Source organism: Amphibalanus amphitrite, unplaced genomic scaffold, assembly GCF_019059575.1.
Source record: "Amphibalanus amphitrite isolate SeventyFive unplaced genomic scaffold, NRLGWU_Aamphi_draft 000644F_arrow, whole genome shotgun sequence".
NCBI lineage: Eukaryota > Metazoa > Arthropoda > Thecostraca > Balanomorpha > Balanidae > Amphibalanus > Amphibalanus amphitrite.
This window is the reverse complement of record NW_024882138.1, coordinates 35,986-324,343: the sequence shown is the minus strand read 5'-3', so window position 1 is coordinate 324,343 and position 288,358 is coordinate 35,986. Positions and strand designations below refer to the sequence as shown.

The 288,358-nt window shown below is 47.6% G+C and overlaps 7 protein-coding genes and 1 long non-coding RNA gene across 11 annotated transcripts in view; 4 read left to right on the top strand and 4 right to left on the bottom strand.

The window, feature by feature from the left end:
- LOC122363863 (metabotropic glutamate receptor 2-like) overlaps positions 1–81,847 on the bottom strand; it is an 89,234-nt gene extending 7,387 nt beyond the window's left edge. Inside the window, exons 1-2 of the mRNA XM_043333662.1 lie at positions 81,646–81,847; positions 18,348–18,503 (exon numbers count right to left, since the gene is read on the bottom strand). Coding sequence (XP_043189597.1) covers positions 18,348–18,503; positions 81,646–81,847 — 358 coding nt within the window. The remainder of the gene's footprint in view (positions 1–18,347; positions 18,504–81,645) is intronic.
- Positions 8,640–13,193, top strand: LOC122363862. The gene is made up of 2 exons (XR_006253435.1): positions 8,640–10,270; positions 12,664–13,193. It is a non-coding gene; the product is annotated as an uncharacterized LOC122363862 (long non-coding RNA).
- On the bottom strand, positions 20,399–34,731 carry LOC122363861. 2 transcript variants are annotated; one of them, XM_043333661.1, is made up of 3 exons: positions 34,543–34,731; positions 23,010–25,833; positions 20,399–21,225 (listed from the first exon to the last, which is right to left on the bottom strand). In XM_043333661.1, exons 2-3 carry the CDS (start codon positions 23,633–23,635, stop codon positions 20,817–20,819), a joined length of 1,035 nt encoding a protein of 344 aa, XP_043189596.1. In that variant the 5' UTR covers positions 23,636–25,833; positions 34,543–34,731; the 3' UTR covers positions 20,399–20,816. The 2 variants fall into 2 exon arrangements, with proteins under 2 accessions (XP_043189596.1, XP_043189595.1); XM_043333660.1 differs by lacking the exon at positions 20,399–21,225 and having other exon boundaries at positions 23,016–25,833.
- Positions 81,848–147,596: 65,749 nt separating the features above from the next.
- On the bottom strand, positions 147,597–265,149 carry LOC122363858 (cytoplasmic protein NCK1-like). Of its 2 annotated transcripts, XM_043333655.1 has the most exons (9): positions 265,092–265,149; positions 215,951–216,144; positions 167,322–167,529; positions 163,365–163,536; positions 162,342–162,440; positions 160,909–161,070; positions 159,476–159,587; positions 158,610–158,845; positions 147,611–149,122 (listed from the first exon to the last, which is right to left on the bottom strand). In XM_043333655.1, the coding sequence occupies exons 1-9, from the start codon at positions 265,100–265,102 to the stop codon at positions 148,922–148,924; spliced, it is 1,395 nt and encodes a 464-aa protein (XP_043189590.1). In that variant the 5' UTR covers positions 265,103–265,149; the 3' UTR covers positions 147,611–148,921. The 2 variants fall into 2 exon arrangements, with proteins under 2 accessions (XP_043189591.1, XP_043189590.1); XM_043333656.1 differs by lacking the exons at positions 215,951–216,144; positions 265,092–265,149 and adding an exon at positions 170,454–170,824 and having other exon boundaries at positions 147,597–149,122.
- LOC122363859 (ly6/PLAUR domain-containing protein 6B-like) lies at positions 197,380–204,021 on the top strand. Its single transcript, XM_043333657.1, has 4 exons — positions 197,380–197,781; positions 198,247–198,333; positions 203,425–203,555; positions 203,772–204,021. The coding sequence occupies exons 1-4, from the start codon at positions 197,700–197,702 to the stop codon at positions 203,982–203,984; spliced, it is 513 nt and encodes a 170-aa protein (XP_043189592.1). The 5' UTR covers positions 197,380–197,699; the 3' UTR covers positions 203,985–204,021.
- Positions 231,699–238,083, bottom strand: LOC122363857. Its single transcript, XM_043333654.1, has one exon. It carries the CDS (start codon positions 237,467–237,469, stop codon positions 232,166–232,168), a length of 5,304 nt encoding a protein of 1,767 aa, XP_043189589.1. The 5' UTR covers positions 237,470–238,083; the 3' UTR covers positions 231,699–232,165.
- A 140-nt stretch (positions 265,150–265,289) lies between the features above and the next one.
- LOC122363865 (sterol O-acyltransferase 1-like) lies at positions 265,290–277,009 on the top strand. Of its 2 annotated transcripts, none has more exons than XM_043333664.1 (12): positions 265,290–265,707; positions 269,693–269,758; positions 270,304–270,428; positions 270,700–270,849; positions 271,286–271,431; positions 271,926–272,053; positions 272,319–272,473; positions 273,292–273,565; positions 274,000–274,086; positions 274,687–274,825; positions 275,075–275,211; positions 275,595–277,009. In XM_043333664.1, exons 1-12 carry the CDS (start codon positions 265,687–265,689, stop codon positions 275,685–275,687), a joined length of 1,521 nt encoding a protein of 506 aa, XP_043189599.1. In that variant the 5' UTR covers positions 265,290–265,686; the 3' UTR covers positions 275,688–277,009. The 2 variants fall into 2 exon arrangements, with proteins under 2 accessions (XP_043189599.1, XP_043189600.1); XM_043333665.1 differs by having other exon boundaries at positions 265,290–265,635; positions 275,595–276,214.
- A 5,251-nt stretch (positions 277,010–282,260) lies between these two features.
- Positions 282,261–288,358, top strand: part of LOC122363860 — a 13,742-nt gene continuing 7,644 nt past the window's right edge. The window contains exon 1 of the mRNA XM_043333658.1: positions 282,261–282,401. Coding sequence (XP_043189593.1) covers positions 282,261–282,401 — 141 coding nt within the window. The remainder of the gene's footprint in view (positions 282,402–288,358) is intronic.

Below are 288,358 nucleotides of genomic sequence, written 5' to 3'. Positions count from 1 at the left end.
CAAAATACAGCCAAAATAATGACTGTTTTTTATGCAAAGCATGCTAAAAGGCAATCAGGAAATTGATTTTTTTATGGAGGCAATCTGGTGTCAAAATCAAACTATTGATTCCACACACATTAGTTTGTGTTTTGTTTTTGATAGGGCTATTAACAAAATTGCATAGGCGTAGGAACAAGAGGGGCCAGGTGGGCAAGTGCCCACCTACTTTTTGAGGTGGGGGGGGGCGGGGGCTACAGGGCCTCCTGTAAGGGATTTTCACTGGGGGGGGGGGGGGGGGCAGAGGCTCAAGGAGCCAAACCTAGGGTTCCCTCAAATCCTGTTTTCTCATCGGATTTAGGCCACTTATTTTTAGTCATAGCCCTGACACAATGATCTTTTCTTAACTAAGAAAAATAAAAATAGTAGCCTATCTTATCCATGCTTTGATATTTATTTGTAACCCTTTCACATTGCCCGACCAGGTGGTTACAAAAATGAAATACAAAGGAAATACAAACCTCCCAATTTTAACCCTCGCCCGCACATGGGGGGGGGGTTGCCACCCCCCCCCCAGGTAGTCTTTCTGCTCTGCACTCAACCTTTTTAGAGCTAGAAAGCTGATTTTTCGTATAGCTGCTCCTCTATCCTTTCTTGATGTCCACTGAAAATTTCAAGGATCTGTGATTTTTGGTTTCGGAGATATAACCTTGTTTTTCAGGTCATGTCATGACCCAAATGGACAATTCTCAACATCTTGCGTTGGCTATGGGCCTTGTGAGCTTTTGACACCTTGATTTCGGCTTTTTTGCCAGTCTTACCTCCCACCTATCATGGAACATGTTGTTCGACGATGTACAGGTGTCAAGGTCAGGGTCAAGGTCAACCTAGGTCATCTAAGATAATTGCGTTTTAGGCAAGCTGAATTTACTTTTTGTGAAGTTTTTTTGACTGCATTTTTGGTAAAAGCTTCTCAGATCATGATTTCATGTAATATGGACACACAAAAAAAAATCGGTGCACACATCAGAATACACACAGACACACAAACACATATAATTGACCTTGACCTAACTTGACCTGAAATGACTTCAGCAGCAAAAATCTGGTCGGGTAGTGTGACAAGGAGGTTCTAGCTGGCTTGGCACCAGAAAACAGCATCGTCATCGGTATATGATAAGCAGCGCACTTGATATCCAACGGTGACCCAAAACAGCAACATTTTTTAGTTTGACCTGACCTGGAAGGTCAATGACTGACCTGAGAAGTTAAAACTGGGTATCATTGGATTCGTCTCTTCCCAAAGAATCTTTTTGATCTTTACCGCTAAGCTCTATCTCCAACAGGAACGAAATGGCGCGGGGGGGGGGTGGCAACCTCCCCCCCCCCCATGTGCGTTCTAGGATGGGAAAATGGCATGTGCGGGCGAGGGTGCTATCTTGCTCAAAATTTTGCGCTGAACCTGAATCCCCTTTCAGCATTTGGGGCCTGGGGGTAGGTCTGGTCAGGTAAGCTCAGGTCAACCAGTGTCCAGTAGCTAGCCTAGGTGTCATGCCAGGTAGCCAAAGTAGGTGTCAATCACCACTGAAAGGGAGCTTCGTAACATGGGAAGCTTCGTAACACATTTTTTGGCACCAAACCCTCTCCTGAAAATGGATCCTAAATTCGACATCTGCAAAAAGGACACTAATATATGTTGAAACTTGAAAAGGTGAAGCAAGGTCATCTAAGCTCAGTAACCTTGACCACCTGACCCTAATGCGACCCTGACACCTACCATAAGGCATGGTACTACAATCATCCCACAAGTTGGCGCGTTTTTTTTTTTAAGACACAAATAGTCTGAAAACGCGTCGATAATGTGCGGTAACACGCAGAATCGCGATTCTGCCATGCCATGGTCTCTAGAAACACGCCATAGGTCAAGGGTCATGGGGTTCGGGGTCATATAATTGTCATGATGTGTGTAATTTTGATTAGCTCGTGAATGCGAAAAGTTTCGCCGCGATCGGCCACCTTTTACGAGTTTTTTTCTTAACTGAGTGTCATGGGTGGGTCTATCCGACCTCCCAATAAGCGCGACGTTCAATTTCTCTCAAACACTCAGGGTATATTTTAACAAACTGACTGCGTCCCATTGGGGGACGCAGCCCCCTGCCTTTGGGACGTAGCCCTCGCGAAATTTGAACCACTGCGTCCCACACTGGAATGACAGGGTGTCAGCGGAAAAGTGCTAGCAAAAATAAGTAACATGCCTCGGTCTTTTACTGTGTAACAGATGTTGCTTTTCGATTGCTTTGTGCCCTGATTTACTATGTACCTAAGCACAAACATGCCCTCTCCATTCCTTGTGCCTTGCCCTATCCTGAAGACGTACACCTTGTTATATCCTCCCCTACTATACCCCTAGGGTATGTGCCCTGCCCAGTGTCCTGTCCTTACGTCTTGTACCTTGCCCTGCCCTTCCTTCAGGCCCTGTGCCCCGCCCTGTCCTGCCCTCAAATCCGATACCTTACGAGTATGTACTCTGCCTTGAAGTTGTATGCGCTGTCTTCTCATCTTTACGCCCGTGCCCTACCCTAGTTTGAGGCCCTGTGCCCTTCTCTGCCCTCAAGCCTTGTACACTTGTCCTGCCATCAGACCCCGTGCCCTGCCTTGCCCTCAGGTGCTGTGCCCTGTCCTGCCATCAGGTCTTGTGCCTTCTCATGCCCTCATGCCCCGGCCCAGCGTCCTTCCTCAAGCCTGATGCCTTGCCCTGCCTCAGGCCCTGTCCTGTCATGTTTTGCTACCAGGCCCCATGTGCATGCCCTGCCCTCAGACCCTGTCCTATTCTGCCATTAAGCCTTGTGCATTGTCTTGCCCTCAGACCCCGCCCTCGCACTAAGCTGCTGTGCTCTGCCCTGTCATCAGGCCTTGTGCTGTCCCATGCCATCAGCCCTGTGTCCTACTCTGCCCTCAAGCCTTGCACACTGCATTTCCCTAAGGTCTCGTGTCCCACTGCTCTTAGGCGCTGTGCCCTGCCCTGCTATCAGGCCTTGTGGTGTCCCCCGTCCTCAGGTCCCGTGCCGTTTCCCGTCCTCATGCCCTTACCTGTCCTCACAACCTGTGCTTTGTTCTGCCCTCATGCCCTGAGCCTTGTCTTGCCCTCAGGCCCTATACCCTGTCTTGTCATACATTCAGGCCTTGTGCCCTACCTGTGTCCTTATATCTTGCTCTGCCCTTAGGTACTGTTTCTTGCCCTGCTCTAAGATCCTGTGTGTGTGTGTGTGTGTTGCCCTGCCATCAGGTGTGGTGTTCATCAGGTGTTCTAAGGCCCTGAATCTTGCACTACTCTCCAGCCTTGTGTAATGACAGCCTCAGACCCGCGCCTTGCCTTGCCCTCGGACCCTGCAACCTACCCAGTCCTCACGTGCCTAATGTGTCTTATCTTAGCCTCATGGCCAGTGTCTGCCCTGTCCTTAAGGCTCAGACTCTGTGTCCTGCCCTTCCCCGAGGTCCTGTTAAGAGATGTCAAGGTCGAGCCCGCAGGCCCGGCGGCCAACCAGGGGGCCCTGGGGGCAATCATATGTTTTGCCGCCCCCCGCCCCCATACACTTTTTACTCGGGACCCTCTCGTCTCGAGTTGAGAGGACGTTGTAACCTTCCAGAATAAACAAACTCAGTAAAAATAAGTTCCACGTATCTCCACGCACGGACTCCAAGGGACCCTTGTCGATCCAAGGAGGCCCTCTATCCATACTCGTCAAGCGGAGGCTCCTGAGACTGATGGCCTGAGAGGCGCTAGTGCATCTGAGGAGGCCGGAGGCCCCAATATCCAAACTGGTCTGGAAAGGCCCCTGACACTGGCGGTCTGAGAGGCCCGTCTATCCACACTAGTCAGAGGATGTCCCTGAGACTGGTGGTCTGGGAGGCCTCTCAATTTACATTAGTCAGAATAGGCCCCTGACACTGGCGGTCTGGGAGGCCATTTACCCTCACTAGTCAGAGAAGGTCCCTCTATCCTCAATAGTCAGAAGAGGCCTCTGAGACTGATGGTCAGAGAGGTCCTAGTGAATCTGGGGAGGCCCCTCTCCACATTGTTCTAGGGAGGCCCCCGAGACTGATGGTCTGAGGGGCCCTTTTATTTATACTGACCACAGGAGCCCCCTGAGATTATTGGTCTCAGAGGCTCTCCTGCTTATACTCACCAGAGGAGGCCCCTGGGATTGATAGTCTAACAGGCCCTTCTATTTATACTAGCCAGAGGAGGCACCTGAGACTGGTGGTTGGAGAGGTCCTACTATTCGTAATAGGTAGAGGAGGCCCCTGAAATTCAGGATATCAGAGCCATTCCTATGCATACTAGCCAAGAGAAGACCCTGAAATTAATTATCTGAGAGGCTGATCTATTCATACTAGCCAGAGAAAGCCCCTGGGATTAACCCTCGCCCGCACATGCCATCTTCCCATCCTAGAACGCACATGGGGGGTTGCCACCCCCCCCCCCGCGCCATTTCGTTCTTGTTGCAGATAGAGCTTTGCGGTAAAGACTAAAAAGATTCTTTGGGAAAAGACGAATCCAATGATGCCCAGTTTTACCTTCTCAGGTCAGTCATTGACCTTCCAGGTCAGGTCAAACTAAAAAAATGTTACTGTTTTGGGTCACCGTTGGATATCGAGTGCGCTGTTGATCATATACCGATGACGATGCCGTATTGTGGTGCCAAGCCAGCTAGAACCTCTATGTCACACTATCCGACCAGGTTTTTGCTGGTGAGGTCATCTCAGGTCAAGTTAGGTCAATGTCAATGATATGTGTTTGTATGTCTGTGTGTGTCTGTGTGTATACTGATGTGTGCACCGATTGTTTATGTGTCCATATTACATGAGATCATGAAATGAGAAACTTTTACTAAAAACTGCAGTCAAAGAAACTTCACAAAAAGTAAATTCCGCTTGCCTAAAACGCAATGTTTCCAGATGACCTAGGTTGACCTTGACCCTAACCTTGGCATCTGTATATCGTCGAACAACATGTTCACTGATAGGGGAGGTAAGACTGGAAAAAAGGCCGAAATCAAGGTGTAGAAAAGCTCACAAGACCCATGGCCAACGCAAGATATTGGGTATTTGTCATTTGGGTCATGACATGACCTGATGAACAAGGTCATATCTCCGAAGCCCAAAATCACAGAGACTTGACATTTTCAGTGGACATCGAGAAAGGATAGAGGAGCAGCTATACGAAAAATCAGGCATCTAGCTCCAAAAATGTTGAGTGCAGAGCAGAAAAAAACTACCTGGGGTGGCAACCATCCAACCCCCCCATGTGCGGGCGAGGGTTAATGATCTGAGAGGCCCTTCTATCTGTACCTACTTGCCAAAGGAGGCCCCTGAGACTGATGGTGGCCAGAAGAGGCCTTCGAGACTGATGGTCTGAGAGGACCTTCTATTCAAACTATGCAGAGGAGGTCCCTGAGAATAAAAGTCCTAAGAGCCCTGCGGCGGCAACTGGCCGTTAAAAAAAAAAATCTGGCCATATTTCGGCTCGGTAGGGCCCCACAGAGCTCGTGAGAGCATCTCGAGGGCTGCTAAGTAGACACGCTTATCTCCATAAGGGTGCCACACCAGCTTCTGAAGGCTCCTTGTAGTCACCTAAGGGCCCCTTCAGGCCTCTAACGGCTCCACCCGCCTGTAATGGCTCCACACCAGTGTTTATGAGCGCCACACACCGGCGCCTTTGAAGGTCATACCTACCAGTGTCTCTTAAAGGAAATAGTCCACTTTTCACATGTTTTTTTATAACTGGAATAGCAGTTTTGTACTTTGTAGCTTGAGCTGAGACTAGCACAAAGATGGTTGGCTCTTTGTGGCTTTTACGGCTCAACAATCACCCTAGACGAAGATATTCCATTTCTCATTCCAAAAAGAGTGCCTTTCAGAGGAATGCGCGCCTTGCAGAGGAATGCAGTCACCTCATCGTCAGCCAATCAGCATGGGTAGGTTTGAACTACACAATATGATTGGTCAACGCGTTGTAAGGTTCCGCGATAAACATAATTTTATATAGAATATAGTTCTTCCTAGATTAAAATATGGAAAATAATCCTTCATACAAAAAGGTTTTATTTTATTTTCTGATAACTATGATCATGAAAATCATTAATCTGTAGTAAAATACAAATTTCAGGAAAATGAACCATTTCCTTCAAGGCCCTATACCTATCCGTGGCTCTGAGGGCCCCACACCGGCGCCTCTGGGGCCCACACACGTGTGCATCTCAACTCTCAAGGCTCTATAGGTGCATCTGAAGGACCCACACCGACACCTCTGAGGGCCCCACACCAGTATCTCTGAGCTCTAAATGCCCCACACCGGTGACTGAGGAGTGAGGACACACCGGCGCCAGAGAACACTAACGGCTCCACAAGGCCACTGAAGGCACCACACAAGCTCTCACTGAGCTCTAATATCCCATACCGGCCTCTGAGGGTCTGAGAGGCCCGTCTATCCACAGTCCACACTAGTCAGAGGAGGTATCTGAGACTTCGGACTATTATTCTCAGGGGCCTCCCATGCCTAGTTTGAATAGAAGGGCCTCTCAGACCATCAGTCTCAAAGGCCATTTCTGGCCACCGTCAGTCTCAGGGGCCTCCTTTGGCAACTATAGATAGAAGGGCCTCTTAGATCATCAATCCCAGGGGTTTTCTCTGGCTGGTATGAATAGAAGAGCCTCGCAGATAATTAATTTCAGGGTCGTCTCTTGGTTAGTATGAATATGAGGGGCTCTCATACCCTTAAGTTCATGGGCCTCCTCTGCCTTTTATGAATAGTAGGTCCTCTCAAACCACCAGTCTCAATTGCCTAGTCCTCTGGCCAGTGTGAATAGAAGGGTCTCTCAGACCATCAGTCTCATTGGCCTTCTTCCGGCCAGTATAAACATAAGGGCCTGTTAGACCATCAATCCCAGGGGCGCCTTAGGTTAGTATAAATAGAAGAGTCTCTCAGACCATTTATCTCAGGGGGCTCCTGTGCAGCTGTGGCTAGTATAAATAAAAGGGTCTCTCAGACCATCAGTCTCGGGGCCTCCCTAGGACAGTGTGGATAGAGGGGCCTCCTCAGATTCACTAGGACCTCTCTGACCATCAGTCTCAGAGGCCTCTTCTGACTATTGAGGATAGAGGGGCCTCTTCTGACTAGTGAGGGTAGGGGGATCCCAGACCACCAATGTCAGGGGCCAATTCTGACTAGTATGGATGGAGGGGCCTCCCAGACCACCAGTCTCAGGGACCTCCTCTAACTAGTGTGGATAGACGCCAGACGGGCCTCTCAGACCGCCAGTGTCAGGGGCCTCCCCAGACCAGTGTGGATATTGGGGCCTCCTCAGATCCACTAGCGCATCTAAGGGCATCAGTTCCAGGGGCCTCCGCTGACGAGTATGGATAGAGGTCCTCCTTGGATCAACAAGGGTCCCTTGTACTCTGTGCGTGGGGATTCGTGGAACTTATTTTTACCGAGTTTGTTTATTCTGGAAGGTGACCACGTCCTAGACGAGAGGGCCTCGAGTAAAAAGTGTGTGTGTGTGTGGGGGGGGGGGGGCAAAACACATGGTTGGCCCCCAGGACTTCCTCTGAGATGCTAGGGGGGGGGCATAGCCCCCCGCAGTGATGCCGCTGGCCCCCCAGTGAAGCTGAAAAGAAAAATAGGTCCTCTCGGCATCACTTATCATTCTGCTAGGGACTTCATGGTGGTGCGCCGCCCCGCATGAAAACTGCGCGGCTTGAATCAGGCATCAGTACACGTTCAGAAACTGAGCCCACCTGTGCAGCCTGGTTGAGTGGCTCTAACCAATCGCTAGCCAGGATGTTGCGCCGGTAATACTTATCACTGATAGTGGTTTTCTGTGGCGTCATGAACAGCTTGAATATTACACAGCAGCTGAACATGCTTCAGGTCTAGATTTTGGCCGGATGTTTGACGCCGGGCGACGCCGTTCGAGCTGCTGGCAGCCCACACATGGTCAATTTGACGGCTCAACGGATATCGCAGCTCGAACGGCTTCCCATCCGACCAGGCCACCTCATTCATCTCTTCCTTCGACCAGTGGAAACGCCCTGGCCTGAGTCCAAAGGTGGTGGACTGGTTGTTGTCCCGTCAATTTCATTGTCTTTTTCAGTTTGAAGGGCAGCAAAACCAAGCTAAAGGGCGGGTAATGGTGAATCATGATGTGGGACCTCTTATTATCTGCCTTGGTAAGAATTCGAGTCTGTTTGCGTTTCCCAGTCGCTATCTTGACAACTCTTCTCACCACTTGGCAAAGGGCGCCTTTTGCGATCGACGCCGGACTGAGTCTGCCACCAAGTCCCAGTCTGTTACGCCTCAGGCAGATGTGCTACTGGCTGCTGCTGATGTCCAGCTGCTGACAGACCAGCTCCTGGCTCATGCCACCATGCCACTAACACTTAGCCTTACTACGAAACGAGAGACTGTACTCCCTTCTCTCCACTTCCTTGAACGAAAACTCTCAAATGAAACCGTTGGCGACTCGACTCTTACTAAGAGCAAGAGTCATTTCGCAAGGTCAGGTCACTGCTGAGTTGAGAGCAGATACCAGAGATGTGTCTCATGGAGCTGAGCTGGCGGCCGCCGCGCCGGTGCACGCGTACTTGCGCTCGTGACATCCGTGCTGGGGGCACTCGTATGTGAACCGTGGTGGCGTTGCCTCTGTGACCCGGGGGGCTACCTGGCCGGCTCGAATACGCGGCGATGGCGGGCAGGGCGCCCGAGTTCGATGCGGACGTTGAGTGCTTCGGTGCTTATACGCGGCGGTTAAATCAGTACTTTGTGGCGCAAGATATCGGGAGTGATCAAGAAGCAAAGAAGCGGGCCGTGCTGCTTTGTGCGATCGGCGCAAAAACGTTCGGTCTGCTGGAAGATCTTATTGCTCCAGCCACTGTAAGGCAGAAAACATACGATCAGCTGGCCAGCGTTTTGCAAAGTCACTTCGAGCCGGATAAATTTGAAATAGTGGCCAGATTCCGGTTTCATTCGTGCTCCAGGAATGACGGTGAGACAGTTGCTAATTTTCTAGCGCGGCTTCGTAAGCTGGCTAAAGACTGTTCGTTCGCACCTAATGTCCTTAATGAAATGCTGCGTGACCGTTTGGTCTGTGGCATACGGAACGAGTTGCTGCAACCTTGCTTCTCAGTGAGCCGGGGCTGACGCTCCAGTCGGCGGAGCAGCTGGCTCAGGCACACGAGTCGGCGGCAGCGAGTGCGGCTGAGCTCAGCGGCGGTGCTGAGCAGCGAGCAGATGGAGCCTCCGTTCATCGGCTGACTGGTGCCCGGGGTCCGCTGCGGCTGCGTAGCAGTTCTAGGGGTGCCGGTGCTGCCCGCGCTCCTGCCGGCTACACGGTGGCGGGGGACGGCGGTGGCGGCGCAGCAGACTCCAGAGCTGGTGGTCGGCTGCGCTCTCAGCGTGACAGGACGACGCCCGGGCCAGGTGACAGCACGGCGGCGAGCTGTTTTAGGTGCCTGAGGTATCATCAGCCGGCCAAGTGCCCGTTCATCGATAAGGTGTGCTACAGCTGTGGCCTCAGGGGTCACGTCCGAGTACCTCCGCCATGTCTCGGCTGATGGCGACGCGTTACAAGGGTCGGACGCGCAGGAGGGTAGCAGAGAGGACGGCACTATGCAACCGAGGAGTTCTAGTCCCGGGACCGGTGAGGAGGTGTACATACAGCATTTTCACCGTCCGGACCGGCCTCGGTGTCAGGCGACCGCCGCTGATGGTGCCGGTAGCGCTCGACGGTCAGAAGGTCGAGATGGAGCTGGACACCGGGGCGACTCTGTCGGTCTGCTCTGACGCCGGGTTTCGGCAGCTCTGGCCCTGTGGAGGGCCGAAGCTGGAACCGTGTTCGGTGAAGCTGAAGACCTACAGCGGTGAGCAGCTGCCAGTCATGGGGCAGGCTGCAGTGAACGTTCAGTACGGCGGACAGGCTCAGCGACTACCTCTCATCGTAGTCGAAGGTGGCGAGCCCTGGCTGTTCGGCAGGAACTGGCTGGGACACATCAGGCTCGACTGGCCCTCCATCTGTTGAGTGACTGCGGAGACCCGTGTGCAGCCCATCCTGGACGAGTTCGCTGACGTTTCAAGGAGGAGCTGGGCTGCTATCGAGGCGGGGAAGTCGGCATCGACGTAGACCCGGACGTCCAGCCTCGTTTCTTCAAGCCTCGCACCGTACCGCTGGCCTTCAGGGAAGCTGTGGACACCGAGCTGGAGGACCAGATCCGTGGCGGACTCTGGGAACAGGTACGGCACAGCAAATGGGTGGCTCCCTTGGTGGTTGTCCCCAAGGCTGGGGGTCAGTCAATACGGGTGTGTGGGGACTACCGCTTGACCGTCAACAGGGCTGCTAAGGCAGAGCAGCATCCCTTGCCGCGTGTGGAGGAACTGTACTCAAAACTGTCGGGATGTACCGTATTTTCAAAGATCGACTTGAAAAACGCGTATAATCAGCTTCCGCTAGATGAAAAGGCCCGCGAGTATTTCACGGTAAACACCCCGAGGGGTCTTCTTCGACCCCTTCGGTTGACCTTCGCCTATTCGAGTGCAGTGTCGCTGTTCCAGCGGACGCTGGAAACTGTCCTGGCTGGTATCTCTGGCGTTGGGGTCTTCTTGGACGACATTGTAGTCGCGGGTGTCGATGCCGCTGCGCATGACGAGGCCCTCCGGCAGGTTCTTAGATGGCTGGAGGAAGCGGGTTTTAGGCTCAACAAGGCCAAGTGTAGCTTCAGCGTCAGCAGCGTGACCTAGCTGGGGCTTAAGATAAGCAGCCGTGGTGTGGAGACCACCGACGAGAAAACGGCCACGATTGTCCGTGCCCCGGAACCGCGGGATGGTAAGGAACTGCGTAAGTGGCTAGTAATCAACTACTATGGGAAATTCCTTGAGAACCTGGCGAGTGTCTTGGCTCCGCTCTATCGTCTTCTAAAGGCAGATCAGCCCTGGCAGTGGGCTGAGGCAGAGAAGTCTGCTTTTCGGAAAGCCAAAGAGATGCTAGTTAGCCCTCCTGTACTAGCCCATTTTGATCCCGCCCTTCCGGTGGTTCTCGCCTGTGACGCGGGACCGGTCGGCATTGGCTGTGTGTTGAGTCAGCGGACATCACAGGGCGAGCGACCTGTGGCCTACTATTCGCGCACGTTGAATGACACCGAAACTAGATACTCACAGACTGATAAAGAGGCATTAGCTGTAGTGACCGGCGTTAAGAAATTTCACTATTACCTAGCGGGGCGAACTTTCACTATACAGTCAGATCATAAGCCTCTCATAGGCCTCATAGGAGAGCAGAAACCTTTGCCCGTGATGGCGTCACCTAGGATGGTCCGCTGGGCTCTGATGCTTGGGGCCTACGATTACCACCTTGAGCACCGGCAAGGATCTTAGCAAGGCCACTGTGACGCGCTTAGCAGGCTGCCTTCGTGCGAGAAGGCTTGTTCGAGCGTTCCAATTCCGGCTGAGACTGTCCATTTACTTGAGTTCATCGACTCATCCCCAGTGAATGTGTCCCAGATACAGCGGTGGACCGCTCTGGATCCCGTGTTGTCAGCGGTACATCGATATGTCAGAGATGGCTGGCCGGATGTCAATAGTGTTTCCCTCAGCCCTGATTTTCAGCCGTACAGGTCCCGTATAGGTGAACTGAGTGTGCAGGATGGCTGTGTTTTGTGGGGGTCACGAGTCCCGCCGCAGGGACGGGGTGCCATGTTAAAGTTATTACATGAAGGTCATGCTGACGAGTGTAGAACCAAAATGTTGGCTAAAATGTATGTTTGGTGGCCAAAAATCGATGACGACATTCGTGATATCGTGAAGTGTTGTGTGAAGTGTCAGGAACTGAAGAGCAGGGCCCCTGACGCTCCACTGCATCCTTGGCAGTGGCCGACTCGACCCGGCAGCGAGTCCATGTAGACTATTGCTCGGCTAACGGATAGATGTTTCTGGTGATAGTCGACGCCCACTCCAAATGGATGGACGTCTACCCAACTCGTTCCTCCGACTCACTGATCACGATTGAAAAATTACGAGCGTCGTTTGCGTGCTGGGGAGTGCCAACAGTGCTAGTGACAGACTACGCCCAGTGTTTTGTATCACAGCAATTCAAAACGTTTTGCAGTGTAAATGGGATCAGGCACTTAACGACACCCAGCCTATCACCCAAATCAAACGGCTTAGCCGAAAGAAGCGTGCAAAGCTTCAAAAACGGGCTGTACAAACAGATCTCGGGGTCCATTGAGACCAAGGTCTCTCGATTTCTGTTTAGGTACCGCACAACACCGCATACTACGACCTCATGTACGCCCGCCGAATTATTTCTGGGTCGTGTGCCACGCACTCATTTAGATGGTGTGCTACCAGATAGGCAGGAGCGTATACGGAGACAGCAGGAGGCTCAAAAGACGTACCGTGATCGAAATGCCCGTGAACGATGTCTGAACCCGGGTGACCCTGTGTATGTGCCTGCTGTCGATAGATTGCAGGGATTGGAGCGTTGTCGGTGGGCGCCCGGTCGTGTAGTGTTCGTAGAGGGTTAAGGTCACTGTGGAGCTAAATGACGGAAGAGTGATTGTGCGGCACGCCGACCAGGTTCGTGAGCGATATTCAGCTGTTCCGCATGTCGCTAACGATCCTCTCCGTTCCAGAGTGACACCGATACCTGCTCCTGATCCGGTCACGGAGAGCGCCGCTGCATCTGCACGGCATGCTCCCGTTCCCGGACAACTGGCCTCCACTCCCGACCGGCTGCCGGCTCCTGATCGAGCGCCTGCTCCTGGCCGGCCGCCTGTTCCGGCGCCGCCTGGGCTGACCGGAGCGGTGCCCGCGCCGGGTGTGACCACCGTCCCGCCGTCCGCACCCTCTCCCAGCGCGCCGCGGTACCGGCTGAGAGACCGGTCCACCCTGCAGCCCCCAGACCGATACGTGGCGAGCTATGAGTAGGCGTTTTGTTTCAGTTGTTATTTGTTCTGTGAGGTGCATATTTATTTGTTTGTCCATGCTGTGCAAGTATTCGGGGTGGGAGGAGTGTCATGGAGCTGAGCTGGCGGCCGCCGCGCCGGTGCACGCGTACTTGCGCTCGTGACATGCGCTCATGACACTCGTATGTGAACCGTGGTGGCGTTGCTTCTGTGACCCGGGGGCTACCTGGCCGGCTCGAATACAGTTTGGACCGAGACACCGTCTGTGATAATATGCATTCATCCAATTTTCCAGCTTCCACATTAAACAAGAAACTGTGCGAGCAGATATGGCGAAAAAATAGATGTCCGGATAATTTCGTTACACCCTGTATGTTCTAGTGCAAACTAATGCTATGATGCTAGGGGAGCGGCTGCAGGCTGGCGTAGCGCGTGCGGCCTTACGGTGGTTGGGTGAACGTGCCGCCTTCTGCTGTGGGGTGGGTGGGTTGGGGGAGGTCCTCCTTGACCCCGTGCCGGCCCCGCCACCTGTGCTGCGCCATCTTTGGGCTGGCGACGGTGTGGAAGCGCGTACCTTCCGTCAGTTTTCCAGGCATCTGAAGTCTGAACTCGGCGCTGGCCCTGTCGTCGATGTCTGCGCGTGAGCCGTGGCGGGTGCCACAGCCTGCTGGCACCGGCGGGTACGTGCCGTGTACATGTGGTGCGGACTGCGGCACCGACTTGAACCACTCGAAGCCAACGGAGACCAGCCACCCTCATTCGCTCAGATTTATGTGAACGACCCACGAGCCGAAATACTGATGCCGAGGACCACGCACGCATTGTGGCATCACATAGAGAACACCTATTACATCCGGGAACGACTCCGAACGGCCATTTTCGGGAAATTTACCGTCCGCGGTGAATATTCCTGCAGGAATATGCTCTGAACGTATCAACCGAATTTGATGGTAGTGCCGGACCCGTGGACTCAGAACTGCGTCACTAATGCCTGTTCATAAATGTAGCGCGGCGTGAGCCATCCATGGACTGCGTGTTTCTTTTTTCCAACCAAAGGTAGGCACTATACCTGAAGATGCTTCTTTGTAACCAAACCAAACAAAAACTAACAACCTAACCTAACCTAACTTGATCTAACCTACAGCCTACAAACCTACAACGCGCCAAAAAATTCAGCCGCCGGCGGGATTCGAACCTTCGGTCCTCTGAACACGGGGCGAGTGCACTAACCAACCCACCTCGCAGACAGCTGGCCGGATAAAGGTGTTGTAAGTCACTTGACAATGACGCACTGGGATATACTCCGTATAGCGCCTTCCTTTGATTGGAAAAAAATAATTACGCCGTGGACTAGCCTCTTCAACTCCGTAGCAGTGTCTCCCAATCTGCGGAAAGTTCAGCTGGTCGCATGATAACCGTGGCGAAGTTTTCTGGCTCTGCTTCAACGGCTCCTTCATATTCCCTTCATATCAGCATAAGCCAGATTTAGGCTAACTTGCAATTAAACGATCAAAAATGTTAGCTTAAGTTTCGTTAGGGTAAATTAAACGGTGTTTTATTTGGTTAGGCTAAGCCCGAAAAACGCGTATACATGGCTGCGAATATCAGTTTTGATTTTCGGGGATATGTGCCTGCCCGGTTGACCTGACCTTGACCCTGACCTATGCTTGACTGACCCCTATATGGAGCTGACACTCTTGTACGCCTTATATGATGGATTGCGCACCGTTTTGACAGAGTTTATGACGAGAGGCGCCCATTACGAAGTCCTGAAGTCCATGCTACTGAAAGCCCGATTTCAGGTGTTTGACCTGACCTTGACCTGACCTGTGACCTCAAAATTCAACTTTAAAGTACTCATCTGAAGCGTCTCGTCGCGTTCTTTCGTTTGCCGCCTCGTGCGTTTCGCTGCGCCTATTGGTTCTCGAGTTATCGGCTGGGGGCGTTTAACGCCCCCCCCCCCCCAGCAAACGGTGGGTGGCGAAATACCCCAGCAACTGCCGGGCTATCTACAGCGCCGCGGAAAAGCGACTTCGATAGCCCTATTAACGCCCTTTCTGAATAATTCTCTCAGATTTGACCTAGCGCCAACGGTTTTGCCTGCAGGGGGCAAAAACTGCCAAAATAACCGATTTTTTGGAAAGTGTTTCTGCAATAACTTTTGACTCAAACCTTGCACAAGCTTACTTTTACCAACATGACCTGACCGGAAAGGGTCATGTTGCATATCAGTCGATCCGTATCGTCGAGCTGAACACATCCAAGGCGTTTTCATCGCTCTAGCATGCCTCTATCAAAAGGTATTCGCGAAAAACTGTTAGATACTATTCGTGACCTGAGATGACCTCAGGGGCATAAACAGGGGTCTCGGATACTATTTTCATGTTCAATGTGTCTTAGTTTCTTGTAATTCAGTGTTTGGGATTGTTTATAATGGCTTTCACAAGAGGCGCCTTTCAATTTTCTTCCATTGACTTATAATGGGGAGGTCGCAAAATTGACCTGACCTTTGGTCATCGATATCAAAACTCTGAGATATGCAGAGTTTATTTCAACATAGTTTACAGCGCGGAGCGCCGCCGTTTTTGGCACAACTTATAATACATCAATTCTACACATGTTTTAAAAAATTCAGACCAAGGTCATCTAAGGTCAGGTCACCAGGTCACTTGAAGTGACCTCACCTCATGCAAAGTTTCAATGTCCGCCATAGCTACACCAAGTGACCGATCGCTTCGAAAGTTTCAACGATTGCTAAGAGCAATAGTATGTACAAAATGTATTATAAGGTGTGCCAAAAACGGCGGCGCTCCGCGCTGCCGTTTTTGAGATATTTGTGAAAAAACACAGGGGTGTGTGTGTGTGTTCAAACACCCCCCCCCCTCAGCAGGGCGCGGGTTTAACACCGATGATGTACCGTTATGTTAAACGCCATGCGATTGACTAACCGGCGCCGGGCCGGTGCTCGGCGCCACCTGCACTGGGGGGGGTTTCAACACCCCCCTTCTCACTCGGCTCCTGGGCCACGTAGCGACACGCCGTAGACGGCGTTCGAAAGAGCGGCAGAAGTAATGAAGAAATTATATCGGCCACATTTTAGGTCAGCTCAAAGGTCAGGTCAACAGAGGTCACCAAAGGTAAAATTTCGCCACTCTCCAGGTCAAACTTCGATAATTTCGACAAACCGGCGCATAGATTAGGAACGGTTTAGCGTGCAGGGGCCAAAAACTGCCAGAATAGGTAGATGGTTTTTGCGGGAACTGTTTTTCTGCAATACCTTTTGACTCAAAACATGCACGAGCTTACTTTCAGCAGCATCGTGTTCCTCTCGTCAAGGCGACGCATCGAAAGAACTATAAGTTGACCTCAAAAGTTCAACTTGAAAAATTTACTTTAGGTCAAGGTCATGACCTCATGACAAGGTCATGACCTCATGACAAGGTCATGACCTCAGGTCAATGTCATGACCTGACCAGAAAAGGTCATGCTGCATCAGTCGATCCATATTGTCGAGCAAAACACATACATATAAGGTTTTTTCATCGCTCTAGCATGTCTATGTCAAAAGTTATTTGCGAAAAACTGTAGGATACCATTCGTGACCTGAGATGACCTCAGGGACATAAAGAGGGGTCACGGGTACCATTTTCCGGTTCAGTTTGTCACGTCTACTTGTAATTCGATGTTTGAAAGTGATTAGAATGACGTTCGGCCAAAAGAGGCGCCTTTCAATTTTCTCCCATTGATTTATAATGGAGAGGTCGCAAAATTGGACTGACTTTAGGTCACCGATATCGAAGTTCCGAGAGATACATTTTGTGTATCATTATTGTAATTATTGTATACATTATGTGTATTGTGTATACTGTTGTTTTATCAGTTGCTCAAAGTTTCAAAGTGATCAGTCACTCGGTGTAGCTGTGACAGGTATTGAAACTTTTCATGTAGTAAGGTCACTTGACGTGATATGGTGACCTGACCTTGGATGACTTTGGTCTGAAGTTTTCACAGAAGGTGTAGAAAAGATGTATGATAAGATGTGCAAAACACGGCGGCACTCTGAGCCGCCGTTTTTTAGATATTCGCGAGAAACCGGAGGGGTTGTTTAAACAGTCCCCCCCCCGCAGTGCGTGGGTAGCGGTATGTGATCAAGGATGAAGGTGTTACATACCTATGCACGTTTGCCTCATTTACCTACATATGCACACCCGCCAATATAATAGATTTCTCACGGTCTTGATGCCCGCTTCTCCTCGTCGCCTGCTCGGCACCGGTCCACGCGGCACCCGCAGCGTCGATAGTCGGCCGGTGCAGCGTTCAGAGGTATCGTGTTCCCGCCTGTTCGGAACCATTCCCCTCGGCACCCTCCGACCGCCCGCAGCGTCGATAGCCGGCCGGTGCAGCGTCCAGAGGTATCGTGTTTCTAAGGGACTTAGTGGCATTCCACTCTATTTCCTGGTGGCTTCCAAAAAACCACTGCCACAGCACCATTACCCCATCTGGTGGCTGCCTTGTTAAATATCAATTCACCCGGCGTCAACCAGAGGCATTTTGTACCTTCCGATTTTAGGCGATGCAATTTTGTATGATACGATCATCTCGTTTTGTAGGTTGCAATTTTGTACGATACGCGTTTGTTTGATCTGCCATTGTACGTTCCAATTTGTACGTTCTGATCATTGTTTGATTTGCCATTGTACGCTTTACCCATTGGACGGTAAACATTTGTACGTTGGGATTTTGTACGCTGCGCTTTTGTACGTTTGGGCTGTCCCCTACCTGGCCTGTTTTGTAGGTTTTGCGCGTTGTACGTTGCGATTTTGTATGTTTGGAGGATTGTACGCTGCGCTTTTGTATGCTTTGATAGCCACCCGAGGAGACTCTACACAGACAGCCTGAGCGGAGTGGGTTGGGGAGGAGGGCGCTTAGTGGGAAAAGTGTTGAACACTGAGCGCCACGTTGCACTAGGGGGGATTGGGGCGAAAGAGGCGCTGTGAGGCCAGCGGTACTCGGAAAAGATGACGCTGAGAGAGAGAGAGAGAGAGAGAGAGAGAGAGAGAGAGAGAGAGAGAGAGAGAGAGAGAGGAGAGAGAGAGAGGAGAGAGAGAGAGACAGACAGACAGAGACAGAGACAGAAACAGAGACAGAGACAGAGACAGAGAGAGAGAGAGAGAGAGAGAGAGACAGAGACAGAGACAGAGACAGAGACAGAGACAGAGGGAGGGAGAGAGAGAGAGAGAGAGAGAGAGAGAGAGAGAGAGAGAGAGAGAGAGAGAGAGAGACAGACAGACAGAGACAGAGAGAGACAGAGAGAGAGAGACAGAGAGACAGAGAGACAGAGAGACAGAAAGGACACTGAGGGACCGTGTGCGCCGAGGGGCCGAAACCACCACCGGCTGCCCTACACTGACCTTTGATGAACTCAACGGCCTGAGTGAGTCCGTAGGAGTCCTTGTCGCAGTCGTCCAGGATCAGGGCGCCCAGCTGGATGCCCGGAATCATGTCGTCCTCGTGGTTGTTGATGTAGTCCAGCGTGTACAACATCGCTTCCAGCGCCTGGATTCCGCCTGGAAACGCGGACACGGTCGGAGGTTAGTGACGTTTGTCAGGCTGGTGTTGTTAGAAGACAAAAGCAGCTGTGAGGTAAATCAGAAATATTTGCCATGAATCGGCAGCATTGAGTTTCAATTGAGCTGTTTTTTTTTCTTTAAACACAAGGAAAGTGTCAAGAGAAAACCAGGTCCAGAACCTCGCCTCGGCACGTGGCACTGCCTGGATCCACCTAACGTCGGCTTTATTATCGCATCCCGCTCTCCTCAATCTGCTTCGTCATCGCCGGACGTGATTTGCGCTAAGCGCTCAGAGCACTCTTCTGAAAGCCTCTTAAACCCATCTAAGGCGATGGGATGAGTTGACAGTCTACCTCGGGGAAGTTATGATAGTCATAAAACTCCGTAAGAAACCAAACAACGAACAGGAAGTCCAAAAACATGTGTGAAAAATGTTTGTTTTTCTTCTCCATCGTTAAATGTTGGTCGGATAAGACCCAACCATAATGAAAATGTATCGCCACGCATTTGACACACTGAAACCCACCACCCAAAACACTTCTCTGCTGAATTCCCGGTTCAAGTTTGTTTACTTTTCATTTACAGTTGTGTAACTTTAACACGGTTATAGGCTTGGGAAGGTAGCTAGCTTAGAAGTTCCTCCTTTCGCAGTCAGTGGGAAGCCCGGAGCGCCATCCTGCGCATTTTGTCGACGGCGCCGCGGCAAACAAAAGCGTTAAGTTGGGCGGCAGCCGGCACCAAGTCAGCTGCCGACATCGACGCGACGCAGGAGAGCACGGAGGCGGGTCTGGCTCGCCGCCCCCCCCCCCCCCTCCTCCGCCAGCCGCCACGCGTGCGCGGTGAATTGCCAGGTATGCCGGACCACCGGACAAGCACCGTTACTCGCAAACACAACGCGCGTCAGACGCCACACATTTCGGCCGTATTGGATCGACCGCCCGCGACGGAGAGGGAAAAGGCGACAAGGCGACGAGAAGAGAAACAGGCGGAGGAGACGGGAGACGAGAAGAGAAGCATAAGAATCGGTCACAAATTGATAACACAACCAGAGGTTAAAGCCATTAACTAGAGGCTAGAGTCATTGATAAGTAATTTGTGTCCAAACAGAACAAATTCACTGCACTCAGTCTCAATTTGAAAAAGAACGCAGGATTAACGTTTATTGCAGACATCTGCTAAATATAAAAAAGGACAAATATGTAATTTATTTTCTAAAACATGCATGAATAACAGAAACAGAAAATACCAGCTAGGTTCCTACACCCCGTGCCAGTTACACATAAAGCATCAAGCTTTTTAATTTTGGAAAAGCTCACAGCGTAGAAGTTGCATTTACGTATATCTGTTTGACAACAATTATCTGACTTAATCGGCCTAAATCTGCAGCCAACTTCGATGCTTTCTAATTATGTTTATTGAATATGCTTATTGCTAATATTGTACGCCTCAATCACGTACGACTTGGCTATGCAGCGTCACTGTATTTATTTTCAAAACTGCCCTAGAGACTGGCCTGCCGTCCGACATAGCAGCAATGTTTTCGCATGTCAATGCTCAGTACCGGACCCGCCAGACTGGCCTTCTTCAAAACCACAGAGTCAGGACATGCTCTGGTGCACGGATGTTAGCACACTGTAGCAGCGCATTCAACCAGCTGCCTCCTGATTTACGGTGTCTTAGCGGAAACGCCTTCAAGCGTAACCTCAAGAAGCTACTGCTCATTGAGGCTTGGCCAGATGATTGAAAGGTGAAGGTGTTAATGGCTTAATCCATATCATGAGTCATTACCACGCAACTATTTTGTTAACGGACTAATAGCTCAAATTTGAATTCTTATTAAAGGCAAACAGATGATTAAGATTTGAGTTCTTTAATGATGCCGTTTTCTGAAACACAGGACAACATAAAATTGACACAACAGACAACTCCATTCAGCATTTAGGTCAACAAATTCTCTTGACATAAGCACATTTAAATTCATAGTTAGCAAGGATCGAAAGTACACGTAGTTTAAGTTACTTACATAAGTCTGCGAGGTTCTTGATTCAGAAACAAATTAATATTTAAATAACCATGTGAACTAAGTATAAATATCAAGTACAAAAATTAGGTTTTCAATCGAACAACTCGTGAAAATAAATTCAAATTTCTTAGGCAAGTCTCGAGGCGATATCTTATTGCTCCTCCGCGGGACATGAAGCACGAAACGGCACTAACACCCACCCCTTGAAACCACTAGGGGCTCTTCAATTGTCTGCATAGTTGCATCTAGGTTTCAATTCGGCTTTTCGAGTTCAGTTCGATGAAAGTTCAATTTAACTTTACCAGTTTTGTTACTGGTCGCTCAACTATTAATCCTCTTGTTCTGATGGTCGCGGACCGAACCAGCCCATCTGCATTCGCTCGGACAGCTTCCACCAGACCAAGTGGCCACTGGCCCCTGGGAACCACGTCATCGACTAGAAGAACTGTGTTTTCTTGTTGCAGATTTGTTCTTAGAGTTGATATTTTTTGTCTCTCTTGAAGCGTCGGCAAGTATTCTGATCCCCATCGCTTCCAAAATGCATTTGCAAGATAAAAAGCCTGCTTCCATCTTTTCTTATTGACGCGCTCAGCTTGCAAAAAGACTGTAAAGGGTAGAGTCACGCCACGACCGCCATGGAGTAACCAGTAATTTGGAGAGGTGGGAGGTTCGTCCCTTACGTCGCTGGATATGGGTGTCAGCAGCAGGGGCGGATCCAAGGGGGGGGGTCACATGGGTCATGGCCCCCCCCCCTTGAGGCCCGGGGGCCCAAAGACCTGCCAGGGGCACCACCGGCCTATCAGGGGTATCACAGTCCTGACAGGGGCACCACAGGCCTAGCAGGGACACCACGGGCCTGGTGCCCCTGGGCCCTGACAGGACTGTAACGCCCCTGACAAGCCTGAAGTGTCCCCGGCAGGCACGTAGTGCCCCTGACAGGCCTGAGGCGCCCCTGCAAGGCCGGTGGTGCCCCTGGCAGGCCTGTGGTGTCCATGGCAGGCCTGTGGTGCCCTTGCTAGGCCTCTGGTGCCCCTGACAGGCTTGTAATGCCCCTGGAAGGACTGTGGTGCCCCTGGGCCCTGACAAGCCTGAGGTGCCCCTGACAGGCCAGTGGTGCCCTTGCTAGGCCTGTGGTGCCCCTGGCAGGCCTCTGGTGCCCCTGACAGGCTTGCGGTGCCCTTGGAAGGACTGTGGTGTCCCTGGGCCCTGACAAGCCTGAGGTGCCCCTGACAGGCCCGTGGTGCCCTTGTTAGGCCTGTGGTGCCCCTGACAGGCCTCTGGTGCCCTTGCTAGGCCGCTGGTGCCCCTTGCAGGCCTCTGGTGCCCTTGCTAGGCCGCTGGTACCCCTGCGCCCGGAGAGGACTGGTGCCCCTGAAAAGTCTGAAGTGCACCTCGGCAGGCCCGTGGTGCCCCTGACAGGCCCAAGGTGCCCCTGCGAGGCCGGTGGTGCCCCTGGCAGACCTCTGGTGCCCCTGGCAGGTCTGTGGTGCCCCTGGCAGGTCTGTGGCGCCCCTGGCAGACCTGTGTTGACTGGTGCCCCTGCTAGGTCGCTTGTGCCCCTCACAGACCTGTGGTGCCCCTGGGCCTTTACAAGCCTGAGATGCCTGGCTATGACAGGCTCGTGGTGCCCCTGATAGACCAGTGGTGCCCTTGCTAGGCCTGTAGTGCCCCTGGCAGGCCTCTGGTGCCCCTGCTACCCCTGCGTCCGGAGAGGACTATGGTGCCCCTGAAAAGCCTGAAGTGCCTCTCGACAAGCCCGTGGTGCCCCTGGGCCCTGACAGGCCCAAGTTACCCCTGCGAGGTCAGTGGTGCTCCTGGCAGGCCTCTGGTGCCCCTGGCAGGTCTGTGGTGCCCCTGGCAGGCCTGTGTTGACTGGTGCCCCTGCTAGGCCGCTGGTGCCCCTCACAGGCCTGCGGTGCCCCTGGAAGGACTGTGGTGCCCCTGCCCCTAGGGGTGCTCATGGGCCCAACAGGCCCGTTGTGCCCCTGACAGGCCTGTCGTCTTGCTAGACCTGTGGTGCCCCTGCTTCCTGGCAGGCCTGTGGTGCCCCTGGCGGGCCTGTGGCGCCCCTACAAGGCCGTAGGTGCCCCTGACAGGTTTGTGGTGTCCCTGGAAGGACTTTGGTGCCCCTGACAAGCCTGAAGTGTCGAGGACAGACGCTTTAGACGCCAGGGTCAAGTTCGTCGGACTGACAACGATTTGCTTACCTGATAACGTTCCTGGTAAGTACTCACTACTCAGCGTCCACAACATATATACACATAGCACATTCATATATACTTGCTTACAATTGGTAAATGTGGTTGTGGCTAAGAGTTAAGATACTGACTAAAAAAAAATAAAAAGAAAAAAAAACTGAAAATGGGGGCACCACCAAAATGAAGTGGACGAAATCCGTTGAGTTTTTAATTTTGGGTATAGGTAGGGGCATCACTTGGATTCATGACCCTCCCCTTGGAGTTTTCCTGGATCCGCCCCTGGTCAGCAGTCTGCTATATAGTATGCTCTCAATTTCACAAAACAGGGTTCTTAGTGTCTCGTCTCTTAGAGGCTGTAATGTCAAAACAGATTTTAGCACTCTTCGAATCTTCCAATCAATGCCTCGATTCAACATTGTGCTTTGCAAGAACGGTCCACTGTCGGATTGTTTCGGTATTTCCAAACGCAACTCCCCGCTTGCTCCTATGAAATTTGTTCCTCTTGTAGCTTGAGCTTGTATTCGGTCCGACGGAACGTCAGCCATTTTGTCTGGCAATATTGTTGTTTTGTGCATCACTAACGTAAGGAACAGGCTGAGCAAAAAACATGTTTTCCATATACAGTTGTAGTTTGACGCCAGCTTTGCTTTTCTCTTGACTCTCTTCCAAACAGAGTCTTCCGTCTTACACGAATGTACGCCTGCTTCGTGTTTCTTATTGTAAAGCTGTACTATCTGCGGCTGCTGAATGCCCTGTATTTCTGATTTTTGGTTTACGCGAATCTTGCAATTTGCGACGGGAATGGATGCAGAAATGCCTCTGAGGCCACTTACGATCCACCCGTATCGTGTTCTAACAGCGAATGGACTATTCTCGCCAATGCTGGGTATTACTTGTAACGGTTCCATGGCTAAGAATGCATTGGATCCTAGCAAAAGCCCGACTTTTACGTTTTTACAATCAGGCAGTTGAATATCTCTTAAATGCTCCCACTTGCTGATTTCAGCCTGAGAAGGGAACTCTGAGCTATCCACTGGAATGTTTCGAAGAGAAAACAAATGAGGTAGTTTCAGGGTGTTTCCGCTGTCGAAGTCAGACAACCAAGTGTCCTTTACTATTTTTGCTGTACTTTCTTCCTTCTTGTTCACAGTAGTCAATAACAATTTTTTTATGTGGCAATCGCCGTAATTTTAACCTCTCTATCAGCTCTTCCGAAATGAATGAATGCGTAGAACCGCTGTCGAGGAACGCAAACGTGATTTCCTTCTTAACACCGCAGTGTAGTACCACAGGTACGATGGGGAGAGCCGTTTTCAGAGGAACATATGTTTCACTTATCCTGCAAGAAGTTACCCTTTGGTCGTCATTCACATGCTCCCTATTATCACGTAACTCGAAGACGTGCATAGAAGTGGGGTGTCGTCGTTCGCAAATCGAGCAATGGGCGCGGCGCTTGCAGTCGGCACTACGATGGCCCATTTTGAGACACGCGAAACATAAAGCAGAATTTCGAATAATTGACACCTTTTCTTCATGTGGCAAGCTTGCAAATGTACTACAACCTGTAATTTCATGTTTTCCATCTTGACAATGAAAGCAAAGGTCGCTGGTATTCAGTTGAGTTCTAGCCACAATAGTATGTGACTGGCCTTTTGGAGAACTAGAAAAAGAATAAGATTGTTTTGTATCTGATCTCATCATGTAATTTCCAAAGACTGGGTTCGTAGCGACTCTTGCCTCCTTTGCAACAAATTTTACAAGATTCTCAAAATTAACAGCTCTGCCTTCACCTTCGTCGATCGCATCGGCTCGTTGTCGCCATCTATGCTGTGAATGTTGTGGCAATTTTGAACTTATGCTTCTCATAGTTCTAGGATCACTCATAGCCATACTTCCTACGCAAAAAGCATTTTTACATTTCAGTAGCTCAAGTGCGAATTTGTCCAGTCCTTCGACGTCTTCTGATTTCAACGGTCTAAGATGTTCGAATCTATCGACAAATGCGGCAGCCAAGGCGCTCTCTGTGCCATACCGCCTTGAAAGTAGGTCAACTGCTTCCTGATATCCATTATCGAGATACAAACAGGCTGTTACAATGTCATGTGGCTTGGTTCTTGGTATCATGTTTTGTTCTAAATAAAATAATTTTTCTTCGTCAGTTGATAATTTTGAAGCTATTTTTAATTCAAATGTCCTAATGAAATGCGGAAATTCAGTTACGTCACCTCCAAACTTTGTCAACTCTACTGGCGGTAGGCGCATCAATCCAGCAGTCAGCTCCCTTTCTTGTCGTAATGCCTTCGCGATGTCCCTGCTGTCGGTTGGAGAGTCGTTGGAATCGGGTACACCTAACGTTTCACTTCGATCGCTGCGTCTTAGCCTTGCTTCGGATCCAGTTTTGTTTATCGTTTGGGTCGTGCAGATCGGCTTCGGTTCGTGTATGTCATGATTCGTTTTTGTGTCGTTTTCGTGCTTGCCAAGTTCGATTGCCCTTGCCTCTGAGATTGCAATGGCTTCGGTGATTTCCAAAATTTCTCTTTTTCTTTCCAGTTCAGCCATTTTTACTTCAAGTTCTTGCCTTTCGAGTAACACCTTCGCCTTCGCCTCCAGGCCAGCTCTAGTGGCGCATTCTTCCATTCGTCTTAGCCTAGCCACTTCAGCAACCGAGACAGCTGATTTGATCGACCCTCCAGCACTAATTTGGGACGCACTTTCGCTAGGAGCAGCTTCTGCGGAATCGTCACCGTTTCCGAATATAGCCCAGCTCTCGAAGTCGATGCCCTCTTCCTCTATGACAGATCGTAAAGACGCGATGAGGTCGGCCTTGTTGCCTACAGGTGACTTCCCGCGACGTTTAAGCTCTGACTTCAACTGGTACACCGTAAAATTCTCCATGTTTCTTGCAATTTCACAAAAAGGATAAAATATTAAAATATTATGGACAAATAACGAAATTAACCAAGACTTATAAAACTGTTAATGGCTTAATCCATATCATGAGTCATTACCACGCAACTATTTTGTTAACGGACTAATAGCTCAAATTTGAATTCTTATTAAAGGCAAACAGATGATTAGGATTTGAGTTCTTTAATGATGCCGTTTTCTGAAACACAGGACAACATAAAATTGACACAACAGACAACTCCACAGAGGTGCACAAACCTTCCTACTTGCCTACAATGTAGGAGACAGGAAAGAGCCGAAGAGGGTAGCCGCGAGACAGATTTCAGTTTGTGTTTTCTGTACAAAAATGACTATAAAAACAGCTAACTGGTAGCAATTGGTCGGTACAATCAGCTGTCAACGGCATTTGGTCATTACATTTCTTTACGTGTCTTCAAAAACAGTTCCTACAAATCTCCTCCATGAGACACCCACGAGACAGTTCCCATTGGATTAACATTGTGTCTCATGAGACACCGTGTAGGTAAAATGTAGGATGAAAAACTGCGAAAGTGGTGGGCATGTTTCGAAAAACGGCGCACAAATTCTTGGGGCGCCTTAACAAAACTCCTGTTCGAAAATGGGTTCTGGTAAAGTTTCGTCAGCTGGTTTCCATAGCAACCGCCATTCGTGGGACAAGCTGACGCCATTTGCTAGCGCGTTGCGTGGTAACCAGCTATCGGTGTCAGTTGAATTTGAAAGATAATTGTAACAGTGAACAGCTCGCTTCAGTTGCTGTACTGTGCTGTGGATGTGTGTCTTGTGAAGTGTAAGCGAAGTGTATAAGGACTTTCACACTATATTTTGTGATGTGATGGTGTGGTAATAGAAGGTTGTGAGCTCCAAGTGCATGGAGTTGAGGAATTGCCAAAGAAATGAAAACTCTGCATGGGCCGGAAATCTGCAGCCTGCACTTCTATAAACTTTTCATAAGAGGTTCGTGGCAGGGGGCATTTTGGGGAGCGATTATGGAGGTGCTGGTAAGTAGGTAGGTACCCAACCTAATTGGCTTGATGAGAACTGAAACTGAAAGTCAAATGTATTGTGAAATTGCTTTACCTATCCAATCTGATCACTTCTACTTATTTTTTTAAATTTTCCACTCATTTTGATTGATAAAGAACAACATTGAAAGATGCTAACATGCAGGTAACTACCTACCAGAGGTCGATAAAATGCTTGGAGTTGCTCCAACGAACATCTTAGTCCCATCACTGTCTCCAACTTAGCCCTCGCCTGGCGGGAGGGGGGGGATGCAGCCTCCCTAAGTTTTTTTTTTCGCGAATAGCGTAAAAGGTGGTGTCGCGTAGCGCCGCAAAATTTGGCGCAACGTCTGGGAATGAGCCTTTTGCCACATATCCTGAAAATTTCAGGTGTCAGTCATTTCAGGACAGGACACCAGCTGTCACAAAAACCGGTACAAATCGGTACAATGTCAGGTTAAAGAACATATTGAGCGGAAACCGAATGAAGAGCTTTTCGACGTGAGTGCCGTGGAACGTAGCGCTACCAAATATCAGACACAATTTGAAGCATTCATTTGACACGTGTCCTGGGAGCACTGAGCTCCGGTGACCTCAGGTCAAATCCCAAGGCAAAAAACCGGTACATTGTCGAAATGCCTGCGAAAAAAACATTTCTTTCCATAAAATCTAGAGTTGTTCATCGATGTATTCCAACTTTCAGGATATGCTAAGCTCACCACATACCATCACATGCATCCCGTTTTTTTCCGACTCGGTTGACCTGAGGTTATCTAGAGGTCATGACGAAATCTAAATAAATTTTCCCGAATGGCTCCAATTGTGAAAACTTGAGAGACACATGTTTCATGTTTGAGAGCTCATGTTTGAGACACATGTTTGAGAGCTCATGTTTCAGCGTTTGAAACCGCGAGAAGCTTGCAAACGCGCGGCTAATGCGAGCCGACATACGCCGAATCGCGATTCCGGCCAAACATGGCCTCGAGAAATAGGTCACAGGTCAAAGGTCACTTGGGTCAGGGTCATGAAATTTTCAGGGTAGGTGTAAAATTGATCAACTCGAGGGTAATGAAAGTTTCGTCGCGCTCGGCCGCTTTTTGCGCGAGTTATTTGCGAAAAACCATGGGGGGGGACCATCCGATCCCCCTACACATGCGAGGGTTAAGATACCCTGATGCTGAAAAACCTGTACTTTGATTTTCAGGTCGAGGCCAGGTCATCACAACAGAAAGCTTAAATCATGACTCGGTCACGGGTCACATGTTATATGGTTCATTCAGGCCATATATTTTGAAATAAGTGTCGTTTGTGTCATTGAGGTCAATGGTCATCATCAGCTTAATAGGTATGGCTGAGGTCAGGTCACTTTCGGGTCAAAAAGGTCAAAGTTTTTAGTTGAAAATTTTCAACAAAAAGGATGTCTATTGGATGCTATTTAAGCTCAGTAACTCGCCGGTACTTTTTATATTGGTGTACGATGTAAAAAACGTACGAAAAAAACGTACGATTTGAAAAGTTAATTATATGTGAAGTTTTGACTATGACGCGTATACCTTAGCTATTTTCAACGATATCGGGCTAGAACTTTATGGTGACATGTTACATAGGCACCACAATTACTTCCTAAATGTTCGAATGACACTTCATTCGAAATCAGCTCCAAAAACTACCTTACAAAGTACAAGCATGTACACCCCGAAAAGTCATCTAAGGTCATCTAAGGTGAATGACTTTGACCTGACCTTCAAGTGACCTTTGGAGCCACTATTATGCATGGCACAAACAACATCTCACATATTAAAACGTTAATAGCTATAAAAAGACAGAGAACACACGGAATATGTGTGCTGACATGCGCTAATCTCGATTCCGGCCTGAGTAATCTGAAGAAGCAGGTGACTGATCAAAGGTCATTTAGGTCATGGTCATGAAATATTTATGGTATGTACAAAATGAATTCACTTGTTGATGTAAGTTTTGTCGCGATCAGCCAATGTTTGCGCGAGTTATTCGCGAAAAAAACGAGGGGGGCTTTCGACACACCCCTCAGGCCCCACCTCTCTAAGTGCGAGGGTTAATTAAGCCGTGACTTATTCCTAAATGATGGTGTCGTTTCGACCAAGATAGCTACTTGGGTACCGAAACGTTCTGGAGCAGCATACAAACATCAACACTACACTAACTTGCATATGACCACCATTAACCCTCGCCGGCACAGACCATTTTGCGTCCTTCGACGGCACAAGGGGGGGGGGGGGTTGGTACGACCCCCCTCGCGTTTGGCCCCTGATCGAGCTAGAGCTTCGCGGAAAAAAACGAGCGTGTTGCCCGTCACGAGAGGAAGCCGATGATACCCAATTTTAAGGTCCTAGGTCATCAGGTGACCTTCCAGGTCAGGTCAATGACCCGAAAACCGGAAAAATCGGGACCTGTCAGAAAGTCGTAAAGTGTGGCTGCTATGTGGTTTTCCGGGGTGCTGATCACGAATATCGTGTAAGTTTTGATCAGAGATGTCTTTAAGCATTTAGACCAGGTCGGGTCAGGTCAGGTCAGGTCAACCGGTAGGGATCCTGACGGGTATTCGTAATACGTGTCAACCGCCTCTGACAGCTTCGTAACATGTTACGAAGGCACCAAAACTACTTCGTAAATTTTCAAATGGTTGCGAAATTCGAATTCAGCTCCAAAAACTAGCCTAGAAACATGTAAAACTCGAAAAAGTGAACCGAGGTCACCCGAGGTCACCAAAGGTCAATGACCTGACCTGACCTTCAGGTGACCTTGACACCCACCCTAATGTATGGGAGCAACATCAAATCACATGTTTGAACGTTTGAAACCACGAAAAGCTTGCAAACGCGCGGCTAATGCGAGCCGACATACGCCGAATCGCGATTCCGGTCAAACATGGTCTCGGAAAAGAGGTCACAGGTCAAAGGTCATTGGGGTCAGGGTCATGAAATTTTCAGGGTAGGTGTAAAATTGATCAATGCGAGAGTACTGAAAGTTTCGTCGCGATCGGCCGCTTTTTACGCGAGTTATTCGCGAAAAACCTTAGGGGGGTTGCATCAACCCCCCCCCCTGTGCCGGCGAGGGTTAAAAAACACAACAATGCAAGAATGCACGTATACAACCAACGATAATTTAAACGTCCTTCTTACCTGATGGTTGTGTCCCAGACTGACATTGGCCAGTGCCCAACAATGCCGACGACAGCATTTTTCTTTCCGAATAGGCCGGTCCTTATGTAATCCTTCCGTGTGTTTCTTCAGGCTCTCTTTGAGATTATGAAAAGTACGACCAGTATTGGTACTCACACCTTTCCTATGAATTAGACGGATAAACAGGCGCCATGCCTATAATTTCGCCCAAGCAAATGATATGCTAGATGAACAATGCATGCACAACTGTCTAATCACTGCCATCCGCCGCGTCGGCACACCGGTATCTCCTCACCTTCTCCCCACACGGCCTTGACTCCCCAACTCACACCATCACACTACTGCATACGGTGACCGGTCACACGGTGGATCTGAATGCCTACGTTTTCATGCCAAAGTCTGAAACAACTAACGATTATCATCAGCGTAGAAATGTTGAAATTTAGCATTTTAAAGCTTTTAATTTAAAAGTTTATAAATGTGTTTTAACGCACTTGTCCTTATTGATTGAGAAGAGAGCGCACTTTTGATCGTATTACCTAATACGAAGTAACGCAATCGAAGTGTGATTCCGGTCCACTGTGCGTTTTCAGGCGCGCTCGATAAAACACCCAGGCCTGGAGAAAGTTGGAAGGGTGATTTTCTGATCCTCCTTACCACAAAATGACCCTAAGCGAAAAAATGCCCGCGGGGCGCTGCCAACGCGTGCCAGCGGCCCTGCTAGTAAGGGCGAAAATCAATGTATGTGTATGCGGAGCACACCCTTAGCGCTACGATGGCTCCTTGGAGACACCTGGAGAAACCTCTGCCGGCAGAAGGGTCAGGTCCCTCGCAGACGGCGCGGCACGGCGGGAGCTCAGCGGGTGGCCTAGCCGGAAAGAGGATAAAAATAGCCGACTGGCCCGACCCAGCGAGGGGTGACCGAAGGGTGACCAGGAGTGAATGAGGGAACATACACGCGGTACCGAGCAGCCGATAACAGCACCGGACGATTAGAACGTCATAAGTCAATGCTGTATTTTAGGTGTAAGGAAGCATCCATGTAGACGGGCGGACTGTCTCCAGCTCTTCCAAGTATTGCTAATATCTTGCTCCAACGAGCGTTGGCACGTTGGAAGTTTTATCGACCACTGCTACCTACCTAGCTCTAATGTAAATAGGTACCTAAAAATTTCCTTCAAAAGAATATATGGCTCTTCAATGTACTGGAGATTTAGTAATTGAAGGCATCTCACTTCATTTTGAACATTACCTAGGTAGGTATAACTTCCCTAAACTGCATGACAAATTTTCAATTTCCTTGTTGTAACACCAATACCACAAACATTCATCTGGGCACAAGGCTCACAACATCAAATTATTCATGTCTATAGACATGTACCTATACAGCAAAAATGCAACAGATATGTGATTATTTTAAACATAGGCTTTGTGTTCAGTTGTTACGAGCGAGCGAGCGCAGCGAGCGAAGTGAGTCTTTTCAATATAACGGAAAAATTTCAGTATGAGCGGCCCGGCCCGGCCCGGCCCGGCCCGGCCCGGCCCGGCCTGTAACGCTTTTGAGAGGCTTATATCTCAGCAACCGCTGGACCGATTGGCCTGCGGTCTTTTTTGTTGGGTAGCCCCATCCCTTCTACCCCGTAATTGACTACTTTTGATACATCTCAGTGACCGTGGTGGCACGTGCCACGTGAAAAGTCAAGGGTGTTCAAGCTGTTTTGCAAAAGTAGTGATTTTGAGAGGCTCATATCTCAGCAGGCGCTTGGGCAATTGACTTGCGGTAATTTTTATAGGGTAGCAGCATCCCTTCTACCCAAAATAGGATACTCTCGATGTATGTGGGTCACCCCCAGTGCACGTGCAAAATACAACAATAAGAGGTGCCAAATTTGTTCCCATTTCAGTAACTCGGTAATTACTGGGGCGATTTCGCTGAAACTTTGCATACAGGTAGGCACCCACCAGGCGATGCATTCCCATGTGTTGCGGTTAGGGTGCTACTGCACGTGCGCACGTGCAGGGGGCGTTTCCAGATCTCGAGAACGGCTGGGCCGATTGCGCTCAAATTTGGTACACGGTTGGGGACCAGTTAGTAGGGTGCCGTGCAAAAGTCATTTTGGACCCCGTTGGCACGTGCGCACGTGCAGAATGCCGCTTCCAGATCTCAGGAACGGCTGGGCCGATTGCGTTCAAATTTGGCACACCGCTAGCGACCGGTTAGAAGGGTGCTTTGCACAAGCCCGTTGGAAGCACCCTCTCGCCCTTCCGCACGTGCAGGGCTCACTATCTCGCTCGCTCGTTCTTCGCCCAAAAGGCGTTTTACTGGTGTATATAATAATTTTGTGGGTGGAAAATGTGTCATGAATTGTCTACAGGTCTGTGTAGAATTGTAATTTATATGATTATAGAAAAAGGAATGGTCAGTTAAGTAGTCAACATGTTTACTCAATAACAAGATATGCTGGCATGGAGTTTGCTCATGAGTTTGCTCAAAAACCTTTCAGTTAGTGTGGGAAGCATAGCAATTTGAAGCATATGCTTATAAAACTGATTTGTAATGGGGTTTGTGAAGTTCTCCATAAATTTCACACCTAGCAATGTACCTACCTAATGCATTGCATTACTTTAAAAAGAGGGAGACCATACAAGTTGTCAGGTAGGTAGGCTTTGACATTGGTTTCAAGATTTCAAGGTGATCTGTGCTTTTTGCTTATAACTTGTCCTCATTCTCTGACTAAAGAAGTGGCAATACAATCTGACTTGTTCTATTTTCCTCTTGCCTTGCCATTTTTGACATAATCCTTGCCCAGGCTATATGTTGGTATGATGAAGGTCAATCAGATGACATATTTCAAATATTACAGTCATGATTTCAGTTGAATTTGCCTAACTTTATTTAAACAATATAAGATTACACATTGCATAGCTATAACAGCAATATTTGAGCCACCATTGGCATAGAAATTAATAGGTTGCAAAACATTACTCAGCAAGAAGAAATCAGTCATTGACAATGGAGAAAACACATCTAGACTTGACATCAGTCATTGACAATGGAGAAAACACATCTAGACTTGACAACAAATTACAATTGATTATTCTTCTACCATTCATGTTGGCATAAGTAATAATTCAAATGGATACTTAGTGCATTTTTCTAAAGATTTTAAGCACATGAGATCCATCCAAAGGCACAGACTCGGAACAAAGGCTGTGTTATAAACAAGGATATTGCACCTTTTTGGTATCTTAACATGTTGTTATATTCCGACATCCTAAGAAAAATAATATGGTAATCTGCCCTGCTTCATTTGATACGTATCGATGAGTAATTGGATGTTGCGGGAATGCAGTTAGTTTTCCGGCAGTTGTCTCCAGCAGCGACAAAATGGCCGACAAAATGTCAAACATTTGCTTTCATATGGCTAAGTACATTAATTCACTTAGTCTAACTTTGTCTAGCAAATCTCCAGTTTTACTTCGGAAAAACCGGCAGCGTGTTCCACATTGGTGACCCCGCCAGGCGAGGCAGTTCCGTCGGCCGTCGACGTCCTTCGGTCATATAACCCCCAATAAAACTAGCGCGTCGAACGATCGGCAGCATGGATGGTCTCACACCATCCATGGCAGGGACCGACCTCACAGAGCCACGCAGAAAACAGGAATATCGGATTTATCTGCCTCTAAACTGTAATGTATGAATGCGTCGTGAAAATTTTACAAGACAGCTGAGGTTTGCTAAGCAAGAAAAAATAGACCAGGATCTGTATTAGCGAAGAGATTAGCGATGCACGTGAAATGTGTATAGATTGCAGTATAGATGTAGTCAGCGATGGATTATAAAAGGATTTAAAGCCGCTTCTTAAAGCCTACAGTCATAACGTTTTCTGAACGTTTGTGGACCTCAATATGATAGGCATTCCATAGCAATTTAATGGGCTTCGTCCCATTAGCAAATATTGCAAAATCGTCCTCAAATAATGTTTTCTTACCTAAATGTAGTAATGTTGATCCAGGAAAAAAACTTGTTACACACTCCTTAAAGTTTCATATTCCTAAACAGAAACACTGATGTGCACCGTACACTGCAGCGTTACGTCACTTCACCTTCAGCCCGCCAAGTAGTAACTGCCCCACTAAACGGGAGAGGGACGCTATGGGACGGCAGATGGACGCCCGTCTGGTCCATGTGGAACTGAACCCTCATTGGATGAGAGGAATTAATTGAGCGTCCCGGTGGTTTTATGAGGGTAGTTCTTGACTTTCCAGTGTTTCCAGACACAGTCAACAACCAGACCGCCTCACTCTAGTCTATTTATACACCACCAGTATGCATTTCAGGTGGAGGTGTACCAAGTCCTGCCTCGCACTTTGCCCAAATCAGCGCATACCGTATGTCTGTCGGCTTCTTAAAAAAATGACGATATATCTGCGGATAGCTTCAGAAATAAAAACACTTCAGGAATAGCGTTTACGTCCTGTAACTATTAATAACTGTAATGTAAATAACCAGCTTTACTTGAAAGTATAGATATGTTGGGATATACCTAAGGATGATCGGTGAGACAAACCGGAGCCATCGGAGACCGTGTAGGAGACAGGCTGGGCTATTTGTGCACCTCTGCAACTCCATTCAGCATTTAGGTCAACAAATTCTCTTGACATAAGCACATTTAAATTCATAGTTAGCAAGGATCGAAAGTACACGTAGTTTAAGTTACTTACATAAGTCTGCGAGGTTCTTGATTCAGAAACAAATTAATATTTAAATAACCATGTGAACTAAGTATAAATATCAAGTACAAAAATTAGGTTTTCAATCGAACAACTCGTGAAAATAAATTCAAATTTCTTAGGCAAGTCTCGAGGCGATATCTTATTGCTCCTCCGCGGGACATGAAGCACGAAACGGCACTAACAGAAGGTATGCGGTGTTTTATATATGTATGAGTGTTGGTTGACTGTCTTGGCGAGTGATTTTACATCTCATTCATTTTATTTTTATCTCATGTGTCTTATGCATTGTAATTGACTCGGGTGCGTAAAAACCATCTTATACCTAGTGGATGTGCCTTCAAATATATTACGATTACGATTACGATTACGATTTCATATGTGGCGCTGCTGCAGCGTTGAGCTAGGCTGGCAGCACCACACATATATCATTATTTCAACCCATCTGCCTCAGACGCTGGCAACTCCCGAGTCGGGCCACAGCGCCAGCGAACTCGCTTTGGAATAATGTCCCAATGTTTGCAGCCAAAGCTGAATAAACAGCCGGGCTCGAAATCAGCAGCAGCCACTAGCAGCTCCAGTTGACGAACTCGGTTCATTACCGGTCCGGCCCGCGGCACGTGAAGGGGAGGGGAACACCGACAGAGTGGAGACTGAGAAGGGAGAGAGAGAGAGAGAGAGAGAGAGAGAGAGAGAGAGAGAGAGAGAGAGAGAGAGAGAGAGAGAGAGAGAGAGAGAGAGAGAGAGAGAGAGAGAGAGACAGAGAGAGAGACAGAGAGAGAGACAGAGACACGGAATGAAATCGTTAGATCTAGCTCAGCACCGCAGTGCGGACAGTTTGTGTTGATTAAGCGGCGACGGTGCAACAACAATAACATTACTCGGAGAACGATGACACTTTGTGGCGACCACTGATGAGCAGCATCCAATTTCAGAGAGCTGGGTAAATGAGAGAACACATTCGACGTAGCGAAACACGAAGAGTGTTACAGGGTTACAGGCTTAGAACACTTCTACTACGAATTCATCCGAAGGAGATCTATGGAAGTGACTCACTTGCGGTAAAGTAGATTGCCAAAATAAACAGTGCAGCGATCTCACAATGCGGAACAATGCGCAGTATCTCAATTTCTTGATCAGTGAAAATTTTTACGACTCTATTGTTGTACAGTCCTCAGCAGGTTGCGTGGTAGGTATTCTTTTTTTTCGACAAAATCGATAACACTATGCAACAAAAAATGAAAAATTTTCTGTTCCTGGAAAGCGACCGAATTTTTCTTATTCATTGGGTCCTATTATAACCGAAATGGGCATTAGTTTTGATCTGAAAATGCTTTTCCGGTTTTCAGAGACGATTTTCGATTTTTGGCCCCGAAATTCGGTTTTTGGCCCACCGTGTCCGATGTAATTGAGTAATCGACTCGCGGTAACTTTCATCGCCTTTCCTATGCCACAAGCTTTCGAATGATAACTGGTTTTGCATATTTGTGTGCAAAAATAACGTCATAAATCTATGTTAAAGTAAGAAAATGTTGAAATTTTGTAAAAATTTGACATTTTTTCGATTTCATTTCAAAATAGAGGAAAAACTAAAGGCCCCATCCAAATTCTGAGCCCAGTTCCTTGAAGAGCATTCAATTTCCGTTCGGAAGGTACCTTTTTAGTGCATTTTATCGGATTCCTGTGGCGTCCAGATTGAGTTAACCTAAACACATATCCTAAGTCATATCACATAGCATTAACCTGATAACGTATGTTAACGCCATAGGATCAACGAGGGGTCAACTGAGGTCATTTTGTTGACCCCTTGTGACCTCGGGTCACACGCAGGAACTTACTTTTGAGCAGTCCTGTCGCTCAGAATCTTGATCTGTTGGGGGCCCGTTTTTCAAGTGACTCAATCTGGACGCCACAGTAAACCGATAAAATGCACTAAAATAGTACCTTCCGAACGGAAATTGAATGCTCTTCAAGGAATTGGGCTCAGAATTTGGATAGGGCCTTTAGTTTTTTCTCTATTTTGAAATGAAATCGAAAAAATGTCAAATTTTTACAAAATTTCAATATTTTCTTACTTTAAAGGGACCCTCCCACCTTAACATTAGATTTGAGTTGAGATAGCCAAAATGGGGTCCCTGGCTCACAATTACCGGTTTCGGCACTCACAACATCGAGAAATGCCTTAAATCGGAAATATTGAATTTCAAAATTGCAGCATTTTGATTCAGAGGGGCTAATGCATAGGAATACCCCTCTGAATGTGTGACGTCATCACAGATATCTAACGATTTTTAAATGTTTGACTAAAACGTTTTGTAGCACGTGGTGGTATATGCTGCTTTGCGCGCAACAAATGCCGCACTTTCAAATAAAGTCGCTAGGAACAGCGGAGATCCCAAAAAGTAAACAAAAGTAAAAGTCTAATATCTTGAAAACCGGTGAATATTTTTCGATGAAATTTGGTAGATATTCGTTTTTGCTCTTTCTGAACCGAGCGACATCACTTTCATGCCAATTCATTAACTTTTTTGAAGGTGGGAGGCAGTGGCGCGGGAACTTCTTCTAGACTGGGGGGGCTGAACCATCATAGAGATCAACCTAGGGTACCCCCAAATCTAGTTTTCTCATCGGTTTTAGGCCACTTATTTTTCAGACCTTGGCCTTTTCAACGAAAAAAGAAGAAGAAATATTTGCAAACAAAGTGACGTATTCCGTCTCAGCTGAGTGAAGAAAGTACCGTTTTGGCTACCTGGAATAAAGGTTTTAAGCTGCCAAATGAGTTGCCGAGTCAGTAAAATAGGTAGATTTTTCACTCACATGCTTTCTTCCTTTGTGACTCACAACCCCTAATTTGGGGAGGACAAGCTGCCCCAACGGTTCCTGGCCTCATGAAAAATTGTGAGGCACCGCCCCCACGGCCCCAGAGTTGTGAGGGCAAGCTTCCCCCACTGCACTCTCCCCCGGTTCCCGCGCCTATGTATGAATCTATGAAATTGTGTTGGTAGATTTCCGATTTCGATTCCTCCAGCTGGGGGGGCTCAAATACATTACGAGCCCCCCCCCAGCCGAAAAGTTGGAGGGGCTCAGCCTCCCCTAGCCCCCCCGGTTCCCGCGCCACTGGTGGGAGGGTCCCTTTAACATAGATTTATGACGTTATTTTTACACGCAAATATGCAAAACCGGATATCATTCGAAAGCTTGTGGCATAGGAAGCGCGATGAAAGTTACCGCGAGTCGATTACTCAATTACACCGGACACAGTGGGACAAAAACCGAATTTCGGGGCCAAAAATCGAAAATCGTCTCTGAAAACCGGAAAAGCATTTTCAGATCAAAACAAATGCCCATTTCGGTTATAATGGGACCCAATGAGTCCAAAAAAATCGGTCGTTACTCAGGAACAAAATGACTGTTGCATAGTGTAATAGCTCAAACACTATGTTATCAGTCGGTCGGAACTCACTGCAAATAGATGCGCCAGCTCCACTCCTTCGAATAGTTCTATCACTAAACAAAGTATACCGCTTGTGTGGCACCAAAATACAAAAGTTGTTTTGGGGGCAAATATAAACTTTTGGGTTTTGTTGCCAAACTTGATGGAAAATGAACACGATGATAATGCCAAATGCCAATCAAAGGTACGGAGTCTCGTGTGTTTTTATGTTACGATTTTTGAGTAACCGATAGCATAGTATTCGCGTTATTCTCGGTTTTGTCGAAAAAAATACCTACCACGCAGTTTGCAGAGGGCTGTACATAATGTGGCAAATGAGGATTGACTTATCTTATTTTTACCGTAATCGTGTCAACGCCAAAATGGTAACGACCAGTACTATGCATAACAGAGCTTACGCAAAGGTCCTTGTTATGAAATATAATGCACTGTTATCAATTTAAGGTTTTAGGCAAGACAAACGCCTCGATGTTTTGTCAAAATGAGTGTTAGATAGGAGTATTGGATCAATATGTCGACTGTCATGTTGTACATACTGCTTTCATTCCTTTCTGTCACATCAAGACGCTTTATAGCTTGTACCGCGGTCACGAAAGGTTTGTGTTTGTGGGCCTTTATTTATGATTCACTCCTACCTGCAAACACAACATTCGGCGGTGCCTTAGATATTATGTTCCGAGTCAGAAGGGCGAAACCTTATGGCCATTATTGAAGATATTGGGCTAAAATTTTCTAGAGTAGGTCATCGATGGGTGTTCTGTTACATTCTGATTTTTCCGAAAAGTATTTTTTCTTTGAAAAATCAAAAATATATATATATATATCTTTTTTTTTGAAATTGTGTATGTAAACTTTTTGAAATGTTCAAAATTAGGAAAGTCCAAGATAGTTTGCTAGCCACGTTTATTCTGAGTCCACTCATGCAAAGAGCTTAGATCTAGCTTAAAAACTGAGCTCTTGAGAGCGATTGCCGTAGTTCAATGTTTTACATAAGAATCGGCCGACATGAAGTCACTCTCACGCCATTTTCGGTCGACCTATGGTAGCTAGAAAGTTACAATTTGGCCACAAGGTGTCAAATTAATGCCGCTGAAGGTACAGCAATTTTCGTGTCGATGCGTTAAACGATTGAGAAGATATTGCCAAAACGGAAGGGGCTCAAGTCATACGTTGGTTAACCAATAACATTCAAATACATAATCTAAATGATTCAATAACTTTCAGAGTTTTCACGTAGGTTTCGGAGCGGGTTTTATAGGCAGTTTTCCGGCACTACATGCTGCATTATTTTGGGTAATAATCCAAAACATATAAGCTTGCAACAAAAAGTCAAGAAGTTTAATCTAATCAGGAAGCTTGCAAAGTATGCAGTCATATCCAAATATCGAAAAAAATAATATTGCATGTGTCATTCTTTTAAATAACATGCTTACAAAGACACTCCACAATTCCACATGCATACAAAAATAAAACGTAAGCACAAAATATGACGTACACAACTGCACAACCCAATCAGCTCAGTTCATACAACACACCGGAAACGGAGACGTACGTCGACAGAAATGAAACATTGCGCCCGGCTGCCGGCCGTACCGCTATAAATCCGACGAGATTACTAGATTTGGCGCAATCTGGGGGAGATCTATGTCATTCGCCAGTAATGGTAGTGACATTTTGTCGATATTCGACTGAGCTTGGTGACTGGTCAGCTGAGCGGCAGCAGTAATGATTGACCTATTTCGTTCAGTCACGGCTATTGACGAGTAGTTATTTCTTTATAAATGTCTTTATTAAGTTATATTTCGTACTGAACGAGACCGCTATAAATAAATTTTCAAGACCGAGGTCCTTACTGGGCTTAACCCTCGCACGACCAGGCCATTTCTCATAACACGAACGACCAGGGGGGGGGGTTGTTACGACCCCCCCCCCCCCCTGGCGTTTCGAAACGGAAGGTCGTAGAGCTTAGCGGAAAAAACCAACGGATTGCTCTCAACGAGATCTCGCGATTGGTGGTATATTTTTTGGTCCTAGGTCAACATTTGACCTACTTTTGACCGGTCAAAGGTCAAATTTTCGGAAAAATAGACTTTTTTCAACTTTCCGCGGCGATTGCGGCAAAACGGTGGGAGATATCGACTTGAAACCTTCACTATCGTGTTCCTTGATCAATTCTCTATCGTTTGGTATGTATTTCGTTTCCCTAGCTCTAAAAATGGCGCGTTGGGAGCGCCGGAAGTCGGCAAGGTCACAGTCGGCGGCAGAAATTCGAAAAATCAAAATTTAAATTTTTGAAATCTGATTGTATTTTTGGATTTGGAAGGTCCATCTGCTCCTTATAGAAGCTAATATTGCTGCATATTCCCATTGAGGTGACAAGAATTAGCAAAATAGTGGTTCGGGCGCTTTTCAAAAATAGTACCGGACGCTGTTCCTCTTATGACGTCATAACTCCGTGACCTGACCTGACCCGGTCAATTTTCTTGCACCACACGATAGCCAATGCTTGCCCCAACATGCATGGGAAGTTTCATCATGATCCATCAAACAATGTGGGTATCACCGGCAGAAAACCTAGGGATTCGGTGCACACGTTTGGTAACTGTCGGCCGGAGGCTGTACCTCTTATGACGTCATAACTCCGTGACCTGACATGACCCGATCAATTTTTTTTCAGCAAAAGATGCGCAAAGGTTGCCCCAGAGGGTATTGAAAATTTCAGCCCGCTACGACAAGCCGTTTAGCGTGCACTTCGAAAAAACCTCAGGGGGGGGGTTGATACAACCCCCCCCCTAGGCGTTCTAGGGTTAAGGACGAGTCCAAGGTCCGAGTTCCAAATCCAGTAGGATCTGAGGTCTTGAAATTTATCACCGGCCGAGTTTGGCATGTATTTTACCAAGTATCTTAACCCTCGCCCTGGCAGGGTTGATGCGACCCCCTCCTAAGGTTTTTCGAAGATAGCGTAAAAGCGGCGGCGCACAGCGCCGCCAAATTTGGCACAGCCTATGGAGCAACCTTTTTACATACGATCTATTATTGCATTCTATTCTATTATTGCATTTATTGTCGATATTATTATTGCACTATTATCGATCTATTATTGCATCATATTATTGCAAAATATGATGTGAATGAAATGAATGTTTCTTTGCACACAGTAGCTCATGAGTATTTCCAGTGTGAAATAAGCTGTTTTACATGATGCAACTAATGATACCTAAAAGTAGTTAGTATTAATTGACTTTTGGGGAACGGGTCCAACTGGTTCCGATTCCAACTAAGACCGGGTCTGACTGGTTCCAGAAATGTCCAGCCGGGTCTGGTTCGAGTCTGGTTCCCAAAATTTTCATCTTTTGCCACCTCTACTGTGCAGTGTGCATACAGCGACTTGAATGTACTTGTAAGTCACTTGAAAATCATGCCAAGAAAACGAGCGTTGCAAAGCCTAAAGGGAATCTAATGCCTGTATGCTTGAATATCAAATTAACCGTCGCAAATTTCATACCATGATATTTCTCACATTAACAATAAACAAACTATACTCTGTTCCGTTTCAAGGTTGCGGCCGAAGTGCCCTGCTGAAAGCATTGCGTGATTACTGTATACACGGCGCTGTACGGCTCTTTCCTTTTTAGACGCAAATTCTTGAGCGGAGGAGCATTCTGCCGAAAAAACTCCGACCGCAAGCTTGATATGGAACAGACTATAGCCAGCTAAACGTCATTATGAGTGAAATTATTCATCATACCTACCTAAGTCCTAATCAGCTACCTACATACGGCTACACAATATCCCATTCCCGATGTCCTATGAACTTTATCAATAGTAGGCATATCATCACTCATCCTCTTGCAACACCTAAACGATTCAACCGGGGCAACCGTGCATGCAAGTTGCAACTGAAGGGCACACCGAACGGATCGTTTCCATTTCCGAGCGAATTACTTCCACTGGGCCAAGCACTCCTTTAAGCTCCTACTTCAAAACCGAGCGGAGATCGCGGCGGCCGGGGCTGCCTGACAGCTCCAATTGCCCGAGGGCGATCGTCATGCGACCGGCGTTGCCGACGTCGGTCGGGGCTCGACAGCCGGCGGCCGCGGGCAGCGTCGACGTGCGGAGTTCGGAGCGTCGGAGCCGACAAGAGAGAGGGAGGGAGGGAGGAGAGAGATATAGAAATGGAGAGGGAGGGAAATGTGACGGACGGACGGACGGACGGACGGACAGACAGACAGACAGACAGGGTGGAAGGAGAGAGAGAGAGAGAGAGAGAGAGAGAGAGAGAGAGAGAGAGAGAGAGAGAGAGAGAGAGAGAGAGAGAGAGAGAGAGAGAGAGAGAATAAAGAAATTTGCTCTAAGGTCCAGCACCACATGTAATTACGAATCCCAGACCTGCATCCCTGCATCATTCATTCTCTGGATGAAAGTGGAGTGTTATCTCAACTTCAGGCCCGCAGCTCAGCGCCGCCTCAATAAAAGAACTCGGCCCCAGAAATGCCGCTGCCAAAACAATAATATTTATGACTTTCAACTCTGTTCAGCTTGTGGCCTAAATTAAATCGACAGAACACCACAATTCAAGTGTGGTAGCTTATGTGGACATCATATGAATCATCAGTCAAACTTTCCACGAATATGCGCAGTTTCTTAGCAAGTTCTAAATAAATGAGAAGACTATCACTAAGCTATTAATAAGCATAAACTAGAAAAACATGCATTTACGATTTTGCGAACCACCCACAGAAAAATAAACACATTCGGAGTTCATGCCGATTCCAATCACCACTGGTAATACCCACAAAACTACACAGCACATGTATGTACACAATAAATACCAGTATAACGCCTTTTGGGGCGACTAACGGAGCGAGCGAGAGGGTGAGCCTTGCACGTGCGAAATTTCGAGGGGGTACCTCCAACTGACTTGTGCACGGCACCCTACTAACCGGTCTATAGCGATGTGCCAAATTTGAGCACAATCGGCCCAGCCGTTCTCGAGATCTGAGAGCGGCACCCTGCACGTGCGCACGTGCAAAATGGGTCCCAACTGACTTGTGCACTGCACCCTACTAACTGCTCCGTAACCGTGTACCAAATTTGAGCGCAATCGGTCCAGCCGTTCTCGAGATCTGGAATCGACCCCTGCACGTGCGCACGTGCAGCAGCACCCCAACTCTGGCACATGGATATGCATTGCCTAGTGGGTGCCTACCTACATGCCAACTTTCAGCGCAATCGGCCAAGTAGTTACCGAGATATTGCAACAATTACAAAAGTGACACCTCTTCGTTTTGCACGTGGCACGTGCATAAGGGGTCACCTACATGCATCGGGAATAGTCCAATACTTGGTAGAAGGAATGAAGCTACCCAACAAAAATTACCGCGTGTAAATCGGTCAAGTGGTTGCTGAGATATAAGCGTCGCAAAACCGTGACCACGGCCGGCCGGCCGGCCGGCCGGCCGGCCGCTCATACTCAGAAATTTCCGTTAATTTAAGGAAAGACTACGCTCGCTTCGCTCGCTCCGTAATGATATGACAGCAAGTACTGCAGAGCAAGTAACGGGTGTCTACTAAATAATGAGAAAAAGTTCAGGTAGTTAATACGAACCTTTAAAGGTAATATATAATCTGCATATCTCACATGCTGAAAGACATGTCTCCTGCGAATGTCAATCACGCAAAACGAAAACTTTAAATACCATGGTCATTCGCCATGAGAAAGTTAAGCAAACAACGGTTCTAAGCAATCTTCGCCAATTTTAAGAAAAATTACCTTTCTACAACGGAAATGGCACTTATGGCTCTCCTAGTGCAAGTTAAAGTTTTTTAGCCAAGTGCCAATAGCATGCTTATTATATTTGAGATAAGAGGAAACGTTCAGCATGCTGGAAAAGGTTTGAAGTGGCTACAAGTCTGCGAGTTTCGCTACAGAAACAAAGTCTCCTTCGATGGGGTGCGAAGGGCAAGATGAGGGTGTCAATGTGCCTGCTGGTGTGACGCCACGATATTTGCCACTATTATGTAGTAATTTTTGCCGTAGAAAATGTGCAATTGAGTACCGGAGGTGCATACAGGCACCTGAGGTCATTCAAGCGCAGCAACGCAGAGAATAACAAATGTTGGAGGGGGTCGACGTACCCATGAAAGATCGAGAAGATAATCCACCCTGCGTGTCGCAGCTGTGGCCGATTGAATACTTCTGAGGCTTTGTCAAGAAAGAAATATATCCAGGGGACAAGACTGTAGCTTTGGGCCGACATCTGAAGACGGGAAGGCGGGAATTATCGGTCTCGTTTGACGTGGAGGTGCCGCGACGTTTGATCAAGGGGGTCGGGTGGCGCGTGCGGCGTGACGTGAAACATGGTGTGCTCAGTGCGCTGCGCTGAAGGTATTTGATAACCAATGGAAGGATGCATAAGCATGCGAATTTTCGATTATCTAAGTTACAAAATACCCGAGATATAAGCCTTTAAACTTTTTCTCATTGATTAGTAGACACCCGTTACTCCACGAATCTCCCATGTACTCCATGACCTCGACTCTGACCCCGCAGCATTGTTTGCGCCCGCGCGGCCCTCCGCAAGGCGTTAACAGACATCCGAGTGTGTCACGGGACTTTCCTGACCAGCTCGAGGCGCTCGGGTCGAGCGCGCCGGCACGGCACGACTGATTGCAGCACGGCCAGCTCCGTAGGACGTATGCACTATGCAGGAGGCTGGTACAAATGGCGTGCCCGCGCCAGATAGTTCATCTCAGCAGAGCGTGGAATCGATCGCAGACCGGCTCGTACTGAAGGTCCGGAGGTCAGGCCGTCGCTATGATAGGTTGGACATGGACGTCGGACATGTTGCCATGCCGTGCCGGTTGATATGGTGGAGGCAGGTGGTCTGATGACTGATGGCTGACTGATGACGCTGCATGACGGAGGGTTTATGACGGATGGTGGACGGTGGGTGGCGGATGGCAACTGACATACTGGATGGTAGATGGTGATAATGTATGACAACTTATAACTAGTTAGGTATATGACGATGACACTAGATGACGGAGTGTTGATGACGAATGGTGGATGGTTGATGACAGATGACAGATGCCAAGTGGTGGATGGTGGATGTGGATGGAGAATGACAGCGAACAGCTGACAGACGGCGGATGGTTGATGGATGGTAGATGTTGGATGGCGGACACCTGACATACCTACTGGATGGTATAGATAGTGGGTGATGGTTGAAGGATGAAATGGAACAAATGGCGGATGGTATTGGTTATGATGGATGACAACTGATGGATGACAGATGACCCCTGAGAGATGACTTATGATGGATGACGGATTACGGCTGACAGATGGCAGATGACAGCTGACAGACGGCGGATGATGGTTGACGGTTGGCAGTTGACGGCTGTCGGATGCCGGTTGTCGGATAACGATTGACCACTGAACTCGAACAAACAAATCGTAGCTCGGAGATGATCCCGGTTGTATGACAACTGACTGGTGAAAGCTGAAACGACTAACAGGCTACACTTAACCCGGTAGGCGGTGGGTCTACCAGCCACCTTCCACGCGGTGGGGGGGGGGGGGCATTTTTTTGCCCCCCCCCCGTGTCTCCGAAACTACTGGACGGATCCGGAAAATTCAAACGGCGTTCGATAGCCCTGTCAAATTTGTCGAGGGAAACCAAATTTCATTGACCTCGGGGTCACCGATGACGTCACAGGTCAGGTCAAAGATAAAATGTTTCACCGTTCACAGGGCTTCTAGGGAAAGCGCTATAACACCGAGTAAAACGCATTTTGTCGAAAATCAGCGATAAGGCGTTAGTTGTCTAGTACATATGTTGCTATTAGAGGTCACTGGTCATACCAGGTCAGGTCACAGGTCAGGTCACCAAAGGTCACCAAGGGTCACCACATGAGCCCAACTTTACTAAGGTTATGTGATGAATGTTTTATGGCCAGTTTTTCATTTCCAACTCAATGGTGTTGGTTATAAGACCATCAGGTACGGTTTAGGTCACTTTCTGGTGGAGGTCAGGTCAAGGTCAGGTCAAAAAGGTCAAATTTCAAAGTTGATATTTTTGCATAAAATGGGTATCGATTCGATGCAGCTCGTCACGGCGAGTCTAATGGTGGTCTTTGTTTTGCGCTACGAGGTCTAGAATTGCTAAAAATTGAGTTTGAAAATTTGACGTCATCAATTTTGAACAGTTTTTTCGCTATAACTTGGCCAAAAAACGAGGTATCGATCTCAAATTTGGTATGTAGATAGAAGTCGGTAGGGACTATCACATATATTCCGGTTTTCTCGAAATTCAAAAAACTTTTTGGATTTTTTGGCTATTATATTCACAAAATCTATTTTTTGATTTTTGGGGGTCGAAATCCCAAAAAGTTCGAAAAACCGAAATAGCAGTTTTGTAGCCCTTTTGATTTCACACCTTTTATGTCTAAAACATTTTTCTGTATCTTTAACCTTCCAGGCGGTGGGGGGGGCATTTTTTTGCCCCCCCCCTTTAGTTTTTTCGATATATTTCGAGAACCGCTGCGCCGATCGTCACCAAACTTTCAGTACCCTCCCGGGAGCAGCTAGCGCACATGGTGACCAAAAATTTTTTTCCAAAGGCTATGATAGGTTGGCCGCTAATGACGTCAGAGTGACGTCATTTTAGCCATTTTCGACCCAAAAAAAGGTTTCGCGGGAAGAGCTGTCAGGCCTACAGCTTTAGAGATACAGAAAAGTGTTTCAGACATAAAAGGTGTGAAATTAAAAGGGCTACAAAACTGCTATTTCAATTTTTCGAATTTTTTGGATTTTGACCTCCAAAAATAAAAAATAGATTTTTTGAATATAATAGCCAAAAAATCCAAAAAGTTTTTTGAGTTTCGAAAAAACCGGAATATATGTGATAGCCCCTACCGCCTTCTATCTACATACCAAATTTGAGATCGATACCTCTTTTTTTGGCCAAGTTATAGCGAAAAAAACTGTTCAAAATTGATGACGTCAAATTTTCAAACTCAATTTTTAGCAATTCTAGACCTCGTAGCGCAAAACAAAGACCACCATTAGACTCGCCGTGACGAGCTGCATCGAATCGATACCCATTTTATGCAAAAATATCAACTTTGAAATTTGACCTTTTTTGACCTCACCTTGACCTGACCTCCACCAGAAAGTGACCTAAACCGTACCTGATGGTCTTACAACCAACGCCATTGAGTTGGAAATGGAAAACTGGCCATAAAACATGCATCGCATAACCTTAGTAAAGTTGGGCTCATGAGGTGACCCTTGTTGACCTTTGGTGACCTGACCTGTGACCTGACCTGGTATGACCAGTGACCTCTAATAGCAACATATGTACTAGACAACTGAGGCCTTATTGCTGAATTTCGACAAAATGCGTTTTACTCGGTGTTATAGCGCTTTCCCTAGAAGCCCCGTGAACGGTGAAACATTTTATCTTTGACCTGACCTGTGACGTCATCGGTGACCCCGAGGTCAATGAAATTTGGTTACCCTCGACAAATTTGACAGGGCTATCGAACGCCGTTTGAATTTTCCGGATCCGTCCAGTAGTTTCGGAGATACGGGGGGCAAAAAAGTGCCCCCCCCCCCACCGCGCGGAAGGTGGCTGGTAGGCCCACCGCCTGCCGGGCTAAAGCTGTAGGCCTGACAGCTATTCCCGCGAAACCTTTTTTTGGGTCGAAAATGGCAAAAATGACGTCACTCTTACGTCATTAGCGGCCAACCTATCATAGCCTTTGGAAAAATTTTTGGTCACCATGTGCGCTAGCTGCTCCCGGGAGGGTACTGAAAGTTTGGTGACGATCGGCGCAGCGGTTCTCGAGATATATCGAAAAAGTAAAGGGGGGGGGGGCAAAAAAATGCGCCCCCCCCCACCGCCTGGAAGGTTAAAGGCAAAGCGAGAGCGGTGAGAAACCCAATACATCAGTGACCGTCCAACGACACCCAAGCGAGACAAAATTCGCTTACAAATGGGCAAGTAATCGCGCCAGATGTTTTTACATGCTACAGCTGGCCACTTGTCTTTCAGATCACTCGGTGACATGGAAGCAAGCTAGCGGAAATAACTGTTTTTGCCCTGCCCCTGAAATTGACTAAAAATACAACCGGAAACTTAAGGCCGCACATAATCTGTCATAACGGAGGTGATGTGCATCATGCTGAAGCAGTCTGTATGACTTATGGCTTTTGAAGTATGCAAAAACTACAGACTGTTTTGCATACTCTTTTGTTTAAAGACCATGCAAAACAGCAAAGTGATATTCCATGATGGGGGATCCTTTTAATCTAAATGTTGTTTCTGACAGCGATGTGTAAGCAGGAAACGTCCATGTTTATGTTTAAGATCCGTCGTGTGCAAAGTCATTTGAACACTAATCAAACAAGTGTTGTCAGTATTATGTGGCAAGAGGCGTGCGTGTGCTACTCATTTAACTGTCACACCGCATGCAATAGTTTATTTGAGCTTCCCCGCTCGGGGGGGGGGGGGCATAAAGTTCCCTACTTACGTTTTGTGTGATATCTTAAAAGCTGATAAGCTACGAATTTAAAACTTTACATAGCTTTAAATGAATACCTAAACCGTATTTAATAAAAGTTTGGTGGTTGTAGCACTTAAGATGACGTCACAGTGACGTCATACAGTTTTGTAGTTTTCCGATATGGAGCATTTCTGATGTCGCTGAGCATGAAACTCAGCTGTAAATGAACTAAACAGCACCTGCTGTCATCCTCACACATCTAAGTACACTTACAACTAGTTCCTGATCAATGATCGGTCCTTTATATTCGGTCCCATATATCGGATATATCGTGAGGAAACTTTTAAGAGTCGCAAATCTATATTTTGACTTCTGACGTCACTGTGGCGTCGTTCAAGTGGGATCGACACCAAATTTAGACGCAACCTTGGCTAAATATTCAGGAATATGTGTGCAAAGTTTCGCTTCTCTATCTCTTCGCGTTGCGCCGATATCGTCGCAGAAGTAAAGGGGGGCAACTATTTGCCCCGCCCCCAGGGGCCGGCGCGGTGGGTGTCGCGGAGGCCCAGCGGCCGTCGGGTCAAGCATTCATTTAGCTTCTTTATTTATGAAACCCATTTTTGTAGCACAATGATTATTTGCAAGCTTGCTGACCAGCTGAGATTTAAATTGATGCACACTTCAGTTTGGTAAAAGCTCGCACTTCTGCCACACCAGCAAAATCATCAACAAAAGGAAATTATTCTCCTTTCCATTGGCTGAAATTATTCCAGAAGGTGACACTGACCGCAGCATCACTTTGCGCCCTATCGCTGAGCGTACACCGTTTAGAAGACCTCTGACCCTGTGAGCCGGTGACATGTCAGTCCAGGCGGGCGGCGGCAATGGATGCCCTCAATAACTGGAGATTTATCCCGGCTACGTGCAGACTTATCCCCGTCTCTGGCGAGAAATGATCCATGAGACGGTTATGGGGTGCTGCCACTCAGCTCCTAGCAATCAGGGCACGGCGCTACGCCGCCGCTGTTCGGGCGAACCAGAGCCGACCGGGGTGCGAACTTGGCCAACTTACGGCGGCAACTCGCTACAGTTAATCAGGTCTATTGATCTATGGCCCTTCATCCGGCACAGTTGGTAGGCTCGCCGCCTCTCAGAATGTCTAATTAAATCAGCCGTGTATTATTCGGAAAGTTATTGCAACTGGACGCCGGCATCTTGAACGAAACTTTTGTCACTAGCGGGAACTCGTGATATAGGACCATGGGTATCTTTTTCTAGTGACTCCTATGGTGGGGATCTCCGGGCGAAGGCCAAAAATATTCCTTACGGAGATCTTCCAATCACGAAGGAGATTACTTATTGAGTGAGAAAACCTACTGGCTCCACGCATACTATTATATAACACCCCCGCGCTACCCAGTGTGACCGCAACAGTGCATCGCGTGTCTTATCACATCTTTTGCCGGTACGATTAAGGACAGAGGTGTCAACTGCAAATGAAGTGGCCCATGTCTAACGGTCTTGGAAGCAATTATCCTTCCAAAAGCTCGCGCTCAGCAAACGAGCAACACCAAAACGTTAAGGCAACATAGCGCAGCAGTAACTAGATCCAAATAAGCCGGTCAGGCTAACATCATAGCAAAGTCAAGAAAAATGAAATATAAAAATATGACGGAAACAATCCACAAATAAGTAAATACACCTAACTACTTCTTGCTTACAGGTTGTGTATTAAATGAAAATAGCTTGTTCTAAAATTACAACACTTAGAAACATGTCCGATGCGGTTGTCCAACATTTTGCGTGGAGCTGAACCCTGCAGATCATGAAGCCACATTGAGCGAGATTTAGGAACTTGCGTGGCTGTTGCGCGTGTCGTCGGCTTTTGAGCGATCTCAGTCCCGCTGTAAGTAATAGCTCCGTGTGATTGATGACCGGCCGATGCATTGGCAAAATGTGCAGCTAGGTAGAACTAGAAGAGAGGGAGAAAGAGAGAGAGAGAGAGAGAGAGAGAGAGAGAGAGAGAGAGAGAGAGAGAGAGAGAGATAGAGAGAGAGAGAGAGAGAGAGAGAGAGAGAGAGAGAGAGAGACAGAGAGAGAGAGAGAGAGAGAGAGAGAGAGAGAGGGAGAGAACACAAGATCGTCTGAGTTATCCTGAGCTTTTCTAAACGAGGTATTCAACGTCCCCAACCGAAAACTCTCGATCGCATGCAAGCATATGGGTGGGACATGCACCGATGAGACAGCAAGACGCGAGCAGCATTCATATTGAAACTCTCATTTTGTGATGGTCAATGAGATCAGTGATCCGTAACCTTTAATAAGATAAGTGATCCTCTCTTACCAAAAACTTTGTTAAAATCCTTGTAGAGAGGGCGGTGCTGGTAGATTAAACGGTTCTCATCTCTCGGCCAGAGCCGTTTTATCGGGCTTCGCCGCTATTCCGAGCTCAGCCAGGGAGGAAAGGCATTTTACTAGCCGTTCCAAAAAGAAACGAAATTCGTAAATGGAAGGAGGAAGTATCCAGATCTGCCTCTTGACAGCGAGATTCCTTCCGCATAATGCATCTTCCTGGAAGCGACACAGATTCGCGAAATGGACCAAAGAAAGCTAAGTAAAGTTTCGAGAAGATGTGCGCATGTAGCAGACATGTCAATAGCGAACAGCTACGACACTTTTTCGTGCATGACCTGGCAAATATAGGATGCAAGCAAAAGTGAAAAAGTTTTTAAAGATATGCTGCTCGAATGACATAGATGGATGAATGTGCTTGGTCCCGGAGGGCACATAAAAAGTGATTAAATTGGTAAAACACAAAGTACAGCCTAATCTTAAATGTTTCCTCTGCATCTTCACAAAACATCTGCATAGAAGACAAAGGTCTACCTATTCTCCTTCCTGCTTCCCATCACGCCAGCACTCAACATAGCTAAGATGAGGTGAAATAAATTGGAATATCTGCTATTCCCCTCGTGTTTGCCTTTCTGACGAAGGGCTCAGCTCATCTCTGCTGAGTGCTCTTCTGCTGGCACTGCCGTGCATCTCATCATGCTCCGGTGTTTGCTTTCGTCCTTGACAATATCCACCCCACATTGGTCATCTGCGCCAATGGCTTAATTGGGCACTACATAGTTTAGTTTGCGCTTGGCACGCATAGGGGCTGCAATGACACAATCGGGATGGTCGCGGAATTGACGAAGAGAATGAATCTGATGACAGGAGGAAAGGCAAGTGAGGTGAGGCAAGACAGACGAGACCATAGAGGAAAGAGAGCTTTCAGAATTCTGAATTGGAGCAGAAAACGATCTGTTTGTGCTGCCATCGCGGGATTATCGCCTCAGAATGACCTGCTACCCTCAAATAGGAAACAGGAATAGATTACATAAACCCTCGCCCGTATTGGTGTTTTTCCAGCCGCGAACGTATAAGGGGGGGGGTCCGTTGGACCCCCCCCTTGCCGTTTCGCCCCTGATCGAGCTAGAGCTTCGCGGAAAAAACGAGCGTGTTGCCCGTGACGAGAGGAAGCCGATGATACCCAATTTTAAGGTCCTAGGTCATTGGTTGACCTTGCAGGTCAGGTCAATGACCCCAAAGGCGGGAAAATCGGGACCTGTTAGAACGTCGTAAAGTGTGGCTGCTATGGGTTTTTTCGGGGTGCTGATCACGAATATCATGTTAGTTTTGAGCACAGATGATGTCTTCATGTATTTAGGCCAGGTCGGGTCAGGTCAGGTCAGGTCAACCAGCAAGGGTATTCGTAGTAGGTGGCAACCGCCTCTGACAGCTTCGTAACATGTTATGAAGGCACCAAAACTATTTCGTAAATGTTCATATGGTTGCTAAATTCAAATTCAGCTAAAAAAACTGGCCTAGAAACATGTAAAACTCGAAAAAGTGTACCGAGGTCATCAAAGGTCAATGACCTGACCTGACCTTCAGGTGACCTTGACACCCACCCTAATGCATGGGGGCAACATCATATCACATGTTTGAACGCTTGAAACCACGAAAAGACTGCAAACGCGCCGCTAATGCGAGCCGACATACGCCGAATCGCGATTCCAGCCAAACATGGTCTCGAAAAGTAGGTCACAGGTCAAAGGTCATTTGGGTCAGGGTCATGAAATTTTCAGAGTAGGTGTGAAATTGATGAACGCGAGGGTACTGAAAGTTTCGTCGCAATCGGCCGCTTTTTACGCGAGTTATTCGCGAAAAACCATGGGGGGGGGGTCCGTTCGACCCCCCCCCCCCTATACGGGCGAGGGTTAACCCGCGACCGCCTGGGGGGGGGGGTCGGATCCGACCCCCCCCCTCCGTTTTTCTTGCATAACTCATGAACCGCTTGCGCTATCAACTTGAAACTTGGCAAACCTTCTCCCCCATCAATTTGACGTCTCCTGTGCAATTTTTAAGAAAAAATTTCAAAATTTTTGAGATATATCGATTTTAGTGATGTAACTACATGGCGTTTTCAGTCAAAAATGGTAAATGTTTCAAAAATCGCCAAAAATCGAGGTTTTAAGCAAATTGCAAATTAAGGACATGAAAAGACGCAGCTCAACGAGTTCTTTAAAATGGCTATCTCGGATTTTCCATAAAATGCGTTTTTTACCCCTAAAAATTCAAAAAACTATATTTTTTGGAAAACAGCTAATAAAATCCAAAATTTTGAGAACTTCCAAAAAACCGGAAAAAATGTTATAGAGCTCTATTAGAACATTAGATGTCCCAAATTTCAACTTTCTATCTTGATTTTTGACCCCCAAATTGTAAAAAATAGCTCCAACATGCATAGGGCATGGTGACGTCATAAGCATTTTCGCGAATTAGAGGCACTTCTGAACATCGCATGTGAAAACAAATGGCACCACTAGATTCCTGGGACAAAGCTCGTCTAGAAAAGTGCATTTTTATGTCAAAAATAAAAAGTTGAAGAATTGACTTTTTTTCTTAGCCCTCTTTTAGTTATGTATGGTATAAACGATTTTTATGCTTTCAATGCACACTTATCACCAGCACAGTGACTTGGGGTCACTTATAACCATTACCATCGGATTTGGCGTGAAAAAATAAGCCATAAAACATGTGTCGCACGCCCATGTAGCAGAAAGTGAAAACCGTGACCTTTCGTGACCTGACCTGACCTTGACCCGTACTTAGTATGACCCTTATACGCACATGGTACCTTCACTAGGTCTTTGAGGTCATTTGTGGTGAGTTTCGAGCAGAAGCTATCGATTCCGCTGTCCGTAAGCCTAATCATGCAAAACCCCTGAATTTGACCTTTGACCTGACCTTGACCCGAAAGTTGACCTCAATCTTAAAATCTTAAGAGTGCTTTGGGAAGGTCTCGTAGAGACCTTTCGAACGCCGCCTTGCGGGGCTCGATACGACCATTGGTTCTCGAGATAACAGGGGGGGGGTCGGATCCGACCCCCCCCCCAGGCTGTCGTGGGTACGGAAATAGCCCAGGCGGTGCCGGGTTAACACGCGCAGTGGAAGGGGGGGGCGGATTTCGCCCACCCCTCCTGTTTTTCGCCAATAACTCGCGCCGCAAGCATAATATCAATGTGAAATTTCGGCTACCTGTCCAGAATTGAATTGCGGATCTTCTCGTGCAAGAAGTAAGAAAATCGGTTCACAACTTTTCTTAGTAATAGCGGTGTAAAATCAAACATCCTGCCGCCGCGGCGGCGCGGCGGCCGGCGCTAGCCGTTACGCGCCGCCTGAATTGTAGACTGTGCCGGGGCGGGACGGTTCCGTCTTTACATCGCGCTCCTTACCGCTGATTATATTCGATTCGCGTCAAATTCTGTGAGAAGACTGAGAAATGTACAGGCAATCATATGGTCAAAGAATTATGAATTCGGCCAGTAACAACTTGAGTTAGGAGTGTGTAAACACAAAATTGTGATTGCCGCGTTTCCCGCGTCGGCCGATGCCGCTTCAGCCGGCGACATCTTACCCTTAGCAGGCTTCTAACTGCCATATTTATTGTTGGATTATCTAGAAATTCACCATACATGCTCAAAAATGTTTGCTCTTTCGTATAAAGAAAGATTTTAAAAAATCGGCCGGTAACTTTTTGAGTTATCGGCGTGTAAACGCAAAAAAAAAATCGCTAATATGGCAGCTTTGACCACATTTGACCTCATTTGACCTTGAAGATTTTGACCTAGGGTCATATAATTCACACACAACAGAGGTCCCCATGGCCCCCACCTACCCTCCAAATTTCGTCTTTCTAGCTCCAGTGGGAGCTGAGATCTTAGGGGGGGGCGTCATCCGCCCCCCCCCCTTCCACTGGGCGTAGTACTCGCAACCCTTCCACTGCGCGTGTTAATTGAAAGCTGAATGCTGTAATAAATAAAATAATAATCTTAACTAATTCTTTTCTTTTTTCTTTCGGTTTTCAAACCAGAAAGTGCTGAAACAGTGCAGGTATTTGTATCATAAGCCTGACCAGAAATGCTGACCTTCCGACACCGACGGGAAAAGACTAACTGTTGCTTCTACATATTCAAGTTTACGAGTTACATCACACATTTCAATAAATGAGCAAGGAGTGCCTATAACCTCGGGTCTGTTGTATCAGAAGCGCATTCTGAGATTGCGTTTTTCATTTTCGTTCTTTACTTTCAGGATTCATTTAATGCTACCCAAAGGAGCCGTTAACCGTCGGAGCTCACGTTCGAATCAGCGAAAGACACTAGTAGCGTTGACGCATTTTCAAGTACAAAGTCTAACAGGGGTGATGTGATACAAATACACGTCGTTGACCAGTAGCGGCGAAACACCTTCAATAAAGGGGGGCACTGCCGACTTTTGGTCCTATTCTTTCAATGCAACGCCCATAGGGCTAATATTAAAATGCCCAAATCAAAGGGGGCACGGTGCCCCGGTGCCCTCCCCGTTCCGCCGCCTATGTTGTTGACATGAAATATGAACACATTTAGGGAAAATATCATAGGCCTTGACAGAAAGCTGGGCGAGCTTTGCAAATCTACAAAATATGGCAGCACATTCTTGCCTTCAAAATGCAGTAAAACAATATTTATTACGGGTGAACAGCGCCAAAGCACCTTACAGCGTACAACAAACAATTTATTGGACGTCAACATCAACGTTGCCTCACTTTTGGTGAAATTTGAATCGTTGATGATGTTTTTTCGTTCCGTCTGATCTGCTTAAATCACCTTTAAACCGCGCATGACTGGGTGGGGGTGGGGGTGGGGGTGGGGGAAGGGGTAAGACACCCGTTTTTCTGCAATACATTCTAAATCGTTCTACGTATCAAATTCAACACGAAACTTGCTGTACCTTTAGCGGCATCAATTTGACACCAGACTTGTAAACGACTCAAATTTTTTTTGAGTCGATTCTTTGTTTGAGTCTGGAAATTTGATTCGATTCATCAAACGACTCATGATGTTAAATTTAATTGATTCGAATCAACTCATGACTCATCAAGTTCCTCGATAAAATGATTCGAATCAACTCATGACTCGAGCAACTAGCCAACGGAATGATTCGAAGAATCGAATCAACTCATGACTCGAGCAACTAGCCAACGGAATGATTCGAATCAACTCATGACTCACACATTTTGATGAATCGATTCAAATCAACTCATGACTCACACGACATTTTTATTGAACTTATTTCATTCAACCCATGACTCACTATAGGCATTTGTTGATTATTTGACTCAAAGCTATGATAAAATGAATATGCCGCATACCACAATTGTATTAAGCAGCATAGTAGCCTTGACCAAAGATTCAAGCAGCTACCTAGTAGGACTAGGTACATAGGTACCTACCTTACACCTACCTATCTTCAACACTCAACAGTCAACAGTGCAATGTCAGATAAATTTGTAAGTAACTCTGAGAGACAATTATAATATAAGTAAGGACTAAGGAGTAGCATAGTAACCTATCTCTTATTATTACCTAGAAAGTCTTATTTGAAAATTCAAAAGCACAAGTTCCGAGAGGCATTCATGTTTTTTTTAATCAAACTTTTTCTACATGATAATGAGACAAATGTTACTACTTCTTACTTATCAGATAAAATTATTCAAACAGTACAACCTCAAAAATAGGATTAATCCCACCTGTGGAACATTCAGCATCAGCAGGGACTCCATGGGCCACGAGGAGGCCATGACCTTGCATGAGTGGCTCAGGCCTCAGAATCAGATATGATCTTGAGTTGAGACTCATTGAAAGTAGTTAATGTAGGTATACAATATACATTCTCCAAACGGCACCTAGTTTAGCAGTGCCAACTGGCTGCCAGCTAGATAGAGCCCATCCGTCACTTACCATTTATGTTGGCTCAACGTGGAGATTAAAATGAAGGAATATAAAAAATATTGTTAGTCTACAATTTTAGATTAAAAATGACGTCATTGAATATTAATCGATATCAGGAGCACCGGAGCACTGACCAAGTGGCTCTTTTGGTAAAAATAAATTGTCATTGGTGCAATTCGGGCAACGTCATCCGGCCAATTTGTCAAGTATAAAGAATTAGGATCCCATCACAGGGGAGCAATGCCGCTTCAACCCTATTGGCCGTAGTGTCTAACGGTGGCGGCCATATTGCGCAGACCAAGAAACGGCTGCCGCCTGTGTTGAGGAATAGGGAATTCGGGACCTCGATTTACGTTTGCGGCCGCCGCATCCGTTACGTTCAAGTTGCGTAGATATGGAACCCGGCATCTTACGCAGAATTGAGTGGGGAACACGATCGTATCTTCAGAATTCCTCAACTTCACTCGCCGGACCTACATTTGCCCCGGCCGAGGGGGTTGATTGAACCCACCTCGCTAATGCGCCGCTAATTACACTAGAATTAAGCGGTAAATTGGTCGTTTGCGACAAAGGATAATGCAGAATGACTGGTAGGAACCCACTGTAAAGGTCCCGGGTCAACCGGTGACCTCTGAGGTCAGGTCAAGTGATCTAAGGCACGGGCTCGGTTTTTGGTAAATAACTTCGCCAAAAATGGCCATAGAGCCGCGATTTTGGCATCATCGTGTTCAGCTAGCTCAGGCGCATCGAGTGATATACTTTTTGTTCGGGTCAGATCAACTTAGGGTGTTGACCTCAGGTCAAGGTCAGGTCAACACCCCCAGGTCACGAAGTTGGTCGAAAGAGGTCATGTCGCATATCATTCGATTCGGCAGGTCTTCCTGAGTCCATTGGTGGCTTTCCCGACTCGCTAGCTCAATTTGATCGGGAGTTATTGAAGAAAAACTGTGACCCTTGTGACGTCACAAATGACGTCACGCAAGGGCAACAATGCAAATATGAAGCAAAGAACCTTGCAAGGAGTGCATGAAATCATGATTTTATATGCTTGAGGTAGTTTCAGATCATTCCCGGCGCCAAAATAGCAATTTTCATATTTCCCTATTGACTTATAAGGGCTTAACGTATTAGTTCCTTGTATCTGAGAATTTTTTAGGATTTCATCTTATTCTCCACTCAATTCTGCGTAAGATGCCGGGTTCCGTGTCCACATAGCTTGAACGCAACGGATGCAGCGACCGCAAACGTAAATCGAGGTCCCGAATTCCCTATTCCCCAACACAGGCGGCGGCCGCTTCCTGGTCTGCGCAACATGGCGGCACCGTTGGACACCATCTGGCGGCCGATGCGCATTCCACATTATAGAGTTCAGTGGATCCCATGCTTGCTTTATCGCGCACGCGCCATGATTTGTCACCAAGGCGCCTTTGAGCTTTGGGTCTTAGGAGAATGCACTACTAAAATATAAGTGGCGAAAGGATGTTGAGATCACGCAGTGCAAGTGTTCGTGGTAATCGTAATTTACTGTTTTTCTTTCTTGCTATGCATCAAATAAAAAATATTTTCAATTTTTTATTTGTCATCGTATATTTATATTTTTCAACAAAATTACTCGTTGACTTCATATTTATCGAGATTCAGACGTGAAAGTTATCAACTGCGCCATTAATGTAGTTTTCTTAAAACATACTATGACTTTCACATTCTATTCTCGAATTCATGACGTCACTCATAGTACATATTTTAGGCGAATGGAGATCGCTGAGGAAATATTTCAAAGCCGCTCCTTTACATTATTCTGAAGATTCTATGATGTCATAAAATAAGTTTCTTTTTAAACTTCTATTTCATGGAAAATGTGCATTTTGTGGTTTATTGGCAGTTGAGCATCGCAATTTTGCGGTTTATAGGTGAGTTTGTTTATTTATATTATAGCATAGCCTATAGGTAGTTTATAGGCTATAGGTAGTTTGGGCGTATTTGACTCTATAGACGCCCAAACTCTTATGCTGTTGATTGATAATTGGGACCAAATTGGGACTGGGAGAAGGGGAGGCAGCCGCAGGTGTCAATTCTGACTTCTGAAGGCCTGGCTACACTATGCGTTTTCTGCGTGCGTTTTTGCAGGTTTGCGTGTTTTGCGTAATATCGTTCTAGGAAAAAAGTGATAAACAATATAATTTTTACTTTGGTTATATACAAAAGCTAATATAACTCTTATGTAACTAAAATTTAAGGTGAAAAAACATCACAAAAACGTAATATCGTTCCTTTTTCTAGAACGATATCACGCAAAACACGCAAACACGCAAAAAACGCACGAAGAAAACGCATAGTGTAGCCAGGCCTTAACATGTAAAATGTAGGTACCTAGGTAGTGTAGCAGGCACTTGGTTTGGTAAGACTAAGTACCTACCAACTGCCAAATGCTTTTGGCTCATTAGGCGCCTGTGCCTGAGCCTCTGAGGCTCTTGTAAGTCTGAAATATGGAGTTAAGTGATGGCTAAAGCTGAGGGGGTGATCTAGCATTGATTATTAGGGTGTTGATGGTGACTTGTAAACGACTCAAATTTTTTTTGAGTCGATTCTTTGTTTGAGTCTGAAAATTTGAATCGATTCATCAAATGACTCATGATGTTAAATTTAATTGATTCGAATCAACTCATGACTCATCAAGTTCCTCGATAAAGTGATTCGAATCAACTCATGACTCATCGAAAAACGGTTTGATTCTGAGTCGATTCACGAATCAACTCAGAGCCGTTTACAAGTCTGTTTGACACCTTGTATATGAATTACAACTTTCTAGCTACTATAGCTCGGCCAAAAATGACGTCAGAGTGACGTCATATTGGCCGATTTTAAAGCAAAACATTGAACTACGGTAATCGCTCTCAAAAACTTAATTTTAACTCTCGCATGTGTAGTGGGGGGGGGGGGTCGGATGGACCCTCCATTGTTTTTCGCAAATAACTCGCGCAAAAAGCGGCATATCGCGACGGGGTGGGTGTCAAGGTCACCGGAAGGTCAGGTCAGGTCATTGACCTTTGGTGACCTCGGTTCACTTTTCGAGTTTTACATGTTTCTAGGCTAGTTTTTGGAGCTGAATTCCAAATTAGCAACCATATCAACATTTACGAAGTAGTTTTGGCACCTTCGTAACATGTTACGAAGCGGTCAGAGGCGGTTGCCACCTACTACGAATACCCTTACTGGTTGACCTGACCTGACCTGACCCGACCTGACCTAAATGCATGAAGACATCATCTGTGATCAAAACTAACATGACATTCGTGATCAGCACCCCGAAAAACCCCATAGCAGCCACGCTTTACGACTTTCGAACAGGTCCCGATTTTCCCGACTTTTGGGTCATTGACCTGACCTGGAAGGTCAACCGATGACCTAGGACCTTAAAATTGGGTATCATCGGCTTCCTCTCGTCACGGGCAACACGCTCGTTTTTTCCGCGAAGCTCTAGCTCGATCAGGGGCGAAACAGCAAGGGGGGTCCAACGGACCCCCCCCCCCCCTATACGTTCGCGGCTGGAAAAACACCAATACGGGCGAGGGTTAAGCTGTGAGCCGATGAACCAAAGTTCAGGATGAAGCGGCCGGAGGGCGCGCGTGCATTGCCGTTTTGCAACAAGCTCAGGTCAGTGAGTCACTTTTGTCTTCTACTCGTTGGGCCATTCAGAAAACACTCACAATTTTTGGAACAAAAACTCTCATATTACAAGGGCTTTCAAAAGCAGCTACTACAATTATCACCATAAATAATCAGCCATATAAACTAACTCCCTGAGTCCCTATCTTCGGCACCCATGCCGCCATGCTTCAATGTCATCCGCTCGAGTATGCTTAACATAGACTCCCACATAAATAAGAGCATATTCAGCATGGATGTGATCATTAACCGTGTTTACATCGGGTTCCCTTAATCTTCCCCTATTTGTCTCTTAAATGTCCCTTGTAAAGGAATCCTCTGTCTCCTTTACCTCGCTTCACTACAAATATGGCGCAACTAAGTCATTCTAGAAGCAGTTTGCAATTTTTACTTACCTTTAGGGCTCTCCCAAATAGCTTCCAGACTAGACACTGAGGTAAAAGTGATAGCACACGAAAGCTCAAAGCAAGAAAAATCAGAAAACTATCTGGCATTTAACATACTTTAAACGGCTGAGCTATTATTCAAGTAGGTGTAATCACATCCACGGCAATATCAGAAGACCGCACCTGTCGAATTTCTGCCTTGACTTCATAGGCGTAGGAACGTTTTCGAAAGTGGGGGGGGACAGGCTCCCAGAGGTCTAAAACCTAACCTACCCCCAAAATCCAATTTCTCCTCGGATTTCGGCCACTTTGTTTTCGCAAACATGCTCAGAGGTAAAAAAAATATAGACAAAAACAAAAGCAAAATTGGTTAAATTTCAGGGAGACTCCCGTCCATAAACTCAAACTGATGGACGCGTTCCCCTGTCCTCCGCAGCCGTTGGCACCCATGCAAATTCCAGAGGCATCCAACAACTTTTCATTACGAGCAAGCGTGAAACGTGCAAAGCGAGTCTTTTCAATATACCTATAAGAATCAGTAGGAACGGCCCAGCTAGGCTCAGCCAGGCCTGTAACGTTTTTAAGAGATTTTATATCAGCGACCACTGCAACTGGGCTGATTGACTTTCAGAGGCCGCCGGCCGGTGTGGGACTTTTAGAGGCCGGTCTGGGCCCTCAGAGGCCAGTTTAACCCTCGCCGGCCCGGACCTATAGGTTTTTTACATACGCGCCGGCCGAGGGGGCGGGGGGCGGGCACGACCCCCTCGCTATTTCGCCCCAGGTGGAGCTAGCGCGTCGCGGAAAAAACGAGCGTGTGCGCCGTTACGAGACGCAGAGATCGATTCTCGATTTTAAGGTCTTAGGTCAACCGGTGACCTCTTAGGTCAAGTCAAGTGTCTCAATGCACGGTTCCGTTTTTTGGTGAATAACTTCGCAAAAAACGGCCGCAGAGCCGCGATTTTGGCAGCATCGTGTTTGCCTCGCTCAGGCGCGTCGAATGATATACTTTTTGTTCGGGTCAGGTCAACTTAGGGTGTTGATCTCAGGTCAAGGTCAGGTCAGCACCCCCAAATCACGAAGTTGGTCGAAAGAGGTCATGTCGCATATCATTCGATTCGGCAGGTCTTCCTGAGTCCATTGGTGGCTTTCCCGACTCGCTAGCTCAGTTTGATCGGTAGATAACGTCATAAATGACGTCGCGCAAGGTCAACATTGCAAAAGTGACGCATCGAACATTGCAAGGAGTGCATGAAATCACGATTCGGTGTGCTTGAGATAGTTGGACATCGTTTCCGGCGCCAGAAAAAGTTTTCAGTTTATCTCCATTGACTTATACCTAATGGTGAGGTCACGGAAATGACCTGACCTCATATGACCTTTAGGAAAAATCCGAGATGTGCAAGTTGTGAGACTCCTAATGGATACTAGGTCCTGCAAGGTTCATTTCCCTGTGAAATCTCCTCGGGCAGCGAGGGCGTTGCGAAGTTGCGACATCTGAAGACCGTGCAGAGGTTCACCTATGACCTCATAGGTCAGTGACCTGATCTGATCCGAAAATGCGGTTGGTGTCAAAAGATCTGGCTTTATTCAAAGGTCAGGTATGCCGAGCTTCAGCTCTCTATCACTGGCGTGTTCGGAGCTATCACGAAAAAAAAACCCTATGGAGGGGCGGCACCCGCCCCCCTCGGCCGGCGAAGGTTAAGGCCCTCAGAGACCAGTACAGGGCCTGCAAAGAGCAGTTTGAGACCTTAAGATGCCGACTTGGGCCATCAGAGGCTAATGTGGGTCCTTACAGGCCAGCATGGGCCCTCAGAGGTCAATGTGGGACCCTAAAATACCGGCATGGGCCGGTGTTGGACCCCAGAGACCAGCAGAAGGCCCTCAAAAACCAAGATGGGCCTCAGAGGCCGGTATCAGGTCTTCAGAATCCCGTGCAAGGCCCTCATAGGCTAGTGTGGGTCCTTACAGGCCAGCATGGGCCCTTAGAGGTCAGTGTGGGGCCCTAAAAGACCGTCATGGGCTAGCGTTGGACCTCTAAGGCCAAGATGGACCCTCAGAGGCCGATGTGGACCCCTACAGGCCGGCATCGGGTCTTCAGAATTCAGTGCGGGGCCCTCAGAGGCACCTAAAGGTTAATCTTGGGGCCCCAGAGACGGAAATGAGGCCACCAGAGGCCGGTGTGAGGCCCTCAGACGCCGGCTGGGCCCTTGAGGCCGGTTAGGGGCCCTCAAATGCTAGTGGAGGGCCCTAAGAGGTCAATGTGGGCGCTTGACCGCCACTGAAGGGCCCTCCGAGATCAGTGTAGGACCCTCAAAGACTGGTTTGGGAGCTGTTTATAGCTGGCGTGGGATTCTTGAGCCTCCTGACAATCGAATAAGGGCCAGAGCCCCATACGCCCATGGGGGCCCATTGGTTGTTTGGGGGGGGGGGGCAAATGATATGATGGCCTCCTGATTAGCCTTTGGAGGGGGAAGGGCATGGCCCTGATCCCCCTTCTGCGACCGCCACTGTACTGAAAGTGGAAGGGGGAGGGGCAGATACAGACATTGCTGGCCCCCAGCCTGTTTGAACCGAGGCGGGGGCACGGTCACCCTGGCCCCCAGCTAGTACCTACGCCTTTGACGAACTATGCCGACCCCAAGCAGATCTGGTCAAGCGTTGGTCATTTGTATACGCATTCTCCTGCACCGTGCTAGTATTGTCTTATACCTTTTCAGTGCTCGCTGTCCTGCGCCTTGCAATCAACAAAATGCTGCGGCACCAGGACTCACAGTCTTGTCTCTGATATGGTTTCCTTCATTGAGTGAAGGAAATTGCGGTCAATAACGCTGTAGGAACAAAAGGGAATCTTCATTAAAGGGCAAGCTGAATAGTTGTCAAGTTCTGGCGTTTAGGGTACCGGGTGGTAGGTACAGAGTAGACAGACACTTAAAGGTAGTGTGCCAGCTTTCCTGGACCGTATGGAGTTAATGGCCCAGATTAGGAGAACCGGATTTTTAGAACTTATCCATACCTTCAAAACTCATGGAAACGTCTTAAATTCTTCAAATTTTGAGTACCCCAGTGCGAAATTCGCCCCGACGGGTTGTCGGTCGTACCCCAACCACATTTCACACCACTATGAACAATAAATGCACACACTGAAATCGCTATCACCGATATGCTCATCCAATCAAGTTTCGATAAACCCGTTCATCATCATCTCCTGCGGTTTCGAACACGCCTGTTAGGTGGTGCGGTAGACCGCGCCCAAAGCCAGGGCCCCGGTAACGTGAGGTAGCCGAGTCGGGGCAGCGTGCGCTGACCCAAGCCGGGGCCGCGCGTCCTCCCGGTGTCATGTGATAGCCCGGGGCTGCCCGCGGGGATGCGGTAGACCGCGCCCAAAGCTGCGGCCCCGGCTTGGGTCAGCGCACGCTGCTCCGACTCGGCTACGCGTAATTCTTTTTTCCAACCAAAGGAGGGCGCTATACGGAGAATAACCCATTGCGTCATTGAAAAGTGACTTACACCTCGATCCGGTCAGCTGGCTGCGTGGCGTAGTGGTTAGCGCACTCGCCTGATGATCTGATAACTAGGGTTCGAATCCCGCTGCCGGCCGAAATTTTTGGCGCGTTGTAGGTTAGGTTAGGTTGTAGGTTTGTAGGTTGTAGGTTGTAGGTTTGTAGGTTAGGTTGTAGGTTTGTAGGTTAGGTTGTAGGTTTGTAGGTTGTAGGTTAGGTCAGGTTAGGTTAGGTTATGTTAGTTTTTGTTTGGTTTGGTTACAAAGAAGCATCTTCGGGTACAGCGCCTTCCTTTGGTTGGAAAAAAGAAACACGCCTCGGCTACCTCACGTTACCGGGGCCCTGGCTTTGGGCGCGGCTTCTGCTCATACTTTGTGGTGTGGTGGTGGTGCGTCGGGCCGCGCGCTCTGACTTCGGCCAAGAAAAATGCGTCAGCTGATCATTGTCATTTCTGCCACTTGCGTGTGGTGAAATGGGGTCATAACTGAAGAGACGGCTTTTTCATATCAATTATTTTACATAAAATCATATTTCAAACCATAAATAATGTTCGACAGCCAAATAAAAGAAACAATACCAATACAGGCTTACAGTTTAAGGCTCGACATTGTGTTGTCTACGATTAGACAGCTGATAACTCATTCCCGCACGTCGTAACTCTATAATGACCTTTGCTTATTGTCACATGTGCGCCGCATTCGCGATTGTTGCCGACGCCTGTTTACAGGTCAGCCCACTACAGTTGTTATACACATCGAAAAACCGATAAACTTTTAGGCGAAAAAGGCACTATTCCAATTTCCAGGCCCATTTTTGATTTTTTTTTGCGATATTAGGTAAAAACAGAAGCTTCTTATCCTAGGAAAAATAAAATGGGAAATCTTTCAAAGGTGGCACACTACCTTTAAGTCAGCAAAAAGTGGGGGGGGGGGGCCAGTTAACATTGCTGGCCCCCCCCACCTCCGAAAGTGGGGGGGCCATGGCCCCCCCGGCCCCCCCTCCCCCCTGTTCCTACGCCTATGCTTGACTTCCTTGACTTTCTGCCGCTTATGCGTTAATGCCACTTAAAAATCCTCAGTCGGCGCACGTGCGCTTGTCGAGTCGGGGACCACCAGTCGGACAATTCGGAACTGCCGGCCAATCAGCACGCCGCGTTTGTGATATGGTAGTTTGAGAACCACTGGATATGGTAGCGTAGCAGCTTTTGGAAAGGCGCTACGCTACCAAATCCTCCCCTATTTGTCGCTTAAAGAGGGAATTGAAGGGCAGGATAAAAATACTTCAAAATATGAATTGTTGAATTTCGAGTATTAAATAAGCCCAATTTATATTGTTTACAGCATAAACGATGCTTTGTATGCTTCTAATAACAATAGCGCCCATAGCAACGTTACACGCGATCGCTATGATGCCTAAAATTCGATCTGAAAATAGGGGAGAAATAGGGGAAGATTAAGGGAACCCTATGTAAACACGGCTGTATGTCTAGCAAATGACCCAAAATGGAATATCTGTTGTGAAGAAGAGTTGTAGGCAATATGCAATATGCATGCATCATGAAATAAGTTCCGGACAGGATGAATCAGCATTGCATTGTGACCGTTGGCTTGCAGGCCATCTGGAACAGAACCATCGTGTTACAGCAGTCAGCAGTGCATTCGTATTCGTAAGCTAAACACTAACTAGACGTCAGCTTTGCACCGCTGACGCCTTTCCTGCAATCTCTTCAGTTTTCAGCAACTAAAGTAGCATTGGTTAGGTATCTGAGATGACTCCATTAAAACAGCTGTAAATTATATATGCATAAATTATTCGCTTTTAGTGCCAGTTCGCTCGGTGCAGGTGTATGGCATATGGGTTTAAAAAATCATCCTTTGATCTTACATAAACCAAAGAGCCGTCAGAAGACGGAAACTTACATAAGTTATTTCAATTCAGTGTATTTCAGTTCGGTCTAAAAGTGGCTGTTTGCCAGCGAACGAGCAAGGCCTATCATTTCCAATAAACCGTAGGATAGACCGGAAAGCAAGCGGTCGGATGCATCGGCATGCGTGATTATGGTACAGCCCTCTGCAAACTGCATGGTAGGTATTCTTTTTTCGACAAAACCGAGAATAACGCGAATACTATGCCATCGGTCACTCGGAAATCGTAACAGTATGACGCGCGAGACTTCGCACCTTAGATTGGCATTATCATTGTGTTCATTTTATATCCGGTTTGGCAACAAAATCCAAAAGTTTATATTTGCCCCCAAAACAGACTTTTGCATTTTGTTGCCACACAAGGAGTATACTTTGTCTAGTGATAGACCTAATCGAAGAAGTGGAGCATGGCGCATCTATTTGCAGTGAGTTCCAACCGGCTGATAACATAGCCTTTGAGTTATCACCGGTTTTGTCGAAAAAAGAATACCTACCACGCAGTCTGCTGAGGGCTGTACATACATCCGAACACATTGCAAAGATCTATGAAAATTAGGCAACCATTTCAGCTGCTCTATTTTCACCAAATTTAGCACCAGCCATAAGCGACAGAATCGTGTTCCACCAGGCTAAAAATATTGTGAAATGCCAAAACTCGGCGTCGACGAGGTTGCCTTGTACCACGTCTGTCAGCTGGAAGCTTCTGATAGCGGCCGTCGGCCTGTGTTGGTTGATGCGTGACTAGCTCGGCGTTAGCGGCAGTGGCGGTGCGGCAGAGACGTGATATGGCGCGTCGGCTCTACACGAGTGGCGGTTGCGAGACGTAAAATGACGCATTGAGGGTGCCGAGCGACGTATTGTGACGGAAAGTGGCGCGGCGGAGGCGAGGGTCGGCGCGAAGCGAGCCATCCATCTGGGGTCGCCCGACGGTGGCGGGCCGTCGTCGGCCGCGATGCGTCGTAATTGTGTTTACCGCGACAGCACCCGGTCAAGAGCGCCACTTCCGCACCCTGCGCGCCAGATTGGCCACATCGAGATGAAAGAACGCGGCACGGCGCGTAACGTGGTGGACTGAGAACTGGGGGGGGGGGGGGGGCAGCCGCGCTGGCAGGATGGAGGGGAGGGCACGAAAGGGAAGGTGAAACCGGTGGAACAGGTCAGGTTTCAAATGCCTTGTGACAGTGAAAAGACACTGAATGTTCGTGCGCGTTTGATGTTACTTTAATTTTTTAGGTAATTCGATGTTTTGATGCAGTTTGTAAGTCAACATCAGAAACATTGAAACTAAAAGTAAAAACATGCTAATATATTATCGTTTCTGCATGAGATGTCAGTCTAAACAAAAAATAGATTAGGGTATATCAGGCTTGATGATTTCTCAAAAGTTGAGCAATATGGCACATTCAGAAAGATAACAATTCTAAAACTGCAGATGGGATCAGGATGTCACCAAAAGTAACCACAGGAAGTGAGGCAGCATGGGTTTGGTGTCAATTCAAAGCGACACATAAGCTCGCAATCTCAGAAACGTTCGAAGGCAGCACGAAATTATCGATAGCCATTTATCTGAAGCGCTTCGACACGATCTGTTTGCCCCGTAGTTGGCAAACGGCCTGAAATTGGTTCCGATCTTGATCTATAGGATCCTTAGGTGACCAGCAGTTGGTGACGTAGAAAAATGACCTTTGCCTCATATCCTTCTCCAAAGCTTAAAACTGGCAATTAAAATGTGAACATATCTTAACGTTACCTCGCCCATGTAGGGGGGGGGGGGTGGTACACCCCCCCCCCCCGAGGTTTTTCTTAGCTACACGCCGAACCGTTTCAGATAGCCTGCTCAAATTTTCAGTACCCTCTGGGGCATCCTTTGCGCAACTTTTGGTATTTTTTGTCAAGGCCATGTTAGGTCACGGAGTTATGACGTCATAAAGGGAACAACCTCCGACCAGATTTACGCTAAATTGGAGATTGCTTCACATTGGTATAAATGCCGACTGACCTGACACACTGATGGATTGTTTTAGAATCACAACTGGCTGATTTGACATTGGCACAATGTCCGTTGACATTTTGAAGGTTAATAAAGGTCAAGGTAAGGTCAGTGACCTCGGTTGACCTGTAATCACTTCTTGCATTTGTATGCCTTTTCGGGGTATTTTGATGCCCTTAATTCGAATTTGCTATCCATTTCAGGCATCGTCGGTTGTTTCTTGTACCGTAAACGGGGGTGACTTTGCCTCGCCGGGTGACTTTGCCATGCTTCTCGAAAAACGCTTTAGGGAGATCTCCCATGATATCTTACGAGGAATGTAGTAATGTTTTATACACAAATGAAAGGTAATTGATGGGCCTCCCAATATAGCTTACACTGATAGGTAAGTTACCACTAAATACCTAACTGGGCTCCATTTTATTGGAGTCATTGAAATGGCCAAATTTGAAGAGTTACAAACTTTTTATTATCTAACCATGTCTTAGACCACCTGCGATGCTGAAGCTTGGTATGGTTGATCATGACAAGGCTGTTAGCATATCCAACAAAACTGGCATTTGTCATTTCATTTAGCTAAAATTTTTGGTGGCGATTTTTCCAAGTGAATAGCAGGCCACATGGGGTGACTTTGCCACCATGTTATTTATGCAAAAATTGAATACTTATCCGATGCAATTCAAAATAATTGCTAATGTAGCATCATTTTGACCTCCAAACTGGTTTTTAAAAAAGTGAGAGTTTATACGTTTAAAATTAGCACAGGAATGCACAGTGCGAGTATAGAAAGACAAAAATTACCAAACTCAAAAAATGGATGAAGCTGGGCCCAACTTTTCAGCACAGTCATGATCATCTACAACTCCTGAGTTTGCCAGTAAGACTAGCTGAAGAAATCAGTATCATTTTATAGATCAAAACGCTGGTAATAAGGGTGTCGGTAAGTTGCCTCAAGAACGTCTTCTTTCTGCTTCTCTCAATACCACTGGAGGAATGTGGCACGATCCTAGAGTACCGATACAATCATATTTTTGCTTATTTATCTATTCTGAACCATTTTTCAGTTTCTATTTACTATCAATGTCAATAATTTTCAACAAATATAATGTATTATAAAAGTAAGGTATCTCTCCTTTTTTGTATACATCATTTAAGAGCAAAAAAAACTTTAAATTGCTTCATTTTTTCCATTAAGCAATTAAAGATGGTTGCCCTCCTCCATACAATGGAACACAAATGCTTAAAAATTATTTGCAAGCGTTAAAAAAAACATTTTTTGACATAGTGGCAAAGTTACCCCTTTTTCAGTTTAACTTTGCCACGACTCATTTTCTTTAAAAAATTATATTTTTAGGCAAGATATAAATACGATAATAGCAAAATCAAAAGAGCTAATCTTCATCCGTGTTTTGAACATAGAGTCATCCCAACAAGTTAAGAAGTGTAAAGAATACAAGCGTCTAAAGTTGAAAACATGGCAACGTCACCCCCGTTTACGGTAGTTCATTTTGGGTCAGGGTCAGGTCAGTGACGTCACACGCCTGACGTGACCCAAGGCACAAATGACCTTGCACGGACTTTCGATGCTCCCAACGCATCATTTTTAGAGATATGACATCAAAATACACACCAAACGATAGAGAATTGATCAAGGATCACGATAGTGAATGTTTGAAGTCGATATTTCTTACCGTTTTGCCGCAATCGGCGCGAAAATCTGAAAAAGTTAGATTTTCCCGAAAATTTGACCTTTGACCGGTCAAAAGTAGGTCAAATGTTGACCTAGGACCAAAAAATATACCACCAATCGCGAGATCTCGTTGAGAGCAATCCGTTGATCTTTTCCTCTAAGCTCTACGACGCTCCGTTTTCAAACGCCAGGGGGGTCGCACCACCCCCCCCCCCCCCTGCATGGGCGAAGGTGGTAAAACACCGTTTACGGGCGAGGGTTAAGTACCTAATAATCGTCATAATTTTGGGGGCCTTCAGGTTACCCGCATAACTGAAAATGATGGCAGATCTGTATTGAAGCGAAATGCTAGAGACTCTGACCAACTCGCGTTGGTCGTTGTCTGACAATCCTGCGGGCAGCCCTAAGTGTCGCCGCACTAGACCGAAAAAATGTAACAAGTGCGAGGTTACCGCCATTATTTCGATGGCAGGAGGAAAGATGCGGCAGCCACAAGTTTTTTTAGCATACGGTCTGCGTTTCTTCAATTTCTGCTGCGTCATTGGCACATCGACCGGCATCGAATTCGAATATTTCAACAGTTTGTGTGAAACGGTGCGTGGCACATCTCGCCAGTCTATGCAAATAGGGGCGGGCACGGGCGGCCAAATGATTGGCGAGGTACTTCAGTCTGCCTGCCAATAACTAAAACAGCCCAACAGCAGCTGCGCCGTTGTAATGCTGGCAAAATTGCAGCAGTGCTGCTAAATTTTGATAAGCAGGACTAACTAATGTGATTGATGCGACCAATGGTGCTGTAAGTTTGTCTGAAACATGACGATTATTGTTAAATGGGAGTAAACTATTTTGAATATATGTAGCTTATTCATGCAGTTGTTTGTATCCGTGTGGTTGTTACATGTCCTAACTATTATTTTGCGCTCCCGTAAAAGGCGTGCATACCTATTGAAACGCAGTTGCAGACAATGCGCTGCTGGAACGGCAGGCGTGTATCTAGAAAAGGTTTTGTAGCCAGCTTCGAAACATCTTGGATTGAAGGCTAATGACACTAATGCTCAATGACGCTCGATAAATCGATTAAATGGAGGAGCTAATGAAGCGTTTTGGTTATATTAGGGAGACTCATAGGAGAGATTTTGAGGGGGTAACCAGCTCGGTACATATCTCACCGTTCACTACGAACCACGTGCGTAAATCGAAAAAGCCCGTCCTCCCCCCCCCCCTTCTGCCAGATTCCGCAGCAGAAGCCGGCCTCCCGATGTCGACCGACTGGAATTGGCCACCCGATGGCGGATGGTCGCCACTCAGTGCGGGTCACAGATGAGCGCCATTACTGTCCATTACGGTGACATACGAGCTGGACAGGGTCGCGCCGGCCAGCCCTGACCAGAGCGCGCCCTCGGGACCCGGCGAGGAGGTCGCCGGCGGCGTCCGGCGACTGCCGATACGCGGCGCGGGGCTGCGGGGGCGCCCCAGATGCCCAGGGTTGTTAGCGTGATGGATGAGATGTCCCCAGTACTGATTTATGCCTGAAACGGGATATTTCAGAGCGCGTTCAACTGTGAAAATGAGCAGCAGTGTTGATTGGAAACTGTGGAAACATGATGTCGCATGATGTGATGAATAGGCTGGTTCATTATTTGCTCAAATACATCGGATTTATTAAATTATTCATCATTCGGCAAAGAACATCCTCATCTCAGTATCTCATTAGTTTCTTAGCCTTTTGATAAGGACAAAGAATCATTACGTCTAGAAAATCTTTTTTTTTTTGCCTTGTCGACAAATGATGCAACTGATTTTGTTTCTCTTTTAGACAATAATTTGTTGTGTGTACCACCCTTGTTGGGATAAATAGACCAGGTTTCTAAACAATGTGGCTGGCTGCATGCAGTTGCCAGCTATTGCTGGTTGCCAAAGATCTTTATGCAACATCCTCTTCCGGTTGAAACCTCTCGGAGGTAAAGGCCTGGCTACACTATGCGTTTTCTGCGTGCGTTTTTGCAGGTTTGCGTGTTTTGCGTAATATCGTTCTAGGAAAAAAGTTATAAACAATATAATTTTTACTTTGGTTATATACAGAAGCCAATATAACTCTTATGTAACTAAAATTTAAGGTGAAAAACATCACAAAAACGTAATATCGTTCTTTTTTTCTAGAACGATATCACGCAAAACACGCAAACACGCAAAAAACGCACGAAGAAAACGCATAGTGTAGCCAGGCCTTAAGAGTGTAAAGTTGATTGAGCTGTTAGATAGAAATTCCGCAGAGGTTGGCGCTTCTGATCGAAGATGGGAATACCTATACTGTGTGCTGTAAAATAGGGCTTTATTATTCTCCAGCCTTAACGTCAACAGAATCGTATTTTTAGCCATTCTGGTAATAATTCAAATGTCCTTGAAGATTGACCTAACCAATACTGTTTCTGATGCGCCGTCTGGCATGAATGCAATTTAGAATGCAGCTTGACATGACCGGACGTTGACGGAAATCGCAGCATCAAGAGAACATGACTCAAAATCCCTGGTTCAGCAGAAACTAGTTTTGCTTATCGCTTCAAAACTGACATATGAGACAGACACATGACTCGGTATGCTCAGCACACATGAAAACATTTTCATTTTACTAGCAAAACAATAGTGAAGCAGCCTGCTACCCATCCCTAGGCGTTTTGCTTGAAACCGCGCATATTTCGACTACCCACCCCAAGACATTTTGCTTAAAGCCGCACATAGTTCGCAACACATTTCCATCTAAGGTAGCAGAAGCACAACTTTTATTCAATGCAGAGGAAAGAAATGCACTAAATCAGTCCAATTAGGCTCTAATTAGATGAGAAAATAAGCCGACAAGTGCATTGTGCACTTATACCTACCAGTACGAATTCAGTGGCGGCGGAACACCTTCAATTAACCCTATTAGTGGCAGGCTCCTGGCTTCCCCTATTAGTGGCAGGGGGGGGCTGTTTACGACCCCCCCCCCCCCTGATATCTCGAGATCTAACGGGCCGCTTTTCAAAATTCAAACGGCATTCGATTTTGCTCAACGTGATCTACATTTCTAAAAAATAAAAATTAAAAAATGTCAATAGGGGGTAGAGGGGGGTAAAAACGGGCAAATTGCAGATACATTTTAGACTGTTTATCACGGCCAGGTTTCTGAACCAATCTTAACGCAACTTTTGCCGATCGATAATGAACCAGGAATTCACATGGATCCTAAAAATGTGCATTTTCAAAAATCATAGGCGGATGCAGATCATTGAGATTGGGGGTACACAAAAAGTATAGTAAATAAGGTTTTTGTTGGTACTGTTTCTAAAAAGGGTGGTAATGGTCTTGTTATGTTACAACTTTCTTATGAGAGAACGACTACCATTGTATTGGTCATGCATAAGCGGTGTCAGGGCACCTATGTTGGGAGGTAAAACATAACCCCCCTTTTTGGACGCCTGGATCCGCCTATTATAGCAAAAACGTGTCAAAAGAGGATGCACAATAACTTTGTATATGTTATCACATGATACCTTTCATTCACTGTTCGTAAAACTGGTGCATACAGTTATAATACATCAGCATCGTGATCTTCGCCCAAATGACTCGCTTCACGAATAGGACCCCCCAATTCCCAGTACTCTGGAGCCGCCCCTGGTAAAGTTATGAACTTGAAATTTTCAAGGAATGTGCCCAATTTAGTTTTAGGAAAAGTCAGAAAATTTCAGCATCGTAGCTTCAGCGGTTTCGGAGATATTCCCGAAAAACCTGAGGGGTGGATGAAAACAACCCCCCCCCCCCGCCACTAATAGGGTTAAGGGGGGCACTGCCGACTTTTGGTCCCATTCTTTCCATGCAACGCCCATAGGGTTAATGTTAAAATGCAAAAATCAAAGGGGGTACGTTGCCCCGGTCCCCCCCCCCCCCCCCCACGTTCCGCCGCCTCATTACGATGACGCGGAAGTTGACACCACATCGGGCCGGGGTCAGTGACTCGATTCTGGTGGAACCCGGCACAGTTCCCGAGTGAACGGGTCTCACTGATCCAATGAGCGGATTATCCACGGCTCAGCCCAACTGATGTCCCCGGTCTCACTGATGTGATCGAATATCTTACGTAAGATGTCCGAGCAAGTCGAGTACGTATGCTCAGATATGACCCATGCAAGGATCGGACCATTTACGTAATACAAGCACTACAGGATAAAGTAAAAGCTACGTTTCATTCGATACCTTCGAAACGCATTAGAGTATACCAGTGTCTTGACAAGAAAGTAAAAATTCTCTTCCTCTAGTTTTAATGACAGCAGCATAATTTCATACTCACATATTCGTGCTAGCAGTCGACATCTAGCGTTACATGTAGTTAATGCTAGCAAAGGGGCCCGATGAGGGTGATGTCCTTAGTGGGCACCATTATGCGGTCGACACGGTGATGAGCGACGAGGGGGCAAGGGGGGGGGTGACCGGACGGTTTTCGACTGATGGTACCAGTCAGATGGGCCCGACAGATCCTATAAATTTCAGCCGACAGTGCAGGACTGACAGCGCTTATGGTGTTACAGGACTAATGAAATAAACCGCCATGGGTTGAACCAGATCAAAACACAATGAACTTTTGTGGGATTAGAAAAAGTGACGTCATTAACCCACTTATAGAACGGTGACGTCATTAGCAAACCACTGGCGTCCGACGCTTGATTTGATGTCTAATTTCTGGTAGAGACTAGATGAAGACAAAAATGTGTTTCAGAATCCATTGTGCGACTTTCAGCGCACATATATCTGGCCGAGACGTTAGCACACGACGCGCAGCTCAGTTTAGCTCATCCCTTGACAAGAGCTCCGAGTCCGATGCATTTGGTAATTGTTTGTCGGTAAAAGCTTCACTGTTGAATTATGCGACTATCTGATAATGATTCAATGTCATGGCGGGAATTAATGTCGCACATTCGATTCAGGCGGATCCTTCAGTTACATAGCCAGTTCCATCCATCCATCCATCCGGCTGTCGAATTAACCCGCGCACCGACGGGGGTCTGCGCCAACTTCGCACCGACGGGGGGGGGACGGATGACCGCCCCCCCCCCCCTGAGATCTCGAGAACGAAGCAAGATAGCGACAAGCGGTAAACGGCATCGGATACGCACGGTCAAGGTCTACAATTTTTACTGAGGTCATTTTCAGGTCAGGTCAAAGATGACGTCACAGGGGTCGAAAAAGTCAAAATGGCGGCGCTAGATATGGAGAGAGTTTTTCTCGAATAACTTTCGAATTAATCAAGATAGAAACAAACTAAGGGCATCATCGTAATCCTCTCATTAATCCGCATCGAATGATATATATGTTGACCTCGAAAGGTCAAGGTCAAAGGTTGACCTCAGGTCACGTGACCTCGAGGTCATCATGTATATCATTCGATGCGTCTTGACGAGCTGAACACAATGAGACCATCTACGCGTCTGTATCTTTTTCCTGTACGGAGTTATTGGCCAAAAACCTTTGGTGACCTTTGATGACGTCACATGACCTCACAGCTGCCCAACAGCAAAACAGACCTCAAGGTAGTGAAGGTTGATCGTATATGAAGTCATGTATGGTATATGGGGCCATTCCGACCCGTTTTAGTGGTAAAAACAGGGAGTTGATTTTCCCCCATTGACCTATAATGGGGAGGTCGCGAAATTGACCTGACCTTAGGTCACCGATATCAAACTTCCGAGATATACAAATTGTAGCAACTAATGACCTAATAACATCCTGCGACTTTCAAAGGCCTCCGACATCTACTGTAGCTCTGGCACGGTGACAAAGTTGCAAAAAAGTGACTTGAGGTTGGGTCATTCAAAGTGACCTGGTGACCTGACCTTGAAAGGTAGGAGGTTCAAACTTGCACACCATATGTAAAATTGATGAGGGAATAGTCATACCAAATTTCGCGGCGCTACACGCCGCGGTTGTCCCGCTATTCGCGAAAAACCTCAGGGGGGGCCGATATCCGCCCCCCCCCCGTCGGTGCGCGGGTTAAAGAGGCATGGAAAAATACCCCGTAGCTGCATTTTGCATCACATAACATGGGACATGTGTAGCCTAAATGTTCACGGAGCATTCGGCTTCTAACTTAAACCATTTAATAAACATGGGAAAATATGGACCCATATTTTTGATTGTACAAGTTTGTAAAACAACCAAAAACACTGAACCCAAATAAAGTAAAAACATCAAAAAAATGGAGAGCATGCATAAACAATTAGCCTGATTCCACTTACCCAAATAGCAATGTTTTTGACAAACACAAAGTAGATGTAAATGGTGTTAATGCATGCCAACGGTCTGTCTGAGTACCTTAACTGTTAATAAGGGCACAGTACAAGACAATATTTGTGTACATACTTACCTACTTCCTTTTCAGCTTTCATTGGATGCACTACTTCATCCTGACCGCATATACCCGCCACGAGCGTTGATAGTAGCCACCATTTCAGACATATCCGGTGGAGTTTTTCACTTAATCCTGACACTTTGGATGGGCTTTCTCGAGAGCAGTCCTCGCCATCCATCCGATTTCGCCATTTAAGTCAGCCCGTAGAATTTAGTGTCGGAGGCTTTACGTGCCATAAAGATAGGTCGCCACCCGCGGGCTGGTGCTGATCCGTCCAACTGGCGACCGGGCCAGCGATCCGACCCGCAGGCACACCAATCAGGAACAAATTGATGGCAGCTGATCGGGGCTCCGCTCTAAACGCTTCAGCAGAGCGCCAATAGAGACGGACGTTCGGTCTCCGAGAGAGGCTCTTAACTGGTGTTCTCCGATGAGGTTTCGAAGACCGATGTTTGTGCGAATCGTGTTAAAATGAACGTATAAAATGGTTGAGAAAATACCTACGAGTGCTTGACCTACGAGTGCTCGTATGTGCTTGACGGGAAGTGAGTAAGGCAACGGAAAGCGGGCAGAGCTGTGGTGACGTTACAAGAAACGATGTGATAATGCCAACAGAATGCCCGGACAACTTTCCGGTGTGTGTTTTCCAGCGGTGTGTTTTGCAACGGTTTGTACTTTGGTCAATGGAATGAAGTCATGGACCCACAGTACAAACAAGATGATTAACCCTAGAACGCCTAGGGGGGGGGGTTGTATCAACCCCCCCCCCCTGAGGTTTTTTCGAAGTGCACGCTAAACGGCTTGTCGTAGCGGGCTGAAATTTTCAATACCCTCTGGGGCAACCTTTGCGCATCTTTTGCTGAAAAAAATTGATCGGGTCATGTCAGGTCACGGAGTTATGACGTCATAAGAGGTACAGCCTCCGGCCGACAGTTACCAAACGTGTGCGCCGAATCCCTAGGTTTTCTGCCGGTGATACCCACATTGTTTGATGGATCGTGATGAAACTTCCCGTGCATGTTGGGGCAAGTATTGGCTATCATATGGTATAAGAAACTTGACCGGGTCAGGTCAGGTCACGGAGCTATGACGTCACAAGAGGAACAGCGTTCGGTACTATTTTTGAAAAGCGCCCGAACCACTATTTTGCTAATTCTTGTCACCTCAATGGGAATATGCAGCAATATTAGCTTCTATAGGGAGCAAATGGACCTCCCAAATCCAAAAATACAATCAGATTTCAAAAATTTAAATTTTGATTTTTCGAATTTCTGCCGCCGACTGTGACCTTGCCGACTTCCGGCGCTCCCAACGCGCCATTTTTAGAGCTAGGGAAACGAAATACATACCAAACGATAGAGAATTGATCAAGGAACACGATAGTGAAGGTTTCAAGTCGATATCTCCCACCGTTTTGCCGCAATCGCCGCGGAAAGTTGAAAAAAAGTCTATTTTTCCGAAAATTTGACCTTTGACCGGTCAAAAGTAGGTCAAATGTTGACCTAGGACCAAAAAATATACCACCAATCGCGAGATCTCGGCGAGAGCAATCCGTTGGTCTTTTCCGCTAAGCTCTACGACCTTCCGTTTCGAAACGCCAGGGGGGGGGTCGTAACAACCCCCCCCCCCCTGGTCGTTCGTGTTATGAGAAATGGCCTGGTCGTGCGAGGGTTAAAAGTATAACGTAACTAGAATATAAAATGCTATGTAATAAACAGGTGGGTTGTAAGTTGCAACTCCACAAGCATGGTGATTGATTATTCCCATACGGTTGACATGTCCGCAGCTAATAGCTATAGTGGTAGGGAGCATGTTCTAACCAGTAACCAAGGTTCTAACAGTTGTCTTCAGTAGGTATGTACACTGGCGGTCGCAGCCGCTAGCAAAAGGGGGGGCCAAACTCACACTCGCGGGACATAACATTTATCCGTCACCGGAGGGGGGGGGGGGGGGTGTTCGGCTCACTTTTACCGTGATTTTTACGTCCACGAGGCTCCGCGCAGTTGGCCATACTTATGCTTCATCCATCTCATTCTTGCGTGGAATCTTTAAGCTCAATTTAAGGCAAAATCACCAGTTCCATTTCTCGTCCCACGGTGTTTCCACCGGTCGGGCCACTGCACCATGGCGCCGGATCGGTGTAGCATGTACTGGAAGGTCGGGCACGAGGATTCATGACCTTCCCACTATAAAACAATTCGGAAAAGTACAGATACCTACCTCTTGCTTTGAACAAGCATGTGAAACCCAGAGAGCATTTTCAGACTATGACATTTACCCATATACGAGTAGTTGTGTGGCGGCGGGAGAGAGTAGGTACAGTTCTCGCGGGTTTTAGCGGTAGGTTTTGCACCTAGAAAATTTAGTGTACTTCAGGCTACATCTTCGTCGTCTTAAGCTTTTAAGTGTTGAAGATGCGATCAACTTGTTGGTTCACAAGTCGGCCATGATAGTGTAAAATGGCTTCGTCGTAGATCGATTAGTTTCTGAGATATAACCGGAAATGCAAAATTGCAAAACCTACCGCTTAATCTCGCGAGAGCCGTACACCGTCCACCGACCTCTGGAGACCAAAGGTTCCTGGCTTTCAAAATTGGCATCTGAGGGCCGCGCGCGACTCCTGCGGGCTTCGCAACGGCTCTATTGGGGCTCACTCAAATGCCTAGTCCTCATGCTAAAAAGACTGGCCCTGAGCCCTGAGGACTTCATCAGTCTCTGCCAGCCCCAGGACCCACAACGGCTCATGAGGTCCCGACGTCGAAATATGAGTGAATCTACGCGGGACCATCAGGACGTAAAGTGATCTCGATCAGGACCAACGTAAGGCTGTGCAGGAGTCTGCGTAAGCCCTCTGATCTTCAGAAGCCCACCCATGTATGTTTTCACTTAGAGGCCAGTTTAGGGCGCTCAGAGACCAGTACAGGGCCTGCAAACTGCAAAGGCCAGCAGTTTGAGACCATCAGAGACCCAGTTGGGCTCTCAGAGGCTAATGTGGGTCCTTACTCATTACAGGCCAACATGGGGTCCTCAGAGGTCAGCGTGGGGCTCTAAAAGACCGGCATGAGCCGTCGTTGGACCCCAGAGGCCAGCAGAGGGCCCTCGAAGGCCAAGATGGGCCTTCCTCAGAGGCCAATGCAGGCTCTTAGAGGCCGGCATCAGGTCTTTAGCAGCCAGTGCGGCGCCCTCATTGGCACCTAATAGGTTCGTCTTGGGACACCAGAGACAAAGGCCACCAGAGACCGGTGTGAGACGCTCAGACGCCGGTTGGGGCCCCTGAGGCCGGTTAGGGCCCTCATAGGCCAGATGTGGGGCTTCAGAGGTCGATGTGGGCTCTTAGCGGCCAACATGGGCGCTTGACCGCCACTGAAGTTCCCTCAGAGGTCAGTGTAGGACGCTCAAAGACCGGTGTGGGAGCTATATTCATAGCTGGGAGTGGTTTTTTGGGGGGCCTCGTGACGATCGAATAAGGGCCAGGGCCCCATACACCTATGGGGGCCCATCGGTTGTTTGAGGGGGGGGGGCAAATGATATGATGGCCCCCTTTGTTGGCCTTTGGGGGGGCATGGCCCTGATGTCCCGCCCCCCCGCGACCGCCACTATGTACACATTACACACAGGCCTCTGAGATTGCATACTAGCTCATGCAAACTCTATGCAGGCCCCGGAGGTCCCACGCTAATTTAAGAAACCAAGCTGGCATACAGCGTCACCACCGGGCTTCTGAGGTGCACAGCACCAACCCATCAGGTCTTACTTTAGGCGGCGTTCGATGTCTCCCGGACGGCAAAGATTCTTTGCCGTCCGGCCAATCCCGTCCAAGGTCAGCGGGGGCTCGGCTGCGGTTATGAAACGTGATTGGCCGGACGGCGTAGAATCTTCGCCGTCCGAGAGACATCGAACGCGGGGTTGGTGTCGTAGAGCCACGCTCATTTGGCAGGGCCCACCCGGCACTGCCGAAGAGGGTCTCATGCCAGCCATTGCTGGGCCTGCGAGAGCCTCAAGTAAACCCACGCTGATATTCCATATAAGATCCGGCCATACTCGTGAACCGGTGCCAGCGACACTGACCGCCAAAATGACAGAATGCGAAACTGAGCCTACTCATGAGTGAAATTTACGTCCTTTGATGGCGCAAGAAAGAAAATGAAACATACAAAAAGCTTTCTAGGACTTTTGTTCGATCTGAAAGGTGGGGCCAAAAGATAGTATGGCCCCACCTTTCAGCACCAAAGGGGGGGCCATGGCCCCCGTGGCCCCCCCCCCCTGGGACCGCCTATGGGTATGTAAGCCCTTAGCTGAATGACACTGATTACATTTGCCTTGTATAATGTATAGGCAACAGACCAGCGTCAATCACATGTCCTGAACAAATGAATGAATGTAAAATTTGGACTTCAAGCCAATGAGCGCCAGAACAATAACACGCAGAAGCTGAGCGGCTTGCAAATAGCAAATTATGCATGCAAAATTTCATTAGTATGAGCAATAGTATAAAACAATCGCAAAGATCGAACGGTCCACTAAGCAGTGAACAGGCTATTTGACTTCAGGGGTGACGAAAAATACACTGAGAGATTTGAGACTCTCTGTACGATGAATGTACGAACAGTGGCTCAGATTTCGGACTCACTTGCCAAGATCATTTACTGCTTGTATGCACTATTTAGAAAATTTATTTTGAAATAAGCCCAGATTTGATTCATCACCATGCGCAAGTTCAACAATAACTCATGTTAGCTTCATTAACCTTGCCGCACAATATTCTCAGGTCCATGGTTGGACCATTTTACATCCCTTCACGGCGCACAGGTCGAGATTTTACATTACATTGCATTGTATTGCACACCCAAACTGTGCAGCCATGATAAGCTCCATAAATATTGTGGATTAATTATACAAGTTAGGATTAGTTCTAATATATATAGCTGTTAGCTGACAGTACAATATTCAGCGCGTTACCAAAGCTGAGCTGTTTTATATGCCGAAGAGCTCTCTGCAGTTGGTTGATGGAACATTGAAATATTTCTATGTCGGTTGAACTGACACATTACAAAGGATATTGGGTTCCATTGAAACGCGTAGTGATGTTTTTAGTTACATACAATTTTGGGACAAAATAGATCCGATCCCTATAACATATGAGCCGCAGCTTCACAAGGCATGCACTAGGAAAACTGTCCCTCACCACTCTTCCGCCATGGGTCAACACAGCAGTAGCCCGCTCTTACCCTGAGTCATGATGGGTCCGCAGTCGCGCCGATGACCGACACTTACCCTGAGGCATGATGGGTCCGCAGGGGTCCTCCCGCTCGTGCACCATCATCAGTCCGCCGATCATCAGGTCTCCCTCGAGCTCCACCTTGAGCCTCGCCGAGCGGAGGTGTGCCTCTTTCATAGCCGTCAGCGGATCGGGCTGCGACCAGCGGCCCCCAGCCACGGCTGCCAGAGCGGCACACAGCAGCGCACAGACCCACATCGTCGTACCGCCACCGCTCATCGGTCGAGACCGGAGCGAGCGCGAGAGTGCCGCCGCCGGCGAGCCGGCCGACCCGCGTCGGCGACGACGCAACAGCGGCGGCGCGTCCGTCGGTGCCGCCGATACGGCAGTCGTGTCACGCGCCACATCAACCGGCGTCGGCCGACTGATGGCACGGCGGCCGCTGCCGGCGGCGGCGCGGAGGTCGGGTCGGGTCGGCCCCGGCACAGAGCTGAGTGCGGTGCCCGGTCCGCCGCGGGGCGCCGAGCGCCCGGAGAGCACGGCTGTGCGGGAGAGAGAGAGAGAGAGAGAGAGAGAGAGAGAGAGAGAGAGAGAGAGAGAGAGAGAGAGAGAGAGAGAGAGAGAGAGAGAGAGAGAGAGAGAGAGAGAGAGAGAGAGCTATTAGCCGCGTTTACATAGGGCTAGTTGCCAGATAGTGGAATTTCCACTAACAGAGGGTTCCCGAGAAATACGCCATGGCCAATATCCTGGACGCAATTCGGTGTGCAGACGAAAATATGCATGTGAGTGCTAGAAATTCGTAAATTACATGATTTCATTGACTTTTTTTGTTAAAAACACGTGATGACAAGCTCAGCAAATCTATTCATGGTGGCTTACGTGGCAAATTGGCTTTCCTTCGTGGGATAATGCCATTTTCATTAGCTCTACTTTGATTAGCGTATGACTGGTGTTCGTGTAAAATAAGCAATTTTCCCTATTTCCTTCATCAATTTGGTAGCTGAAACAGCTACCAATTTACTTCCACTATGACAGTTTCCAGTAACATATGCTACTGATTGGCTAATATTAGCCAATCAGATCTCTGGAGATCCCCGTAGTGCGTTACAACTATGACGCGGCAAAGACATATTTGGACATATCATTTCTGTATTTACGGAGCGAGCGAAGCGAGCGGAGTCTTTACTTAGATTAACGGAAATTTCTGAGTATGAGCGGCCGGCCGGCCGGCCGGCCGGCCGGCCGGCCGGCCGTGCGGACGCTTTTGCGAGGCTTATATCTCAGCAACCACTTGACCGATTTACATGCGGTAAATTTTGTAGGGTAGCTTCATTCCTTCTACCAAGTATTGGACTATTCCCGATGCATGTGGGTGACCCCTTATGCACGTGCCACGTGCAAAACGAAGAGGTGTCAGTTTTGCAATTGTTGCAATATCTCGGTAACTACTTGGCCGATTGCGCTGAAAGTTGGCATGTAGGTAGGCACCCACTAGGCACTGCATATCCATGTGCCAGGGTTGGGGTGCTGCTGCACGTGCGCACGTGCAGGGGTCGTTTCCAGATCTCGAGAACGGCTGGACCGATGGCGCTCAAATTTGGTACACGGTTAGGGACCAGTTAGTAGGGTGCCGTGCACAAGTCAGTTGGGACCCATTTTGCACGTGCGCACGTGCAGGGTGCCGCTTTCAGATCTCGAGAACGGCTGGGCCGATTGTGCTCAAATTTGGCACATCGCTAGAGACCGGTTAGTAAGGTGCCGTGCACAAGTCAGTTGGAGGTACCCCCTCGAAATTTCGCACGTGCAAGGCCCACCCTCTCGCTCGCTCCGTTAGTCGCCCCTAAAGGCGTTATACTGGTGATATGCCTATCTCAATCTACATACATTGCATTGGCCTTGCGTGGATGTCATGAAGAGAAATATTTTGGTCTAAGGTCAGTGAGACGCTAGTTGCTACTCTTCTATACGCTATGCCCTTTTTCAATATGATTACGGTGTCGTGTTCTGACTGCAGACTCCTGGTAAGTTTGTGCAGGTCTCACGGAAGGGGCGAGGGCGCTCTTTCGCTTTTCGATCCAGCAGGCAACAACAATGATTTTTTGTAAGGGAGTATCAATGGAAGTCACAAATTTATTTAAAAGTTGGTAAAGTTGTTTTGGTTTAAAAGCTGGTGCATTTGCCTTGTCAAGGGTATGGAACCTCAATATATTGCTAAGTCTCATATTTCCAGGATGTTGATAGGTATGTTTGGAAAAAGATGTTTTGATAATGTCGAGAAATGTAGCAAGGACTTTTCTATCTTCAAATCAGTTGCTCGCTACAGTTTCATGATTTTAAGGTGTGCATGAAATTATGAGAAAAGGTAAAAAAAAATGAACAAAAATTTCGTTAATTCATGATGCATGATAGAGCAAATAATTTTCTTTCGTTGATTAAAGCAAGGCTTGCGACTGAACCATAATGTGCATTGACTGCTGCGCAGTGTCCCAAAATTTGTAGATGTGGGTGGGAAACGACATCCAAATGCAAATCATTTTCCACTCTCACCTCCAGTTTTCAAGCCCAATTTTCCACTCCCAATTCCACCGAGAAGGAGCAATTGCGGGAATGGTTGTTTTACATGTGCTTTGACACAGTTGCAAAATAGGTACCTTCATACGTATATCATAGAAGTAATTACTGGTTATTATTATTGGAGAATTTTTTTTTGCAGCATTCTCGTCAAGTACAATACATTATCTTCTTTAAAGGAAATAGTTCACTTTTTAACATGGGTTTTGAACTGGAATAGCAGTTCCGTAGCCTGGGCTGAGACGAGCATAAATCAGGAGCTTTTACAGCCCAACGATCACCCTAGGCAAAGATATTCTATTTCTCGTCCCGAAAAAGGTGTCTTGCGTTGAGGATGTGTGCCTTGCATATATTCGCATCCAGTATGAAAAGAGCATGGGTACCGAAAATTCTTCAGAAACTAGAGAAATTATCTACGAGAACTCTAGAGAAATTCTCGTACTGATCAATAAGGACATTCAGCAGCAGCAGATCACCCAAATACCGGTGGCCGCGATAATTTCTCTAGTTTCTGAAGAATTTTCGGGACCCATGCTCTTTTCATACTGGATCGCCTGTGCCTTACAGAAACTGAAAAGTCCTTCCTATATCAAAATATAGAAAATAATCTTTTGTTATAAATAGGTTTTATTTTCTTTGCTGATCATTTTGAACATAAAAAATCATAAATCCATTGCAAAAAAATAATTTCGTGAAAGTGAACTATTTCCTTTAAAAGGACCATAGTGTGAGGTGTAAATACAGTCTGTAAGGTTGTCCAGACTAATTGTGCCCCTATTTGTACAGCCTCGGCTGGAGCCGCAGCAGGCGCGCTACGGGGTTCCGGCGCCGACGAGCAGCCGAGCGCAGCAGGCCCGCCACCGGACTCCAGCGCCGACGAGCCACCGGCCGCAGCGGGCGGGCTCCAGGGTTCCAGCATCGATGAGCCGCCGGCCGCAGCAGGCGCGCCACCGGGGTCCGGCGCCGACGAGTAGTCGAGCGTAGCAGGTGCGCCACCGGACTCCAGCGCCGACGAGCCGCCGGCCGCAGCGGGCGCGCCACGGGGGGCCGGTGCCGACGAGCGGCCGAGCGCAGCAGGCGGGCCCCGAGGTTCCAGCGCCGAGCCGCCGGCCGCGGCAGGCGCGCCCCGAGGCTCCAGCGCCGATGAGCCGCCGGCCGCAGCAGGCGCGCTACGGGGGTCCGGCGCCGACGAGCAGTCGAGCGTAGCAGGCGCGCCACTGGACTCAAGCGCCGACGAGCCGCCGGCCGCAGCGGGCGCGCCACGGGGATCCGGTGCCGACGAGTAGTCGAGCGTAGCAGGTGCGCCACTGGACTCCAACGCCGACGAGCCGCCGGCCGCAGCGGGCGGACTCCAGGGTTCCAGCATCGATGAGCCGCCGGCCGCAGCAGGCGCGCCACGGGGGTACGGCGCCGACGAGCAGCCGAGCGCAGCAGGCGCGCTTCTGGACTCCAGCGCCGACGAGCCGCCGGCCGCAGCGGGCGGACTCCAGGGTTCCAGCATCGATGAGCCGCCAGCCGCAGCAGGCGCGCCACCGGGGTCCGGCGCCGACGAGCGGCCGAGCGCAGCAGGCGCGCTACTGGACTCCAGCGCCGATGAGCCGCCGGCCGCAGCAGGCGCGCCACGGGGGTCGGTGCCGACGAGCAGCCGAGCGCAGCAGGCGGGCCCCGAGGTTCCAGCGCCGAGCCGCCGGCCGCGGCAGGCGCGCCCCGAGGCTCCAGCGCCGTTGAGCCGCCGGCCGCAGCAGGCGCGCTACGGGGGTCCGGCGCCGACGAGCAGTCGAGCGTAGCAGGCGCGCCACTGGACTCAAGCGCCGACGAGCCGCCGGCCGCAGCGGGCGGACTCCAGGGTTCCAGCATCGATGAGCCGCCAGCCGCAGCGGGCGGGCTCCAGGGTTCCAGCATCGATGAGCCGCCAGCCGCAGCAGGCGCGCCACCGGGGTCCGGCGCCGACGAGCAGCCGAGCGCAGCAGGCGCGCTTCTGGACTCCAGCGCGGACGAGCCGCCGGCCGCAGCGGGCGCGCCACGGGGATCCGGTGCCGACGAGTAGTCGAGAGTAGCAGGTGCGCCACTGGACTCCAACGCCGACGAGCCGCCGGCCGCAGCGGGCGGACTCCAGGGTTCCAGCGCCGACGAGCTGACGGCCGTAGCGAGCGCGCTCCAGGATTCACGCACCGACGAGCCGCCGGCCGCAGCAGGCGCGCTACTGGACTCCAGCGCCGACGAGCCGCCGGCCGGAGCGGGCCGGCTCCAAGATCCACGCACCGACGAGCCGCGGGCCGCCGCGGCCGGCCTCCATACGGAGGACGACACAACATCACCGTTCAGGTAATCCGCGCTCCAGCTGCAAGGCGCGGCCGACTCGGGGTAAAGCGGACGTACAGAGGTACGAATCACTCTCCGCCCACCCCCGCCAGCCGCGCCTACTGAAAATGGGCCGCGCAGCCCTTAGCAAAATGTCTAGGCGTATTGCATTTGAAGCAAATAACCTCTGCAGCACTTGTCTGCTGTCGATCCTTACTGGGCTTGGTACATTCCCTACGCCAGTGTCCCTCCAGGCCACAGTTCGGACACGGCCCCGGCGGTGAACGTCTGTGAGTCCTTTCCTGTCGTCCTGCCTGGGGTGCATCCACCTTCTTCTCCAGATTCGCCACAACCAGGGACAGCTTGGATACCTCATCCTCCAGGCGGTGCTCTTGAGACTGTTCCTCAATATGACGTACACGAGGTCCCATTACCTGCTCCAGCTGTCGAGCTCTTTGCAGTAGGTCCCTGTAACTTTCTGTTTCCTTCAGGGTCAGTAGCAACTGCACTCTCATAGCTTCATCAACATTGTTCAGAAATGTGGAGCGACAAACAGTTCCCAACTGTTCTTCACTGAAGGCAGCATATGCTTTCCTGCCAAGGCTCTTCAAAGCCTCGCCATACTGCATGACAGTTTCTCCAGGCATGCGTGAACGCTTGGACAGCATGATGGCATAATCTGTAGGGAGAGCTGGTGTATGATACTCAGCTTTGAGCGCCTTTTTCAGTGTGTGAATGTCAGTACACTCCATGGCAGGCAACTGGCGATAAAAATCAAAAGCTGGTCCAGTCAGGCAGGCAGGGAGCTGTAGGAACTGCTTTTGTTCTGACCACTCATTGGCTTTTGACACCACTTCAAAATGGGCCAAGAATCTTTCCACATCACCAGATCCATTAAATCTGTCTGGCTTAACAGGGGCACACGCCATGTCCTGTGTCCGTGGCTCCTTGGCCGCTACTTTAAAGAGAGTGCTTGAACTTTTTCCTCCACGCTATCACAAAAACTCATTGACTTGCTGGAATTCTGCCACCTCAAGCGTCTTCGGAAGCAAGAAAGGGTTCTAGACTGGGTTGAATGGCTGCCTCCAAATGTGAGAAACTGTTCACTCAGAAATACAAGTATATTCAACCCAGTCGACGCTGTGGGCAAAGCGGGACAAACAGATAGTTAGAACACTTCCCAACAATGCCAACCACCGCATGCAAGCAATGCAAGGCGCTGCCATCGCATTCGCTTAGCATGCCAGATTAATCCAAAGTGGACGTGCAAACATGCCAACAGTACATGCTCCAGCCCAGGCCGTACAAATAGGGGCACAATTAGTCTGGACAACCTTACAGACTGTATTTACACCTCACACTATGGTCCTTATAAAGAAGATAATGTATTTTACTTGACGAGAATGCTGCAAAAAAATCCTCCAATAATAATAACCAGTAATTACTTCCAGGCACGTATCCAGGATTTCGCTCAGGGGGGGGGGGGGACAGCCGAGAAGGGCCCGGAGGTCAGCCAAAAGGGGCCCCACAGCGACTGCCTATCCTGGCGTGTAAAAATTCGAGAATGTCGAAAAAACAGCAAATTTACGATAGAATTTGGCATTGTAAATGAAAATGCATTGTCTTGCGTTTCTCGACCTTGATAACATGTTTGCAGTTAGCTTCCGTTGAAGTTCGTTTTTGCAGTTCACTTCCGTTGAAGTTCGTTAACCCGCGCCCGGCCGGGGGGGGGGGGGCTGTTTGAACACCTCCTCCTTGCGGTTTTGCGTGGATATAAAAAAGAGGGATGAATCTTATCTACAGATATGAAAATTTTACACCCAGGTCGCTCAAGGTCAGGTCACCAGACCACGTCAAGTGACCTCACCTCAGAAAAGGTTAGAATGCTCTCCATAGCAACACCGACTGAACGATCGGCTTGAAACTTTTAGCGATTGATAAGAGTAACAGTATGTATAAAATGATTATCTCGAAATTTGCATACCGGTGGTGACATAAGGTCAAGTCAATTTTTGCGCCCTCTCCATTAGGTTTTATAAATGGGAGAAAATCGAAAGGTGCCTCTTTTAGGCAAACGTCATCCTAGGCACCCTCAATCACCTGTTTACATAAAAAAATGACAACCTAAATCGGAAATTTGTACCCGTGACCCCCTCCTTATGTCTATGGGGTCATCTCAGGTCACGAAACGTCTCCACAGCTTTTGACAATAGCATTTGTTAGAGACACGCTAGAGCGTTGAAAACACCTTAGATGTGTTCAGGCCTTATCGACGATACGGTTTGACGGATGTGCAACATGACCTTTCAGGTCAGGTCACCTTGAATTTAGTTCAAATTTTCTAAATGACCTGATAAGGTCAAATTATATGTAGTTCATTCGACGCGTCTCGACGAGAGTAACACGATGCTGACAAAAGAAATGTCGTGCCTTTTCCTGAGTCGAAAATTGTTAAAGAAAAAAAGTGTTTCATAAAAACGACTATTTTAAAAGTTTTTTTCTCTCAAGAGGCTAAACCGTTAACCCGAGCACCGACGGGGGGGGGCTGTTATCCGCCCCCCCCCCTTGAGGTTATGCGGTAAAACCGCGGCGCGTAGCGCCGCGAAATTTGGCATGACTATTTTCTCATTAATTTTACACAGTGCAAGTTTGAACCTCCTAACTTTTAAGGTCAGATCACCAGGTTACTTCGAATGACCCAACCTCAAATCACTTTTTTGCAACTTTGTCACGTCGTGTCAGAGCTACAGTAGATAACGGAGTATGATTCGATGCGGATTGACGAGAGGATCACGATGGTGCCCTTAGTTTGTTCCTAGCTTGGCTAATTCGAAAGTTATTCGAGAAAAACTCTTCATATCTAGCGCCGCCATTTTGACTTTTTTACCCCTGTGACGTCATCTTTGACCTGATCTGGAAATGACCTAATTAAAAATTGTAGACCTTGTCCGTGCGTACCCCATGCCGTTTACCGCTTGTCGCTATCTTGCTTCGTTCTTGAGATCTCAGGGGGCGGGCGGTCATCCGCCCCCCCCCCGTCGGTTCTAAGTTGGCGCGGACCCCCGTCGGTGCGCGGGTTAATCGCAGGTCAATTCTGAGAACAGTTTACGGAAAGAACGTTAAAAGAACTATTGAATGCGTTTTTTGTGGCGCTGCAGCTCTGTTTGTACCCGGGTTAAGCGCCGGAGTTGTCAAACAATGTTGAAATAGGCAAAATGTGACCTTTGCTGACTTATGGTGACCTGACCTTTGACCTGACCTAGAAAATGACCGAGTTACTTTCGGCATGATTTTTTACGCTCTTCCGAATGCCACGTACGCTTACGTGTCGCTACGTGGCCCAGGAGCCGAGTTAGAGAGAGAGGGTGTTCAAACGCCTCCCCCACCGCCTGTCCCAAACGCCATCCGTGGCGCAACTATGGAGCTCATTTTGTTCGGAGAACTGTAAACAGGAGCAGCCCCATGAGGTCAGTCGAAAGGGTCCCATCATCGGCTGTTGCCTGTTCCTCGGGCCCCATGGCCTGGGCAGGGCCTTCTCAGCGGGCCCTTCCGTTTCTGGGGCCCGGCCAGGACAAGCTGTTTCTGAGACTGGGCACGGAAGTGTACATCTGGGCTCGCTTTCTTGATACGTTGTCGAGGCCGAGGGACCAATACTTAAGCTCAAAAGCCTGCTTCAAGGCTTTCTGAGCGGGCCCTTCCGCTTTTGTAGACCTCCCGGGCCCCCGGTTGTCATTGGCTTGGCCCGGTCCGCTTGTGGGGCCCGGCTAGGGACCCATATGAGCACCGGCAAGACCCTATGGGCCCTTTTTGGACCCGAAAGCCTGGGCAAGATCTTCTCAGCGGGCCCTTCCACATCTAGGGCACAGACAGGCCCTGTGACTGGGCACGGAAGAGGATTTTTTTTCGGATCCGCTAACCATAACTTCTCCGGGGCCAATTAGCTCAAAAGCGATACCTTTGGGCCCGATAAGGGACCCGTTTGGAGTCCGGCAGGGCCATAGGGGCCCTTCCTCAAGCTCGAAGGCTCGAGCATATCCTTCTGAACGGGTCTTTCCGCTTTTGGGGCCCTGCCGGGCTCCAAATTGCCCTCGCTCTGCCCAAAAGTGGGCCGAAGGGCCCAGTTACGGACCTGTTTGTGGCCCGGCAGGGCTCCAGGGGCCCATCCGCGAACCAAAAAATTCGAACAAATCCTTCTGAACATGCCCTTCCGCTTTTTGGCCCAGCCGACCCCAAATTGTTCTTGACTAGGCCCCAAAGCGGGCCCTTCGGGCCCGCTTTCTTGCTGCCTAGCGGGCCCTGCCGGGCCCGCTTTTGGGGCCCGGCAGGGCCCAGGGGGGGGGGCGACCGCCCCCGTCGCCCCCCCCCTTGGATACGTCCCTGATTACTTCTATGATATACGTATGAAGGTACCTATTTTGCAACTGTGTCAAAGCACAAAAGAACAGCATTCTGACAGCTCACTGTGTTATGTTGAAATGGCAAGTTTGGTTAAACTTCGTCAGTGCTGAACTTTGATTTTAATGGCTAATTATTTTGTCATTTCAGAGTGTTAATGGAAACAGACGATACTGAACTGGGGCCGGACGCGGCAGGCGACGTACGCTGTGTTGCGCTGGGCAAAACAGTCCAAGATGCTGGTAGCGGGTGAAATACGCAGCTGCTCGTCGTCTCCTAGAGCGCCGCGGACGCCGTGGACTGCGCCATCAAAGTCGACGAAAAGTCGGCTCCAGCAGCCGACCGTCTCAAACTACTCGGAGCCACCCCCTCAACCTGCTCCTTCACTTCGGGGCCCATTGCCGCAGTCTCCGCTCCCGAGTGCGCCCGGGATCCAGCAGCTTCGCAAGCTGACAGCGCGGGGCTGGGGACTAGAGGAACGACAGCTCTGCGCTGTAGCGTCTGGATACGTCCGTGGAGTGCTGGTGCACGCGGCCGCCACCTGGCTCCTGGTGACGCCACAATCCCACGTGGAACTCCTCCAGAGGGAGATGCGGGCGGTGACCCGTATATCACCGGCTGCCCCTTGTTTACCCCCAGCCCACGCAGTGACGGCGGAGTCCGGACTGATGCCGGTGCCCGCTGGCCGCCCGGCGAGACGTGCTGGTAGCGAAGCTCTTCGCCAAGGCGCACGCGCTCCCCGAGGGCAAGCCCTCAGGACTATCGCGGAAGATGGGCCGCCCAGCCGACTGAAGTCGATGACGGGCTGGCGTGGGGTGGGGCACGAAACCTGGCGAGCGGCTGGGATCGCCCTGCCGCTCGACCCCGCTGGTTGCATGCCAGTGCTCCGCCGAGGGAGGTGGCCGCCTTCCCAGACTTCACCTTCAGGCTGGACATCGGGACACTGCAGCGCGACGCCTCGGCTGATGAACTACACCTGGCGGCACAGCGACACTTGGCCACCCTCCCCAGCAAGCCATCAGGGTATGAACTGACGCATCGGCGGAAGCGGGAGTCCGCAGCGGAGAAGCCTTCGTGGAGTGTACACGGGTGTGGGAAATGAATGCTAAGTGTATCCAAATTGAAGGCACTGCTCTCGAATGATATAAATACTAGAGATGTCAATCGGATGCCAATTTTTTGGTATACCGATACCAAACCGATACCAACTTGGTATTTGGTATTTCAATCCTAATGTACTTGGTATTTTGTTGGTATTATGAACCCTCACTTATGTATAAGAGGCTGAGAAATTGGTTAAAAGTCGGTATTTCCCTCATGTTATGAAGTTGGTTCGGTATCGGTATTTCTTCACGGTTTATGTTGGTATTTGGTTTGGAATTGGTATTCATATTTTCTATAATTGACATCACTAATAAATACTGAACAGCTTTGGATTGTTTGTATTCCAAATGTTTACTTTCAGGACGAGTACTCCTTGTCATTCGGTCGTCAACTCCTCTCTCCGACTCCGGCTTAGCGCAGGCACGTATAACCTAGAATTTGGCCGAGGGGGGGGGGGGAGGGAGCGGAGGAATCCCGTAGAGAGAGCCTCCTACCTACAGAGGGCCCTCTATCCGAGGAGTCAGAGGGGCCCTAGTGGTCAGACACAGACACTAGCGCCAGCGGTTATTCACAGGAGGCCCCATGTAGTAAATTGAAGGACCCTGGGTGGCAGGCGACGGAGTCGGAGAGCCTTGATTGTCCTGACGTAATTTTTTGGGGGATTCCCATGAATTTCGTTCGTCTCCGACGTGATTTTGGCCAACGTGGGCCTTCTGCCAGCATGAGCCCTGAAAACCCCTACAGGGAGGCGCACCCCGTCCGTCCCCCCCTTCTGTACGTCCCCGGTCGGTCCAGCGGCTCCACACGCGCCTACCGACACACAAGAAACTCTTGCCATTATGTTTGCTTCTGACGCAATCATGACAGAATTACGCTCTATTGATATGCATGCTGCCATTGCTTTGGAGTCGGTCTTTTGAATTTCTGCGTTTTTTTTTTTTTTTGATCGGCTCCACTCTCCAGACAGCTGGCTCAGCCTGATCGACCAGAGCAATGCGACACCTATACCAACTTGATACCAACCTACTTGGCGGGGTGGTCAATTTATGAAGTGCGAATGCGAACCATGGCAATAGATGGCGGAACGAACAGCATGGGGAAGGCTGGAAACGCATTGAGGAATGAAATCCGTCACTTCCCAGATTTCGAACGCATCCTTACAGTGCATTACTTTTATGTGCTTGCGTTCGGTCTTGGGATTTCTCAGCAGATGTCGCCAACAGTAGAGAGATTGATCTAGAATGTCTCGTTATCGGAAAAGTATGGTAGCCATACACCAAATGGTTTTTGCGTATAGCTACCATATTACTTCCGATATGACTGTTGACATTACTGCCGATATGACGGAGCAGTGCATTGGCAATATGCCAAGGGCAGTAACATGCCGTCAGTCACGTCAGTCATCGGCCTTGGCTATCTGTAAGAATCTTGGCAGGAATCTTGGCCTTTTCTTGGACCCATAGCCTCGGCCTTCGACCAATCATATCGCCGAATTCGCAGGCGGTGAGAGACAAATACGGCGTGCCAAAGACATATTGGATGTCTCAAAATCACTGAGAACTCTATAGCTCAAAACTTAAGCCCTGCACTCTTTTAGATCTACCCCGTTGAGTGGCATTCTTGTGAAAATTATGTAAAGATATTTATCAGAATAAGGTAGAAGTGTAGGGGGTGGCAGGTGAGGTGCAGAAGAAGAAGAAGTTGTACCTATCCAGTAATTTTATCTTGATTTGTGGACTAGACGAAGACTAGATTTTGATGAAGAAATCGACAAACTTAAACTGCAGGTAAGGTGTTGGTTTGTCATGCCGATTGTCTTGAAACCCTTTCCTTTTAATCTTTCAATTAAAATCATCAACTCCTATCCAAACCACCAAAGAGCCGACAGATCTCACTCAGTCCAAATTTTCGTTCAGAGGCCAGTTTTACTTTACCCGATTTACCAACAAAAATAGCTGCCTGGAATTTTTCTCCTCATATATCCATTCCACGTAGGTACAACATACAGAGGGTAAACGCGATAGACATGTAAGCAGGGAGGGCTTCACCATTTACACTCCATATATGAATTAGCCTTTAGGCAAAATAATCCGGCAGGTGGCTATTTTCTGTTTGTAAAACTGGCCTCAGATGGAGTGCTATCATTTGATTTACCATCACACGATCAGGCATCAACAAAGTTTGTGGTTTTAGAATCTTGAAAAACTTTCTTGGGAGTGGCACTTTGTAGACATCCGTTGAGATTCTGCTAGAGCAATAGCATCGCGCTCAAGCCAGCCAAATTTTAGACTGCCAACACAAGAAAAAAATGTTTGGTTAATCAGATTTCAGGCTTCAAAATATTAGGTAAAGCATCAATAGGCATTTAATTCAATTCTGGTGGTAAAAATCATGACCATATGTTGGCATGACATCAATTTTAATTTGTTGTGGTACAACTTGTATATTGAGGCTTGAAGATGCTCAAATAGATGATATTTTTGATGCGTGTGTTGATGAAGACTGAAGTCCAATGAAAATAAAAAGCAGAAATTATCCTGACCTTACCTTCCCTACTAACCTTCAACCTCCAACCTATCAGCCTACAAACCACCGTTCAGACTTCATCTACACGCAGGTTTAACATTTTATGATAAAGTAAAAAATGCTCAGCTTGTAATCCAATGTCTTTCAAAACCAATTGGCCTTTTTGGCCTTGCAAATGGTAAACGGAGAGAGAGAGAGAGAGAGAGTTACCTAACTCTATCATGTACAAACTGTTTTGAGAAAATAGCACTGTGTTTTATCCTGGCTTCATGACTCTCTAACGCTCCTTGAAACACCTGCTTGTTTTCTGACAATTGGTGATACAGAGAGGGTCTGCATTAATGTCCAAGTATGGTCATTTAGGATCAATTTTTGGTGCCCTCGTTTGATATTATTCCATCAGCCTTACTTTGCCCAACTGACATGCGCTGAATTTGTCGCATGTGACGTTACACCTGACGTGCGCCGAAATTTTAGGTGGAACCCTGCCACTACGCCAAACATAACTTATGGCATGATCACTGCTCAGTTGCGCAGGTTCACCAGAACAGCTTCATGGGTGCAAAATGACCACCGCAGCGCCCGTAAACCCTAATAAACAAACAAGCAAACATCAGTTGCGCAGTTAATGCCAATTTTTACAATTTTGATTGTCTACATTATGTATTGATATTGTTTGGTCTTTTCAGGACTCGTGGCGCTGCTCGCCTCCTCGCCAATGCGAATGCGTTCTCTGAGGACAACCCGCCCAAGGCTATCATGGCGAAGCCACGCCACCGCGCCGGCTATAGACTCACGGCCTGAAGCGAGTTTGGGCGCGACGGCTGGCGAGCCAAGGCGGCGGAAAGTCGTCTGGCGGAGCTCCCGTCTGAGGCGAGCTTGATCTGGTCAGACAGCTCCGCCACCGATGGTGTGCTAGATGGAGGAGGAGGGGCTACCCCCCCCCCCCGAACCGCGACATCCGAGAGGTGCGTGTCGCGGCAGGCGCCCTCTGCTCTAGCACGCGCGGCGAGCTATTCGCCCTAAGAGCGGTGTTGGAGGAGCTGGCCGGACGGATGGTACCGGTCGATATGGGTCGACCGCCGTCTATCCCAACGGTAGCGCCAATCGACGTGGGCACTATCTACAAGGCAGGCGCGCCACGGCAGGCGCGCGCGCGACGCTGCGCGCGCCTGGCAGCGGAGCTGGCCGGACGGATGGTACCGGTCGATATGGGTCGACCGCTGTCCTGGCTCCGTCCTGGAGGCCGACCGTGCAGTCGTTATCGACATCCGCCAGTACCTGCTCTGCATCGGCCGCCTCCCGAGGCGGGATGCCCACAATGCAACGACGTGGAGTGCCCTGCTGCCCGATGCCGCGTCTGCCGCGAAGAGGCTGGCACTCCACGGTATGTGCTGTTGCGATGCGCGGCGCTGGCGGCGTTGCGACAAAGAGCCTCGGCAGCTGAACTGCTTCAAGCGACGTAACGATATCTGCCCTCCCCTCCCCTATCGAGCCGCGTGGGTGTGGACGGACGGGTCGGCAGACGCGAGAACCTGCAGCGAAGGAGCTGGGGTCTACGGGGAGTAGCAGGACGAATGGACTGATGAGCCGCGTGTCCCGGCCGGTCCATTCTGCTGTTCCAGCTCCAGGACCGGCCGCGCCGTCGCCACCCGTCCGGCGTCAGTGGAGGACCGCTCATCAGCTGTCGATTTTCATCAGTTTCGTTTGGACCACTGGTCGGGCTCCTGTCAGTGCCGACATTGGGTTGGGCGGAGTCCTACCGATGAATGCCGCGAGTGCTGCAACATTGGCTCGGTACATCTCGGTACATTTTCCCGAGTCTGGTGTGGCTACGGGGAGACGGATTTGGTGACCCTGGCTGCCGCCGTGAGAACCATCCAGAACCGTACGGCTATGCTGCGGCAGCGGCTGAAAGGAACGCAACAACAATAACTACAACAGCAGCTGCTAATGAAAGGGGAAATCATGGAGCCGGATGACCCGGCACATGGCGCTCAGCCAGCTGAGAATAAGAGCAGCTATCAAATCGCCAGCAGGGTGCTGCGGCTGGTAACTGACGACCTTGGTAGAGAGAGCGCCTCCGCTGATGCGGATGAAACTACCCCCTCTCGGGTTTGTTTGACGCCGTCTCCGTCGACTCTTTCGCCTGGGCCGGCTGGCGACCGCGACATTTCTTGTGCAGTGACTCGTAACTATGTTCACCAAACTTTTAAAACTCCTCACGGTGGCATCTTTAAAGAATGTTTCCCTTGTACATTGCTGCAATGTCTTATGTAGGCATATTGTAGGTACAGTCTAAACAAGTGTGGAATGCTTTGTTGTGCTTGTTCTGTATTTCGTTTGCTATTTATCACGGTGACTATAATTTATTTTGACCAACCCTTGCCTTGTTACAATTTTAGTGGATGGCTTCTGAACTGCTGTTTGCATTATAGATGTTGCTAGTGCGTAGACGCCAAAGATTACTTTATACCTATTGACGCGCCAGATAAAGGAGGTGAAGTATTCCTCTCATCTATACCTACGAAATTCCTTTATGTGTGTTTTGTAATCGATATTGGCGGTTTTCTTATGTGATGCGGTGTAGAGCGTGGCTGAGGAAGGCGATGTTTAAAGTTGCTAGTTATTTTTCAATACATCTATGATCGGACTGTCGTGCTTGCTGTAGGTCGGACTTCCGTTCTTGATGGTGATTGGACGCACGTGCCGGTAGTTCACAACAATGCGGCTTTCGATTATAGTATAGATTTAGATGCTTTTAAAGTGTTTGTATGCGTAGTCCTGAGTTTCGAGATATTATCATTGCGGGCTCCTTGTCAACAGATTGTCCACTTCTGTGTCCAGTACTCATCCCACTCACGAGGCTCAGTTGTGTTTGCCAACCCCTATACGGAAACTTTGGCGAGATAACTGACTACTACTGAAATTTTAAGAAGCGTGGGCAGTAGGGCATAACGAACGGTCCTCAGGTTCAGCAGCCGCGGAGCACCTTCAATTAAGGGGGGGGGCACCGCCGACTTTTGGTCCCATTCTTTCCACGCAGCGCCCATAGGGCTAATGTTAAAATGCCAAAATCAAAGGGGGCACGGTGCCCCGGTGCCCTCCCCGTTCCGCCGCCTATGCTCAGGTTATTTCTGACCTGACAGGCTCAGGGAGGATTGCTCTTTGTTGTTTTTCTCCGATGAACCCTCTTGCTGCACACTGGCTGATCCAAGGGATGGAAGGGACGGGGGGGGGGTGCAGACGTAAGAAAAAAGAAGACAATGTTCTTTCCCTAGCGCACGAAATCAATTCTTAAATGAAAATAAAACGAATAAGCTTCCGTTAAGAAGCCCCCGTTCCGTATCTTCCGTTCCATTCCACGACTCGTACGTTCCAGTGACTTGTTTGTTTGTTTTGTTGGGTTAGGCCCTTTCGGTCCAATGAGACCATTTCAGAGCCGGGAGGATGATAGGATATAGGGGGAGACATTGGTCTGGGCAGGCACCCTAGTGAGTCGCCGGGGCTGAGCCCGTCCAGAGGACAGGCCACCCAGCCCCAAGGCACTCACTGCACCCGGCTACGGGGTGCGCTCCCTCGGGAGCAGCGGTGCCGCTCCAAGGGAGCAGCCCGCATGAGATAGTTGCCTGTCCAGCCCGGAGGGGAGTTGCGGCGTGGAGGAGAAGGATTTCAGTATCCTGAGGATAGAAGCATGGAACGGTGAGTGACTTGCTGCAGTAGCGTCATCTATACCTCGCCCTTACTGCCGGGAAGGCCGCGAGTTGCGACATCTATACTATGTCTCGGCCTGAAGTATTCATCCGCCACGATGTATTTATTTTTGTCAATCGGTTTGGTCCTTCTGGCCGGATAGGTCGTCAGAATTATCTGAAGGTGCCTGAAATGTCTCGTTAGTGGAAAAAATGTCTCGTTAGTGGAATTCCACTATCTGGCAACTAGCCCTATGTAAACGCGGCTATTGTTAGCTGTGGAGTAGGGAAGGTGGCTTACCGTGTCCTCTGAAATAGGCTGAAGCGGGAGCCGGTTATATGAGGCGAGAAAGTTTCGGAATCCAGAGGCATGACCTTTCTCCCATTCCGAATCGAATCACTGTAAAATAAAATATCTACCAATCCGGAAGGATCACTTCGGGCGAAGTTAGTGTGGCCAAAAGGTCGCTGAAACTATTGAGATCTCCTCCATTGGCAGAAAAACGTTAGTTGAGGCCAATGCTAACATAACAATAAGCCATGTCACTTTTAAATAAAACGTTGAATTTGTATGAAAAAAAAATCAGTGGATCGATGGAAAATCAAGCTTCAGAATCACTTGATGAACCGGTTTAAACTGGTGAACGTTAAGAGCTGATCAGTTAAGTAACAGTAAGGATATTGTTCAAGTGTAGAAAGCGCCTCAGTCACTTCGGTGAGAATTGAACCTGCGATCAGAGACGAACGTAAGCTTCGAGAGAAAATGAAACTGTCGGTACATGAGGTATAACTGATAGAATCAACGTTTTGAATTTAAATTGGAACCGACATAATCTCAGCAAATGACATTCCCTTGGGAAATACTGGATATTGAACGGTCTCCTAGGGATTGCAACCGTTCATTGTTCGATGTAATCGATTGGTCCATATCAGTGAGGCCAATCCATACATATTGCCCGCTGAAACCGATAGAACGAGAGTTCAACTGGTAGAAAGGCAAATGAAGGTTTTATTTCTAGTTTGTTGATGTGACGGCCAAACTGCACTTCTATGACGTAGGTTGGGTGTTGCTTGTGAGGCAGGACAAGTGATATAGTCTACATATGCAAATAAACAACATATGCATATCCGATCCCTTTAGTTGCGTATTGGTCATCTCCAGCAGTGTCAGGATACCAACAACGAACATTATTTTTTTTCTTACCACTTATTCCATTAATGCTGATTTGCATTTTGGGCAATGCCATCCCTTCAGAAAGGCGCTGTAATAACTCATCGCCTACACGCTGGCTGATGCCAGTAGAGGCACTACCATGAAGAAGTGCATGCATTATGCATCACTGCCATGTGGCGATACGCAGACGACCGATTACCGCCAGGCTACTGACGCCTGTCTCACACGACGGGACAACAGACTGTTTTCCTAGTCGCGCGATACTACCTCGATGACGGGAGCGCGGAGCCGCGAGCTCCCGCGGGAGCCGCGGATCGATTCAGGACAAAGGTGTGCTCTAATGGGCTCACACCGGCGCACCGCGAATTCAGGAGTGCGGTGAAAATAGAGCTCACAAAAAACGGCCGCAGCCTGTCGGTGCGTGAAAGGGAAACTAAGTGAGCGTTCACTCCGGTTCATTATCCCATTTTACAGGTGACACGGTTTTGAGACGCTATGGTGTCAAGATGAGGCGCCTCCGGAAACGGTGTTTATGAAAGTCAATTTAAGGAAAGGAATTGCAAAAAAAAAAACACTCCTTAAAAAATGCGTGCAGAACGGATACACATTGCACACAGTAACAAATTCCAATTTTATTAGCTGTTACCGTATTCTTGCACAAATAAATGGATGTGAAAACATTCAGGGTGTATAACAAAGCAATGTAATTATATAGAACTGCCATCCGGCTTGGCACGTCCAGAGGCAACATTGGATGAGACAAGAAGACGGAGGCCGGCGGCGGGCGTAAAGATCCCCAATCAGCTTGACTTGATCCGCCCGCATGATGTTTTGCCATGGACACAGTGGTGATGCATTTGGATACGAGTCGACCCGTCATGCTATCCATGTGATAAATGGGTGGAGCATGAGATACACCGACGAATAAACAATTGAATTGTTTACTTTTCATATCAGCGAATTTAGCGCTTAAACCTGTTTATGCGCACAGCGTAATACAATAGCCGTTTTCACGACGGCCATCTGGTACACATTTGGTGCACATCTGGTACAGATTAGGTGCAGATCTGGTCCAATCAGGTTCAGTGTGTTTCTTAGCAGCTATCAGCTAGGGTTGGACTAATTGCTTATATGCCTGCTTTGTCATTTATTATCAGAGAGCATCATCGATTAAAACACTGAAATAAAATTCATAAAGGCCGTTTTCACGACGGAACTTTCGCAGAGGAACTTATTTGATACCTAAAAAGTACCTACCCTTAGAGGCCTTAACATCCCTCAAACTGAAATATTTTATGTTCAAAATAATTTTAGAAGTTTAAATCTGGGCATTTTTTGCCCTCAAATCACTTATTTATTTACAAACACAGCAATTTTTGGTTCTAGTAGCCCACCTTTCGACTATGAGGTATTAAATCAGCGTGGCAACTTGCTCCCTCTTTGCTCCCTCGGGTATCTAATTCCGGAATTCTTAAAAACAAGGAAAGTGTATATCGAGTTCTCTTTTATACCTATTCAGTTATGTTTTAATGGTGATTAAAATATGACAAATTTTTTCATTACATTTCATATAAGAAAACACGCAAAACAATGAAACAAAAATAACTACGGCAGATAATTACCTTCAGGTATCTAATTCCGACCAATCAGCACCTCAGTAGGATATGACGTCATACAAGAATGGTGGTGAAGGCCGTTTGCAGTCCCGGCCGGTAGGTCACGTGACCGCCGGGCGCCTCTGGTCACGCGGCGGTCGGGAGTCGGACGCGGGGCGTGGTCGCGGGCGGACGCGCGGGGCATCATGCTTTGCTTTGCTTGCTTTGTCAACTTCATATAACTTACTATCGCATTCGTGTGAAAGCCAAACACTGCTCAGTGCCCTTAGAAATTGAGTTTTGGAAAGCTCAAGTCCCTATAGCTCCTCAGGTCGGCAACAGTTGAAGCCTCATCTGAACCCATGTGAAAAAACGAGGGTAAGGAACCTTGTGTTGCTTTTTCTTTTACCGTCATAATTATCTCAAACCATCACAATTTTGAGTTGCCACATTGTCTGCTTCACTACATTCGTGTAAAACTTGGGTGAAGGCTGGTGGCTCAAAGAAAGGTGAAGATATTTCTTTAAGTGCCTAATCCGTGAAATTGAAATATCCCGGCTTTACAAATCTACGCTTTTCATTTTCTCCACGATACATTTTTTTAAAATTGTTTAAATTTTATCTACATTTGTTAAAATCGGGGCTTTGGTTTTTTGTAAACTAGATCATAAAGTTTACTATAGTTTTGTGTAACCTGATGGCTGAAGAAAATAGTAACTTTGCTAAAATGATGTGCGGAAATTTGTTGCTTTCCAAATCAAATTACTCATACCTATATTTCATTCAAAATTAGGAGGCATTATTACTGTTTTTTCTTGTAACATGAACTGAGTTTGGGTACGGTGCTCCGGAAACGTTGTGGAACTTTAAGCTAGCTAGAGCAGTTTCCATAAAAATTGTTTAGATATAGTTGACATGGCTTGTTGACAACTCTTTTGCTGTTTCTAAAAAAGTGAAAAAAATATTTTCCTGCATTAAGCACACAAGGCATGTTATTCTCATAAGCTATCGAATGTGTGTGTGTGTGTTTTTTTTAAGCTGTTTTTTTAAGCTTTTAAGCTGTAACTTCAGTTACTTCACTTTAGAACATATTGCCCAGAATGCGTCACTGATCATGAGCTGGTATATCATATCATATGTAGCAAATACATAAATGAGAATAGTGTGTCATGAATTTTTGTGCATGCTTCTGGATCATCTGTAATTACATCAAAGGCTCGGCTCAAGAGTGTCCTGCCGACCAGCTTATGCCCAACCCTTTCTGTCCGCAGAACGTCGCCTGCGACTCCCGCACGCCGTTTGCCCCGGCCGTCCGTACTGGTCTTCGCGCTGTGAGCCGCGCTGGAGTTCGCGGCGGCGTCGTGGAGCTCCCATCGCACAGTGGGCCGATATGCCATTCTAGCGCGACAGGGCCTGAATCTTCGAACGGAACCCTTGGTTTTTCGCGAGTAATTCGCGTAAAAAGCGGCCGATCGCAACGAAACATTCAGTACCCTCGCGATAACTACTTTTACAGCTAACCTGAAAACTTCATGACCCTGACCTTAATGATCTTTGACCTGTGACCTTCTTTCGAGACCATGTTTGGCCGAAATCGCGGTTCAGCGTATGTCGGCTCGCATTAGACGCGGGTTTGCAGTCTTTTTTTTTGTTTAAGGCGTTCAAACATGGGATATTATGTTGCTCCCATGCATTAGGGTGGGTGTCAAGGTCACCAGAAGGTCAGGTAAGATCATTGACCTTTGATGACCTTGGTTCACTTTTTCGAGTTTTACATGTTTCTAGGCTAGTTTTTGGAGCTGAATTCGAATCTAGCAACCATTTGAGCATTTACTATGTAGCTTTGGTGCCTTCGTAACATGTTACAAAGCTGTCAGAGGCGGTTGCCACCTACTGCAAATACCCGGCAAAACCCTTGCTGGTTGAACTGACCTGACCTGACCCGACCTGGCCTAAATGTATGAAGACATCATCTATGATCGTAAATACCGTTATATTCGTGATCAGCACCCAAAAAACACATAGCAGCCACCCTTTACGATGTTCTAACTGGTCCCGATTTTCCCGACTTTTGGGTCATTGACCTGACCTGGAAGGTCAACCGATGACCTAGGACCTTACAATTGGGTATCATCAGCTTCCTCTTGTCACGGGTAACACGCTCGTCTTTTCCGCGAAGCTCTAGCTCGATCAGGGGCGAAATGGCGGGGGGGGGGTCCAACGGACCCCTTCTATACGTTCGCGGCTGGAAAAACACCACTAGGGGCGAGGGTTAAGCCAAATCTGAGGGCTTATTTCAGAAATACCGCTAAAAGAGCAATTGAATGCACTTTTCCGCGACGATGTAGCTCTATTGGTCCCCGAGGTAATGGCCGGTTTTCGAGAAATGTTGATATATGCAACATTTTACCTTTGATGACCTCTGGTGACGTGACCTTTGACCTGACCTAAAAATGACTCATTACTCCATCTGGAATTTCGGGCGCTCTTTCGAATGCCACTTACTACGTGTCGCTATGTGGCCCAAGAGCCGAGTTAGAAGGGGAGTGTTCAATCAACACCTCCCGGCCCGGCGCGTTTGACGCCGAGCACCGGTCCGGCGCGGGTTGATGTTTGGCTGCTACATCCAAAGTCGCAAAAAGTCGCAAAAAATGACTGTTGGATCTTGTAGTGCAATGAATCATTGACATGTAGCGAGATTTTCGAAGCGGTACTCTGTGGTACTTTTTTTAAAAGTCTATTTGTGTGTGACATCAATTATGTGAAATTATATTTTCGTCTTTAAATCTTTGCGGTGCCAATACATCATAACCAAGTAAGAGTTCGCCATACTCATGTGGTTATGTGTGTTCTGCAGACCCGGAGCTATCGTTTGATGCATATAAATGTGGAATTCCTCCTCAAATTGTGATTGTTTTCGTGGATCAAAGATACGTTGTCGAAGAGTGCGGGGGACGAGTTCGGTCCAAGCGATTCCGAAGTTCGTGTTTAAGCTGAGTTTTCGCCATGAAATAGCAATTGTGTTGGAAAACAAAGACCACAGCAATGTAGTATGATCATTTTTGAACAAATTGGTATAGGTTTCATTGCACATCCACAAAGTTCGATTTTTTTACCCATGTCGTGCTAGACCTGGCGATCGGCCCAGTGTACATCGGGACGGCGTGTGATGCCCGCGTCGAGCTTATAAGCCGTGAGCTTCGATTGGCGGCTCACGCGGTCACCAGCTGTATGTACAGCCTCGGCCCCGACGACCCCGCTAATGGCCGAGACCGGCATACCCCCGGCATGGGTCCGCTGTCCGGCGCAGCGCTGGCCGCCCGCATGCTATGCTACTTTTGGCTGTATCGCTGCCCAGCGGGAGCGCGCTCCACGCTGCGGAAGAGGTACACGTTGCGACCCGACTGAGGACTGCAACCGGATGGTGACACGTCGGCCTCTGCGCCCTGGCCGGGGCAGGCGTGACCGACGTCACAGTGGAGGAACGCCCAAACAAGACCAGCCCACCGTCGGAGCAGCATGGAAATATCATGTTCTGCCTGGTCGTCGGACCCGGCGGCCGCAGTGCACCTGCACACGTGCGGAGAGGGGCGCTGGAGGCTACTCTGGAGCTTCTGCCATTCCGCGGCGCGACTGCTGGCAAAACGGCGGCGATTGAGGCGGTTGGGAACAGCTGCAGCAATGGTGATGGCGGTGATGGCGACATGGCGGTTTGGGACTTCATCTCAGCGCGGCCGCCGCCCAGGCGCCGCTGCGCCCGGCTGCTCAGCCACCTACCGGATGGCGGGGTGGCCCTTACGGCCCTCACGCCCGTTCGGTCTGCGGCCACGTTGTGGGGTGGCGGTCGCGGGGTTAGCGGCGTTGGACTTCGTCCTTTATCCAGACTGCACCGTACCATCTGAACGGATGGATCTGCCAAGAAAGATGACATCCAAGGCGGCTATGAGGCGATCACAAAGCTTCACCAAGAGCTTCTCCTTCATGGGGCCGGCCGGCCGTTAAGTCGCAACACCGGCTGCCGAGTGCCAACAGCTGCGTGCGCTGGCGCCGACGCGTTGTGGGCCGCGCTGCTGACGCCCAAGCTGCGATATCAACCATCTATGAATAAGTGGCAGCGGTGGCGGCTTGTCAGTTGTTAACGTGCCTTAACAGACGTTGCGAATAGCCCGCGTTGGAATCGCATGGTTGGGAACACAACGCAAGTAAAAATGGGCTTCCTTGATGAACCTACTTTTTAAGCATTGTAGCCTTTGTAATTTTGGATGTTTTGCTGTAGATATTATTTTCTACATATATACTATATAGGCACTCACGTGCTTTAAATCGCGCAATGCAATTGAACCATGGTAAAGACAATAATAAATGAACTGAGAGCTGACATGCCCCATGCTTTGTGTGTGTATGTGTGTGTGTGTGTGTTTTTTTTTTTTTTGGCGAGTCGATAAAAGTGGTTTTGGACACTGGATGAGTTTTTAGGGGTGTGGTGAGGGGGATGTAACTCCACAGACATTCTGTCAGATTCACTAATGCAGTAGGTCTGTGCGGTGTTTAGTTATCGGAGCATTCTTTGAAAGTCGTGAATAGGGCCACCGAGTACCTAAAGCCGTGATATTCCCCCACAAAAACTTCTTTTAAATAACCGGGGATAGGTACATGAGCAGAGTAAATGCTATTACGAACGCCTATCACAATGCTGAGCGAATAGGAAAATCCATAGATGGAGAATTGTGCCGCGTTACGGGTGCTCGGGCGCACCCAATCCACCGTTACCCCAGCGGTGACCTTGACCCGCATCGTCTGTCTCGGCTCCAAAGCCAAACCGGCGTGGAATTGGGAGCGTTCGAGCACTCATGGTCCAGCGCAATTCTCCACCTAAATCCATTCCTGATACACATTTGCTTGCTCATAGTCATGTAACCCCGGTAAATTCACCCAACTTTCATATTGGTCGCTCCATAGACAGATGGCCACAGAGATCAACTTAAAAGGCCATTGTTGCATTCATTTAGTGGAGATCATTAAAGAGCCGTGACAGGCCACAAGTCGCATGACATCATACGTGTAACGACCAATGACGACGGCCTGCAAAACCCAATGGAAGCGGCTAGCAGCGTGCAATAAAACAGGGCGCTGCTTTCTAAATGTCTGTCGTGCGCCATAAATGAATATATTCTTTGTAGCCTGGCAACTCAGTATCTTTTTTTAACTATTGTACTAGTATTTAATAATTTCATAATTTTATAATTGTGCTTACGCTTTATGTTGATATTAGTGATAAATCCTTAGATAAAGTAAAACGATGTGATATTTAATAGAAAAATAGCAAACTAACGCACCATTCATTCGAAAGCTGGGGAACCTACTAAAAAGAACTACTAAAATTCCTGAGGAACCAAAGGATCAAATGGGGATTAAATAGATGCCTGCTATTCCGTCGTGAAAACGGCCAAAATGAAGATATTTGCTGTAAAAGAAATTAGGTGCAGATTTGGTCAAATCAGGTGCATTCGCCGGATAGCCCGTCGTGAAAATGGCTAATATGACTTGCCTCATGTTAGCGACGAACATATTTTACACTTGGTACTACTTATGGTACACTTACATGAATATTGATAATTTACACCCGAACTTCAATAAAAGTTTGGCAAACGTGTACTTCTTTCCTAATCATAGAAATAATTCAATATGATTATTTTTCACCAACATTATTTCAAAATCTCGTTTTTTTAAATATATCAATGATATCTTGATTTTTCTTATTCAATTGTCCGTTAGGTCAAGGTCATGGAATTTCTAGAGTAGATGTAAAATTGATAAACTCGAGGGCACTGAACGCTTCGTCGCGATCGGCCGCTTTATGCGCGAGATATTCGCATAAATCCGTGGGGTTGGTCCGTTCGCCCCTTCCCCATATAAGTGTGATGGTTAACGATATTTTCCACATTTATGTAAATATGCAGAGAAAACAAAAAGTGTTGCGCACCACCACGCTATTTTTAGTAAAACGGCACCAATGAAGTCGTGCAAAGTACAGTAACATGCCCTTTGTCACTCACCTCAGGTGGAGTCCGTTGGCAGCAAGTCAATATTGAGCAAGACTGGAGTAGTGGCAGTCCATAGGACGACAGGCGGCCTGGCAACAACAGCACTAACCCCGGCAGGTAGTATCACCTGGTGGTTTCTTCTCCACACTGCGCTGGTGTGGAAGCTAGAAGGTGAACAGGAGGGGTGTCAATATAATAAAATCGATAGGCGTTATCCCAAGTGTATTCGCGGCCATTGGGGCGACGTAAGAAAAGAGGAAAGCAACTGGCCTCAAGAACCAGGGGCGGATCCAGGAAAACTCCAAGGGGAGGGTCATGAATCGAAGTGGTGCCCCTACCTATACCCAAAATTAAAAACTCAACGGATTTCGTCCACTTCATTTTGGTGGTGCCCCCCTTTTCAGTTTTTTTCCTTTTATTTTATTTTTAGTCAGTATCTTAACTCTTAGCCACAACCACATTTACCAATTATAGTATAGGTATATGAATGTGCTATGTGTAATGATGTAGACGCTGAGTAGTGAGTACTTACCAGAAACGTTATCAGGTAAGCAAATCGTTGTCAGTCCGACGAACTTGACCCTGGCGTCTAAAGGGTCTGTCCTCGACACTTCAGGCTTGTCAGGGGCACCAAAGTCCTTCCAGGGACACCACAAACCTGTCAGGGGCACCTACGGCCTTGTAGGGGCGCCACAGGCCCGCCAGGGGCACCACAGGCCTGCCAGGAAGCAGGGGCACCACAGGTCTAGCAAGTATACACGACAGGCCTGTCAGGGGCACAGCGGGCCTGTTGGGCCCATGAGCACCCCTAGGGGCAGGGGCACCACAGTCCTTCCAGGGGCACCGCAGGCCTGTGAGGGGCACCAGCGGCCTAGCAGGGGCACCAGTCAACACAGGCCTGCCAGGGGCACCACAGACCTGCCAGGGGCACCAGAGGCCTGCTAGGAGCACCACCGACCTCGCAGGGGTAACATGGGCCTGTCAGGGCCCAGGGGCACCACGGGCCTGTCGAGAGGCACTTCAGGCTTTTCAGGGGCACCATAGTCCTCTCCGGGCGCAGGGGTAGCAGGGGCACCAGAGGCCTGCCAGGGGCACTACAGGCCTAGCAAGGGCACCACTGGTCTATCAGGGGCACCACGAGCCTGTCATAGCCAGGCATCTCAGGCTTGTCAAGGCCCAGGGGCACCACAGGTCTGTGAGGGGCACCAGCGACCTAGCAGGGGCACCTGCCAACACAGGTCTGCCAGGGGCGCCACAGACCTGCCAGGGGTACCACAGACCTGTCAGGGGCACCAGAGGTCTGCCAGGGGCACCACCGGCCTCGCAGGGGCACCTTGGGCCTGTCAGGGGCACCACGGGCCTGCCGAGGGGCACTTCAGACTTTTCAGGGGCACCAGTCCTCTCCGGGCGCAGGGGTACCAGCGGCCTAGCAAGGGCACCAGAGGTCTGCCAGGGGCACCAGCGGCCTAGCAAGGGCACCAGAGGCCTGCCAGGGGAACCACAGGCCTAACAAGGGCACCACGGGCCTGTCAGGGGCACCTCAGGCTTGTCAGGGCCCAGGGACACCACAGTCCTTCCAAGGGCACCGCAAGCCTGTCAGGGGCACCAGAGGCCTGCCAGGGGCACCACAGGCCTAGCAAGGGCACCACTGGCCTGTCAGGGGCACCTCAGGCTTGTCAGGGCCCAGGGGCACCACAGTCCTTCCAGGGGCATTACAAGCCTGTCATGGGCACCAGAGGCCTAGCAAGGGCACCACAGGCCTGCCATGGACACCACAGGCCTGCCAGGGGCACCACCGGCCTTGCAGGGGCGCCTCAGGCCTGTCAGGGGCACCACGTGCCTGCCGGGGACACTTCAGGCTTGTCAGGGGCGTTACAGTCCTGTCAGGGCCCAGGGGCACCAGGCCCGTGGTGTCCCTGCTAGGCCTGTGGTGCCCCTGGCGGTCCTGTGGTGCCCCTGGCAGGACTGTGATACCCCTGATAGGCCGGTGGTGCCCCTGGCAGGTCTTTGGGCCCTCGGGCCTCAAGGGGGGGGCCATGACCCATGTGACCCCCCCTTGGATCCGCCCCTGCCAAGAACTTTAAATTATCAGTTAGCATGCATCTTGTCCTTGATGTGTAGATAATTTACCATTAATTGTTAGATAAAATTGCATATAAAATCTTCCATTTATGCTTTTTTCATCGTTTGCTTAATATGTTCTTTTACTAAGCTAGAAACACTAATTAGAAATAGTTCCCGCATCGTCGTCAAGAACAATAGGAAAGGCTTGAAGTGAATATAATAATCTAAATGGTTTTGTAATCTATGTGAAGACACTTCTAAAATTGCCTGTAGAAATATTGAAGGCAAAAGTTCAACTTTTTCACAAGACGGATGTCTATAAATCTATTCAACGTGTGACAACTCAGCCGGTATTTCGTCGCCTACAGCCAAGCTTTCCCTAGTGACCGATAGAGGCGCTGCTATCGATGTCCGCCCGTGCCGCCTAACGTGAAAAGTTTGTACTGCCATAACGGCCGTGTGTGTGCCGGACAGTATATGATAAAAATGAGATAACTAGTAAAACGCTTCCACAAAAAAGGCTAGCCGAGTCATGCATGCACACATTTGGACGTCATGTTACATGCCATTGTTACTTGGCTAAAATTCAAAGTCAACGTAAAGATCAACGTAAAAAAGGATGAAAGCTAATCCAGAGCCTGCGTCACTCGCTCTCTATTTTTATCATACTGATTACTTTCATAACAAACTTAAATCAAAGTTATGAGCGAGGCAGCTGACAAGTGAACTTAACTGTGACGCAATCATACTACCAGTATAACGCCTTTTGGGGCGACTAACGGAGCGAGCGAGAGGGTGAGCCTTGCACGTGCGAAATTTCGAGGGGGTACCTCCAGCTGACTTGTGCTCGGCACCCTACTAACCGGTCTCTAGCGATGTGCCAAATTTGAGCACAATCGGCCCAGCCGTTCTCGAGATCTGGAAGCGGCACCCTGCACGTGCGCACGTGCAAAATGGGTCCCAACTGACTTTTGCACGGCAGCCTACTAACCGGTCCCTAACCATGTACCAAATTTGAGCGCCATCGGTCCAGCCGTTCTCGAGATCTGGAATCGACCCCTGCACGTGCGCACGTGCAGCAACACCCCAACTCTGGCACATGGATATGTATTGCCTAGTGGGTGCCTACCTACATGCCAACTTTCAGCGCAATCGGCCAAGTAGTTACCGAGATATTGCAACAATTACAAAAGTGACACCTCTTCGTTTTGCACGTGGCACGTGCATAAGGGGTCACCCACATGCATCGGCAATAGTCCAATACTTGGTAGAAGGAATGAAGCTACCCTACAAAAATTACCGCGTGTAAATCGGTCAAGTGGTTGCTGAGATATAAGCCTCGCAAAAGCGTGACCACGGCCGGCCGGCCGGCCGGCCGGCCGGCCGCTCATACTCAGAAATTTCCGTTAATCTAAGGAAAGACTACGCTCGCTTCGCTCGCTCCGTAACTAATGGTTTTGTTGCGCGTACCATGTTACGTTCGGGACATAAGATTTTCGCATTTTTCATTCAGTGTTTTATCAGCAGTCAGCACACTTCCCTTACCTGTGATGTCGGAAAATAATGCTCCACCTTCTAGTATTTTGCACAAGATGTTTGATTACTTCAGTGACAGAAAACGAACCTGCTGTCTTCAAAGCGCTTTCAGTATTTCCCGTGGCATTGAGCGACGTCCACTTAATCAGTATTTCGCTCTGCCGGTGAAATGTATGTAGTGCCTTGGCTCTGCCTCTCCATAAGTCGGGGGCAGCTCAGCCAGTTTCTTGAAAAGGTTTCCACGCCGCAGCTCCGCAGGGGGATAATTGCTATAGGAGCTCACACTGCCGTCTTCCGTCCTTTGCATTGGTTACACTCCGCCCTCGGACTTCACACACAGATCCACCCCTGCTTGCTTTGGTTCCCGTTGGAAATTTGCTCGTGTTTGCTCCTGTCTGATGAGAGGCCATCCCAGACCCATCCGGCAGATGGCACACGCCTGCGACCCCGCGGCTATGTCGCAGTCCTCCGTAGTCCTCTGCTGGTGCTTTGCAGATCTTCCGTCAAGAAGTCCACATTCAGAATGTACATACGATCTGAATTAACGGTTAACGTTACGGCCTTGGTTACGTCTACGTGGTGTGGCGTTGTGCAGTTACGCCGTCTGCAGAGGCACAAAGAATCGGCCCCCGTCGAACTTGTTCGGCAGCACTGCCGCATAGGTCTCACGGATTTAATGGTCTGTTTTCGGCGAGCTGCATGTCGGCCACTATTCCCAGAAATACACGGCTCTTAATCCCAGAAGATAGATCGATGAATTTTCTTTCGACAATTCCTCTGCCATTTATTCACGAGAGCGATAGCGCAAGCGGTCGAGTTTTGGACTACGGACTCCTTTGTGTATTGAGGGTCTGCATCACGGAAGTGCCTCGTGAGTTAGCTGGACTTAATAGCCGTTTTCACGACGGAACTTTCGCAGAGGAACCTATTTGATACCTGAAAAGTACCTACTCTTTGAGGCCTTAACATTCCTCAAACTGAAATATTTTATGTTCAAAATAATTTTAGAAGTTTAAATCCGGGCATTCTTTGCCCTCAAATCACTTATTTATTTACAAACACAGCAATTTTCGGTTCTAGTAGCCCACCTTTCGACTATGAGGTATCAAATCAGCGTGGCAACTTGCTCCCTCTTTGCTCCCTCGGGTATCTAATTCCGGAATTCTTAAAAATAATGAAAGTATATATCGAGTTCTCTTTTATACCTATTCAGTTATGTTTTAATGGTGATTAAAATATGGCAAATTTTTAATTACATTCCATATAAGAAAAACACGCAAAAAAATGAAACAAAAATAACTACGGCAGATAATTACCTTCAGGTATCTAATTACGACCAATCAGCACCTCAGTAGGATAGGACGTCATACAAGAATGGTGGTGAAGGCCGTTTGCAGTCCCGGCCGGTAGGTCACGTGACCGCCGGGCGCCTCGGGTCACGCAGCGGTCGGGAGTCGGACGCGGGAAGTGGTGGCGGGCGGACGCGCGGGGCATCATGCTTTGCTTTGCTTGCTTTGTCAACTTAATATAGCTTACGATCGCATACGTGTGAAACCCAAACACTGCTCAGTGCCCTTAGAAATCGAGTTTTGGAAAGCTCAAGTCCCTATAGCTCCTCAGGTCGGCAACAGTTGAAGCCTCATCTGAACCCATGTGAAAAAAGCGAGGGTAAGGAACCTTGTGTTGCTTTTTCTTTTACCGTCATAATTATCTCAAACCATCACAATTTTGAGTTGCCACATTGTCTGGTTCACTACATTCGTGTAAAATTTGGGTGAAGGCTGGTGGCTCAAAGAAAGGTGAAGATATTATTTTAAGTGCCTAATCCGTGAAATATCCCGGCTTAACAAATCTACACTTTTCATTTTCTCCACGATACATTTTTTAAAATTGTTAAAATTTAATCTACATTTGTTGACCCGCGCGGGGCTGGGGGGGGGGGGTAAATTTTACCCCCCCTCGCGAATTTTTGCAACATCTCAAAAACGGCGGCGCGCAGCGCCGCCAAACTTTCAGTACCTTTTCTTACATCAATTTGACACGTTCCCTGAAAATTCGAGCGAAATCCGTCGGAAATTTTTTGAGAAATTGACGTTTTAGTGACGTCATGTTCGCCATTTTCGCCTCAAAAACGGCAAAAGTTCAAACGCCGCTAACATCTTCATTTTTAGAGGAATCAAGACGTAACAAAAAAAGGTTATACGTAATTCTACTTTGTCTATCAAATGGCTATCTCGGTTTTTTGAAAATTCTGGATTTTTGCCCAAATTTTTCCAAAAAACTGACTTTTTTGGGAAAACAACTATAAAATCCAAAATTTTGAGTGTATCGAAAAACCGGAATAAATGTCAGAGAAGTGGTCTATGTGCACCTACATACCAATTTTTAGAAGAATCGGTTCAAAAATGTGGGAGTTATTAAACATTTTATGACGTCACGACACACAAAAAAATTGAAAAATGATTTTTTTTGGAAGTTCTAGACCTCGTACGGAAACAAAAATAGCACCATTCGATTCGCCGTGAAAAACTGCATCAGATAGACACCTTTTTAGGCCTTAACAACCAACTTCAAAATTTGACCTCACTTGACCTGACCTTGACCTGACCTCGACCTGAAATTCATCCAGAGGTGGTCTATATCACTTATTGAGTGTGCCTTTTGAATTCTATGAGTAAAATGACCCATAAAACATGTGCCGCACATGCCCTTTTCTATATTTTGTTTTTGGTGACCTGACCTGACCTGACCTGACCTTGACCTTGACCTCTGAATGATATTGTATGCAACGAATATTGTCTTGGTAGCCTAAGAACACGTTTTGGGCGATCAGTCTCAGTCCATGACTCCATTCTTCGGCAACTACGGTGCAAGGCCGATACTGTAGGAACTTGTAATTTGTACCCTTGACCTGACCTTGACCTTGACCTCAAACTTAAAATTAAGTACATGTTTTTAGTTGTTCGTGATGAGATCTTTCGATTGGCGTTTGAATTTTTCAAATCGGACCATCAGTTCGGGAGATAACAGGGGGGTAAAATTTACCCCCCCCCCCCGCCAGCCCCGCGCGTTCGGCTGGAGACCCCAGCCCCGCGCGGGTTAAAATCGGGGCTTTGGTTTTGTGTAAACTAGATCATAAAGTTTATTATAGTTTTGTGTAAAACCTGATGGCTGAAGAAAATAGTAATTTTGCTAAAATGATGTGCGGAAATTTGTTGCTTTCCAAATCAGATTACTCATGCCTATATTTCATTCAAAATAAGGAGGCATTATTACTGTTTTTTTCTTGCAACATGAACTTAGTTTGGGTACGGTGCTCCGGAAACGTTGTGGAACTTTAAGCTAGCTAGAGCAGTTTCCATAAAATTGTTTAGATAGTTGACATGGCTTGTTGACAACTCTTTTGCTGTTTCTAAAAAAGTGAAAAAATATTTTCCTGCATTAGGCAGACAAGGCATGCTATTCTCATAGGCTATCGAATGTGTGTGCGTGTGTGTGTGTGTGTGTTTTTTAAGCTGTCAATTGTAACTTCAGTTACTTCACTTCAGAACATATTGCCCAGAATGCATCACTGATCATGAGCTGGTATATCATATCATATGTAGCAAATACATAAATGAGAATAGTGTGTCATGAATTTTTGGGCACGCTTTTGGATCATCTGTAATTACATCAAAGGCTCGGCTCAAGAGTGTCCTGCCGACCAGCTTATGCCCAACCCTTTCTGTCCGCAGAACGTCTTCCGTCGCCTGCGACTCCCGCACGCCGTTTGCCCCGGCCGTCCGTACCGGTCTTCGTGCTGCGAGCCGCGCTGCTGGAGTTCGTGGCGGCGTCGTGGAGCTCCCATCGGGACGGCGTGTGATGCCCGCGTCGAGCTTATAAGCCGTGAGCTTCGATTGGCGGCTCACGCGGTCACCAGCTGTATGTACAGCCTCGGCCCCGACGACCCCGCTAATGGACGAGACCGGCATAACCCCGGCATGGGTCCGCTGTCCGGCGCAGCGCTGGCCGCCCGCATGTTACGTTTGGCTGTATCGCTGCTCAGCGGGAGCGCGCTCCACGCTGCGGTAGAGGGTACACGTTGCGACCCAACTGAGGACCGCAACCGGATGGTGAGACGTCGGCCTCTGCGCCCTGGCCGGGGCAGGCGTGACCGACGTCACAGTGGAGGAACGCCCAAACAAGACCAGCCCACCGTCGGAGCAGCATGGAAATATCATGTTCTGCCTGAACGTCGGACCCGGCGGCCGCAGAGCACCTGCACAAGTGCGGAGAGGGGCGCTGGAGGCGCGGCTTCTGCCATCCCGCGGCGCGGCTGCTGGCAATACCTAACAACGGCGGCAATGGAGGCGGTTGGGAACAGCTGCAGCAATGGTGATGGCGGTGATGGCGACATGGCGGTTTGGGACTTCATCTCGGCGCGGCCGCCGCTCGGCGCCCGGCTGCTCAGCCACCTACCGGATGGCGGGGTGGCCCTTACGGCCCTCACGCCCGTTCGGTCTGCGGCCACGTTCTGGGGTGGCGGTCGCGGGGTTAGCGGCGTTGGACTTCGTCCTTTATCCAGACTGCACCGTACCATCTGAACGGATGGATCTGCCAAGAAAGATGACATCCAAGGCGGCTATGAGGCGATCACAAAGCTTCAACAAGAGCTTCTCCTTCATGGGGCCGGCCGGCCGTTAAGTCGCAACACCGGCTGCCGAGTGCCAACAGCTGCGTGCGCTGGCGCCGACGCGTTGTGGGCCGCGCTGCTGACGCCCAAGCTGCGATATCAACCATCTATGAATAAGTGGCAGCGGTGGCGGCTTGTCAGTTGCTAACGTGCCTTTGCACACGTTGTGAATAGCCCGCGTTGGAATCGCATGGTTGGCAACACCACGCAAGCTAAAATGGGCTTCCTTGATGAACCTACTTTTTAAGCATTGTAGCCTTTGTAAGTTTGGATGTTTTGCTGTAGGTATTATTTTCTACATATATACTATATAGGCACTCACGTGCTTTGAATCACGCAATGCAATTGAACCATGGTAAAGACAATGATAAATGAACTGAGAGCTGACATGCCCCATGCTTTGTGTGTGTGTGTGTGTGTGTTTTTGGGGCGAGTCGATAAAAGGGGTTTTGGACACTGGATGAGTTTTTAGGGGTGTGGTGAGGGGGGATGTAATTCCACAGACCTTTTGTCAGATTCACCAATGCAGTAGGTCTGTGCGGTATTTAGATATCAGAGCATTATTTGAAAGTCGTGAATAGGGCAACTGAGTACCTATAGCCGTGATATTCCCCCACAAAAACTTCTTTTAAATAACCTGGGATAGGTACATAAGCAGAGTAAATGCTATTACGAACACCTATCACAATGCTGAGCGAATAGGAAAATCTATAGATGGAGAATTGTGCCGCGTTACGGGTGCTCGGGCGCAGCCAATCCACCGTTACCCCAGCGGTGATCTTGACCCGCATCGTCTGTCTCGGATCCAAAGCCAAACCGGCGTGGAATTGGGAGCGCTCGAGCACTCATGGTCCAGCGCAATTCTCCACCTAAATCCATTCCTGATACACATTTGCTTGCTCATAGTCATGTAACCCCGGTAAATTCACCCAACTTTCATATTGGTCGCTCCATAGTCCATAGGCCACAGAGATCAACTTAAAAGGCCATTGTTGCATTCATTTAGTGGAGATCATTAAAGAGCCGTGATAGGCCACAAGTCGCGTGACATCATACGTGTAACAACCAATGACGTCGGCCTGCAAAACCCAATGGAAGCGGCTAGCAGCGTGCAATAAAACAGGGCGCTGCTTTCTAAATGTCTGTCGTGCGCCATGAATGAATATATTCTTTGTAGCGTGGCAACTCAGTATCTTTTTTTAACTATTGTACTAGTATTTAATAATTTCATAATTTTATAATTGTGCTTACGCTTTATGTTGATATTAGTGATAAATCCTTAGATGAAGTAAACCGATGTGATATTTAATAGAAAGATAGCAAACTAACGCACCATTCATTCGAAAGCTGGGAAATCTACTAAAAAGAACTACTAAAATTCCTGAGGAACCAAAGGATCAAACGGGTATCAAATAGATGCCTGCTATTCCGTCGTGAAAACGGCCAATGGAGACCTAAGGCTGTTTTAGGTGTTATCATTAATTAACAGTTAATCTAACATAGACCCGGTCCCGTTGCTCAGTCGATAGAGCGTTGGACTCTGCGTGGTGAGAGCTCGCGTTCCCGGTTACAACAGTCCGGGTTCGAAGCGCGAAGGGCGCTTGACATTTATGGGCCTCCTGACAGGTGTGGTTGCGGTTGGTGGCAGCCCGTAACCAGGCGAAGTCAGTGATGCATAGCTGTTTGTGCCCGCAATCACTGCCTACCGTAAGGGCTACCATTTTCTAGTTTGAACTAGAGGTTTGCTAGTTCCGACTATGCATAGTATGTTTTCTACATAGTAGATTTATTAGAATGTCTACCAAAATTTCGACCTACTCTTCATTCAATAGGTATACCCCAGAAAGAATAGCAACGGTGTAGACTTTGCATTGCTGCCCCGCGCTTGATCTTCACCAACCTGCATGCCTTTGAGCGCGGCGGCAAGAACATAAACTGTTCCAGAAACAAGTGACAGTTTTTCGCCAGGTTTTGTTTGGCAATGGTTTGGGCAAGGAGCCTGTGATGACGCATGTAGACTGAGGAGGCCAATATCATTACTGACGCCGAGCACAGTTCGCCTCAGGACCCCATATTCAAGGGTATGGCATTCTACTCAGTTACCTACTTGTTTTCAAGGTCCTAGATACACTACACTTGTTTTGCAGCCATGCTACACTAATGTTCAAACTGTATAACTATTAGGAACAATTCAATAAAATTACATGCAAAATATTTAGCAGCATAAAACAGACGTGATATACACGATCAGTGGAATTCATAATGCGGTGCAACGTGACCAAATTAGAAACGCTTGCTCTGTAATCTGTATATTGCCTACGCTGACTGCGCTTCGGGATGGATTCACTTTTGCTACGGAGGGTTAAGGTTGACTATATATCACCTAAAACGAGACATTCTACAGACAAAAGGATGCCTATTATGTGTACATCTGGAATTGATCTTTCGTTTGATGCGTATTATAAAATATTTTTTTTTTTTTAACGGATATCGGCGTTTTTACGTGCTTGCACTGAGCCTGTAGCAGCAACCATGCCGGGCCATGACTCGCGCAGTTGGCGAGTAGGCACTGAATGATTCAATGGCTCCGTCGTCGACTGAAAAGGCATGTTTTGAAGAGCTCTAAACCTCAATGGCAATCTTATACGGCCTTAGTTGTCTCCACGACCATACCATACCATACCATACCATACTACCATACCATACCATACCGTACCATACCATACCATAAGCTTATGACATGGTCCCCATCCGATCTAAACCTCATTGCTCCTATCCCTATTACAGGGTGTCCCGTAAGTTCGTTCTCACCTAAATTTTACGTTTTTAGGCTCTCTTGCTTAAAGGCACGCTGAAATTGGTTCGTTACTGGGCTTACGTGGTTGCCATGGCTGGTAGAAATATGCTCCACAGTAACTAATTTCTGTAGACAAAATAGTTTTTGCTAGAGAGCCCGTTTCCTACACAGGCGGCTAACGCCGCAACATAGAGGTCTCCAATACGGGTACGTCTCGGTATTTAGTCAGCACGTGACCATTCGCGACGATTGAGGGTGATTGAGGCCTACCAGTCTGTAGACAATGTCCATCGCTAACTGGACGCACAGTCAGCAAGTGACACCGATGATTTGTCGGGAGTCAATCATTGCAAGTTTATCCTCTTTTTTGTCAGCTCTCAGGAGTGAGCCATGTGGCCAAAACTGTGTGGCGCCAAAGTGGCCATCAAAAAGGTCAAAGGGTTAGAAAGTTGGTAAACAGACTTTTCAGGATGGATTACCAGCTGTCTAAGAGTGTTTTTTCGGGGTACATAACTCAAGGTGACATAAGCTTTGCTTACCGGAGGGCTCAAAACAGTCAAAAACGTCTTAAAATGGCCAAACATGAGTTTCGTTATGCCTGAGGCTAAAAAAACCAAAGGGCTGAGGACATCAACCAGGCCATCTGGACTAACTAGTCCACGTTCGAGATGAAACACCCGTCCAAACCCGAAAACAACCTCATAAGGGCGAAGGAGGAGGCCTCCGTTTCGTCCCGTTATGTTCCTATGCGAAAGGCCAAGGTCACGGTATTGGGACCGTATTAGAGCCGGCGATAATCACGGAACATTAGTTGCGGGGAAGACTGCGGCGGGGCAGACTGCGGCGACCCCTAGGATGAACAACTAGGGAGAACAACATTCGACAGATGGCAGCACTAGACGAGATAATCAGGCAATACTTTAATATTAATGGGAAAGAAATAATGCCAATGTTTGCCCTCACCAAGCATGTTACCACGACAATGGAAAATGTAGTGTAGTACCCCTCCCCGGGCCCGCCGCGGGCTGGCAGCGGCGGCCGGAGCCGGTCCGACCTTTGGCCGGCCGGGTCAGGTAACCGGGACGGCCGCGCCGCGGCGCCGCGCCGGGGCCGGCCGGGAGACGGAGTCGGGTGCCCGCCGGCGAGCCGTCGGCAAGGGCGCGGGGCACATTAGTCGAGTTGAATGTTCACTGTTCAGTCTTGAGTGCGAGTGATGTATGTGTGAATCGATATGTGAGCAGCAAAATCCAACAAGAAAAACAAATCCGTGAAAGAAAGGCAACGCTGGCAAACATCACCACCATAGTCTTCCTACGCCGAACGGGTTCCACACCAACGTGCATCAGCGAGAGTAAAACTAGGATCCTACTGTGATCGCGATGGCCCCTCGCCGGCGAAAAACTGCAGGTATGTTACTGGACATTCCCTGCTACCTAGCTAGGTCTGTCGACGGCTTTCACCTCGTGCATGGGGAGATTACCCCCCCCCCCCGGCGCCGGGCGCCATTTTGTCTCGCCCGTTCCTCGCCGCGTCCCATAACACGCCGGTGGTGATTGCCACTTGCACCTTACTCACTCATGTGATCGCTAACGGCGATTCCATATAGCATACATGATAAGAGTTTGCCCTCGTGGGGTTATAGGCGTCCAGACGCTGACCAGGTTGCGAATGGTGACCCAGAAACAGCTTTGGAAAGCATAATGCTTTTCCAAGAACATCTAGGAGGAGTTTCAACCCTCAAGCTTAACTCGAACCGCGAGTATGAACACATTTATAGAGGAGAAAATGGCAACCGAGAGGTCGTAGGCCCATCTTCAGGCAAGACTGTGCATCAGTGCACAGGTCAAGCAAAGCTTAAAAGCGGTGCAAGGAGACTGTGACAGGCGTTTGTGGCAAGACCACATGCCAGGCACCTCATCGGATCAAAATTTCATAAAAATTTGTTGGTTATGCTGAAAATTAGGCTCGTCGAAGCGTAGCGCTGTTCCAGCCTCGAGGAGCTCACGACGCATGTCAAGTCAGTCTGGATTAACTTTAAGCCTGCTATGCAGCTAAACATGCCGGTTGGCATGCCGCAGCATGTGTTCATGTGTTTGCCTATTATATGGGGAGCACATTGAGGGGTCACAAATATATCAAGACGCAATGTACTCTGTTTCACATGCAAATATAATGTGAAAACGAACTTATGAGACACCCTGTACAATTATTCGTCCGCTTTCTTTTTGGTTTACGTTGTGAAAGACTGCTTCGCATGGTGTAATTTGAGGTCACTTAGTTATATTTCTGAAGTACTTCGGTGGCTTGCGGGCCAGCATGTCCTCGCTTCCGCTTCCCTCAATCCTTATCACGCATAGGTACTGAACAGCATGAAGCCAAGAAGTGCTAATCAGTCGCTTGAAAGACCTCTGCATCGTCATGCGTGTGTCGAGCCATTGTCTGGTACCACTCCCTTGGACTGTCACAAAACTTCTATTTCAAAACAGGCTTCCGCTTATGCGCAGCCAACGTTCGAGAGCCTACTACCACTTTATCAGCGCATAACGGCAACATTCGGACGGCATAATGCTGAGAGTTGCAGAATATTCATAGATAATGAGCACGGTAACAATGCCCATCCGCATATGTTAACTTTTGTCGTTCAGCCCCAGGCCATTCCTCGCTTAATTAATGTATTCTGTTACGACTGGAGGAGGCAAAACAAGGGAGAGTGCCTGTGCAAACAATCGAAGGGAATAACTCACTTTCCCGAAATAAGTTTTTTTTTTTGCAATGGCTTTATGATCTTTATGCTCAAAATGATAAGCAAAGAAAATAAAACCTTTTTCATAAAAGAGATTATTTATTGCCTGTATTTTAATATATGAGGAACTATATTCTATATAAAATATTGTTTGACGCGGAAGCATTATTACGCGTTGACTAATCATATTGCGTAGTACAAACCCATTGGCTGTAAGCAGCATGCTGATTGGCTGACGAAGACGTGGCTGCATTCCTCAGCAAGGCACGCATTCCTTTGCAAGGCATTCTTTTCGGAACGAGAAATGGAATATCTTCGTCTAGGGTGGTCGTTGGGCCGTAAAAGCTTCTGATTTGTGCTAGCCTTAGCTAAAGTTACAAAACTACTATTCCAGTTTAACCCTCGCCCTGGCAGGGGGGGGTCGATGCGACCCCCTCCCTAAGGTTTTTCGAAGATAGCGTAAAAAAGGCGGCGCGCAGCGCCGCCAAATTATCACAGCCTATGGGGCAACCTTTTTACATATGACCTAAAAATTTCAGGTCCGGGTGACCTTGGGTCAGGTCACCAGGTCAGAAAACCGGTACAAGGTCATGGTCAAATTTCAATTTTCTTCTTGCACCTGTCCAACTCACAGTTTTCGACTGATTTCCTTCAAACTTTCAGGATGTGCTACGTTCATCGAGTTGTATAACATATAGTCCGGCTTTTTTGAGGTCACTGACCTGAGGTCAGTTAGAGGTCATTACGTCGTAATGTTAAGCCTATGGGAAAATACTAAATTCGGAAAATACTGGAGATATCCGCTTCGTTCTATCACTTTTGTGCTTTGAAACCACGGTACTTAACACGCGCACTGCAGCGGGTCTGAGCCGAACACGAACTGCAGGGGGGGGGTTGAAAACAACCCCCCCTGAGATCTCGAAAACGGCGCAACGTAGCGACAAGCGGTAAACGGCGTTGGATAGGTTAAGATGAGATCGACAAGAAATACTAAGATCATTTTTGGGTCAGGTCAAAAACGAGGTCACCAGAGGTCACCGAAGACAAAATGTTACGATTTTCACAACAGGAATTTCGCGGTAGTTTTTCTTGAATAACTTGTCTTGCACACAAGACAGAGGATCGATTCGAACGCCATCGTTCTTAGCTCGTCAAGGCGCATCGAATGATATATAATATGACCTCGAAAGGTCAAGTTGAAAATTTGACCTCAGGTCAAGGTCATGACCTGACCGAAATAGGTCATGTTGCATATCAATCGATCCGCATTGACGAGAAAAACACGATAAACGTCGAACGGAGTCTCTATCTCTACTCAATCTCAAGTTATTGAAGAAAAACCGCTGGTGACCTCAGGTGACCTAAGATGACCTGGAGATCACCTTCCAAAGGTCATAAGTGATATGTTTCGGTGAAATCACCAACAGGGACCTGTAATACTATGATCCTGAGCGTATTGAAGTCATAGGATGGCATTCAGAGTAAGTTGAAATTTCTCCCATTGACTTATAATGGGCCGGTCGCAAAAATGACCTGACCTTAGGTCATCGATATAAAAATTCCGAGATATACAAGTTGTAGCTCGTGATGACTTTACTATTTCCTGTGGGTTTCAAGATCATATCTCAACAACTGTGGGCTTGGTGGGATTGCAAACTTCGAAATTTACGTTTCGAGGTAGGGTCACTTGACCTGACCTGGTGACCTGACCATAGGTCACCTGGGGTCAAAATTTTTACTCAAGGTGTGGAAAAGTTGTGAGAACAGGTATGCAAAATTTGGCGGCGCTACGCGCCGCCGTTTTCTCGCAATTTGCGAAAAACCACAGGGGGGGGGTTGAAAACAACCCCCCCCCTGCAGTGCGCGTGTTAACCTTCGCCCCAGTGGGGGGGGGCATATGTTACCACCCTGTCGCGTTTTTTTCGTATAAATAAAAAACCGCGGCGCGTAGCGCCGCGCCGCTTGGGGTAGCTTTTGGTACATCAATTTTTGACAATGTGTGAAATTTTTGACCCCAGGTCATGTCAGGTCAGGTCACTAGGTCAAGTTAACTGACCAAGCCTAAAAAAAGTTTGCAATCATGTCCAGCCTGCAGTGTTTGTCAGAGAGGTTTCAAACTTGGTGGATTACATGATGTTATGGGTGCCTACAATTTGTATATCTCGAATTTTTTATATGCGTGACCTAAGGTCAGGTCAGTGGCGTGACCTTTCCATTATAAGTCAATGGAGAAAAACGAAAATGCCTCTAGATCCGTGTGTACGCATAGGAACAGTCCAAATATTTCAGGATAACAATTATTTGGACCACCCGTGACGACCAAGGTGGCTTTTTGCTGATAGCCTCTTGAAAGGTCATCCGAGGTCATTTGAGGCTACAAACAGTTTTTTGTCAATAACTCTCGATTGGAAAGAGATAGAACGCTGGGGTTGACTTCATTGTGTTTGTCTTGCCGAGACGCATCGACTGATATGCAACATGACCTTTTCCGGTCAGGTCATGACCTTGACCTGAGGTCAAATTTTGAAGTTGACCTTTCAAGGTCAAATTATAGTTCATGCGACGCGTCTCGGCGAGAGGAACACGATTCTGGCATTAGAAATAACCTAGCTTTTTTAGTCACAAGTTATTGTCGAAAAACACTTTTCTTAAAAACAGCTATTTTTGGAGTTTTTGCCCTCTGGAGGCTAAACCGTTGACCTGAGGCTTTATGAAAAGAAGAGTTCAAAAGCTATCGATTGCTTTTCCCAGCGTTTTTCTAGCTATCATAGTTTCTGAGATAATGGCATGTTTTCTGAAAAATATAATGACAATTTGCAACTTTTGACCTTTGATGACCTCTGGTGACCCCAATATTGCTCTAAGATGAAAAATGACCGGAATATTTTCAAACGTACGCATCAAGAGCTATCGACTGCTTTTTACCGCGTCTTTCTAGCCCTCTTAGTTTTTTAGTTAGAGGTGGGTGGTAACATATGCCCCCCCCACTAGGGCGAAGCTGGCGGAGACCGCCACTGGGGCGCGGGTTAACAGCAGGTCACTTGGTGCTTCTTTATTTGGTGTACTTATCCATGGGTCAGGTCAAATGAGGTCAACTGAGGTCAAATGACGTTTTTGCCAATAACTTGGCACATAATGACGCTAGAGCTTAAAAAAATGGTATCATTGTGTTCCTGGTGATCAGCCGAATCGAATGATATGCGATATGATGCAATTTGGTTAACTTGAACTTAATTTATTAATTTGGGTTTACTTAAAATTTAAGAAAAACTTTAAGTACACTTAAGCAAGCTAAAAAGTATATCATTCGACGCGCCTTGACGTGCTGAGTTCACTGGTGCTTTTCTTTTGCTCAGGGCTGGAGAAATGATTTCAGAGGTGGGGGGGACTAGGCCTCGAGGGGCCCTCAAGGAAAAGGGCCCCAAGTGTCTCAAAGGGCCCAAAATCATTACCTTCCAGTTCCAAGGGCGGATCTAGGGAAACGTTTGGGAGGGGGTCACAAGTCGGCCGACATGCCGGGTCTAATGGGTGAATTCTGACGACCGGGGGGGGGGGGTAGGGACGTCGTTTCTAAGATGAAGTTTTATCGCTATTAGTCACTCGGCTCAGTAGTTTCAGTTAGTGAAACCCACCTATACAGGGGCGTCGCTACGGATTTTTTACTGGGGGGGGGGCGGATCGACGTACTTAAAAACCCAGAAGTAGATATAGTTACCTCACTTTTAGCCTAATGCAATAGTAGCATATAGTCATGATCTCTCTTATTGACCTGTTTATGAATCGGCGGCGCGAAGCGCCGCAAAAATTTGCAAAAAAAAAGTAAAAACACAGCTCTAAAACACAAACATTACAACCCTTATAGCATGCTAGTACAAGCCGGAGTTCCTTCACAGTACACATATGAATTCCGATTCAATTTGACACGGTTGATGTTATTAGGTACAGTCGCGATCTCTCTGATTGATTGGTGTATGAATCGGCGCAAAGCGCCGAGAAAATTTGCAAAAGCATTTGTCAAAACACAGCTCCAAAACACAATTTTTACCACCCTTTGAGCATGGCAGTACAAACCGGAGTTCCTTCACAGTTACACATATGAGTTCTAATTCAATTTGTCACGGTTGATTGGTGTAATTACAGTCACGATTTCGTATTGACCTGTACGTACATGAATCGGCGGCGCGAAGCGCCGCGAAAAATTTGCAAAAAGATTTGTCAAAACACCGAGGGGGGCGGCCTCCTCTCTACAGAGGACCACCTCTCTACTGCGGGCCTCCTCTCTTCAGAGGGCCTCCTCTCTACTGAGGCGCGAGTCCTCCTCTCTACAGAGGGCCTCCTCTCTACAGCGGGTCTCCTCTCTATGTCAGGCTGGTCAGAGGGCCCTGAATGTCCTGACGTGATTTTTTGGATTCCCGTGAATTTCTTACGCCTCCGACGTGATTTTGGCCCCCGTGGGCTTCGGCGCCCCACGGGGGCCTCCTGAAACCCCAATGGGGGCGCCCCGTCCCCCCTTGGGTACGTCCCTGGGGCCCACGCCGGTCTCCGAAGGTCCAAATTTCCTCTGGAGTCTCATACTCTCCAGTGGCCCGATGGTCTTATGATGGCCTTTGAGGTTTCTCACCGGCTTCAGAGGGCTCACATCGACCTATGAGGACCCCGCGCTGGCCTCCGAGGGCGCAAAATGTAAGAAGGTAAGCATGCCGCGTAAGTAATGCATAAGTATTCCGGCATCTGAGGGACTCCGACTGCTTTTTGGGTGCCTACCGCCTCATACCGGTGAAATGAGGGTCCCTGACACCCCACCTGTCTCTGAAGGTCCCATTTCGACATTCAAGATCCTTATTTTGGGTCACAGCAGAGGCCCATGCAGTTCCCTTAAGGCCCAATGCCGACGGTCATATAGCCGCTTCTGATGGCCCCACGTCCTCTTTTGAAGGCACCTCAGGGGTCACCAGAGGCCTGTCAGGGGCACCACCGGCCTCGCAGGGGCACCTTGGGCTGTCAGGGGCACCACAGTCCTGTCAGGGCCCAGGGGCCCCAGCGACCTAGCAGGGGCACCACAGGCCCGCCAGGGTTACCACAGTCCGGCCAGGGGCACCACAGGCCTGCCAGGGCCCAGGGGCACTAAAAATAAAATAAACAATATAAAAAAAACAAAAAATGGAAACACGGTATCACCAAAATTAAGTGGCCGAAATCCGTTGAGTTTTTAATTTTTGGTATAGGTAGGGGCACCACAAATTAAATTCATGACCATCCCCTTGGAGTTTTCCTGTATCATCCCCTGGTGCTCGCACGGTTGAGACAAAAACGAGTAAGATTCTGGCCTTCAATACGCCTTTTCACGCAACACGATCCACACAAAAACAAAGGTATTAGCTCAGATGTGTTTGACAGGTGATTTTGAGCATGCAAGACGGCGTCTATAACGCATTTAGGTATTCGGCTTTTGGAGGGGGGTCAACTGACCCTCTCAGATCATTTGGGGGGTCATGACCCCGTGCCCCCCCCAGGATCCGCTACTGAATTATTCATGCGTTGCTGTACATAGGAGGTATGTGACAGGAAAGTATGCCTAGCAAACACCTTCCTGTCAAATTTTCAACAGGTCCACTACTGGACCTGGACCACATGGACTCAATGAGGGCCCATGGCTCTCTGATGGTTCACGGTCATCACGGAACCATTAAGGGCCCACTAGCTTGTGGTGGACTACGACTCATTGAGATCTACTCACTGATATAGGGCTCCGATGCTTGGAATGTGAGATTTAAAACACTAATACAGGCCAAAATGGCTGATTACTTTTTTAAACATAAGTCAGAAGGGCCCACTTTCGTTATATATTAGGTCCCCCCCAGTCCCCCCCAGGAAATGGAATTAATAGGGCCCGGGGGGGACGGTCCCCCCCGGTCCCCCCCGGTTTCTCCGGCCCTGCTTTTGCTCTATCTTAATTAGATCAAAAGTTATAAGCGAAAAAATTTTGACCTGTTTTTAGCGAAATTTTTACATTTATACCCCCAAAACCCCCCTAAATATTGACCTAGAGCAACCAAATTTGCACAGGGGCGAGAACTCCAGGGGGCCCACCTACCTACCAAATTTGGTGTTTCTAGGTGCCATAGGAGCCAATCGCGAGGGGGGTCGCATCGACCCCCCCCCCCTGCCAGGCCGTGTTATGAAAAATGCCCTGCCAGGGCGAGGGTTAAAGCCCATGTTAAAAGTGAACTGTTTCCTGTACACAGCTACAGGCCTCCGCACTGACTGTTGACTCTTCCCAGCACATTGGGGAGAGTTGTCATTTTTTATTCTCGATGCAACTCTTCTTCGACACCAAACTGGGATAAAAATCATCTAAAACTCCTTTGTGACTCTATTATGACTCCACAAATATTTTCCCTTCCAATATTCTTCAAAAGCACTGTATAATTATGAACACTCTTTAGATGCTCCTAAGTTCTTGCAGAATTCTTTCAAAACTCTGCGCCGATCCATCATTGATCATACTCTTACCTGTGCTTCTAAAATACTCTGTTATCCTAACAAAATTATCCACAAAAACTCTCGTAAACCTCTTCTACAATTCTTCACATTCAAACCGATTCACATAAATATTTCAGATGGCTCACCACCAGTGGCGCGGGAACTTCTTCCAGACTGGGGGGGCTGAACCATCATAGAGATCAACCTAGGGTACCCCCAAATCTAGTTTTCTCATCGGTTTTAGGCCACTTATTTTTCAGACCTTGGCCTTTTCAACGAAAAAAAAGAAAATATTTGCAAAAAAGTGAGGTATTCCGTCTCAGCTGAGTGAAGAAACTACCGTTTTGGCAACCTGGAATAAAGGTTTTAATTGCTGCCAAATGAGTTGCCGAGTCAGTAAAATAGGTAGATGTTTCACTCACATGCCTTCTTCCTTTGTGACTCACAACCCCTAATTTGGGGAGGACAAGCTGCCCCAACGGTTCCTGGCCTCATGAAAAGTTGTGAGGCACCGCCCCCTCGGCCCCAGAGTTGTGATGGCAAGCTTCCCCCACTGCCCTCTCCCCCGGTTCCCGCGCCTATGTATGAATCTATGAAATTGTGTTGGTAGATTTCCGATTTCGATTCCTCCAGCTGGGGGGGCTCAAATACATTACGAGCCCCCCCAGCCGAAAAGTTGGAGGGGCTCAGCCCCCCCTAGCCCCCCCGGTTCCCGCGCCACTGCTCACCACCAGACGAAAACATCCAAACATTTTTTCATTTGAATATATTGTGAACAACTTTAGCTGAGCACACGCGAACCCACATAAAAGGCATACAAAACAAAATGCGTTCTCTCCTTCCATGTAATTCCAGAAAAAACGTTCTCCCGTCCACCACCCGTATCAAATCATGCATCGTACATACGAACCAAAACAAGACGTACCCCTTTCCACGAATCTTTTCAAGGCATGGAAGAACGCCCCTCACCTGAAGGAAACGCCATCGCACATGCATGCTTTTCATTCCATGAGGGAAGTAAGTCACAATATAATAAAAAACAATACACTATACAATAAAATAATAACACGCTTTGACCAGCCAGAAAATATATAAACGCGAACTTACACGGTCCTTAAACCCCGATTCCTCCCCGCAACAGCTCACCGCGCGCGCTCGCCCACAACTGCAAATAAACAAATACGGCGGACATGTAAAGTGCGTTAACGCACTTTACAAAATGGCTACCATATGCTGTCAGAATTCCTTAAAGACTCTTCTGGTGAATACCCAAAGGACTGAACCCTCGCCCTGGCAGGGGGGTCGATGCGACCCCCCCCCCCTAAGGTTTTTCGAAGATAGCGTAAAAACGGCGGCGCGCAGCGCCGCCAAATTTGGCACAGCCTATGGGGCAACCTTTTTACATATGACCTAAAAATTTCAGGTCCGGGTGACCTTGGGTCAGGTCACCAGGTCAGAAAAACCAGTACAAGGTCATGGTCAAATTTCAATTTTATTTTTGCACCTGTCCAACTCACAGTTTTGGAATGATTTCCTTCAAACTTTCAGGATGCACTAAGTTCACCGAGTTGTATAACATATAGTTCGGTTTTTTGAGGTCACTGACCTGAGGTCAGTTAGAGGTCATTACGTCGTAATGTTAAGCCTATGGGAAAATACTAAATTCGTAAAATACTGCAGATATCCGCTTCGTTCTATCACTTTTGTGCTTTGAAACCACAGTACTTAACAGCAGGTCACTTGGTGCTTCTTTGTTTGGTGTACTTATCCATGGGTCAGGTCAAATGAGGTCAACTGAGGTCAAATGACGTTTTTGCCAATAACTTGGCACATAATGACGCTAGAGCTTAAAAAATGGTATCATTGTGTTCCTGGTGAACAGCCGAATCGAATGATATGCGATATGATGCAATTTGGTTAACTTGAACTTAATTAATTAATTAAAGTTTAGTTAAAATTTAAGAAAAACTTTAAGTACACTTAAGCAAGCTAAAAAGTATATCATTCGACGCGCCTTGACGTGCTGAGTTCACTGGTGCTTTTCTGTTTGCTCTATCTTACTTGGATCAAAAGGTATAAGCGAAAAAACTTTTGACCTGTTTTTAGCGAAATTTTTACATTTATACCCCCCCCCCCTTAAATATTGACCTAGAACAACCAAATTTGCACAGGGGCGAGAACTCCAGGGGGCCCACCTACCTACCAAATTTGGTGTTTCTAGGTGCCATAGGAGCCAATCGCGAGGAGGGGGTCGCATCGCCCCCCCCCCCCTGCCAGGCCGTGTTATGAAAAATGTCCTGCCAGGGCGAGGGCCCTCGCCGGCCGAGGGCGGGGGCGGGTGCCGCCCCCCCCCCCCTAGGGTTTTTTCGCGATAGCTCCGAAGACGCTGGCGATAGAGAGCTGAAACTTAACATACCCGACCTTTGATCCAAGCCGCATCTTTTGACACCAACCGCATTTTTGGGTCAGGTCAGGTCACTGACCTATGACGTCATAAGTGAACCTCTGCACGGTCTTCAGATGTCGCAACTTCGCAACGCCCTCACTGCCAGAGGAGATGTCACAGGGAAATGAAACTTGCAGGATCTAGTATCCATTATGAGTCTCACAACTTGTATATCTCGGATTTTTCGTAAAGGTCATATGAGGTCAGGTCATTTTCGTGACCTCACCATTCAATGGGGAAAAATGAAAAAAGCTTTTCTGGCGCCGGGAACGATCTCCAATTATCTCAAGCACACAGAATCGTGATTTGATGCACTCCTTGCAAGGTTAGATGCGTCACTTTTGCAATGTTGACCTTGCGTGACGTCATTTATGACGTCATCAAGGTCATATTAGTTTTTCGTCAATAACTCCCGATCAAATTGAGCTAGCGAGTCGAGAGAGCCACCACTGGACTCAGGAAGACATGCCGAATCGAATGATATGCGACAAGACCTCTTTCGACCAACTTCGTGACCTGGGGGTGCTGACCTGACCTCGACCTGAGGTCAACACCCTAAGTTGACCTGACCCGAACAAAAAGTATATCATTTGACGCGCCTGAGCGAGGCGAACACGATGCTGCCAAAATCGCGGCTCTGTGGCCGTTTTTTGCGAAGGTATTCACCAAAAACTGAACCGTACCCTGGGGCACTTGACCTGACCTCAGAGGTCACCAGTTGACCTAGGACCTTAAAATCGGGTACCAATTTCTGCGTCTCGTAACGGCGCACACGCTCGTTTTTTCGCGACGCGCTAGCTCCACCAGGGGCGAAACGGCGAGGGGGGGTCGTACCCGCCCCCCCCCCCCTCGGCCGGCGCGTATGTAGAAAACCAATACGTCCGGCGAGGGTTAAGAAGAGTTGTCCAGGTAGGAAGAGTTCAGCCAGAGTTACATTAGCACATTGAAAGAATATTTCATAGGCATCCGGCAGGAGTATAAGGAGAGCACGGAAATAGGCAGGGGCGACTCTGACAAAATTCTCACAATAGCCTTGGGAAGAATAATGGAAGCTTGCAACAAGTTTTTGCTGTGGTCACGGTGAATAAATAAGGAGTTGTCGATGCATCAACCCAGAATCAAAGCTGGTACGGAGTCAACTTTTCTCTCAGTGCGTATCACTATTAGGGTGCAATGCGCTAAATAACATTGTCTTTTAACCCTCGCCGGCACAGGGGGGTTGATGCAACCCCCCCCCCCCCTAAGGCTTTTCGCGAATCGCTCGCGTAAAAAGCGGCCGATCGCGACGAAACTTTCAGTACCCTCGCATTGATCAATTTTACACCTACCCTGAAAATGTCATGACCCTGAACCAAATGACCTTTGACCTGTGACCTCTTTTCCGTGACCATGTTTGGCCGAAATCGCGATTCGGCGTATGTCGGCTCGCATTAACCGCGCGTTTGCAAGCTTTTCGTGGTTTCAAACGTTCAAACATGTGAGTTGATGCTGCTCCCATGCATTAGGGTGGGTGTCAAGGTCACCTGAAGGTCAGGTCAGGTCATTGACCTTTGGTGACCTCGGTTCACTTTTTCGAGTTTTACATGTTTCTAGGCTGGTTTTTGGAGCTGAATTCGAATTTAGCAACCATTTGAACATTTACGAAGTAATTTTGGTGCCTTCGTAACATGTTACGAAGCTGTCAGAGGCGGATGACAGGTACTACGAATACCCATCACGAACCCTACCGGTTGACCTGACCTGGCCTGACCTGACCTGACCTTACCTGACCCGACCTGGTCTAAACGCTTAACGACATCATCTGTGATCAAAACTAATACGATGTTCGTGATCAGCCCCCCGGAAAACCCCTTAGCAGCTACGCTTTACGACTTTCTAACATGTCCCGATATTCCCGCTTTTCGGGTCATTGACCTGACCTGGAAGGTCAACCGATGACCTAGAACCTTACAATTGGGTGTCATTGGATTCCTCTCGTGACGGGCAACACGCTCATTTTTTCCGCGAAGCTCTAGCTCCATCAGGGGCCAAACGCGAGGGGGGGGGGGGGTCGTAACCAACTTGTGCCGTCGAAGGACGCAAAATGGCCTGTGCCGGCGAGGGTCAATGCTATGCAAGTTGATGTTCACCATCTCCACAAGCACATCTCTGTGGTCTTCCGATTAACTCAGCTCACCTAAGTACCTTTAAGAATATAACTAAATGAAACCGACCCTATAACGTGTCTATAAATCATCCAAACTGGATTGAACGTTCATATGTGTGATCCAATGACCACGTGAGCAATATCTACGACATTCTGACTGCTTTTCCACCGACGTTTAGCAGCCGAGGACCTGAATGGCGTCTCAGTAAAAGCGGATAACAAACTACAAACGACATTAGGTCGATCCGGACAGTTCACAAAAGGAGAGGGAAAACCCCGATAGTGCAAAATTTAGGACAGCTAATGCCACAGGCAGTAATGCCACCTTTTAGAAATTAATTATCAAACCGAGGAAAAGCTTCTAGCACCCGTAATTTATTTATAAGGGTTTCTCAGCCTTCTAAGAGAACTAATGGAATACTCCTCTCCATTTCTTGCAGTTCTCTGATCGAGAAAGAGCAGAGTGGGCTGCACTCCCAAAGTTTGGGTGGATCCGATGAGCAAAGTTTGCTGTTACTTGCTCGCAAGTTGTATGCTGCTCTCCGGGGTCATGACCCAGGGGAGCACTGCCTCCGAGAGGAATTTACCGGAGGTGCCAGCGAGCCACTCCAGGCTCGATGTTTGCCGCGTCAGACGTATATCTAATATCTATGGCGGCTGAAGTGTGTGGTGTGTATTGCGCGATTTTTCTTTTCGTTGAGAACTAGGTGCCTTATAAAACATCACTTACAACATCCATTTGATAAATTACATTTAGAAGCAGCTGGCTTGATCATATGATAGTACATATGATGAAAAAATAGTACATTATACGTGTTGTCCTGTAAATAACCGAGTTCATTATGCATTTACATAATGTACAGTGTACAATGCATAATGTGATTTTCGTCTCAATGATTTATTATACCAACGGATATCTTCATACGGTAAGTAGGAATAAAGTTTTCATGCTCGTCATATTTGTCAAAAGTTTGGCAATGCGCCGCTTCGTCCGGACACCATTTGTATCATGGCGTACATTACATCCATTCGCTGTTGGGAACAAGAAACATCCCACCGAAATAGAAGTGTAAAAAGCATTAGCTGGCACAGCCGGCTTGACATCTTGTCAGGGTTAATAACGGGCACCATTATGGGACTTCAGCCGACCGAGGGATTCAGCAGAAATCGCTCATTACCGATCCGGTTGTCAACCATGACAGAACCAGGCCTGGCATGGATATTGGCGAGGAAAATATGATCTGCCACGGGTCTTCTGGTCCGCGTCTATGTAAATAGGGGTGCATGAGACAGTAGGGATTATTATCAAGGCCTTAGATTACAGGCGCGGATCCAGGGGGGGCGACGGGGGCGGCCGCCCCCCCCCCCCGGCAAAGTGGCGCCCTTTCAGCTGTCCGGTGCCCGGCGCCGTCAGGCGCCGGGCACCGGACAACGCCATATACATATAAGGCGCGCTTTAGCACTATCAATACCCACGACCCATGCAATGGCGCCCCACACAAAGCTCCGACGCAACAGTAGATGGTAGTGGATTGCATACGCAGTCGCTACCAAGGCAAGGCGCCCCTTTTATCGCATGGAGGCGCCCCTATAAACTTCATAGGCGCCCCTCTTTCACATAAAGGCGCCCCTCTTACTCACCCCATTCCCTTAGGCAATGGCGCCCCCCTTGGGCGATGGCGCCCCCTTGAGGGATGGCGCCCCCTATAAGTTTGTCCGCACCACTTTTAGCGTGGTTACGCCCCTGATCTGCAAAGCATAACAGGCGCCCCGCCCCATTGAAGATCACAGGCGACTGGGCGCCCCATTGAAAAAAAAACATGGCGCCCCTCAGGCGCGGATCCAGCGGGGGCGGCGGGGGAGGCCACCCCCCCCCCCTCCATCCGAAAAGGCGCCCATAGCCCGCGGCAGAGAGGGGGCCCCGAGCAGAAGAGCGGCGACACAGCAAAGGTTGAGGAGAAAAAGGGCGCCTCCACTCAGAAGTTGGGCTCACCAAGCACGAGAGCGACGCCCAATTGCCCGTTCCCAGCAGATGAGAGTCACCCCAGCAGAAGAGCGGCGTCTTATTAAAAGAATAAAAAGATACCTTCTGTTCAAGAGGGGCGCCCCTAGCAGCGGAAGGGCACCCCCAGCAGGAGAAAGCGCCCCTGAAGAGGAGCGACGCCCCAGCAAACGGAGAGAGGCGCCCCCATTCCGAGAAGAAGAGAGGCGCCCTGACAGCAGATGGGCACCCCAGCAAAAAAGGAGCCCCATAAGAAGAAAATGGATGCCACTAAGAGAAGAGGGGTGCCCCCGGCAGCGGAAGGGGCCCAGAAGAGAAGGGTTTCCAACAGGAGAGGGGCGCCCCCACCAGAAGAGGGGCGTCCCAGCAGAAGAGAGGCGCCACAGCAAAAGTTGACCAGAAATAGGGAGTCTCCGGCAGAGTTTTGGCTCGCCAAACAGGATAGGGGCGCCCCATTGACAATATCCGGCAGAAGATAGTTACCCCGGCAGCAGATGGGCTTCCCAGCAGGCAGCAGTCGTCGGGTGCCCCCAGTAGAAGAGGGGCGCCTCATTACAAGAAGAAGAGGAGCATATTCTGCACAAGAGGGGCGCCCCTGACAGCGGAAGGGCAGCCCCAGCAGAGGGGCGGTGCCCCAGAAAAAGGAGAAGGGTGCCCAACTCCGAACAAAAGAGGGACGCCCCAGTAAAAAAAAAAAAAACATAAGAAAAAAGGGGGTGCCGCTGGCAGAAGAGATAAGTCCCCGCAGTGGAAGGGCGCCCCCAGAAGAGGTGTCTCTAGCAAAAGAGAAGTGTCCCCTGCAGAACAGGGGCACCCCAGCAAAAGTTGGACAGAAATGGGGCGCCTCCAGCAGAATTTGGGGTCGCCCAACAGGAGAGGGTCGCCCCATTCACAGTAGAAAAGGGGACTCCCCAGCAGCAAAGGGGCGCCCTAACAGAACAGGTGCACTCCAAGTAGAAGTGTGACGCATCAGGAAGAAGAGGGGCGCTTCTAGCAGAAGATGGCCGTCCCAGATAAGTGGGTCGCCTACAGCCAATAGGTCGTTCTTAGAAGAAATGATGCGACTCAAGCAAAGTGGGCCTCCCCATGAGACATTGGGCGATCCAAGCAGAGGTTGGGCGCCCTCAGGAGAAGTGAGGCAAGCCAGCATAAATGAGACGCTTCCAGAAAAAAAGGAGAAGAAGGATGCACCATCAAATGGAGGCCACCTTTTTGCTAATATTTTTTGCTAACGTAGCGGCGCCCATCTACGACTTTTAACCCTCGCCCCGTTGGGGGGGGCATTTTGGCCCCCCCTGTGGTTTTTCCTGAATAGCAAGAAAACGGCGGCGCGCAGCGCCGCCAAATTTTCAGTACCTTCCCGGGCATCAATTTGACACCTTCACACCAAATTTCAAGTCTTAGGGCACCTTAGGTCAGGAGTTATTGAGGTCAAACTGAGGTCATGTTCGAGCAAAAATGAGCAAAAAACATGCAATCTTGAAACGCTCAACAAATCTACAGTTATTAAGCAATTTCAAAGTTCTTTATATGGTCTAGTAGACAAAAAGCGGCGCTACAAAACTGCTATCTCGGATTTTCAAAATTTTTGGTTTTTGACCAAAAAAAATTCAAAAAATTGATTTTTTTAGAAAAACTTTGAAAAAATCAAAAAAAAATTCCGAATTTCGAAAAAACCGGAATATATGTGATAGTTCCAGCGCTCTTCTATATACATACCAAATTTCAGATCGATATCTCGTTTTTTGGCCAAGTTATAGCGAAAAAACTGTTCAAAAATGATGACGTCAAATTTTTGAACTCAATTTTTAGCAATTCTAGACCACGTACGGCAAAACAAAGACCACCATTGAACTCCCCGTGACGAGCTGCATCGATTCGATACCCATTTTAGGCAAAAATATTAACTTTGAAATTTGACCTAATTTGACCTGACCTTGACCTGACCTTGACCTGACCTTGACCAAAACGTGATCTAAGCTGGCCCCAAAGGCTGCCTGACCCATATAATCGCATTTGTCATGTAAAATGGACCATAAAACATGTATTACACGACACTTTCATATTGTGACCCCCCGTGACCTGACCTCTGTGACCTGACCTGGTATCAGTAACCTCAAATAGCAAAATATGTGTTTGAAGAACATTTCCCCATCGATGATTTTCAATGAAATGCATTTTACTCGATTTTACAACGCATTTCTTGAAGTGCCTGTAAACGGTGAAAATTGGACTTTTGACCTGACCTGTGACGTCATCGGTTTGACCTAGGTCAATAAAATTGGGTCACAAGGTAGTTCCCCGTTGGGGCTATCCAACGCCGTTTACCGCTTGTCGCTATGCTGCGTGGTTCTCGAGATCTTAGGGGGGGGCCAAAATGCCCCCCCCCCAACCGGGCGCGTTGCTCGGCAGAGCCCAACGGGGCGCGGGTTAACCCGCGCCGTGCTGGTGGTCCGAGTTTTCCGTGTCGTGCTAGGGAGGTCACGTCCCCTCGTCTAACTCGGCTCCTAGGTCGCGTAGAACTAGAGACACGCGGTAAGCGGTTTTCTAGGTTAGGTCAAATAAGGTCAGGTCACCAAAGGTCATCAAAGGTAAAATGTTGCCTATTTCAACAATTTTCGAAACGCCGGCACATAGATCGGAAACCAATAGAGCTATAGTGCCGCGGTAAAGCGCATTCAATAGCCCTTTCAAAGGTGCTTCTGTGAACTGCCCTCAGAATTGACCTCTGGTCAACGGTCTAGCCTCCAGAGGGCAAAAACTCTAAAAATAGCAGTTTTACGAACAATGTTTTCCTGCAATAGCTTTTGACTCAAGAGAGGCTCGACATTACGTTTGCCAGCATCGCGTTTCTGTCGTCGAGTAATTTTGTAATTTTTTGGTACTGACAAAGGTAATTTTGATAATTTGACCTCAGGTCAAGGTCATGACCTCACCGGGAAATGTCATGTTGCATATCAGTCGATCTGTATCGTCGAGCTGAACACAACGGAGGTGTTTTTATCGTTCTAGCATATGTATCTATCAAAAGTTATTTTCAAAAAACTGTTCAGGACCTTTCATGACCTGGGATGACCTATGTCCGTGAAGTTGGCGACGTCGCCAGCGACTTTTCCAGCGACGAGCACCGATTTTAGCCAAAACCTCGTCTAAGGTCAATTGGACCATGAGGATCACGAAAATCGAACCCATTCACCCCTAAACCTTGACCTTCAAGGTCAAATTCAAGGTCAAAGGACGGGGAACTGAAAAAGTGCCACTAAATATTGTCCGATTTTCAAAATTTTGGCACCAAAATGTAGCGCGTGCAAAGTTCTAGCCGCACATCGAAAACCATTTTCATCAAGGTCAATCTTCAAGGTCAAATTCAAGGTCAAAGGACGGGGAACTGAAAAAGTGCCACTAAATATTGTCCGATCTTCAAAATTTTGGCACCAAAATGTAGCGCAAGCAAAGTTCTAGCCGCACATCGAAAACCATTTTCATCAAGGTCAAACTTCAAGGTCAAATTCCAGGTCAAAGGACGGGGAACTGAAAAAGTGCCACTAAATATTGTCCGATTTTCAAAATTTTGGCACCAAAATGTAGCGCGTGCAAAGTTCTAGCCGCACATCGAAAACCATTTTCATCAAGGTCAAACTTCAAGGTCAAATTCAAGGTCAAAGGACGGGGAACTGAAAAAGTGCCACTAAATATTGTCCGATCTTCAAAATTTTGGCACCAAAATGTAGCGCGTGCAAAGTTCTAGCCGCACATCGAAAACCATTTTCATCAAGGTCAAACTTCAAGGTCAAATTCCAGGTCAAAGGACGGGGAACTGAAAAAGTGCCACTAAATATTGTCCGATTTTCAAAATTTTGGCACCAAAATGTAGCGCGTGCAAAGTTCTAGCCGCACATCGAAAACCATTTTCATCAAGGTCAAACTTCAAGGTCAAATTCAAGGTCAAAGGACGGGGAACTGAAAAAGTGCCACTAAATATTGTCCGATCTTCACAATTTTGGCACCAAAATGTAGCGCGTGCAAAGTTCTAGCCGCACATCGAAAACCATTTTCATCAACGTCAAACGTCAAGGTCAAATTCAAGGTCAAAGGACGGGGAACCTTAAAAATGCTACGTCACCAGCGACTTTTCCAGCGACGAGCACCGATTTTAGCCAAAACCTCGTCCAAGGTCAATTGGACCATGAGGATCACGAAAATCGAAACCATTCACCCCTAAACCTTGACCTTCAAGGTCAAATTCAAGGTCAAAGGACGGGGAACTGAAAAAGTGCCACTAAATATTGTCCGATTTTCAAAATTTTGGCACCAAAATGTAGCACGTGCAAAGTTCTAGCCGCACATCGAAAACCATTTTCATCAAGGTCAAACTTCAAGGTCAAATTCAAGGTCAAAGGACGGGGAACTGAAAAAGTGCCACTAAATATTGTCCGATCTTCACAATTTTGGCACCAAAATGTAGCGCGTGCAAAGTTCTAGCCGCACATCGAAAACCATTTTCATCAAGGTCAAACTTCAAAGTCAAATTCAATGTCAAAGGACGGGGAACTGAAAAAGTGCCACTAAATATTGTCCGATCTTCACAATTTTGGCACCAAAATGTAGCGCGTGCAAAGTTCTAGCCGCACATCGAAAACCATTTTCATCAAGGTCAAACTTCAAGGTCAAATTCAAGGTCAAAGGACGGGGAACTGAAAAAGTGCCACTAAATATTGTCCGATTTTCACAATTTTGGCACCAAAATGTAGCGCGTGCAAAGTTCTAGCCGCACATCGAAAACCATTTTCATCAAGGTCAAACTTCAAGGTCAAATTCAAGGTCAAAGGACTGGGAACTGAAAAAGTGCCACTAAATATTGTCCGATCTTCACAATTTTGGCACCAAAATGTAGCGCGTGCAAAGTTCTAGCCGCACATCGAAAACCTTTTTCATCAAGGTCAAACTTCAAGGTCAAATTGAAGGTCAAAGGACGGGGAACTGAAAAAGTGCCACTAAATATTGTCTGATCTTCACAATTTTGGCACCAAAATGTAGCGCGTGCAAAGTTCTAGCCGCACATCGAAAACCATTTTCATCAAGGTCAAACTTCAAGGTCAAATTCCAGGTCAAAGGACGGGGAACTGAAAAAGTGCCACTAAATATTGTCCGATTTTCACAATTTTGGCACCAAAATGTAGCGCGTGCAAAGTTCTAGCCGCACATCGAAAACCATTTTCATCAAGGTCAAACTTCAAGGTCAAATTCAAGGTCAAAGGACGGGGAACTGAAAAAGTGCCACTAAATATTGTCCGATTTTCAAAATTTTGGCACCAAAATGTAGCGCGTGCAAAGTTCTAGCCGCACATCGAAAGCCATTTTCATCAAGGTCAAACTTCAAGGTCAAATTCAAGGTCAAAGGACGGGGAACTGAAAAAGTGGCACTAAATATTGTCCGATCTTCACAATTTTGGCACCAAAATGTAGCGCGTGCAAAGTTCTAGCCGCACATTGAAAACCATTTTCATCAAGGTCAAACTTCAAGGTCAAATTCAAGGTCAAGGGACGGGGAACTGAAAAAGTGCCACTAAATATTGTCCGATTTTCACAATTTTGGCACCAAAATGTAGCGCGTGCAAAGTTCTAGCCGCACATCGAAAACCATTTTCATCAAGGTCAAACTTCAAGGTCAAATTCAAGGTCAAATTCAAGGTCAAGGTCAAGGTTCAAGGCGGCTAGAACTTTGCACGCGCTACATTTTGGTGCCAAAATTTTGAAAATCGGACAATATTTAGTGTCACTTTTTCAGTTCCCCGTCCTTTGACCTTGAATTTGACCTTGAAGGTCAAGGTTTAGGGGTGAATGGGTTCGATTTTCGTGATCCTCATGGTCCAATTGACCTTGGACGAGGTTTTGGCTAAAATCGGTGCTCGTCGCTGGAAAAGTCGCTGGTGACGTAGCATTTTTAAAGTTCCCCGTCCTTTGACCTTGAATTTGACTTTGAAGTTTGACCTTGATGAAAATGGTTTTCGATGTGCGGCTAGAACTTTGCACGCGCTACATTTTGGTGCCAAAATTGTGAAGATCATACAATATTTAGTGGCACTTTTTCAGTTCCCCGTCCTTTGACCTTGAATTTGACCTTGAAGTTTGACCTTGATGAAAATGGTTTTCGATGTGCGGCTAGAACTTTGCACGCGCTACATTTTGGTGCCAAAATTTTGAAAATCGGACAATATTTAGTGGCACTTTTTCAGTTCCCCGTCCTTTGACCTTGAATTTGACCTTGAAGGTCAAGGTTTAGGGGTGAATGGTTTCGATTTTCGTGATCCTCATGGTCCAATTGACCTTGGACGAGGTTTTGGGTAAAATCGGTGCTCGTCGCTGGAAAAGTCGCTGGTGACGTAGCATTTTAAGGTTCCCCGTCCTTTGACCTTGAATTTGACCTTGACGTTTGATCTTGATGAAAATGGTTTTCGATGTGCGGCTAGAACTTTGCACGCGCTACATTTTGGTGCCAAAATTTTGAAGATCGGACAATATTTAGTGGCACTTTTTCAGTTCCCCGTCCTTTGACCTTGAATTTGACCTTGAAGTTTGACCTTGATGAAAATGGTTTTCGATGTGCGGCTAGAACTTTGCACGCGCTACATTTTGGTCCCAAAATTGTGAAAATCGGACAATATTTAGTGGCACTTTTTCAGTTCCCCGTCCTTTGACCTTGAATTTGACCTTGAAGTTTGACCTTGATGAAAATGGTTTTCGATGTGCGGCTAGAACTTTGCACGCGCTACATTTTGGTGCCAAAATTGTGAAGATCGGACAATATTTAGTGGCACTTTTTCAGTTCCCCGTCCTTTGACCTTGAATTTGACCTTGAAGTTTGACCTTGATGAAAATGGTTTTCGATGTGCGGCTAGAACTTTGCACGCGCTACATTTTGGTGCCAAAATTTTGAAAATCGGACAATATTTAGTGGCACTTTTTCAGTTCCCCGTCCTTTGACCTGGAATTTGACCTTGAAGTTTGACCTTGATGAAAATGGTTTTCGATATGCGGCTAGAACTTTGCACGGGCTACATTTTGGTGCCAAAATTGTGAAGATCGGACAATATTTAGTGGCACTTTTTCAGTTCCCCGTCCTTTGACCTTGAATTTGACCTTGAAGTTTGACCTTGATGAAAATGGTTTTCGATGTGCGGCTAGAACTTTGCACGCGCTACATTTTGGTGCCAAAATTTTGAAAATCGGACAATATTTAGTGGCACTTTTTCAGTTCCCCGTCCTTTGACCTTGAATTTGACCTTGAAGGTCAAGGTTTAGGGGTGAATGGGTTCGATTTTCGTGATCCTCATGGTCCAATTGACCTTGGACGAGGTTTTGGCTAAAATCGGTGCTCGTCGCTGGAAAAGTCGCTGGCGACGTCGCCAACTTCACGGACATGGATGACCTGTGGGACACAATGAATGGTCACAGGTGCAATTTTCTTATTCAGTGTGTTGATTTTACATGTATCCTAATGCTTGCGATTGTCTAGAATGGCGCTCGTCCAAAAGCCTTTCAGTTGTCTCACATAAACTTAGGTAGTATACCTACCCGGTATAGGTACCTAGGAGATTGGAGAGGTCGCAAAACTGACTTGACCTTAGCCCACAAATATCAAAATTCCGAGATATACATTTCATGAATATTGTTGCTTTCATCAATCGTTGACAGTTTCAAAGCGACCGTTCTGTCGGTATAGCAATGGTGAGCATTTTAACATTCCATGGGGTTAGGTCACTTGTCATGACCTGGTGACCTGCCGTTGCATGACCCGGGCCTGACACTTTCACAACATGTGCAAAAAAGGTGCATGATAATGTGTGCTGAAAACGGCGGCGCTGCGCACAGCTGTTTTTTCAGATATTTGCGAAAAACCTGAGGGGGAGCATGACAACGTCCCACACCACGGCGCGGGCGCGGGTTCGACGACTCTCGATTTTGACGACGGTTTGGCGCCCAGCTTCGTATGAAGCGCCCCCAGATTGCCAGGTCGCCCCTATTTTGACTTGCCGCCCCCCCTCCCGAAAAATCCTGGATCCGCCCCTGTTAGATTATTCGGTTGCCCAGTCTCTTTCATAAAAAAGCGATGTCAACTCCTAAAGATGTTTTGCGCATCACTGACCTCACGGTGATGCATTTTGTATTTGTCTACTTTGCTGAAGAAGGAAAAAATATCTGCAAAACTGTTTTGCCAAAAAAATCCTAACACAAATTTATACTTGCATGAATATTGAACAATATATTTTATCAAAATTGTCCATTGGAAGGATTTTAGCAGGTTCAGTCCTATTACCAGCTCAATAAGTTGTATAGTGACAGCGTAATTATTCGTATCATACGATTCTTGAGCTCGAGGGTAGAGAGTTACTAGCATTGATAAACAAACTGCCAGGGCATCACCCCCAAAATTTCCCATACTATTCGTCCATTAGCTGCAAGAGTGAGCAAAACCCTCGCTGGATTTCACAGAACTAAACAATATGCTGTCCCACATGATAGCGTAATGAATGAAGATTTGCTGCGTTGGAAGTTGCAGTCAGTCTTCTTGAGCAAACACAAGGCGGGCAAAGTTGGCGCTATGGGCAAAGTTAACAAACTTGTCGGGGGTAGGTGCCAGATTGCTTTGTTCCACATATCTGCCGGAGTTCTGTTGTTTGCTGAATAAAAGATAAAGCATTAAGTCGTTTTGGTGGGGAATTTTCTCAGCAAAGATCACATCTTTGATGTCATTCCGGGATGATACTGTTTGTTCAGTGTTATAACACAATACTGCACCTTTTTCGGGCCACAGCAGAATCAAATTCAATTTCAAAGAGATTAGGTTCCGTTAAAAATTAAGGGAAGTTGGGTATTGGGCAGTATTATTTTCATTTATACAAACAATCGCCGAGTTCTTTTTCCTATTACGTCATTAATGTTCTGTACGACTGACCGGCCACACCAACCCTGATATACCATACTTAGGCAGAGTGAGGGCGTCTAGGATAGAGCAAAGGAGCCAGCCGTAGTGCGGACCGGTGTAAAAGAAGAGTGAGGAAATGGAAACCCCCATAGGTGCAATGGAGGGATAGTCTTCCGCTCCGTGTAGCAGAGACACGAAGGGAAGGGTGGCTGATAAATAGCACGAGACACTATGAGCTTGCGTGCATGGCAGGATACACGGTTCCTTGACAGAACTGCTTCAGGAAGCCTGGTCAGAAAGTGTGGTCGCCAGCAGCAAGGCCTGAAAGTAAAACAAGCAAAAAGGTCACTAAAGTATAACACGTATGGGAATGGGGAGCAAAGTATAGATTATTTATTGACAGAACGAGTGACTGCCTATACGCATGAGTTGCAAATGTTTGGCAGGTCTAACGTAGAACTTGAGGCCATAACTGAAAAAAAGTCGGTAATAAAGGTGTCTTTTTTCCGCCACACGGGTTCTCGCAGCGAAAATTCATTACGTTTTTGGCCCTCATCCGTGATCCGGATAAGCTTTTATAGGAACTCTATTTTTCTACCCTCTTGTGGTTTTGGATGTGCACAAGAAACGTTCATGTGTTGTGCAGATTGCAGAATATGGTCAATTTGAGTCTATGTAGTTATCTCCAAGCTGGTTTCTATCCACGATTTTCACTTTCAGCGTGGCTGCCGACAGCCATTTCTCACAAAACTGCCTGAATAAAGGCCATTTCCTACGTCAAGTCATGAAAAGCTAGTGTAAATGCATGTCGAGTTCCCTGGGTATCATAAATTACGGAAACTGGCAGGCTCGAATGTGATTCGATTGCAAGAATGACTGAGTATAGATTTAGAACGCTAAACGCAGTCAGACTTTCGAAAAAGTAGGTTAGGAGGAGGTTAGAGCGTCTCGGTGCTTTCAAAATCCTCGTCGAATTAGCTTCTGGATACTAAAGCTCACGACCTTTTCAGCTTTTACGGTTAAATAAGATGCATCGAATTCATGTAAATAATTGTCATAAGTCATACTTCAGTTAGCAATCGATCATAGCCATGCAGCTTAGTACCGATGTCAAAACTCGTAAAATCATGGTAAAAACTGAAATAGTCATTAAAAAACCATTTGAGGTGGCCATCAGCCCCCTTACATCTACCCTTCATATTAAGTTGATATTTTTCCGACTGAATTGCGTTTCTCTGGTTCGTGCCGCGGTGTGTGGCGCGTGCGTGGGCTATGCGGGCTGCCGGCCTATCGATCCGAGCCCGTCTTGTTAGTGTACTGTTGCAGCGGACAGTCGTGGTGGGCCTTGTTCACGTGGGCTGGTCATTATCCAAGCCAGGCTGGACCGACACCACACCACTTTTTGTGCCTACTGTTGCATTCGATGCACGGCAGGATAGGTTTGAAGTGGGTCAACGAAAGACGGCATGGTCGGGGAGCGGTAGTGTCGTTCGAGACGGAAAAATGAATAAACTCATTGACCAGATGCAACAAGTTATAACTCATAACTAAGGAGAAACATTGCAAGACACACAAATCTACATATAATGCAAACATTGCATAGATACTCCAATTCCATATCAATGCACATGATGTGACTCAAAACAAAAGGACCATACGTACGCACGTCATACGCGACAAAAATGTTGAGTAATAATCCGAGTACCTATAAGCCGTTTCCACGACGGCCATCTGGTACACATTTAGTGCACATTTGGTACAGATTAGGTGAAGATTTGGTCAAATCAGGTTCAGTGTGTCTCTTAGCAGCTATATCAGCTAGGGTTGCACTAATTGCTTATATGCCTGCTTTGTCATATTATCAGAGAGCATCATTGATTAAAACACTGAAATAAATTCATAAAATGAAGATATTTGCTGTAAAAGAAATTAGGTGCAGATTTGGTCAAATCAGGTGCATTCGCCGGATAGCCTGTCGTGAAAACGGCTATTAGCCCGCGCCCTGCTGGGGGGGGGGGGGGTGTTTGAACACCCCCCTTGTGGTTTTTCGCTGAGTCCGCGCCGCGTTTTTTGTACACCTTATCATACATCAATTCTACACATGTTGTGAAAATTTCAGACCAAGGTCATGCAAGGTCAGGTCACCAGGTCACTTGAAGTGACCTCACCTAATAAAAAGTTTCAATGTCTGTCATAGCTACACCGAGTGACCGATCGCTTTGAAACTTTCAGCGATTTCTAAGAGCAATAGCATGTACAAAATGGATATCTCAGAATTTTGATATCGATGACCTAAGGTCAGGTCAGTTTTGCGACCTACCCATTATGTCAATTGGAGAAAATTGAAATGCGCCTCTTTTGGACGAAAGACATTATAAACACTCCCAAACACTGAATTACAAGTGGTTTAGACACACTGAACATGAAAATGGTGTCCGTGACCCCTGTTTATGCCCTGAGGTCATCTTAGGTCACGAATGGTATCTAACAGTTTTTCGCAAATAACTTTTGATAGAGGCATGCTAGAGCGATGAAAACGCCTTAGATGTGTTCAGCTCGACGATACGGATCGACTGATATGCAACATGACCCTTTCCGGTCAGGTCATGGCCTTGACCTGAGGTCAAATTTTCAAGTTGACCTTTCAAGGTCAAGTTATAGTTCATTCGAAGCGTCATGACGAGAGGAACACGATGCCGGTAAAAGTAAGCTCGTACAGGCTTGGGTCAAAAGTTATTGCAGAAAAACATTTTCCGAAAAAATCGGCTATTTTTGCAGTTTTTGCCCCCTGCAGGCAAAACCGTTGACGTTAGGTCAAATCTGAGAAAATTATTCAGAAAGGGCGTTAATAGGGCTATCGAATGCGCTTTTCCGCGGCGCTGTAGCTCTATTGGTTCCCGAGTTATGCGTTGGCTTCTTGGAAATTGTCGACATTCGACCTGGAAATCGGCGAAATTTTGCCTTCAATGACCTCTGGTGACCTGACCTTTGACCTGACCAAAAAATTGACCGAAGTGATTTCGTCATTATTTTTTACGCTCTTTCGAACTCCGCCTTCCGCGTATCGCTACGTGGCCCAGGAGCCGAGTTACAAGGGGGTGTTCAAACACCCCCCCCCCCCAGCAGGGCGTGGACATCCAGGACCCCCAGCCGGGCGCGGGTTAGTGTGGGGAAAAGCAAATTATGGCTAGCCAGCCTGTTTACATCTTCGAATCGATTCTAAAAAGGAAAATGTAATAAAAAGTACGCTACCTAATATCACATCCAGCCGGAAGTGTGCGAGCTGTGCACGGTCAGCTCGGCGGCGCAGTATCTGCCCCTACAGGCGCACGCCGCCGCGCCGACGAGGGATCATCACCCGATCGCCTCGGGCGCCGGCCACTGACCTCTTGACCTACTGGAACCGTGTCTGATTGGTGGAGTGTGGACACGCTGGGCCGGGGAATGATTCCATTGGCGAGCCTTGCATGTATTGTAGTGTGCGTGTGTGCTCGAAAGGACAGCAATGAGCGTGACCTGCGTCAGAAGCGCATTGTCTTTCAATGAGCCAGTCGCTACCAAAAGGAAGACAAGATATTACGCACAACTTAACAATTACGTCCCATCCCAGATCGGTCCGTTTTTATTTTGTTTTTGTCTGCTTTATCGATACTTCACACAGTCAGTTGACCATCGCACTGGTTTCGTGATGGCGGATATTTTCCCAGAGCTACATCAATATTTGAACAGGCCGAGACTTATGAGAACAGCTTCACTTTCCTCAACTATACCACGCTGTTTGTTTCGTTTAGTCAGTGCCGTTCAGGGAGCCATCAGAAGGCATTATCACAGACAAGCCCTGATCGTTTTACGAGGGCGCTCATTCTCAACAAAAGAATAAGTCTCAAAGCAATTAACTGTTGACAACTGATTATACCTATAGCTTTGTATTAGCGCATTGAAAACATTTGGTCTGTCTGTCTGTCCTTTCAATGGGTCCGTCCCTTTGAAGCAGCAGTTAGCACGATTCAAGCGACTAACAAGCGTTCAAGTAAAGACAACGGTCATTCGCTTTGAGACTCGAGCCTGCAGCTCGCTAAAGCCTAAATGTGACGAAACGGAATGCACCGAAGAAACACGGTAATGAGTAGTAAGTAGTGAAAAGCTTAGCGATTCAACGTCTAGCAAAGAAAACTGAAACGTTATAGAACATTCGAAGGAATATCGGTATGTCATCCCGTAATTTAATCAAGCATCAAGCATAAAATCTTTTTCTGGGTCTGGGTGTGCACTGTGCACGGGCATCACTTTTGGTGCCAAGGAGACACGAGTGGCGCCGCCCTGGTGACGAAGCTGGGAACTGTGATACTGATCAGGCGCTAGGGGTCGAAGGATGGGAATGATACGACGAAGATCAGTCAGGGTAGGCTTCCGTCACACATACAATTACATTACACATACAGTTGCGTTCATTATGCACGTAGTCTTCGGTAATATGTTTGAATTTCATGACGTGACTGAACAAATAACTTTCACTTTCTACTTCAAGCAAATGGTCCCTTGGAACACTAACTGGGACAGAGGTAACTAACTATTAGGCGTAACTCGTTGTAAGAACGAGTTGAGCCTTCTTTGTCTTCGTCCAATCGTCTGATCACCACGTTTGATAGAAGCTCCTTTCCCGGCGACTCAGCCGGAGTAGCAGGCGACTCCCTGCAAAGCCCAACCCATCCACCCACCAATCAGTATAGTGTTCATCCCATTGGACTCTTTCAGAGCCGTTCCTCAATCCCAACTCCGACACCCCTCAGCACAGTCACTCGGGTCGCGACACCGTCAGTATATTCTGAACGAACTCAGGGGCCGACGGGCGCGGCGGCGCCTCCCCCTGAGCGGAACGGACGGCGCCGCCGCGGCGTCTACAAGCTGCTACGTTACACACTAGTAAATCGGCTTAAACGGAGAATACAGGAGCATAGACTAGAGGCCTCTGTCGTGCCTCGAGCACCCAACAGGACGAAACCCATCGCATCGCCGGTCGACTCGCTCACACCGAGCGGAGAGCGTTAGCGCCCGCCGGCTATTATAAAATTCATACAAAAACACCTTAGAAACGATAACCTCAGAATGCCTACGTCTACACGACACACCGCGGCAGACATGCAAGAAAGAAAGACTCCGTGGCGGGGCGCGGGCGGCGCAGCTGCGTTGCCAGGCGGCGAAGGGCGACAATACGTCAGCAGCAGCAGCGGCAGCAGCAGCAGCAGCAGCAGCAGCAGCAGCAGCGGCAGCAGCAGCGGCGGCAGCGGCAGCGGTGGCGACGGTGGCGGCGCCCTCTGCTCGCCGGTAAGACTTCGAGGCCGGGCAGAGGGCGGCAGCAGCGTCGCCGGCCGCGCGCCGCACTCGCGCAGACTAGACGGAGGTTCCGTGAATATGATCCGGCTTATTTACAGGCTAGCAGCGCAGCCGGCGGGCTGTGCCGAGCGGCAGACACAGAAACAGAGAGCCTCCGGGCCGGCCGGGCGCGCCGCCCGCCCGGCGTATCGTAGCGCCCGTCCTCAGCGCGTCTCCGCGCTCCCACGCTCGCTGACTTTACACGAGTCTCTCCTCGCGTCTACGCTCTACAGTCCGTGCCCGTCGCATCTCGCGCATTGGTCGATCCCGCTCGTGACACGAGGTGTCCCCCGTCCGAGCTACCCTTTCCACGCTATCCTCGCGCCGAGAACCCGCCGAGAGGCGGTCGGTCTCGCGCCGAATGACGATATAATTCAGACGCCGGCCGTCGGCGCGGCGTCGCATGACTATTGCACAAAACAAATAATCTCCCTTCGCGATCACACAATTAAAGAACGCAAGAGCCGGGCGCACACCGTTCCACAGGCCCGGACAATGGACCGAAACAAACTGAGTCAGAACGACCGCGATGGGTAAGGGCCTGGCGCCACGCCGCCCAACTAAGTCATGACACGCACCCTCATGGGTTTACCGGGGCCCCGCGAGACCCACCGAGTTCCACCGGAGCCCAGCGAGACCCTCTGAGACCCCGCGGGACCCGGTGACAGGAGCGGGGGTCACCACATCCCGCGGACTCTCAGAGGACCTCGCCAGAGCCGGCTCCTACCATTCCGCCGGGCGCCTACTGTCTGGGCAGTGGTCGGATCAGGTAGAGCTTCTCGCCCTGTGGGTTGGTGTAGATCGGACAGCGCTGGTAGTGATCCACCAGCTGGTCGAGCGTGTGGAACTTGCGCTGCCCGATGCAGTACAGGGCGCCCTTCACCTCCACGCGGAAGTGTTTGTTGCGTCCCGGCGCTTTGAGCGAAACAGAGTAGTCGCCCACCTGTCGGAGCGAACAACAAAACACGTCAGGTCAAACAAAGAAGCTAGCAAATGGAATGCGAAAAAATGAAAAAGTTATCATCAAACGGGTCCAAATGACTACAAATGAACAAATAGTGCTCTTCTGCACGCGAAAATCGATGACTTGAAAAGCATCAGAAACCAAAGGAGAGTAGGGACATCGCGCACCGCTAAGGACACAGAAGGCTTATCCATTGCTGTCAAGTGACTATCTTCATTGTCGTTGGTTTACATTAGACTGTAGTGCGGCAAAAGTATTGATACCTTCCGTCTTTTTGTAATAACTCAATGCATTTCCAACATGCCCCCGAATATGACATTTCTGAGCGCGCCCTTGCGTACCCGCATCCTTCCCCGAGGCGGGGATTAGCTGAACAGCTGACCTCGACCCAGAGGGTCGCCGGCCGGGGTCATTATCCACCCGGTGGCCGCTGCAGTAGCCACGGCCGAACCATGAAGGTCAAACAATACAGTTTGGAGGCTCGCAGCCGCGCCATTGGCATGCTCCAAGCCGGCAAGACGCAGAGGGACGTTGCCTCACACTTTGGGGTCCCAGTCCTCACCATCAAACGCTGGTGGAAGAAGTTTAAGGAGGCAGGGAGCGTCGCAGATAGACCGCGGTCAGGGCGCCCTTCCAGCATCTCGACCGTCGCCAAGATCGTGATGAAGAAAGCGGCTGGAAAATCTGGCCACTCGGCGAGGAAGCTGTCCAAACAGCTCACTCGGAAGAAATATCCGGTGTCCGAGAGGACTGTCCGCCGGTACTGGAGGAACACCCTTGGACTGAAGGCCTACAAGATCCGCGTAAGGCCAAAATTAACGGAAAAACAGCGAGCACAGAGGTTTCAGTTTTGCAAGGAACGCAAGAACTGGACTGTGGAAGAGTGGAAACGGGTACTCTTCAGCGACGAGTCTCCCTTTCAACTCTTCCACCACCCAAACCGCCAGAACGAGCGAGTGTGGGCTGAGAACCCGGCTGAAGTCCCGAAGGCGTTCAGCGTCAAATTCCCGCCGAAACTGATGGTGTGGGGCATGATGTCCTACGAGGGACTGAGCCAGCTGCACGTGATCCCGCAGAAGACGTCGGTCAATGCCGAGTACTACGTGGAGCACATCCTCGAGGAAGTCTGCCTCCCTGCAATCAACAGGACGGCCACGACGGGCTCCGTCCTCACGCGCCGCATGGTCGAGCGCAGGTCGGACAGCATTTTCATGCAGGATGGCGCTCCAGCTCATTGGTCTGCCAGAGCGCAGAAGTGGTGTCGGGAGCACCTCCCCAACTTCTGGGCTAAGGACACGTGGCCAGGGAACAGCCCTGACCTGAATCCAATTGAAGAGCTCTGGGGGATAATGCAGTAGGAGCTGGACAAGAAAAAACCTCCCAGCAACCTTGGACAGCTCGAGAAGGCGCTCAAGAGGACGTGGGCGAACATCAGCCCACAGACTCTGAAGAACCTGGTGGCCAGCATGCCCGCACGTCTCTCACTCTGTGTCCAGCTTCGTGGAGAATACATTGACCGCTGACATGAAACTGTTGTTTTAATTTTACGGGAGGGAGGGAATGAATGGTAAGGTATCCAAACTTTTGCCGCACCCTGTATGTACTGCGCTCAGTGGCGCCTTGGAAGCATATCATCACGACAAGAGGAAAACATATCGTGTCATACAAGCTGATTAAACAGATCAATAATAACGATTGATGTTTTATGGCGCCACCCCCACACTGTGAAATGAAAGGGTCCACAGTCATTGTCCATTAGTTGGGCCGTAGCTCAGCACAATGGCATTGCCAGGCTAACGTCCGGACTCATTAGGGTGACAAACAAGACGGTTATGAGATGCCTAGATATAACACCGCCAGTCATACTACAGAGCGGGAAATTCGGCATCACACTGCATTACATAGCTGGGAAGAGTGACAGTTTAGCCACATTCTTCACAAGTTCCGAGCGCAGGGCCAATCGAGCGACAAATATTTTAAGCTGAAAGATACAACAGGAAAGTGGCGATATGTGGTGATAGCTGCACAGCAATGCAAAGTGTTATAGTCAACATGTTGAGAACAAAGAGCCCCACCTTTCCGAAATGTTGTACTTGCACACTGACATCACAGTGTGACTAAATAGTGCATCTTTTGGTTCATTTTCACTGAACCTACGTCCCAGCACATAACTGGGTATCTGCGCTCGTTGCTGTGCAGAACGGGGCCGTATTTCAGAGCAACTGCCGGCGGGCGGCGGCGGCACCGGGCCGTCTATCGATTTGCCCCCTCCCCCCCCCTCCCGCCGCGCCCAGGCAGTCATGAGCTTCGCCCTTGAGTAGGTGCGACGGCAGGCGGCAGACAGGGACACCACCATATTCTCAGTGTCGGTGTGTGTGTTGTTGTTGGGGTTTGGAGACAGCTGTTTCAGCTAATGTTAGCTAACAAGCGCTGCCTTATTCTCCGTCATATGCGGACAGTAAATTTCACCGACCGGATGGCTGGACGATGTGTTACGAGATATACAAAATGAATGGAAGGGCGGCATTAATGACTTCATATATCGTACTGGAGTTGACGGCATATCCGGACAAATCCTGCCCAAAGGAAACAGAAGATGTACAACGAAAAATGGTCAGTTCGCAAAAATAAAAAAGGAAAACAAAACCAAGGTAATTATTAGACTCTCGACACTCTTTCATTTATTTTCATTCAATGCGCGTTGTTCAGAATCCAGCCAAAAAATTAGTCGTAAAAGTACGGCTAATAGTGTTGCTGAATCACTGGTGCCGTAGCACCAAAAATTAGCATAATGTGACGCAATTCAGAATACAAAGCTTCGCGCAAATGAACCCGTAGTCGACGCACCCGTAAACCCCAATTAGCTAACTCATACGGGACATGCGAACTTTTTTAATAAAATAAAACCAAGAGAGCTAATATAGATACGGCCGTAAAAAAGTACCCACTCACCAAAGCGTTGAACAAGTAATCAACAATACACAGTCTGCGGTGACGCTCACAAATGGCAAGGCGCCACTCTCCAAATCGAGCGATCCATACGTGTGCCTAGTTCGCGAGCACCTCGCTCCCCTCCCCACCACACAATCAGTCGTGGTAGCAGCTAGAAATGTTCATTCATTCATTGAACATTCACTGTTCAGTGTTCAGTGTGTAACAAGTCAACTCACTGTTGACTCACAGTGTGTAACTCACTGCGCGACAATTGACTCGCTCTGGCTCTGCCGAGTGCATTCAATCAATCAACAGCTTGTCATGCTCGACGACCGAGACTGGGTCTGTTCTGCTGCGACCCTGCTCAATGTCGAGGATATTCTATTCACAACTCGCGCAGCCAAAACACAAGACCGTGACAGATACAGCCCACACTCATAGACAGAACGGACAGTCACAGACGGAGCACCGACCCACTAGCCGACCAGGCCGGACAGACGAACAGATAGATACATACTAGGGTTACCCGCGTGCTCCGCAACGCGAAGAAGGGTTATTTTTGACCCGTGGGTATTGGGTTGGTCTTTGTCGATTTGGTTGGTATCCATTTCGTTCGATTGCTTTTTGACGGCCAAACATTTTGTAATAAAACAAAAAAGATACATCGCATCGAGGTGCCCGTGTCGTATTATCATGCGTTCTACTTTAGAATGATTCGAAAACTGGCGTGAAGTCTTTTGAGCGCCATCGATGAATTTCGCTAAAAATGACAATGTAATGGTTTGGAACATGTACATTTTTAAGAATACTGTTGCTCATCCTGCAAAAATGAAGACAGAACCTTGGACAGAAATGAATGCTCTTTCCAACAGTGCCATTTTTAATTGCCTGAGATATCAGATTATGGAGCAAAGCCCATGTGATTAATAAAGTGACACAAAATTGACAAACACCATTTTCTCCCGTGATTTGTACCACCTTGATTTGGATCAATCAGCTTTTCACAATTTTTATATGATAGGCGGTACCTTTCTCTTGCAAATAGGCGTTGATTCAACTCGCTCCATTTAACGGTCACCTAAAAATAAAATTAATTCCAAAATCCCTCAAAAACCGCAATTTTTCAAATAAAAGTGCCCTCTCCGGTGCACGTGGCGCGTGCTATCCTCTGCATTGCACACCATTCAATAGCCCGTTCAATTCTGTACACGATGCTGTTTTTTCCGTGCCGGTCGGATCCCTGGTCACCAAGATATTGCACGGGGACTGGACCCGTGTCGGCCAAAATTAGCCGTTTTCGTCCGATTTCACACGCCAATTTATACATGTAAAGTCTATGACGCGAATTTGCACTTTTTGAGCACGCGCCACGCGCTCCCTATCAATCCGATCGAGCCCAGACCCCTCAAAGGCACGTCGCACATCCTTGATCTATAAGTTGTGCAAATTTAACCGGGCTAGGTGCAACGGTCTGGCCTGTAGTCCACGCAAAGCACGGCCAAGTCGAGACCTCGGTAACGGACAGACGCACCCTCCTCAAGAATCAAGAATCAAGGTTGTTTGGGCTCTGGAAGAAGACGTCGAGGTCTATGTTGTAGCCCATTTCTTTTTTGAATCACGCGTTTTTCTATATCAGTTTGATTTCTCTTCGGTCAGTCTTGTCTGTCTGCCCGATGTTTGTCGTATCTTGACTTAAATTGGTTAGATGTTTTTGCCATCTTGGTGTGAGAGCTTAACAAATTCCATTTATTTATAACTCTTTGTGAGAAAAATCTTCCTCTCTTCAACGTCCGGTGGTGGGGCTTGTACAGTTTGAGGTAATCTCGCTCTGTTCGGTTTCTAACGTTAAATAATTGGGTGAGGTCACACTCGTGGAGCTGATGGAGGATTTTGTGGGTCTCAAGTAAGTCTCCCCGTTCTCTTCTCTCTTCTAGGGTGGTAAGCTTAAGCTGTCTCAGCCGCTCTGGATAATTTAACCCTTGCAGTCCCACAACTCTTCTTGTAGCTGCTCTTTGAACTGTTTCAATCTTCTTGATATTATATTTCTTATATGGAGACCACACTTGGGGACAGAATTCAATGTGAGGGCGAACAAATGTTTTGTATGTGAGATTAAACATTGCCGGCCTCAGCTTTTCAAAGGTTCTCCTTACCATGCCCCAACTGGCATATGCTCGTTGGGTGCATTTGTTGATATGTTTGTTGAACTCGAGCGAGGAGTCAACAATAACACCCAGGTCTCTTTGTTCGTTGGTGTTCTCCAGCTTAGTACCACCGAGCATGTAGACTGGTCTGTCGGACATCATTTGTTTGGTGCCGATTCGAAGGGTCTGGCACTTAGAAGCATTGCAGCATAGTTTCCATTGACGAGACCAGTGCTCAATCTCTTGGAGATCCCCTTGTAAGCGCTCCACATCTTCATGTGACTTGATGTGTCGGTAGATTTTACTATCATCAGCAAAAATTTGCACCTGGCTAACTATTTGATCCGGCATGTCATTAATAAACAGAAGGAACAGTGTGGGACCGATCACTGAGCCCTGTGGGACGCCACTTGCTACCTTTGCCCAGCTTGAGTGGGCTCCGTTGACTACAACTCTCTGTTTCCTATCGTAGAGGAAGTCTTCAAGCCAGTTAAGCAGCTGACCGCCAATCCCTGATCGGTATAATTTATGACAAAGTCTTGCATGTGGTACGGTGTCAAAAGCTTTTGCAAAGTCTAGATAGACAATGTCTGTAGGTACCTTTTCATCAAGGCTGCGGCTGCAGTCTTCCAAAGTGGAGAGGAGGTTTGTTAAACACGACCTTCCGGAAACAAATCCGTGTTGGCGTGGGTTCAAAATGTTGTTCTGCAAAATATGACTCATTATTTGTTCATTGACGATTCTTTCCATCACTTTACTGCATATGCAGGTTAAACTAATTGGGCGGTAGTTTTGGGCTTCAGTTCTTGATCCCTTCTTATGGACTGCTGTGACGTATGCCATTTTCCATAGACGAGGGACATGTCCAGTGTCCATCGAGTTTTTGAAAATGATCCTCAAAGGTACTGCTACATTTTCTGCGAGTTCAGCTAGGAGACGTGGGTGAAGATCATCTGGCCCTGGTGACTTGTAGGACTTAAGCTCTTTCAGTAGCTTGATGATATGTTGAAGAGGCATTTCAACTGAATGTAATTCGGGTACATCTGGATGCCGACAGTGGGTGAAAGGACACATTTGCTCGTCTGACAGTGAGGAGAAGAATTCGTTGGCGTAAATCAAGTCAGAGTCATCTTCTAACGTGAACACATTCTTGAAGTGTTGGTTGAGGGCAGCGGCAGTTTCTTCGTGTGTTGATGATGGGGTTCCGTCTGCCTTGGTAACTTGCCCTACTGGCTCTCGAACTTTGTTTTTGGAGTTACAGTACGCATAAAACAGCTTGGGATTAGTTTTGATCTGATGAAAAAGTTTTTCTTCGTGCTTTGTTTTGATGTTACGTAGACCATAATGAGCCTTTTTTCTTGCCTTGATGTATTTCTTTCTATACCTTTCCAACTCTGGTAGCTTTAACCTCTCTGCCCTCATGTAGGCATTCCAAGCACGGTGTTTCTTTGCAATCTTCCTTTTTGCTTCATTGTTAAACCACATTTTATTATTATCTCTGCCCCTACACATCGTTTTCACAGGAACACATTCTTTCCGGATTTGCATTAGGTGTTCAACCAGTAAATCATACTGCTCATCGCTACTTTTGTTTGACAGCATGGCAGTCCAGTTAACTTGGGAAGCCATGTTCCTTGCCTTTTCATAGTCTCCCTTCATGTAGTTCCACACCGTTTTTAGAGGCTGATTATTTTTCAAACATCTGACATCAGGAATAAGTAGGTCTGCTTGTATGACGCCGTGATCGCTTTTGCCGAAGGGAGGTAATACCTCCGCGCCTTCAATGTCATCTGCTCGACTTGTTATCAGTAGGTCCAAAAGACTGGGTTGATTTGATCCCCTTGCTCTGGTAAAGTGCCTGATGTGCTGGTGTAGTCCATTTGTTTGCAATACGTTCAGCACTTCAACTGGTGTGTTGAAACCCTCATTGTTTTTATTCTTAGACGACGAGTCGTTCCACGAAATCTCAGGAAGGTTGAAATCACCACATATTAACAGGTTGTTTGTTAACGTTGAGGCTTTGGTAATCAATTCTATCAAGATTTCATCATTTCTTCGGCAGCTGTTTGGTTTTCTGTACACAATACCCAAAAGCATTCTGGTGGTTCTTGACACCTTTATCCAGACCCAACAAGATTCTTTAAATTTACTTGCATAATCGTCAAGTTCGTGACAAGTTTTCATTTCAAGCCCGTCTTTTACGAACGCCAGTATTCCACCACGTCTTTCTTCCAAATTATCCTGGCGATGAATTTGAAACCCATGTTTCCTTAACAGTGTGTTTGGCAGGTCAAGATTGCAGTTACTCTCAACAATTGCTAGTATGTCGGGCTTAAAGGATTCCAGGTACAGATGTAATTCAGGTAACTTGTTACCAATCCCATCAGCATTTGTGAAAGCAACTTTGAGTTTGAAAGATAATCTTGAGCTTTGAACATTTTTGCAACCATCAGGGTCTTTATCTAAGCTGTCACAGACCCTTTCTTGTCTTCCTTTAACGTCTTCCTTGTCTTTCTTCAAAGAGCTCCTCTCCTCTTTGGTCTTTGGGGACAACACGCCCCCGAAATATACGGTGGGTGGTCTTCCCTTTCACGTTCAGCTCTTCCCTTAATTTGCGTTGAATTTCACGTTCCTCAGGTGGGAGGTCGCGACTCATATAAATGTTCGCGAAGCCTGAGTTCTTGAGAAAGTATCTCAATTTCATCAGTCGCTCCACATCGTCTTTGCTTGTCAGCTTTACAAGAAGTAGTCTCGGTTTTGTCGTGTTGTCTGTGTGGGTTCCATCTCTTCTAACTTGACCCGCGTCATTCCTTCGGCCGAGTCTAAATACTTTGACAGTCTGGATATTTTGGTATTCCCCTAGCAAAGCATGAACTATGTTTGCAAAGCTGTCCTCGTCGTATCTCTGGCTCGCCGCTGGGTCAGCTGCCCTACTTTCCGGAATGTTGTGCAAAATAATGTTTTCTTCTCTCTTCCACTGATCTTCCTTGGTCAGGGTTTTGAGCTTGTCTGTAACTGTCTTGAGAACTTGGTCACAAGTTCCTCGAACTGTTTCAGCATACGTTTTTGCTTGCAGTGTGGGCGCTTCTGCAGGGACTGCCTGCTTGACTTCATGCTCGTGGGCTGATAATAATTTGTTGAGAGCTTTCGTGTTGCTCTCAATAGCTTGCTCCAAGTTTGCAATCTTGGTTTCGATGGCGGTGCAGTTCTGCCTCATCTTGTCCTGAGTTATCTTGCCAGTTTTACAGAAGCTGCAGACAAAGGATAGGACACTGTACTTTTGTAGTGCCTGCATAGCTGGCCCGCATATTTGTTGACAGTCTGCATGGAACAGAAAGCCGCAAGTAACACAGAGCGCACCACTGTCATCTTCTATCGGCTTCCCACAACGCTTATCAGATCCTCCTTTGCACGTTTTAATCTCTTCACCATTAGCATATTCAACTGTCTCAGGTTCGCTGCTAGGCGACTGTATGGATCCAACGATCTTTTTCTTGTTTTTCTTCGATTTTCTAGCAATGATCCATTGCTTACTGTCCATGTCATATCCTCCAATGGAGTCATCCGAGTCGTCGTCAGATAGATTGATTGTGCTTATAGCACAACCTGTTTTGACATTTGCTGCCATTTCAAAAAGTAGAGCAAGAGGCGCAGAAGTGCCTCGACTTGCTGAGTGCACGAGTGTGCAGATCAAAAATCAAGAGCAAGCTGCCCACCTCGACAAATACGAAAATATGTTCTTAAGTAAGAAAAATGCAAATTTTTGAAGAGTTAGAGCAGGCACAGCTTTCACTTTTGTGCTAAAACAAAACAATATAAATAATCTACGTTAAATTAGCAACATTTACATACACATTTTAACACTAAACTAGAATCACTTCCGCATGAAACACGGTAAATAGCGGAGCATCTTTAAACACGTCTATCCCCTTGAAAAGCCCTTGACAAAAGCCAACGCTTATCAGACTATTTGCCTATCAGACGCTTATCAGACTATCAGACTAACAGACTAAGATGATCGTTGATCCTCAGACTAACGCTTATCAGACTATCAGACTATCAGACTTATCAGACCCACGTCGGCCTCTGATGGTTCCAAACTGCCCTCAAATAGTAATATAGATAGACGCATATGTAGGTACAGGTCTCGCGGGTTTTAACAGTAGGTTTTGCACCTTGAAAATTTAGTGTACTTCAAGCTATATCTTCGTCGTCTTAAGCTTTTAAGTGTTGAAGATGCGATCGACTTGTTGGTTCATAAGCCGGCCATGATCGTGTAAAAGGGCTTCAACGTAGATCGATTAGTTTCTGAGATATAGCCAGAAATGTAAAAGTGCAAAACCTACCGCTTAATCTCGCGAGAGCCGTACATAGTCTGGCTAACTCACGTTTGTCTCCGAATCTCTGACGAGGAAGCATCCATCCTGTCCGCGGGTCGCCAGCAGCTGATCGGCCTGTGACCGGCTCACGGGACCAAAGTACCAGTCCTTTCCGGCCAGGTGCGGCCGCTCCCCGGACGCGTCTGCAGCACCCAGACGGAGCTGCGCCAGCTCAGAGCTGGGCACCGGGTCCTCAGCGCCCGACGGGCCGCCGCTCGCCGCGCCGTTACCGTTTGTTTTGCCATCTGTGGACGGGAGTCGGTTCGTTAGCTGGGGTTCCCGGGCCCATTAGTGGGGTGCCATTTGTTGTTCCGAGGTGGCGAACGGTGGCATTCATGAGTGGATAGGGAGAGGAAAGAGCATTGTCTCCGACAAGGAAATGGAAGGCGAGACGCAACAGGCGTCCGGTGGTGCTACGATAATCCCATGATGGACATGAGGCTTAGGTGTTCAGGGGCAAACAATGTGGCGAACCAACAACGGAAAACATACGGGATCTATCCGCGACAAAAGGACAGTAAACAGAGTGACCCAATAAGACTCGCATTGATGGCATCGGTTTTCATTTATATTGCCACATCTTCCTGATTGTATCCGCAATAATCTGCAACAATATACCTACAGGCAATATAAAGGCCAGCAATGATAGTGATAATAAGAACAGGCCATCAACCCGCATCCGATCCAAACACCAACACACACAACAAGGACCCTAACATTTTCGCTCGACCACCTAGTCTCACAATCCTTGAAACACTTCCGCCCACCTGTGCTCTCCAATCACCTCCCACGACCCGTACCTCCTCCCACCACTCTCCCCTGCTCCCCGCTCTCTCCGGCAGATCGTTACGGGGACCACCGGAGCACCGACTCACCACTCAGCTGCCGGCCCAGCTCTCGGACGTAGTTGCGCGGGATGAGACCGGTCGTACCCTGGCCGTTACGAGCCATCAGCCACTCGGGGTCGTTGGCCGGCCGGTCCAGCACCTGGCCAAACGGAGCGGAAACAGGGTCAGAACTCCGGAGACGGAGCGATTAAAGACGTGATTACAGACTGCAGTTAGCGATTCGCGAGGAGGGAATGAGACAGGATCAAGATTGAAGTCATGCGTAAAATGGACCTCAGGAGGCGCTAGCGCGCACCAGCTTACATTATGATAGCTACTTAACTACATTAACTAACTTGCATAACTACGCTAGATTAAGTTCCATATCCTGGATACGCCGGAACGCAACGGGAGTCCCAATGAGTCATCCCATTCCGAGCGCGACTCGGATGAGAGACCGCGATCGACTCGCCGCTGAACCGTGATATGGGACCGCCGATGGCCGTTTGGCCGACGTAGAACATCGTCGTGAAACTTGTTAGCGCTCAAAGAGCCGAATGAGGCCCGGCCATCCGACCAATTAATTGGCCGGATGTGATCATCGGCGGTCCCGAAATTCCAGCGGACCAGCCGTCCTGATAGCATGCGACGTTAGAGAGCGTCACTGAAGGGCACATCATCCTGACGTGGGCATCTGCAGGTTTACTGGGGCTTTAGAGCGCGCCGACTTCAAAGGTCATTTTGCGCATTTGACTTGAGCATCAGACAGCATTACTCCCACCACAAGCAACCAGCTACGTCGAACCAGCCCGCAGCACCCGCTCCGTCGCCACACTATCTCCTGCCGCGCCCTGGCACCACCCGGGCCCGTTTCGATCAGCGGCATCTTCACGGCGACGTTCAGGGGGCGTCTGGGGTCGCCACAAATCCGCGCCAAATGGGCACCGTCCGTCCGCCGGCCCGACGCGCCAGACGCGACCAATTCGGCCGCGCAAGGCCCCGCCACCTTACGAGATGACGCCGCGCTCATATTGAAATGGAAATCAGGCACTAACGCCGGCCAAGTGCCGCCCGGCCAGTGCCATCGCACGAGAAAGTCACCTCCTGTATTGGATAGATTTGCATTGAAGAGCACGATACAGAAGCTTAAATATCTTATCAAGTAAGGATATAAAGTGAAGTGGTCTGGGAATGACGAAATAATATGACCTAACTACTTCGCAGCTTAAATACACGGACAATCACTAAACTTCCCATCATCACCCTAAGGTAATTTTTTCCGTTCTACGTCTTCCCTAAAATGCCAGTCAGCACCATCCTATCGTGCCAGATGCTGATCTCTAAGGCATCTCGTGACTAGGTCTCCTCTAATTTCAAATTTGCCAGATCGACTACAAGCTTCTACGGTCCACTATCCACTATAAGCTTATAACTAGGCCTCCAGCATCTCCCAGCAGTCTACACAACCACCTGCATCTCACCTCCAGTCGCTCGTTTTTCTGGAAGCTGAGCTCCTGCGGCTGGGTGGCCTGGAACGTGTAGAGCGCCATCACCACGTCCAGCACGTTCTCGGCCATGGTGTAGAGGTGCAGCGTGTCATCCTGCTCCTCCTCCTGGGTGTAGTTGCTCGGGAACCAGCCCACCTGGAGAAGAGACATAGATCAGTGAGTGAGTGAGTGAGTGAGTGAGTGAGTGAGTGAGTGAGTGTGAGTGAGTGAGTGAGTGAGTGAGTGAGTGAGTGAGTGAGTGAGTGAGTGAGTGAGTGAGTGAGTGAGAGAGAGAGAGAGAGAGAGAGAGAGAGAGAGAGAGAGAGAGAGAGAGAGAGACAAATGAAGAAATTGGGAGTGACGACAGAAACAAGGAAATAAGAAACAAGAGAGGGATGGAAGAGGCAAGTAGAGATGGATGAAGGAAGGAAGAAAGAAAGAAAGAAAGAAAGAAAGAAAGAAAGAAAGAAAGAAAGAAAGAAAGAAAGAGGGAGAGAGAGAGAGAGGGAGAGGGAGAGGGAGAGGGAGAGGGAGAGGGAGAGGGAGAGGGAGAGGGGAGAGGGAGAGGGGAGAGGGAGAGGGAGAGGGAGAGGGAGAGGGAGAGGGAGAGGGAGAGGGAGAGGGAGAGGGAGAGGGAGAGGGAGAGGAGAGGGAGAGGGAGAGGGAGAGGGAGAGGGAGAGGGAGAGGGAGAGGGAGAGGGAGAGGGAGAGGGAGAGGGAGAGGGAGAGGGAGAGGGAGAGGGAGAGGGAGAGGGAGAGAGGGAGAGGGAGAGGGAGAGGGAGAGGAGAGAGAGAGAGAGAGAGAGAGAGAGAGAGAGAGAGAGAGAGAGAGAGAGAGAGAGAGAGAGAGAGAGAGAGAGAGGAGAGAGAGAGAGAGAGAGAGAGGAGAGAGAGAGAGAGAGAGCATTGATCGGTGTCGGGCACGGGGCATCGCCCTGCAGTGTCGAGCCGAAACGGTAACGTGGCACTGGCGTTACCCGTGAAACGGAACGCGCTGGATTGGAAGATTGGTGCGCGACGGACGCTGATTGGTTACTGGAATTGAAACATTGAGACCAGTGCGTCTTGGTAAAAGCGCTGTTGAATGGCTTCTGCTGACCCTTTACGAGGTTAACCCTCTGTAAATAAATAGGCAAATAGATTGTGACGATCTTTATTTTGATTTCAGGCCGACTTTAGACCAATGAACACTTCACTAAATCGAAGGAAATTGTATAGTGTCCATAAAAATGCTACAGAAAACTTGTTTTACAGACGCGCCAGCAGTAACACCATATTCACGACGAACGATATACATTTGCAACTGTACTGTATCCTGTCACATAAGGAAATACGGTCGGCAGCTAATGGCACCGTTAGTAGCAAACTACCTTACAACGCTGGTCGCGGCTCTACTCCCACAGCACCAAACTACCTCAGTTACGTACCTGGGCATTATATTGTCCCTTCCACCATCCATCGTTTGACTTTTCTAGAATGAGTACTTTAGTCCCCTTTGTAAGAGACAGCTCGTCTCGTTGTTGGGCCTGAAACACAGAACGACGAGAGTCAGTGTGAATACAAGCATCGATTCACCATACTGAGATCGGCAGGAAATGTCGTAAGACTGAACAAACACACCCACCAGCCCGACACCCAGCGATGCATGCTTCCGGCGCGCGATACACGTCTCGAATAATATACTGTGTAGCGCAGCTACAGTGGCATAATAACAAACCAGCATCAATGCAACCAATAGACGACATTGGCAGTCTGTACAGTGTTCGGCCATCCGACCATCCGACTGTGTACCTAATTGTGTCATGCGACAGGGCCATTACACGGTAATTGCCCTCTGCAGACAGCGCTAAGCAAGTTGAAGGCCCTGAGCATAGCAACAAGATCCATTATGCATGGCACCGAGCCCCGCAGCGATGGCCATTATCGATCCAGCTGGTGACAATCGCGAAAGCAATGCTTGCATGGCACAAGAAAACCCGGTGGTTTCGTACTGTAGGTATTGATTGTGCCGTCCGGACCAGCACCGGCCGCCGGCAATTTACCTGTTTTGTTCTTCCTCGCCACGAGAACTGCCTTATTATGCAACAAAAATACAGTGGAGTGACGAGAAAACCGACCAAAGCGCGAGACCGCAGCCATTGTAGTTGTATCAGCGGTCAGAACTTTCCCATTAGCGTGGCGAAAAACCACCGATAGCAAGAACCACAGGCGGGCGGAACAAAGCGCAGTTTCGCTCACGTTCGCTCACGGCTGCAGTTTGAGCGCAGGTGACCTGGCTACCTTCCGCCTACAGCGAACCCAACCTCTCTCTAACTCTGCCAAACCCAGCCCGACCGACCCTCGCCAGTGAAACTGCGCCGGGTCAGAGTTCCCGCCCCGCCGACTTCCGGTTCACACGGTCGACAGACGGGCAATCTCCCCGCCGCTGCCGGGACCGGCACCCGACTCACCTGGTAATTATACTTGACTAGGGCGACTCCCATGGCTTCTGCCGGGTCGACGAGCTGGGGCGGCGGCTGGTTGCTCGACTGTCTGTGCGGGGACGGCGTGGCCGGCTGACTGTCGCTCGTACCCGAGGGTAATGTGCGCGAGCCGCCACTCTTCTTTACACGCTTCTTGATACTGTGGGTAGATACAAAACGAAACGTTGTTGAAGAAACACAAGACACGGGCAAGGGGGAAACATATACATATAGCATCTAGCTCTCCTAAGTTATTGCAGTTTCTAACCAGCTTCAGATAACTCATTGGATTGGCCATTCATGACACATTGGCAGCACAAAAACTGCAATGTTTTCGCCACCGGCATCCTGTGATAAAGCGAGATACCGATAACGCCAGAGGACATATCCTTATCTGTCAACAGCAACATTGCCAGATATGCAACATGATAGCTGGCCTCATTCCGCGCCTGAGTGGATCTCTCGGGCGACCTTGCTGATAAGGAAGCGCTATTCGCATCCAGCTACTTCGTTTACAACGTACATCACATTCATAAATTACGTCATATCTACGACAGACATCAATAAACAAACTCAAAACGTGGCAAATTGTCTACCGTGCGCCGCCCATCGATAGCTCCATCGGTGGATCACACAACTTCAGACACTGAGCCGCGCCAGACGTGCCCCGCCCTAGGTCGAGTTCAGAGAAACGCCGGCCTGTCTGGCTCGTCTCCGGTCTGAGTGCGTGTCACAGCCGGACGCGGGGATCAGACCACGTTCACATCGTGTTGGTGTTGGCAGGAAGCGTCACGGTCTAAATTAGAACTTTTCACCAGACGGCTCGTTAGTGGTGTTAACGGCTTCGGCAGAAGGCATACAGAGCAACTCTTCACCGACCGCCGGTAAAAATAAGAGAAAGTAGAAAAAAGCTGGCTTTAAAAAAAGGCGGAGCTGGCTTTTATTGAGCTTTTGTCCGTCCGAAGGGTTGCGTGTATTTATAAAGATTTGTCTTATTTTTATCCATGACTTCACCTGTAACCGGGTTTTATCTGTACCTGTTGGTGATGAGCAAATAAACATAAACATAAAAAACGTCCAGATAACTCGTAATCAGAGTATGACAATTAGTTCTCGTACGAAGGGAATGTTGATAAATAAACAACTACGAATGAGCCTCGCCCCATTTCCCATTCGACAATCATGGCAGGTACCACGCCCCACCCATTCCTAGCGATATGCCTGAAGAAAACTGCACCGTACCACGTCATCCCAAAGACGCGTGGCAATAAATTACATGAAGTTCAAACATGAGCAGCTGAGCAAACCCAACAGCACCACATCTGTCTCTGAGAGAGAGCTCCTGATCACCGGCACCACATCAGCGCGTGACAGCCGAGTAGCGGTGCGTCCGACCGGCAGGGACAGATCACCGCCTGTCGCCGTGCAGGGGCGGGGTGGGGCGGGGCGGGCGGCCGCTCACGGCATAAACTTCCGCCACCGCCGCTGTCACAGTGCGCACGAGGGCGGCCTTGCACCATGTTGTGACAATGACACGGACTGAGCATTCCTCACTGCACCGCCGAGCGGGCGATAAGCCGCCGGGGACCTTCGCGAAACCAGAGCTCGTACGGCCGCGTTGGTGGAGAGCCCGGCCGTGGGACCGTAATGATAGAGCACGTCAGGGGCGGCGAAATGGCTTCTGCGCGATCGGATAAAGGCTCCAGCCTGATGCATATGCATCGGATATTCTGCGCCATTTCTAGGGCGATGAACCGGCACTATCTGCGCTTCAAAGGCACCAATGAATGACTTAAGGTCCCGACATCACCGTAACTTGACACATGACGACGAAAAGTTTTCCAGCTCTCGCCATGAATTCCGATGCAGTGCGTCTGGGGACACCCGGTGCCGACTGGGTTCTCGCGGTGCCGTTCCTCGCGTCTGGCTCATCCAGCGTCCCGAAACGTTAGCGGTGACCTCTTCAAGGCGGAGCTGCACACCTATGAGCCGCGAGACGATTTACGGCCACGACAGCATTCATGAACGTAACTCAGGGCGGTGGCGGGCGGCGACAGGCCAGAATTTGCGCCGGCTGTGTGAAACCCGCCGTCTCCGCCACAGAATTGCCGTCACCGAGCTCGCAGAGACACTGGCGGCCGCGGATGTAAAGGCACTCTGGTGACCAGCCACATTTCTTTCTGCCGTCAAAATCCGCTTCCACGAGACGGACTCACGTATAACTATCAAGGAAATCACATATAAGCAGCTTTGAGCAATGCAAATACCTCGGTAATACTATCCCCGGTATCACCACCCGAGTCGAGTCCAATCACTCAAAGTCCTCTCGTTCTAGTTCAAATCCCGCCAAACCCATACACACCTGACACCACCAAGCTTACCTCCATTCCTCAAAACCCAGCCCAGCCATACCGATACACTAAAACACAGCACTCACTGCCTCGTACCACCGTCTCCGCTCCCCTCTACACTCCCGTCTACACGTCTACACTCCCGTCCAGGGTTGGCATTTTTGCCGGCAAAAACTAGTTTATGCCATTTGCCGGTTTAAACCGGTTTTAACCGGCAAAAAGTGGCAACAACTGGCAAAAACTCAAAACCATTACAATGCTTTGCCTAGACATGCATTTGAATTGGAAACATTCTATGGGGGATTCAGTGAAAGTTATATGCTTTCAAAAAGAAGTGACATCTTGACCATTCGACCAGTGTTTCATACAATAAAAACATTTTCATGGGCTTCCCGCTTTCCATTAGTAACCAGTACGTCTTTTTGGGGCGACAAATGAGCCAGTGCAAGAGTGATTCCTGCACATGCAGAAGTGCGAAGGGGTGCCTGCCACTGATTTGTGCACGGCACCCATACTCACTGGTTCCTAACGGTATTAGTACCAAATTTGAGCTCAATCGACGCAGCCGTTCTCGATAACTGGAAGTGTCGTCCCACACGTGCGCTCGTAGAAAGTTGACCCCGACTGACTTATCTGCGACACCCATACTAATCTGTCTGTAACGGTGTTCCAAATTTGAGCGCAATCGGCAGAGCCATTCTTGAGATCTGGTCGAAAGCGACCCCTGCACGTGTGCACCTGCAGTAGGTAGCACCCTAACCGTGATGCATGGAAATGCCAATATTCTTCAGAAATGCATTGTCTGACGGATGTCTACCGTCCGACATGCATAGACATTGCAGCCCGGGTAGCTAATGGGGCAAACTTCAGAATGTTTAGCGACTAGCGAGTCTCTTAAAGGGACTATCCCACCTTCTAAAATGTTGTTAAAACCAGTTAAATTGTGCCCGACTTTATAGATTGGATGACCAGGAACACGGTTCTGGCATTCATTTTTCATTAAACATCTTAGGCTTCCCATATTCCAAACACAAACTTTCAAATATGTGACGTCACAGCCCAAAATTACCTCCTTCCCCAGGCCACATTACTGTCATAAAGATGATTCTTTTTACTCTGTAGGCACCACAACAAAGTTCAGACCAAGTTTTAAGCGATTTTTCAACGAACAAACACATTTAAATCAGAATGACTAAACGAGGTGACGTCACACTAACGGTCGCTCCATGTTGAAGATAGGGCCTTGCACAAGGCCCATTTTCAAATGAAGGGAACGAATTTCTTCAACACCAAGAGGCCGCGGGGGTTGCAACCTAGATAGATAGTGGTTTCTGAACCTCGCCGCAAACTTGGCTATCTCAACTCAAACCCCATGTTAAAGGTGGGATAGTCCCTTTAAACATCCAGAAATGCATTTGTACATTTCAAATCAATTGCTAACCAGAAAAGCTGCAAGTCTTGACTACCTGAGTTTTTGCCAGTTTTTGCCAGTTTTTGCCACCAGGGTTTCTGCCAGCCGGTTTAAACCGGTTAAAACCACTGGCAAAAACCAGTTTTTGCCACCCCTTGCCAACCCTGCTCCCGTCCGACTCACCTGTCAAAGATGGAGGGTTTCTCCTTTTTGACGTAGTTGCTGGGCACATAGCCGCACTGCTGGCGCCCGTTCATAACACGCCACCAGTGTTTTGAGTCATCCAGCAGCAGCAGGCGCTCCTGCTTCCGCAGACTGAGCTCGTGCGTGCCCTGCGCCTCGTAGTCATACTTTGCCGTCACCCAGCACTCTTCAGCACCCATCCTTTGGCCTGGAGGGAGGCGGTGGTGAGTGTCACGGCTTGGGGAAGTGGGGTGCTGGTGAGGGGAGGTCGCAGCCAGAGGCTCGCGGGTGTTTCCGACCGGCTGTGTTCATTTTTGAAAACCTTCATAACCACATATCGCTTCTCTAAATTGGCTCAATGGCTCATATCATTCTCACTAATGATATGAGCCATTAAAAAGTGTGTAGCCATGAACTCACTGTTAGCTTTCAATTTGAATATGATGTTTGAATAAACCTCCAGCTTGCAAGGACTACAGCTTTATTACATTACCCGTGGTTGTGTCTTGCTCAGTTGTCATGGATAATTATGATTCCATCTAATCCTCCTAAAAAAAACTAATGGCTTAGAATGAGGCTGGGACAGGTAAGATTACTTGATTACAAGTGAGGAGAGGCTAGGCTAAGTAATGTACCTACACTTAATCTTTGTCTGGATAAATATTTATCCCAGAATCCCAACACTAAATTTATATCGAATAAGATGCAAAGCAAAATACAGGAGATAAAGAACAATATAAAAAGAACCCAAGATGGCCCATAAGAAAAAACAATTGCATTATACCATCAACAAAAAAAAACACTTTGCTTTTATGTCCAGGCTTAGTAACAATAGGTTACAAATACAAAAATAAGGCCCATGAGCGTAGGAACCTCAAGAAAAGTGAGCGTGTGGAGGGGGGGGGGCAGCAAAACTTCAAAGTCACTTTGTGGGAGCTCAATACCCCTGTAAAGAAATTATTTGCAGTTGTGTGCTCATTTTTCCTTGCTGAGCCATTTCCTGCTGTTAGTTTTGTATTTAAATCGGAAATAAAAATTTTACTTTAAAAATGACTGAAAAGTGGGGTGCCATGCCCCCCCCCCTCCCCCCCACCCTGCCCCGCTGTTCCTATGCCTATGATCAGGCTGGTCCATGCACATATGCACATTACATAAGTATTAGCTAAATCAAGTTTCCAAATTGGTTGGCTGACAAACTTGATTGAGGAAAGTAGGAAGGTAAGAGCCAAAACATAATTTGTTCCATAGAAGTAACAATTGCCTGTCACTTTTTCAGAGGCTTGAAGCACTCTTTTTCATATTTTTATATTATTTACCTTATGATAAAAGACAAAAAAGCAGTGTTTTAGCCTGTAACATCTGCTGCCATCTGCTATCCTAACCCTGAAATCAACTACATTCAACCAACAAACAGATTTACACTTATCAAAACATTTAGCTGCACAAACCCAATAGAAATACTTCGAAGGAAATCATTTTAATTTAGATTTTACTAAAGAACCACTGCAAAATAATGTAATGTTGATAATAGTTACAGAAATGGGAATAACTGGTGATATGTGAAATGAACAACTGCAGCAACAAATATCTGAAACCAGTCTTATATTCATGTGTGAATGTAAGGAACTGTGGGGGTGTTCAGACCCAGCAAATCCACCACCCCAGCTGCTGCCAACATGGGTCATTTTACCCTCTGCAATATGTTGTGGCCCCAAAGCCAGTCTGGATTCGGGGACACTGGGGCAGCAGATTAGTAGTGGGCTCACACCCACAGTTACTTACTATAAGGTATCTACTTTTGGTTAGATTTAGATCCAATGCTTCAAGCTCAAGGTCAGTACAGGAACATGAGGCCTACATTTTGGCATTAATAGAGCAGACATGACATGAAGATTTTCTAACAAAGGAGAGGCACTGTGGGTTTGTAGGTTTTAGGCAAGGTTTAAGGTTTGTATGTTGTAGAATGTAGGTCAGATTAGGTTAGGTTAGGTTCATTTTAGTTTGGTTTGCTAGAAAGAAGCATCTCCGGGCATAGCACCTTTCCTTGGTTGGAAAACCTTCGTGTGACGTCTGCTCTACTAATACCCATACACACTTTTACAGGCAGGAAGGTGTAAGCTTGATAAAACCAGTCAAAGCCAGGTGCAGGGCTGTATGATATAAGAAAAACATGCAAGAAAAAAAGATACCCTACACATCACCAAGTCCTTCAACAAATCCTAACATTTAAAATGGTTTATAATTGGAAGCATTTTAAGGAAAATGGAAGAAAATACATAAAAGTAACTGAATTTGTTAATTGAAGTGAATTGCAAATGCAGATTATAAAGCAGATAGCTGATGAAGAAAAGCGAGTTCAGTTGGGGAAACTACGAGGCGAAAGTCAAAAAATTGATTGGTCAATAAATGGACTTTTAATGACCATATATGGGCATAAATGCAGCCCCCGCTACTAAGGGTAAAAAACGGTATAACAAGCCGGTACTTGCGGTATCGCGTCCACTTATCGGAGAGAAAAGGCTTCCATTCTCCACTAGGAATTAGCGTGATTTGATTAAATTCGGCGAATTGACTCGAAAATGGCGATAGGAAAACAGCTTTTCTGCAGGTTCTGGGCGTCACAATCAGCTGGCCATTCAATAAATGGATTGGTTTTTTGAAAGAAAATTGTTAATAGATTTAATTTAATTACAATAAACAAAGATATTTAATTGTAAAATAATAACATAACCACAATTAGAAAAACCATAAACAAAATAATAAAGATAATTACATTTTTAAACCACGGTACTGCTTACATTTTTTGGCGCGTCTGTTTCAATCCGCCATATTTGCCCATCACTGATTGACCTTGTGTTGTAACTCTGCGATTTAGAGCCGCCAGTTAATTGTGCACCGAGTGAGTGTGGGCCTTGTGTGGTTAAAAAACATTCTTATGCATTATTTTTTCATTTGAATGCTAGGATGCATTGAAAAGATGAAGTTGTCTGATTTAATGACCATATATGGTCATCGCCCCGCCCACTCCAGCCGTTGATTGGCTAATCCATTTTTTGTTTGGCTCCTCGTAGTTTCCCCAACTGAGTTACATCAACATGCAGCCACGAAGACCATAGTCACAGTATGGCTTACCGTGTTTAAGACTTGACATTGACACACTTCCCTTACAAGATCAAACCGGTTACTGATATTGTCTTTGGTAATATGGAAAAAAACCTAACTTTTCTGTAAGTTAATGACTACCTAAATCACAAAGCGTTGAGGTGTGCAGAAGCTAGTGCACCAAGCACTTGAAGAAAGTGCAAACTATGAACCGTCTGCTGCATCCAGAGTCATCTTGAAACGATGTAACTTGCACCCAAGGCTTGCAGATGTAAATGTTCTACAAGACACAGCACTTCTGTGAAAATCAAAGCATAAATAAATAATATTCCCAGCACAACACACAAATGGGCGCGACCCCACACAGCTTCAGCAATCAACAAACTGAGAACATTTTTGTAGACAAATATGACGCGATAATGACAAAATCAGGAATTTGAAAGCCGTCACTAAATTGTACTTTCTGTCCTCAGGTGTTTTGTAATTACTAACTCCGGTGTCCATTGCTAAAAATATGCATAAACTCGTCTGCTCATTGATGTAATTCACGTTGGTGTGTGGCTTAACCGATTAGAGGCCTAATCAGCAAGTAACTTAACCCTCGCCCGTATTGGTGTTTTTCCAGCCGCGAACGTATAAGGGGGGGTCCGTTGGACCCCCCCCATTCCGTTTCGCCCCTGATCGAGCTAGAGCTTCGCGGAAAAAACGAGCGTGTTGCCCGTGACGAGAGGAAGCCGATGATACCTAATTTTAAGATCCTAGGTCATTGGTTGACCTTGCAGGTCAGGTCAATGACCCAAAAATCGGGAAAATCGGGACCTGTTAGAACGTCGTAAAGTGTGGCTGCTATGGGGTTTTTCAGGGCGCTGATCACGAATATCATGTTAGTTTTGATCACAGATGATGTCTTTATGAATTTAGTCCAGGTCGGGTCAGGTCAGGTCAGGTCAACCAGTAGGGGTCCTGCCGGGTATTCCTAGTAGGTGTCAACCGCCTCTGACAGCTTCGTAACATGTTACGAAGGTACAAAACTACTTCGTAAACGTTCATATGGTTGCTAAATTCGAATTCAGCTCCAAAAACTGGCCTAGAAACATGTAAAACTCGAAAAAGTGAACCGAGGTCACCAAAGGTCAATGACCTGACCTGACCTTCAGGTGACCTTGACACCCACCCTAATGCATGGGGGCAACATCATATCACATGTTTGAACGCTTGAAACCAAGAAAAGTCTGCAAACGCGCGGCTAATGCGAGCCGACATACGCCGAATCGCGATTCCGGCCAAACATGGTCTCGAAAAGTAGGTCACAGGTCAAAGGTCATTGGGGTCAGGGTCATGAAATTTTCAGGGTAGGTGTAAAATTGATTAACGCGAGGGTACTGAAAGTTTCGTCGCGATCGGCCGCTTTTTACGCGAGTTATTCGCGAAAAACCATGGGGGGGGGTCCGTTCGACCCCCCCCTATACGGGCGAGGGTTAAACCCTCGCCCGCACAGGCCAGTTTGAGTCCTTCCATAGGCAGGGGCCCGGGAACGATTTTCAAGTTGGGGGGGCGAGCCCAAAATACCTGACATGATGCATATGAAAAAGATCTCCATAAGGGCCCCACGCCGGCTTCTGAGGGCCGCTTGCGGCTTTTACGGGCACCTCGGTGGTCTCCAAAGGCCTGTTACTGGCCTCTGAGAGGTCTTTCCGGCCTATGAGGGACCAGTTATAGGGGCATTTTCCGCCTGTGATGGTCTCACACTTATTTTTCTGAGGGCCCCATAACGGCAACTGTGGTCTGTAGGGCCCTCGTCGGCGCCATTGAGGGCCCACACCGGTGTCTCTGAGGGTTTCACACCCCCAACTCTGAGTGCCTACACCAGTGCCTATTATAGCCCTATATCGGCAGCTCTGAGGACCCAACCAACACCTGCGCATCTAAAGGCCACCCACTGGTGACTTTTGAGGACCCCACACCGGTAACTCTGAGGGCCCTACCGGCGTCTGACAGTACCATGTCGGTCTCTAAGGACCCCACAGAACTTCTTCTGTCGGCCTAAGGACCCCTTGCCGGTCACTGAGAACCCCTGCCGGCTTGTAGAGAGTTCGCGTCAGCAGCTCTAAAGGCCCCACGGCCCACACCCGTCTGTAACGGCTCCACACCAGCGTCTATGAGGGCCCACAACAACGCCTGTAAGGACCCTCATCGGCGCCTCTGAGAGAATCACACTAGCTCCTTTGAGCGCCCACACCGGCACCTGCATGGCGGCCCCACACCGGCGCCTCTAAAGGCCCCTTACCGGCTGCTCTGAGGGCCCTACGCCGGTGATTCTGAGGGTGCTACCGATAACCGAAGGCACCACACATTACACAAGCGCTTAGTGTCGCTGAGCTTTAATCCCATACCGGCCCTCCGAGGGCGCCACGTCAGTGCACTCATTGCCCCACACCCCTCCCTCACACCCAGAGCGGGTTAACTGTGTTATACCTGTCAGGGGCGGATCCAGGAAAACTCCAAGGGGAGGGTCATGAATCGAAGTGGTGCCCCCACCTATACCCAAAATTAAAAACTCATCGGATTTCGGCCACTTCATTTTGGTGGTGCCCTATTTTCAGTTTTTTTTGTTTTGTTTTTTTTTTATATTATTTATTTTGTGTGTGTTGCCCCTGGCGGGCCTGTGGTGCCCCTGCTAGGCCGTAGGTGCCCCTGAAAGGTTTGTGGTGCCCCTGGAAGGACTGTGGTGTCCCTGACAGGCTTGTGGTGCCTCTGGAAGGACTATGGTGCCCCTGGGCCCTAACAAGCCTGAGGTGCCCCTGACAGGCCCGTGGTGCCCTTGCTAGGCCTGTGGTGCCCCTGGCAGGCTTGTGGTGCCCCTGACAGGCTCAAGGTGCCCCTGCGAGGCCGGTGGTGCCCCTGACAGGCCTGTGGTGCCCCTGCAAGGCCTCTGGTGTCCCTGACAGGCCTGTGGTGCCCCTGGAAAGACTGGTGCCCCTGGGCCCTGACAAGCCTGAGGTGCCCCTGCCAGGCCCGTGGTGCCCCCGACAGGTCCGTGGTACCCTTGCTAGGGCTGTGGTGCCCCTGCTAGGCCACTGCTGCCCCTGGGCCCTGACAGGATTTGGTGCCCCTGGAAAGACTGGTGCCCCTGGGCCCCGACAGACCCGTGGTGCCCTTGCTAGGCCTGTGGTGCCCCTGGCGGGCCTGTGGTGCCCCTGGCGGGCCTGTGGTGCCCCTGCTAGGCCACTGCTGCCCCTGGGCCCTGACAGGATTGTGGTGCCCCTGACAAGCCTGAAGTGCCCCCACAGGCCCTTCGTGCCCCTGACAGGCCCAAGGTGCCCCTGCGAGATCGGTGGTGCCCCTGGCAGGCCTGTGAAAGACTGTGGTGCCCCTGGGTCCTGACAAGCCTGAGGTGTCCCTGCCAGGCATTTGGTGCCCCCGACAGGCCCGTGGTGCCCTTGCTAGGCCTGTGGTGCCCCTGCTAAGCCACTGCTGCCCCTGGGCCCTGACAGGACTGTGGTGCCCCTGGCAAGCCTGAAGTGCACCCACAGGCCCGTGGTGCCCCTGACAGGCCCAAGGTGCCCCTGCGAGGCCGGTGGTGCCCCTGGCAGGTCTGTGGTGGCTCTGGCAGACCTGTGGTGCCCCTGACAGGTCCGTGGTGCCCCTGCTAGGCCTGTGGTGCCCCTGGCGGGCCTGTGGTGCCCCTGGCGGGCCTGTGGTGCCCCTGGCGGGCCTGTGGTGCCCCCGAGCCCCAAGGAGGGGGTCATGACCCATGTGACCCCCCCCCCCTTGGATCCGCCACTGATACCTGTAGCAACGCTTTTACCACCGTTGTACGTTATGTATTTCTCAAAGTTGACTCAAAATGGTCCAGTATATAATCTGGCCTGCCAAACTATGGCCAAGGTCAGGCCGAAATCAAAGCGGGATGACAATAGCAGATGTTGTCAAATCGATACTGTATCAGCAGAAACCATTCAGATGGCAAGGAAAATGCCGTGTGTGGATGTTTAGATGTATAAAGGAAACAAGCAGGAAAGAAGTCCGGAAAAGGGAGGAAAGATCTTTTCTCGCTGCCTCAATGTTGAGGGGGCGCCGCCCCCTCGGCTCCCAAGTTGGGGGGGCAAGCGCCCCCGCTGCCCCCCCTGTTCCCGGGTCTATGTCCATAGGCGGTCCCAGGGGGGGGGGGCACGGGGGCCATGGCCCTCCCTTTGGTGCTAAAAGGTGGGGCCATACTATCTTTTGGCCCCACCTTTCAGATCGAACAAAAGTCCTAGAAAAGCTTTTTGTATGTTTCATTTTTTCTCTTGCGCCATCAAAGAACGTAATTTTCACTCATGAGTGGCCTCAGTTTCGCATTCTGTCAATTAGGCGGTCAGCGTCGCTGGCACCGGTTCACGAGTATGGCCGGATCTTATATGGAATATCAGCGTGGGTTTACTTGAGGCTCTCGCAGGCCCAGCAATGGCTTGCATGAGACCCTCTTCGCCAGTGGCGGGTGGGCCCTGCCAAATGAGCGTGGCTCTACGACACATAAGACCTCATGGGTTGGTGCTGTGGCTGTGCACCTCAGATGCCCGGTGGTGACGCCGTATGCCGGCTTGGTTTCTTAAGGATTAGCGTGGGACCTCCGGGGCCTGCATAGAGTTTGCATGAGCTTGTATTTAATCTCAGAGGCCTGTATGTAATGTGTACACAGTGGCGGTCGCTGGGGGGGGGGGGCATCAGGGCCATGCCCCTCCCCAAGGCACATAAAGGGGGCCGTCATATCATTTGCCCCCCCCCCCCCTCAAGCAACCGATGGGCCCCCATAGGTGTATGGGGTCCTGGCCCTGATTCGATCGTCACGAGGCTAAAAAAAAAAAAACACGCCCAGCTATTAATATAGCTCCCACACCGGTCTTTGAGCGTCCTACACTGACCTCTGATGGAACTTCAGTGGCGGTCAAGCGCCCACGTTGACCGCTAAGAGCCCACATCGACCTCTGAGGCCCCACATCTGGCATATGACGGCCCCTAACCGGCCTCAGGGGCCCCAACCGGCGTCTGAGGGTCTCACACCGGTCTCTAATGGCCTTGTTGCTGTCTCTGGTGTCCCAAGACGAACATTTAGGTGCCAATGAGGACCCCGCACTGGCTGCTGAAGACCCGATGCCGACCTCTAAGGGCCTGTATTGGTCTCTGAGGAGGGCCCATCTTGGCCTTTGAGGGCCCTCTGCTGGCCTCTGGGGTCCAACGACGGCTCATGCCGGTCTCTTAGGGCCCCACGCTGACCTCTGAGGGCCCCATGTTGGCCTGTAATGAGTAAGGACCCACATTAGCCTCTGAGAGCCCAACTCGGTCTCTGATGGTCTCAAACTACTGGCCTTTGCAGTCTGCAGGCCCTGTACTGGTCTCTGAGGGCCCTAAACTGGCCTCTAATTGAAAACATACATGGGTGGGCTTCTGAAGATCACAGGGCTCACACAGACTCCTGTACAGCCTTACGTTGATCCTGATCGAGATTACTTTACGTCCTGATGGTCCCGCGCAGATTCCCTCATATTTCGACGTCGGGACCCCATGAGCCGGTGTGTGGGGCTGACAGAGACTGATGAAGTCCTTAGGGCTCAGGGCCAGTCTTTTTAGCAGTAGGACTATAAGACAGGTTGAGTGAGCCGAGCCCCAATAGAGCCGTTGCAAAGCCCCGCACGAGTCGCGCGCGGCCCTCAGATGCCAATTTTGAAAACCAGGAACCTGTGGGGCCGGGGGTCTCCAGAGGTCGGTGTACCTACTTTCTCCCGCCGCTACACATCTATATGGGATAAATGCCATGGTTTGAAAATGCTCTCTGGGTTTCACATGCTTGTTCAAAGCAAGATGTATCTGTACTTTTCCGAATTGTTTTATAGTGGTAAGGTCATGAATCCGCGTGCCCGACCTTCCAGTATATGCTGCACCGATCCGTCGCCATGGTGCAGTGGCCCGACCGGTGGAAACACCGTGGGACGGGAAATGGAACTGGTGATTTTGCCTTAAATTGAGCTAAGATTTCACGCAAGAATGAGGTGGATGAAGCATAAGTAATGCCAACTTTTCGGCGCCTCGTGGGCGTAAAAAATTAGCCGATCACCCCACCCTCCCTCCGGTGACGGATAAATGTTATGTCCCGCGAGTGTGACTTTGGCCCCCCCTTTTGCCAGCGGCTGCGACCGCCAGTGAGTCCTTCGACGGCATAAGGGGGGGGGGGGTTGGTACGACCCCCCTCGCGTTTGGCCCCTGATGGAGCTAGAGCTTCGCGGAAAAAAAAAACGAGCGTGTTGCCCGTCACGAGAGGAAGCCAATGATACCCAATTTTCAGGTCCTAGCCCGCGCCCTGGTGGGGGGCTATTTTTTGCCCCCCCTCCAGACTTTTCGATATATCTCCAGAACCGCTGCGCCGATCGTCACCAAACTTTCGGTACCCTCCCGGACATCAATTTTACACATGGTGACCAAAAATTTTTCCAAAGGCTATGATAGGTTGGCCGGAAATGACGTCAGAGTGACGTCATGTTCTGCCGTTTTCGACCCAAAAAAGGGTTTCGCGGGAAGAGCTGTCAGGCCTATAGCTTTGCAAATACAGAAAAATGATAAAGACATAAAAGCTGTAGAATTAACAGGGCTACAAAACTGCTATCTCGGATTTTTGAAATTTTTGGATTTTGACCCCCAAAAATCAAAAAATATATTTTTTGGATATAATGATCGAAAAATCCAAAAAGTTTTTTGAATTTCGCAAAAACCGGAATATATGTGATAGCCCTCACCGCCTTCCATCCACATACCAAATTTGAGATTGATAACTCTTTTTTTGGCGAAGTTATAGCGAAAAAACTGTTCAAAATTGATGACGTCAAATTTTCAAACTCAATTTTTAGCAATTCTAGACCCCGTAGCGCAAAACAAAGACCACCGTTAGACTCCCCGTGACGAGCTGCATCGAATAAATACCCATTTTATGCAAAACTATCAACTTTAAAATTTGACCTTTTTTGGCCTGACCTTGACCTGACCTTGACCTGAACTTCACCAGAAAGTGACCTAAGCCGTACCTGATAGTCTTATAACCAACACCATTGAGTTGGAAATGAAAAATTGGCCATAAAACATGCATCACACAACCTTAGTAAAGTTGGGCTCATGTGACCTGACCTGTGACCCTTGGTGACCTGACCTGTGACGTGACCTGGTATTGTCAGTGACCTCTAATAGCAACATATCTACTGGGCAACTGACGCCCTATCGCTGATTCTCGACAAAATGCGTTTTCCTCGGTGTTATAGCGCATTCCCTAGAAGACCCGTGAACGGTGAAACATTTCATCTTTGACCTGACCTGTGACGTCATCGGTGACCCCGAGGTCAATGAAATTTGGTTTCCTTCGACAAATTTGACAGGCCTTTCGAACGCCGTTTGAATTTTGCGGATCCGTCCAGTAGTTTCGGAGATACGAGGGGGGGGGGGGCAAAAAATAGCCCCCCCCACCAGGTCGCGTTATAAACAGACCCCACCAGGGCGCGGGCTAGGTCATCGGTTGACCTTCCAGGTCAGGTCAATGACCCAAAAATCGGGAATATCGGGACCTGTTCGAAAGTCGTAAAGCGTGGCTGCCAAGGGGTTTTCCGGGGTGCTGATCACGAATATCGTGTTAGTTTTGATCAGAGATGATGTCTTTAAGCATCTAGACCAGGTCGGGTCAGGTCAGGTTAGGTCAAGTGGTAGGGGTCGTGACGGGTAGGCAGGGCCTATTTTAAGACAAATGGACTGGGGTGGCCAAGCAGTGGTGGCGCCCCTGTCTCTTGTGTGGGCGCCCCCCCCCCCCCCCACTTTCAACTTTACCTCCAACCAACTTCACCCCATTGTTGCTTGTAGATAGATATATACGTAAATATCTCGCCACGCCACTGCCCCGAGACGCTCTCCAGATTTTGAATCGCTTATGGCTCTGTACCTAAATGCTAAGAAAGATGCATTGGTAACCAGTGTTGTAGCTAATTCATAGGCGGCGGAACGGGATGGGCACCTGGGCACCGTTCCCCCTTTGATTTTGGCATTAAACCGGGCCGGGCCGGTGCTTCCGCCACTTCCGCGCCGGGCAGGGGGGGGGGGGTCTGAACAACCACCCCCTTCTAACTCGGCTCCTGGGCCACGTAGCGACATGCGGTAAGCGGAATTCGAAAGAACATCCAAAATAAGGACGAAAACACTTTTGTCATGTTTTGTGTCAGGTCAAAAATCAGGTCACAAAGGTCATCATAGATAAAATGTTGACTATTTCAACATTTTGGAAACTGAGGCACTCGGGAACCGTAAGCGCTAAAGCACCGCGAAAAACTCAATCGATAGCTCTTTTACAGGCCTTTCTATAAAATGTTCTAAGATTTGACCTCAGGTCAACGGTTTAGCCTCCAGAGGGCAAAGATTCCAAAAATAACCGCTTTTATTAAGTGTTTTTTTCGGCAATAACTTTTTCCTCAAAAGAGCTACGACATTACTTTTCCCAGCATCGTGTTCCTCTCGTCGAGCCGCGTCGAATGAGCTATAATTTGACCTTGAAAGGTCACTTGAAAATTTGACCTCAGGTCAAGGTCATGACCTGACCGGAAAAGGTCATGTTACATATCAATCGATCCACATCGTCGAGCCGAACACATTTAAGGCGTTTTCATCGCTCTAGCATGCCTCTATCAGAAGTTATTAACGAAAAAATGTTAGATACTATTCGTGACCTGAGATGACCTTGGGGACATGACAAGGGCTCACAGGTGCCATTTTCCATTTCAGTGTGTCAAGTTACGTGCACCCCGATGTTTGAGTGTCTAGAATGATGTTCGTGCAAAACAGACGCCTTTCAATTTTCTCCCATAGACTTATAATGGAGAGGTCGCAAATATACCTGACCTCAGGTCACCGATATCAAAATTATTAGATATACGTTTTATAGATATTGCTACTATAATCAACCGCTGAAAGTTTCAAGGCAATCGTTCAGTCGGCGGTGTATCTATGACGAGCATTCTATTTTTTTTCTGAGGTGAGGTCACTTGGCGTGACCTGGTGACCTGACCTTGAACGACCTGGGTCTGAAATTTTCACAGCATGTGCGGAAAACATGCACAAACAGGTGTGCCAAAAAAAAACAGCGGAGCGGAGCGTCGCCGTTTTTTCGGAAATATCTGCCAAAAACCGCAGTGGTGTTGAAACACCCCACCCCACCCCCCGCCCGGCGCGGGTTAACATTAGCTCTATTGGCGTTGCATGGGAAGAATGCGACCAAAAGTCGGCGGTGCCCCCTTAATTGAAGGCGTTCCGCCGTCACTGCCACTACTGGTGCGCTATGCCACAACTGGGACGCCTTACAACTAATGGGGCGCCCACCGCTGTTTGGGCTCAATGCCGCTACTGGGGCTTCATTACACTACTGAGAGGTGCCCCGCCACGCCTGGGGCGCCTTACCGATACTGGGGCGCCCTGTCACTACTGGGGCGCCCCTCAGGGACGCCATACCGCTACTGGGTCGTTCTTACTTTTGAGGCGCCTTACCACAACTGGGGCGATATGTTGTTGTTGTTGTTGTTGTTGTTGTTGTTGTTGTTGTTGTTGTTGTTGTTGTTGGTTTTCCTCCCGGTCACCGCCGAGGCGGTGACGTAGCCACGCGGCTCTTGTGGGCCGCGTAGCCGGCAACTAAAGCCGCCACCAAGGGGCAATATGTCGGTAGGTATCAACGGCGCATCAATTACAAATAGCAATATACAAATTACATCAGTAAGGGCGAGTTTGTACTTGACTTACTGCTATCAGTAAATGCGCCCCTGTAGTGGTACGGCATCTCAGTTGTGGTAAGGTGCACCCGTTGTGATAGAAAGCCCCGATAGTGGGAAGCGCCCCAATAGTGGTGGGCGCCCAAGTAAAGGTAAACCGCCGCAGTGATAGTAGGGTGTCCTAGTAGTTAAGTGCGCTCCACTACAGGCAGGGCGCCCCAGGAGTGGTACGGAACCAAATTGTGAAAGGGCGCCCAAGGAGTGGGATGGTGTCCCATGTGCCCCATGGTGATGGGCGCCCCAGCCGTGTCAGGGCGCCCAGTGATGGTAGGGCGCCCCGTTGTAGCAGGACGCCGGAGGCCCAAGTAGTGGTGGGCGCCCCAGTGGTGGTAGGGTGCCTCGTGACGGTGGGGTGCACCAGAAACTTAGGGCGCTCCAGCACCAGCGGAACGTCACTTTAGTGTTACGACGCCCCAGTAGTGGTACGGCGTCCCATTTCTGATAGGGCGCCCAAAGGTGGTTGGCGCCCCAATCGTGTCTGGGCGCCGCCCTATTTATAGTCACCGTGGGCGCCCCAATGTTGATAGGGCTCTTCAGTCGTGGTAGAGTGCCCTATGTATTACCGGTAACATGTGTCCCAATCAAAGTAGGGCGCCACAGTTGCGACAGGGCGCCCCCAGTAATGAGACTGAGAGGGCATCCCATTGGTGGTGTTAGCGCCTCAGTGCCAGCCCTTTTCCCCCCTGTCAAGCTGAGTTGCGTCTCAAGAATGTGTCGCCTCCGTGATTGTCGGCAGCTAATATATGTGGGCAGACTTTGGGCTGTTTTTCACTGGGGTGGCAAAGTAAGACGACTGGGGTGGAAAACCGCACCACTGGGGTGGGTTTTGCCACCCCAGTTAACATGTTAAAATAGGCCCTGCGGGTAGGTATTCGTAATACGTGTCAACCGCCTCTGACAGCTTCGTAACATGTTACAAAGGCACCAAAACTACTTCGTAAATGTTCAAATAGTTGCTAAATTCGAATTCAGCTCCAAAAAAACTAGCCTAGAAACATGTATAACTCGAAAAAGTTGAACCGAGGTCACCAAAGGTCAATGACCTGACCTGACCTTCAGGTGACCTTGACACCCACCCTAATGCATGGGAGCAGCATCATATCACATGTTTGAACGTTTGAAACTACGAAAAGCTTGCAAACGCACGGCTAATGCGAGCCGACATACGTCGAATCGCGATTTCGGCCAAACATGGTCACGGAAAAGAGGTCACAGGTCAAAGGTCATTAGGGTAAGGGTCATGAAATTTTCAGGGTAGGTGTAAAATTGATCAATGCGAGGGTACTGAAAGTTTCGTGGCGATCGGCCGCCTTTTACGCGAGTTATTCGCGAAAAACCTTAGGGGGTTAGCCCCCTGTGCCGGCGAGGGTTAATATATTTATTGGAAAGCCGACAGCATGCTGATGCAATAACCCGACGTACGAACAGCGCGATGGGATCGACTTGCGCGGGCGTCACTCAGGGGCTCCGCAACGGTTTTGGGATTGGTGTGGAGGGGGACCCAAAACTCGGACCCAAAACTCAACACCTCACTGGTGGATCCAGGGTGGCATTTAGGGCGAATCCCCCCCGCAAGCAGCTCCGAAATCGATGAACAATTGCTGTTTTCTCAGGGGCGTAGCCAGGATTTCCTACAAGAAGTGCCAAAAAATACAGGGGACCAAGGTAAGCCCCCTCAACATCCAAGAAGGCCGTTTTGGCCCCTGATCGAGCTCGATGGAGATTGGAGCTTTGCGGGAAAAAACGGTCTGTTGCCCGTGACGAGCGGAAGAGAGCTGACGATACCCAATTATTATAACCTTAGCCGGCAAAGGCCAATTTGCGTCCTTCGACGGCACGGTTGGTGCGACCCCCCCCCCCTTGCGTTTGGTCCCTAATTGAGCTAGAGCCTCGCAGAAAAAAAACATCGTGTAGTTCGTCACGAGACACAGCCAACAACAAAGACAAAGTCCTGTTTTAAGGTCATATGTCAAATGGTGACTTCTGAGGTCAGGTCAATGACCCAAAAGTGGGGAAAATTGTGACCTGTTAGAACGCTGTAAAGTGTGGTTGCTTAACCCTCGTCCTTACTTGGTGTTTTTCCAGCCGCGAATGTGTAAAGGGGGGGGGTCCGTTGGACCCCCTTGCCGTTTCGCCCCTGATCGAGCTAGAGCTTAGCGGAAAAACGAGCGTGTTGCCCGTGACGAGAGGATACCCAATTTTAACCCTCGCCCGTATTGGTGTTTTTTTTTTTCAGCTGCGAACGTATAAGGGGGGTCCGTTGGACCCCCCTTGCCGTTTCGCCCCTAATCGAACTAGAGCTTCGCGGAAAAAACAAGCGTGTTGCCCGTGACGAGAGGAAGCCAATGATACCCAATTTTAAGGTCCTAGGTCATCGGTTGACCTTCCAGGTCAGGTCAATGACCCAAAAGTCGGGAAAATCGGGACCTGCTAGAAAGGCGTAAAGCGTGGCTGCTATGGCTTTTTTTCGGGGTGCTGATAACGAATATCATGTTTGATGTTGGTTTTGATCACATATGATGTTTTCATGCATTTAGGCCAGGTCGGGCCAGGTCAGGTCAATCAGTAAGGGTATTCGTAGTAGGTGGCAACCGCCTCTGACAGCTTCGTAACATGTTACGAAGGCACCAAAACTACAGGGTGGGGCAGAAAGATTTACCTGTTTGTTTTTAGCCCATAACTCAAAAAGTTTTGGACGGATTTTAGTAAGAGTTTGCATGCGGCTTCCCAACTGACTCGTGTATAATTGTTCTGATCGGTTTTAATTCCGTCGTGGTTGTTTATGAGCTACGGCGGAGAATAAAGAGCCCAAATTGCGGCGCCGATGCAGGCTGGCCACAGCGTCCGAAGGGTTCCAAAACAGCTCGGTGTTGCCATGAAAACTGTTAACAATCTAATGAAATGCCTTAAAGGGACAGGTACAGTGTCGACGAAGCCCATCCCAGGCAGAACAAGACATGTCCGCACCAAAAAGCTGGTTGATATCGTACACAAGATGGTGTCTCGAAATCCTTGGCGAAACATGCGCAAACTGGCAAAGGACCTCGATTTTTCGCCCAAAACGATCAGAAGAATCATAAACGACGTTTTGAGCCTTGAGTCGTACACGATGCAACGTCGACACCTAATTTCGGCGGCATCCAAGGAGAGGCGGCTTCACAGGGCCCAAAAGATATTGGAGGAAATCAGAAGCGCCGGTAGCAAGGTCTTCCTCTGATCTGATAAAAAAGATTTCCATGGGTCAGCCCCAGATGAACTCTCAAGGCGACATAATCTTGGCAGATGGTACATGCAGCATTAATCCTGCTATCCAGGTCAGTTTTGGTCACCACAACCCTGCTGGTGTCATGATTTGAGCTGCCGTCGCATCCGACGGCTCAAAAGGACCCTTGATCTTCATCGAGGCGGGTGTGAAAGTCAGTTCACACGTTTATGTCCATCTGCTAGAGGAACATGCTCTGCCTTGGATCGCTCAGTCGTTCCGAGACGGATACGTCGTCGTCCAGGACGTTGCGTCGTCTCATACGGCCAACTTCACTCAACAGTGGTGCAAGACCCACATGCCTGGATTCTGGGACAAGGACATGTGACCACCCACCATCAAGTCCAGACCTGAACCCGATGGACTTCACCACCTGGACCTGGGCCATCCTGGAGAGCGAGATGTGCGCAACACCACACAGCAGCATCGCCGCTCTGAAGCTGGCCCTCGAGACGGCATGGTCGAATTTCGACGAGGACACCGTGCGGCGCTCGCGCCTCTCCGCAGGGGGAGGTTTCGGGGCAGGGGTGAAGACCAAAGGTGGCCATATTGGTTCATAGTGCCGTGGCTGAGATGTGTACATGTTGCAGGCACTTTAGAAAATCAGTCATTTTGTAAAATGCCTAGGCATTTTACAAAAAGACGGCTGTTTGAAAAATGACTAAACGCAACCAGGCTTTTTTCAAAATGGCTAGCCATTTTACAAAATGACTAGGCATTTTGCAAAATGCCTGACCAGCATGGAACGTAGATCCCACTACAGATACTATGGCCAACAGTTTTTGGACGTCTTCCTATACCCTATAGGTACGTGTTCAGCCTGCAGCTGATCGATTTGAAGCTCTGTGATAACGACAATGCTGAGTAACGACCAGGTTGAGTTGCAGACTCGGCTGTAGCATAAAGCATTGTTTAGTTAACGCTGTAAAAACTCCCAAGTACATCAACGCCGTTCATGTTCTGCCTGAAACTAGACCTAACAAAACCAGCCGGAGACCGGCCCTAGTCAATAGGCAGGCCCGGTTGATGTACAATTACATGTAAACGAATGAGTGTAGTCTTTGTTTGATTGTGCCATTACGGACAAAACTGCATTATGTATTTGGACATTAAAAACACGTTCGAATTTAATTATAATTTCCCACTCATTCTCTCCCATCCTCAAATTTTAACACGCGCAGTGGAAGGGGGGAGGGGGCGGATTCCGCCCACCCCTCCTGTTTTTCGCCAATAACTCGCGCCGCAAGGTTTTTTTAGGTTTTCTTCCTAACTTTTCTTTGGAATAAAAAAGTTCTCTGATCACAATGAATATTAAAGCAATAATAAACAAAGCACGATTAATTTTGCTCTGTGGCAACAGCTTTGAGTACCTACTTGCATGGTCCCAGTTAAAAATATCAAGCTCCACATCGGGAGAATCATCAGGTCGCTTGGCGTAGGACGAGAGCGTTGGTTTCAGAAGACACTAACGCCTAAGTGTGTGGGATCGAATCCTCGCGACCTCTAATAGTTTTACAGATACAGGCCGGCATAGGGCCAGTCGTTTGTTGACGCTCCATATCGATCATTTTGAATCCAGCAGCGTCGCTGACGTGGGGGTTGGAAATGTCGCGGGCCTGCACTTCTCAAAATAGAGGTAGGTATGGACTTCCCACTGCTGGACTCCTCTGGTCATAATGCTGGACTCCTCGGTCCACCTACACGCTACCAAAAGGTATATAATTAGGTACTCGTATCTACAACACACTGCTCAGTCATTTTGTAAAATGGCTAGGTATTTTGTAAAATGCCTAGGCATTTTGCAAAATGACTGGACAGTCAGTCATTTTGTAAAATGCCTAGGCTTTTTGCAAAAAGCCTGGAAAATCAGGCATTTTGCAAAATGCCTAGGCATTTTACAAAATGACTGATTTTCTAAAGTGCCTGCAACATACATACTACTGAATACGTGTACCAAAAATCATTTGAATATCTTAGTTCTGGACCGAAATATTTTCAAAAATCAAGAGGTAAATCTTTCTGCCCCACCCTGTACTTCGTAAATGTTGATATGGTTGCTAAATTCGATTTCAGCTCCAAAAACTGGCCTAGAAACATGTAAAACTCGAAAAAGTGAACCGAGGTCATCAAAGGTCAATAACCTGACTTGACCTTCCGGTGACCTTGACACCCACCCTCATGCATGGGAACAACATCATATCCCATGTTTGAACGCTTAAAACCACGAAAAGACTGCAAACGCGCTGCTAATGCGAGCCGACATACGCCCAAACATGGTCTCGAAAAATAGGTCACAGGTCAAAGGTCATTAGGGTCAGGGTCATGAAAATTTCAGGGTAGGTGTAAAATTGATTAACGCGAGGGTACTGAAAGTTTCGTCGCGATCGGCCGCTTTTTACGCGAGTTATTTGCGAAAAACCAATAGGGGGGGGGGGGGTCCGTTCGACCCGTTCGACCCCCCCCCCCCCCTTATACGGGCGAAGGTTAAGGGGTTTTCGGTGTGCTCACTTATGCTCAAGGCATAAGTGAATTGAAGTGAACATTTCACGTCCATGGGTCTTATCTGCCTTTGGCGTATGGTTTAGATAAGAGTAGACCAAATGACGAGTCCCTGAGACGCAGAGGTGACAGAGCTCAGACAGTTGGGTTCGACTGGTCTCAGGTTATGCTTCCTCTGGAACCGAACTGACTGCTGTGCTCGATGTTCGGGGAGAGTAACCACGAAAATTTATAGGTGCGCTATAAACTTAGTAAAACATTATTGATGCCACCCAAAAGTAGGACTGTGGTTTACACTATATGATCAATGATCATTCTTGATTGGCTTTAGACTAGGTTTTATTAGGTTTTAGAAGAAAAAAAAATTCAAAGCTGACTAATGTTTATGATGTAACATGGTGGACCATGCAACGTGTACCTAAGTTAAACAGCGGGTGATAAAAACCGTACGGCCTGCTTTGTTCATGCCGTTTCGTAAGTCCCTGGTTATATTGACCTATGCAGTGTAAGTAGATCGCATAAAACGATCATTTTTTAGCATCCATGGATATTGAGTTATCCCTACACATCCTGAGTTTCTAAATTACGTGCTAATTACCAACGAAGTATAAACCTGCACATCCGTAAATACAAACACCTTGTTCCCTTTTACCAGCGAAGATAAAAACACACGTTGGCACTGTTCATTGTAAGCTATTCAATACGATACGCTTGGCACTGTACGGCACTCGGTTCAATGTGAGCTATTCAATTAGAGCTTGCACGATGACAATAAATATTTTTACAGTTCGATATTTTTCTGAGCCATTATCATTCGAACACCAGCCGGCCTTCTATCCCATCTGGAACCACTGGCGGGCTCGCTTTGTCTTATCGCGTTCGGTGCGAACCGTGATCACTGGTCGTAGGCCGGGGGGGGGGGGGGAGTCGATGCGGGTGTTTGGGGGGGGGGGGGCTGAGGGGGTAATCGTTGGCGGTCGGTGAGTGACGATCTCCTGCGCACCTGGGCCGATCCCGACGCGGCTCCGCTCGGACTCGGCAGACGACGCCCGGCGCCGGTCGGGCAGCAGCGGCGCGTCGGCGGCCGTCGTGGCGCGCCAGTCTGCTGCTCGCCACCGGTGCACCGTGTCCGTCGCAGCGCGCCACTCATCGTCACCGCAGCAGGACAGGTGAAGAGGTGTGATTGTGAGGAGACACTGCGGTCCTTCGAACGTTTCATCAAGGTGTTGATTTGGCGAGGAAGAGCTGACGCTTTGCGAGGGAAGACTTAGACACGAATTGATAGACGCTGTGTTGATGGTAAGTTTGTTGTTATATTTTCGTAGCAATTAGCCATTCACTTTATCCGCTTGCCAATCAATCAGACTGACCTAGTATGTAAAATACTTTATTTTGTCATTGGTTGTGTATTGTAAGATCTATGTCAATGACAATAATTGTTTGTTTATGATCGACATCAGCCAGCATTTGCAAAATTGCCCCTCGTGCCAGCAAATGTGTTCATTGTTAATGCTGAGCTAATTTCGATGATGCTGGTGCAATTTGGGTTTAGATATCTTGGGTAATTGAAATTCAAAAAGAGGAAATGTAAAGACGGCATTCCCAGCAACTCCGTGTTTTGCAATGAACATAATTACGACAATTTAGTCAACCACAAAGCAGCGATAGCACGTTTACGCAAGAACTTGCAAAAATACAAACACTCAAGGAACATTTCAGATACGAAAGCTGTCATTTATGCCGATAACATTCAGGATCAAATTAAGGATTACTTTGTGTTAGTATCAGCAATGAGGAGTGTCTCTATTTTTATTTTCTATTCCCAAATTATGGCTGCACAAGAGTAAGGCTTTCCTGTATCGCCACTGATCTACGCCACATTTGCAATGGCACAGCCGCCCAATGTCACACCCCGTCTATTCCGGGCTGTGGCACCATGTGCAATGACCGCATGTATCCAACATTTATGATGACCACAAATTTTACAGGAACGTTATAAAATGGCGTAGGTCACCGTAAATTTAGTTCGTACCAATCAAGTGAGCTTCGAAGCAATTTTGAACCGTATAAAGTGTTCTGAAATATCACGATTTACGATGGATGAGCAGAATGAGCAAAGATATTCTCTCCTTCACCTAATCCGATGTGACTGACCATATAGCTATACGAGTGATCACTATAGATCGTTTGATGTTTGAAAAGCTCAGCAGTCACATGAAAGAAACGATAGATGGAACAAAACATCTAATTAAAATACTTGAAATTACATATACTAAAAACATCCTTTCATCCAAAATTAGCACAAAATGCTGGCATTTGAGGAAAAACAACATGACAGCACGGCACCTGAAATTATATTGTTCCGGACAACATGGTTGGATGACTTAGGTCATAGACTGTGCCAAGTGTGCCGGAGGGTACCGGAGGGGATGTCTCGACGTCGTGAGTTAGGCTGTACCGCAGGGCAGCCCGGACGCCGTGAATTTGACTGTGCCGGTCAGCAGCACATCCAAACTCCAGGCGTTGTAAGTACCGGAGAGCATCACAGCGCCTGAAATTAGACTGTGCCGGAAAGCAGCCCGACGCTGATCGCCCGAAGCTAGACTGCGCCGGATAGCATCTCAGCGCCTGAAGCTAGACTGTACCGCAGTACAGCTAAACGCCGTGAGGTAGACTGTGCCGTATAGCATCTCAGCGCCTGAAGCTAGACTGTACCACAGTACAGCTAAACGCCGTGAGGTAGACTGTGCCGTATAGCATCTCAGCGCCTGAAGCTAGACTGTACCGCAGTGCAGCTAAACGCCGTGAGGTAGACTGTGCCGTATAGCATCTCAGCGCCTGAAGCTAGACTGTACCGCAGTACAGCTAAACCCCGTGAGGTAGGCTGTGCCGGAGGGCATGGCACGGCGCCTGAAGCTAGACTGTGCCGCAGTACAGCTAAACGCCGTGAGTAGACTGTGCCGGAGGGCAGTCAGCGTCTGGAGTTAGACCTCGGATTAGATGCGCGACTGTGTCAGGGGCAGCCCGACGCCTGGTGACAGACCATGGATTACATGCTAGACTGAGCCGTAAAACAGGACCACGCCTAGAGTTAGAGTTAGACTGGAGTTAGACTGCGCCGGAAGACATCCCGAAATTTGAAGGCGAGCTGTGCCGGGAATCATTCCGTTATCTTTGAGATATAAGGTTCCGTGCCGGCGTTAATGTTGTATGTTTTATGTAAAAATCGGTAGGTTTTCCATGACTTGGTACGATGAATTATTCTAAAAAAGCAAATCCTTCGGTCGTCTGATAACCATGTTTTTACCCAATAATTTCTTTTCAATAGTAAAAGCTAACTTAATTCCTCTTGTACTTTGAGCATCAATTGGATGTCTAGTCAGCTATAAATAATTCACGGTGCCATTATTAAATCACGAGATAACCCTTTTAAGCCGCATGCATCAACGAGTCAATGCGAGCAGGCACGCCATCATTCTGGTCCCGTAGGTCAGCGTAATTGGGCGTAAACGCGATAAGAGCGTTTGCCAACGCCGACGATAGCTACTTACAACACACAACAGACGCTGACAGCACAAGATCCTATCATCAATGGAGGAACACGGAGCAAACAGATTAGATAAGCCTGTCTGCTCAACGATGTCTCGCGTGCGTTTATAAATGGCTGGTGCATTGCAGTGTTCCTGGTATTTCCGTGACACAGTGACAAAAAACTGAAATAATGTGTATCATCAAGTTATCGTGCCGAACCAGTCTTAACACGCGCACCGACGGGGGGGGGGCGGATATCCCCCCCCCCTGAGGTTTTTCGCGAATAGCGGGAATCGCCGCGAAAATTGGTACGACTATTCCCTCATCAATTTTACACATGGTGTGCAAGTTTGAACCTCCTACCTTTTAAGGTCAGGTCACCAGGTCACTTTGAATGACCCAACCTCAAGTCACTTTTTTGCAACTTTGTCACCGTGCCAGAGCTACAGTAGATGTTGGAGGCCTTTGAAAGTCGCAGGATGTTATCAGGTCATTAGTAGCTACAATTTGTATATCTCGGAATTTTGATATCGGTGACCTAAGGTCAGGTCAATTTCGCGACCTCCCCATTATAAGTCAATGGGGGAAAAATCAACTCCCTGTTTTTATCACTAAAACGGGTCGGAATAGCCCCATATACCATACATGACTTCATATACGATCAACCTTCACTACTTTGAGGTCTGTTTTGCTGTTGGGCAGCTGTGAGGTCATGTGACGTCATCAAAGGTCACCAAAGGTTTTTGGCCAATAACTCCGTACAGGAACGAGATACAGCCGCGTGGATGGTCTCATTGTATTCAGCTCGTCAAGACGCATCGAATGATATACATGATGACCTCGAGGTCACGTGACCTGAGGTCAACCTTTGACCTTGACCTTTCGAGGTCAACATATATATCATTCGATGCGGATTGACGAGAGAATCACGATGATGCCCTTAGTTTGTTCCTATCTTGACTAATTCGAATGCTATTTGAGAAAAACCCTCTCCATATCTAGCGCCGCCATTTTGACATTTTTGACCCCTGTGACGTCATCTTTGACCTGACCTGAAAATGACCTTTGTAAAAAGTGTAGATCTTGACCGTGCGTATCCGATGCCGTTTACCGCTTGTCGCTATCTTGCTTCGTTCTCGAGATCTCAGGGGGGGGGCGGTCATCCGCCCCCCCCGTCGGTGCGAAGTTGGCGCAGACCCCCGTCGGTGCGCGGGGGGGGGGGCCGAAACGGCCCCCCCTGTCCTTTTCGGTCGATATCTCCTAAACGGCTGGAGATATCGCCACCAAACTTTCAGGACCCCTCTGGGCATCAATTTTACACATTGTGACCAAAAATTTTTCCAGAGGCTATGATAGGTTGGCCACAAATGACGTCAGAGTGACGTCATGTTCTGTCATTTTCGACCGAAAAAAGACCTTCGCGAGAAGACCTGTCAGGACTACAGCTTTGAAGATACAGAAAAATGATCAAGACATAAAAGGTGTAGAATTGACAGGGCTACAAAACTGCTATCTCGAATTTTTGAAATTTTAGAGTTTTGACCCCCAAAAATCAAAAAAGCATTTTTTTGGATATATTCTCCGAAAAATCCAAAAAGTTTTTTGAGTTTCGAAAAAACCGGAATATATGTGATAGTGCCTACCGTCTTCTATCTACATACCAAATTTCAGATCGATACCTCGTTTTTTGGCCAAGTTATAGCGAAAAAACTGTTCAAAAATGATGACGTCAAATTTTCAAACTCAATTTTTGGCAATTCTAGAACTCGTAGAGCAAAACGAAGACCACCATTAGACTCCCCGTGACGAGCTGCATCGAATCGATACCCATTTTATGCAAAAATATCAACTTTGAAATTTGACCTAATTTGACCTGACCTTGACCTGACCTTCACAAAACCGTGACCTAGGCTGGCCCCAAAGGCTGCCTAACCCACATAATCGCATTTGTCATGTAAAATGGACCATAAAACATGTATCACACGACACATTCATATTGTGACCCCCGGTGACCTGACCTCGCTGTGACCTGACCTGGTATCAGTGACCTCAGATAGCAAAGTATGTGTTTGACGAACAATGTACCTTCGATGGTTTTCAATAAATTACCAATTTACTCGCTTTCACAGCACATTTCTTGAATTGCCTGTGAACGGTGAAAATCTGACCTTTGACCTGACCTGTGACGTCATCGGTTTGACCTAGGTCAATGAAATTTGGTCACAAGGTAGTTCCCGGGTGGGGCTATCGAACGCCGTTTGAATTTTGAAAATCGGCCGGTAACTTTCCGAGATCTTAGGGGGGGGGCCGATACGGCCCCCCCCCCCCTACGGGTGGTAGGGTCCGCCGGTAGCCCTACGGGGCGCGGGGAAACATTGAAAAAGCCAGTATGTTTTCTTTCGGAAAACTCCTTTTACTCCATCATGAATAGTTAAAAAAGACCTGTCTTGACGCATAACATGAACAAGAAGCATTACCTAATTTGATTGAAGTTTAGAAAATATATTGTGCAATAAATGGCTGTTTTTATTGTGGAATATAAAAACAGTTATACATATATATATATATATATAGTTATAGTTATATATAGTTTGGCACAATTTTTATTGCTAATCAAATACAGGAAACATGCTGAAGAATAATAAATTCAGCCAAAGAAAGGTCTGAATATTATTCATTCTTTTCCCATGGCATTGATTGTCTGCCCTGATAAATTCCGCACCTTGCATATTACAAAAGCCCAGAAATGGGACCGACGAGAAAGGCCTCGGTCGCTGTCAGCGGCTTGTTTTACTTACATTAGCACATTATTCCTCACCTGGTTTCCGAGCCGGACGCTCTTATTCAAGCGCTACGTTTTAGTGATATCACAAATTATCCGAAATCTCCCGTCTGTTTCTGCTCTTAACATTACATTTCTCTCCCTCTCTATCCGTGCTCTCCCGTCCTCTCTTACTCTCTCCGTCCATCGGGTAGAGCCGCACACCGCACTGTCGAGAGCCAAAATTCACGCTTCGCTTCCAAGTCCCCGGGCTCATTTGTTACGCGAGTCCATCTCACAGGAGAGTAACGAACGCCATCTCTCTACCGGTGTCACCGCGCGTGCAAGCCCGCGAGTGCCATCACAGGGCCTCGGCAGTCGTAGACGGCAGATTGCTGTTCCCTCTGCACCGACACAGTGCACCAGTGCAGTGAAATTAGTGTGCCGATTCTGAGAAAATGTGAGGTGACATGTTAGTTACGGCGAACGGTGTGATTAATTTCACTTCTGTCACTTCCGAATCATTTAAGTGGAACATGCTCATTCTTTTGCATCAATAAATTTGTAGTAGGTAACTTCGGCTGTTATAATGTGCAACCTATTTAGTTCTTTATAGATGGTCACCTCACATGTGCCATGACCATACTTATTATTTGATATACACTATGCAATGCATGTTGCACATGGTGTCTACTGAGTTGGCATAACCTGGCAGTTGCAAATTCACCGTTACCCCATACCTACTAAGTCCTTACTTCATGTTTGCCATGCTATGATCTAATCTTTTATCCACGTCTTGTCCCAGTTTGTGTCTCTCCCTTTTCTAACCCAAGCCGACGCATCCCAAAGACACTTGTGCTCGGCTCGGCCTGGGTGTATTGACGCCCGCCCTTGTCCCGGTCGACCGGTCACAGATGGCGCCCTCAGCAGCGGCCATCAGACACCGCCCGCGGCGAGACGGGGACGGAGGCATGGAAAGACACAGAAAGTCTGATCCATCTCCCACTCTGTGATCTTTAGCATGATGGTGGAGCCTTTTCTGTATTGCCGTCTTTTCAATTCTGGCATGCATAAAATTGCGTTATTTGCTCTTTCTCCTGTCCCAGCGCTAGCTACATTTCACCGCTATTCTAGACCCGATTAAACCCAACCTTTCCAAATATTTCAGAAGTGTGGCATCGTTTGTAAATAACTCGGCCCACTTCCTACGCTGCTGCGTTCATATCCCATCTTCTCTATTCAGCAGAGTGTGTAACACATTTGAGTACGGCATTTCCGCCCACATAATCGTGCCTTCAAAGTCCCAACACGTTCCAACGCACCCATCACACCCACCAGACTCCACCCCCGCAACACCCGCCGACAGCACCCGTCGCAACACCCACCGGCAGCTATTCGAAAACCAGCCGGCGCCGGCCGTCATCTGGCGCTCCACAATCGTCGCCGCTGCACCACGATCGTCACCGAGGTGCCGCTCTAGGGCTCAGTTTACGGCGTCATCCGGCGGCGAACGAGGCGCACTAGGGCGGCCGGCGCCGTCCGCGCTGGCTCCGCTGCCTCACGTCCCGCTCGGCCCAGAGCTCTCCGGGGACACCGGCGCGGGCGTGCGGCGGGCCGCCGCGGTCGGCCGGCGGGCCACAGCTACTGTCGGCGCCGCGCGCGCGTTAGCGACGTGTAACAAATACACGGCGCCGACAAACATCCCTGGTGGGGAGACCCCAGGGCGTGCTGGGCCGCTCGGAGCTCGTCTCGTGTGCGCCACATGCCTCGTGTTTCAGGTCGGGTTATTAATACAGCAGAGTCATTTAGCCCCATTTCGGGTGACAGACCGAAATTACGCTAGGGCTCGTGTGGGAGAGGACTGGCCTTACCACGTGTAATACGTAGAGTAATTCAAGGCTCAAGAACAAGTTAATGTTTGTTGCAACGCACGGTACAGATTGTTTGCTGTAAAGAAGCGACATCTGTCACGCAGGTCTTGGTCAATTTTTCACGACTCGAGGCTGAGGCTGTATATGTAAGTACCTATATTACCCGCGCGTATACAAGTTCATCTAAAGATTGTCCTTGATGTCCATAATGCTGTTAGTGTCTACAATATATGTCAGTAACGTTGCCACACAGCTTTAGAAGTTTGCAAACTTTGCAAAGTTTCGTATCGGTAAGGCGATGAATATTCAGTCACTTTATAAGGCACTAGGGAATCCATGCATTACAGTATGAGCATGGAGCAATGAGCATACTATACCCAGCGCCACCATTGTCATAACAAATTACATATTTTGCAATATTGGTATGCATGATGGATTGGATTATTTGCTTGTATGTATGACAAATGAATACTGACTATGAATGTCTAGTGGTTATTTTAAAACTACACAAAAATATCAAATCTGCAATACAATTGTTCAAATGTTGGACGCACAGCATTGGCATAGATGGTCATAACAATTGACACTTGAATAGAAGATGAAGGGCAAAGGTGCAAAATATCTTATTACTCGAAGACTCATATTTGCACATGCACTTTACATGATGCTTGGCTGATTTCTTGCCGTTTTCCCCGTCGTCCTCTCGCAGCACATAAGACGCCATATGCTCCAAGCCTGGACCCGTCTGTTCAAAACGACCTCTCATCCTCTCTCCTATCCGTTCAGTTATATTTCTACCCTAACCCGAGCAACTTCTGCATCCTCATTTCGCAATGTCCTGCATGTGCGTCATCGGTAGGTCGCTGTGCCGTCGTCAATGGGCGCCTAATTCAGCCGACTGCCTCCCCGGGGCGGACCCAGCCAATTGACCGCCCAACTGAGCCGTCCACGGCTGCGCGAGCGCCGATTGGACACAGCACGGAACACCGGTGGAGTCGGGGTGTCATAGGACAGGGCGACTCGTATAATAGTGGTGTCATAGGACACTGAGTAGTTTGAAACCGTTGGTGGTGCGTCTACCTGGAAGGGAGGGTAGCACGAGAGTGTTTTGCTTATTCAATGACGCTGATTTGCATTTGAAACCCTTGTTAGTGCTCTCATTCTCGTTTTATGAAGTTCATCTAGTTTCGTAATGAGTTCCTTGCATGGAAATGGAATTTGTAGTGGAAACTGGAAACACATGTCAACATTAGTGAACTGAACAGTGAACACTGAACACGAACAGAGTTGCATCAGTAGAAACACGACTCGTGTATCATTCATCATGAAAAGTTTCAGGGATAGCTGGAATTGAGAGTCGTTTGATGCTCCCTTATCAAGCAATTAAAATTTTGACCAACCATATTTGTATTTATACTGCCAGTAATTCATACTTTGGTGTCTTTACATACAACGTGCAAGCTGCAGTAACAGCACAATAAAATCAAATTCATCTTCACATATGTGACTTCAAGTATTGGTTAACCCGCGCCCTGCTGGGGGGGGGGGTGTTTGAACACCCCCCTTGTGGTTTTTCGCGAATATCTCAAAAACGGCGGCGCGGAGTGCCGCCGTTTTTGGTACACCTTATCATACATCAAATCTACACATGTTGTGAAAATTTCAGACCAAGGTCATTCAAGGTCAGGTCACCAGGTCACTTGAAGTGACCTCACCTCATAAAAGTTTCAATGTCTGTCATAGCTACACCGAGTGACCGATCGCTTTGAAACTTTCAGCGATTGCTAAGAGCAATAGCATCTACAAAATGTATATCTCAGAATTTTGATATTGATGACCAAAGGTCAGGTCAATTTTGCGACCGGCCGGCCATTATATAAGTCAATGGGAGAAAATTGAAATGCGCCTCTTTTGGACGAAAGACATTATAAACACTCCCAAACACTGAATTACAAGTAGTTTAGACACACTGAACATGAAAATGGTGTCCGTGACCCCTGTTTATGCCCTGAGGTCATCTTAGGTCACGAATGGTATCTAACAGTTTTTCGCAAATAACTTTTGATAGAGGCATGCTAGAGCGATGAAAACGCCTTAGATGTGTTCAGCTCGACGAAACGGATCGACTGATATGCAACATGACCCTTTCCGGTCAGGTCATGACCTTGACCTGAGGTCAAATTTTCAAGTTGACCTTTCAAGGTCAAGTTATAGTTCAATCGATGCGTCTTGACGAGAGGAACACGATGCTGGTAAAAGTAAGCTCGTACAAGGCTTGGGTCAAAAGTTATTGCAGAAAAACTATTTCCGAAAAAATCGGCTATTTTTGCAGTTTTTGCCCCCTGCAGGCAAAAACGTTGACGTTAGGTCAAATCTGAGAAAATTACTCAGAAAGGGCGTTAATAGGGCTATCGAATGCACTTTTCCGCGGCGCTGTAGCTCTATTGGTTCCCGAGTTATGCGTTGGCTTCTTGGAAATTGTCGACATTCGACCTGGAAATCGGCGAAATTTTGCCTTCAATGACCTCTGGTGACCTGACCTTTGACCTGACCAAAAATTGACCGAAGTGATGATTTCCTCATTATTTTTGACGCTCTTTCGAACGCCGCCTTCCGCGTATCGCTACGTGGCCCAGGAGCCGAGTTAGAAGGGGGGGGGGGTGTTCAAACACCCCCCCAGCAGGGCGTGGAAATCCAGGACTCCCAGCCGGGCGCGGGTTAATATTTAAGTTTTCAATTCTTAACGCCATTATTGTTTCCAAAGGACTAAGAAAAGCAGGGTTGCTATGTTGCACATCTTTTTCAACATTAAACTTAAATAAATATATTACTGTAAGAGACGGAGTGCTGGGAATGCTTAACTTTTTGCAAACGACCACCGACGGCAAACATCTTTTCTGTAGCGCATGCCGACAGTTTACAATGCTATCTGCCGGATGATAAACGAAAACTTATGCCCATTCCATTTCACTACTATAACTAACTGTAGCAGATAATCCTTAGCCATATCTGCAAATCAGTTCCGAACTGTCGAGCTGCGAGTTTTGTACGTTGTGGCCACACATCAAGATATCGTATCTGCTGTGCCATATTGTACCACGGTAGTCTGTATAAAATCATTAACTGTTTTGGGCTGCTGTGCCATCCGGGCAATATTTAGATTACAAATGTAAGGAGCCACTAACATCGTATATTGCCCTCAGGTCCAGTCATCCTGAAGCTGGATGTAGAAGAAGAGAAGCAACTTGACTTCACTAGTCATGTAAATATAACAACCAGTGATCCCTCCATCAGACATCTGGCAGCCTGTGAAAACTCGGCCGAGCTTAAAACCCTCTGTCCAGAAGAATAAGCAAAGCATAAATCAATATAAGACAGCCCGTGACAAGTGAATAGAAGAATTACCTATAGCCCGTGACAAGTGGAATTGTGATCCAATGACGACTAAATCTGCGAGACCTGGATAAGCAGACGGGACTGGCCCGACGTCTTTATTGTGGTGATACGAAGACAGGCTGGCGATGCGCCATGCGACTGCTGCTGCTGATTCTCCTGGGAAGAATTCGACTTGGACTCTCAGGCGGTGACAGCGACACGACCCATGTCCCAGGTCAGTGGTAGGACGGGGAGGCACAGGTCAGCGTCGGGGACATATAGATCCCTGGTCAGTGGCTGAGGGAGGGGGAGGGGGACACAGGTCAGTGTCCAGAGGGGGAGCAGGTCCCAGGATAGTGTCAGGGAGCCACAGTTTCTTAGCCAGAAAACGAACAGCTTACAGCACCTGGGCTGGCAGCGTGAGAAGCAGGTGCCAGGTCAGTGTCTGGTTGCCGGATCTATCCAGGTCATCGTCAGAGTCGAGAGACAGTGGTTAGTGTCAGTGTCAGTGCAGTTAGTGTCATGGGGTAGCGGAGGACGGGATGTCGCCTTAATAAAGGCATGGGTGGTCAGAACAACTGGCATTAAAATATTTGTGGATGTTTATAAGTGCAATCAACATGTACTCTCATCACGCAGGACTGACGTAAAGCATTATACTTTTGAACGTCTTTTGACATAGCTTTATTCTGCTTTTCAGTGAACCCGCTATCGTGCTATTTTTGTGAGAACGTGCAGAATAACTACATCTGCAACCGGTTCGCCATCGACATGCCTTGTCCGCCAGGTGAGTTCTAGCTTAATTTTAACTTGACGCTTGCAATCACTTCATTAACCAGTGGCAGGGGGGGGGGGTTTATCCACCCCTCAGGTTTTTCGGGAATATCTCCGAAACCGCTGAAGCTACGATGCTGAAATTTTCTGACTTTTCCTAAAACTAAATTGGGCACATTCCCTGAAAATTTCAAGTTCATAACTTTACCAGGGGCGGCTCCAGAGCACTGCACACAGAAAAATATTAACACCGTTAGCGGTGTAATTGCACAGTACATATCTGAGCACTTGAGGAAAGTTAATTTAGTCCCTTCCCCGCTTAAATTACTCGCGCTTCTAAATGAACACCAGGGAGAAGGTAATAGAACACTGTTAGGAGGGTTGGGTGTTTTGCTACATGTAGTAAAACACCCAACCCTCCTAACAGTGTTCTATTACCTTCTTCCTGGTGTTCATTTAGAAGCGCGAGTAATTTAAGCGGGGAAGGGACTAAATTAACTTTCCTCAAGTGCTCAGATATGTACTGTGCAATTACACCGCTAACGGTGTTAATATTTTTCTGTGTGTGGGAATTGGGGGGTCCTATTCGTGAAGCGAGTCATTTGGGCGAAGTTCACGATGCTGCACCAGTTTTACGAACAGTGAATAAAAGATATCATGTGATAACAAATACAAAGTTATTGTGCATCCTCTTTTGACACGTTTTTGCTATAATAGGCGGATCCAGGCGTCCAAAAAGGGGGGTTATGTTTTACCTCCCAACATAGGTGCCCTGACACCGCCTATGCATGACCAATACAATTGTAGTCGTTCTCTCATAAGGAAATTGTAACACAACAAGACCATTACCACCCTTTTTAGAAACAGTACCAACAAAAACCTTATTTACTATACTTTTTGTGTACCCCCAATCTCAATGATCTGTATCCGCCTATGATCTTTGAAAATGCATATTTTTAGGATCCATGTGAATTCCTGGTTCATTCTCTATCGATCGGCAAAAGTTGCACTAAGATTGGTTCAGAAACCTGGCCGTGATAAACAGTCTAAAATGTATCTGCAATTTGCCCGTTTTTGCTCCCCCTCTACCCCCCCCCGTTGACATTTTTTAATTTGTATTTTTTAGAAATGTAAATCACGTTGAGCGAAATCGAATGCCGTTTGAATTTTGAAAATCGGCCCGCTAGATCTCGAGATATCAAGGGGGGTCGTAAACAGCCCCCCCCTGCCACTAATAGGGGTAGCCAGGAGCCTGCCACTAATAGGGTTAATACGCTATTTCCATCTCCAAGCTGTGACATTTTGAAGCTGAGGTTCCATGTTAGAGAGCCGACCTTACATCCCTCTGATCGCACTGCACTCGACTACAGCGCGTGGCCCACCACCTCGGACTCTCCGCCCACCCCTATATGGCAGAGCGGGCCCCTGTGGCGGCGCCCGCCGTTTAGGTGCCCTGCTCTGTGGCACGTTCTCCGCAGCGATTGATCACCCAGTGGCGATCAGTGATAATAGATGAGGAGCGCACCGGCCGGCCGCCGACAACTCTTTGGGTATGCTGAACGGACGGTGGGGAGGCAGGAATAGGAAAATATCTGATAAGGCGATAAAAATACTCCCTACTATACACTGGTCACATCTTTGGTAATCCTTCTTCCAATATATGCGCCATAAAATCAATTACTCTAATTGCAAGCTTCGGTATATTTTTTTTTAAAGAAAAAAGTTTTATAGCTTTGTTCATTTGTTCTTTACAGTGGCTGCCCTTCAGAAGACACCACCCACAATGGTCCATTCAATGCGGTGTGTTATCTAAATAGGATCCGCTTGCAGCAATATTGCACAGACCAAACAGCAATCGTCACCGATGGCGGCGAATGTCCGGTCCCAATCTGTTCGCCTCCAGACAATGAATAATTCACGGCAATCTGTGTGTCGGCTCCGTGCCGTCCGGCCAGCCGCGTGTTTTCACACCGATCGCGCCGGAGGGGCTCTCCCACCTGGGTCGGCCGCTCGTTTGCAGAGATTGGCCCAGGCCGCACCGGGCCCTGATTGGCTCTCAGCTCACGTGAACAGTATTGGCCTGCACGGGCCCGCGCTTGAAACTGAGGCACGTGCCCGGCCGGTGGGCTCAGCTTGCTACTGGCTCGTTTCCGCCAGGTCGTAACTTAGAGGGCTCATCCGCGCGACGGGATCGGTAAGGTCGAGGAGGAGAAGGGGAGGGGATGGGAGAAGGCAGGTGCGCTGTAGGGTGAGGGGTCAGAGGGGAGGGTGGTCAGGGGTCAGGGGGTTCATTGTCTCAGCCGCGGAGAAAGGATGGACTGAAGCTGCTCGAACGTTCGAAGAAGTTTAAACTTCTGAAACGAAGGGCAGTTCGTTGAGTTGGTTCACGCAGTTTCTTTGCGGAATGCAATATGCTGGGGGTGTTTGTTGGTCATTATGTGGGACGATGCAGAAGAGAAACTGGTTACCCTTACTGACGTTGCAAAGGGCGGTAATTTCTTAAAATAAATTTGAGATGTAAGGAGTTTCATAAAACAAACCTTTTAACACCCACAAAAAATGTGCTGGTCAGCATGTGCATTGTGCAAAATCCATGAAACATCTGTAAACAAATGATTACAAAAGACTCACGTAAGCGCAAATGTCTTAGGAAAAAGAGAAAATGATCTTATCAACAATTCAGGCCAAATATTCAGTGCGATGTCATCCTATCTTACATCTCCTCAATGCTAGATTAGTTCGGCTAAGTTTCGTAGCCACCCAATGAAAACTTCTTTGCCTGAATTTGACTTCTAGAAGTTCGTGGCCCACACTTGTGTGAGCAGTGGTGGAATGGTGTCCATTTGTAAAATTGCCGTGGTTAAACGTGTCGTAAAATTGCCCAGCGTTGATGACTTTGCGCAACAGGGGGCTCCTGTCTTAGACGAATCGTTTTGTTTGGCTTTTTCAGTTATAAATCGTAAAACCCTGCCACCAAATCTTCTTTGACAGGACTAAAAGTGGAAGGACACATCCTGTAACCTAACCTCAACTGTAAATGAACTAGACAGCACCTACTGTCATCCTAAAACATCTAGGGGAAAGTGGGTGTATTGCGCCCTCCCAACCAATTGCGCCCACCAACATTCCCACGGATTCAATGGCATGTTTAGAATTTTGTGTTCAAAAACATTATTTTCACCACTGGATTGTTCATTTTATGGCCCAAACACTCCCATGAAGCCAATCAGCAAGGCTCATTACGCCATCAAAGATGTTATGGCGTTTTCTTAACTTTTTTGCAGTATTTTGAACCGTTGGCTATAAAAATTTTCAATATTTGTGTGATTTTCAGAGTGATATTTAGAAAGAAAAACTCTTTTTTCATTGTATTTCACTGAAACCGTAAACTTCCTGCAACATCTTTATGATAACTTCTATACTTTTATTAAAAAGTACCTCAATTTTAATTGCGCCCATGGCAATTGCGCCATGGGGGCGCAAATAGAATAATGGTGTAGCTATTGCATCACGACAGTATGAATGCATCATTAACTGATTGCAATAAAGAAGGAGTTCAATGTCAGGCAAGGGAGCAGCCCGCTGTCGTCAGTCCGCAAATTATTTCTCTCGTCAAACTTATAATGCAGCTGCCATTTAGGCTACGACTTGTGGTGTAATTGACAAAATACGACATTTTCAACATAGACTCAGGCGTGAGAAGTGACAGCTATGATAAAAAAAGTAAAAACTGATGCCATTAAGTTGTCATAACGACACAAATTATTAATTTTGAGAAAAACGAGTGAAAATTTAACTGAATAGGCGCATACGTTCACATATATCTAGTCGGTTACAGTACACGTTTTCGTTGCACTTTTACAAGCGTATACGGACACATGTAAAGTTATCTACCTGGGCAAGAAACATCGCGATGTATATCTACATTTATTATTTATCCAGCCTGAATAACATAATAAATGTTTAAGTAAGCCGCAATGACATTAGACTGCCGGGGTGTATGCATTCCGTCTCATTCACTTAGCCATGTTAAAGTATAGGGCGCAATTGGGTTCTAATTGCGCCATCCCCCTGGCGCAATTTACAGCAGTTGTTGGCAAATGCGCCCTTTTGCATGTTTCTGAAAAAGCAGCTGTCAGAAGCAAACGAAACATTCTTTTTTGATCGGGAGGCTCTTAAATCGTAGCCAATGAGCTCCTCTTTGAAATGGTTACCAGTGCATGCTTATATCTCCAGCGGTTTTCTAACAATTAGCGTTTTTCCTTAAGGTGGCGCAATTCACCCTCCTTCCCCTAAGTACACTTCCATCTAGTTCCTGACCAATAATCGGCCCTTTATATTCGGTCCCATGTACTTACCTAATATATCGTGAGGAAACTGAGCGTCGCAAATCTATAATTTGACTTATGACGTCACTGTGAAGTCATTTCAAATTAGATCGACACCAAGTTTGGACACAATCTCGGATAGGTATGCAGAAAAATGCGTGCAAAGTTTCGCTTCTCTGTTTCTTCGTGTTGCGACGATAACGTCGCAAAAGTAAAGGGGAGCAACTATATGCCCCCCCCCCCCCGACGGCCGGCGGGTGGCTCGGAGCCCCAGCGGCCGCCGGGCTAATAAGCTATTCAAGTAATTTCGTATGAAACCTATGTATCTTAGGCTCTGTAAAGCAAAAGTCATTTTAAAATAGGCTTTTAACATGAAAACTTTGCTGTAGGTACTGACCAAATCATTTAGCCAATCATGACGAGATATCTCACGATCTGTATCGATAGAGTAACCAGCGTCATTAGCCGTTTTCACGACGGCCATCTGGTACACATTTGGTGCACATCTGGTACAGATTAGGTGCAGATTTGGTCAAATCAGGTTCAGTGTGTCTCTTAGCAGCTATCAGCTAGGGTTGCACTAATTGCTTATATGCCTGTTTTGTCATATTATCAGAGAGCATCATCGATTAAAACACTTAAATGAATTCATAAAATGAAGATATTTGCTGTAAAAGAAATTAGGTGCAGATTTGGTCAAATCAGGAGCATTCGCCGGATAGTCCGTCGTGAAAACGGCTATTACGTACTTTAAAACAAAGGGTCCTCGCCTGCAGGTACCGAGTTCTGCCGGACGCTGCACATCATGGACAGTGTTGGTGACAGCGTGGTGGTCAACAAGCACTGCGCCTTCGCCGACCAGTGCCGGCCCGACCTGGTGGGATGCCTCGAGCAGGACAGACAGAGCGTGAGTCATGCATCATTGTAGCAATGTAACGTTACCTGCCTAAGCTAAGCAATAAGCATGAATTACGTGTTCCCCCCTGTTTTCATGTATGAAATTTAAATTCATGTGGTCATTATTGTACTCATAAATTCGATTTTTATCACAGCTTTGTATCTGCAGGTGCTCTTCCCCTTCACAACCAGAAAGTGAGTTTTGAACTTTTTCTGCCTTTTCCAGACATGTGTCTCCTGCTGCCAAGCGCCCTACTGCAATGAGTCGGTGCCAACCAATCACAGTAACGCGATAATCGAGCCGGGCCCGACGGCGCCGACCCGAGCTGTGACCTCAGCTGGGTCAAGGTCACAGCGACTCCTCGGAGCAGTCGTTCGGTCGTCGGCCGCGCTCAATGCGGTGCTATCGCTAGTGCTGCTTGTCTTTGATTCCGGCTGAGGCGCTTTCTATGGGTTATAGCTAAATATGTGATCAAAAATATTGTTCAATAGCTTTAGTTTGAATGTAGTTATTTGCTCAAATGTCTTTGTTCCTGTTATGAAGGAAAGGCACCAAGAAACAATGCTTCTCTGTGCATGGTGTTTCTGGCTAGGAGCTCGGTCTTTACGATCTGACACATTCCTTCGCTGTTCGTATTGTCTGGGAGATGATTGATGCATCATGATCAGTGTTTTGCCGGCCTTTATTCTGGATGTAGAAGCACCGAATTCTTTCAGCAGCTCTTCCTCAGGGTCAGCTAAGATCGAGTCCAACAGAATCAGGCATCCGATAGCCAATAGCTACCAGAGATCCTTTAGTATCAGTCTGGTATCAGTAGCAATCTAATGACATTCATACGGTATTTTCGATAACTATACGTTATACCTACTATTGTGGAGTGCTGGTGATGGGAGGCATCCTAATTTAATACATCATCCTAGTGGTACTTACCTGTCACGCTGCATTGAATAAGGAGTGACTTGTTGATGTTCGTATAACACATATTAAGTGTTTCAGATACAACAGCAGTGTTTTGACACGGCGCGTATGAAGCACTTATACGTGTGTGCTTGCGAGCAGTTTGTTTTAACGAATATTTTGACGGCTTTCTTCTAGCTACATACATCTGGAATAAAGATAAATGGTTGAGTGTCATTAATGTGATGTACATTTCTTCATATCACTTGTAATTTAGAAGTGGCTATCATTTGCCCTTGGTCGGTGTCGTCAATTTCCATTTAAGATATACGAGTATATTGTGCAAATAAAGGAAACTTGTTTGCGTTGAGGAAGGCTTTCGCAAAAGATGTTGCGCTGAAGCGCGTCTCACATATTTTTTCTCAATATTCTTTTATGTTAGTCCTTCACATCTTATCGAGACTTCCAGCAAATCCTTTTTTCAGTTGCCTCCCCCAATAAAATTGGGTATCGTTTACCATCAGTTACCTGCATCATTTTTTCATTTTTAGTCTGGTTCTGCTCCCATGTTTTTGTCATTACCATTGTGACATAGTGGATCTACCCTGGCATTATCAAAACATGTTAACCAATGTATATTGACTGTTTTATTGTCAGCTGATTCAGTCAAGAGCTGTGCTGTGTCAAACAAAGTGTTGGATGGTATTGGTAAGAGCGCCGACCATGCCTGTGAGCGCGCAAATCACTGTTATCGCAAGGAATCGACGATATATGATCGCGTGCTACAATATATAAACCCTGCTCCTTGTCAGACTCTGTAATGGTGTCCATGCAACAGTGAGGATTGTGAACGTTCGTACCTGATAGTCGACTTCCCGGCAGTTTTTGTACACACTTCAACCATTTTTTTTTTAACTTGGGTAGGGTTCTCCGGTTACGCGTTTAATGGCAAGTCATCATACGTTTACGACCTTTGTGTTACCCGCTTCTTAACCCGGCAGACGGTGGGCCTCCCAGCCACCTTCGCGCGGTGGGGGGGGGGGGGCATTTTTGTTCGATAGCCCTGTCAAATTTGTCGTTAGAAACCAAATTTCATTGACCTCGGGGCCACCGATGACGTCACAGGTCAAGTCAAAGATAAAATGTTTCACCGTTCACGGGGCTTCTAGGGAAAGCGCTATAACACCGAGTAAAACGCATTTTGTCGAAAATCAGCGATAAGGCGTCAGTTGTCTAGTACATATGTTGCTATTAGAGGTCACTGATCATACCAGGTCAGGTCACAGGTCAGGTCACCAAAGGTCACCAAGGGTCACCACATGAGCCCAACTTTATTAAGGTTATGCGATGCATGTTTTATGGCCAGTTTTTCATTCCAACTCAATGGTGTTGGTTACAAGACCATCAGGCACGGTTTAGGTCACTTTCTGGTGCAGGTCAGGTCAAGGTCAGGTCAAAAAAGGTCAAATTTCAAAGTTGATATTTTTGCATAAAATGGGTATCGATTCGATGCAGCTCGTCACGGGGAGTCTCTAATGGTGGTCTTTGTTTTGCGCTACGAGGTCTAGAATTGCTAAAAATTGAGTTTGAAAATTTGACGTCATCAATTTTGAACAGTTTTTTTGCTATAACTTGGCCAAAAAAAGAGGTATCGATCTCAAATTTAGTATGTAGATAGAAGGTGGTAGGGACTATCACATATATTCCTTTTTTCGAAATTAAAAAAACTTTTTGGATTTTTCTGCTTTTATATTCAAAAAATCTATTTTTTGATTTTTGGGGGTCAAAATAAAAAAAATCGAAAACTCGTAATAGCAGTTTTGTAGCCCTTTTGATTCCACACCTTTTATGTTCGAAACATTTTGCTGTATCTCTAAAGCTGTAGGCCTGACAGCTCTTCCCGCGAAACCTTTTTTTGGTCGAAAATGGCAAAAATGACGTCACTCTGACGTCATTAGCGGCCAACCTATCAAAGCCTTTGGAAAAAAATGGTCACTATGTGCGCTAGCTGCTCCCGGGAGGGCACTGAATTTTGGTGACAATCGGCGCAGCGGTTCTCGAGATATATTGAAAAAAAAACTAAAAATGCTAAAAAACTAAAAACTAAAAACTAAAAAATGCCCCCCCCCCCCACCGCCTGGAAGGTTAATCATAAGAACATTCCTAATAAAAGCATAGTCATAAAAATATAACCGGAATAAAACTAAGCGATTCCCCACGGAAGGACGAATACATAACACGTCACAAATACTCGCCTAAAATAAAACAGTGTTTTCCCACCTACACCTGGCCTCATTGACTTCCAGATGGAGCGCGCCGCCCACGAATGTCATTACCGACACGGGTCGCGTATCTACCAGCCGCCCGTTCTCGCGGGTCAGGTCATTTTCTTGCCGCCGCTCCTCCGGAAACAGTCCGGGTGGGCGGCGCCGGTAGCAGCCCTCGACATCGACAGGCCTCTCACCGAGCGTCGATACCGACACGAGATCCATCACGGCCGGCGGCTCCTAGGTAAGGAGCACGTCGCCGGCAGACCGCAGCGGGCCGACCACAGTCGCCCGGGGCGTCTGGGAAGGAGGGATCCGGGCTGAGTTGGCACGGCTGATGGCGTGCTGCTACTGATGTGTTCTGGCGGTATTACAGCAGGGGCTCGCAGCGACTGGACCAAGGCCGTATGACTGGACTGGTGTGTTTGATGATGTAATTGCGTTTCCGTATTTGGATTATGTATACACAGACATTTCACATATGTACTTTGATAGTTGAAAAAATGATGAAGGAATGAAAGCCGAAAGAAAAACAGGCAGGGGGAATGGTGGAAACTAGAAACATAAACGAAACAACCTTGTTGATAGAAGTTTTTCCTTATTGTTCTACATGGAAGAACGGAAGCGGATTTCGAAGAATTGAAACAAGTACTATTTGATTTATTCTATGCTATTTGATTTAGTTTTCCACCCTGGTCAACTAATGTGGAATAGGTGAAATCATGTGTTTATTGCTTGTTTTAAAAAATCACCTACAGAAAGCATGCTCAGAGGCACAGTCATTTAGTCAAAGTTAAAACGATGGTTGTCCAAATACAACATGAGAGCTAAAATAAATAAATGCATCCACGGAACCTAAAACTTATGACACGTACTTATGCAATCACATGCATAACTATCACAGATATAATATGCCGACGCGTCACCCGCTGGCCAGGTCTGATAATGGTCACAAAAAAATAAAGGCATGATGTAAAAAATGGGGTTATATAACTATTCTATTTTAATTAGCTATTGCTTGAGACAACTGCTAAGATATAGAGAAAAGGTTAATGGAAAACCCTGCATCGTGATCATTACAGAGCATCACTACACAACAGCTGATTTACTCTGGAGATTATCCCCCCTTCACTTGACGACAACAATTCATAACCACTCAGCAAATATTCATCTGTACGAGATAACGAATATCCTTCCCGTCACGCCAACCCCCGGTGACAGATCTGTCTCTGGTCTCCCTTTGGTAGGCTGTCCCGCCTTCATTAGACGTGCAGGTCACACCTGAGTGTCACCAGACGCCATCAAGGCCGGTGGCTTCTTCCAAAGGTGTGCCAGACGCGTGATAAAATATTCCATTTCAGCTCAGACAGGGAGACGTGCAGGAGTCAGGAGTCCCCCCCCCCGTATTCGCCGACACCCGATCCCCCTTTCCGCCAGATATTTCCATTGGTTGATGCGTTTGTTCCTTTTCTGTGGAATTAGAGAGGTTTGAATGCAATGTCTCCTGACAAACTCATCGATTACCTGATGCCATGATGAGTTCAGACGGTGTTTTGCAAATAAAAATAAGTCATTTGATAGCCGTAATTTCAACATGATAGTATTCACGGCTGTGTTTTAGTCGTTATTGCCTGTGACAGCAGCACATTCTGCTTTTTCTGAAAAGGACAGCGCGGACATTAGCAAACCCATACATGTATGTATATGCTTTTAAATATAACCTTATGTTCAATGATTGCGAAACGCAAAAGGTTCCAAAATTAATTACAAAATGAATATATTTCGGACACTGCCCTTCTTCAGTTCAGAATTGCAAATTAAATCATTTAGGAGGTCCTAAATGATTTAATTTGCAATTCTGAACTGAAGAAGGACAGTGTCCGAATTACGGTTCTGCGACACCTGAGCGAGCGTCATTTCAGCGAACGACATTTGAGCGAAGCCTTTTCAGCGATTATCAATTTAACCCTATTCCTGGCGGGGGGGGGGGCCTCAGGAGCCCCCCCCTGAGGTTTTTTGGTTATATCTCCCAAACGCGTTGAGCTAGGAAGCTCAAATTTTCTGACTTTTCCTAAAAGGCTTCTACGCAACATGTCTGAAAATTCTGAGTTGATCTGACCTCAGGTCAGGTCACCAGAGGCGGTTTGGTGACGCTACCTCAGAAAAGTTTGCAATCACGCCAGAGCTAGAGTTTTTGACCGATCAATTTCTTCTCTTCAGGGTTTAGTTAAGGTACTAGTATGTGCAATTTGTATATCTCGGAATTTTGATATCGGTGACCTAAGGTCAGGTCAATTTCGCGACCTCCCCATTATAAGTCAATGGGGGAAAAATCAACTCCCTGTTTTTACCACTAAAACGGGTCGGAATGGCCCCATATACCATACATGACTTCATATACGATCAACCTTCACTACCTTGAGGTCTGTTTTGCTGTTGGGCAGCTGTGAGGTCATGTGACGTCATCAAAGGTCACCAAAGGTTTTTGGCCAATAACTCCGTACAGGAACAAGATACAGACGCGTGGATGGTCTCATTGTGTTCAGCTCGTCAAGACGCATCGAATGATATACATGATGACCTCGAGGTCACGTGACCTGAGGTCAACCTTTGACCTTGACCTTTCGAGGTCAACATATATATCATTCGATGCGGATTGACGAGAGGATCACGATGATGCCCTTAGTTTGTTCCTATCTTGACTAATTCGAAAGTTATTCGAGAAAAACTCTCTCCATATCTAGTGCCGCCATTTTGACTTTTTCGACCCCTGTGACGTCATCTTTGACCTGACCTGAAAATGACCTTAGTAAAAATTGTAGATCTTGGCCGTGCGTATCCGATGCCGTTTACCGCTTGTCGCTATCTTGCTTCGTTCTCGAGATCTCAGGGGGGGGCCGAATCGGCCCCCCCCCGCCAGTTTCTTGTCCCGGCGGAGCCCGCCAGGAATAGGGTTAAGCGATTGACTTTTTCAGCGATTGTCAAGTCGGCGAATTCAATCACAGCGATTATCAACTTAAGCGAGGACCAGAATCAGCGAAACCAGATTGAGCGAATATATGGAGGTCAATGGGGGACCAATTGAGCGAACACAGTTACAGCGAAACCGAACGCGACGGAAGTCAATCATTTGCTACTTTTCGGGAATTCTTGCCCTTGGAAAACCTGCTTGGTACCTATGTGTCATGCTTCAAGCTGCCCGCGGCAAATTAAAAATTTTATTTTAAGCTTGGAAACCACAAAAATATCTGGGCTCATTCTGCAACTTTGATCTGGAAATGTGGAACGTGAGAAGGAATGCCAAGGACCAATAATAAACTCTTGGGATGGCACAGGGGGATCCAGTCTATGTTTCAGGGACCTCACCCAAATATCTGGAAATTCGTACGGTGCTTGGGGCAAGAACAAATTTTAAAACATGGGGAACTGATCCAAATTCAAGCGGGGGAATTTCGCGAAAAACAGCACAAGCAATATGAATCTCTGAACAAACGTTTGGTCATCATTATTGGCAAACAGCAGGGGGGGGGGGGTGAAATCGAACCGCTGTAATTTTTTAGAAATGTGGCATTAAATTTGGAGCTTAATGTCTGAACATTGAATGTGACATCCGCCATCCAGTTACGGATCACCATGAGAAGTTCCGGAAACATTCGTTGTACGAACGCTCGCAAAAGAAAAAGGAAAAACACCGTTACGGGACGATGAAGTGTTTCGCTGAAATGACAGTCGCTCAAACTGTAGTCGACGAAAAAGATGTCGCTGAAACATAGCTTTCGCTTAAATTGATAATCGCTATATTTGATAATCGCTCAATTTGATATTCGCTAAGTTGCCAGTCGCTGAAAATGGTTCGCTCAAATGACGTTCGCTCAAATGACACTCGCTAAAGTCGCTCGCACCGCCGAATTATTCCGAAATATATTTATTTTGTAATCAATTTTGGAACCTTTTGCATTTCGCAATCATTGAACATAAGGTTATATTTAAAAGCATAAATATGTCATAATGCTGTTCATACAAGTACCTACTTCACCATTTACTTGCAAACCCATACATGCTTAAATCTGTATATTATCTGCAGTGTGAATACGTGCGTAATATTCTCTAACATTTTACAGTTTGTCGATATTTAATATCAACAAATATATCAACTGAAAACATGTTATGGTAATATACAGGGTGATTTTTTTTTAACTGTTAAAAAGTAAACGTCAATGGTGGTCCCTAAATCGAAAAATCTTGTGCAAAAAAGCAATGCACGTGATAGATAAATCTGGGACATTTTGTATGGTGCACATGATTTGTCCATTTTAACCGAAGGCCTCGGCCCCAATGGAGCCTGAAAATGTCCCACCAATCGGGCACGCATGGTCCACCGCCGTTCAGTAAGGAATGACACAAAACGATGATTTTGAAGCATTGAGGCAGTTCGAAGCATACGATCATCAAGGAGATACCTCAGAAAGACGTTAAATAATGAAGGAACAACCTTGTAGTCATAAATGACCTTCAAACGGTCCATCTGGCGTATGTGCAACCTCTGAAGAATCAGTCTTCAGGGAGAAACAAAAAACAGCGAAGCAGACACCACCAGGGCCGCCAGTAGCAAAATCCTCGACCTGCCTTTTCTAGATTTCTAGTTTTTGGACCCAGGAATGGCAGATATAACAAGAAAACATTGGAAATATCTGGCAGAGCTGAAAATGGGTGATAGGAGCCTTTTCAGTCCGCCTAATGAGCATGGGAGTCCATGGTACTGTTTAACACGTGCTCAGGCGGGCTGATTCGTGTCGATGAGAGAGGGGGTAACTTCAAGCACAAGTAAAATACACGATGGACGTTCCTTCACATCGTGTCTGCATGAAATCAAAATGTCCCAGAATGCTGGTCATGCTGGTATATAATTTTACCATATATATTTGCATTTTAACGCCACTAAACCTCATTACTTTTTAACAAGTAAAAAAAAAATCACCCTGTAGATATGTGGTATAGTAAAGCCACGATCATAGGTATGTCGATGGCCCTTTGAGTCTAACACGAATTTCGGGATTGAACAGCTCCCGCAAGCGCTAGCTGAACAGCATTCATTGCAAGTTTCGATAAGAATCCAATTTCCGTCAGCTACCATTGAGTGAGTTAAATTTAACATGGTGAAGCCAGTGCTGCCTTTAAGGACGACAACCGCTCCCTCATCCCAGTTTCCTTTGTGCCTCCCGGTAGCTGGCTTCGGCTGAAAGGCGAAACTAAATCATTCCGTTCACGAAAGGTCAGCTTGCAATTTGCAGCGCGAGCAGCGCGGGCCGGTCAGGCGGAGGGAGGGCAGAATGACCCCACAGAGGGAATTTGACCAGATGTTTGTCCAGTCACCGGAGCGGCAGACCGGACAGCGCGCAGATTGGCCCCGTAAAGGTCACTGTGCTCAGTGGGAGCTAACTCAACATGACCACCTCTATGACCGACAGTTTTTACACATCAGCAAGCCAAATGAGCCCGTAAATCATTTATGGCAGAACTCAGGTAAACTAGATACGTGTAGGTACAAAACAGCCTAACTTTATATGTGCACCTCGCCATGGCGTCTAGTTTATCAAATGTCTTCTTGCTTTTTAAAATAAAGTTGTTCGAAATTCTACAGATGCCTATTCCACGCAAGGACAATAACCGGTCTTTCAAAGCAAAGCCTCGTCATTACGTTTTGAACACTCCAGCCAAGAACCCAATTAAAGTATCTCATTTCGCAACTTTTCCGGCTTCCCCACACCTTTCCCCACATTCCTTCACAAACCTCAGCAACAATCCCACCTCCCCGCCGTGGGGTGTCGATGACGTCACGACCCGACAGTCACAATCCCTCCCTTGTCCCGACTCCCACCCCTCCCGGCTCCTCAGCTCACCTGTGTGGTAAGCTCTGCCCGGCTCTCCCCCAAACACTTCTCGCTACGATAACAAGCGGTCACAGTGGCCCGCGGCGGTCCCACTGCGGAGGCACGTAAATAATGGCGACCCGGACCCTCGGGCAATTCTGGGTCAGTGCGACTCCGAGGCCCGGTGGTGGCGACTGCTGGAAAGCAGCGATGGGATGGTGGCTCGGGTGACGATCTGTGTCCAGAGTGTTGATAGAGAAATGCGAGACGACTCAGTGACGAAAAGGGTGTCACTCAGGTGTCATTAGATGACATTTTGGTGTCATCAGGTGCGGATACATTGTCACCAAGTGTCGCCATATGACACACATCACACTTGACACGTGCAACTTGAGCAGCAGCGTGTGACGAGCCTTAGCAATGAAGCAGAGGTGTGCACTGTGCAGTGTAGCAGGTGTGCCTCTCCGCTCCTGTGTCATCCCTACTGAAGTCATCGGAGCACTATGGCGTGTCTGAGCATGGTGAAGGCGGTGCTGGCGCGAGGCCTGTTCGTCGTCCACTCGTTCATCACTGTCTGGAAGGTGGTGGACGTCAAGGGCGGCAACACGTCCTACTGGTTCCTGCTGACAGCCGTGCTGCTGCTCATATTCGAGGGCATGGTGTCAGTCTGCGGCAGATCGGGCAAGGAGCTCAAATGGTAAGCAGTTTTAACCCGCGCATGACTGGGGAATTTTCCATAACACGGGTGACTGGGGGGGGGGGGGGGGGGCTCTACAGAGTCCCCCTTTTTTCTCTGACACTAATGCATCAGTGTCACTCTATTTCACAGCATTCGATAAAAAGCGATTCAAAATCACATTATCATAAAGCGACTGCGCTGAAATAGCATGAATAGCAAATAAATGGATTAGTATGGTATATTATAAGGGAAAATGAACGATAGATACTAGCAACCTAGCAAACGCAACCATTTGATTTCCTTCTGTTTTTTTTTTTTGTAAATTTATTAGTAGGTACATACCTAACCGCTCCGAAATTCCAAAGGATTCACTTGCCAGTCAGTTCAGCTGAAGAGCTGCATTATATTATCATGTACGCTTACCTAGGAAAGCTTACGAGAAAACTTGGCCGCTGATAATGCTATTGCGTCGACCGTCTGGAATTGAGGCGGGAGCAACTTCAGCGCGTCGCCACAGGGGGATAGTTCAGACGCCGGAAATGTCAGCGACTTCTTTAACCTAACTTTATGCGCGGCTGGTATGGTAGATGGTTTTATATCAAGGTATAATGTGCAGTGTGCGCTATGCACCGTAATCACATAATGCGATTTTTGCACTTTGCGAATGATGCTGAATGGGAAAAGAAGATTTGAAGGAATAAAGGCGCTGTAAAATATTGCTTCACTCAATAAAAGAATGCATATGTTTTCACGTGCATCTTCATCAATGAATTTCAGCACCATACATTATTTATGACGAATAATGGCCGTTTTCACGACGGGCTTTCCGGCGAGTGCACCTAATTTGACCAAATCTGCACCGAATCTCTTTTAGAGCAAATATCTTTATTTTATGTATTTATTTCAGTGTTTTAATCGCTGATACTCTCTGATAATATGACAAAGCAGGCATATCAGCAATTAGTGCAACCCTAGCTGATAGCTACTAAGAGACACACTGGACCCAATTTGACCAAATATGCACCTAATCTGCACCAGATGTGCACCAAATGTGAACCAGATGGCCGTCATGAAAACGGCTCTTATTTTCCTTGGTTTCCGAATGACAGCTGATGCTCCCAATCATAAGCGTGCAAATGTTCCATTAACATCTGGCCTTGCACATGTTGATGCATAATGAGGTATTTATTTTATTCGGCAGGTTTTGTCCGAGCGTGTTTCTGTACCTATGCTCCATCGTGCCGCCGCTCTGGATCCTAGAGCTGGATCTCGCCAAAGAGAAGTGGTCAACCAAAAGAAACACAACCGCCGTCTCCGTGGAGAAGCTCTCACAGATATTGGACTTCGTAAGGAAAACAACAGCGTGCAGCCAAAATGCTGCTCCAACTTTTGATTATGATAATTTTAGTGCGTTGTACTAAAGAAGCAGAGCTCGAGCATATGTTACGACGATTTTCTTTCTAAAGTTAATCACTACAGTAAAGCTTTGTAGACAGCCAGTGAATAATACATCTACTATTAAAATCATTCAAAATTGATTCAATTCTTTGATAATCTTAGGCCGTTAGCAAAACATTGCATTTTAGGTTCAACAGACGGCAAATTGCATCTTGCAACTACAAGCCTCGGGCCGGATTTCTTCTAACATTTTGTCTCTACCCTCAGGAAATAGCTATTTACCTGCCTCGCCAGCAGTGGGCTGAAGTCTTGGAACAGCTGCTCCTTGTCTTTCTAATTGTCGGACGCTGGTTGTTACCAAAGGGTAAGAGTTCATTTGTGGCAGAGCTGCACCGAAATGAAGCAATAAGACAGACAATGGCGTTGCAGCTGTGAATCATATGACCAAGTTTACTTTAATGATATTGTCGGTTGTTCTGTTTGATGTTCATTGTTGCAGCCTAAGATTTTAGTTTCTCAAACCCCACTTTTGTCAAATAACGCATCACGTAACTCAACAGAAGTTCTGTATAATCCAGTCATCGTATATAGCCAAACGCCTGTCGAGACGAGAGTATACGTAATTCGTTATGACAATCCGTGTCTGATTATGACATTCTATCTTTCAAACGCATTCGATAGATTGTGAACAAAACTTGCTCTTACATTGTATCTCAGTTGTTTTTTTTTTCTCTCCGAGCCGTGTGTGTTTGACATACCGTGCCAATGAAACAGTGGTGCCCGGTTCGAGCTGCAGCGAGTTGCTTTTTAAGTCACCAGCCTTGAAAGTCAACACTCCCTTCCTTTTCAGCTCACACATGCGTGCAACTTACTTTGATACCCCATGATGCTCTGTTCCGTGCTTTGTTGTTTTTCCAGGGGAGCTGTCTCGAGAACAGCTGTCTCAGCTACTGCTCGCCTACCTGGGCCTCTCAGCTGACATCATTGAGTTGTTTGAGGCATTCGACTGGCAAGAGGTCATCGAAAATACCGAGCTCACCTACATTATTTTGGGCAAGTGAGCGGGAAGTTCTAGATTCTTTAACCCCATTGGTTGTATGTATTGTATGACTCAGATAATAAGACTTTTATAGTGTACAACGCACATTGTACATATTATGGTGTACATAGAGGCTCGCAACTGTGTTTTGATATTTTACACCATTTGAACGGATGTGATCTGAGCTTTTGAAAACAACACCACTGTTCAAACATAACACTCTACGAAATCTCAGTATCGGCAAATGCTCTTACCTGCTAAGTGCTGCATCACACGCTTTTGAACGCGTTCCGTGCGCCACGTCCGCTCATCCGCGCCGAATTCGCCTCCATACGTTTCCTGGCGACGGGTGCTGCCGTGGAGGCGGCCGGCGCGTCGCACGATATTTATCGCCGGCGCGTGCCGGGCACGAGGGGCTCTCTGTCTTCCCGTCTGCACAGGAGGTGCCCTACAGTATAAAGAGGGTCAGTAGTACAAGAGAATAACATGTTTATCTTGTATGCTTTTTTAAAGTTGGTATTATTAGGTAATACAAGTTAAATCATTTGAAATCATTGTACCAATCAAACACTGCAGCTAAAACGAACGAAAATGCGTTTTGGGCTCTCCTAATACCCAAACCATTCACCATCGGCTAGTGCCACAGAGCCGGCTGAGCTTATCTCACATGTAAGAGGCTTGCCCCGAAAGGACAGGCACGCAAGAGGAGCGTGCATTGGGCTCTTGTTGGAGCTGCCCTCACCGAATGCGTGGGTGGGTTGGGTCGACCTTCTCGGCCCAAACGGGTGAGGATGATCCAGGAAGATGAGGTGATGAAAAGCACATCAGACAACTGATACTAAACCCCTATTTTGGGTTATTTCGAAGTAGTGTTTCCATTCAAACTTTGTGAAGCATTTAGCTCTATTTCCCAAGGGTTTTCAGTTTAGCTTCCACAGGGCTCGCATTTCTCAGTATCTATGGTCTAATGGTCTGAACCCTCTCTGAATTCTCTGTTGGAACCGGTGCTCAGCTTTTACGGAGTTTCCAGTTTAACCTCCGCGGGGCTGATTGGCATGTCGATGTGTCAGCTCAGGCGGAGGTGGCCAACTTTACGAACACTCTGGGGTGTATAGGCCAAGCGGTGCGTGAGCGCCAAGTTACGACACCGGCGACCCGCTGACGGCCGATCGTTTGGTGAAGATATGATGCACTGGTGTAAATCAGCTACGTAGACGCAGTTCTTAGGCTGATCGTGCAAGGAAAACGCTGGCTGATTTATTCGAGGTGTGCGTTTGGTTTTCTACACATTTTTAACAAATAAAAATCGCGCCAATTTTTATATGCCTGTGTATAAAGCAGACTGGTGCCAAGTGCGAACAATTCAAATAATGGAAGCTGGAACCCATGAGTACTGTCCACTTATCTCACCTAATATATATAGACTGTATACAGCCTATATTAATACGAAACATTGAGAAAAATATTGCAGACGTTTTTCACTGCTTAATTACAGAAAGACGCATTTCTGGAACCAAATAATGCACAGTCAAGATTGGTTCGTGCAGCGGAAAACAGCAACAAAAGTCAGACGTTCTGATTGTGTCCAATATTCCGGCACGATGCAATCGATGTTTTACCTTACCCTGGAAGACTAAATCTTAATTCAGCCGTATATCAGTCCCGCCTGTGCCTGCGGTGTCATCCTGAATTTAGGCTCGTGGGCGTTGGGAAGAGTAGGGGGAGGAACAGAGGAGGGATAGAGGGGGAGGTGGGCTCAGCTGCCCACTGGCGGCCCGGGCCCGCATGGAACGGCAATATCCATCGTGGAAGAATCATTCTGCATACGTAATGACCGGAATTGGCTCACGTTCCTCGCTCGGCCAAACTGTTCCATTTTCGAAGTGGCACCATTCCAGATAATAAGGTTACGTTTTGTGTTCGGACAATGCTATACTGTCATTACTGCGATAATTTACAGAATAAAATTGCGACTTAAAAATGTACTTTCTCTAATTACTGGAATGTTTATATGCATTCTGCAGTAAGTCGCATGAATTATCTCACACTGGGTAATTGTTGCCTGCTTCTCGATGCGTCGTTGCACGTCAAAGCACATCGAATATTTTGCATACAATGATAGCCCAACGTAGCCTAGCCTAGCCATTGCTGTCAGATCTTCGGTACGATTGGGTCCAAGGGTCACGATAATATAACGTCTTTTTATACTTAAAAATTGCATATATCAACCTCACAGTCCTCACATCGTTGCAGAGAACGACGATTGGTAGTTGGTCCTACGATTGGTAGTTGGGTATCGCTATACACTGAGATACCCGCCCAGTTCCCACAGCCCATGATAGATAAGTGCCCCGGTCAAGTTGAGTGAGATATCCTACATAATCCTGGACTTTCCTTTCATTCACCACTACATACTGCATGCCTGTGGTATGCTGTATGTTATTGTGTTATTAACCCGCGCCGGGCCGGGGGGGGGGTGTTTGAACACCCCCCTCTGCGGTTTTTCGCAGATATCTCATAAACGGCGACGCTCCGCGCCGCCGTTTTTGGCACACCTGTTTGTGCATCTTTTCCGCACATGTTGTTAAAATTTCAGACCCAGGTCACCTTAGGTCAGGTCACCAGGTCACGCCAAGTGACCTCACCACAGAAAAAATAAGAATGCTCGTCATAGCTACACCGATTGATCGATTGCCTTGAAACTTTCAGCGATTGATAAGAGCAACAATATCTATAAAATGTATATCTCGGAATTTTGATATCGATGACCTAAGGTCAGGTCAATTTTGCGACCTCTCCATTATAAGTCAATGGGAGAAAATTGAAAAGCGTCTGTTTTGCACGAACGTTATTCTAGACACTCTCAAACATCGAGATGTAGGTAAAATGGACACACTGAACCGGAAAATGGCAACTGTGACCCCTCGTTATGTCCCCGAGGTCATCTCAGGTCACGAACAGAATCTAACAGTTTTTCGCTAATAACTTCTGATAGAGACGTGCTAGAGCGCTGAAAACGCCTTAGATGTGTTCGGCTCGACGTTGCAGATAGACTGATATGCAACATGACCTTTTCCATTCAGGTCATGACCTTGACCTGAGGTCAAATTTTCAAGTTGACCTTTCAAGGTCAAATTATAGTTCATTCGACGCGTCTCGACGAGAGGAACACGATGGTGGCAAAAGTAATGTCATGACTCTTTTGAGGCAAAAGTTATTGCCGAAAAACGTTTTTCGTAAAAACGGCTATTTTTGGAGTTTTTGCCCCCTGGAGGCTAAACCGTTGACCTGAGGTCAAATCTGAGAACATTACTCAGAAAGGACTGTAAAAGGGCTATCGAATGCGCTTTTTCGCGGCGCTGTAGCTCTATCGGTTCCCGAGATAGCCGTTGGCAGTTCCCAAAATGTTGAAATAGTGGACATTTGACCTTTGGTGACCTCTGGTGACCTGACCTTTGACCTGACCCAAAAAATGACCGAAGTGTTTTCGTCCTTATTTTGGACGTTCTTTCGATTGCCGCTTACCGCGTGTCGCTACGTGGCCCAGGAGCCGAGTTAGAAGGGGGGGGGGTGTGTGTTCAGACCCCCCCCCCCGGCCCGGCGCGGAATCTCAGAGCACCAGCCCGGCGCGGGTTAATTTCCCGGCTAAAACAGATATCCTCCCATGATTGGCGTGATATGCTGATCATTACCATCTGCCGCTGGTCATAGTTTTTCTACTATTCAATTTATCCCCCTTCTGCAGGCATCTGGTCGTGGTCTCTGCTGCAATTCACCCTGGTCCTGACGGCGTCACGCGGCCGGAAGCCCCGTCTCGGGATGGATTCTCCCCGATCCAGTTCGCGTGAGGGTCCCAGCTGTGAGGACTGGGCCGACATGGACATTATCGCCATTGTCTGCACGGTGCTGCTGCAGGACGGACCCTTCCTGCTGCTCAGGTAAGGAGAGGAGGACGGACCGTTCCGGCTGCCCAAATGGGAAAAGGAACGGGACGAACCCTTGCTGCTGCTCAGGTGGACAGAGGGACGGAACGGACCTATCAAGTTGTGGTCACTGCTGATAGGTCCTGGTGCTTACATTGGCGGAGGGACGGATAGTTCCTGCTGCTCAAGCGGGGAGAGGGACGGACCCTGGCCTTTGAGGAAGGGGAGGGATGGACCCTTCCGGCTGCTTAGGCGGGAAGAGGTGTGGAGAAGGTGTGTGAAAGGGAAAACAAACGAACAGAGCATCTGACGTTCAAGTGGAAAAGGATAGAAAGTGTCATTCCTGCTTCTCATATGGCCAAGAGAAGAAGAGGACGGGCGAGAGAAATGGCAGATCAATGAAAGTTATCAGTGAATAATGAATACTTTCGTGAAATCATTCATGAATCCTTTTAACATTGACATTCAAACCTCTCGATGTTTCAGGTTGGTGTTGATTTTCCGGTACAAGGTGGTGTCTTACATGAACATATTTTTCACATGCAAGAACAGTTTGGTGACCAGTCTTCAGCTGTACCGGCTCTTCGTCCTGTGCTGCGAACGGCAAGATCTCCGTCGGGTAAGTAATGGAGAGTCCGTTACTTTATCCTCAAGCTGCCCCATCGAGTAACAATAATTGTCGAACGAGTTTTCTTATTTATCTAAAGCTGTTCATTAAACATTCATGGAAAATTGACAATCCCATGTGCTCATTACTTTTATCAATAACAGCATTTTAGTGTAACAAATGATTGATAAATTTACAGTGAATATCATTTTTAGTGCCTCGAAAACTATTCGGCTTTTACAAAGTGCCCCGGACAAAGACGACTCGCTAGAAGATTGACTTTTTCTTCCTCCCCCTCCCTCCCTCTCTCTTTCACCCACTCTCTCTCTCCCTCCCCCCCTCTCTCTCTCTCTCTCTCTCTCTCTCTCTCTTTCTCAAATAGGTACCTACTAAAAGATGCCGTTTTTTACAGAGCGCCTCGGACGATGACTGGGAGAGCGGCTCTCTCTCCATCACCGAATCAGAAGCAGCTCACAGTTCCATCCGGCCTGAGAGTCCCGGTTCAGCCACGGTGACCGAGGTATCCTACGAGCCGCCGCCCTCCGTCCCGCGTCGACGCTCCTCGCTACTGCCGAGTCGCCGCAAATACTCGGGTAGAGACACCCCCTCTACCACTGCCGAGTCGACGCTCTCCCGGAGGCAGCTGCGCCGGCGACAGCGGCTGCTGCAGCTGGCAGCTCGACAGACAGCTCGCGGCTCCACCAGGCGCCGAGAAGGCTCCACAGAGGATCGAGGGGACGTACAGGTGGACGCGGTCGCAGGGAGACGCGGCCGGGAGGTGGGGGCACTTCCTGCGGGCCTGAGTTCCAGTGAGAGTGAGTTAGATGTGCTTCGCCGTGCTGCGCCGGTTGAGACGGATGATTCGGACGGTCGCCACACCTCTAGATCACTGAGTTTCCAGTGTCTTCGTGAGCTGGAGCACCTGCACTGGAGCGCCACTTCGAGGACAGAACGAGACGGTGGTGATAGTAACGGCAGCAGGCGAAAAGCAAGACCCGAAACGCTGCCGGGACTCAGTCGCCTGATTCAAGAAGAAGCACTTGTGCACCACAATAACCCACAATCACCCACATCGGTGAAGTCCGTTTCGTTCAGGCATGCACCGGCAGCAATCATAGCGCCACCTAGAATACATGTTGAGCCCCCAAGCCGGAGGATGTCTATAGAGGTCGCGCCAAACACTTTTAGTGACCGTGGATCGACCAGACGAGATGGATCCTCCAGTTGGCGGTCGACAGACGGTGCTACGGGCGGCAGGGCGCCGTCGCCGATGGGCAGGATGAATCTCTTGCGTGTGCTGTCCAAATCCATTTCGCCTGTGAATGGTGGAGGCGGCGGCAGACAGAGGGAGGAAGCAGGGAGGACAGAGGGTGGGAGGCACCGCTCGCGGAGAAAGAGACAGGAGAGCTATGTTTGATTTAGGTCCATGATTTAGGTTATAACGACAGGTAATATGCCTTCAATGTCGATGGCGCAAGAAGAGAAATGTTTTGAATTCAGTGTTGTTTTTTTGGAACAATTGTTTTGCTAAATAAAATGCTGACGCATACCCGATAGGAACAGTTTTCTGCAATAAAATCACCAATATCATCACAACGGCTGACTTTTTGAATTCGTGACGCGGAATAACCAATTGCACTACCATAAGAAAAATTCCAATAAAAATGGTGCAATAAAGACAGTTGTGACGCTTTTGAGGCGTCGCTAGTATCCGAATGATATACATATAGTTTCCAGTTTCCTCTTCGGCCAAGGTCGAGGGAAACTTGAGAAAAGTACCGATTAAGGACAGGACTTGGAGAATAAGCGAATGCACCACGATTTAGGTTATCAACTATTGACAGAGGCTCATAATAAAAAACAGCAACAACAACAATAACAACAAAATCAACAACAGCAGCAACAACAGTAAGAACAATAATTTGGGGCTCATGTTTTCTCCTCAGCCCACGACGTAGGGGAAATACATAAGCAATTAGTGACGAAGCTAAACAATATATGCACTGTACTAGCAATGGAGGATACAGCTAACGGCGCAGCCGTCTATAAACAGGGCATTTGAAGGTCATCAGGTCGCTGAGCCAACGCTCTTGAGCCGCTTCGGAGCTCATTATAGGCAGCAGATGAGGATTACCTGCGGTCGGAGTCAGGGATCACGCTACCACCACGTGGGGGTGGGCAGTGGGGCGAGCAGTACCACTGACTAGTCCCTTGCCTATCCTGGTAAGATGAACCTCTCGTATTTTGTTCTCTATATCAGCCTTTCCTGGAACAGCCATCTCTGGCCGCGCTCTGAAAATAAGCGCACTAAGGTATATGCTTGCCTACTTATTATCATGCACTGAAACAAACCAGGGCAGGGCCCTGTTAACCCGCGCCCCATAGGGGAGGGGGGGGCAAACGCCCCCCCCCCTGTCCTTTTCCGTCGATATCTCCTAAACGGCTGGAGACATCGCCACCAAACTTTCAGGACCCCTCCGGGCATCAATTTTACACATTGTGACCAAAACTTTTCCACAAATAGATTGGCCACAAATGACGTCAGAATGACATCATGTGCTGTCATTTTCGACCGAAAAAAGACCTTCGCGAGAAGACCTGTCAGGCCTAGAGCTTTGAAGATACAGAAAAATGATTTAGACTTAATGGTGTAGAACTGACAGGGCTACAAAATTGCTATCGCGGATCTTTCAAATTTTTGACTTTTGACCCCCAAATATCAAAAAAGCATTTTTTTTATATATTAGCCAAAAAATAAAAAAGTGAGTTTCGTAAAAACCGGAATATATGTGATAGCACCTACCGTCTTCTATCTACATACCAAATTTCAGATCGATACCTCGTTTTTTGGCCAAGTTATAGCGAAAAAAAAACTGTTCAAAAATGATGACGTCAAATTTTCAAACTCAATCTTTGGCAATTCTAGACCTCGTAGGGCAAAACAAAGACCACCATTAGACTCCCCGTGACGAGCTGCATCGAATCCATACCCATTTTATGCAAAAATATCAACTTTGAAATTTGACCTAATTTGACCTGACCTTGACCTGACCTTCACCAAAACGTGACCTAGGCTGGCCCCAAAGGCTGCTTAACCCAAATAATCGTATTTGTCATGTATAATGGACAATAAAACATGTATCACACGACACTTTCATATTGTGACCCAGGTGACCTGACCTCGCTGTGACCTGACCTGGTATCAGTGACCTCAGATAGCAAAGTATGTGTTTGACGAACGAAGTAAGATCGATGGTTTTCAATAAATTACCAATTTACTCGATTTCACAACACATGTCTTGAAATGCCTGTGAACGGTGAAAATCCGACATTTGACCTGACCTTTGACGTCATCAGTTTGTTCTAGGTCAATGAAATTTGGTCACAAGGTAGTTCTCCAGTGGGGATATCGAACGCCGTTTGAATTTTGAAAATCGGCTGCAGGTAAATTTCTGAGATCTCAGGGGGGGGGGGGGCCGAAACGGCCCCACCCGGCACCCGCTACGGGTGGTAGTGTCCGCCGATAGCCCTACGGGGCGAGGGTCCATCAACGGACCTATTGGTTTTCTACATACATACACGCCGGTCGTGGGGGGAGGGGGTACGACCCCCCTCGCCGTCTCGCCCCTGGTGGAGCTCGTCACGGAAAAAAAACGCGTCACGGAAAAAACGAGCGGGTGCGCCGTTACGAGACGCAGAGATTGATAGCCGAGTTCAAGATCCTAGGTCAACCGGTGACCTCTGAGTTCAGGTCAAGTGCTCCAAGGTACGGTTCCGTTTTGGTGAATAAATTCGCAATAAACGCAGAGCCGCGATTTTGGCAGTATCGTGTTCGCCTCGCCCAGGCGCGCCGAATGATATACTTTTTGTTTGGGTGAGGTCAACTTAGGTTGTTGACCTCGGGTCACGGTCAGGTACAGACTGCAGAGGCTAGCGCCCCTGTGGCAGTAATTACCTATTATTCCCCCAGGGTGTTTGAACACCCCCCCCCCCCTGCGGATTTCGCAGATATCTCAAAAACGGCGGCGCCCCGCGCCGCCGTTTTTGGCACACCTGTTTGGGCATCTTTTCCGCACATGTTGTGCAAATTTCAGACCCAGGTCGCCCTAGGTCAGGTCACCAGGTCATGCCAAGTGACCTCACCTCAGAAAAATAAGAATGCTCGTCCTAGCTACACCGATTGATCGATTGCCTTGAAACTTTCAGCGATTGATAACAGCAACATTGTCTATAAAATGTAAATCTCGAAATTTTGATATCGGTGACCTAAGGTCAGGTCAATTTTGCGGCCTCTCCATTATAAGTCAATGGGAGAAAATTGAAAAGCGTCTGTTTTGCACGAACGCTATTCTAGACACTCTAAAACATCGAGATGTAGGTAAAATTGACACACTGAATCGGAAAATGGCAACTGTGACCCCTCGTTATGTCCCCGAGGTCATCTCAGGTCACGAACAGAATCTAGCAGTTTTTCGCTAATGACTTCTGATAGAGACGTGCTAGAGCGCTGAAAACGCTTTAGATGTGTTCGGCTCGACGTTGCGGATCGACTGATATGCAACACGACCTTTTCCGGCCAGGTCATGGCCTTGACCTGAGGTCAAATTTTCAGTTTGACCTTTCAAGGTCAAATTATGGTTCCTTCGACGCGTCTCGACGAGAGGAACACGATGCTGGCAAAAGTAATGTCATGGCTCTTTTGAGTCAAAAGTTATTACCGAAAAAACGTTTTTCGTAAAAACGGCTATTTTTTGAGTTTTTGACCTCTGGAGGCTAAACCTGAGGTCAAATCTGAGAACATTAACCCGCGCCCTGCTGGAGGGGGGGGGTGTTTGAACACCCCCCCTTGTGGTTTTTCGCGAATATCTCAAAAACGGCGGCGCGGAGCGCCGCCGTTTTTGGTACACCTTATCATACATCAATTCTACACATGTTGTGAAAATTTCAGACCAAGGTCATTCAAGGTCAGGTCACCAGGTCACTTGAAGTGACCTCACCTCATAAAAAGTTTCAATGTCTGTCATAGCTACACCGAGTGACCGAATGCTTTGAAACTTTCAGCGATTGCTAAGAGCAATGACATGTACAAAATGTATATCTCAGAATTTTGATATCGTTGACCTAAGGTCAGGTCAATTTTGAGACCTCCCCATTATAAGTCAATGGGAGAAAATTGAAATGCCTCTTTTGGACGAAAGACATTATAAACACTCCCAAACACTGAATTACAAGTAGTTTAGACACACTGAACATGAAAATGGTGTCCGTGACCCCTGTTTATGCCCTGAGGTCATCTTAGGTCACGAATGGTATCTAACAGTCTTTCGCAAATAACTTTTGATAGAGGCATGCTAGAGCGATGAAAACGCCTTAGATGTGTTCAGCTCGACGATACGGATCGACTGATATGCAACATGACCCTTTCCGGTCAGGTCATGACCTTGACCTGAGGTCAAATTTTCAAGTTGACCTTTCAAGGTCAAGTTATAGTTCATTCGATGCGTCTTGACGAGAGGAACACGATGCCGGTAAAAGTAAGCTCGTACAAGGCTTGGATCAAAAGTTATTGCAGAAAAACTGTTTCCGAAAAAAGTCGGCTATTTTTGCAGTTTTTGCCCCCTGCAGGCAAAACCGTTGACGTTAGGTCAAATCTGAGAAAATTACTCAGAAAGGGCGTTAAAAGGGCTATCGAATGCGCTTTTCCGCGGCGCTGTAGCTCTTTTGGTTCTCGGGTTATGCGTTGGCTTCTTGGAAATTTTCGACATTCGACCTGGAAATCGGCGAAATTTTGCCTTCAATGACCTCTGGTGACCTGACCTTTGACCTGAGCAAAAAATTGACCGAAGTGATTTCCTCATTATTTTTGACGCTCTTTCGAACGCCGCCTTCCGCGTATCGCTACGTGGCCCAGGAGCCGAGTTAGAAGGGGGGGGGTGTTCAAACACCCCCCCAGCAGGGCGTGGAAATCCAGGACCCCCAGCCGGGCACGGGTTAATCAGAGAGGTCTGTAAAAGGGCTATCGAATACGCTTTTCCGCGTGCTGTAGCTCTATCGGTTCCCTAGATAGCCGTTGGCAGTTTCCAAAATGTTGAAATAGTCAACATTTTACCTTTGGTGACCTCTGGTGACCTGACCTTTGACCTGACCCAAAAAATGACCGAAGTGTTTTCGTCCTTATTTTGGACGTTTTTTCGAATTGCCGCTTACCGCGTGTCGCTACGTGGCCCAGGAGCTGAGTTAGATCGAATGCTTTTCCATGCGTTTTTCTAGCTATCATAGTGCCTGGATATTGGCATGCTTTCTGAAAAATATAATGACATTTGAGAAATTTTGACCTTTGATGACCTTTGGTGGCCCAAATATTACTATTAGATGAAAAAATGACTGAAATACTTTCAAACGTACGCATTGAGAGCTATCGACTGCTTTTACCGCGTCTTTCTGGCCCTCCTAGTTTTTGAGTTAGAGGTGAGTGGTAACATATGCCCCCCCCCCCCACTATGGCGAAGTTGGCTGAGACCGCCACTGGGGCGCGGGCTAAAAAAACTTGCATGCTGCAAAATATCAGCTCAATGTCAAGTTCAACTCAATGTCAAGGTTATGTCGCTCAATTATCAGCTCAATGTCAAGGTTATGTCGCAAGTACATTATTGTGCGAAAAATTATATATGTACAGGTCTCGCGGGTTTTAAGGGTAGGTTTTGCCTTTCCGGCTATATCTTTTTCGTCTTCAGCTTTGCAGGCTTTAAGATGTGACCGATTTATTAGTATAGCTCCCTACCATGATCATGGAAAAAGGTTTGATCGTATGCCGGCTAGTTTCGGAGAAATTTAAAGAAAACCTCAAAATCTGCCGTTTGGGGCATTCTGGCCGCGGCTTCCCTGCAGTCGCCTATGACTACAGTGGTGCCACCCAACGAGTAGGACGCTGAAACACAGAGGCATGAATGAATCCAGCGCGTGGTGAACGGTGGATAGAGACGGGACTCGGCAGAGGCTATCACTGCGGCCCGCCGCGCAGGGCGTCCTTGGACAGCGGCCGAGCCCTCGGGCGGTGAGGCCAGAGGTCACGAGAGCCCGGCGCACATGAAGGGGAGGCGCTCGCCTCAGCCTTGTAACTCAGCTGGTGTGGTGGTGGTGGTGGTGGTGGGGGGGGGGGGGGGGGACGGCAGGCGGGAGGGGCTAGAACGAACGGGATGGTGGTTTAGGTTTAAAATAGATTTGAAATGTCGTGCCATGGTCAAATAAGATTATAATTTTTTTTACCTAATAAACATTTATTAACATTACGAAAGAACCCACCGTTTTTATTGAGAAATATTAAAGAAATGCTATTTTTTGATGTTACCGTTTACTTTTAATGGAATTCAAACCCTACCTTTTACTAGGGGTGATAAAATAAACCCCTCTCCTCAGTTTTTCCTGAATAACTGGCGTAGGAAGTGGCGGATAGCTGCGAAGCTTTCAGTGCTGTAAGTTATTTTTTCACCATAAGTAAATAAATATCCATGCGGTCAGGAGTCGGGATAAGTTCAGGCCATCCGCAATTTGATATTTTACACCTACCCTGAAAATTTAAAGACCCTGACCAAAATAGCCATTTGTCTGTGACCACTTTTTAGAGCCCATTACGTTTAGGCCAGAATGGGCATTCGGCGTGTCAGGTCTCATTACCCCGGCGGCCGCTGCACTGGGCCTTCGCGCCACCCGCCGGCCGCTGGGGGGGGGGGGGGAGGGGGGCAACAGTTGCCCCCCCCTTTACTTCTGCGACGATATCGTCGCAACATGAAGAGATAGAGAAGAGAAACTTTGCACACATCTTCCTGAATACTTAGCCGAGGTTGTGTTACAATTTGGTGTCAATCCCATGTGAAATGACATGCCAAGTTTTGCCAATTGTTTCACGTTCGTATCTCATCAGGTTTCGGAGATATTCCACAAAACGTAAAGGGGGTAGCAGCTTTATTCCACCCCCTCCCAGCGGCTCATGGGTTAACCGCTCATTTCTAGACTTGTGATTAGAAACGTCATAGCATGTGAAATGATGTTTGGTCCCTTGTGGCTTACTTGGCCGGTGCCTTCAGGGTTGTTTAACTACAAATTTGCCGATCTGCTGAGCGCATGGAGCCGATCTAGCCAGGTTTATAACCACTAGGGGTGACATTGCGGCACAGTCAATCTTCAATGTTTCCACGCCCCTAGAATATCCGCAGTTTAGCTGCCGGTTTCTGGTCACATGGCCTAAAGGCGAGGTCATTAGCGATATAGAAATGGAAACACTTGAACAGGCTAGCTGTGAGAAGGATAAAGGTTCATTTTAATTTTGTGTATTGTCGCATAAATACATACACCGACCGTTTTCTAAGAAGGCTAATTTATCTCTCTCTCTCTCTCTCTCTCTCTCTCTCTCTCTCTCTCTCTCTCTCTCTCTCTCTCTCTCTCTCTCTCTCTCTCTCTCACTCTCACTCTCACTCTCACTCTCTCTCTCTCTCTCACTCTCTCTCTCTCTCACTCTCTCTCACTCTCTCTCTCACTCTCTCTCTCTCTCTCACTCTCTCTCTCTCTCTCTCTCTCTCTCTCTCTCTCTCTCTCTCTCTCTCCCTTTCTCTCTAAAAGCTCACAACAAAAACTTTTAGGCAGGTCTCGATCCCTCCGACCTTTGGGTCATTAACCTGACTTGGAAGGTCAACGTATGACCTATGGTTAACGATTGACGTATGATCTAAAAATTGGGTATCATCGGCTTCCTCTCGTCACGTGCAGCATGTTCCTTCTTTTCATGAAGCTCTAGTTTGATCAGAAGCCGATCAACTGTGAGGTCTGATCCACCCCGCCCATACGTTAGTGCCTGCGAAAACACCGATATGGGTGCGAGTTATGGAATATTCCATTTTATTTTTTGCCTTTGTAGCGGCTCACATTGATTTTTTTTCCAAAAATATTGAAAAAAAAACAGATTTCAGTGATGTGGAGACTCAAATTTTTACGCCTAGTTTCCTTTTGAAAGTGATGTAATTTCATTCATACAACTATATCTTGGTCAGTTTTGTGACAAAGTTTTGAAAATACAGTGCAGCAGAAAACAAAACGGTGTTAAACGACCTCCAGTCTCAGCAGGTCACGGTTAAATGACAGAACTGTTCCCATGAAATAGGCAATAGCATTACAGTCGTCTCCCGGCCTCCATGGTAAGCGGCTAAAACTTTGGACCACTATGGATCGGCACGCTGTCGGCTCACCCCGCCCGCTGGCTACTGGTGGCCTTGGCCGTTCAATGCCGATTGGCCAACGGCCGAGGTCGTGCGCTGGTCAGCACGCAGGAGGACGGGACGCGGTACTGCACATTGTGAGTGACCTCTGACCTTTCCCCGTCCCCTGACCGTATGCCGTGTCTCCGGCCCAGACGATAGAAACCGGTTCTAGCCTCAACGCAGGCTGCCACTCTGACCCTTCCCTCCCCACTTTACTATGTGCCGTAGTACGCACTCGCGAGTAACTGGGTGGAGCAAATGGTCACCGATACAGAGGCGGAACTGGTTGCCCTCCCGCTCGCCGAGCCACCTACCGCTAAAACCCGCGAGACCTGTACATTACATGTTCGCCTGAGCTACCCTGACTGAGCAATTGCCTTTTATGTAGATACAGCTTTCAGTAATTTATTAGCAGACAGGATGTATGCGACGTCTATTTCGAATATTGGGTGACGGCTTCCTAGAGTCAAGTCAATTTGTCCGGCACTTCCTTTTCAGACCATTAGAGCAAATGGAACTCTGCGTCTCTTTCAGGCAAAATTAATTCCGTTCTTTGTAAGACATCGCTGGCTGGTACCCGCTAGTAGTAGGTGGGCGTAAGGTATTGATGGGCGTGGGCGGCTACTACCTAAGCATAGGTACGAATATTGCTTTGCGAAACTGCAAAACCGTAACCAAGTTTAATACTTTTGAAACTCTGTAGGCAAAATAACCTAGCAGTTGCTGGCCTATTGTGCCACCTGCACCACCTTGCTGGTGAGAGGGTGAGAGTTAACCAGCCCCCCCCCCTCCCTCCCCCCAGTCGATAATTTGAGAACCGATAGCCGTAGCAAAACGGGAGAGGTAGAGTACGAAAGATCGTGACGAGACACGTCTGATAGTAGGTACATTGAAATTTAATATCGGGGTCACGAGTCGGGTCAAGGTCAGAGCAAACACCAGAAATTGGGTTTTAACCCCCGCCCCAGTGGCGGTCTCAGCCAACTTCACCCTAGTGGGGGGGGGGGGGGGAGATATGTTACCACCCACCTCTAACTCAAAACTAAAAGGGCTAGAAAGACGCGGTAAAAAGCAGTCGATAGCTCTTGATGCGTACGTTTGAAAGTGTCTCGGTCACTTTTCATCTAAGAGCAATATTGGGGTCACTAGAGGTCATCAAAGGTCAAAATTTGCGAATTGTCATTATATTTTTCAGAGAACATGCCATTATCTCAGGAACTATGATAGCTAGAAAAACGCTTGGGAAAGCAATCGATAGCTTTCGAACTCTTCGTTGGATAAGGTCATCATCAAAAATGACCTCAGGTCAACGGTTTAGCCTCCAGAGGGCAAAAACTCCAAAAATAGCTGTTTTTACGAAAAGTGTTTTTCGACAATAACTTTTGATTAAAAAAGCTAGGTCATTTCTATTGCCAGAATCGTGTTTCTCTCGCCGAGACGCGTCGAATGAACTATCATTTGACCTTGAAAGGTCAACTTCAAAATTTGACCTCAGGTCAAGGTTATGACCTGACCGGAAAAGGTCATGTTGCATATCAGTCGATGCGTCTCGGCAAGACAAACACAATTAGGCCAGCCCCAGCGTTCTATCTTTTTCCAATCGAAAGTTATTGACAAAAAACTGTTTGTAGCCTCAAATGACCTCGGATGACCTTTCTAGAGGCTATCAGGAAAAAGGTTACCTTGGTCGTCACGGGTGGTCCAAATCATTGTGATTCTGAAATATTTGGACTGTTCCTATGCGTACACACGGATCTAGAGGCATTTTCGTTTTTCTCCATTGACTTATAATGGAAAGGTCACGTCACTGACCTGACCTTAGGTCACGCATATAAAAAATCCGAGATAAACAACTTGTAGGCACCCATAACATCATGCAATCCAACAAGTTTAAAACCTCTCTGTCAAACACTGCAGGCTGGACATGATTGCAAACTTTTTTAGGCTTAGTCAGTTAACTTGACCTGGTGACCTGACCTGACATGACCTGGGGTTAAAAATTTCACATATTGTCCAAAATTGATGTGCAAAAGGCTACTCCAAGCGGCGCGGCGCCGCGGTTTTTTATTCACACGCAAAAAACGCGTCAGGGTGGTAACATATGCCCCCCCCCCCCCCACTGGAGCGAAGGTTAAGTAGCATAGCCATAGACTTTGTCTGGGAATCAAAGCTCTCCCAACACAGGCACGGGAGCCATCAAACCGTTTATATAGCCTTGCATCAAACCAACAACTGACCGCCACGCAGTCACAACAAATCCAACTCAACATTGCCATGTCATCGCCGCACTCGCCTCAGCTGCGCCGTTCACGTGTCAAAACCCGCCACGCCGACCACACCCAAGCTATGCTACGCAGTACGCACGTCCTGTCCTCTGTCTCAACTACCTGTAATTTGTGGCTAAGAGTTGCGCCACCAGGCGGCAGCACCCGTCGGCCTATCGGCCTATAGCTGTCGCCACTGCTGCACCGAGCGATGAGCGTACTCATCTCGGCCACACTACTTATACCTATATCTATATTTCTCAACACGCTCCCCCCTTGGTGAATAGCGTTTCATTGAGCGCGACATCATTCACCAACACATACGATACACACACGATATATGTACAATAAAAAATGCCATAACTTCGCGCCGCGGCAGGCAGGACAGGCGGACCGGGACCAGGGGGAGGATGAGGCGGCCGGTCTAGGACGACTCTGGATCAGAGACCTCCAAGTCATGGAGCCGCTGCACTGCTCTCGTCTTTCTGCCCCTGCTAGTTTTAACTTCTGCGGACCTGGAGACACCATCCCTCCCTGGGAACAATTTGGTCACCACGCCCAGGTCCCACTTCAAGCGAGGCTGCTTCTCATCTTGTAGAAGCACAACAGAGCCCTCCGCCAACTTACCTTGCGGTCGAAATTTGCGTACTGAGAGCGGCAAATTTCTGACATATTCCTGACTCCACACGGTCCAGAACTTTCGCAGTCGCTTTTCTCTTACCTGTGACCGAGCTCTCAGCTCATCAGGTCTGACCTCAGACGGGTCCTCGGCCTCTTTGGCCAAAAAGCCTACGCTGTGACCCGTCAGGAAGTGGTTGGGGGTTAATGGTACTGGATCGTCTGGTGAATCACCAACAAAGGTGAGTGGCCGCGAGTTGACACACCCTTCAATCTCCGTCAGGGCAGTCTCTAACTCGGCCCTACTGAGGTGTCGCTGGCCCAGGGATTTTTTAAGAGAACTTTTCACACTACGCACCATGCGCTCGTACTGCCCACCCCACCACGGAGCGAGGGGGGCAGAAAACTTGAACCTGGGAGCGAGACGCCCGAAATATCGCTGCATCAGCTTCTCAGCAGCCTGGAATGTACGGGCATTGTCGAGATACACAACTGAAGGCACGCCTCTCCTGGCGGCAAATCTGCGAAAAGCCAACATAAAATCATCCAGAGAGAGTGAGTCTACTAACTCTAGGTGTACAGCACGCACCTGCGAGCAACAAAACAAACAAATGTAAAGCTTCTTGTCAGGACAATCCACAGCAAAGATTGGCCCTGCGAAATCGCACCCACAGACCTGAAACGGCCTGCTCTGAGTAACTCTGTCTCGAGGGAGAGGGGCGGCGGGCTCACAGCACGGCTGAGAATCCTGCCTGCGGCACGCGACACATCCCCTCACGACCCGCCGTGCGATGGTGCGCAGACCCACGATCCAGAACTCTGATCTCACTGCAGTTATCAGAGTTGACACACCAGCATGCTTCATACACAGGTGCTGCTCACGAACAATCAGGACGGCCAGGTGACCTTTTGGCAAAATCACCGGGTGCTTTTCCTCGTAGGAAAACTCTGACAACTGCAAACGGCCGCGCACACGTAGCAGCCCGTCATCGCCGAGAAACGGCGTCAGTCTGTAAATCTGGGAACTTCGGTGCACCGGACTGCCCTGCCTGAGCAGTTTCAGTTCTTCAGGGTAACTGTCCGCCTGCACCAAGCGTAACAGCTCCACGCGAGCCGTCGAGAACTCCTCGGCTGAGAGATCTCCCTGACGGCGCTGCGATCTTTGTCTCACGTTGTGAACAAATCTCAAGATCCAGCCCATGACACGGGTTGCTCGGCTGAGCGTACTGTAGCGCTCCACCTGCAGAAAATCGGATGTGTTACCCGCTGCTACACTCGCCGCCGTGAAAACACCAACATTGTCACAAACAATTGACTCTGGTAGGGAATCCAGAGAATCAGCCTCTTTCTGACCATCAGTGTCAAGGTCCTGTCCCTGGTCCGGAGTCGAATCCGGCTCTGCGTCTGGTCTCTGCGGGACAGAAGTGCTCTCGGTCATATCCAGACCAACCTCCGGCTCTCGCGTCACGCTCGGATCACCATCAGCCTCCCTCAACCAGTCGGGTCCGCTGATCCACACAGGGGATGCCACCAGATCCTCTGCTAACAGGCCGCGTGTCATGAGATCCGCCGGATTTTCGGCTGACCTGCAGTGCAACCAGTTCTTTGTGTCAGTAAGCCGTTGGATCTCGCTGACCCGGTTGGACACAAACTGCTTCCACCTGCTCGGGTTACCACGTAGCCATCCCAGAGCAATCATGGAGTCACTCCAGCACCTGTACGGTGTGTCATCAGGCAAGTGCAGTGCCGTACGAACAAACTGCACCAGTTGAGCCGCCAGCACACAGGCCGAGAGCTCCAAGCGCGGCATCGTGAGCCGCTGACGCAGGGGGGCCACCCTCCCCTTCGACATGACGAAGGAGACGCTGTACGAGTCATCAGGCTGTTTGATACGGATGTACACACATGCACCATACGCCTTTGGGGATGCATCAGCAAATACACACAGCTCGAGAGACGGTGCAGCTGACCAGTCTGAAACAGAGTGCACTGTGAAACATCGTGGGACCTTCATGTTCTTCAAAATCTGACAACCGTCCAACCACCTGGTGAACACCTCTGCATATTCAGGCGGCAGCTCATCGTCCCACTCCAGCTGGAGCTCCCACAGCTCCTGAAACAGGCATTTAGCGACCACACTAAATGGCGTCAAAAATCCCACTGGATCGAAGATCCGCGCCATCATGCTGAGGACCACACGCTTCGTTGGCACTATGCCAGCAGGCAGCTCGTCTCCTGTGAAAGAGAAAACATCCTCCTCCTTACACCAGGTCACCCCAAGAACCTTCATCACACTTTCTGTGGTCACATGTCCCTTTCGACACTTTTCGGCCAGCACAGATGAGTTGCTGTTGCACTTGGACAACTCCATCCCAGCCGCTCTCATAATCTCATGAGCCTCCTGGAACATCTCCACAGCACCCTGTTCTGTATCCGAGCCTGACAGCAGGTCATCAACATACAGCGACTCTTTCAGTTCGGTGACGACCGGACTCTCTGGGTACAGCGACAGGTGATACCTGATGGTGGCGTTCATTAAGAACGGGCTGCAGGCGACACCCATCGTCACCCGCTCGAACCGCATGGTCCGAATCTGGCCCCCTTGTCTCCATAGGAAGCGATGGGCATCTCGGTCATGTGACGTCAGACGAACCTGGTGAAATGCTTTCACAATGTCAGCCGAATACCCGAACCGCCATCGTCTGAAACGAAGTAACACCTCCAGCAGGTTCGGCATCAGAGAGGGTCCCACATGGACTACATCATTCAAAGAGATACCGTTGGGTCCCTTTGCACTAGCGTCAAAGACAGGTCGCACCTTTGTTGTGCTACTGGTTTCCTTAACCACTGGTCTGTGCGGGAGATAGAACATGACGTCACTGGTCGTCATCTGATCAGGTGGCACCTCACTGATGACACCATCACTTACCATCTGACTGAGAGCTGAATCATAGTCAGCTCGCAGCTGGGGGTTCCTGTCCAGTTTTTGCTCTAGACTCATCAGCCGCTTTTGTGCGGAATCACGATTCTCCATCAACTGACTTTTGTTGTCCCTCCAGGGCACACTAACAACGTACCTGCTGCCATCATACTGGATGGACTTGTTGAACGCCTTCAACACGGCATCATCATCATCAGACTCCATCTCAGTACCAGGATCAAACCCATCCCGAGACCACATCTCACTAGCACTGGGAGTTGGGGCGGTCATCAGAAGCAGTTGACATCCCATACCTGAGTCAACACCAGCAGGGCCCCCCTCCACTGAACCAGAGAGGACCCACCCAAATGGTGTCTCCATAGCAGCCAGCCCGTCAGGGCCTCTGACAAGTCCAGATCTTACCAGTGACCAGTACTGGTCTTGTCCAACAACAATGTCAATGTGCAGTGGGCAGTCCGACGTGCAGTCTGCTGCGAGCTGGAGATGGCTGAAGGGCTGGAGGAGCTGGGCAGGGACTCGAGGCCGCATCAGTGGCGCGCATATCACTGGCACCTCCACCACTCGAACTTTAGTAGCTGTCGGCACACAAGCAGCATTTGCGGCAGAAACATTGAGCTCATACACATTACACACATTTGAGGTTCTACCCCCACCAAACGATGCACATGTTATGTCCACTGACCCCTGATACTCCCCTTTCACTTGTTTCATCAGCCTCTCGGTCACAAAACTCTTGTCAGCCCCACTGTCATAAATCAGGGTAGCAGGTACAGGGCCATCTTTGCCCTCAACAAGTACATGAGCGATGGGAAGCAGTGACACACTACCCGTAGTACAAGACAGAGACACTCTAGCTTGTGGCTCCTGACATGACTGAGTCATTCCCCCATCAGACCGCTGAGGTCTGAAGGAGGTGGACTGAGGAGGTCTACCTGCACCCTCACCACCCCTGGATCCCACCGGGCCATCAGTTCCCCTACACCAGCACAGTAGAGGGTGGTGTCTGCCACCACAGTCACATCTCTTAGCGCACTGTTTCGCATGATGTCCAGTCTGCAGACAGGACATACACACATTTTTAGCCCTTACTTCCTGGTACCTTGCCTTTGGATCAATCGACAAAAAGTGAGCACACTTAGCTGGCACATGCTGTCCTCCGCAGAAGGAGCAGACTGTAGAGACAGCCTGGAGAGCCGCAGCAGCTGCAGGGGCTCGTTGGTGCAAGGCTCTCTGTGGTCGGGTCACACGTTGGCTGCGCCTCGACTCCGAGGCAGCAGGAGCAGCCAGGTGCTGAGAGTAGGTACCTGATCTCTCGCGTCGCCCGATCTCTGAGTCAAGGAACTCCAGTGACCAACTCAGGTCACTCTCATGTCCAACGCCATCCCGTGCCCACTCCATCCTAATGGCAGATGGCAGTCTTTGTAAAATCACAGGTACTAGCATCACACCATATGCATCACCCTTCACACCTAGCGCCTCCAAAGCCCTCACATGAGTCAACAGCTTATCCTGTAAACCCCTCAGAACATGCACGTCAGGTACAGAGGGGGCAGGGATGGAGAGCAGCTGTTGAATATGGTTAAATATGATCCGTTCAGTCCTACCGAAGCGGTCAGCCAGCAGTTTACATGCAGCAGCATAGTTATCTGCACTCAATGGTAACCCTGCAATGCACATGGCTGCCTCCCCATCCAGCAAGGATCTCAAATATGAAAACTTAGTCACATCGGGTAGGTCTGAGTCGTGTACAGCAGCTTTAAACATCTCCCAGAAAGACTGCCACTCTAGCACATCACCCTTGAACCTTGGTAAGTTCAGCTTTGGCAGCTTCACATTCTGACTGCCAGAGACACCAGTCTCAGACCCAGTCTCCCCCCGAGCCACCACCTTGCTCACACTCGAGATAACACCAACTACAGAGTCACGGAAGCATCCAGCTTTCTCTATATCATCCAACATTTCTGACTCAGATTCAATCATCATCTCCAGATCACCCTGGATCTCGTCCAGCGTGTTGAGGCGCATCTCCAGTTCTCTCTTAATGTCTTTCAACACATCACGATCAGGCTTATCTTCCTTCATGGCGTCGTTCGCACGACTGATGGTCCGTGTTAGCCACCCTTTGGCAGCCACTCTCCTCTTGATAAGTGTTGTAAGATCCTGCGCCATTGCCACAACTATCAGAAACACAAGTTATGGTCTTCACACATCAAATTAATGGCTCAAAGAAACAAACAAAAGTCCAAGAAACCAATCATGAAGCTTCAGCAGGTTTAGGATCACTTCTGCACTCAACGAGGCTTCACCACAGTCACGTGGTCTCAAAACACCAGCCAGGGCCACTGGTCAACACGTCCAAAGTTCCGCCAAGGCCAAAACAACTCAAAATGGCCTATCCTTCGAAAGTCAGAACTCGGAACACCAGGCCAGGGCTTCAGAACCTGGGTCAAGGTCTATCCTCACCAATCACCAGGCTTGACTGATCAACTTTTATCACTTTAACTCTTCAGGGTGACAAAAAAATCAGCCATCAAATCAGTAGGCTAATAACAAACAAATGTCACCACCTTTTCAGCTCACAAACACAGCTGAAATCTTCTGGTCACCTCCCGGCGGTTTCGGCACCAATGTCTGGGAATCAAAGCTCTCCCAACACAGGCACGGGAGCCATCAAACCGTTTATATAGCCTTGCATCAAACCAACAACTGACCGCCACGCAGTCACAACAAATCCAACTCAACATTGCCACGTCATCGCCGCACTCGCCTCAGCTGCGCCGTTCACGTGTCAAAACCCGCCACGCCGACCGACGCCGACCACACCCAAGCCACGGATCACCTAACGGATCGGCAACTCTCCCCGATTCCCTTTGTTATCGGTGTACCCGCGGAGCGGGCTGCCATCTAGCGGCGCGGATATCTTCACTAAGGAGGGGAGCCGGCCGCCCGCCGCAACCAGTGTTAAAAGGCACGGGGAAACCGGTGTGAACGCAACACCCGTCCGTCGTTTCCATCCTCAGGATGTTCAGATCAAGTTCAAATCCTTCTCCTCCACGCAGCAACTCTTGATCCGGGCTGGACAGGCAACTTTATCTCATGCGGGCTGCTCCCTTGAAGCGCACCACTGCTCCCATGGGAGCACACCCGTAGCCGGGTGCAGAGAGTGCTTGGGGGGCTGGTCGGCCTGTCCATTCGGACGGGCTCAGCCCCGGTGACTCTCTAGGGTGCCTGTCCATACCAATGTTTACCCCAATTCCTATAATCCTTCCGGCTCTGCAATGGTCTCAATGGACCGAAAGGGCCTAACCCAACAAAACAAAAACAAACCAAGGTTAAGAACGGATTAAATTACGGAGTCTCTGTAACAGCTGGAATGTTACCATAACATGGAAATGTTACATACTTTATTCCCTAATCAGCTGGAGCATGCATAATGATCCAAATGTTTCTAGTTATGCTTGAGTTGTATGAGCAAGAAGCACGTCCTCGCAACTTTAACGTCGTTTTTGGCCGTAGGTACACGAAGACCTTTCCTCATCCGTCTGCCCATAGTACGAGTTCATCCCCTGTTCCTATCTAGACGGTCACCGGCTACCAGTTGGAGTACCTAGATAACATCGGAGCAAATCCAACGAGCTGGCCATTAACGAGACTATAGGTGGACCTCGGCCCCTGTTTCACGATACGACCCTCCCCGCCGCTACAGGGTATCGACACTTAGCCGGTTTTCATTAAGACGTTGGCAACATTGTGAAGTTTGCTTACGTTTCCATAGGGACGGAGGCACCCATACCTGATGATGTTAGGTACTGGGTAGCAGCGTGCCGCTAAGCAGTGACTATAGCTTTGGCCCCGAGGCTGGTTTAGCCACGTGTTACATCTCAAGATATCTGTGGCTTAGAGCCAGGTCAGGTCATTTTGCACGCTATATCATATTCCTCATATTCCCTCATATATCCCTCATATTCAACATTCTCTCTCTATATATAATAATATATATAATACTAATAATAAGTCAATAAGAGCAAATTGAAAGGCGTCTCATTTGGTCTGGGCGGGTCATTCTTAACACCCTCAAACATCGGGTTACATGTTAACAGTGGCATGAAAACGGTCAACAGCAGTTTTTTTTTTACTATAACTTTTGACACACGTGCTAGAGCGATGAAAACACGTCAGATGTGTTCAGCTCGACGATACGGATCGACTGATATGCAGCATGACCCTTTCCGGTCAGGTTATGACCTTGGCCTGACGTAAAATTTTCAAAATGGCCTTTCAAGGTCAACCTACGAGTATAGTTCATTCGACGCGTCTCGACGACGAGAGGAACACGATGCTGGCAAAAGTAATGTCGTGGCTCGTTTAAGTCAAAAGTTATTACCGAAAAAAAAGTTTTTCGTAAACACGCCTCTTTTGGAGTTTTTGCCCTCTGGAGGCTACACCGTTGACCTGAGTTCAAATCTATGAATAAAACTCAGAAAGACCTGTGAAAGAGTGCGCTTTACCGCGGCGCTGTATTCTATTGGTTCTCAAGTTATGCGTCGGGTGTTTCGAAAACTGTTGAAATGGACAAAATTTGCCTTTAATGACCTCTGGTAACCTGACCTTTGACCTGACCTAAAAAATGACTGAAGTATTTCCGCCATTATTTTTACGCTCTTTGGAATGCCGCTTACCCCGTGTGGCTACGTGGCCCAGAAGCCGAGTTAGGGGGGGGGGGGACGGGCGGGGGTTTCATACACCCTCGACCCGGCGCGGTTGGTACCGTGTACCGGCCCGGCGTGGGTTTTTACTTTGTGCAAGTATATTTGTGAAATGTATCGAGAGTACATGAACCTCCAGGCTCCACGAATCAAACTATTAAAACAGTTACATTTAAGGCGTACCGGTTTCGTCTATTGACTTCTTCAGCGCCGTATGAAACAAGCTGAAGAAGTTACAGTGAAAGTTGTGAAAGTTACAGGTTTGATTTAATCGGGAGATGAATATTTATCAAAAATATACTCATGAAATATATGTAAGAGATGACAGCGATCGGAAAATTACCCATTTCACGATGGACGCTAGGTCGCCCACGTGGGTATGAAAACAACGATTTTCATGACAAAGGATACAATCTCAAATACTTAACCTGTCTCTAACGATTCTTGCCATCCTCATTTATACCATAGGTATCTTCTAAGCTAGCTGAGAAACCATGTTCCGCAGAAAAATCACTTAATTAGCTCCGACACGACGCCCTCAACACGCACGAGGCCGGCCGCTTCCTTAGTGAAGATAGTTCACTTAAATGCCCACCAGGTGGCAGGGGAGACAGGTCGCGGGGGGGAGTTGCCGATCCGTTATGTGATCCGTGCCCAAGCTATGCTACGCAGTACGCACGTCCTGTCCTCTGTCTCAACTACCTGTAATTTGTGGCTAAGAGTTGCGCCACCAGGCGGCAGCACCCGTCGGCCTATCGGCCTATAGCTGTCGCCACTGCTGCACCGAGCGATGAGCGTACTCATCTCGGCCACACTACTTATACCTATATCTATATTTCTCAACAGACTTTGTCACTTTGAGACCTAAATAAGATTAGCAGAAGTAGATAAAAATGCGTAGTGTTTCTTAAAATTAAGTTTCTGAAGCTTATGCAGAGGAGCCAGGGCCTATTTTAACATGTTAACTGGGGGGGCAAATGCCCCCGCACTCAACAGAATTGCCCCCCCAGTCGTCGAGATGTGCCCACTATAAAAATGGGCATAAAGGAACACGGTGACAAACATACAACTGTGACTTGTTTTGCAATGGATGTCAAATGAGTTAGTCTGCAAGTAATGACCAGTGGTGGATCCAATGGTGGGTCATATGGGTTATGACCCCCGCCCCCTTTGGCCCGGGGACACCACAGGCCTGCCTGGGGCACCACCGGCCTGTCAGGGGCACCACAGACTTGTTGGGAGCACCATCGACCTAGGAAGAGCACCATAGGTCTGCCAGGGGCACCACAGACCTGCCAGAGGCCCTACCGGCCTCGCAGGGGCGCCACCTTGGGCCTGTCAGGGATACCACCACAGGCCCGCCAGGGGCACCACAGGCCTGCCAGAGGCACCACAGGCCTAGCAAGGGCACCACGGACCTGTCAGCGACACCACGGGCCTGTCGGGGACACCTCAAGCTTGTCAGGGCCAAGGGACACCACAGGCCTGTCAGGGGAACCAGAGGCCTAGCAGGGACACCACATGCCTGGCAGGGGCACCACCGGCCTCGCAGGGACATCTTGGGCCTGTAAGTGGCACCACGTGCCTGTCGGGGACACTCCAGGCTTGTCAGGAGCACCACAGTCCTCTCAGGGCCCAGGGGCACCAGCGGCCTAGCAGAGGCACCACCGGCCTAGCAGGGACACCAACGGCCTCGCAAGGGCATCATGGGCCTGTCAGGGGCACCACGGGCCTGTCGTTGGAACTTCAGGCTTGTCAGGGGCACCCACAGTTCTTTCAGATGCACCGGCGGCCTAGCACCATGGCACCATGTTTGGCCGGGATTGCGATTCGGCGCATGTCGCCTCGCATTAGCCGCTCGTTTGCAGTCTTTTCGTGGTTTCAAACGTTCAAACATGGGATATGATGTTGCTCCCATGCATTAGGGTGGGTGTCAAGGTCACCGGAAGGTCAGGTCAGGTCATTTACCTTTGATGACCTCGGTTCACATTTTCGAGTTCTATAAGATTCTAGGCTAGTTTTTGGAGCTAAATTCGAATTTAGCAACCATTTGACCGTTTGCGAAGTAGTTTTGGTGCCTTCGTAACATGTTACGAGGCTGTCAGAGGCGGTTGCCACCTACTACGAACACCCGGCAAAACCCTTACTGGTTGACCTGACCTGAACTGACCCGACCTGGCCTAAATGCATGAAGACATCATCTATAATCATAACTAACATGATATTCGTGATCATCACCCCGAAAAAACATAGCAGCCACCCTTTACGATGCTCTAACAGGTCTCGATTTTCCCGACTTTTGGGTCATTGACCTGACCTGGAAGGTCAAGTGATGACGACCTAGGACCTTAACACTCGCCGGCACAGGCCATTTTGAGTCCTTCGACGGCACAAGGGGGGGGGGGTTGGTACGACCCCCCCTCGCGTTTGGCCCCTGATCGAGCTAGAGCTTCGCGGAAAAAACGAGCGTGCTGCCCGTCACGAGAGGAAGCCGATGATATCCAATTTTAATGTCCTAGGTCATCGGGTGACCTTCCAGGTCAGGTCAATGACCCGAAAATCGGGAAAATCGGGACCTGTTAGAACGTCGTAAAGTGTGGCTGCTTTGGGGTTTTTCGGGGTGCTGATCCGAATGATATCATGTGAGTTTTGATCACAGATGATGTCTTCATGCGTTTAGTCCAGGTCGGGTCAGGTCAGGTCAGGTCAACCAGTAGGGGTCCTGCCGGGTATTCCTAGTAGGTGTCAACCGCCTCTGACAGCTTCGTAACATGTTACAAAGGCACTAAAACTAGGCTTCGTAAATGTTCATCGGGTTGCTAAATTCGAATTCAGCTCCAAAAACTGGCCTAGAAACATGTAAAACTCGAAAAAGTGAACCGAGGTCATCAAAGGTCACTGACCTGACCTGACCTTCAGGTGACCTTGACATCCACCCTAATGCATGGGAGCAACATCAAATCACATGTTTGAACGTTTCAAAGCACGAAAAGCTTGCAAAAGCGCGGCTAATGCGAGTCGACATACGCCGAATCGTGATTCCGGCCAAACATGGTCTCGGAAAGTAGGTCACAGGTCAAAGGTCATTTGGGTCAGGGTCATGAAATTTTCAGGGTAGGTGTAAAATTGATAAATGCGAGGGTACTGAAAGTTTCGTTGCAATCGGCAGCTTTTTACGCGAGTTATTCGCGAAAAAACCTTAGTGGGGTTGCATCAACCCCCCCTGTGTCGGCGAGGGTCGGCGAGGGTTAAAATTGGGTATCATCGGCTTCCTTTCATCACGGGCAACACGGTCGTTTTTTCCACGAAGCTCTAGCTCGAGCAGGGTCGAAACGGCAAGGGGGAAGGTCCAACGGACCCCCCCCCCCCATATACGTTCGCAGCTGGAAAATACCAATACGGGCGAGGGTTGATGGATTATTAGAGACAATTTTCCAGGTTGCCCCCCCAGTCAAATTCCCTTAAAATAGGCTCTGAGAGGAGCTTTGAAAATTACTTTGTGCTTCTTCACCAGATATTCCTCTACCCTTGAGCTGACGAACTCCAGCAAGTAGCCGCTCCCGTCAAAGCAAGAGTCAGAATACTAAAGATGCGGTGTTTGAAGCTGTATATTGAGCATCACATATCTCCATATACGTATCTTCATAGTATGTAGATATACATAGATTAGAGATGTCAATCGGATACCAACTTTTTGGTATACCGATACCAAACCGATACCAACTTGGTATTTGGTATTTCAATCGTAATGTGTTTGGTATTTTGCTGGTATCATAAGCCCTCACTAATGTATTAGAGGCTAAGAAATCGGTAAAAAGTTGGTATTTCCCTCAGTTTCCCAAGTTGGTTTGGTTTCGTTATTCTCCCGTGGTTTTAGGGGAAGCGGGGGGAGCACCGCCACCTTAAGCATTTCTGCTCACCGAGCTGATATGCGTAGTAAAAACGAAGCTCTTTTGCATTCATGTGAAAGTAGGAATGCTTTCCTACATGTTGGCATAGTTTCCAGCGCTCCATTATAAAATTTCGCTACTTTACAGACGTCGAAAACAAGTCCTGCATTTTTCGTCCTCCAAAAAATGTGCGGGTAGCACCGCCACTGATGGCGATGTTATCCACAGATCGGCCTTACGGTGACAGCCACCCTTGGAAGCGTTACTGCTGTCTGAAATAGTAACTCAAACTCATATAAGACACACAAGAGTTGGTTGTTAGTTTGTCACAGATCAGACTGTTTGTTGCGGACAATAGGGGAAGTTGGGGCAATGCCGGAGTTGGGGCAAAGCCGAAATTCGAGATATTTCGAAAACCGTAAGACATGGATGCCACCTGTCAGTGATGCTCTGAAGCTTAAGTGACTACAATTATCGCATGTTTGTTACGAGTCGTCATTCGGAATACTTCGACTGTGAGGGCGCCAAGAGCGTTTTCATGGTACGTTTCCCTTGTACTACATGCGCCTTTGAAGCTGCATTTCTTACTCATTATGCTACCGTTTGTCTGGCCAATTCGGTCAAGTAATCTTTAGCATGTCTTTGCATAAGTGTGCTGCCTATTTGAAATTTATACAGCACGTTGAAAAGTTATGGGCCTGCAAATGAAAGTATGGCAGGCTGGGGTAATGCCGAAAACGTGCGATTACGCACGTGTTAAAAGCACGCTACGTGGACTTTACTGCTGTAGAATAGCAACGCGTATTTTTAGTCACACAAATTACACTTTCAACCGACACAACGGCCTGTTACCTATAAGGAATGATTTACCTGGCATGTTCTTATTATATCACACAATTATAACTTCCAGTGTGCACCGCGTCCTCAAGCTCTTAAAACGCGTGTCAGCTTTGATCAATTCTGGATAAAGTTTGAGATAAAATGGCAAAACATCAATGTCGGCATTCCCCGTAGATCATTTCTCCCATTTTCGGCTTTCCCCGCAGTCCGGGGCAACGCCGAAAAAGTCACTTCTTTGATATTTTTAGTTTGTGCGCTTAACGGTATGCGAATTCATCAAATGCGCCTGGTATGTTTGAAAGGCAAAAGACTGGCCTCTCGAATGACGCCAACAAGAATAGCTTATGTTGTCTACCTTGCGTGCTACGGGCGTCAGAAAAAAAGTCTTCGGCGTTCCCCCAACTTCCCCTATGCATACAAAGCATGACAAATTCACGTTTATTTCGAAACATCCAGTGAAGTCAAACGTGAGGTTAAAAAACAGACGACGTTTGCGGCCTAACTAAAGCTCTTCTCCGAGCTGAGTGAATCATCATTGCGGCTTTATCCATTTTGCCACCCCTTGGGGTAGCACCGCCGAGCATGGCGGTGTTACCCCACTCACAGTCATGGACCGACAACGCCCCGACAGCAAAACAAGCCGGGACGCGATTCTTCTGTAATTCCTTTCTCAACAAAGAGCACTTCATGCCCTCAAATTTAACGTAAAAATCAAGGCATTTTGACTTGAAATGACCACTTACTTGCTGCTCAAACATGCCAAATGATTACAACGATGGTTTGAAATTCACAAAATGGGCAATTGCGATCTCAAAATCAAATAAATCTTAGCGAAACCTACCTCACGCGGCGTCCCGTTTCCGTTCGGACACCGAAATGGCGGGTGTTTACATTTACAATTCAGAGTTTTGCCGATAGAGAGGATGGCGGTGTTTCCCACATGGCGGTGCTACCCCCGCTTCCCCTAGTTGGTATTTGGTTTGGCATCGGTATTCCGATTTTCCGTGATTGACATCACTAATATAGATAAACATACAGATAAGAGACCAGTCAATACGACCGTTACTAAACGACAAAGATCAGCGTCAACAAAACAAAACAATGCTATGAAAATTGGCCGAGAAGCTAGGGAGAGACAAAAGTCGTCACCTAACAGCAAAACAGCAACCCTTTCCTCCTGACCTGCACGTCAATACCTGTCAGCAATAGTTGTTTTTACGACGGCTATCTGGTACACATTCGGTTCACATTTGGTGCAGATTTTGTACAGGTTTGGTGCAGATTTGGTCAAAGTTGGTACTTGATTCATTGTGTTCCTTAGTAGAACCAGCATGGCTTGCAAAGTTGCTTATGAACCTGATTTTTCAAATCATCAGTTACTATTCTCGATGTAAACATTGAAAAAATGTCATGATATGAATATACTTTTTTTAAAGACATTTGGTGCAAATTTGATCAGGTTTGGTGCATTCACCATGGCTAATTCGTCGTGAAAACGGCTAATGCACGCTATATATTTGGGTCGATGTTTCCCTAGAGACAAATTCGTAAATTCAAGCAAAGTTTGCCTCCCACGCAATTCTTGCAAACGTCATATGTTCCGAGACAACCCAACTGAATCAACCATTCCGTCACTTTGCTCTCAGATACCAGTTTTCCCATATATGGGAAAAATATGTGTATGTATGTGTGTAAGCTATAGCTTACACTTACCAACAGTAGGCCAAGTTCGAATAACATCCACTCCATGCTTCTTCATCGATTGATTCAAATTACATGCATAACCTTTCTGATGCAGATCACATATAGGTAGGTAACATCGATCTATTAATTATCATACATTTATCTCGATATCATGTATCTTAACTAAGACAAAAAAAAAAAAAACACGAAAATATATCGCGCGCTCCAACGCAAGACTGTCACTTTTAGTCCACATCCACACGCCATGGCGCGACACATAATTACCCAGGTCAGCCGTGTATAAGGTATGTACATACGTAGGTGACCCACTCAGAGCTCGTCAATGAGGTAAAACAAGTAATATAGGTTAATAACATACATTACGAAAAGAGAAGAATTATTTCATTTTTGATGCTGCATTTCATGATAAAAGAGCGTTACCAGATATCTCTCCATTAGCCATTATGAGATGAAGTAGAGCGATTCTCTTCAGCAGCGTCAGTCAGAGAAGGTGCTTTGTGGACGAAGACGGCCAGACGAACGAATGGTGAGAGGAGGAGGAGGAGGAGGAGGAGGAGGAGGAGGAGGAGGAGGAGGAGGAGGAGGAGGAGGAGGAGGAGGAGGAGGAGGAGGAGGAGGAGGAGGAGGAGGAGGAGGAGGAGGAGGGGGATGAGGAGGAGGAGAGCAGAAGAAGAAGAAGAAGGATGAGGAGGAGGAAGAGAGCTTACAAGTCAAGTATAAAATAATTTTTAATGAAAATACGGTTGATAGCATGACAGCTATTGCTTTCTTTCTTATGTCTAATGTCTCTCTTGTCGTTCTGTTTCGCCAGCGATGATACACAATAGTTTGCCTTTCTTATATGAGCTCTAGTCGTATGGTGGGCAGAGGAGCGACTTTCTGGGACCGCCGCGGCGTCGCAGGTCTCCTCTGCCGTCCGAGCAGCACCATCCTGAGCTGCGGAGAGATCAGGGCCAGCCCCACCGTGTCCATCAGACCGGCCTGGCCGATCATCAGCACCCGGATCAGCAGCGCGCGCGTCACACCGGCCGTCAGCGCCGTGGTGGGCACCCACAGCAGCACCAGCAGCTGCTCGCACAGTGTCAGCAGCGCGAACCGGCGACCGGAGAGCACGTTACGGTGGCGCGGCGGCGCCGGGGGCAGCGTGGCGTCGGCGTAGAGCAGTAAGGTATTGGCCGCTGTGGAGATTAGAAACAGCACTCCCACAATCGTGTTGCTGGGACTTGGATGATTCTTGATGGGAAGACCGGCACACACAAAGTACAGCACGGCTGGCTTGTACTTCAGTATGAAGTACGCGGCCGAGGGAACGTACAGCATCAGCATGAGGATGTAGATGTAGTTGTTGTTGAGTCTCCAGGCGTGGTGGGACGCCCAGCGGGCCACTGCCAGCAGCAGTAGACGCACCAGACTCAGCCACATGGTCAGGTAGGTGATGGTGAACGCTGAGGCCGCCGACAGCAGGCTCAGCGCGAAACAGGTGTCCCGCTGGGACTCCCGGCTCGGCCACAGGATGACGGCGAACAGCACCAGCTCCATCAGCACGTTCCCGAGCAGGATCAGGACGCGCACCAGCAGCAGGCTGTTGAACACGGTGCACACGGCGTGGAAGCGGGCCAGGTAGCGCTTCAGGGTCGTGCGGAACACGATGCCGGCGAGGATACTGCCGATGCAGATGAGGACGAGCAGCGAGGCCAGACACTGCTGTGGCACCGTCAGGTCCAGAGAGACGGCGTCGGTAGCAGGTAGGCGCGTCGGAGTCTCAGAGGATGAGGGCGTCGGGGGCTGTTCCTGAAGGTCAGCGAGAGGTTCTTCTGAACCTAAGGAAGAGTTTGTCGCATTGATTACGCGTCCACTAGAAACAAAGTCAGAATGCTCGATGCTAGAGGTATTGATGTTAGTGTAGTTGTAAAAATACATCATCCTGAAGTAAAAAGATGGTAACTTGCTATGATCAGACAAGTGAGCAGGAAATCGATCGTTCTATTGGGGCAACACTTGAGCTACCTAGAGCACAAATGGCCGTCAAGCTGTTCCTCGCCGCAGCAAAATCAGCGAGAAACGACCGGTTCCCTTTACGCAGACACTACAGTTTATCAAACTCAGCTCACTATTTGTCCGGAAAGGCAGCGCAGTGCGCTCCAGTCTAGGGTCTAGTGTCCAGCTCAGACCCCTGACGAGACACTTCTTCTTCTTTGTAGGTGTCGGCCTGCCGCCAGGGGCGATTTCGGCCGTGAGACGAGACACTCCGTGAGTCCTTGATATACCCCTACCTGACGAGACACATGGGACCGTTCAGGACGACCACTCGCGGCGGCAGCACCGAGTGCTCTGTGAACCAGTAACTGCAGGTGGCTGCGCACACCGCGACTCTCGTCGGAGCGACGTCTCACGTCGGAGCAGGTATGTCTTGTCGTCACAGACAACCTGTTTGGTCACGAACAATTGAGGTCGCAGCTGCAGCCAAATGCAACTCTCGTTCGAAACTGCCTTTAGGTCTTCCAAATAAGTTTTGCTCTCGTTATAGTTCTAGTGCCCTTGCTGTTGCATCTTCTTCTGTTAAAATGCTGCTGAGGTCGTCAGAATTTAACGCATTTCAAGTAGGGATGGTTATTGATCATCTATTATTGCGGATCCATGGTGATGAGCTCAATAATCATTGGTTAGATAATATTCTAAAATTGAAATTGATGCAACAAATAGTGTTGTCAATCACATCAAAACAAATGCTTCAAATGCAGCACACAGTGCAGGACTGACTTTCTTCATCTTTGTTGAGTATGGTCAAATATAGGTATATAACCATATTCCAGCGCTGTATTTTCCCAGCTCAATGGTTGGTCCGAACACCATACAGACTGGAGTACAGATGACATCATTGAAGTTAATCGTGTAGTTGTTGGTGAGCGACCCGAGTTTCGTAAAGAATTTGCATCGACTTTTGTCTGGAGCTACATATGAATGGTAAGTGATTTGTAGATGGAGTAGGTAACCGGTAACCGAGTGAAGAGCAAAAGAGATAGAGGGAAAAGGAGAGAGGAAGAAAGAGAAGAGAGGATTAGACGATGAGAGGGTGAGATGGGAGAGGAGGAGAGAAGGAGAGGGAGAGATAAAGAGAGGGAAAGAGACTATATGTAGAGTAGAGAGAAGACAAAGGAGAAGATAGAAGAAAGAGGAGAGAGCGAGAGAGAAAGAGCGAGAGAGAGAGAAAGAAAGAGAGAGAGAGAGAGAGAGGGAGAGAGAGAGAGAGAGAGAGAGAGAGAGAGAGAGAGAGAGAGAGAGAGAGAGAGAGAGAGAGAGAGAGAGAGAGAGAGAGGAGGGATGACGAGGGAGTGGAGGAATGGAGAAAGTGAGTGGAGGAAGATAGGAAAATAATGTTTGAGGCTCAGCTAACAAAATAATGAGTGCCAGACTAAAACACATCGATTGATGTACGCGGGTTATGGACACAAAAACAACGTCCTCATCTCCGGCGACGGATCCGCTCATTCCAATCACGACCGCCTTATAGCTCCTACGACAGCAAGGCAGCCTCTGCACAATAACACAGGCTGCAATCGCATCGCGGTCGGTAGCTCGGTAGGTATGCAGTATGCAGTGTGGGAGTTTCCCAAGTTGTTGAAAATCAAAATGAAATAAATAGGGCCGGCTCTCTGGTTCGACTTGAAAAACTTGAATATATATGAACACTTCAATTGTATTGGTGTCTGCGGTGGCAGGCTAAAGGTCAAGCTACACGGAACACTTTTTCGGTTTTTGATTTTTCGGTTTTTCGCTTTTTCGGTTCGATTTATCGCTTTTTCGCGTCGGTTTTTCGCTTTTTCGATTTATCGCTTCGTGACTTGAGTTTTTCGAGTTTCGCTTATTTTTGTTTAGTTGGAACGCGCTGTGCAACCGCCAGCTCTTTTTATTTTGTTTGCAACCAGTGCAATGCTTTGGTCGCAGTTTTGCCTAGGGGCTTTAGGGGTCTGATTTGTTGTCTGTTTTAACAGATGGAAATTACTTAAACTAGATCTCGTCTGTTTTGTAGTAGGAAACTGGCTTGACTAAACTTCCAGCAGCTCAGCTACTAACCGGCGCCCCGCTGGGACTCCTGGATTTCCACGCCCTGCTGGTAGGGGGAACACCCCTTCTAACTTGGCTCCTGAGCCACGTAGCGACACGCCGTAGGTGACACTTGAAAGAGCTAAAAAATAAGGAACAAACTGCTTCGGCCATTTTTAGGTCAGGTGTAGGCCAAAGGGCAGGTCACCAAAGGTCATCGAAGGTAAAATGTCGCCAATATCTATAGGTCAAACTTCGACAATTTTCGACAAATCGGTCCATAGCTCAGGAATGGATAGAGCTATAGCGCCGCGGAGAGGCGCAATCAAACGTTCTTTTAACGTTCTTTCGCTAGCATGACCTCAGATTTGACGTAAGGTCCACCGTTTATCCTGCAGGGGCATAAGCGTCCAAAATGTACGATTCTGCAAAAACAGTTTTTTCCGCAATAACTTTTGACTCTTAACATGCACGAGCTTTCCTTCACCAGAAACGTGTTTCTCTGGTCGAGAGTGAGACGCATCGAATGAACCTTAAAGCTAACTGGACTGGTCTAGGTCATGACCTGGCCCGAAAGTTCGTGATGCATATCAGTCGATTTGTATCGTCCAGTGGAACACATCAAATGTGTTTTCATCGCTCTATAGTAGCATGCATTTATCGAAATTTATTACCGAAAATTGTGCATACCTTTCGCGACCTGATATGACCTCAGGGCATAACAAGGGGTCACGGGTGCCATATTCCGGTTCCTTGTGTCATGTGTACCTACTTGCATAGGCGTAGGAACAGCTGGAACATTCTGGGTGCAGAAATACATCCAACCATCGCCCGTGGAGCGGGGGGGGGGGGTTAGGGAGCGGCACCGGGGGGGGGGGCTCATTTCGATCTTCGAGGGGTGTACTGTACGACGTCGAAAGGGTATCGGAGCATTGCATTTTGAAGTTTTGATAATGTCGATAATTCACGCAGTACAAGCGGCCTATTCGGGCCTGTTTTCAAGATACCGAGCTAAAACTTTCTAGAGTGGGTCATGTGTATGTGTTCTATCACATGTGTTCCGTTTTTTTTCACCTGAGTCCAAATATATATATATATATATATATATATATATATATATATATATATATATATATATATATATATATATATATATATATATATATATATATATATATATATATATATATATATATATATATTTGCATATTTCGGAAGCAGGTATGGTTCATCTAGTTCACCCTCACACCATCCTGGAAAAAAGACGAAAAGGCCATGCGAGACATCATTTCGAAGAACGTGACACCGGCCCAACCTGACCATCGCTTACGCTTCAAAATATACTATAAGTCTCCTCGCACCTCTTCACTCATCATGCGGAACAACATGGAACAAACCACAACTCTACAACAGACCAACGTAGTATATCGTTTTCAGTGTTCTACCGGGGACTGCGCAACTCGTAACGTATACTACGTTGGACACACGACCACATCACTCAGCCGCCGACTGACAATGCACTTACAAGACGGAGGACCTAAAACACATCTTTCAGAGCACCACGGGATTCGACTTACCAGAGACTTACTGACAGCAAACACCACCATACTGGCACGACAAAACGACAGACGACGACTAGCCATCACAGAGACCATTATCATTCGAGACACATCCCCGATCATCAACACACATACAAAGACCCTGACGAACATCCCTCTCTTTGACAGACAAATGACTAACACATAGGTTTACTGTGTGTACACTGTACATACGAGTATGATGTGCTTTATTGTTCATCTTCGTTCATCTAGTTCGCCTCAGGCCGAAATGCGAAACTTCTTTTGCAGAAACGTGGTGCCGAGTTAAAAACATAATGATGTGATTTGTAATTTTGTATATAACTGTGACAATTCATGCGCGGCATCTGTCGTTTATAATTGTGTACTGATGATGATCAACGTTGATCGAAAGCTTTACTTTAAATAGACTATTATTCAACAAAGAAGTTTCATTTAACCTTCGCCCCAGTGGGGGGGGGCATATGTTACCACCCTGTCGCGTTTTTTGCGTGTGAATAAAAAACCGCGGCGCGTAGCGCCGCGCCGCTTGGGGTAGCTTTTGGTACATCAATTTTGGACAATGTGTGAAATTTTTGACCCCAGGTCATGTCAGGTCAGGTCACCAGGTCAAGTTAACTGACCAAGCCTAAAAAAAAGTTTGCAATCATGTCCAGCCTGCAGTGTTTGCCAGAAAAGTTTCAAACCTGGTGGATTGCATGCTGTTATGGGCGCCTACAATTTGTATATCTCGGATTTTTTATATCCGTGACCTAAGGTCAGGTCAGTGGCGAAACCTTTCCATTACAAGTCAATGGAGAAAAATGAAAATGCCTCTAGATCCGTGTGTACGCATCGGAACAGTCCAAATATTTCAGAATCACAATGATTTAGTCCACTCGTCCACCAAGGTGTCATTTTTGCTGATAGCCTCTAGACAGGTCATCCGAGGTCACTTGAGGCTACAAACAGTTTTTTGTCAATAACTCGCGATTGGAAAGAGATAGAACGCTGGGGATGGTCTCATTGTGTTTGCCTTGTTGAGACGCATCGACTGATATGCAACATGACCTTTTTCGGTAAGGTCATGACCTTGACCTGAGGTCAAATTTTCAACTTGACCTTTCAAGGTCAAATTATAGTTCATTCGACGCGTCTCGGCGAGAGAAACACGATTCTGGCAATAGAAATGTCGTGGCTTTTTGTAGTCGAAAGTTATTGTCGAAAAACACTTTTCGTAAAAACAGCTATTTTTGGACTTTTTGCCCTCTGGAGGCCAAACCGTTGACCTGAGGTCAATATTGATAATGACCTTTTCAAAAGAAGAGTTCAAAAGCTATCGATTGCTCTTCCCTGCGTTATTCTAGCTACCATAGTTCCTGAGATAGCGGCATGTTTTCTGAAAAATATAATGACAATTGGCAAATTTTGACCTTTGATGACATCTGGTGACCCCAATATTGCTCTAAGGTGAAAAATGACTGAAATACTTTCAAACGTACGCATTGAGAGCTATCGACTGCTTTTTACCGCGTCTTTCTAGCCCTCTTAGTTTTTGAGTTAGAGGTGGGTGGTAACATATGCCCCCCCTCACTAGGGCGAAGTTGGCTGAGACCGCCGATATATCTCGCATAATTAACCGCTATTCAATCCTTTCACGTGGAAAATATGTGCATATCGACACTGAAATACTATTGAGCGATTACATTCCTTCCTTTCCATTAGGAGTACCGAAATATGAATCGTTGGAAACATGCATCAGTATCACCACATCGTCACGTGCTGAAACCGAAAAACTGATTGTCGATCGAAACTTTTGGGTTGGACGAGTCGCTTCGCTTTTTCGCTTTTTCGATTTTTAGAGTCGCTTTTTCGCTTTTTAGAGTCGTTTTTTCGTTTTTTCGCGTCGCTTTTTCGAGTTGCTGATTTCGTTTTTTCGGTTTCGCTGCCGTGGAGCTACACCAATGTTATCAAGTGAAGCTGATCGTCTACTGAAGCCGAAAAAGCGAAAAAACGAAACGAAAAACCGAAAAAGTGTGCCGTGGAGCCTGAGTGCTGTTCGGCTCCGCGCAAAATATTTTGCAGCGTGTGACGGCACACTTGGATGACGTCAGCCACTGGCTCCACCCACTCTCCGCCGGGCCGTCAGAGCCGAGGGCCGCGGCGGCCGCGGCAGCCATTATTCGACGCGTGACGAACCGTGGCGCGGATGGACTGGTGGTTTTCGTTCAAAAGCTGAATAAAATGCGTTCAAATGTGGTTAATAGCAATGTGCCACTGCAAAAAGTGATAATGATACCCAAAATACGGCATTCAAACCGCTTACAATAAGAAATATAGGACGGTAAACTTTAATTCGCGCCACTTTCGCCTCCTGCAGCTACTATTTTCTTGTTGCGCAAAACTGAAAGATTTTGCGCGTGCCAACGTCACATATGTGACGTCATATGTCGAAGGGTGGAGCCTGGCACCCGAGAGACCCCTACTGCGCATGCGTGATGCAAAATTTTGCAGTAACCGAAGGTTTGTTGTCAATAGTTAAAACACTATTCTTTAGAATTGTGTTTTTCTATTGAAAAACAAATCTGAGTTCCCTGGCAATTTGGCAAAAGCTGCCTGAGATCAGTACAACTTGATGCTCTTGAAAACGGCTGTTCCAAAAATTCTGATTTTTTCAGGATTTCTAGTGGGCCAGGTGATCTACGTTCTGGTATGGGTCTCCCCTCCGCGGACCATCTGGTGCACGTGCCACGTGACTTTGAAAATTCCCGTGTTAAGCCAATGGGCAAAATGAAAAAATGCGTTCCACGGCAGATTGCTCGAAAACGATCCAAACGACCCCCCATTTTCTTCCTTGCGGATCAACCACCATTCGGTGCACTACCCATGGGTATGTCGCAAAGTGGCCGGAAAAGTCCAGAACCACGTGCCACGTGCCGTTGAAAATGACCCTGCACACCGGAAATTTGGACTTTTGGTCATTTCGGCGCACCCATGATGCATACTATGCACGGAGAAAAATAATTACTCCCCCCGGGAATCACGATCCCCTATTTGGGAATCAACTGACACCCATGGTGTAATCCGATTCTGAAAAACAGTGTCCATACACCGTTTTTTAGTGTAAATTGATCTCGGTCAGAATCACATACCCAAGGGTCATTTGACTCCCAAAATTTTGACTCCCATTTTAGGTGTCGTGTCAAAAGATCCTGCACGGTGTCAGTGTAAAATGACACATCTAAGCGTTTTTGACGCTATCATGAGGAGTTTTTATATCCTATAGGTGTCATTTCACACAGTTGAGCGTGTTCGCAATCCGTGACTCCCTTATTAGGTGTAATTTGATCCTCAGTGGTGTCATAATATTCCGTTCAAATAACTTATTGAGTGTAATTTGACCCTCGGTAGTGTCATAATATTCCGGTGTCATTTGAGCCCCATTGGGTTCAAATGACACCGGAATATTATGGCACCACTGAGGGTCAAATTACACCTAATAAGCGAGTCACGGACTACGAAAACGCTCAACTGAGTGAAATGACACCCATAGGGTTCAAAAACTCCACATGATATTATAAAAAATACTACATTATTACAGAAGTTGTTTTGACGTCACTGGTGGTAGGAACCAACACTGCAGAATCAGGAGATTTTCGGTGAATCAGACTCCGAATCCAGCTTCGGCTTCCAATATCGACTCCGACTCCGACTACGGCCAGAACTGTCGTTTCCAACCGACTCCGACTGCGGCCAGAACTGTCGACGCCAACGGACTCCGACTCTGACTCCGTAACCCTGGTGTAGGTTCAGTGATTTGAGTCAATGCCCCGAGTGACGTCATGTGTGTGCTGCTGGTCCGCCACGAAGATGAAATAGGCCAATCAGCAGGCTGCATTGTCTTGTGACGTCATTTGTGTTGTCGGTCTACCACGAGACGAAATAGTGCGACCTTGAGGAAAACCGTTAGAAAGCCGTTGGACTTCAGTTGCGCGCGCGGTGTGCCACGTGGTGTGTGCGGTGTGAGTGAGGAGAGGAATTATTTGAATTTACGTGCTTGTAATGTCGCAAAACGTTGTTTGAAGTGTAGTTTTGTTTCAAGTGATAGTGCATTAAAGGAAGGGTGCCACCTTTTGGACACAACGCAGTTTTTACAAGATTAGCCTCACATGAACCTAAAAACCTGCTTCACTTACCTATGCTCGAGACGGTCAGCATTGAATCCGCACGTGAAGTTATCATTTGCGAGTTTTGCTGCCAGCATTCGGGCAGGCAAAAATCTTCAGCACTATTTCCTCGTCGTGTTAAGGGTATTTTATAAAACATGAAATCAGCAAAGGTATGTATAAAAGTTATACTTTTGAAGCATGTTTTATCATTTTGAAAGGGTATATTTTTTCTTTATGGTATACACTTAAGTTTTAAAATTTTAATTGGGAAGTTTTTCTAGTAAGTTGCATGAAGGGTGAAGGGTTCCATAGATCTCTTAAGCATTGTAAAGGAAAAACCTTTACTCGACTTATTTGATGTTCTTTTGACGTATCTTACTTAGTTCAACTTACTACAACTTAGTTCAAATCATGTTATCTTCTTCCTTTTTATTTGTTCATCTTTTTGTCTCAGTTGCGCCATCAATGCAAATGGCAGAATGATATGTTGCCATGACAACAGGATATGCCAGCCGTCCTAGCTGCCACATCAAACGACCTTGAGTTGTAGTGGTGATATAAACAACGATCTTTTTTTTTGGCCAATGTATTAAATGCAATGTTTCGGTTTTTTGTATATTGTGGACGCGCTAACCACGTCTAAAAATTCAAATAAGTAAAATAGATTCATAGAACAAAAATTTCGGAAGGTGGCACCCTTCCTTTAACGATAAAGTTCAGTTTTTATTTGTAACTTGCTCTGTACGTATTCAAATAAGGAGGCGCCCTGCGCTCGGTGAAATTATGAAGTGAGGACAGTAAGATTGCAACGCACTATGGAAACGGAGGTAAGTTTTTATGTCATTAAGCTGCAGAATAACTCTACCTAAGTAAGTAGCAATAATCACCGGTTGATGGAACATTGTTGAAATGTGAGTAATTCCTTACGGTGAATGGAGTCACGGACCCATGCGCCTTACGATAAGTTTTCATTAGATTTCGCCATACATTTCGTGCCCAAATGTTTTGGAACTTATTGTTGCATATAAAATAAAGAATGACATGCATGTATTGTTAATTTGCGTCACGTGGTTAACAACTGCAATTATGACTCTGTTGGAGAGTGTATTTTGATCCCATAAGGTGTATGATTCCGAGAATCATTTGACAATATCTGGTATAAAGACTGATTGAAAAGAAGACGTCATCGTCAATAGATAAAATTGTAGCTGCAAGGGTGAAGACACATGTAATCTCGTTGCAGTCTAGCTAATCGTTCCTATAAGCTTCAGAAGCAGAACATACCCATGGGTATGTTAGTTAGTTGTACCATATACTATTGGTCTCAAGATAAGGGCCCAGGCGACCTGTTTTTCTGTTGCGATGAATACATGTACCCTTTATACCCTCGCCGCAGCTCGGTTCGAGTGCATCCCTCACCCCTGCACACAACCCAATCCCCGCACTCGAATATTACCGGTATTTCTCATATAGGAGACCTACCGGTAATATTGATATTAGCTGATGTATGACGCTAACAGGAACAGGCTCTGAACCGGTATAGAAAAACCATCCCAAGAGTCATTTGACACCGTTGAGGTGACACCTACGAGGGGTGTTTTTTGAAGCGTACCAAAAACGCGCAGTTTCCAGGAGTCGGATTACACCCGGAATCAGACACCCCCCGAGGTAATCTGATTCTGGTTGGGAGTGTATTTTATACCACATATCGTCAAATGATTCCCGGAATCATACACCGTGTGGGATCAAAATACACCCTCAAAATCCGATTACTCCCTGAAGTGACACCTAAAAGGGATGTTTTTTGAAGCGTACCAAAAACGCGCAGTTTCCAGGAGTCAGATTACACCCGGAATCAGACACTTCCTAGAGTATTATGACTCTGATTTGGGGTGTATTTTTATTCCATAAGGCGTATGATTCCGGGAATCATTTGACGACGTACGGTGTAAAAATACACCCTCAACCAGTGTCATAATACCCTAGAAAGTGTCTGATTCCGGGTGTAATCGGACTCCAGAAAACTGCGCGTTTTTGGTACGCTTCAAAAAACACCCCTTTTAGGTGTCATTATTTTTTTCAGTGTGCGTTAGGTGACCCAAATGACGATTGACCTGAAGGAAGTTGGGGGCGAGGAACACGCACGTGCCATCCGTTTTTTTACTCGGGCGCTTTCACCTAGGAGATTTTTGCAGATATCTTTTTGATTTGCGAAAATGACCAACCTAACGGTATGCCAGTCGTTGATAAATTATTATCTTGCTGCGGCCGGGCGCTTATTTGCGGTGTTTGCGTTTGGCGGCTGCCGGGCGACTTTTAGTCGTTTTCGGTTAGCAGTTAGCGTCGGTGCGGTGCGGGCGGTTTTATTTTTTCGGCGTTTCGGCGTTTTATTTGTGTGGTTTGCGGCGGTCGGGCGATTTTTTTCGCCGTTTGCGTTGGCGTTTCGGGCGTGCGTTTTGCACGTTTTGCGGTGTTTACGTTTTGCGGCGAGCGGGCGTTTTTTGCGGTGTTTGTCTTTGGCGGCGGGCGGGCGGAAGGTTGATGCGGGCGGTTTTATTTTTTTGCGTCGTTTGCGGTGTTAAATTTGTTTGCGGTTTGCGGCCGCTTTTTCGTTTTTTTTTGCGGTGTTTGCTTTTGGCGGCGGGCGGGCGATTTTTAGGAGTTTTCGGTTGGCGGTTAGCGGGTGTGCGATGCGGGCGGTTTTATTGGTTTGCGGCGTTTTTGCGTTTTTTTATTTGCGGTTTGCGGCGGGCGGGCGTTTGTTTATTTTTTGCGACGCTTGCGTTGGCGTTTCGGGCGTGCGTTTTGCGGTATTTGCGTTTTGCGGCGGGCGGGCGTTTTTCACAATTCAAAGTCCAAACCTTCGGGCTACAGCGCTCCTCGAAAAGCGCTGCCCTCGAGTACATAGGATGCGCTGCCCGAACAGGGCTCTGTACTTAACACACTGGCGGTAGACAACCTCACACGGCGGCGGTGGCGACAGAACTCCGAACGAAATACGACAACAAAGCGAAATCGGCGCGGTTAGGAAAAAATTCGTGAAGGATGCAGGGGTTACCAAATGGGCTGCCATAGGTAAAATAAAATGACGGGGCGTAAAGGAAAGGTAGGATACAACACAGTAACGATGGAAAACAAATACGGTACGGTAACATGAGGAGAAATAGGTCACAGGGCAGTAACGAATAGCGACACAAGTCACCAACCTCGCCAATAACGCGCGTCTCCGAGGGGTGACAGGATCGACTCAGCTCAATAGAAGAGGCGATGTGGGCTTATCACCCCCTTCTCCACAGCAGGCATATTTCTATACAGTATACAGGACCATTGTTCACTACACAGAATAGGTTATATAACGCCGAGTGCAATGACAGGTATCACTGCACGAGCATATCGCGGCATACACAATCGGCGGTGCGAATGATTTCGTTGAACGTACTCAGCGGTGCCGTTACTCAGTGAACCCGACATGCCGTGGTGGTGCAGACTATTTTTAGACACACACCGCTCCTCACTATCGGCATATGGGTAAAAACGTTTCTAATGGACATGCTTCGCATGAGTGCCTGTGCGTCAACCTTCGGTAGAATGTGTCAGCCAAATATTTCCATTTCATTAACGATTAGACCGCCTCCACAAAAAGTGGCAGGCTCATAGGAAAGCAGTGACATCACGCACTAATGATCAGCAAGCGTGTAACAAGTCATGATGGAAATCTTATGCTGAGACACAAAGCAGAAAATGGGAACGAACATTTTGAGACAGATGTCACTGTCTGGATTGTAACCAATACATTGACATGACAAGTTAAAAGACACGATATCATAAAAAGTAAAAAAAAAAAAACACAGAAACTCCGTACTGCATGCACTGCATCATAACATTACGACAGTTTGCGAAAAATGTCTATAATATAGCCATTATCTACATATATATATAGGTCCAAACGGAGCACGGGGTGCGAGGACAAACCACATATAAAGCCTGTTTCATTTTAAAGAATATAATATCGCAGTTCGGTATGGCTAGACCTAACTTGCTTTACCGAGCATATCACCACTTGTTAAAATTGCGGTAAAAATATACCTAACCGATGCACTGCGGTAAAAAGGTGAGTGTGAGCCACAAAAGCCTATAACAATCTCCAAATTGCAGGCATGGTCACTTACCTAGAAGAATTAGAAAATCAGAGTACACCTTCCCGAATAAATGAGAAGTTTGAGAAAGGCACGAAGCCTAAGATCTCCATAACGGAAGTCAAACAGACGCGGTTTCAAACATAGGCAGTGACCAAAGTGGGTACACTTAATCGACAACAGGGCTTCAGTCGAACCCAATATGCTATCCATCAAATCAGTTGAGCGCCGACACACTGAGAGAACACCACCAATGCTTTTATAAACTTTTAACCAACCCCGATATCCCGCGCCCTGCCGGGGGGGGCAGATTCTGCCCCCCCTTTCTAACTTCCGAACCGATGGTCGTAGAAAGACGGGAAAACGGCAATCGAAAGCTCTCAACAAGGCAGATCTAACAAGCAAAAATTGTTTTGCTTTAGTAGGTCAGAGGTCAGGTCAAGGTCAGGTCAAGGGTACAAAGTGCAAGTTTCTACAGTATCGGCCTTGCACCGTAGTTGCCGAAGAATGGACTGAGACTGATTGCCCAAAATGTGTTCTTAAGCTACCAAGACAATATTCGTTGCATACAAGATCATGCATAGGTCAAGGTCAAGATCAGGTTAGGTCACCAAAACGAAATATAAAAAAGAGCATGTGCGACACATGTTTTATGGGTCATTTTAATCATTGAATTCAATAGGCACACTCAATAAGTGATTTGGACCACATCTGGATGAATTTCAGGTCGAAATCAGGTCCAGGTCAGGTCAAGTGAGGTCAAATTTTGAAGTTAGTTGATAAGGCCTAAAAAGGTGTCCTGATACAGTTTGATAAGGCCTAAAAAGGTGTCCTGATACAGTTTTTCACGGCGAATCGAATGGTCCTATTTTTGGTTCCGTACGAGTTCAAGAACTTCTAAAAAAAATCATTTTTCAAAAATTTGTGTCGTGACGTCATAAAATTTTGAATAATTCTCACATTTTTTAATTGATTCTTCTAAAAATTGGTATCTAGGTGCACATAGACCACTTCTCTGACATATATTCCGGTTTTTTCGATACACTCAAAGTTTTGGATTTTATAATTATTTCCCCAAAAAATCAGTTTTTTTTTATTTGGGTCAAAATTCAAAATTTTCAAAAACCGAGATAGCCGTTTGATAGACAAAGTAGAAACACAAAGTAGAAACACCTTTTTGTTACGTCTTGATTCCTTCAAAAATGAAGATGTTAACGGCGTTTGAAATTTTGCCGTTTTTGAGGCGAAAATGGCGGACATGACATCACTAAAACATTATTTTCTCAAAAAAAAAATGTCCGACGGATTTCGCTCAAATTTTCAAGAAACGTCTTAAATTGATTTATGATGAGGTATTGACAGTTTGACGTTGCTGGCTTAACGCGTTTAGAGGTTATTGGCGAAAAACGGGAGGGGGGCAGATTCTCCCCCCCCCCCAGCGGGTCGCGGGATATAGCGCAGTCCGACTTATGTAGTTCATCAGCACAGGAGTGAATGGCCGCGCAGAACCATGTGACGCATGGCTGCAAATTGGATGGTGCTATGTTTCGCTCAGAGCGAGATCATGTCAGCCGTGGTGATTAAGTCCATTGGATACAAAGACGGACCGTTCCAAGGAGTACACAGTGAGGATAGCACAAGAGAAATAGATAATAAAGGAGAGAGAGAGAGAGAGAGAGAGAGAGAGAGAGAGAGAGAGAGAGAGAGAGAGAGAGAGAGAGAGAGAGAGAGAGAGAGAGGGAGGGAGGGAGAGAGAGAGTGACGTGCACCTCCTCCGCCAAAATTCCATACACTCGTCTGGCTAGGACAAATACCGTAATCGGTCCAATCTTTGTCGCGCAATAGGATTTGACGGCACCGGTTGTCGTCAGCTTGCTGCGTCCTATGATGGAATATTGTAAAATGTTTCCCATCATGAGGTTTCACACGAGTGCGTACTGCGTAGGTATATAGTATATACCTTTGTTAGCATTGTCATTCTGTGCAGATGTTACTATAACCAAGTGGCGTAAAATGCAAAAAGAGACAAACAAGCAAACAAGCAAACAAACCAGATCTTATCATAGCCGACATTTAAAGCCAGCAACAGCTTGCTCAATGCTCGCCCCACGGTTGACGATTGGAAGGAAAATGAGGGGCAAAACTATCATAAGGCAATTAGTTGAAATGCAACGTCCAAGGCAGTATGGGCGGTACGGAATGGAAAATATGAGGGGCTGTACACAGGAGTGCACCTGAGCTGGACGATTCGGCTCCTTGCAGCGGTCAAAGTCAAACGAGCGTTTGGATGTAGCCCGGAACGTCGACCTTTGTTCCGTGTTACCGGATCCCCGGCGCCTTACCAGTGAAATCTCTGCCGCGATCTTAACCCGCGCCCCGCTGGGGGGGGGGGGGGGGCAGAATCTGCCCCCCTCCCGTTTTTCTTCAATAACTTCTAAACGCCTTAAGCCAGCGACGTCAAACTTTCAGTACCTTATCATACATCAATTTGACACGTTTCCTGAAAAGTTGAGCGAAATCCGTCGGAAAATTTTTGAGAAATTGACGTTTTAGTGACGTCATGTTCGCCATTTTCGCCTCAAAAACGGCAAAATTTCAAACGCCGCTAACATCTTCATTTTTAAAGGAATCAAGACGTAACAAAAAAGGTTCTACGTGATTCTACTTTGTCTATCAAATGGCTATCTCGGTTTTTTGACAATTTTGGATTTTGGCCCATTAAAAAAATGACTTTTTTGGGAAAATAGTTATAAAATCCAAAAATTTGAGTGTATAAAAAAACGGTATATTTGTCAGAGAAGTGGTCTATATGCACCTATATACCAATTTTTAGAAGAATCGGTTCAAAAATGTGGGATTTATTTAAAATTTTATGACATGACGACACACAAAAATTTTGAAAAATGATTTTTTTTTAAGTTCTAGACCTCGTACGGAACCAAAATAGCACCATTCGATTTGCCGTGAAAAACTGCATCAGATAGACACCTTTTTAGGCCTTAACAACCAACTTCAAAATTTGACCTTACTTGACCCCAGCCAGCAATTTTACTCCGGGCCCAAGCAGGCTAAAGTGCGGCTTGCCCGAGATTTTAGTCAGGCTAAAGTCGGCTAGGGCTTGGGCTGAAGTCGGCGTATGACACAAAAACGCCGACTAAAGCCCATGCTCCGCCGGAGGTATGCCCGCTCTGCGAGCTCCGGACAGCCGTAGCTTAGCCCTAGTTGTGCGACGATTGGCGTTAGCCCGATGTAAGCCCGAGCGAAACGTGACTGGCGCAGAAATGCGCATGCGTGAACAGCCGATCAAGTATGGCTCAACTCCGGCTTTAGTCCAGTTAGCCAAAGGAGACAACCAGCTTGATCAGCCCGCGCTCCGCCCAAGTTGAGCCTGCTTTGATTGCGCGGGCGGATGTCGGGCTGAGCTGCAGCTGGCCACACTCGGGCAAAGCTGCGGCATGCCCAAGCTCAGCCCAAGTAAAAAATGCATTGGTTTTGATTGAAGTGGGAAAACCCAAGCTAAGCCCAAGCTGCCCGAGGTTTGCCATGGTTTAGCCCAAGCGAATTGCTGGCTGGGACCTGAGCTTGACCTGACCTCGACCTGAAATTCATCCAGAGGTGGTCCATATCACTTATTGAGTGTATGTACCTATTAAATTCTATGAGTAAAATGACCCATAAAGCATGTGTCGCACATGCCCTTTTCTATATTTTGTTTTTGGTGACCTGACCTGACCTGACCTGACCTGACCTTGACCTTGACCTTTGAATGACATTGTATGCAACGAATATTGTCGTGGTAGTCTAAGAACACGTTTTGGGCAATCAGTCTCAGTCCATTCCACGGCAACTACGGTGCAAGGCCGATACTGTAGAAACTTGCATTGTGTGCCCTTGACCCGACCTTGACCTGACCTCTGACCTACTTAAGCAAAAAAAAATTGGGCTCTCAAGATCCGCCTTGTTGAGAGCTTTCGATTGCCGTTTTCCCCGTCTTTCTACGACCATCAGCTCGGAAGTTAGACGGGGGGGGGCAGAATCTGCCCCCTCCCCCCCCCCCCCAGCAGGGCGCGTATGGCTGAATAGCCCAGCGGGGCGCGGGTTAATGAGGTGACTACAAAGGTTTGTTTACTGGATAAACGTATAACAAGCCAGACCAAAGATGACGATGGTTGGGATGCATGTAAAGTTCAGTGGGACGCAATTCCCGGACTGCAGGGTGGAAGAATGATGCAACATTACAGGGTCGATGGTCAGACGTGGCTTTAAGAGCGTAGTGATGAAATACGAGTGTACTTACATCCACCATTGTCGTTATCCCCATGCTGATCACTTTCAATGAATTGTGGTCCTTAGCCTCCACAACAATGAAACAGCATATGGTAAAGGAGGATAACATGATACAAAAAAACTGATGAAAATACTTTACGTTGGCAAATCACGAACGACGATTAAGAAAAGCAACTATTTCAGCAATAAAGTGGTACCGATTGGTTCATTGTTGATCTTGATAAACCCTCACTTCAGCTTCAAAATCAAAATTAGGCCATGACCTTGGGTCGACAGACTGCAGACTATGGCTCAGTTTAGCGGCTTCATCATTCAATTTCTTTACATCATTCTTTTTCCGATTCAATTATGAGTGCAATAACGACAAGATCATTTAAATAGATAGCCCGAAGCTAGACGAGAAATAATAAAAGAACATTGAATCGTTTCTTTGAAATTCAAAACGAGTCGAACACTTACCAGCTCTCCATCTATCCATGGTGTAACACCAACCAGCCACCAATAATCTCATCGGCGAGCTTCGGGCCATACTACCGCGACCGAGCGAGCGCTGCAGTGTCTCGTGGGTCAGCCTGTGACCTTTGCCCTTCGTCCACTGGTCAGAGGACGGGAGAGGGCAGAGAGAGGGAGAGAGGGAGTGGGGCATTTGTGAGCTGTGAGCGAGGCGTAAGCTCAGTCGAGCATTGGTGATATCCTGTCCGGGCCTGCCGCAAGTGGTGCAGTGTGATCGTTGAAACAATAGGACGGGCTGCTGAAATGGGTGACCTTTTGGTGATCTGTGACCGTTAATCGGCACAGTGGCACGGTGACACAGAGATTAGTGGTTATTGGTGGTGAAGTGACGATTTGCAGTGACCGGTGACATCCGGGCAAGTGGACTGGGACAGAAGGCTGCAGCTGAGGCTAACCTGTGCTATAATGAATATTATATTGTAATCTATTTTGTTTTGGGCCGCGACGACAAACTGCGGGTCAGCTGTGCGGTAACTCAGCTGTGCCAGAGGTGCGATTAGAGATTTAGCGCTGCAATTCTCTCCAACAAACACTGCACATCATGGATACACTATCAAGTAAGGTATATAGAGCTTTTGAAGACGTTTATCGGATAGAGATGAGCAGCGTTTACATTGAAAGCAAACGGTTTGATGTTTATGGTGGTTGAATACATTGACCTGGGTACGATGAACCGTTTGCTACTGCAAGGAGACTCATTTGGAAAACGTTAATGCCTACAACGCTCGCTCAGCAATGGGTTGCATGAACAGCCTATTGCCTTAGTCATATGAGTTACGGGGCATGTCTAACGCATATTGCCTACGAGTAGATATATCAGACCATTTTTAAGATTACCCGCATTTTACCGGTATAGTGTATTGTATGGCGTTTTTTGATGTAGCGGGATTATAGCAGCAACTAAGACCTCATTTTCTATTTAATCCATCACAAGCTACTCAAAATAAGTTGGCATAATCATTATCTGACTCATGATAGCACTTACCTATTCGTAATAATGATAGATTTAGGATATTTGCAGTCTGTGTAATTAGGGCAACTCTTCCTTATTTTATTCTTGAGCTAAACACATGCATGCTGATTGAACAGCAGTAACTGCCGAAACATTATTTGCTTTTTAATGTGGGACTTCGAGGAACTATCAAACAATGAAACAAAGCATTTCTGAAGTGGAACATAAAAATCCTAAAAGCTAAAAAATCAGCACAGCACTTTGCAATTTATTTTTAGTTTAACCTTAATTCTTTCCATAATTTTTAAAATTCATTTCCAAATTGCAGGTGTAACATTCAGTTATTCAATCACATCGTTTTATCATACCATCTAAAATCGCAAAACATGGCGTCATCCGTACGTTATTTTGAGCTGACATATTTAACTTATTAACCCTCGCCCGCACATGCCATTTTCCCATCCTAGAACGCACATGGGGGGGGGGGGGTGGTTGCCACCCCCCCCGCGCCATTTCGTTCCTGTTGGAGATAGAGCTTAGCAGTAAAGACCAAAAAGATTCTTTGGGAAGAGACGAATCCAATGACACCCAGTTTTACCTTCTCAGGTCAGTCATTGACCTTCCAGGTCAGGTCAAACTAAAAAATGTTGCTGTTTTGGGTCACCGTTGGATATCAAGTGTGCTGCTTATCAAATACCGATGACGATGCTGTTTTCTGGTGCCAAGCCAGCTATAACCTCTTTGTCACACTACCCGACCAGAATTTTGCTGCTGAGGTCATTTCAGGTCAAGTTAGGTCAAGGTCAATTATATGTGTTTGTATGTCTGTGTGTGTCTGTGTGTATACTGATGTGTGCACCAATTGTTTTTGGGTCCATATTACATGAAATCATGATCTGAGAAGCTTTTACCAAAAATGCAGTCAAAAAACTTCAAAAAAAAGTAAATTCAGCTTGCCTAAAACGCAATTATCTTAGATGACCTAGGTTGACCTTGACCCTGACCTTGACCCCTGTACATCGTCGAACAACATGTTCCATGATAGGTGGGAGGTAAGACTGGCAAAAAAGGCCGAAATCAGGGTGTCAAAAGCTCACAAGGCCCATGGCAAACGCAAGATGTTGAGAATTGGCCATTTGGGTCATGACATGACCTGAAAAACAAGGTCATATCTCCGAAACCAAAAATCACAGAAACTTGAAATTTTCAGTGGACATCAAGAAAGGATAGAGGAGCAGCTATACGAAAAATCAGCCTTCTAGCTCTGAAAATGTTGAGTGCAGAGCAGAAAGACTACCTGGGGGGGGGGGGTGGCAACCACCCCCCCCCCCCATGTGCGGGCGAGGGTTAAAGATTAGTTGGCCAACATGCGCATGTTAGCAAATATTTTCAGATTCTTCACAAGTTTAGAAGGTACTGGACATGGGAGCTCAGTACAGCACGCAAGCTATCTTCTTTGCGACAACCCTGCATGAAAATTGTACAAACACAACTGGTCAGCCAAACTGCCTCTGCTTTTGCTGCGCGAAACAGCCTCCCGCTTACATCAACATAGTCCTCATAGTCCTCCAGAGGCGCCATTCCGTCTAAGGCCGCTATCACTCTCATAAGGGTTTATCTATCCCGTATCTGATCACAGTTCCGTGTAGTGCCACCAGATGTCAGGAGCATGGCTGCCCGATAGCGGAGTCAGATACACCATGACCATATCACAATTTCTGCGGTCACTGCGAATGCTCCCCTGTCCAGAGCGGTGTGCCGGGGAGCGAGTGCCGACCAAGAACCGACGCCCCCTCGCCGTCCCTCGCAGAGTTCATTGACGGAGCGCAGAATTCCAACCACGTGACTTGTGACGGGTGAGCGAGTGCACGTGCACTAAGACGTGTTCAGCGATGGTTGCGCGGTTTGTATGACAGACGACCCACCGTTATGAGGGGGTGGGTGGGGGTGGGGGGTAGAGAGAAGTGTTTGGTTGGTCAATGTAAAGCATCCGGGTTAAGTCAATGGCGTGTATTACTGTCCAAATCAAGCAGCAGCATTGTCAGTATGTGTCGTGATATGCTGTAATTTATGAACACGTAAAAATAATCACTTCGAACTATAACTGATGTGACGAGGACTTATGATCACCTAGATTTATCCCGTCACCTACGGCCGTACGACCAAGTTACCTAAAAGCTCAGCACCCGGACTTATACTATTGATCTGTTCGTTCAGTTGCAATACCCATAAGATATTGTTTCTTTAGTACCTACATGTGTATTGATCGACCAGCACCGTTCCAGAAGCTTGTTAGGTCGTCTATTCCTACCGTGCAGCAGTATAACTATTGGTGCTGAGAACCCAGAATTATTTAATGTTACTAGCAAAACTGACTGAAGTGCTACATTGCAGTGTTCGCCATGGGCCGGGCCAGCCCAATGGGCCATGGGCTGGGCTGGGCTACGGGCTGGGCTGGGCTGGGCTACGGGCTGGGCTGGACCCTCAAATATAAAGGATCGATGGGCTGTGGATGGGCTGGGCCAGGAACTGTTAAGTGGAGTCAGGGGTTCGCAACTGAGACAAAAACTATAACTACATATGTAGCTTATTACTGTGCAAGACTAAAAAACGAGTCAATAAAGCACGCATGCAATGTGCATTATGCATGCGGCTCGCAAAATATTGTTTCTTTGCTGCCTTTGGGTACCTGTGCTGTGTCAATAATTTTTAACCCATTCATTTTTGACGGGCTGGGCCGGGCTGGGCTTTGACGCTTTTACCATGAATGGGCTCGGGCTGGGCCGGGCTGTGAACCCATGGGTCTGGGCTGGCTGGACTAGGATTTTGCGGCCGGCGTGGCGAACACTGCTTATGCTACATTGCTATCCTCAAACTCAACAGGCAATTGGAGTAATTGGTTGTACAAGGCGTTATCAATATTCTTCCAGTCTCTTTCTGTGCATAATATATGGCAAGGCTTACAACACCCAGTGAAAACATTAATTGATTTTATTTTTCTAGATAAAATATGCACCCGTAGTTAGAGAGGAAAAGACAATTATCTTGAAATGCCAGCAAATGATAATGTTTCATTGGCCAAAACGACGATTCATTTTTCATTTTTTCCCCAGTCTGTTATCAAAACTGGCACAAAGTGAAAAGATATATCCTTTCCATGATACAGTTCTCCTTTTGGTGGTCTTCTCCGTCCGTTGCCCTTTTCGCCTCTCTGGTTCAATGAGTCGGTAAACATTCCCGGCGTTTCCAGTTACGCTGTCGATGCCTGGGCATTGGCCGTCCACAGATTGAGTATCTCGTTTGTTTATATCTGGGTATGCCAGTGACGAGGGAACTGGAGAATTATCACGCAGAGCTAGTCGTGCTGTCGCATAGGTCACAGCAGTTTCCGAACTGCTTTGGAGACCACTGAACTAGTGTATTCCGTAAGAGAAAACGAGAGTTTTTTTCGGGACATCAAAGTGCATTCATAAAAAGAAGTGACATTAATGTGTAAATGTTACAAGTTGAAGCCCATCATTCAGGAGTTACGGGAAGACGATTTTCACCTTCGTCACTTGGAGGCGTTCTGAAATAGGCGTTTCACCTGTTCCAGAACGGCATCTACGTCAGCAAAGTGACGAGGGATATGGAGGTCGACAAACTTCGGAGCCGAATACAAGTAAGTGATCCGGAGGACTCTGGGAAGGACAGAACCCTGGCCATGCGAGTCTACCAGCTTGCTAATTAAATTTCCTGGTAAAAATTGCAGAGCGGAATATTGAATGTAGCGTACGACTCTGGTGGCATAGTTGGTTGGTACCGTACCATAGCGTCTGTAACAGCGTAACATTTAATTGCAGCAAATAAGTTCTTTGCTCTTGCCACCTACGTCTTCAGCTTTGTAGATATGGTGCTGAAAGGCTAATACATCTTATAAAAATGCTTATTTTCTATTTTATTTGATATTAAATGTAACAAAAGAAAGAGGGAAGCTCCCGAGACTAAAATCGCGTCTATGCTTACCCACACAAATGCTAACATACCAACTTGAATGCGGAATGCCTAGAAAATTCTGACAATTTCGAAACATAATAAAATCTTTATTCGTTTCAGTCGTGTCTAATCTTATGGAATTCCTGCCTTCGTCCAATGTGTTGCCCTTACCCCAGAATCGCGGTACAGATTGGGTCAGCAACTCATGCTCGAGTAATTTTTCTTCTCAAGGTTCTTCAGGAGGACATCACCTCAGAGTTTCGCTCTCAACTCTCCACCATTCTGGAGCAGCATTTGGCTGGTCTGGAACACGTCTCTGTACCGCGCGAAAATGGAGACGTCAAAGGCCACAAACGGTGAGACGTGCACATAAGTGTCCGCTTGGTGATTAAGTGACTTTGTATGCAAATTGTGTGTTTTTGTATTTAAACCACAGTTAAACAATGATAATTGTGCTTTGCGATGATACACGAAGCTTGTACTGATTGATACAAATTGTATTTAATAATGATCAGCAACATGAACTCATGCGAAATTTCAGATTGGGCCAAGTTTTCTCGTACGCGCCATTTTGCATTATATCGGATGTCCAGTGTGCACTATTGGTCTTTCTTCTGGGTCCCTCAGGAGCAAGGGAAAACAGTTTGTGGCGCGGGAGTCTTTGCTCACTGAGCTGTTTGAGATCAGCCACATCCGCACAATCTACCACATCTTCCTGGCCATGCTGGCGCTGATGTTTCTGCACTCCATTCTCTACGACCTGGCTGAGCTTAACTCGTAAGTGTTTTGATTGTGAGTTTGGTTGACGGTGCATGACAATTGTTTTATCGATGGAATGTGACGGCATTCTACAGAATAATTTTCTTAATTTCAATTGAATACATTTGGAATTATTTCGTAACGTCAAAACAAATGATCATCGATGTTGATCTATTGCACGTTATTAATGTTTCTCTAATCACTTCTTCTCTTTTCAAATTGCTTGATAATAACTGACGGATGTGAAAATTTATTTTTAAAAAAGTTAGCAATAATCAGTGAATAGCTTTGTACTTTTCACTTTTCATGTGCTTGTATTGCACTTGAATTTCTTAGCTTACTCTACGCTTTGCTATTAGCTTTGCAACCGCTGACCATGCCCATGAGGCCCTTCCCCCTCTAATGACGTCATCACATGTGACATCACTTCTTATGCCGTCTTCGGCTGCGGTAGAATACAGCTGAGTCTCAACATCATCGTGTACGCGTTCGGAGAGGTGCGACTGACGGCAGAACTCTGGCTCATGATGTTCTGTTCGGCTGTGTTCATCGTCTATCCCTTGTTTCACTTTTGGGCCTCTCACCGCTCCTCAAACCCAGGTAAGTAATGTGTGAACACATGTGGCTTAAGCCAGAGTTGTAGTTTTTGCGGCTGTGTTATCGCACGCTGGTATGATAAAAATCGTAGTAGATCAGAGTCCACGGAGGCATAGAGTCCGTCCCGCCCTCGATCTCAATGTCAATGACGGTAGATAATGGCTATATACGGTTCCTATCTCGAGTGTAGAGTTGGTTCGAGTGTGGTGTCATGCCGATAGATCAATATCTATGCAATAGCAGCCACGGAAAACCACTGATGGATACTTGAATACGAATTTAAGGCTATGTAAGGTTTCAATCATGCAGTCAAAATGATGAATACTCAACAGTCACTAAGAGCATTTTATTTATATTCAGTCATGATATACCAATCTTGGACTAGGTCTAGCGTTCAACGAAATCTTATTCGTTATTTTTTTGCTAATGCACCGTTCGTTTTCCGCTGATCCGTTGACCCGCAATCAGCATTTTTAAATGGCTGTGCGCGTTTCCAGCGCTGTTTGACTGGCTGTTTGGCTCGATGTTCGTCGCCTACTGCGGCTGCCTTTTGTATCTGCCCGCCGAGCAGGTGCTCCACCATCGACTGCCCCCGGCTTCTTCATTCATTGTCATCTTGGAGCAGGTATAGATAGAACTGATATACAATGGACGCTCTGCTGATTCAGGGTGGGGTAAAAATAGCTCAGCAGGAGTCTTTTTTCCGCCAATGCCTAACTTCATGCGCCTCCTGATCGAAACAGGGAAAACTGAAAAGCAGTTACGAAGTGTATCTGATGAAAATATTGTTATGGATCTTTTTTTGCGAAGTGTTTTTTTTTTTGTTTTTTTTTTGCCTTTATTTTCTAACTTAACGATGCATTATTATGCCGCTTATTTTCTCCTTTCAGATTCGTCTCTTTATGAAGGTGTACGGGTTCGTGCGATCGAACGCTCCAATGGCAATGGCATCGGAAACTAAGGAGTCTGACCGATGTCCAAACTTCAACAAGTTTTTGTTCTATCTGTTCGTTCCAACCCTCGTCTATCGTGACAGCTATCCCAGGCAAGTGCGGCGTATGGAAGCTGTTGTAAGCATTTTTGATCCTTTTGAATTTAGACCCGAAGGAGGTGACGAAAGTCATTTTGGTATGTTGGGTCCAATGGGACAAGACCCTTTCGGTCTAATGATACAATACTCAAAGATCGATGGAAGTGGATCACTCGCTACAGGTCAACTACACTAACGGGTATAGGGACTGCATCAGATCAGCGGTGATCGGATGTAACTCCTCCATCATCTCGACGGTAAACGAGTGTAAGGTGTGCACTAGGTCGGCAGTGAACTTACATAATGTACTTGCATAGATCTAGGGCCTCTCAGGTCTCGACAGTTGAGAGATGTCGCCTCCGTCTGCCACACCACCGCCCTCGGTCTAGGTGACGCCACCGGAGCCAATCTGCTCCGCTATGGCACAGGCTGGTGCGACGGTAGTGTCTAACTTATACTGCTTGGTTAATAAAACGTCAGTTGTGTCATAGATCTTCCCAGAACACTGCGCGATATTGCAGTTACTTGTGCGAAAGAACGCATTGGGATGTAACAGCGACACAGAAATGTGATGGAAATTTAGACTCGCACAGACGGCTGCTCACCAGCGACTTAGATAAAGCAACGGGCGAGGTGATATAAATGGCCGGTCTATATCACGGTCTATATACCCGGCGTGGTCTATATCAGATATATGAAACGCCTGAACAATATAAATACATGATAAATGTGGCAAATCAGCGTAAATATCAAAATGTTCTGTCATACATGGAAAATCACATTCAGCACTCATATCTCACTTCTGACCTCACCCCAACGCCCCCCACACCCAGGACCAGTCAGGTGCGGTGGCGGCTGGTGGCTCTCCATTTCGGCCAGGTGGTCGGCTGCGTGGTCTACACCGCCTTCCTGCTGGAGCGGCTGGTGCTGCCGCCCTTCCAGCGGTACGGCCTGGGACAGATGACCTGGCGGCACCTGGTGGTACACGTCTTCGGCAGCGTGATGCCCGGCATGCTGTGCTACCTGTGCGCCTTCTTCGCGCTGCTGCACGCCTGGATGAACGCGTTCGCAGAGATGACGCGCTTTGCTGATAGGATGTTCTACCGGGTACGTTGGATGGGGCGGCAGATAGAAGTGTCGTATGCGGTTGACATAGGTTCGTTGTATTGACGACAGTATGTTGTCCCAATTGCATGGTATTGCACACATATCACTCACCAATATCGTATCACGTATTGGTAATATGTTTTTTTTGCAATAGCATTATGATCATGGATCACTTCCCGTAAGTTTAGCTGGTCGTAGACAGACTTCTTTGAATGCAGAGTACGGTAGCAATCAATACGGGACAAAGCATAATTTTAGTCACAACCTCCTTTCTCCAACATGGATGAATAGCAGACGTGATCATTACAAAAACTAACTTCCGCCGTCCCTGACAATTTCCGCCGACTGTTTCGGTTTGTTTAGCCACTTGACAGTCTGTTGATTCCACCGCTGTTTTAATTGGCGCCACTTGACCTACTGTAACAACGCTGCAGGATTGGTGGAACGTGACCAACTACGCGAGCTTCTATCGGACCTGGAATATCGTGGTTCACGATTGGCTGTATGAATACATATACACGGTACGAGTCACTACGAACGGTACGGGAGGGGAACTTTTGTCCTTTACCGGCAGTTCTGATAAATGCACGTTGGAAACTCAAGAGTTTCATTTTAAGCATAACTTAGGAACAAAGCACTGAAATGATACAAGAAATTACTACAGCTATGCGAAGTACTTGATTTTTCCTTGAATATTACCAGCCGAAATGAAATAGTTAAAAATAACTCTTTTTTGTGATATATTGGTCGACATGTCATTATATGTTTGATCATTGTCTGCCGTCTGAAAAAATTACAAAATAATGAGTAATTTTCAAGTAACTCATTTGGGCTGATATCTAATATCCGAAATAGGTTAAACGTTTTGCTTATAAAATAATTGCACTCATATGCTCATAACTATGATACTCGCAAGGGCACTAAGGAGTATAAGCATCATTGAAAGAAAGCTGCATTTCCTTTGTGTAACATAACTGAGCGAAACGTAGTCGCATCTCGCAATAGCTTGTCTGCTATGCCTTCTCGTGCTCTTACGGCTAGGCTAATTAACACAATTCACAAATGATCGTTAGTTGTGCTTCCGTCATATGCTTATACTTTAATGATGTCGCTTATTTCAGGACGTGGCCCGCCTTCGAGGGAAGTTTTTGGCCACTCTGTCGGTTTTCGTGGTCTCTTCAATCGTTCACGAGTACACACTGATGCTGGTCTTCAATTTCTGCTTCCCGGTACTGTTTATCCAGTTTGGCGTATTTGGAGGTGAGGAATACATATAGCGAGCATATGCTTCAAGATTGTGAACTACGATTATGTGGCTGAGTAAATTTTCTGGTCAGCCTTTGGTCGGTTGGAATATCGTTGACTCGAAAACCGCATTTTGTTATAAAAGACGAGATGTTTGTTATGAATCGTGCAATAATGTGGCAAATGGAAAGACAAAAGAGAAGACAGAGATCATCATGACGTGTAAATGATTCTGCTGTTACCTCGTCATGTTCCCTGTTGCAGTTCTGTTGCACTTTTTCAACGTGCGCAGTGCCGGAGGAAACGTTCTGCTGTGGATGACGCTCTCCCTGGGAATCGGAATTGACCTTGCCTTTTACGCTGCCGAGTGGTATGCTCGACAGAACTGCCCATCAATTTATGTGAGTGTCTGTCTGCAGCAAAGATCGGCGAAGAACCACAGGCGGTATCAGGCAGTATGGAAGGCGAAATGTGAGACTAAGAAAATATGAGTGGGGGGGGGGCAATGCGAGCATTTTTTTTTTACTTATGTGGGGTCTTTTGTCACATGACGAAACCCACAAGATGCGATCTGCGCTGCTTGGTAAAAAAAAAACAAAAAAACAGTGAGCCGGAGAGTTCCATGTTTTTGTTGGTTTGCTTGTTTTGTTGTTAAAATGTTCCAATAAAGGGGAAATATGTACTATAAGTATATCATGTGTTTGATGACAGTTAAAAAACTCTGAAAACCTCAACAATTTCGTCCTTTCACCAATCGCTTCAATAACTCGTCTCTTTGTTTCAGGAAAACGTGTACGCCGACTTCTTTTCATCCCGGGCACTGTCTTGCTGGTCAGGAAACGGCGTGGCCGACACCGTCGTCAGGGCGTTCGCGTGATTGCAGTGCCAACAACTCAGTGAGGTAATGACAATGGCTGTGAGCGGCCGGCCGAGTCGGGGAAATATTGCACGCCCACCCGTCGTGGTGCTAACTGCGACTGGCTTTGTTGCAGGTGCCCTGTTTTTCCCGCTTACTTAGGTATTCTGTAAGTTTTGGTCCATCGCATCGTTGTCACAATGAAAAGGTGATTCAAGTAACTGGTAGCATACGCGATTGTGATCTGTTACGTGAATAAGGGGGGTGTCTGTTGTTGTTAAGCCCATTTTGAAGTGAGTGCAAGATACCTTCGGGTACGACAGTACGCTACATTCACCTGCAAGTTTATGAGCCAGCATGTATTCCCACTGAACTCTTATGTGTCAGATTCAGTGTGAATTTCAGTGTGTAATACACATTATGCTAATTATTAAATAGATATTTCATGCGGATCAATTGAGTGTTTCCTCATCCATGCTAACACAGGAAGACAGCCAAAATGTCGAGAATGAGAATGACATTATTATACGTCTACGTTGTGCTGTGTTAATGGAAGTCTTGCAAAAAAATGTTTGATGTTCATAATATAATGGCTGCAAGCCTCCGGACACCCCTCCATCGGGATTGTTGCGGGCCTGACACTTTTTTCGCATCGGAATGTCTTACAGAAAGACAGACGAAACTTTGCATGCCTTGCCTGTTGCCGCGGTACCTACCCACTTCATAATGAATAATCGTCCAGACGTAGACGTTATTTGTGGCCATTTCTGAAGAGCAGAACACAGACATTGATAAGACGTAAAGGAAGCACAGAGCACGATGGTTAACCCACGCCCGCACATGCTATTTTGCCATCCTGCTATGCTATTTTGAACGCACATGGGGGGGGGGGGGTTGCCATCCCCCCGCGCCATTTCGTTTCTGTTGGAGATAGAGCTTCGCGGTAAAGACCAAAAAGATTTTTTGGGAAGATACAAAATGATACCCAGTTTTACCTTCTCAGGTCAGTCATCGACCTTCCAGGTCAGGTCAAACTAAAAATGTTGCTGTTTTGGGTCACCGTTGGATATCAAGTGCGCTGCTCACCATATACCGATGACGATGCCGTTTTGTGCTGCCAAGCAAGCTAGAACCTCGGCTCTCTGTCACACTATCCGACCAGGGTTTTGCTCCTAAGGTCATTTCAGGTCAAGTTAGGTCAAGGTCAATGATATGTGTTTGTATGTCTGTGTGTGTATGTGTGTATACTGATGTGTGCACCGATTGTTTATGTGTCCATATTACATGAGATCATGAGATGAGAAGCTTTTACCAAAAATACAGTCAAATAAACTTAACCAAAAGTAAATTCAGCTTGCCTGAAACGCAATGTTTTTAGATGACCTAGGTTTACCTTGACCCTGACATTGACATCTGTACATCGTTGAACAACATGTTCCATGATTGGTGGGAGGTAAAGACTGGCAAAAAAGGCCGAAATAAAGGTGTCAAAAGCTCACAAGACCAATAGCCAACGCAAGATATTGATTATTTGTCATTTGGGTCATGACATGACATGAAGAGCAAGGTCATATCTCCGAAACCAAAATCACAGAAACCTTTAAATTTTCAGTGGACATCAAAAAGGATAGAAGAGCAGCTATACGAAAAATCAGGCTTCTAGCTCTAAGAATGTTGAGTGCAGAGCAGAAAAACTACCTAGGGGGTGGCAACCCCCCCCCCATGTGCGGGCGAGGTGTTTTCCGTGTCTTGTTGGGGGGCTGGCGTTTTCACGCCCCCCCTCTAACTCGGCTCCTGGGCCACGTAGTGACACGCGGTAAGCGGCAATCGAAAGAACGTCAAAAATAATTACGAAAAACTTGGTAATTTTTTGAGTCAGGTCAAAGGTTAGGTCACCAGAGGCCATCAACGATCAAATTTATGTAGTCAATTTCAACAACTTTGGAAACTTCCAACGGCTAGCTCGGGAACCAATATGTAGAGCTACAGCGCCGCGGAAAGCACATTTGTGATTTGATAGCCCTTTTACAGACCTTTCTGACTATTTTCCTCAGATTTGACCTCATGTCAACGGTTTAGCCTCCAGAGGGAAAAAAAGCCGTTTTCACGAACAATGGTTATCGGTAATACCTTTGGACTCAAGAGAGCCACAATATTACTTTTGCCAGCATCGTGTTCCTCTCGTCGAGATGCGTCGAGTAAACTATACGTTGACCTTGAAAGGTCTTTTTAAGAATTTGAGCCCAGGTCAAGGTCATGTCCTGACCGAAAAGGGTCATGCTGCACATCTGTCGATTTGTATCGTCGAGCTGAGCACTTTCGACGTGTTTTCACCATTTTAGCACGTCTCTATCAAAAGTTATCGCCAAAAAACTGCTGGTGACCGTTCATGACCTGAGATGTCCTCAGGGCCACACAGAGGGGTCACAGGTGCATTTTTTCCGATTCAGGGTGTCATTTTTACCTATGAACTGATGTTTGAGAGGGGTTTGAATGACATTTGTCCCAAAGAGGCGCATTTCAATTTTCTCCCATTAACCCTCGCCCTGGCAGGGCATTTTTCATAACACGGCCTGGCAGGGGGGGGGGGTCGATGCGACCCCCCCTCGCGATTGGCTCCTATGGCACCTAGAAACACCAAATTTGGTAGGTAGGTGGGCCCCCTGGAGTTCTCGCCCCTGTAAAAATTTGGTTGCTCTAGGTCAATATTTAGGGGGGTTTTGGGGGGTATAAATGTAAAAATTTCGCTAAAAACAGGTCAAAAGTTTTTCGCTTATAACTTTTGATCTAATTAAGATAGAGCAAAAAGAAAAGCACTGGTGAACTCAGCACGTCAAAGCGCGTCGAATGATATGCCTTTTAGCTTGCTTAAGTGTACTTAAAGTTTTTATTAAATTTTAACCCTCGCCCATGTAGGGGGGGGGTTGGTGCAACCCCCCCCCTGAGGTTTTTCGGAAATAGTGCAAAAACGGCGGCGCGCAGCGCCGCCAAATTTTGGGTACCTTATGGGGCAAACCTTGCGCATCTTTTGATAAAAAAAAATTTGACCGGGTCATGTCAGGTCACGGAGTTATGACGTCACAAAGGGAACAGCCTCCGGCCGGATTTTCACAAACTGAGTGCCAACGCCCGAGGTTTCCTGCCGGTGGTACGGACATCGGTTGATGGATCGTGATGAAACTTCCCATGCATGTTGGGGCAAGTATTGGCTATCATATGGTATAAGAAACTTGACCGGGTCAGGTCAGGTCACGGAGCTATGACGTCACAAAAGGAACAGCGTCCGGTACTATTTTTGAAAAGCGCCCGAACCACTATTTTGCTAATTCTTGTCACCTCAATGGGAATATGCAGCAATATTAGCTTCTATAGGGAGCAAATGAACATCCCAAATCCAAAAATACAATCAGATTTCAAAAATTTAAATTTTGATTTTTCGAATTTCTGCCGCCGACTGTGACCTTGCCGACTTCCGGCGCTCCCAACGCGCCATTTTTAGAGCTAGGGAAACGAAATACATACCAAACGATAGAGAATTGATCAAGGAACACGATAGTGAAGGTTTCAAGTCGATATCTCCCACCGTTTTGCCGCAATCGCCGCGGAAAATTTGAAAAAGTCTATTTTTCCGAAAATTTGACCTTTGACCGGTCAAAAGTAGGTCAAATGTTGACCTAGGACCAAAAAATATACCACCAATCGCGAGATCTCGGCGAGAGCAATCCGTTGGTCTTTTCCGCTAAGCTCTACGACGCTCCGTTTTCAAACGCCAAGGGGGGGGTCGCACCAACCCCCCCCCTGCATGGGCGAAGGTGGCAGATCGCCGTTTACGGGCGAGGGTTAAGTAAACTTAAATTAATAAATTACGTTCAATGTAACCAAATTGCATCATATCGCATATCATCCGATTCGGCTGATCACCAGGAACACGATGATACCATTTGTTAAGCTCTAGCGTCATTATGTGCCAAGTTATTGGCAAAAACGTCATTTGACCTCAGTTAACCTCATTTGGCCTGACCCATGGATAAGTACACCAAACAAAGAAGCACCAAGTGACCTGCTGTTAAGTACTGTGGTTTCAAAGCACAAAAGTGATAGAACGAAGCGGATATCTCCAGTATTTTCCGAATTTAGTATTTTCTCATAGGCTTAACATTACGACGTAATGACCTCTAACTGACCTCAGGTCAGTGACCTAAAAAAAACGAACTATATGCTATACAACTCGGTGAACTTAGCACATCCTGAAAGTTTGAAGGAAATCAGTCCAAAACTGTGAGTTGGACAGGTGCAAAAAGAAAATTAAAATTTGACCATGAACTTGTACCGGTTTTTCTGACCTGGTGACCTGACCCAAGGTCACCTGGACCTGAAATTTTCAGGTCATATGTAAAAAGGTTGCCCCATAGGCTGTGCCAAATTTGGCGGCGCTGTGCGCCGCCGTTTTTACGCTATCTTCGAAAAACCTTAGGGGGGGGGTCGCATCGACCACCCCCTGCCAGGGCGAGGGTTAACTTATAATGGAGAGGTCGCAAAATTGACCTGACCTTGGGTTACATACATGAAAAATCCGAGATTCACATTTTATACACACTGGCATTGACAACTGAAACGGGTCGGACGCAGGGCAGGCGCACCACAGTCAGGGCAATTGAATGGTTCGAGCGTGGGCTGGACCTTGGCTGGACCGCTGTGCCCGGCGGACAGATATGGACGAAGAGAGCGCTAAACAAACAACGCTGACACTGAAACACAGTCGGATAGCGAATCGTAGTGAGCTGAAGAAGATACATCAAGAATTAACAGCAAAGCCGACGGTTAGAAAGAAAATGAAAAGCGTAAGAGAATATTAATATGGAACATACGTAGCCGCACCATAATTCTTCTAACCTTCTTTGATTACTTCACAATCAAATGTGTTAGCTACACCAAAATAAGCATAAGAGCGCATATGTATAAATCGTTACAAAGTCAAGTAGAATTTAACCCTATTACAAATGCAAAAATATCCCTCCTCATGGACTAACTATTCTATCAATATCTCCAATAGTGAATGCTATTTTATCAAGATGTCTAATTACTTTGATGAAGATAATGTTACACTTTGCACCAGTGATGACGGATAACCCGCGCCCCGCTGGGCTATTCAGCCATACGCGCCCTGCTGGGGGGGGGGGGGGCAGATTCTGCCCCCCCTGTCTAACTTCCGAACCGATGGTCGTAGAAAGACGGGGAAAACGGCAATCGAAAGCTCTCAACAAGGCGGATCTTAAGAGCCCAAAATTTTTTGCTTAAGTAGGTCAGAGGTCAGGTCAAGGTCAGGTCAAGGGTACAAAATGCAAGTTTCTACAGTATCGGCCTTGCACCGTAGTTGCCGAAGAATGGACTGAGACCGATTGCCCAAAACGTGTTCTTAGACTACCAAGACAATATTCGTTGCATACAATGTCATTCAAAGGTCAAGTTCAAGGTCAGGTCAGGTCAGGTCAGGTCACCAAAAACAAAATATAGAAAAGGGCATGTGCGACACATGTTTTATGGTTCATTTTACTCATAGAATTCAATAGGCACACTCAATAAGTGATATGGACCACCTCTGGATGAATTTCAGGTCGAGGTCAGGTCAAGGTCAGGTCAAGTGAGGTCAAATTTTGAAGCTGGTTGTTAAGGCCCAAAAAGGTGTCTATCTGATGCAGTTTTTCACGGCGAATCGAATGGTGCTATTTTTGTTTCCGTACGAGGTCTAGAACTTCCAAAAAAATCATTTTTCAAAAATTTTGTGTGTCGTGACGTCATAAAATTTTGAATAACTCCCACATTTTTGAACCGATTCTTCTGAAAATTGGTATGTAGATGCACATTGACCACTTCTCTGACACATATTCTGGTTTTTTCGATACACTCAAAATTTTGGATTTTATAACTATTTTTTGAAAAAAAAAATTAGTTTTTTGAAAAATTTTGGGCTAAAATCCAAAATTTCCAAAAAACCGAGATAGCCATTTGATAGACAACGTGGAATCACGTATAACCTTTTTTGTTACGTCTTGATTCCTTTAAAAATGAAGATGTTAGCGGCGTTTGAAATTTTGCCGTTTTTGAGGCGAAAATGGCGAACATGACGTCACTAAAACGTCAATTTCTCAAAAACTGTCCGACGGATTTCGTTCAAATTTTCAGGGAACGTGTCAAATTGATGTATGATAAGGTACTGAAAGTTTGACGTCGCTGGCGTAACGCGTTTAGAAGTTATTGGCGAAAAACGGGAGGGGGGGCAGATTCTGCCCCCCCCCCCAGCGGGGCGCGGGATAAGGAGTGCGCCAATTCAATTTCCGAAAATTTCATCGAGCGTGGGTCACGAAACACTCCGAACTAATCCCCAAAATAAACACAGAACGGAAATCTAGCTCGTCATTTTGACGTGGGAATGCGTCCAGGAGGCTGGTGGGCACGTCTGGCCGCACCCTAGTGGCGCCCCGTGGACAGGCTCCTCCCCGTGCCACCCTCGTCCTCCCACGCCGCGGTGACGTCATACCAAAGGGGCGTGGCCAGTGACGTCACCGTCGGGCGAATTATAAGCGTTCATTGGAGATGAGCGAGAGCAGCAGTAGCCTGGACGGTGGTCTCACTTGTTGGCCGGGTGTCGTCGTGTCGGCACTGAAGTCGGCTCCGTCCGCCACCACCGCCTCCTCAGCGGCGCTGCTGCTCAACTCAAACTCACAAACAACTGAGGTGAGTGCAAGGAGAACGCGTACAGGCGCAGAGAACGCATACAGGCGCTAAGAACGCTCACAGCGTGTCACCTGGGTGCCTGGTGTCAGTGTTGGGCTGACGTCCTCCGGTGATCCCAATAGAAGAGGTTTAGCTGTGACGTACGAGTATAAGTGAAGGGCAACAGGTATGGCTTTGCCTGTTTGTAGAACGATCGAGGCTTGCTCTTGAATTCCATGCATATTTTGAAACAGCTATGCTGGCTAGAGTAGTGCGAGTTCGTGTTTTCTGTATAAAGTAGTACTTTTTTCGGAAGCTGTGAATGCTTTTTCCTCTGGTTAGTCTTAGTAATGAAAAACACGTTAAGTTACCACTTTAGGACAAAATGGCAGTACAAATGGAAAACAACATTTCTATAAAATACCTGTCTCACCAACTGATATTTTTCCCAAATTGGCACACAAACATAATATTTGTTAACTTCGAATACTCATGCAATTGGATTTATGACTTACTTTCAAGTCCTTTTTTCTACAGCATACGACGCGGTTTATAGGCACCGTGGTTTCTAAACACCGTTTAACCGTTGAGACAGACTGCTTTGCAAAACAGCTAAACGCCGTTCGATGAACTGTGTCGCATTGTAGCTAAAAGCCATGAGATTATGCCGCACTCCAGCCACACGCCGTGAGATGCTCGTAGATTGTGCCGCATTATAGCTAAGCGCTGGAGAAAAAAGAGAAACTGTAACGGAGCCGCAGCCAAACGCCAAGAAATAAGCTGTGCTGTAGTACAGCCAAGCGCCGTGAAGTAGGCTGTACCGCAGCACAGCCAAACGCCGCGAGATAGACTGTACCGCAGTACAGCTTAACGCCGAGAGATAGACTGTGCCGCAGCACAGCTAAACGCCGTTAGGTAGACTGTGCCGCAGTACAGCTAAGCGCCGTGAGATAGACTGCCGCAGTACAGCCGATCGCTGGTAAAACCAGTTGATCTTAGCTGGCTGAAGTAAAACCAGCATTGCTAAAAATATTTGCAAGAAATAAGAACTAAAATTACCGTTTAACAAGTTTTTTGGTTGTTGAAATTTTCGTCTGCAGATACTTGCCATGTATTCTTTCTTTTCTTCCTATATAAGTGAGGACAGCTAAGCATTGCATTTGTAGAAGCAAGTGCTTGCTCGTCTCAAGACTCGACGTTCCATGCGTTTTTCTAGCTATCATAGCTCCTGAGATAAGTGCATGTTTTCTGAAAAAATATAATGACATTTGGCAACTTTTGACCTTATATGACCTCCAGTGACCCCGATATTGCTCTGAGATGAAAAAATGACCGAAATACTTTCAAACTTACGCATTGAGAGCTATCGACTGCTTTTTACCGCGTCTTTCTAGCCATCTTAGTTTTTGAGTTAGAGGTGGGTGGTAACATATGCCCCCCCCCCCAACACTAGGACGAAGTTGGCTGAGACTGCCACTGGGGCGTGGGTTAAATGATGGAGACACTTCTATAAAATGACTCAATACAAATGAGAAGAGTGCTCTTGCGCACATTTCGGCAATGGTTTTCAACAGCCATTAGACGTATTCATCAACGCAGATCGATTATTGTGATGTTGGCAACCAACCACTTAATACCTGGAGGGCCGTACATATACGATCCACTATTGAACATCGATGAACATTGAACACACAGATAAAATATGTCCTCTAGCAAAGTGTTAACACCAACAGAAGTTAATTTTGTCCTGAGCTATCTTTAACCCGCGCCCGGCTGGGGGTCCTGGATTTCCACGCCCTGCTGGGGGGGGGGGGGGTGTTTGAACACCCCCCCCCCTTCTAACTCGGCTCCTGGGCCACGTAGCGACACGCGGAAGGCGGCGTTCGAAAGAGCGTCAAAAATAATGAGGAAATCACTTCGGTCAATTTTTTGGTCAGATCAAAGGTCAGGTCACCAGAGGTCATTGAAGGCAAAATTTCGCCGATTTCAAGGTCGAATGTCGACAATTTCCAAGAAGCCAACGCATAACTCGGGAACCAATAGAGCTACAGCGCCGCGGAAAAGCGCATTCGATAGCCCTATTAACGCCCTTTCTGAGTAATTTTCTCAGATTTGACCTAACGTCAACTGTTTTGCCTGCAGGGGGCAAAAACTGCAAAAATAGCCGATTTTTTCGGAAACGGTTTTTCTGCAATAACTTTTGACTCAAGCCTTGTACGAGCTTACTTTTACCGGCATCGTGTTCCTCTCGTCAAGACGCATCGCATGAACTATAACTTGACCTTGAAAGGTCAGCTTGAAAATTTGACCTCAGGTCAAGGTCATGACCTGACCGGAAAGGGTCATGTTGCATATCAGTCGATCGGTATCGTCGAGCTGAACACATCTAAGGCGTTTTCATCGTTCTAGCATGCCTCTATCAAAAGTTATTTGCGAAAAACTGTTAGATACTATTCGTGACCTAAGATGACCTCAGGGCATAAACAGGGGTCACGGACACCATTTTCATGTTCAGTGTGTCTAAACCACTTGTAATTCAGTGTTTGGGAGTGTTTATAATGTCTTTCGTCCAAAATAGGCGCATTTCAATTTTCTCCCATTGACTTATAATGGGGAGGTCGCAAAATTGACCTGACCTTAGGTCATCGATATCAAAATTCTGAGATATACATTTTGTACATGCTATTGCTCTTAGCAATCGCTAAAAGTTTCAAAGCGATCGGTCACTCGGTGTAGCTATGACAGACATTGAAACTTTTTATGAGGTGAGGTCACTTCAAGTGACCTGGTGACCTGACCTTGAATGACCTTGGTCTGAAATTTTCACAACATGTGTAGAATTGATGTATGATAAGGTGTACCAAAAACGGCGGCGCTCCGCGCCGCTGTTTTTGAGATATTCGCGAAAAACCACAAGGGGGGTGTTCAAACACCCCCCAGCAGGGCGCGGGTTAAAACAAACGAGGGATATTTTCCCTCGCCAGAAGGCGTCTGCTTCATAGCCCAAGGCGGTTGGTATGACCCCCCCCCCCCCCCCTGGCGATTGGCTCCTATGACGAAAAGAAACACTAGTTTCATAAGAAATTTTGCCTTTGCGTAAGTTGTCTGGCTCTACATCAATGTTTACACAGGTTTATGGGGAGATATACATGTACAACATCTCTAGAGCTCGTCAAAGGTTTTGGCGTAGGTAAAGTTTTGTTCAAGCAAAACAAAGCAAAATAAAAAGCTTCAATGAGCTCAGAAATCTTAAGTTCTTAAGTTCATAAGCATGTGGTTTATATCACATATTATTCGACCCGGCTGATCCAGAGGAGGAACAGCATGAAACCAGTATTAGCCCTCGCACTTATAGGGGAGGGGTCGGATAGACAAGCCTCGGTTTTTCGCAAATAATTTGCACAAAAAAGCGGCCTTTTGCGACGAAACTTCATTACCCTCCAGTTGATCAATTTTGCATCTACTCTTAAAATATCACGGCCCTGACTCAAATGACCTTTGACCTGTAACTTGTTTCTCGAGACCATGTTTGCCCGGAATCGCGATTCGGCTTTTAAGTCGGCTCACAATATCTGCGCGTTTCCAGTCTTTTTGTGTTTTTTACGTTCAAACATGTAAAATGATGTTGGTCCCATGCAGTATGGCGGGTGTCAAGATCACGTGAAAGTCAAGGTCATCTATGGATCATCTATGGTCATGATCATTGACCATAGATGACCTAGGTTCACCGTTTAGAGTTTAACATATTTCGAGGATAGTTTTTGGAGCTGATATTGAATTTAGCATCAATTTGAGCCTTTACAAAGCAGTCTTGGTGTATTTAGAGCACGTTAAGAGCCCGCCAATGGTGGTTGACACCTCCTATGGATAGCCGGCAGGACACCTACAGGTTATATAACGTGACCTGACCTGACCCAGCCTGGCCTAAATGCATGAAAACATCATCTGTGATCAAAACTAACATAAAATTCGTATTCAGCACCCTGAACAAAAACAACCTCACTTTACGAAGTTCTAGTATAGGTCCCAATTTTCCCGACTTTTGGGTTATTAACCTGACCTGGAAGGTCAACCGACGACGTAGGATCTTAACATTGGGTACCATTGGCTTCCTTTTGTCACGTGCAACCGTTTGTTTCTCTGCTAAGCGCTAGCTTGATCAAAGGCCGAACGGCAGGGGGTCCAGCGGACCCCGTCCTATACGTTAGACGCTGGCGCAACACCAATGCTGGCAAGGGTTTAAAGAAATCAATGCGAAACTCTGGATGTCAAAGCAAAAAAGGCCACACTTATTCCTTATTTTGAGGACCGTTTCTTTCACTGCAGGACCGTTTACGTAGCTTGGGGACCTGACGCAATGTCACTTGGACTTGAAATTCTCGAGATTTGTGACGAAGAGATGCCTCATATACTATAATGACAAATTTGATTGAGTTGTTCGCCTCCGTTTTTACGCTGTCTGCTGAAGACGTAGTGATTCTCAATCCGCTAAATCATTTCCTTTTCATTCTGAATCCGCACCGCTTTTTATGACCTGGTGACGGGGCTTAACCCGCGACCTGGTGGGGGGGCTATTTTTTGCCCCCCCCCCTCCAGACTTTTCGATATATCTCCAGAACCGCTGCGCCGATCGTCACCAAACTTTCAGTACCCTCCCGGACATCAATTTTACACATGGTGACCAAAAATTTTTTCCAAAAGCTATGATAGGTTGGCCGGAACTGACGTCAGAGTGACGTCATGTTCTTCCGTTTTCGACCCAAAAAAGGGTTTCGCGGGAAGAGCTGTCAGGCCTATAGCTTTGCAAATACAGAAAAATGATAAGGACATAAAAGCTGTAAAATTGACAGGGCTACAAAACTGCTATCTCGGATTTTTGAAATTTTTGGATTTTGACCCCCAAAAATCAAAAAATAATTTTTTTGGATATAATGATCGAAAAATTCAAAAAGTTTTTTGAATTTCGCAAAAATCGGAATATATATGATAGTCCTCACCGCCTTCCATCCACATACCAAATTTGAGATTGATACCTCTTTTTTTGGCGAAGTTATAGCGAAAAAACTGTTCAAAATTGATGTCAAGTTTTCAAACTCAATTTTTAGCAATTCTAGACCCCGTAGCGCAAAACAAAGACCACCATTAGACTCCCCGTGACGAGCTGCATCGAATCATTACCCAGTTTATGCAAAACTATCAACTTTGAAATTTGACCTTTTGGCCTGACCTTGACCTGACCTTGACCTGAACTTCACCAGAAAGTGACCTAAGCCGTACCGTCTTATAACCAACACCATTGAGTTGGAAATGAAAAATTGGCCATAAAACATGCATCACACAACCTTAGTAAAGTTGGGCTCATGCGACCTGACCTGTGACCCTTGGTGACCTGACCTGTGACCTGACCTGGTATTGTCAGTGACCTCTAATAGCAACATATTTACTAGGCAACTGACGCCCTATCGCTGATTCTCGACAAAATGCGTTTTCCTCGGTGTTATAGCGCATTCCCTAGAAGACCCGTGAACGGTGAAACATTTCATCTTTGACCTGACCTGTGACGTCATCGGTGACCCCGAGGTCAATGAAATTTGGTTTCCTTCGACAAATTTGACAGGCCTTTCGAACGCCTTTTGAATTTTGCGGATCCGTTCAGTAGTTTCGGAGATACGAGGGGGGGGGGCAAAAAATAGCCCCCCCCCCCCACCAGGTCGCGTTATAAACAGACCCCACCAGGGCGCGGGTTAAGGTGAATGTTTTTTTCAGAATATATGCTTAACCCGCGCCGGGCCGGTGCTCTGAGATTCCGCGCCGGGCCGGGGGGGGGGGGGTGTCTGAACACCCGCCCCCTTCTAACTCGGCTCCTGGGCCACGTAGCGACACGCGGTAAGCGGCAATCGAAAGAACGTCCAAAATAAAAGCGAAAACACCCGGTCATTTTTTGGGTCAGGTCAAAGGTCAGGTCACCAGAGGTCACC

Excerpts from the sequence above, each read along its gene's own strand:
- LOC122363857 (XM_043333654.1), bottom strand. The coding sequence starts at position 237,469 with ATGGCGCAGGATCTTACAACACTTATCAAGAGGAGAGTGGCTGCCAAA.
- LOC122363865 (XM_043333664.1), top strand. The coding sequence starts at position 265,687 with ATGGATACACTATCAAGTAAG. Across the intron at positions 269,759-270,303 it reads AACTTCGGAGCCGAATACAA|GTTCTTCAGGAGGACATCAC; the intron begins GTAAGTGATCCG and ends TTTCTTCTCAAG. Across the intron at positions 275,212-275,594 it reads AGAACTGCCCATCAATTTAT|GAAAACGTGTACGCCGACTT; the intron begins GTGAGTGTCTGT and ends TCTTTGTTTCAG.
- LOC122363858 (XM_043333655.1), bottom strand. Across the intron at positions 163,537-167,321 it reads AAACCCTCCATCTTTGACAG|TATCAAGAAGCGTGTAAAGA; the intron begins GTGAGTCGGACG and ends ATCTACCCACAG. Across the intron at positions 162,441-163,364 it reads TAGTCAAGTATAATTACCAG|GCCCAACAACGAGACGAGCT; the intron begins GTGAGTCGGGTG and ends TCTGTGTTTCAG.
- LOC122363861 (XM_043333660.1), bottom strand. The coding sequence starts at position 25,622 with ATGGAGAATTTTACGGTGTACCAGTTGAAGTCAGAGCTTAAACGTCGC.
- LOC122363859 (XM_043333657.1), top strand. The coding sequence starts at position 197,700 with ATGCGACTGCTGCTGCTGATTCTCCTGGGAAGAATTCGACTTGGACTC. Across the intron at positions 197,782-198,246 it reads CGACACGACCCATGTCCCAG|TGAACCCGCTATCGTGCTAT; the intron begins GTCAGTGGTAGG and ends TCTGCTTTTCAG. Across the intron at positions 198,334-203,424 it reads CGACATGCCTTGTCCGCCAG|GTACCGAGTTCTGCCGGACG; the intron begins GTGAGTTCTAGC and ends CCTCGCCTGCAG.